Consider the following 243,793-nt stretch of genomic DNA (forward strand, 5'->3'; position numbering starts at 1 on the left):
AAATCTCTGGTAGAACCCTCAGTCAGACTAATATCATTCCTACTATGGTGCCTGTGTTCTTCCAAGCTGTGCTTTCAAAACATCTGGTGGTACATGTGATCAGAGGAATAACTTATCTCAGAGTAACTTTATAAAGTATTTCTACTATGGCTCAGAAAGGTATGTAGATAGATGTGACCTTGCAAAGACTAACTCAAGCATTAGAAACACTGCTTTACCTGACCAGTATTGATTAAATTCTCATGTGGGTGAAAAATGCATTCATCTATCTCAGTGAGGTGTCTGGATAGCTAAATTCCCGTGTATTGTCTTGATGCCTCTTGAAGAAAATACACTTCAGCTTTCTTTACTTGTTTATGACCATTTTCACAGGATCACTGAATAAGCTGAGCTGGAAGGGACCCATAAGGATACATATATATAGATATAGTCTCTCTGTCTCCCCCTCTCTGTCTCTCTCTCTCTCTCTCTCTCTCTCTCTCTCTCTCTCTCTTTATCTCTCTCCGTTTTTTTGGGGTTTTTTTTGTGCGTGCATGTGTGTGTGTGTGTCTGCCTGTTCAAGGTAGAAAATTGTATGGCTAATATCCAGAAGGATGGCTTTTTTCCTAAATTTGCAGCTGCTCATCTTACTGAATTTTTTGGTAGCTGAAGAAAGTTTCCTTTTGCAAAGTGACTGCCAAAATTTCTTCTGTGGAGGAAACTAACACTTTGCATCCTTTTCCCTTTTGGCACAGACATACATAGTCACAAAAAGAGCTTTATTTCATGATGAAATCTTCAGAAAAAGGTAATGCTAATAGAGCAGGTAGAAAAAGATCCTTGCAATTGTCAAATTAAACACAAGGTTCAGTGGAATAAGTACAGTACTTGCAATCTTATGGTTAAACAAAATCTAATTTAAAAAGAAATCATATTGCAATTGTAAGTTTTGCCAGTTTTGCCACCATTTTGCGTATACTTGTAGATGATTTCATAGAACCTGTTTTTCTCCAGTGCCAAATCCTAACTTATATGGCATCAGTGACACTAATTGGTGATCTGGCTGCAATAGTTAGCTTTTGGGCAGAAGAAAGGCCAGTGAAGGAGTGACATGGCAGCAGAGTGAGCTTTTATCTAAAGAAGTTTTCTATGTTATTTCTATTATGTAGAAATATTATCTACTATAGTAAAAATAATATTATACTACATAGTAGAAATAATATTCTACTATGTAATATATTATCAGTCTGAACTTTTTATATATTACAGATCAGTAGATACACCTATACTTTTTTCCATTTAGGCTTTCAGAAGTGAAGTTGCTGGTCTATTAAATGCAATTCTTGGAACTGTAGTGGACTACTGGATCATCTCGGGTTTGCTTATGGACAGAAATATGTTTCATCAAGTGCCTGATTTGGCGCATTACCTTGCCATTTCATGTGATGGTGAGTGTTTGCAAGGCCTCTCAAAATTGTTCTAATCAGATACTAAGTCCTAATTTAAATCCTTGGTTTATAGTTTCAAATTGTTTTTTAACCCTGTTTTGCAGCTGTGCAAAACATGTGTGTACAAAATATGGTGTGTACATATGCGAGAAACCATTTTATTTTGTATCTGTCTGTCGGTGTCAAGCAAAGATCAAATAGAACAGGTTTTCTTATTAAAATCCCTCTAAATAAATGTCTAAATGTTGATGTGAAAGCAAGACCACACCGTCTGAGGAAGAAAAAGAGTCTTTGGAGCTCTCTTGTCAGTTTAGGAGAAGTTTAAGCATATCATAATAAAACTTAAATTCAGACAAGCAATCTTAGCTCAGCAAATTTTATCACTCCAGAAAATGAATATCTTGCTAAAGACACTTCAGTCATAAGTCTAAAACCTACAGTGAACTGTTTGACTCCTACAACTTCAAATGAAACTTTTCAATGTCTCCTTCCAATTCTTTGGACTTAATGGAGGGAATGGGAGAAAATTCCATTGAGTCTCATGAATTACTGTAGTTCCTCCTCATTAAATAGACTAGGTAAGCAGAAACATCATGACTCAAATAACCATTATCATTTAACATGGAATGTCAGTTAAGTATCTGTACTTTTAGCCGCAAGGAATTGAGGAACTTGCAAGACAAAATTATCTCAAGAAAGTATTGAATTATTTTAATTTAATTTTCAAAATTAATTCTCACCAAAGCTTCCCCTGACTCCTTTTCCAATCATCATTTTATGTGGTAACAGGTATATGTAAGCTTCTTTTAAATTGTATCTGCCTTCTACCTGGACACTCGGGAAGAACCATAATGAAAAGAAATTACACTAAAATCTTAATCTCTGGACAATTTGTTTCACTCCAGTTTTACAGAAAGCAAATTATGAGAACTTTTATAGGCTGACTTAGTTCTTAGAAGGCCAATTCAGTTCAAACTTTATGGTGTTTAAATTAGTGGAGCTTTTAATATGTACCACTTCAATGGATTTTGTAGCCCTCATATAATAGTACAATCTTGGATAAGTATTTCTGTAAGACTTTATTAATTTCCTGTATACAAAAGGCAAAACAAGAATAGGATTCAGTCTGTTTATAGAGATTATTTGACCTGTGCCACTTGGTACAATCCATAGCACTCGAAGCAAAATTATTGCGAGTTTTTCTAAATTCAGTTATACTTACAGTAGCAAACATCTGTATTCTCAAACTTGGATTTCTCTTTTGATTGAGTCTACAGATCAGCTAATTTATGAGCACTTCTTAGCAGAACCGAAGATTCCCCTAATACAGTAAAGATTTCCTTCCTCACTGCAGGTCTTACTTTCCAACCATTTCAGTTGTTATTTTGACAAAATTATTTTATTAGAATCAAAATACAAATTGTTACCACTGTAAGAAAAAAAATCAGTCTTTGTCTTCTTTTCCAAAACAGAGGTAGGTTAGACATATGCCTGATACATACTGATATATGTTGTATGGATTTGTAAGTTTCTCTGCCACTCTGTGGGGCATTGTTTTAAACAGTATAAGCTATTCGGTACATTTGAATGGGGTTTCAGTTTGCTTCTGGTAACTTTTAATGTAGAACTTGTAGGTCACCTGCATTATTGGCAGATTTCTTGTTCATGTGTTATAACTCTTACCTGAATTTGTGTCTCTTCAAGTTTTAGAAGGTGATCACTTGTAGAACTTCACAAAAAAAAAAATTACTCTCAAAATAAAGGCATAACTTTTATAACATTGTATTAAGAGCATTTTTAAAAGTTTCACACAAAAAGTGATGCTTTGTCTTCTAAAATACATTTAACATTTTCTCAGTATCTTGTCATCTTATCAGATGATGGTTAAAATCTATTTTCATGTGAAGAATTTTAGTAATTCTTGAGGAGAATAAGCTTCTGAATCTGCAATAGGAGCAAAAAGCTTGGAAGATCTATCTTCTAGATAACTAGGTATGTAGATTTCTGTATTTTCGTTTTTAGGTTTACTTATTTTTCTCCAATTGCTTTCATCCAGATTTTTCTGTATGTCAATTAAAAATGTTTCTTTGTGCCATACCATCCGACTGGCTTCAACTGTTTGTTGCAGAAGCAATTTTCAAACAAATGTGTTTACAGAGGAATATTACTGTTTCTACAGAACCTCTTTCTCTTCAGAAAATAGTAAGTAACTCCTTAAAAATTTATCACATTTCAGTATTTTACAAGTAATTTGATTCATAAAATTCTTGAAATATATCTTTTCCTTGTGGTCTAAGGTCATGCTTGCTGCCTGCATTGTCTTTCCATGTGTTCCATACATTTAAATTTCCCTTTGCCTGAGATCTGGGTCCAGAACAATAGTAAGATTTTTCTTGCCAGAGAATTTGTCATACCTGGTATCTGTTTACGTGCAGTTATCATGAAAGTGAAAAAATGCAACAACAGTGAAAGCTTTTAAAAATAATCCCTGATATAATGATTGCAGTGTTACATTTGTACTTAAGGAGAATGCCAAATATAGTGTGATTTTTCTCAGCTACCTTTTCCTTCAGGGTTTTTGAAGAGATAGGTCCAGGCATTTGTTACATTGAAGATTTTCTCAGTTGTATTCCCGTGAAATTCTCCTCTTAGAAATGTTCTCCTACTCACAAACCTTAGCCTGCCTTCAAATCACAATTTGTGATAGTTGGTGAGGAAAAACATGTTAAAAGCTGCAGAAGAAATTCATGACTGCTGGCAGGATTCAGGCAAATCAGGGCAATCACATGGTAATGTCATGCCCTAATTTAGAGTCTCATTTCAGTAATCTTAATACTAATGACTAAACAGAATATGGAATCCATAGCTGTTTGTCTGTGTTCTATTACTCTACAGGTAGAGTCACAAAAAACCAAATACATACATTTGTACATTTCCCATACATAAGTTTTCCTAAATTTTGCAGGCATTTATTGTGAAGAGAGGTCATTGTTTCTTAATGCAGCACATTTAAACAGAAGTTGAATAAAAGGCTGTCAGAATTCTTATCATAAACCAACTGCATACTAATATTTGATGTATATTGTCACATACAGAGCAGAATTGCTACTTTCAGTATCACCATGACTACTGATCACTCTCTACAACTACTTAAATACTGTTATAGTGCTTGAAACAAGTCTATATGATTTTTGTTGTTTTCCTTAGTATGACTAAGTCTTCTTTCTCATTCCATACAGTAAAAAATTAGCAGTTTTTCCAGTTCTTCTCATACAGCATCTTATCTGCTTGGCTTTTCTCTGAGTTCAACAGCTCCCTGGTGGTAAATATGCAGTGAAGGTGCAAGTAAGGTGTTCCTCACCTACTGTATATTGCTTGCAAGATCTACAGTGAACTGCTAAATATTCAAAGCCTTCCTTAATACCTTTCTTCAAATATAATTGTTGAGTGTTTGATGAATCCCTCTCACTGGCCTTTTTTTCTTATGTTTTTGCCAAACTGCAGAAACTTGGATGACTTTTTAAAATGACCAGTGTAAGTGGATTTGAAGCTCTGTGTTACTGGAAAGAAGCTAAGATCTACAACAGCCAAGGCCGTGCTAATAGAGAGCACCTAAGGGATAACTGGCTGACTGCCTTTGCAATGCTCAATGACTTAATCCAGCCCCTCATCTCAGAAGAGATGAAGGAGTGGAGTGAGTCTGTCTTTAACCAAATTGCTCCCTGGGAGCAGGAAGTCTGTAACTACTTTGTTTTAATACATGAAAGTTAGTTTACTGTACTCAAGTCTTATGTCCAGCTAAAGAGATCCAGATTTTCTCAGCTGCCAGAAACCTGAGAGAGGCCTAGAACTTCCCATTTTCTTTCTCAGACACAAGCCACTCACTGAGGCCAGTGTAAAGAGTGAATTACAAAAACGTTGAAAAGGAATGCAAAAGACAAACTGAAACAATCTAGATGTACAGTCATTCAGGGATCAGATTTTAAAAAACGTATATACATCAAGAATATAGATGGATACATGTGGATAAAGATGACTGCTTTGCAGCAAGAGTAACCAAAGGAAATTTCTGCATGTACAAAATGTTACTTTTGCAACAGGTCTGTTCCTATTCACCTGCTTTGCGAGAGATAGGGATGCGTGAGACAGAGGTACACAAAGCAAAGAAAAAGAAAATAGGGCAACAGCCATGCCCTGAGTCTCAAAGGACATTACAGATGCTAAATGGCGATAAGCAGAACCAAGTCAAAGTGCTGCCTGATCTACCGTAAGTAATACCTATAACATCACCAGTTTTATTCTGCTTTGGGGGACAGCTTCTGACCTGACACATTTCTTGAACTTTATGTGACCTGTTTTGTTGTCTACAAATTACTTCAACTGACAGAAAGCTCCATTGTAAGCCCATAACACCTTTGGGCTGGGGTTTCCCCTTTTCTCTTTGATCAGCAATTTCAGTGTATATGCAGACTGATGTAGTTTTGTTTGCCTAATATTAAATTTATAGGGTATATACAGAAGTTCACTGTTCATGGAATTACCTTTAAAGAAAGTTTAAAAGTGGACAATCCTATTTGATTACTATTTTAAATACAGTTATAATTAAATGTGACAGAACTTACGTAATTAAGACATTTCCAATATGATGCTGAAATGGCTAAATCTAAGTATCCTGTATATACACATTTAAAGCCATTAAGTACGTATACATTAAGTATGAAATAGTGATTTTAAATGTGTCCCCTTTGGTTTCTTTTCAGTGACTTAATCTTTAATAAGCTTAGAGCAAAAACAGAAGTCCAGACTGCAGACACCAAAGGGAGTTCTCTTTTGGCTGAAGAGGTACACAAGAGAAATATTAAAGGTATTCTACATATCTAATTTATGTTAAGAAGGTTAAAGTCATTAGAATTTATAGTTTCATGTTTAAAAACTTGTCCTGATGAATGCTGGACTAAAACGATGGCTTATGCCCAAGAATTATTTTCTTATGGTCCACGTTTCTCTTTTGCAATGTCTGTTTGTCTGTTTAAAAGGAGCAATTTGTATATATGGTAAAATAAAGTTGCCTTCTTCATTACCCTCCTCCTTCCATACATTAAATACAGTGTACAGTTTGTGTGAGCTCATTCCAGTCTTGCCTGCCTTACTTTGCTAATCCACCTCAACCTGTGCTTGATAGGATCAACGTCTTCTGATTTGCAAGTATAATTCAGTCTTCATCTCTCTGAGTCCTAGACATTTTGTGAACAAAGACTGAGGAGTATGCTATGTTACATAGCTGTTTTAAGCATATGGACTGTTTTCTTCCAGGCATTCAGCCCAGACTATGAAATGCACTTGGCTTTTGTTTTAACTATACTGGAACTCATGTACCTAAGGAATAAAACAACACTGCAGTAATTAATTCAGTTCCTATTTACTACACAAGTTTAATAATTGTACTTTGCATGAGGCTTGCTTTACTGCAGAATTGCTTGCTGGAACTACTTTTTCATCTTCATCATCAGAAATTTACCTACAACTCTATTAATATGACACCCAGGAGAAAAAAACTGGCAAAAGCAAGCTGGAATTGTTCAAAAAATTAAAAACAGAATTATATCACAAACAAAAGAAGACTTCACCCCCTTTAAAGGTTTAAAAAAACTTCAGCAACAGAGTCAGACCATACATTTTTAAAATTTGTTCCCTTTGTTTTTATTGCTTTTGCAAGTAAAATTGATGTGAATTATTACATCTGATTTCTGCAAAGAAAAGGGAGCTGAAAGACTTGGGGGGGGCAGGGGGGGAAGTGGAACCAAACAAACCAATCCTGCTTTTTGTTCTGTTCTCTCCTGCTGAAATTATAAGTAGTGTCGTCTGTTGAAAGAATGGGCATGGAGCTGACAGATTTATATAGTAAAGGTATTAATATAACAAAATGTTCCATGTAAATCTTACTTTAAAAGCTAAGAGATCTACTCTAAGATATCTTGAATTTCTAAGATGTTTGGTTCATTATCTTTCACCTGGTATCGGGATTTTCCTCTGGCTCTTGTTCAAAGCTAATCAATTATTGAAAAGAAAATAGCATTAAGAATGTGTCTGAAGTTTTTATTGTGCAGAAGCTAGTAGTGTCTTTACATACATAAGCAGCAGCTCTCAGTTGTTTGCTGTTTAATTTTTCACACTTATTTCAGCTGTACATGGTACTGCAGTTTGGGATTCTTTTTCCCCCAGGGTCTACTACTAGTAATAATTCTATTAATATTAGTATTATTATTAATTTCCCTCTTTCTCCCCTCCTTCTCTACTGTAGCCAAGTCAGAGAGTCTATTGAGAAACAGAAAACTATCTGCTAAAAATTTGAAGTTTTGATTTATACTTGATTGTGTAGAGGCACTTGTGCTTAGCCAGAAACATTCATTTGAATTAAGCTATAAACGCTGTGCAAAAAGAACCATACATCTTAATGTAGGTTCATGAATAAATTTAAGGGAGGGCAACTGCACTCTAAAGTTTTATGGCTTCAAAACCCAGTATTTTTTGGTGTTTTGTGATCACTTGGTGCTTTTATAGTGTGATTGAAGCTTTAAACCTTGAACTAGAGGGGAGATAATTCCTGTGTTAAACCATTTGCAGTACAATTTCATTGCTGGATCTCTGGTGGAACAGAAGCTCCGTGGGGTTTTTTTTCTTTTAAGATGTTTAAAAAGGATAAAGGAAAATTGTACTCATTATTGAGTTTTCTGGTACATAACCAGGTCTCCTAGTTCCAGACCCTTTGATTATTTTCTTTAGTTGCTATCTTGTCTAGTCTAGTGTAATCTATTAATTTTTCATGGTAGGAGAGACAGCCCTGCATAAAGCTTGCAGAAATAACAAAGTGGAGAGATTGATTCAGCTTCTCTCTTTGCCGGGAATAGACATTAATGTTAAAGGTAAGTTATTAATTTTCTCTACAGAATTAAGAAATTAAGACACATAAAGAACTATATTAGTATCTGTTTGGTAACAAGTTTATATTTATACAATCTGAAGATCTTTCTTTTGTAAATAACACAAAGGGAGGACTTTACAGCAAACATTAAGGTAAGATGACTTTATAACTGAAGTGTATTTTAACATCACATTTTCTACTGATTCTTAAAAATGCTGGGTTTTTTCAGATGTTTTTCAATAGAATTTCTTGTTTTGAAATAACAAGCTGCCATTCCAGCTGTAATGAGTACTAAAAAAGTAAAGTGTTTTCCTGTCTAATGAATGACATTATTAACATTTCAGTACTACTTCTGCTGTTTTAAAACTTCCCTTGATTTATAATTCAGATTATGCTGGCTGGACGCCTTTGCATGAAGCCTGTAACCATGGTAGCACAGTGTGTGTCCGTGAAATTCTGGAGCGTTGTCCAGAGGTAGACCTGCTCAGTCAAGTGGATGGGGTGACTCCTTTGCATGATGCACTGTCAAATGGACATATAGAAATTGGCAAGCTGCTACTTCAGCATGGGGGTGAGTGCATTTATGCTAAACTAGTTTAGGGGAATTATTCTCTGTTCTGAATCCATATGAAGTTCTCAGTGTTTTTCTTGATCGTTTTCTAAAATACAAAGTTATGAAATATTTTAGAACATTTTTAAGCCTAGCTGGTTTGTTTGCAGTAAAAATAATACTATTTTCACACTTACCTTGATCAGCTGAATATGAAATTAACCAGGATTTCCACGTTTTTCTAATATGTTAGTGTTTTTATCCTGCATTTTACACCATATGCATTGCAACTATATTCTCCACTAATGAAAATAAAGATTACCTAGTCACCAATCATGGCTAAGTATTTTCTATTGTTTTGATTAACCAGATTGGTTAAATCTCTCTATATTCATGTATTTCAACATTTTTTTTTTCAGCATTTGTGAAAATTGATGTGATGGTCTCTGAATACTATTAGTTGAAGAAAGTAATTGATACTGTAATCATGATAACTGCTGTTTAGGGATAATAGTGAGAGGGAAGCCTTAGTATCTAAAAAAAGTACTTTGCCCCTTAGGGAAGCACACAATGTTTTAAACAATACTTTTTGTTTAGATTTGTATCCTGAAGTATGTACTGTACCAATGTATTTAATTTAGCATGTTTAAAAAAAACCCCAAATATCCACAAAGAATCATCTTGGATAGCAACTCTTCCTTATTTAAATTAATTTACTAAAATGAGTGTTTGAAATATTTGTACCATTGCCCTCCTGTCTCACTGTAAACTGTGTTTTATGTGCCAAACCCAGATTTTTTTCAATAAAAATCATTCTGTGCTTAGTCATGAGGCAGAAGAGTGTATTTAGGCAGCCTATTAATTAAGGTAGAGAAACTAAATTTTAATAGATTCTTGCCATATGACCCTCTGTATTTACAGTCTTCTCCTGCCCCCTAAAGGCTGTGTCTGTGTCTGTTGTGCAAGCACTAGATCATAATCAATACATGCCTTCTGCAGTTCTGTCTCTGTTTACTGAGTCTCAGTTCTGTAGCTCCCAGGTGTTTTATATCTCTACTGTGCCATGTCACCTTGGCATCTAACACACCAAGCCAATACCTGGGCTCAGATCAATCAGCTGAAGTGATGCAATAGCAAATATTATAGTAAGCCCAGCTCCCCAACTGGAAAAGGGGAGCTTTCCAGAAAAATGCACACTGTACTAACAGATGTGCATTTTTCCTAGGCTGTTGTGAAGAACAGGTAGTGGATGATCTTGTTATCGTAGGGGAAGAGCTCTACGTGCACTTGCATTCATCAAGGTTTTCTGGCAAGTGTAAGGCTGTGTGTGCCTTTGTCACATTCTGAGTTATGGCCTGTCAAGTAACTGACAGGCCCATGGTAGAAAGCATGTTAACTATTCAGTGTGAATTTATTTAGCTCAATAATTTAGAACACAGAAGTTAATGATCAGTAATAATAATAATAATAATAATAATAATAATAATAATAATAATAATAATAATGCTTTAATGTGAGCAAAATTAAAATATCTATTACTGAAATGAAATGTGGGAGTTCACCTTTTGTCATTAAAATGTATTTCTGAAGAAGCATTCATGTTAATATGGTATCATTACTTTAGCATAGTAATACAAATTTATGTAAGATTCCTGATGTGTTCCTATTTGAAAAACACTTGTAGTATCTTAACAGCCTTCATTTTTTCTTACTGATGCAGCCTTTATTAAACTTCCCAAGAGATGTGTAAGCTCTTTAAATATTAATAGGTCCCTTGTACTAATAAACAGGAAATACCAAAAGGATTTATTTGTTCGGACTAGTTCTGAACAAATAAACATGTCCTATTTACTTACTTTAAATCTATTTATTAGAGTGATTATGTTTTGTGTTTCAGAAATCTGTTAAGATCAAATTTTTAAACTCAGTTGCTGGGGAAGGCTTGGATTCCTACCCCAATAGTTTACTTTGCTGCACAGCATTAAAGCAAGATTGGCCACACCATCCAGAAAAGTAAAATAACGACCATCATAGTAACATGCCTTTAATTTGAAGTCAATGTCAGTAAATAACCTAGTTTACAAAGTACGTAATAGAATTTTACAAAAGTAATAACATTATATTTTTGCATACTCAATGCAAGTTAAGACAATACTGTAAAGAAATTGTTACAAAGGGTCTCTACAGGTTCTATCTTGTGTTGCAAATGCGTAAGTCATCAGTTACATTAACGTAACTTGGTACAAAAAAGGAACTTAAACAAACACCGGGCTTCTGGCAGTAAGCAACCCAAAAATCTTGTTCAGCTGCCAGTTCATCACAAAATGTGCTGTTGTTGTTAATGTTTGTGTTTTTCCTGAAGGGCCAGTCCTTCTAGAGCAAAGGAACTCCCATGAGAAACTGCCACTGGATTTTGTTGAGTCAGTCACAGCAAAGGAAGAACTTCTGAATCTTGTTTATCCAGGAGAGAGCATTGAAAACTTCTATGAATGCAGAGAACAAGATTTTTGTGATCAGAAGAAAGAACTGTGTTTGATTTCATTTACTAAGATGCTGATTAATTTTTGTTCTCTTTATAATTTGTCTACACCCCTGACTGTAACTCTCCGAGCAATAGCTTGTTCAAATATACTTCCAGTAATGGTTTGTGATACTTCTAAGATGAAAAACGCATTTTCTGGAGATTGGTTGGTAGATATGTATTTTAAAGAGCTAGAAACTTTTGGAAAACTACCACAGTTTCTTCAAGAAATATCTGAAGGCATGTTATTCTTCCCTGGTGAACAGGCAAAGGCCTTATTAGCAGTTCTGGAAACTATGGTAGAAGCATGTCAGTGCCTAAATCCTTCTAGCAGTTAAATTCCAAACAACCACATTGGCTGAATCTTGAGTGTTGCTACCTTCTACTTGCCTGACAGATCTGGATGTGTGTGATCTTAGGAATGTGCTATATCATTTATACTCTTTTAAACTGCCTTGCAAGTATTTTTTTATGTCCCTTGTGACATATTTCTCTTTGGTTTTCAGAGGCAGTGACCCTAAACTTAAAACAAGCAGTTGATTGTTTTATTTCCTGGGAAAGGCTTGTGTCTACATATTTTGTTATTCCTTAATAAAGCTAATATTATAAATATGTCTTTAAATAAAAACATACAGAAATGCAAAGTTCTTCTGTCCATTTTTGTCTTACTTAATAAAAAATAAATTATATTATGTAAATTGATTGCATGTTGCAAAATTCAAAAGAGAAGGCACTATATATTTACAGAATGAATATTTAACATTTCCCATGTCTTTGATAGAATGCTCACACATTGTTCCTCATCAGCACTATGTTGCTTGTAGTCTCATTTATTTGTGCAGTGGCCAAGTGAAGGAGAATGGCTCGGACACTTGGGTGATCTGCAAAATTCCAGTGCCTACCACTTGCTGCTTCCCAGGTCAATAATGCTTTGAAGAACTGAATTCACCCTCAGCAAAACTTAGGCTGTCCTTGGCTCTACTCCAAATCGTACTGGCTTGCAGTGATTTGATAAAACCATTACTCTGGCATGTAATGATCTGGTATCACTCCTGGGCCTGCCTCAAAGGAAGATGCAGGTGGAAGCAGTGGCAGAAATCTAGTTAATGTTGGCAGAGGAATTTACAAAGGATAGAACAAGAGTTTAAGTATATACTGGACATCATACTCTGAAACTAAGAATGGATATCCTTAAAAATTATGCCCCACTTAATATGAAACTTTCATTCTCCATTCTGTGAGTACATGCAAACTATACATGAAAAACCCTTTAAACTAATGCCCTAACCTAACAGTTTAGGATTGCATGCTACATATTTTATCAGACTTTTAAATTAATTAAGAAAAAGAGAAATTCTTATGCTGTTCTTTAAAAGGTATTGAAGGCAAGGCAGCTGAATTACCTAATTATTCTTATGGGTTTGGGGTTGTAGAAGAGTCACATCTTTTGGGAAGCCCTTACTGCTCATTTAGACAGAAACAACTACAGTTCCTGCCCTGCATCTTTGTAGAGATCTAAGTAATTCCATACTAGGATCTGGAACAGAGACACTCAAACAGAAGTTTATTCCTTTCCCTTCCAAGCTAAGAGAAATAAGAGCTGCTTTAGAGTGAGGATATGTGATTTATTTTTTTCTAACAGATTCAGTAATAGATAACTTAGAAACTTAGCCTTTAAAAGGTAGGTAGGAATAAGCAACATTCCAAATTCCAGTTCTGTAATAGCCATTTATAATATTTTTTTAAAAAGAAAAAAAAAAAAGAATGGGTGTGGAGAAGGAGCTGCTAAAGTAACTAATCTTGCTAGACTAGAAGGATTAAATTCCATTCATGCATCTGGCATGTGGCACATTAAAATTTCCATTTAGCCTTTCTGCAGCTGAGATCTACAGCAATCCACAGAAGACGCTCAAACCAAGCTGACTTTGGAACCAGACCTTCCTTACAAATGTTCCATGCTTATTAATGATTATTATTATTTTTATACATGCAGGCAGAACAACCTGTCCTAATAGACTAAAGTGTCAGTGCATGTTGGATTTGTTTCTGTCTGTGCACTTTTAATTTTTCTCAAGTAGGAAACATTAAAGAAACTTCTGTCATATATGAAATGGACTAATAAAACTTCAGTATTTCCTTTTGTAGGACAAAAAGAAATGTTATGTGTTTACTTTCTAAGGAGTGCAAAACCTAAGTTTACAATAGTAACATTTGCTTTTAGTCAATAATTTGATGCATAATTGCGAATTTTAGGTAAGTGGGACTCAGAGGACCCTGAAAAAATTCTGGTGGGTCTTAAACAAATCCTTTAGAATATTCAGAATTCTAAGCAGGAAAAGCTTTCATTTCCTTCATTTTGGCCTGATGGTGATTCTGCTTATTTAGGCAAGATGTGCTTGCAATTATTTGTTATTATTTATATCATTTAGAAAGAAAAAAATTCCACATTAATAATTTAAAAAGTCATACTTTACTATTTAAAGTAATTTCAAGTACCTCCTTCCAAAATAATGTAGGTAACATATGCTACATGAACATAATTAACATTGGAAAACAAAACAGTCAAAAGTTAGCAAATATGTGAATTATGTTCCAGAAGAAGCCCCAGCTAAAACACTGTCTGTGCACATCATCAGTCTTTGCATGGTAGCATAATTCTGTTCTAATATTCTCCTAGTTTAAGGATCATACATTCAAAGTTTTCCTGTTATTTCCCAGTCCTTGCAGTTCAGTTTTACATATACTCAAATTTGTAGACTTCATACCTTTGAAAAGTTTTAAGCATATCTGTCATACTTAACATAAAATAATATGCTGTATCAAATTTATCAGAGTACCTGTTCTCTTTCAGTATAGCAAAACTTTCCTGTAAAAGTGATATCTATTAATGAGTGATTGTTTGCTTTTTAAAATCTCCCAGCGTATGCAGGGTACCCTGTCTTAGCTAAAAGAACAAACAAAATCACCTTCTTCTCCAAATGCCCACATTTCACACACTGACATACTTCAGAAGTACAAAGGTATATCTTTCCATATACGATATGGAATATAATATACAAATATGATAAGGTATATGATTCCCTCAATCAGTCCTATTTTTCCTAAGCCTTTAAAAAGTTTTTAATTATTTTTCACGTTCAGCATACAGGTGAATATATGTACCAGATGATGATGCTGCAATGCTGCTTCCCAGTCAGGTGAACAACAGAGGTCAGCAAACTTGACAGCAGCAAAACAAACGGTACAGGACACTGGGATACACGAGTGAGGAATTTTACTTGCACACGAAGATGTCGGTCAAAAAGTGCATTAAGCATTAATTCCAGTGTTGTATACTGTGTCCTGTCCCACTAGAAAACGGGCAGTGGGGGAGGATTCTTTCTGATAGATTTCTCAGACAATAATAAAGCGTAAATGCAACAATATTAGATCTGAGACCCATTTACCGATAAAGAAGAGTAAGCGTTCCTACAAAAGCGAGTTAGGAAAAGCAGCACAGAGGGAAATCGAAGACAAGCAGGGACAGCGCTACCGCAAGAGCCCCGGCGCTCTGTCAGCGCCGACTTGGCAGAGGAGCGTGTGTGCCGCGAACCGCGGCGCGTTTGCACATCTCTCGTGCCGGGCTGGGCGCGATTTCCGAACGGCAGCAGGCTGCGTGTCCCCCCCGTCGGCAGGGAACAGGCTCTCGTGGTCCGAGCGCATTCCTGGAGCACCGGCGGGTTCCCACGTCGGGGCGCCGCGGCTGCGGGCGCGGCCGTGAGCAGGCGGCGGTGGTAGCAGCGTCAGGAGGCGGCCAGGGGCCGGGGGCCGGGGCCGGGGCGGGTGCCTGAGGCCGGGGGCCAAGGACATGGGCCGGTGCCAGGGGCCGGGGGCCGGGGCCGGGGCGGGTGCCTGAGGCCGGGGGCCAAGGACATGGGCCGGTGCCAGGGACCGGTGCCAGGGGCCGGGGGCCGGGGGCCGGGCCCGGGGCCGGGGCGGGTGCCTGAGGCCGGGGGCCAAGGACATGGGCCGGTGCCAGGGGCTGGGGGCCGGGCCCGGGGGTCGGGGCCCGGTGCCAGGGCGTCGGGGCCCGGTGCCAGGGGCCGGGGGCCGGTGCTGCTGCAGGTCAGTGCGGCGGGCAGCGCAGGAAACACAGCGACTGTTAAAAATAGGTTAGAAACGTCTGTAAAATAGTTGATAATTGTTAAGCATGTGCTTGTTACTCGGGAGAAGAGATCGAGCCCCACCTGGCTACATGCTCCTGTCAGGCAGCTGTGGAGAGTGATAAGGTCACCCCGAGCCTCCTTTTCTCCAGGCTAAAGCCCCCCACCTCCCGCAGCCACTCCTTACTTGACCTGTGCCCCAGACCTTTCCTTAGGCCCCAGACCTTTCCCGTTGCCCTTCTCTGGACATGCTCCGACACTTCAACGTTTTTCTTGTCACAGAGCACAGTATTCAAAAGTTGACGATGGGGATGAAACACGGTTTGGTACTTTTTGCAATACAGCGACTTAACTGCAGTCAGACTTGTAGATGGTGCAGGGAGAGCTGCAGGATTACTGTTAGTTTTTTTAAAGGGAGCTCAGACTCTGAGGTCTGAACCTCTTCTCTGTTAGAACAAATTTTAAATGGTTATTGAAGCTGCAGCAATATTCAAATTTTTTATGCTAAATTTTGCTTCCATTTAAAATACACCAACAGCAAAACTTTTGAGGCCAGACTGATATTCTGACAGTACTTATTTGCCAGTGTGAGTGACCATTGTGAAATCAAGAAACACTCTGCAAAACTTCTTACAAACAATTTTTGATGTGATGTGCTTCCTATCTTGTGATACAGTAGGATGAAACAAATAATATATGACACAGTGAGAGGGACCAATTTTATTTTTATTTATGCCTCAACATATGTTATGAGCACCCAGTAAATTCAAAGGGATCCAGCTCCAGCTTATTTTCAGGTAACAGCAGACTTCACTCTGTGATCATTTCAAGATCAGTTATTTTTCCCAAGTGAATAAATTTTAAAATCTGTTAAATAATTCAATTTTTAATCTGTTAAATGCATATAAAGTAATTACAATCATCCAGTTGTTATATATGAAGATCCTTAGAAATTCCTAAATTTGTCATAATATTTATTAGGATTATGAAATTATGCATTTTTAGGAAAACAGCTCTAAAAATAACTTTGGAAAATATTCATCTCTGTGCTCATATTCACATAAAGAATTGCACCTGATTTATCAACCAAACTTGTAATCTTGAAGGGGAAAAAAAGGAAAAAAGGATTCTGATTGGTCTAAGAAGCTGGTTTAAGTCAGGCTATCAATAAATACTACTATAATAGCATATTTTGGGCATCTGAGTAAATAAAAAATGCCTTTTTAAAAAAATGGATGAGCTCAGTAGACTGTCCAGCAAGCAGGCACCGAACTCCTGTAGAAAAGATGAAGCAATAAAGCTGCAGAGCTCCAGTAACAATATCTACACAGACATCTGTGAAACAGTGTTTGGAGACCACAATTAAATTCGTCCAAAAACAATTAGAAGTATTAAGAAGTATTACATCTATCTCCCTATAGCTGATGATAATATACATTTTTTAAAAAGGGAAATTAGACTATTTTGATGATTTTCAACAACATCAGGAAGTACTTTCTATTCATATTCAAATACACTGCTGGCTGGAAAGGGAACAAAATGAAGAAGAGAGCCCAAGTTCAAGTCCAGCTAAGAAACTGAGATCCTGTTTCGGAGTTCTTTCAGTGCAAATTTATTTAGTCTTTTGGAAGAGCTATCTAACTGATGCTGGAAATTTGCCAATAATCTTGAATGTAGCAGAAATGAAAAAAAAACAGTCAAAGAGTGAACATTCAGCCTATACCAGTTGTTAAGACTACTGACACAGAGGAGTTTAGCTCTTGTGTTTTTCAAGGCCCAAGCTGATGTTCCAGGTAGTGGAACAGCCATCCAGTGGTTCTTTACACCACTGCCAGCTAACAGGCCTGCCTTGGTGGGTTTGGGGGAGTGTGATTATTTAATTTGGCAGGTAATTAACCTGCCAAACATCCCCATATTTATATTTTGACCATAATCCACCATACTGCAGGGGCTGTGCCTCCTTGGCCTGCTTGATCACAGTGCATGTTCCACAGTTATGGATCACCTGGGAAATGGTGTCCATCGTTAAATCCACCCCATAGTTAAGCCACAAGCCCATCTGTATTGTTACATCTCTTCCCTGCTGGCCTGAGGCATCATGAGCCCACCAACCAGCAATAATTCACCCTTATGCTGCCAGATCCACCTGAGGCACTTTGATCTTGGCAGCCCAATCCACCTGTCCATTCTTCAATTGCTCTTCAGTAGCCAAACTCCTGGGTACAGGTGCATCTACACTACATACTTTTACAGCCAGCTTCTCTACCTGGGTAGATGTCTTGCCAGAATTCAGCAGCCTGGTCCAGCCACCCCTGCAGGGCATTTACTTCCATCCAAAAGTCAGTGCAGAGGTGCAGCACTGGCCATTTCTCTCATTCAGCAATATCTAAAGCCAGCTGGATGGCTTTCAGCTCTGCGACCTGACTTGACGCACCTTGTTGCTCCTTAGCATCTGTGACATGCCATGTAGAACTCCATACAGCTGCTTTTTGTTTTCCATGTAGCCCTGCAACATGGCAGGAACCATCAGTATCATTTTTCCTGGTATCTGAATATATGGAGGGACTACCACACCATATGTCACCTTCTCTTCCTATGATGATCTGAAATTTTTACCTTCAGGACACTTCACAATGACTTCGAAGATCCTTGATTGTGGTTTCATGTTTGACCGAACTGTATGATTGGTGCAATCCCCTTACTCTCTGTGGCATCAGTGCCACGATGCATGGAAGGGTCTTCTCCTTTGCACATCCAGCCCAGCACTGGCAATCAGGGTGCCAGGAGAAGCTGTGCTTTGGTGCAAACACTTCTGAAGTAGCTTGAACCCCTTCAGAAGCTGCCAGAATCTCTTTTATTTAGTTGGGGTGTGGGCCTCAGATCCTTTGTATCCCAGACTCCAGAATCCAAGAGCTCATCCTCTAGTCTCCTCAGTTATTCTTCCAGAGACTCCAGGAAGGACAATTCTCCCCATCTGCAGTGCAGAGCCATTTTTCACATCTTTGCTGTCCTGACTGGCCCCAGGGCTACTGCATCAACAGTCTCCTGTTTGATTTGTTTAAAAGCTTGTCACTTAAATCATTCTGGGTCACATGACAAAGAGGGTTTGCAAACTGACTGTAATCAGGAATATGCATCTTCCAGAAACCCACAGCACCTAGGAAAGCCTGTTTCCTATTTGGTGGTTGGTGAGGATACAGCTGTTACTTTATTGATCACATTGGAATCTGATGTCTCCATCTTGCCATTTTAGTCCTACAAACTGAATTTCCTGGACACATCCCTTGACCCTGCTATGGTTTATGGCAAAATTATTCAGAAGGGTTTCTATTATCTTCTCTCCTTAAAAAACTTCCTCTGCTCTGTTGTCCCACACAATGACATCTTCAATGTATTATAAGTGTTCTGGAGCCTCAGCCTTTTCCAGAGCAGTGTGGATCAGTCCAAGGCAAATAGTGGGCATGTGTTTCCACCCCTGGGCAGTTAGTTCCAGGTGTATTGGATGCAATACAAAAAGCCCGTGTGGCCTGCGCTCTGCTGCTGGAGACATGGAGAAGAGCACATTTGCAAAGTCAGTGGTGGCACCACTTTGTTGTCCTGGACTCCAGCTCACACTGAAGTTCCAGCACGTCTGGCACAGCAGTGCACGGTGGTGGTGTGACTTCCTTCAGGCTGTGGTAGTCCACTGTCCGTCTCCATTCTCCACAGGACTTACGTACTGGCCAATTAGGGTCATAAAAGAGTGAGCAAGTCTTGCTGGCCACTCCCTGACTCTCCACGAATCATCTCATGGATGGGGTTCACAGAGTCCTGGCTGGTGTGGTGTTATCAATGCTGCCCTGCTGTGGTAGTGATGGTGTTCTGTCCTCAGCAGTGCTGCAGCAGAGGGGGAGAGATCAGGCAAGGTGTTCAGCTGCCTGACTTCCTCTGTCTCTACAGCTCTCCCAAAAGCCCAGCAATGCCCTTTTGGAATGTTGAAATACCCTCTCCTGAGGCAATCTGTGCCCAGCATACACAGGGCCTCTGGGCCAGTCACAGTGGGGCGTGTTTGCCATTTGTTCCCAGCCAGAGTCACTTCAGTTTCCAGTACAGTCATGTGTTGGGATCCCCCGTCACCCCAGAAACAGAGATGGATTCTGCCCCTCAATATCTGATGGCATCAGGGTATGTCGTATGCTGGTGTCAATTAAATCTTGATAGTCCTGTTGGACTGACATGCCAGGCCATTGGATCCACACAGTCCAGCAAATGCTGTTGTCCTTTTCCTGCACCTGACTGGAGGAACGGCCCCTTTAATTATGGTCATGGTGTTTGTTGCTCACTTCTTGTAAACATAAAGTGGAGAATTTCAAGAGGATTGGAAAAAACATCAAACCTTCTACACTTTCTGAGGACTTGCCCACTGGAAACTGGAGCTGCATTTGTCCTTGAATTTCCTGTGGTGGGTATTCTTCCTCTCAACTCACGTACGTGTGCCGCCAGCACAGAGGTGGGTTTTTCATCCCATTTCCTTACATCCTCTCTGGAGTCACACAGCAAAAGCCACAGGTCACCTTGTGCTTTGTACCCTCTCTCTTGAGCAGAAGGTACTATTGCTCCCAATAGTTTAGACTCTGGTCCACACTGGAGGGGCAAGGGACATTTCCTTTCTAATCTGCTGAAGTCTTTTGAGTCTGTCCGCAGTCTTGGACAGTCTTTCCACAGACAAAGTGCAGGTCAGTAAGGAGGAAAAAAGATGTTGCTAGGTAATCACCTAGAGCACTGTTTGTTCTCCTCCTGTCACAGACATGGATGCCAGTGAGTTGGTGTACGATGATCATGTGCTCCATGATCAAACTTCTGCCACGTGGATTGTGCACTCTGGACCCCATCCAGATCTACAGGGGACTGCATCTTATTTGAATCCCTAGAGACTCCCTCCAGAACACTCATTCTCCCAGATACTGGAGAGCTTTCTCCATGGTGCCCCACCTGCCTGGGTGCACTACTAAATCATCCCTGAGAGAGAACCTTTCCCTCACGCTTGACTGGAGTCACCTCCAAAGGCTGAGAGCTTCTGTCCTCTTCCCAGTGCTCTTGTCAATGACAGATCCTGGGACAGGGATCCCAGTTGCTTGGCTTCACTACCATCTAGTTTCATATCATGGGCCATGTCATGGTAACATTGGATCAGCTGGGACTGACCCAGCTGGTGGTGAAATCTCTTTGCAGATCTCACAGCTCACCCAGGGATACAGATCAGTGATTATCTCTGGCCCTGCCTCTTCCTCCTGTTGTGAGGGTCCTGCTTCCTCTTCATACCTTACTAAAGAAACTGATTTGGCTTTGGATTTCTTCTTCTTTATAGGAGCAACTTCTGCTGGCACTGGGTTGTTCTGCGGTTCACCTGCAGTCTGCATGGCCCCACTGCCTGTTTTGCTGCTTTCCTCCTCTTCCCCCTGAGGGTGCAGTCTAGTATCACATAGTGTCCAAATAAACAGTAGCCAGGGTCCAGGCATACTGTAGAACTTCCCTCCTCTCTGGAATTGCCACATCATTTTTCTTTCAAATATTCTTCTACTTTAACAGGGTCCTGTAGTTGTTCAGGGGTGAATGGAGACCCTTCCAACAAGAGACAATACCAGACAGCTCTCTCTGCCAAAATTTCTTGACTGAAAGAAACCCCTTCTCCTCAGAAGAGAGTCCTTTTTCAGAAGGTGCAATGGCAGGAAGTGCCGTCCCGTTTGTGTCTGTATATAAACTGCTATAAACTGCTGGCATCAGCCTCTCTGTGCTGGCCATTCCCACTCCCAGCTACTGCAAAAATTAACCCTATTCTACCCAGAAACAGTGGTTTTTTTGGTTCAGTTTGGTTTTCTTTCTCGACAAATTTAAAAAAAAACCCTTTCAAGTGCATGCTGTACCACAGAAGTACCAGGTTTAAGACATGAAGGGTTGCTTTTGTACTATCTTGTTTGCCTACAGTGATGGCAAGCCATCAATGAACAATACTCTGTGCTTCTGCTAGAGGGCTACATTTTGGGATGCCCAAGTGGAAAGAGCAAAAAAACTTGCTTTGCATAACAAAGAGGCAATCAGGCTGTTGTTTCAAATATTTGCTCTTTATAAATTTAAGCACAAATTTTGTGCAGGATTTTGAAGTAAAGGCCTGTAATTAAAAATCAAATGAGTTTCTGGCAAGTGTCTGTTCCAAAGGAAAACTTTCAGGTCCCCTCTAGGCTTCTATTTATCTAGACACTGGGGGAGAGAGGTCCCTACAAAGCAGAATGAGAACTTATCTTTCAAAAGTGTATCCTTCCCCAGAAATCTCTATAGGCCAGAGTATCTTCAAAGGAGGAGAAGACTGCAATATCTTCATGAAAATTGCGTAATTTTTTGCTAGTTATATTTCCAAATTTTTCTGTTATCCACTGGGAGCCTTCAAGGCTGCAGCCCCTCTCTGCCTCTGCTGTCTCTTGAACAGTCAGTTCTGGATCTTCTTCTCCACTGAGCTCCAGCTGCAAAGAGCATCAATACTCTAATTGACTAGATCCACTATCCCTCTTCCTTCATCTCAGCAGCCTCATGTCCAGCAGAGCATCATCTTAGGAAATATGCATCATGGGTTTGAGTCCACCCATACTGAACAGAAACTAAAACTGCAGTTTCCTGTCTAGGGCAAGTGCCATGCCTCTACACTTAAACTGAGGAGCTGCAGCAGGGGAAGCTTCACATCATCTGAGCTGAGACTGTCACAATCACAGCTTTTCCTGTCTGTACCTGCCCTCCAGCAGCCTTGCTGAAAGTGACCTCTGTCTTCATTTTAGACAAGCTACAATGTAAGAGTGGCTTTCCTATCTGTTTCCTTTGATGAGTGGGAAGCTTTGATGTCACCTGCTCATCCTCCTGACCCCTCATCATATTTTAGCAGTGGGTTGGGGTGGTAGGATGCTTTCAGTTTTACTCTGAATATAAACCATGCCAGTTTTTAAAGCTGTATCCTTCTTCCATCAGTCAAAAGACACTCAATTTTTGAAAACCTGATACACATCCCCACCCTCCAGCAAATCAACTGCACCACTCAGCTTGGTGTCACCTGCAAATATGTCAAGAGTATGCTCGATCCCACTATGTCATTGATGATGATACTGAATAGTATTGGTCCTAGGACACCACCCTCATCCACGCCACTTACTACTGTTCTCTATTTTGACATCAAGCTGTTTGTTGGCTGCAACATTTTGGGTGCAGCCATCCAGCCAATTCCTTAACCATCAAATAGCTCACCCATCCAACTTCCTCCATTTTAGTGTCACAGGCCTTAGAAAAAGACTTGTCCATCTGATCTGTGTCCTCTGGCTTAAGAAGCCTGGTTAGGAGTTAAGATTGAAAATTTATTTCCTCATATAATATCAGAGTCTATTATATGGAGTCTACACGTATTATATGTCTGCAATTCTTTCATGGCCAAATGTCTGCCTTTGGTAACAGGCTGAATAGGGCTGAAATTAGAAAAGCTGCCAGCTGCATTAACTCACTGAACTTCTGGACTAAGGAATTCGTTTTAAAACATATTATTTGTAAATAACATCAGAGTTGACACATTTCTTATCATTGAGAGATGTGGCCTTTCCTTGTTTTATGAATGTGTGAAGTAAGTGGAATGGCTACTGTCTAATGTCAGCCCACTCTGTGCAAAGGAACTGAAGTTTCAGAGTGGGAACTGTGGTTTCTAAAAGCTCAGGACTTCTCAGCTGCAGTGTTGTATGTCACGTATCCTCAACTGTGTATTCATACTAGAAAGAGGGTTTAACATTCAGGTTGATATGGAGGAGGCCCAAGAAACTCCCTCCTTCTCTTGCACCACTATGCATTTTCATGTTGTATACTGATCATTTAAATTAGCACTCACAAAAATGATGAACTAATACACTTGTTTGAGACAAGGCAGCTGGGCAGATGCTCTATAAAGCTCTTCACAGGAACTTCATCTCGAGCCTCCTCTGTTACAGCCAAGATGGTCTCAATTACTGTCAGCCATGCCCAGTGTTGGCAGCTCTGGGACAGCACACTTCAGTGTTCAGCTCTGCATCCTCAATCATACATGAGGCCAGTTTCCTGCTACTGATGGGCAGGGGCAAACTCCCTGCATCATACAGGCAGTGTGCACCTGTGATTGTCTTTTGACTCTCCCTTCACTTTATCAGAACTTTGCTTTATGACAACTTTAAAATGGTAAACATAAACCCTGGTTTTAAACTTCCTGGCACTTGACAGCTTTGACAACAAGTGACGGAAAGTGTCAGCTAATTAAAAAATTAATTTCCTTTTCAAATGCCACTCTTTATTATGAAAATGTCTACTCAAAGTGCAGCCTACACATTACCCTGTAGAGAAGGAACCCAAACAGCAAAAATCATAGTGCTGTATTTAATTATGAATCAGAGGATTTTACAAAGAACAGTAAATTGCATAGTGAAAGCCTAATTTCTGTGATGGAGAAAACATAGAAACAATCCTCTTCAACCCCAAGCAACCCATGCTTGCTGGAATTGCTAATTTTAGACACAAACTTTATAAACTACAGGTTTTCTGCTTTGGCATGCATTTATATGAATTGTTTTTCCCCCAGATCAAATGACTACTGTGTCTGGATGCAAATCATGCAGAGGTCCAAATCGTTTAACTGGAGCAGAGCAAAACTGCAAGCTCAGACATTTTAGAAGCCAGTAACCAACAGCAAGATGCATGCATATTGCAGGAACAGTTATACAACTTCCAGAAATTTCTTTTCCTTTAACCTAAATTTCCTTGACTATTCTTTTCTGCACTATCATAGAGAACAGCTTCAAAATATGTCACCACCAGGGAGTGAGGAGTCAACAAAGTCTGAATGCCTGAGGAGGTTGGTCTAGATGGGAGTCACTACAGGTCCAAGAGAAGCAGAGCTGATGAAAGACAGGTATGTATGACTGCTTAATGCAGCAGTGAGAAACCAAACATTGAGCTTCAGGTAGGAGATATGTGAGGGAAACCTGAAGTGCTGGCACAAAACCAGCAGCTGAAGTTTTGTGACCTTATTGTCTAGGAGTTGTACCTATAAAAAGGTGAATTAGTCAAAGAATGTGGGTGAGGAAAAGCAGCCTATCAAAAGAACAAACAGGGAGAAGAAGCAGGAAAGGATGACATGGCAAACAGTTTCTAGTTAAGGTTTAATTGTTAGTATCAGTGGTGACCAGGAAATGAAGAGTTTGGTCATGAGGGGAGTGAGGCCGAAGTGGACAAAAGGAGAGAGGGACCCTTGACATTGAGAAGTGTAGGGACAACTCCATGGCATGCCATCAGCAGTGTCTGAATTTGGGAAGAGGTGGGGAATGGGGTGGCTCTTGGAACTATGTGAATGTAACTGTGGTTTTGAGCTGTCATGAGCATGACAGGGGAAAGTACATATCTGCATTGTGAAGAGAGAACAGGAACAGGCTGCTTCCAGCATTATAATCCATTATAATTCTTTCCCAACTCTTTTCCAACCCTCTCTTCTCAAAACTGTGCTCTGCCTCAGCAAATTGCAGTGACTAAACTTTCTTCTAAGCAAGAAAGATACTTCTAGAAACATAGTGCAGAAAGACTTGTCTTTTACTCAAATCCCAGTCCTTAAAAAAAACTTGCAAGAATTTAAGATATATTTGGTAGTTACCCCATTTTTCAGTAAATATTTTATTTAAGCAATCCTTCCCCATTTCTTTTTCCCTTTTCCCAACAGATATGTTCAGGAACACTCAGCCTGAATAATACAAACACAGCATAGGAAAGGTCTTGCTTTACTCTCCAGGCTCATTTCTTTTGATCAAGTCATTATCTCATGACTGTAAACAACAGACTCCTCCTGATACAAGTACATTTGCTTGTTGAGCTTGTTAAATGTCCCAGGGCTAGAAATCCTATGGGGAAGAAAAATATTTTTCTTTTTTTTACCATATTTTTTCAAGAGGCAGCAAAAAAACTCCTTTTATGAATGTAACTCAAGGATATACATGCCCTGCAGTCTGCTTCTGAGGCCTAAAGTTTTGCAAGTCAGAGAAATGGTCAGTGCACCAAACTGCAAATCAGCAAGGTCAGTCCTGTAATGTGGCAAAAACACCACTGGAAAAGAGATATTTTTGTTGAGTACCCAGCTCAACAAAAAGCCAATACCTTTTGCTGTTGCCATTCGGTGAGGAGGTGGTAGAGGCTTGGAGCAGACTCTGGGAGTTGAGGTGCAGATGCAAGTGAGTCAGTGTCACCTGAAGAGTTTCTGCCACACAGCACTCAATCTCTGTGTGAACCACAAGTCAGTTAAACCACTGGTTGGGAACCCTGCCTGCTTAGCAGAGAGCTGCAAAGCTTTTCATTATGTTTTGTAACAAGTGTAATCTAACAATGATGAAAGAAATAAGTTTTCCTTTACCTCCTTTGCTTCATGCTCCAGAATTATCTTCATGTTAAATACCTTAGCATCATGCAGTGCATTTGCTGGCAGCTCTTCCTCTTGTTCCTGAAGCCTATGCTCTAGGGGACCAAATTAGCTGATAGACTGTATGCAGACTGCTTAATTATTTTCTTGTTATTCCACTGTTGGTTTAATTGCAATAGCAAAAAGACTTGAGGGTTATTGCACTTAGATTTAAAATACAAAATTATAATACAGCAGCTCTTCTAGTTAAAGGTCATTGCTATTATGAAAAATACTTAGGTGTTTCTACAAAGAGGAACCACTGTAAAAACAGGGTAAGCAAGCTCTGTACTGGGAGTTATCAGCAGGAATGTAACAACAGCCTCTCAGATTAATCAGCCTTAGTGAATTCTGAGTGCTCTGACATCCAACTTAACTAATAATTTTCTATGAACTCACATGAAGTTAAATTTTATTTACTGAGAACAGAGACAATTTCATGATTGTGAGATGCCTAATTCTTTTTTGGTTGTTTATGAACAGACAAGTTGCTTTCAGAATAAAGCCTGCCAAATCCAACAGGTTAGAAATGGACTTCAGAATCAGTCTGGAAAAGAAAGATATGTTGGAATATTCATGGCATAAGACAGGATTGGCTCTTTACAGAGGCCACCTACACAAAGCAGCATAGACAAACTGGAAATAGTGAAAATGGGTTCCCTCACAAACTATTTTAATTGTGATTTTAAGTTGTCTTGTTGTGGCAGGAGAATAGTATTTAATCAATAAGTGTTCTTAGCCTTGCCTCTGTGTGTTATATTTTCAGTGAGATCAATTTTGAGTGACTGAGGCATTTAAAAGTAGTCCACCATTTTTCAACAAACAGATGTTTGTTGTCTCCCCTCCCCCCGCCCCCATCCCTGCATGTTAGGGAACTTAAAATACTGAAAGCCTGCCCAAAGAAATTCACTTTCCCATCACAGCACTCATAGAAAAACGACAACATAGGGTTTCAAAGACAGAGGCTTAAGAATATCTAAGAGACTGATGCTTAGAAGTGTGTTTAATTCTGGAAACATGCATAACCAGCTTAGATATTACCACCGAAGCAGACATTTGAAATTGTGTACAAAAAAAAAGACAACACGCAGGCTGGTGGGCAACGTTAAGGTACAAGGCTTGCGGTGTATTAAAGAAATGTGCAAAACTGACAACAGGCAACAAACATTCACATCTTGTTTAGTCACAAATTTGTTTCTTTTAAAACAAAATAGGCTGACCAGTGCCTTTGATTTCACCAATAGTATGTTGCTCTTCAGGTAGGATACAGCCAAAAGGTTACACAAGCTGCAAAATTAAACTCTTTCAAAGTCATGATGTAATAAGAGCTTGTTTAAGTCCAAGCCTTTCTACAGACCATTCATTTGATTAGCATTCTTTTAAATATACAAACAGAAGGATCAAAGTTACTGTCACATAAGAACTTGGCTATCATTTTATCTGCAAAACAAAGAAATCCAGGATGATCCTTCATAAGCAATGCAACTAACACATATTTCTTTGGACAAATACATATTCAGATGTGCTTGCAAAGTATTTCTAAATAGACTTTTCAAAAAGTATTTTTAGAGTAGTGCAATATAACTTTATCTGCAATTGCAACCAGTGAGAGGTAATCCAGAGAGGACCACAGCCCCCCTTGAGGATGCAGTCCTGTCATTCTCCCCTGGGCAAAAAATCCCCTTTAATGTCACTGGGAACTAATAATGAGGAGCTGTGCACAGGTAGTCCCTCAGGAATGAGTCTCTGCTCACTATGTGGGGAGCTGAGTGTGGAAGTCTGCATGCAGCTACCAGAATATATCCCCAAGTACTCGTTATGCAGTGGCCACTAAGACATTTGAAATGTAAATGTTTCTCATCTATGTTCCATGTAATTTATAAGATAATGCAGTTTCCATGCAGTAGGGAAAGATTGTATCAGAAGAACTGACATTATTAACTAAGGAGAAAACCCTGGTGTATCAGTTTTACCACAACTGCATTTTTTTTTCCTCTACACAGTATTTCACATTGGTAACAGGCAATGTTATACCATAAAGCATATTAATATGATCTTGTGATTTGAATGAAAAACCTTTTCTGCAAGATATCCATATTAAAATAGTTATGTGCACAAAAAAGTGTTCATAATATGACACCCAAAGCAGTATGGAGTTAGTTTTACCCATTAGAGCTAAGCTATGTAGTACAAATGAAGACTACTGGTACACGTAGAAAAATATGACAGGCAATCAGTTACAAACCTGGCAGTATTTTGAAACAGAGATTTTTAGGTCTTACAATGGAATGATAAAGACAGCAGGAACTGCTTTTGGGAGCTCCACAAAGAGATTTGCACTTGGTGTTTCTCACTGTCTTATAAGCAGCCCTACCACATAGAAAAATGTTGCACCAGAAGTTAACATTGGGGTCTGAAATTTAAAAAAATCTACTAAAACATAAGTGCAGTAGGCTCCACTACATTGTATTTCTCTTGCAATATATAAAACATAGAAAATTGTAATGATGACTAACTGGATAAAAATATGAAGGCTCACAAATAAAATATGAGAAATTTCTGAGTCAGATTTAGTGTTTTGTAGGTTTAGTTAGCATGATTTGACTATCTCACGTATCTTTGACCACCAAGTAGCAATATATATTCTCCATTTTAGATTGACTCATTTAATGTGTTATATTATTTCTAACAAGGCTTTAAAATGACAAAAACCCTACTTGAAACAAATGTCTTTACAATGAGAAATAGATTTTCCACGAGAAATCATTTTCCACCTTTGAATACTGTTACAAAATCTCCCCAATAGATAAAAAGGCAAGATAAATAAAAATCTTAGAGAAAGGAAACTCTTCTTAGGCTTGCTCTTTTATCTTCCCCTGGCAGATGCTGGTCCCTCAACACATGAAGTTGGCTAGGCAAGATTGTTTTTCTTTCTCTTGCTTGGGCTGTGAGTTGGATCTTGTTTCAGTTCATGGTATTGCATCTGTTTAAACACAAAGTTCAGAAAGAAAGTTGTCAGGTGGCACTTGTTAGGAAAAAAGAAAGATACCCTTTTTTTTCTGACAAGGGATAAAAGGTTAAAAAAAAGAAGATTTTCCCCTAAAAACAACACAGGATTTGCAGATGTGATTCACCAACACCAGAATGACAGATCTAGAATAAGAAGGAAAACCAACACTAGGAATATCCTACCAGGAAATAACACTGCATGCTGATGTAAACTTAGAAAAGACTAGTTTTTTTTTGTTTTCTCCATGAGCTCTAGCAGACAATAAACATTATCATCTTGACCATATTGGATACCATTCTTCATAATGTTTCTTAAAAGCTTGGTTATTTCTAAATGCCTACCTCAGAGGGTATCAGATACAGAGAGAGTGTTCTCACCTCTATCTCCTACCTAATACCAGCTCTGAACTGAAACTAGAAATATGGGAAGTCTATAATGTTTGTGACACCGGATGTGATTTATGTGCTTGATGCTATCTTAAATCTTGCATGCTCTCTGGGGATTGTGTACTGCATCATAAAAGCTTGTAACTCACAACCAGCTTTTTTTGGGGTTTTTTTTTTGAAAGGAATTTATGAGCCCAGTGGAACTGTGGCCACAGCAAAAGCTTTCACCCCTTGGAAAGGAAAGGCCAAAGTGTTCTCAGAGTGCTGAGCAATGCTGTCTGCCTCTTCCGTTATTTGACCTTCCTGTTCCTTCTCTTGCTTCTGAGACACACAGCTCCAGTGTTTCCTGTGCAGTGCCTTATCCCAAACAGATTCACATCATGCTGGATGCTGCTTAATACAAGCTCTAGCTACCATCTCACAAATACTTGTCCTTCTACTGATTTTTTTCCAAGGATCCTAAGAGGCACAACCAATGCTGGAACTTTTTTCTCATTGGATAAAGATCTAGCAGCCTCCTTCTGGTTAATGGACTGTCCTCAGCTTGAGTTTGCAATTTCTTTCTGCCAAAGAATATAATAGTAAATCAAAATAACTGCTTTAAAAATGATAAAATAAAATAATTATACACACCACTTGCACATCAGAAGGGACTCTGGACAGAAAGTCAAGTAGCTCGTTGTTATCAATTGCATATGGATTTCGAATCTTCTTTGTAAATTTATTGATGCCTGCAAAAGTGAAAGTTCAAATGTTACTATCATAAGGTATATGATTTCAAAAGATACATACTTTTGTCAAAGTTTTAAAACAGATTTTAGGATCCATTCTGAATCCTGACAGTAGCACTGAATGAATGCATGAATTGTAAACTCGGGCTCCAAAGGTTGGACTCTGCTTCTGTGGTTCCCTGTTTCAAAATGCAAAAGTTCTAGGGACATTTTCAAATTCCTTCAATATATTTTTTTGGAAAGTCACAGAAACTGTGATTATTATGAGGAAGTTGGGAAAAGCAGAGGCATAAAAAGTACTTAATTTCTGAAACAGAAAGGATGAGCAGAATTGGGCTTAATTGGAGGACACAAAATTCATATAAGATTCAGAATATTCAAAGAAAGCATTTTTCATGCTAAGGACAATGAAATATATGGGAAGCATGAAGTCTGAATCATATGAAAGCTTTAGAGGAGTTTGCACAAACCTCTGTGTGAGAATGACAGGTAGAGACAAGCTGATAGCAGTGCAGAGGAGAGAGGATATGTCTCCTTTAGACTTCATGGTCTTATAATGCCTATTGAGAATTAGTATTCAGAAGCACCAAGAAAAATCATCCACAAAATAATCAGGAAGCAGGCTTTTAAATTAGATATATTTTCTTAATTACATACCGAGTCAGATTCATAGACTTTGAGAACCTGGTCTGTGGGCTCTGGGAACACATGTGTAAAACATGGACAGGAACAGTGCAAACTGCATTGACTCTCATGTGAGCAGGAGAAAGCCAGGACATGATTAAAAATATGCCTTCCTATGTAATTTATCCAGGCTCTATCAGATATAAGATTACATAGTTTATCTTCCACAAAGTCTTTGGTGCCCAGACTTTTCAGAAAGCTTTAGCAAGGACATATAGCCTTTGGATAGGGCATGCAAGATTCAGTGTCGACAACAACCACAGCATTCCACTGCTTGAATCCTCAGTTCTGCAGTGCAGATAGGAGATGCTGCCCTCCCTTTATATGGTGTTTGATAGTGAGTGTTCAGAAGGAACATCTGACCTTCAAACACCTTTGTTTAAGAAGAGGTTCTGCATCAGGAAGTGACTGCAAATTTAAGGTTGAACGCCACTGTTCATTGCACATGGCCACTGGACAACTCATGGGTGAGTTCTGGTGGTATGATCTCACTTTATCACACCTGATAAAGAAAAATACCAGTCGGCATGTGAAACCTCAAGAAAGGCTGCACAAATGAGAGGAGACACTACAGGAGAAGCAGAATAGAACAAGGAGATTGGTCTTTTCCAACAGTTTGAAAATTTTCAGATTAAAATAATTACAGTTTTTTCCACATTAACAGCTGTAGCTGTTACCAGGACTCAGCACTTCATCAAATGGGATTAGGATGGAGAAGTGGTTTCTGCTCCACCCCACCTAACACACCACATCTTCAGTGGTAGTCTCCACTGGGAGAGACACAGCCAGGAAAGGATGAAGAATTTCTTGCTAGGGCAGGCTGAAAGGAGCAGACCCTAGGGATGCACAGAAGACAGCTATACAAAAGATGACACATAATATGAAGAAATTTTAATTTAAAAACTCTGCCTTCCAAGGAACAAAATGGACAGATGCTACTACAGACCAGCTCAAACATTCCTATGGAACTAAGTCAAAAAAGAGAAATCAATGGCTTCCCACAGGCAGGATGGATGAATACGTTGAAGAAATATACACAGGAGAGGCTAGAAACATACAGTGATGGAGAAAACAGGTAGGTGTTTGGAATACTGCAATTTTTGAAGGAACAGATGCTCAAAGCTGTTCTCAGCATAACAGGGCTCTGTGAGAATTCATTTCACCCTGAGGAGGTCTGGACTGTGGGACCTGCACCTATGCAATACCTGTCTGGTGTCCTGCCATGATGCAAGAGAAAAAGATTCCTAAAGAAGGGATCCATGTACACTTTCTGAGTAAAAAGTCACCTGAACTGAAATGCAGGAGAAAAATGTGGAGTCAAAACCTCTAGTGAACCAAGGGGCTTGAAGTTATATCTCCATAGCCTATGTAACTTGAAGGCAGGGAGAGAAGAGATGCAGAGAGTGCAAGGTACATTTATAATAATTTATGCTTACACTATCCATCCATGGTTTGGGAGGCTTGGGAGTTGAGACTCTGCCTTATCTGAAACAGAGATATTTCTGTGGGAGTGTGACACTTCCAGGGGTATGAGTCATGAGCTTTTCAAAGAACGTTCTGGCTCTACAGTTATGTGGATCTTGGAGGGGTATTATAATCTCAGATTATTGTATCAAACCTGATGTAAAAAAGCAAGATGTCAGACCTGTCTGAAAAATGACAGACAAATACTTTGAACTTCCTGTGTGCATGCTAGAAGAAATGAAATTTTGGGAACGAACTAAGCCTGGGTTACACTTAAGTGATGCATGGTATGGAGGAAGAAGTAAAAGTCAAAGAAGGAAAAGAAAGGAAGCCCATATGCTTGCTTTTGTTCATTCTGTAGAAATACTTTTGTTCATATCTTCTTTATTGTTTCAGCTATGATCATTTGGGAAAACATTCTAGGAAAATTACTAATACTGACTGATAAACAAAAAAAAATTCTTTGGAGTCAGTTCAATGATTTTATGCTGCCTCCTGAATTCAAAACTTTTTCACAAAAGAGTGACTGCTATTCTTCAGAAAGAAAATCTGGCCACTCTGCTCTTCATAAGTCTGTGTTACTGGGTATAGCAGCTGGTGGTGTAAGAAGTATGAAAAGATATACAAATGAAAACCTGGAGCATTATTTACAACAGATGTGGTAACAGTAGCTTTTTAAGAATCAGTATAAAGAATAGATATAAGCACAACTAGTGAAAGCTTGGATCAATCATAATTCCATCCCCCTACATGCCCAGAGTTTCTGTTCATTATCAACCAGCCAAATACCATGTATTCCTTTCTGTCTAACTAAAGATGACCCCTCAAACAGGTTTCTTGCTGCTATGTTTGCATACGCTTACACAAGATAAAGTACTGCAGTAAAAAAGGAGTATTGTCCTAAATGCACTATATAGATTGAAATGCCTCTGATTGTGCATAAGTGGTGAAAATAAATCAGAGTCATATCTAGACAAAGCTACACTTTGATATATGAAGAATCCTCATGGCTAAATGTTTATAGTATGATTAAAATGTCAGCCAAGAAAAATGCATTTTGCAGGTGGGCCTAAATAGTTACAGTGTTGCTGTTAACTAACATGCCTAATTCCATTATAGGGTAGCTTCATGACCATAAATACCAAAAAGTAGTGTCAGTGTAAGTCATCCATTAAAAACCAGGTTTTTAAAGCAATACAGACAGTTTAAAAGGGCTTTACTTACCCCAGACAAGGACAATGTATCTCAGTGGAATGAAATACAGGATGATGGTGAACACAGAGAGGGCAACAATTGCCAGCCAGCTCAGGAATGGGACAGTCCAGTTGAATGTACTAAAGAGAAATTCACAAAAGTCAGGACTGAAGAAAAATTAACAAAAGTCAGAACTGAGGTAGGCCAACAAAGCCAATAAAAGAGGAAAGGACAGTGGGAGAAGTGTCAGTTTCCATCAGGAAGAACAAACTGAATCTACTAATGAAAGCATGGATGCATTTGTCATTCATCAGGGAGAGCCTGGGCTTGGATCCAGTGTCAGTAGAAATGAAAGGAGGTCCTAGCTTTGCCCACTTGCCTGCTGAGTTTCACCTCTCTCAGACCAGCAGTGCACATCTGCCAGGTGAATCACTGCTCTGCTTTTTGGAAATCTCAGTGCCTAACCCCAGTTTCAGCCCCAGGAAAAACCCACAGAGCTCCTTACTCTCCAAATGTACTCGCACAGGCAATCTCCATTCCCTTCTCAACACCATGGTAGAGTAGGATACAATAGTTGTAAGAACTACTGCTAAGGCTTTCTTGTTTTATCTCCTCCCTATTCCACTTTAAGGATAGCACAAGGAGTTAAAGGCTGAACAGGGACATTCCCCTCTGTCTGAGGTACAGGCGCACTCCTCAGCCAGGTGCCTTCCAGCTCTGGGGGAAAAGGAAAAGGCAAGTGCATGGCTATGCAAAGTTGGAGACTCATCCATGTGCATAAGAAGGAGAGGGCTGGCGGGGGGGGGGAAAAAAGAGGGCGTAGAAAAGTTAGTCATGAAGACAGGGATAATGCAACAGCAGTGGTTGAGGGAAGAAATAAAAACCCCCTGGATGTCAAAATTAAAAAAAAAAATATAATTAAAAACCCCTGAAATAAGTAAAGGGGTTTTTTTCTATGAATAAAGGAAGAGAATTTCTGGGATCCCATCAGAGTTGCAGGATATTACATTTCCAAAAAAAGTCACAGATAAAAACATCCTCACTAAGGGTCCCAGACTCTATTCTACAAAATTGCAGAATATTTATAAATTTATAAATTCTGCAAAATTGAGGTGTGAGGGAGAGTTAATGGATCTTGGAAAGGGTGCTGTGGGCCTCCAACTCCTGCGTTCAATGAAGAGAGAAAGACCAGATGATAATTTTATACATACATACCATAGGAACGTTGGTTAAGGGGAGCCTGGCTTGGTGTATTTGTTCCGTGAAAGCACTGCCATCTCAAAAGTGTTGGATGACATTTATCCAGAAGGATAATGTGGCTTTAAATCTAAATAGTTTAATGATACACTTTAAAGTATTACTACTAGCTACATTCTCAATCAATGTGATCACATAATTTTGGCTTCTCTAGATGAATAATTGCAATTACCTGAATAGCAAGCCATATTTTTCATTATGAGCTCTGGCTTCCTGTTTATTTGTCTTCTTTTTTCCTTGGCAATTTTGACGTCTCCACTAGCATTATGTTAGTATCACTTAGTGTAGGATGCCTCCCTTTATCCTCAGGGGACACCTGCTCTTTTCCCCTTTTCTGTAGGCATTTGGGATGAACAGAAGGTTGAGGGTCTGCTCATGTTCCTGTGACTCGGCTTTGTGCAATCATCACAGACACACCATGATGTGTGGGAGCACTGGCTCCTCACTTAGCAAAGCTCCTTATGGGCTGTGTTAACACGGCATTCAGTACAGGTTTCCCATTATAGTTTTAGGAACAAATTACAAAGATTTATAGTCTCACTCAGTTTACAAAATTCTGTAGCTCTCATCTGGTATATAAGAGAACAAACCCTACCTCCAAAATGCACAATTAGAACTACTTAATCATCAAGACAACTTCCACGAATAGCCTTTTGGTAAAGAACTTTTTTCAGAGACTGGTTCATTTTTCTAACTGGAGAACTTGTGTGATACAATATGCTTGCACCTGCCTCTCCTGCTGTGAATACAGCCTGCCTGGAATTGTCCCTATGGGAACACTTTCCCAGGCTTTCCTATCAGGAACTTTGTTCTTAAACAAATAAATGGCAATGCCCATTTTGTCGAGAATGAACAGGACAGCCTTAGAGATGATCCTCAGGATTCCTGCAGACTGACCTCCACCCAAGGCATAGGTTTCCTAAAATTCTCTTCCAAAAGTGAATTGGGTAGTGGTGAGATGCTCTTGGCTTTCAAGATGCAGAACACCAAGTCAATCCTTTCCATATTTTGCAGCTGAAGGTCTGGAACCTGTCTGACCTCAAGTAATAAACCTTGTGCTGCTGTCCATTGACCATGCCAGAAATACACCAATACATTTCCTGTAGTACATCTCAGAACCTCTCTTTTTAATGTCCAGATTTATTGGAAATTTTTATATATTATGTATTAGGTGTTACAAATTACAAATACTCTAAAGGAAAGGTTTTGCTGACCAATAAATAAAACTTCTAGCAAGGGAACATATTTACATCCTTAAAATATAAAACTCCTATTCAATTCTGCTTATTTCCTTTATCAAAATTGCATTTTTATTATTGCTTTTAAATAACAACCTCACAACAATATGCTCTTTCTCTTTTGCTTAAAACCCTTACTTTTGATTTTTGTCCCAATTAATATAGTTCTAAACTCCAGAATTAATGTAAGAGAATTTCAACTGAGTGAGGGCCTCCATAGAGCAAAGTAAATATAGGTGAGTTTGAACGATGGACTCCCCTGGAAGAAGTAAGTAAAAATCTAACATATCTCTGCATGAAAAAGATGTTAAAGAGTATTGGAGAGCAATCCAGCACCTGTGTCAGCACTTACTTCTTGATCCTCTCACCAAAGGAAGCAATTTCATCTAGGATATTCTGGACAGTGACACACACCTCCTGGATGGCATAAAGTCTATTCATAAATCCTTTCTTTTCACTGTCCTAAATAAAAGAATAGGAGTAGTTGAGTAAAAGAATTTCTGACTGTAGGAAAAGGATTGTGTAGCTATCAGTTAAGTTTCAAAAGGTCCTGTGTTACAGATTCATGTAAAAGAATTGGTAAAACCTGGCAATAAGAAAATGATTTCTTGTCCTGTAAACAGTGCTTATTGCAACACATATGGTTTAGTATATATGCTGAGCTCCACACAATTTTGTCTGTCACTGCATTAGTTTCTAAACACATATTTGAATAAGCCAGGTCTCAAGGTTTTAAACATGCTGAAGGTGCCAGCCTTGTATGTTGTGTGCTCTTTCAAGTGACAAGAGTCATAAGGTGGAATAAAGGCAGTTTTATTGAAATGCTGGTTCTTGAGCTGATGTAAGCAGAGGAAAATAATAAACATTTCTAGTGGAAAGCATTGAGCAAGAAACCAGAAAAACTCAGCTCCTATAGAAAGCTGTTCTTTTTCCCCCAGATATCTATCTCTAAATCTAAACATATTGGCAGCATCAAATCCATTAACAATACTGTGTTAAATGGGATTAAAATGAAGTATCACCATGGAAAAAAAATAGTTTCTCTTAATTTTTTTCCAGACCACAGACAGACAGAAGGTTATGTTCAACATTTCCAATGGGTTGTTGCTGTATTACCCTAGCAAGTGTGAACATGATTATTGTTTTCTGAAAATAAGAAATGGAAAGAAAATTTTGTACTCTGAGGACAATATTTCATTAACGAAGTTCAACTTTTTGTAATCACAAACCACATGATACAACAGTCTTTGTCATTGACTCCAAAGTTCAACATCTAAGAAACACATGTTGCATTTAATTTTTCTTTTCTTCCTCTGATGCTGTAGCTATCAGACAGAATATTTGTTCACTCATTTTGTTGACATTTTTGCTATCTTAATAAATTAGATTGGGAAGAAACATAATTTATCATTTAATAGTTTCAACATCACTGGTTCACTGACAATGGTGTTGTCAAGATTATCTGTGAAGATGTTTGAAAGTATTTAGTTAGAGAATACAGGTTTTCTAAAAACCAACCACAAGAGAAGCAGACAGAGATGAGAAAACTACTTTCAGTGATTCAGTGCAATTTATAAACCAAGCACTTCAGAAAGAGCAAAGCCACCAGTTTCTTAGGCAATGTGAAAGACCTTATATTTCACATAAGATTAATAATGATTATATCACAAAGAATTATTTTTGTTTTCTGAAAGTGACCATAATGGATCAGAACCAGTGATATCAACTATATCCAGTGCTGCACAGCAACACAAAGCCATTTATGTAAGTTATTTCCTTAATCTTTACTGCATTCTTGAAGCCTTTGCAATGATGCCATTATTCTCCTCAGATATACAGCTTCTGAAGATGCACATCATATATCCAGTGTGCTTCATTTGTCATCAGGAAATAGGCACTTGCTCTATTCCTTCATGTAAAACACATACTTCCAAGTATAATGTTCCCTTGTACAGCAGAAATGAACAATAAGCTATACAGGTATTTGTCTGCTTTCTAAATATGAAAATTGCCGCTTGCCTCTTCAGTTTTAAGAGATTCTGCCCTCCATGTAAATTCATTTTGGTTTATAATTAACTTGTGTGAAAAAAGAACTATGTCACTCTAACAAAACCTGTATCATATCCAGAACTCAAGTGGTGTTACATTCAAAGGTCGTGAGGCTGTTTTAATTTTAAGTGTCTTACACAATAACATTGTACCTTTATTCATGTCATGATTTAGGAATGGCACTCTCCAATTTAGTGCTCCCACTGAGACTTTCCAAATCCTGCTGCTGCATGCTCACTCCCTCTCCCTCCCCACCCGCTACTGGAGGCACAAAAGATCATGGTGGAGATAAAAACAATTTACTGGGAACAGCAATGAGATTAGGAAATGAACAACAACAGTGACAATATCAAAAACAAAACTGTACAAAAGAGAGAGAGTGATTTACATGTGAAATGCTCACTACAGAGCCTGACCCGCCCACAGCCAAACCACCACCGCCAGGCTCGAAGCCAGTGCCACACTTAGTCAACCTAAAGGAACCCCTCTTCCTGGAAGAGAATCCCTTTCTCCTGCCTCTAACAATGATCAGAGATGGTAGAAAATAACCTCTAGGTTCTAGCCACTCCCCCTCCTGGCTACTGTAAAAATTCATCCAGTCCTAGCCAGAACCAGATAATCCAAAAATATATCAGTTTTAAATCACTTCCCACAAATACCATGAAGACAGAACGAGACAGAGAAAGGATCACTATTTCCAACCCATTGCACCTTCTGAGCTTAAAGGAAATTTGTTGACGTTCTCTGAGGCATGATTAGACAAAACAGCACAGGAAAGACGAGGCAGTCAGAAGAATCATGGTTCATCCTTGCTTAAACTATTCCAACTATTCCCACATGTCCCACAACTGTTAATTGTTTTTTATTTCCTGCTCCAAATATTTGTGTAAAAAATAAGCTGGACTAGGGAAAAACTGCACTTATTTTCTTCCAGTAAGATGCCATGTTATAAAATACAATACATGAGCTACCTAGAGTAAACCAAGGTTCTTAATAATTAATTTTTCAAACACTGCTGGCATTTCCTTTCCAGAGAAAGATGGTGTGAGAGACTGGAGGAGATTGGTGGCTTGAAACACTTCAGTTGCATGAATGGGATAAGGGCTAAGACAAGCCTTGCCCTGGTGAGGCGGTGAGTTGCTCCATCCACCCCTCCCCCAGAGCCTGTACTCTGCAGGGAGCACAGTGGATGCAATGTTCCAAACCTACCCCTGGACCCCCTAACCCAGCCCCGAGTGGATACCAGATGTCCCACCTGGGGAAAGGGCCCAGGAAAGCCATATTGTACTCACGCTAGAGCATGAGGCAAGCACTTGACCACTGGAACCACCAGTGGTAGTCATATTTGTTCTTTTCTATATCTCTTCTGTCTTTCTCTTTGTTTTTTTTCATCCAATTACTTCTTCTTGAAATCTAAGTAACTTAAAATCAAATGAGTTGGAGTTTGTCAAGTTGGATGGACTTGGAGCTTGCTAAATTAATGCTTTGTGAAATGCTTTGTGTTGATTCAATGTTGCTTTAAACTTTTGCCAAAGATCCCTGATTTTCTGAAGTTGCCAGTAAAGTTTTGGTTGTTTTGACTGTTAAGGAATATTTTGTTGGCATTTCTCTTTTCTCATCTAACTCTGGGTAAAAGAAAAAAACAACCCATAAGCCTCTTTAAGGGACTCAGCAAGAGAGGTCTGGGGCCTTGAATATGGGCTGTGACTGGAATTGACTGGAATCAGTTTCATCACTTGCATGACTACAACTGCCAATTTTGTGAGCATAATTGTCATTTAAATAGTAGATAAAATTTATAATACAAAGCTAACAAAGCTTAATACAAAGCTTTATTACTACTTCATTTGTGTGTTTTATTTGTTTGCAGTAGGCTTAAGGTATCTGAAAAGCAAGAGATTTGCTAGGGCTTGGTTGTGAACACAAACTGTGAAAGCAGAGTAAAATTGATACTGATAGTATGACCTGAATTTTAAAAAGGATATGAACCCAAAGTAAAGTCTGAGAAGATGTCCTACTCCTCTTTCACAGGAAATTGTAAAATAAAGATTGATATGCTGTTTGCTGAATAGTAATACTTAACATTTACATACTGATTTTCAGCCAGAACTGTATTTTTCTTTTGGTGAAACCAAAGCAAAACAAAGTAAATTACTAGCTCTAAACTATGTCAAGCTAATTTACACAAATCCCTAAATAAAATCCATGTTATGTGAGTCTTTTTATTCAACACACTGTTCTTCCAACCCCATGACAAAATAGGGTGATTTAGGAAAGGACTATACCTGTAATCCTAAACCTCTCTCCTCTCCAAGTTAAAGTGCATGTGAAAACCAAAAATTTCAAATGACCAGGAAAGTGGGAGAAATAAATAAGCCAGACTCAAAAGTATACTCTGGTAAAGGTAATGGGTTTAAGTCAGAAACGGGGAAAAGAAAAAAGAAAAAAAAAATTTAAATACAGAGAATAAAACTCTGAACATTTTATGGTGGATAACTGTCCTACTAGTAACTTCTAATTTGGAGAGAAAGGCACAGATCATAAGAAGAGAGTTTTGAGAAAAAAAGGAAATGCTGAAGGGCAGGATACTGTCTCTTAAGAGTGGGGAATGTGGGGCAGTTCACTGCCCCACCAGGCAAGGCCTGACCCCTTCCCCTACACATAGGCATCCAAAAACACCTTGAACATCAACCTTTCTAGGATCTGGCACCCGTGGCTGCAAAAGCAAAAGTATAGCCCTTCTGCTATCAGTGAAGAACCCCTCTAATCATCTTTGACTTTTAGTAACAAGCCAAAAAATCTCTAATGCTTAAACAGAAACTTCTGTGAGAAAACTCTTCAGATTATTTCAACTAATAATTGGTGTCCAAAGTAAAGTCCATAAATAGGGACCCACATCACCCCTCAGCAGGAGACTCTGGGCTCTAACACTGTGGCAGACTTCCTTTGTGGACTGATGAAATAGACCCAGAAGTAGTTGGTAGTTAATGCATTAGTCCTGTACTGGCAGGAGTCATTAGTACTGCCCAGAAAAACATACAGACACAGACCAGTAGGTTTATGGTGTGGCCACTGCTCAAAACCCCACCTCAGTAATTACCTTCCAAAACCTAACCACTGCTGTCTCTGAAGCCCACAAAGAAGAAGAAGATAGTAAGCCAATACTGTTTCAGCTCTGGAGGCCTTTGATCTCCTTAAAGTCTCCTGAATCTCTATCAAAAGGCCACAGATCTGGTGATGGACACCCAGTTAAGTTTTTATTTTTTCAAATGTGGGAGACAGAAATTCTGTTCACTTCTGGTGAGCAACACAAAGCACTCTGGGGAAAGGTTCAACTAGCGGAGAGGTGAAAAACAATTCCTGTAACCAGGGAACAGGTTGCATGGCTGGCATGTGGTCGCCATGTGTGTGGGGGAGTGATTGCTTGGGGAGATGCATGGACACTGCAGATCAGAGAGCTGCAGAGAGCTGCTTGGGTAAAGGGACACATGAACAGTGACACCGCAGTGCCAGGCAGCCAATGCACGCTGGGTTTGGTAAGTTTAGAGCATAGAAAGGCTTGGTTTGCTGCAATAAACAATCTTCTTCAGAGCAAGCAAGAAGGTCTGTGTGTCTTTGTTCCCCATTGCTACAATCAAATTCTCAGGTAAATAGAAGGAGGACAGACAACCATGATGATATTGTTATCTTAAAGCTGACTGTGGAAGCAGGTCTTGAGGTAAAGCTGAATGGTCTACAGGATCTGAAGAGGTGCATGATGTGACTTGAGACTGGCCTCTTCATTACATCTTGTAATGAGCTGAGAGAGTCAGGTTATTTTAACTGTCTTTCCCCCTTGCAGGCTATCCCTCACAGAACAGCTTAACCACATTATTCTTCCCAATTCTTGAATTGAAAAGGTATGGGAAAACTCTTGGAGATATTAAACCTTCTCAGTGGAACCTTAATGATTCAGAAGTCCCCACCCTTTCAGTAAAACAGATTGTAACTCTTGAGACTTTCACCTATTTCAAATAGTGACAGATAGCATGTCCAGCATATCTTCTCTTTTCTGCATCAGCAAAATAGAAAACCTGCTTGGTACTCCTTCCACTCTGAAAAGGACCAGCAGGAACAGGTCTCCTTAAAGCACTGGCACCATTTCACCTCAGACATCAAATCCGTGGGTTATGTAGATAACCAGAAATGAGTTTTTAAACTTGGGTCTTCAACTTCACCCATATTACTTGGCACCACACCTTAAGTGACCACATTTTTCAGATACTATCAGCTGTCTACAAATCCTCAATACATCATCTTAAAAATCTTTGTGCTAGCATGTGTCTTTATGTGTGCATGGTGATGAGGTCTGAAAATTAGTCTCATGCCTAATTGGAAATCAGGCTGAGGATTATAAAATGTGGAGAAAATGACATAATAATGAAGAATAGAGTTTTACAGAAAGAAATTATATTTGTGGTCATGATTATTAAAAATAGAAGCCATAAACTGTTATTGACTAGTAAGAGTCCGTATTTTAAACAGCAGACAATAGGAACAACAGAAATTATAGAAACATGAGGAAGAAAATACTGAAGACTCAGTAAAGAACTGTTAAACAGACTTTTTTCACCATTGCCCAGCCTTTGATAAGATCTGCAGTTGAAGACCTGGTGTGATAAGGGGCCATGAGCCTTGTCAGTGGCAGTGAATGCTGCTGGCCCTGCTGTTAAAGGTAAGTGAACTGCAGGGCCAGCTAACTATCCCCTATCACGGGAATATCCCGTGAATACCGTGACCATGGTCCCAAGCTGGAGTGGAGCTGCCCAGCTGCTGCCATAAAGCACCACTTAGCCTCTATATAAGTGAGTGCACAGCAAGTTTGTCAGAGCCCTCCTCACCAAGAGACAAAGGAAGAAGGATCTTCACAGGATGCCACAGATTCTTGGTGGTAATTACCTACCTTTCTGTAGTTCTTTGCTTTTTCCTACTTTTCTGTTTTCTTGCTTGCTCTTTCTTTGATAGTGAGTAAATGTGTATTATAATTTTGATTATCAACATTTGACCTCCTTTGTGTCTTAATCTCATTCGGGGTATTTTGGAATCCTGCCCCTCCTTGTGTTTGCAGCTTAGGACACATTTCCAGATTGGGACAGACCCACTCTTTATGAAGACACACGCCTGTGAGCATGAATTACCTGCTCTTAGCAGTGGGGTTGGACTAGATATATCCAGAGGTCCCTTCCAACCCAAAGAATTCTGTGAGTTTGTGTGACTATTACAACAGTCTGTTCTTCTCAAACATTACTGAGAGTTTGAGAGTTGATAAAAATAATTTTGATAAAAATAATTGACTTAGAGTTGATAAAAATAATTTTGAACCTTCTGTGACTTTTTGGCAGTACCACCTATGTAATGAATTAGATTTTTTTCATGGACTACTGCAGAGCTAGAAGATAAATATAAAATTGGGGGGAAATATGGCAAGAGCTACAGTAATAATTCTAAAGAAAAAGAAGATATTGCAAGCTTTCCAGAGCAAAGAAATAACACCGTGATAGCAATTATGTAAATTATGTTTAAATTGAGATTTTTGACTAGTACTCTTTATTTTCTCTTTCTTCCTATCACATTACACAGTGTTTGCCAGTGCTTTTTTTAAAACATGTTCCTTCCTGATCTGTCCTTCACTGCACATTTGAATAGTGTAAGGACAGCACTCCAGATAAAAGGCAGAAACATGGACGCAATAGAGCCAGTTTATAGAGCAACGTGCAATTCCACCAAAGGGCCATCCAGTGGGGAGAAACAAAAATTTAAATTTTCCTTTCATGATACCTTCCTGACTAATATGAGACTGACTCATAACCTTTATGAGGTATTTATTTAATATATACTCTAAGCAAATATATTACCTGAAAAGGGTGAAACCTTGTTTGTTCATGGTGATAGATTCGGAGCAAAAAGTCAACAAAAGGCACAAATTTTGTTTTGCCTTTCTTGGCCTTGTTTTGGAAAAAAACCCATAAAACTAAGGCGCTGTAGGGTTGAGCACTGGGGTGATTAGAATACACTCAATGAATGTGCTTTAGATCAATGTTTTAAGTACCTGAAATTCTTTTGGATGTCTTTTTCTTCACCCCTTTGACTATGCTTAAAGAAGGGAAGACAGACTATCTTATTTTATGAGAGTCAGAACAGCACCGGAGCTTGACAGTGATCTCATTAATACTTCTTTTGTACCCAGCCACATCAATGTAATCCAAAAGAGGCTAACACAGAAATAATGGTATATTGTGCATCAGCTGTTTGCAATAGTTAATTTAGTCAGAATACAGTCCTGGTATTCTACTAAAGAACAAACTTTGGCCATGATTTTACAGTTGAATTTGTAATTTCTAGTGGTTCTAATGTGTTTATCCTATGCTGAATGAAAGCTGCAATTAATAAGGTGGTCATTAATGCAGCTCTTTAAGTTCTGTTATACAAATAAGAGGGATGAGAGAGACAAAAGTTAAATCTCAAGGGTCTAATAACCCTCAAAATGTAAGGAAAGAGCCTGCTAGTTTTATTGGAAAGAGTTATTTTAAATAAGAAGAACCTTGATATGCAAGAGCCTGGAAGAATGGTGCAATGAAAACAAGACCTACCAGCTAGCATAAAAATTCTGCATGCAGGTAGGGATGAAAGAAATAGGCAAAGAAACCAGAAAAGGAATGCTGAAAGACTGAGCTTAGCAAAACATCTGAATTGTTGAGATATTCTATAATCATTGCTTATCTAAATCACATACACACATTTTTGTTGTCCACTCATTATCTCTAAGATAATCAAAAATAATCATCAAAATAATACAGTACTCTGTTTTGAAAGTTAAAACTAGCCTGAAAATTTATCTTTCAGTGAGGGCCTACACACGTGTCACTAACTGATATGCAGGGAATTGATATGCAAAAGTACTGCTGGAGTTAGTAATCTAAAATTTCAGTTACAATTCTGAAATACATTTTCTTGGATGTAGCAGAAGTAAAAGTTAATTTGATATTTTAGTGTATGTAGAAAGCAATTTTCATTTTCTCCTTGTAAATATTACAATGTTAAATGTGCTTTTGCACAAAAGACAAGACTGACTATTCAAGATGACTTCCACACTGGGCTAGGACACTCTGCATCAAACTCTGCAGATTTAGATTGACTGTCTCTGGAAGTTTTCCAATCCTGTGTTGACAAGGTATTGTGATCTTAGAACTCCTAATATGCCATGCACCTAAACAAACAGATCTGTTGTTTCTCTCTCAGACTCCCCACTATTGACAACATCTTTATATCAAACACAGAAAAAAGTAATTTTGTATTTCAAAATTCATGTTATCACATCTTGGACTGCTCATGTTTTTGGTTCACAGAAATCACAAGACATTCCCTGAAACTTCCTTACGTAACTAGCACAGTATGGTATGAAATTGCCTGGGCCTGGTCAAGCAGACTGCTGAGCAGAGAACTACAGAAATGTCTTTACTGTTTGTACATGCTGCCCAAACAGTGCTCCTTTGGAACAACTAATCCAAACTTTTTAATGTCTGTTTTAGATTTCAGTGATTTAACTCAACGGCAAATTGCTATGGGGAAAAAAACAAACAAAACCATTTTCCTGGGGACACTATTTGTAAAGAGCAACTGCACAGAGAGATAAAATTCTTAGTGGCTACATATTGCTTCATATTTTGAGGTCAACAGAGCCCAAATGGCCTACACCAGTTGAAGAACAAACTCTAGAATCTTAAACACTTGATTGTTGTCAAGCGATCAATCATTAGGAATATGATCTGGAAAAGAAAAATACTACACTGTAGCTCAGCTAAACCAGCAAGGGTAGATTATCCGCAATACTTAATTCCAAACATGAACATAGAGCAATGAAGACGAAAATAGTAGTATGTGAAATCTGTCTGGCATTGTTTTTATGAGTTGAATGCATAAGGAAGTCATCTTGACAGCACTTTGGGATTGAAAAGGACGGTCAAAACAACCATGAATATTCAAAATAAAAAAGAAAAATTACATTATCATAATCGTTGGCTCTGTTACTTTAGCTCAGAAGAAATCCTATAATGTCTAGAGCAGGGAAGATTACATGATGTTCTAAAGACAGTGGATGTATAAATATACATTTCAAACAGCAGGCAGAGTTATCTAAGGAATGTATCAAACTGATAAATTGATGAAAGAAAGAAAACAAGCCATTCAAACCCACACCTTTTTTATATGATTCCCCTGGATAAATGTTCAGACTCTGCTTTTGGAAAATTACATAGTGAAGAAAAATAGTTTGGCATTTGAGGCTAAGCAATATAAAATGGAAGAAAACAGCAGCATCTAGAAAATAGCCCTAGGAATGTACAGTGGGCAAGGAATGATGACTGAATCAAGAATTCAAGCATGTAGTTTAAGAAAATCTTGAGAACAGCCTGAAAGCACTCCATTGCCCATTTTCTTTCTATGCTTACTTTACTGAAATCAGAAAAAATACCCCCAAAGCAAAACAAAATAAAAAACCCCAAAACAATGACCAAAAAAACCCAACCCAACCCAACAAAAAAACTCCACGAAAACCGAAGAAGGTCCCCAAAAATCCCCAACAGACACACAAAAAACCATACAAAGGAAGAAAAGCCAAAACCACAAACCAAACCCCACCCCTTTTAATTTGTTAGGAATTACTGACATTTCAGAAAAGATCTAAATCTGAGCCGTGTAGTGAAGATGGTGGTGGTATAATGAATATGCAAAAATCAAACCAAAAGGTAATTTGTAACAATGTTATTTTAATATCTGCCCACTACAATAGTCTGTTCTACATTCATTTTAAATATGCTTCAGCATGCTAATTTCTCAGAAGTAAAAATGTACATATTTATGTTGGACCACAATAAATCACACTCTGACTAAAAACTGTGAGAGGTGCTCACATTCAGCTGATGTACTGCAGACTACAATATCAGAAAGCAAATGACTAGCTCAAAGGCATTTATTTGCTCAAATGTCTAATTTTTTCCCAGAAGAACAAATATGTGTAGCTTAGGGAAAGGCTTTGACTGTGAACTGCATAGATGTTACTTCACAATAAAACATGTAGAAAAAGCTACAAGCTTGTCTTCAGTGACTTAAAGTGAATTTCCTTCTATAATTGAGTAATAAGATTTGATGACTTGAACTAATAATGAATGGAGCTGCTTTAGAAGGAAAAAAGAAAGCAAAGTGTTGTTAAAATAAATACAAAAAACCATATGATTACTGCAATGTTGGAATGACAGCTGAATAAAACAAATGGCAGGAAATACAAACAGTTGTCATTCTTCGTGAATGACTAACTGGGCCACTGAGCACTCATGACACAGGAAGCATACTGGGTCACAGATGATATTATTTATACTAAATCTTGCAGCTAAAGAAAAAAAAAACCCTGCTGAGATGTACCAAATATAAGATAAAAAATAAGCATCGAACAGAATTTATCTGCTTTCCTGAAGAAACAAATAAGCAAAGGACTTTAACCGTGTGACATGTATTTCCCCAATTTACCTTTTTTTTTCCCATCATCTCCTAACTTGCATAGTGCCTATTTAAAAACTTTAAAGTACCAAGATCAACAAATATACAAATGCCAGATGAGGAGGGCTGGGAAACCTGCAGCTGACAGCAAACTAACAAATCATTGCTTTTTAACAATTCAGAGTGAATATTGGACATTAAGGAAATGAATGAATGAGACAGATTCTAGAATGAGCAAAAAGGGGCACCCAACAGCACTTAGCCTGAAAAGCTGCAAAAGAGCTGGCATTCAACCCATGATGCATCCCTGCTCAAAGGGGATGCTTTTGAACACAGAATTATTTTCAGTTGAGAAAACAGGAAATTGTAAAGAGAATTGAAGACCCTCTCTCCCTTCCTAAATTCCTGAGCATTTTGCATCATTTTCACAACTGCCAGGGATCCATGTAGGAAGGCATCAGCTTCAAAGGTTTGCTGGCACCAGCTGTCCACAGATGCAGAAGTACTGTGCCATCTCCTGCTTCTCCAGCTCCACTACTGCTGCTCTGATGGTGCGTGTTGTATAGTGCATCATCCCTAACAAGGTGCAGACTGTTTAGGATAGCTTATTTTATTCACATGGGCCTTTTCAGCAGAGAGGACAAATTAGCCCTCCATACTTAAAAAGCTTGTTTCTTCCAAAATTTTAAGCTCATTGCTTGTTTTTGTGATACTCAGAAAAGCAACCACCAGCCACACTGAAAGAATTCAATGACAGCTCTCTTCATCAATTTTCAGTAGTCTTTGTATTATTTATTGTCTAGTAAATAAAGTTGAAAGGCTTTTCAACCTTGGTTGCAAACTGAGTACCCAGTTGCAGTCCAACAACAGCAGGGAATAAGGCTGACAATGTAAAATATCTTTTTTTCTCCTTTGTGACTGCTTTCCGTAGATTTCATTATTTCTCCTGGATCTGCGCTTTGTCATATCTAGGGCACAGCAATACTAAGTAAGCAGGGAGAAGGGATGTGAAATTTTTATCACAGAAACAACTGGCTAGGAGGTAATACCATATTCAAGCTTTTCCCAGAGAAAACATGGAAGAGAACAAGTGCCATTCTTCTAGAAAACTGTGCTATTCTAGTCTGACAGTTTGGGATTAAACATACAGACACTTGAGGTGCTTAGACTTTGTGGCACAACAATTATCTGAGAGGCTATAATAAGCAGCTCCACTGGATTAAAACAGCTTTTTGAAAAGCGGCAGCTTTGTGTGATACTTAAAAATAACCTTTTCTATTTTAGCACAGTTCTTTGCTATCAAACAGATGGAAGGATGGCTCATGCACAACACGGGGTGGACTTGTGCAGAAACAGAACAGCCAAGAGAAATGAGCACGTTAAGGTCAAACAGTTATACCAACTTCTCAAAGTATTTCTCAGACTTTCAGAGAATGGTGGAGCAGGAGTTTCCACAGCTGTTTCTTCCAAGTTATTCTCAATGCCTTTTCCTTCCCTGAGTTTGCCCACTCTTATGTGGCACCTACATAAGCTTCAAGAACCCACACCACTGCTAGTGTTTCAACTATCTCCCCCCAGGTTCCTTCAGAGTTTTTTAGGCAAACATCATCCAGTCCTGATAATTTGTTATTATTAATTCTGTTGATTTTTTTCTGTAACTTCTTTTACCAAAACTGGATTTGAAGCAGATAAACCCTATGGAAACTTCACCATGGTCTTCTATAATGAATACATACACAAGAAGTTACCATTAAATCTTAAATCCAAGGTCCATGGGTAGGTTGTTTTGAGTTCCTAGTACCATACACTGAAATTTGCAAATTAGTTATTACAAAGTTCTTCAAACTTTTCAGAATTTTAAAGCAGTCAATAAACAATGAGAGGGCAAATGATAATTTGCATTGTGCTTAAAATAAATGTTAGGCTGTTGCTAAAAGAAAAAGGATATCAAAATAACTATGCAAGGAGAAAGAAGTAAAAAGCATTATTTTATATAAATACACTGAAAGATTAATTGTAAAAATAATTGACACGATGTTTAACATATTTATAAATCTAGATCAAAAAGAAGGAAGGTTGAGATGCCCAGTTTGGAGGTGACAGAATTACTTAAAGATGTGATGTCAAACTTCTGAGGAATATAGTGAAGTTAACCGAATTACTAACACTAGTAGTTTACTGAGTGCCATTGTATAAGCCTAATAATTTCAGCTAAAGTACTGAATCAAAAAAGAAAAAAAAAAAATCAAATTCAGAAAAGCAGACATGATATTTGAAATAATGAAAATTATGTGAGGAAAATTAAGATGATGAGCAATAAAAAGTACTAGGACATTTTAATTTACAAAGAAGATGAATTAATATAATCAAGATACTCAAAATAATGAATGGTCTAGAGAGAGTAAATTGAGACTCTTAATTACTCTCATAAGACTGTAGAAAGAAATGTTCTAACAACTTGAAAGGCAGAAATAAAGCTGATAAAAGTAAATTTCTTTTTTCCATTCAATGGAAAACTCACCAGTGGTGGACCTTGCTGACAAAGCAGCATTAGTATGAAGAACTTAATAAAACCAACAGCAGAATTAAATACATATGCCATCATTTTCCTAGTAGGAAAGGTACTAGATAGGACAACTATGCATCATTTCACACAAAAATTTGACACTTCAAAAATATCTTTTAGAACTTGAACACAAGTTTAAGTCAGAATACAGAGCAAAACTTACTATGAAAATTAAGTATAGACAATGCATGATCTTAAAGGTCCCTTCTAACCTAAACTATTCTATATGATTCTATGAGCTGAAGCCTTTCCTATTTACTATTTGAGGCACTTGCACATTTGTTAAAACATTTCAGAGGAGTAGTAGTAGAACAAGGAATCAGTAGACAGAATCATTAAACTTCTGACATTTTAGCCTAGACAAAAATACTGAGAAGTACTGTAGTACACTGTTGTGTACTTTCTATAGAGGATTGTACAGATATGAAAACACCTTAACCTTATAGTAAAAATAAATTTCCCGTGAACTTTCTGAACAAACAGGGTCACAAAAATGTTTTCCAGTGACAGCACTGATTTCTTTTAGAAGGAAAAAGCCTTGCACGTACCCTTTCAGCTAACCATTCCCATCCTAGGTGAATAAATGTCTAATTATATTGTGTATTTTTTTTCTGGTTACAAAAACTGAGACTGGTTACAAAAACATCTGACAATGCCCATGGTTGCAACACTAATCACTTGCACCAATCCTGATGTTGTAAGACCTATTTTATGTTTCCTTCAGGTGAACTCTGCCAATCCATAGCTTGAAATAGATTAATTTTTACTGTACAGTTGTATAATAGTATGTGCAAACCAAATATGTAAGAAGAGCTCTGGTGTTCTCGGGGAAGAGACGAAATCTTAATACCTAAATATCTTCAACCCTATCTCAAACTGAAAATCACATAAGAACCTTTGATTACATATCAAAATACAGAAGAGGGGAGGGCAGGGGTGGTGGTGGTGCAGGGGTGTTTGGGGTTACTTATTTTTTAGGTAGAAATCAGCTAACTTCAAGTCAGTACCTCTGTACTGTGCAGTAATTTCTTCCTCCTCCTGAGATACTAGCCTTCACTCGGACTCCAAGCTCTGTAGAAGCTGGCACTACTGAGCACACAACTCCCACGGGGCACCCTACTGCACTGCCTTGGCCCCCAAAATCTCACCACCTTTGACTTTAATGCTCTTGATTCCTGTGCAGCTGAAAATACTAACATGGTGGGAAATATTAATATAATGCTACAAGGGAGAGAAACCAAGAGAGTTCACTGACAAGCCTTACTCAAAACCAAAGGAGCAAAGATGTGTGTAGTATGCAAAGCATCTCCCTCCAGTATCTGGAAGACACCTCTGTTGTGTTACAATAACACAAAGGGAAGGTCGGGAAAATCCTATGACTCCTGGGGATAGCACAATCTGACTGGGCACCCTTCCAGGGCTGTCTTTGGGATTGCTCCCCACCACAGAGAGATGGATAAAGCTCTTTATAAGTAGCTCTATTGACAATTAATTGACATTAATATGTAATATTATTAGTATTAATAAATAATTACCATCATTAAGACTTTTTTTCTTGTTTGTCCTAGGAAGGGAAGGGGGCACCTGTCAGAGCAGAGCCTGCTGGGTCCCAGCATCCCCAGAGCAGATGAGTCTACCTTGAAACAGGGGGCAGAAAAACAATTATCTTCTCCAGAGGAGATGACTCCAGCATCAGAAGGGTTGAGATCTGCTCAGTAGCAAGAGGCTATTACCTATTACACCCTTCTGCATGGCCATGTGTTTCCAACTCTTTTATTTCCCATTTATATTGTATAAATTCCCTGGCTGCTTTCAGTGACAGAGTTGCACTGAGCTTTCCCCTCCCTACCATGACTAATCTTATGGAGCAAAACAGAAGGTTTCTCTTTTGCAGCACTGTGTTTTAATCTCATCCACACCACATTCAATTTTCCTCACAGTTACTACTTTCAATCAACATTTTAAAAACCTCAGCCACCACTGAAGAGGTTTAAATAAGCATCTCAACCTGTAAAACAACTAAATGCTGTGAAGTATATGTAGTTTATGGTGGAGATAATTTTAGTGTATATATTCAGAGTCTCAATTTTCTCTGAGAACATAAGAGTAGGATGAATTATTTGGGGGAAAAAAGAACAGAAATAGAAGAAAATAAAGCTTTCCTAAGCACATACACTTTTCAGTGTCCCAAAAACAGGTAACGTGTTTAGCATATAATACTTTATAACCTTGTGTCAGAGCTCTGGCTATGCTCCTGCCTTGTGTCCTTAGATGTTTATTTGGGATACAACTCCAAACAGTGATATTGAGACCTGAAGAAAAGTATAATGCCTGGGTGTTATCAACATCTCTAAAGGGAAAGAACAACACTTCAGGAAGGTCAAAGTAGTATAGCAGTGTTGGAGTGCTCCCCATCCTTGACTAACCCCCCTCCACCTCTGATGGGAAAAGCAAAGCAGGATATTGTAAGAGCATGATTTTAACCAGTGTTCTGCTGAAACTAAAGTTTTATCCTTGATTAAATACATCCTTTCTAACTCCTTGGAAGCCATTATAGACATCATCCTTAAAATAACCTTATTCAAAATGTTAAGGAACATTGATATAAGAATATGTTGCAATATGTCACATACTGCAGATTCTTTTATTTTAGTGGTTTTTTTTAAAAGGTGATACTATTTTTTTCTAAATGTTTTTCATGTTCAGATTATTAAAAATTAATTACTCCAACCTTACACAATTATTATCTATATTTTATAACTACTCTGATTTGGTAATCCAGAAAAAAATCCATTTTTTTCATCAAACCTTGTATATTGTTCTACTTTTCCTTGCACTGTAATGCTGACCTGCTTTTAATAGCCAATGGTATGTTTACAAACTCAAGAGATAGTGTTTATCTGCAGTGACAACTGAGGTCCTAATCAAAGCATTAATTTTGAATTGCAAAATTGGCTGAACTTTCCCTATATTATTCTCCCAGCAGGTTCCTAAGGAGGGGTTGTGCTGTCCTTTGAACACATTCAAAAATACACATTCAAAGATTTGTAAACAGATGTGATACTCACCAAATTATGTTGGGGAGTTTCAACAGCGTGAAGTGCAACTTTTCAATCTGATAGTTTTTGATTGGACCTTTTTGGCAGTATGGTAATTCTAAAAAATCTAACTGACATCAGAGGAAAACATGGCCACAGACCAAACTGCTGTGGGACCTTTCAGAGGCAGCCAGTCTCAAAAACAAAGAAACTCCAATGTTCAAGAAACAGACAACATTTCACTGGGCGGAAAAAAAAATCTTTAACACTTTCAGGGAATGACATTTCTGTATTTATGCATTAAGACTTCAAAATTCAGCATTAAGTTCTTCTTTCTAAAAACATCAAGATGTTAAAATACATTTTCTTCTGAATCAATATATCTTGAGGTAGATCAGTGAAAAGGATTATACAATGTAAGAACTGCTTGAAACAATTATTTAGTAACAAACTGACTCTTATTATATAATGCAATTTTTGATAATGCAGCTTCAAGCACTCCCTGAACAGACTATAAAATCTTAATCTTAATAGACTATACAGGAACCACAACTATTACTATGCAAACCATTCTTCTATCAAAATGCAGGGGTGTGTATTATACTTCAGAAAAATAGCTGAGTAAACTGTTTCTTGATCTTCACTATATGCTGTGTATTGATCTAAAATATTCAGTTAGCATTAGTTCTTTGAGAGTGGGAAGGAAAGTAGTCCTATGAATACAGAAAATACAAAAGGAGATGTTTTGGTGTGAACATATGCACAAATTTCAAATTTGCTACAAATTTAAAAAAATCCAACTACAAATTAGCAGCGGAAAAGAATTTCCATCTACTCTTCTTCTCCTGTTGGTTTTTAAATTTTTACTCAAACAGTAAGTAAAGGTCAACAAATGGCTTTTCCATAGTTAATTCTGAATTATAGCTAATACCATGCATTAAAGGCACAGCAAGGCACTGGCTGTGTTGAGGGTAGGAGGAATTGTATAATTCTTTTGTGTAAAATACTAAAACACACATCTGCTGAGCAATTGATCTTAAATTACTATTTCTGATTGCAAGAAAGCTTCAGATTAGCAATGCTGTCCCAACTTATTCACTCTGCTAAGGACTAACCAAAAGCAGTACTTTTTCAATAGAATTCTTTTCTCTCAGAGCTCTCTGTTACTCTGGCATTAAAGTATCTATGACATCATGTAAAGGAGTGGTATCCATTTTGATTTTCTAAAGCTGTTAGCTTTCAGAACAGAAACAGTTTACTAGGATAACTCTGTAAATCTGTTTTTCCCATCCTGGACTTAGTTACCTTAGCACTTCAGCAGGCCAAGAAAGTATAGAAAAGAGAAAGGAAATATGAGAAAGAAGAAAAACCCAATACTTAAATCTTTATTACTAATTTTTCTTATATATATTTTTATATGTATTAAAATAATCCATATACATTTCTCAGCTCAATTACTTACAAATAACTTATCTGCAGAATCAAGGAAATCAGCTGTGGAAGTTTATTTTTCCATATGCTATCTTGAGATAAGCAAGTCTGTAATATTATATTTCCACTGACATAATTGTGCATGAATTCTGATCTGATTTAGTATTACATGGTGCAAAAGGTGACACATTTTCTTTAATACAGCCCATTAGAAAAGGAAAGGAATTGCCAGTGTAGGAAATCTAAAGAGTTTGATTGAAAGACTCTGGGACTTGGGGGTCAACTCAGTGGAAAAGTAACTTGCTCAACTACCCCAGGCACTAAGCACTGTGACAAGCAAACTTAATACCCTGGTGCATTTACTGAGACAATCAATAAAAACACTGCACTATCAGACTGCTACAGCTGTGCATTAACCTACCATTTACCTCAACTTCTCCTGAACCAGTCAAACATGCATTTGCTGATCATGCAGATAAAACTGATACCTCACTGGTCCTTAAGTCACATTTAATAGCAAGTCAGAGTGCTAAAACAACCATTTATTGCTTTTCTATATGCCATAAATTCTAATTTTCAAATCTATCTAAATTGTACACAGAAGACTACATTCAAAGAACTACTGAGATGACAAAGCCAACTGCTCTGAAATTAATTTATGGGAGATTTAGGGCACATTCCTACTTGAATCCTCAATCCACACCTGTTACCCCAGCACACCTGCACCTGGATTTTGGGGCCTCTCCCTGCCTCCTTGCCTTCTCCTGATGCAGGTCCCAGCATCATCATGTCCTTGCCTGCCCAAGGACTGGTCATTCCTGCTCCCTAGCTTGTCTATGTTTATTTTGATATCTTATTTCTCCTACTCTTTCTTGCAGTTCCAGCTCTAGTTCCTGCAGACTCCTCAGCTCACAGCTGCTCCAACAGGGATCATGGGTGGGCATTGGTACTCCTGCATGCAACTCAACAGAAAAATCAGTAAATCCATACAAAAACCATTGCCTTCCTTGGCAATTGGTCCCAGTGCTTGACCTCTCGTAAGTCCAGATAGGAGCAGCCTGGACATGCTTCTTACTTTTGGAACTTTCCTAGTAGTTATCAGTAAATGCATACAATTCCTACCACAGAAGAAAACAGAAACAGAACAAAGCAGTATGCAGTATGCACTATTTGTCCAAAACCTTTATGCTAAATTTGCCTCTTAATCTGCCAGCAGATTACATCTGAGACAGACTCCACTCTGTACCATGCTGATGTGTCCTAGATGCTGCTGCACAACACCAACTTTTTAATTCCATACCACATTGCTCTAGGATGAATTTTGTTCTTGAATACTTTGGGCACAGGTGCTTCTTTCATTTTGTCAGGATTATATTTTGCCTAGATGATCTGTCCTGCAACTTTATCACTAATCCACACATCAACATGAAGTAAACAATATAAAATTTTCCACTGACAGACAGATATTTCAAACTGTAAACAAAATGCATGTTGCGTATTGTTCGCATAATCTTGCAGTTTATTTTCCCATATTCCTGTATTTTCCTCCATAAAGCACAGCAAAGCCTGATCAACTGTCCTGGCAAATTTTTGTAGTTGAGGTTGCAATTTTCCTCAGAAGCCTATTCGTGAAGTCAAACACCTAGCTTAAGCTGTGGATTTTCAGCTGTGTTGTAGTGCAAGCCTCAGCATCAAATCTCAGTTGAAAATCCAGACTACAATGCAGCATCCATTTTGCATGCAGTTGAGCACCCTCTTCTTCCCAGCATCACCTCTGCTTCTCATTCATTCTCATCCACATAAATTGTGTCAACCTTGCTCCACTGGCAACTGGGTCCATGCAGCATTTACCTCATGCTAGCAAATCCTAACCATCACTTTTCTCTACAAGGCTTCCAAAGTTGTATTTACTGTAATGTCTTTGCATAGCCGGGTTTTGGAAGGGGTGGGCTACAAAGCTGGCTTCTATGAGAAGCTCCTGGAAGCTTCTCCTGTGTCTGGCAGAGCCAATACCAGCCAGGATGAACCCAACACTGGCCATGGCTGAGCCCACCAGCAGTGACAGTAATGCCTCTATGGTAATGTATTTAGGAAGGAAATAAAAAAAGATAATGCACAAATGTTTTTGTGGCCAGGGGAAAATGAAATGAAAATATGTGAGAGGAATAGCTTTGCAGACATCAAAGTCAGTGGAGAAGGAGGGGGAGAAGGTGTTCCAAGAGCCAGAGCTGAGATTTCTCTGTAGCCCCAGATGAAGACCATGCTGAAGCAGCTGTGCCCCTGCAGCCCATGGAGATGCCACACCTGTAGCCTGGGAAGCAGACCCAGGCTGGAGAGGGTGGATGCCTCAGGGGAGGCTGTCATTCTGTGGGAAACCCATGCTGGAGCATGGTTCTGGCAGGGACCTGCAGACCCATGAAGAGAGGAGACCTTGCTGGAGCAGCCTTCCTTGTAGGACTTCTTAACCCTGCAAGGGACCCACTCTGGAGGAGCCTGTGCTTAAAGGAATGTACTGTGCAGAAGAGTGACCCATATTGCAGCAGTCCGTGGAGAATTGCTGCCTACGGGATGGACTCAGGGTAGAGAAATTTGTCACGGACTGTCTCCTGTGGGAGGGGCCCCATGCTGGAGCAGGTAAAGGACTCTTCTTCCTGAGCAGTGGTAAGGACAACCTGTGATTCCCCATCTCCCTGCACTGTTGAAGTATTGGAAGTAGAGCTTGGGAAGGAGAGAAAAGTGGAGGTAGTTTTAAGATTTATTCTACTTCTCATTATTCTGCTCTGATTTTGGTAGTAATAAATTACATTAATATTCCCAAGTTGAGTCCCTTTTTCCTGTGATGGTAATTGGTGAGTGATCTCTCCTTGTCCTGACCTTAATCCATGAACCCTTTGTTATATTTTCTTTCCCCTGTCCAGCTGCAGAGGGGAGTGATAGAACAGTTTTGGTGGGTGCCTGGCATCCAGCCACAGTCAACCCACCACACTTAGACCTTACATCTCTGCTTCCTGTGGGACTCAGAGGATTTGTTGTGTATTATGGGATCTACACTTTGCTGTAGAAAATGCTCAAAAGGCATCTCTCCAAAGGTGTTTGGAGCTGTCCTTTGGAAGATTAAAAAAAACGGAATAATGAATAAACCTGAAGAAACATTCAGGTGGCTGGCTAATCATGGCTTGCTTAGAGTTGCAAGGGGTTCATGGCAGTAGCTTAAACAGAACTCAGATCTCATGATTCTGTGTGAAACTACTTCAAAGAAATTCTGTTAGAGAATGAAGAATGGTGATTGTCCATTCTCACCACTTTTGAAATCATATGGAGCTAAGGTATAAACCAACCTGCACACGTACGAAGGTTTCAAAGTAAACCCAGCAGTAAAGGGCTTTGGTTGTTTCTTTTCACACTTATTATTTCTCTTCCTAGTCATGGAGAAGACCATACAGATGTTTTTAATTAGACCCTAAAGTTACTTTTTGAGGACCTAGGTGAAACAGCTTGGCCTCAAAGCATTTAAATCTGCTTAGTTACATTATGAAATAATATTAAGTCCCATTCTTGAATAGCTAACATAATTTAGACACATTCTTTATCTGATTTAATAATTTATTGAATTATACTTGGATTGCTTCAGAAGGAACATCACCCACACTATATTGGTCACCTTGTACAAGGGTAAGTGTAATTCATTAAACAGTTTATAGACTGTCCTGGGGTAATCCATAATGTTTGTACTTTCCACATCTTTCTGTGCCCAAAGCTTGTTCCCTTAAGACTCTTCAAACGAGGACCTTGTGTGTGGGCAGTGGTTTAGGGAGCGTTCTTAAAACCTGCCTTTTGCTGTGCGCTGTTTGCTTGTCGTTGCTCAGGCAGAGGTTTTGTTCCCCTTCTGGGTTCTCTTTTCGGTTGTTTGGGGTTTTTTTCACCTTTTTTCTCGTCTCGTAGAGGCTGCCTTGGGGCGATTCCCAGGGGCTGTTTCAGTTTCGGCCGGGCCGTGCAGGCCGCATCCCGTAGCAGCGGCCGCGGCCAGCCCAGCCCAGCCGAGCGCGGGCCGCCCCGGCCCCGAGCAGCGCTCGGCCTCGCCTGTCCAGCGCCTCCTGCCGCAAGGAAGGTGAAGTCCCTGCCCGGGTTCTGGCCCCTCGATCCAGAGAATACCAGCTGTCGGGGAGATGAGCAGAGCGGGGAGGGGGCAGGAGGAAAGCTGACACCACCTTTCGCTTTGTCCTTCGAACCACGCACTCGGCTGCAGAGCACCATCTTGGAGGGGAGGGATGTCCCCAACATTTTTGGGCCTCTCTTTATTCTCGAGATATAGCAATTTTGCTGTTATTTTTTGCCTATTGCTGTTATGCTTGTTAGTAAACTGCTGGTTTTTTCACTTATCTCTACTTTCCTTCATTCCTTAGTGGTGGAAAGGGACTGGTTAAACCTATAAAGGAGACAGCTCATTCCAGAGTATTCTTTAAATTGTCTCAAACCAAGACATAGACCCATGGTCCCCCTGTGACTATCACACACACACCCCTCCTCAAATGCTGAACTTCAGATATTAGTCTTAGATTCTGATCTCATTAATTCTTATTTTACTTCACTGTTTTTGATAGTATTTCAAGACTGCACCAGGACAAAGAAACCTGATCTCATTAAAATGAAACCTCTCAGAAGGCTGTCCAAGTACCTGTTTTCAAAGATGTGTACATTAATGATGAAGACTATATGATGTCCCACTACAAGGCAGGATGAAAACTGCTTTTTTGTGAAACTTTCTATGCAAAGGCTCCACAGGATCTAAGGTATATCCAAGCAAAAGTAACTTCATGGCTGTGACTTCGGGGTGATCCAATGATCAAAACCAGGTGATAGTCCAGAGCACAGGCTGAAGCAGTCTACACTATCAACCCATACATTATGTACAACTGTTATTAAAACTACACACCTCTTATCAACATCTCTCCATGAATAACTAAACTGAGCTGAAACCAAACTGTACTGAGAAGTATGACTTCTGCAGCCATTTACTGTAAATTCCCCTGTTGTAGAGATTTTTTTGTAAGCAGACACAGTTTTATAAGCTAAGCTTTGAAAGGATAACAGATTCATACATAGCTACAGTTTTCACTGGAAGCTGCTATTGGCTTTTTATTTACAGTTAGTATTTAGATGCTATGTTCATGTAGAATATAATGGTAGAATCAAACTATGGACCAATAGTTGACCAATAGATTTACTTGTTCTGGAATTTTAACTCCAGTCTCTCTTTCTCTGTATCATTTCCCCACCATTTATTTTATAGAAAATAACTGCCACTGTAATAGATTACAATCTTCTCTTTTATAGAATATAAAAATGTAGGTTACATCAGAGCTATCTTTCTTCCTCCTCACGATCTCCTCTCAGTAAAAATGCAGGGCATACTTCTGAGACAGGATACTGTCTTGGCTTGAGAACAAAGTTGATACCTCTCAGCAGCAATGATTAGAAGCTTTAAAACACATTTTATTTTGATTCAACTATAATTCATTACAAAAGCTTTTAGTTATCTTGAAGTGCAATTTCATTGACTGAGAACTGCAAAGAATTTTTTGAAGAATGAAAGGATAAAGAATAACCAAAACCGCAAATGTTTTGAATATTTTTTCATAATAAAATGTTAAATGAAGGTAAAACAAAAGTGTCCATAATGTGCATCTTCCTCTCTTTATGCCTGCAGTGGCAGCAGTTTTCAATGGCCTAATTCTGTGGTGTGCTGAGGGCTTCCAGCAAAAGGCTGACCTGAGAAATCTTCAAGATTATCTGAAATCTTACCTGGAGTTTGTTAAAAGAATAAAGCATGTGAAGAGCATATATAAAATTCTTAAAAACTAAATCCTAGATACACAGACAAATTTTAGATACATAGATTATCCATATTGACTGCTACATTATTATAACATAACTGCACAAAAATCCTTTTGATAGCTTATTGATAACTTGACTTCATGTAATTTAACTGACTCATATTTGCTAAGGTATTGTATAAGCCAGTGTTTGGAAAGGAGCCAAAAGAAAAAAATAAGGAAAGAGAAATCAGATTAAACTGTAAATCTGTGATTGGCACAGGTTTAGCAAACATAGAACATATAGAATGCAAAGCTATTTCTTGAAAAAACTAGTATTAAATGCCTGAGCCAAGCAAATGACATCTTTTAAAATTCCTAAATACTTAACAGGACGATGAAGAAAAAAGAGAAAAGTGTTCCACTGCTAAGCACCACTTTGTAACCAATACAAGTACCATACCTGCTGTTTTAGTTCATTATTCGTATTGCAAGTGAAGATGAAAGTTAAGATTCTCCACTAAAAAACCACATCACATGGCCTTAAATTAACACTCCTGTCTTGACTGCAGCAGAGGGTGAAAAAAGTTACTAAAATCCAGAACATTAGAATGAGACATGGTAGTGCAAATCTATCTTGTCAGACTGCTTTTAGTATTACACACCATTATTAATAAAATGCATTACATTAACTAATTTTATATATTTTGGCATTCATCATCCTCAGTTTACTATTTCTATAACTGCAATTTGGGGACATTGAGCCATGTCTGTCCATGACATAACCTACATCAGGGCATGCCCACACTGAGGTCGTCACGTAGCAAGTCACTGATACCCAAATCAGCTCTAAAGAAAGGCATTTTTCATAATCACCCAACAATCTGATAAGTGAAAACATATGGATAGGTTTAGGTAAAGCCTGCAAGGAGCCTTTACTAAATGGAAAACAGGTGCTCCAGTTCCATGCCATGTAATACCCTATTGATCATAAAGTCCAAAGGTTACAGGACTAATAGCTTCCTTGTGGTAATCAGGGAGCAAAGACACTGGGCATGGTCAAACGGCTGGGGCATATTTTACATATTTGCAACATATGCTTCAGTTTTAATGAAAATAAGGGTTTGGCACATTTATGAATCTTGTAACTTTCTTCGCATAAGGAGACCCATTTTCCTGAGTTTTCTATTATACCACATGAAAAAAAACCAGAGAAATAATAAAAGCCAAAGGCCACTACCAGCTGGTGTTACAAAACATGCATTTGTTTTCTCACAAAAATTCCTTTAGCATACAGCTTTAAGAAAACACACACGAACTAAACACAAAACTGCACACCTCCATTTAGTCAAAAGATGTAAGAGGAACAGCAGGAGTTGAGAGTATGTCTAGTGCACCAGACAGGAAAAACAGCTTCTAACAACAAACAAATTAATCCTAACACCATGTGCTTACTATTTACAATTTAACCTAGTGCAAAATAACGCCCACTGCAAACATCCTGAATAAACAGAGTAGTCTATACATGCTTGTTCTAAAAAGTGTAGGGTTTATTTTCCAATTCAAACAGCATATTTAATCTTGAGAGCTCAAAACATTTGCAATAATGAAGACAGCTTTGAATTTATGAAAATCAACCTTAACACTTTCTGTATAAAAAAACAGCTCTTAAATATTCAATAAAAGGGTTCACTGAATGCACACGGTAATGTCAGTACTCACTTTAATTCAACCTTGGTAACTAGATCTAAAAAAACGTTTGAACTCTGGTGTCAGTTTGAGAAAGCTGAATATTAGATCATAACATTGAAACCTAGAGTGATATTTCTAATTATGGGTGTTTTCTCAGAGAATCACCAGAGAACTGGGGGGAGGGAGGGGCTGACCTCTGCCTTCATCTTCTCTTTTAAAGCAGTTTGTTTAGCAATTTCCAAAACCCACTAAGCAGTAACTACACAGGCTGGTTTAATCTACAAGCAGTCAAGTACTATTCTTTGTGAACTAATCACAGTGGTTAAAATATCCAGGAATACACACACTACTGCTAAGACACATTTGCACCAGATCTAATAATAAAGCAGAAACAAACAGGAGAAAATGGCCTCAAATGGATGGTGAATCAGTGTCTATCAGAAAACAAATGATGACTCAAAGCTAGCATATTGAGATTAAATTCAAGCCCTCCATAACTACATGATGGACTTTTACAATCAATCATATATTTTATTGCTAGAAATGGATGCTCACATCATTTAACATCAAAACCCATCCCATATGTGTTTTGTGAAAGAAGATTTTGTTAGTACAGTGTTATGAGATTATGTAGCTAATTTAGGTGATGTACAGAAGAATTTCTCATATAAATTGTAAAGTGTTTGACCTGGCAATGGAACAGGAAGTACTCTTATTTTTTTATCATCTCTTACATCTTAGGTGTTAGCTAACAGAAAAATAATCATTGAGGGAATTAACTAATTACAGTGAATTTTCTGACATTTCAAATGCTGCTGCCAGCATATGAATTCTTACAGGGGTGTATAAATGTACATCTCAGCCAGAAAAAAAAGGTCAAGAGCATAAATTAAGATGCACTGTTCCTCTCCTCTCAGAAAAAAAAATATGCTATATTACAACAGAAGTGGGGGAACATCTGCGAAGGTCAAAATGATCTGAATTTTAATACAGAGTTATTGTAAAACTACGTATATTCTTCCTTTTTATTTTCTTCCACAAATATCACCCTTCAGATAGGAAAATACCAGCAAGTATTGGGCTGTCTTCACTCATCTTACCAGAAAGCCATCCTGCCAGTTCTAGCCATTGCTTCAGTGGTGCAAGGTCATTCAGATTTATTTTCTTTGTTTTTTCCCTCTCTCTGGGGGACAACCAATCCAAGAACCCCCATGGCTTGGCTCAATGATATGTGGAAATGAGTTATTTACTGTGGTTGCAATCCTCAACCTAGCTGGCAGCATCTAAACTGAATCACATCCACTCAAACATGAATGATTTGCTGTGGTTTCCCAGCTTGCAGGGCCACAATGCGAACTTCAAATCAAAGGGATATCTATGAGAATTGTGATTATTTAAATGTCATATGAAGTCCAAAACATTCTTCTATCCAGCAATTCTATGAAAATTTTAGATGTCAATATTCCATCTTTAACCAGCATAGAGTTGCTATTTCCTCACCATTTCCCCCCTGAAATGCACCCCTATTTGTAGTACTAAAGACGGGAGGAATTTTTGTCCTTGAAAACCTGTTGTTGTCTTCACAAGAGCTATCAAGTTCCAGACTGGCAGAGATACTCTTGTTCCTGGCAGAAAAAAAAATATTTGATCCAGCTCTGGACCAAGAAAAGAAAAAAAAAAATAAAAAGAAAAAGGAAGAGAAAAAGCAAAAATAAGAAGAAGAAGAAAGAAGAAAGCAAAAAGAAGAAGAAAGGAGAAGAAGAAGAAGATGATGATGAAAAAAAGGAGAAGAAAAAGAAGAAGAAGAAGAAAAAAAGAAAAACAGAAGAATAAAAAGAAAGCAGATTTATAGTCCTCTAACCTTTCCCTCAACATGCTATACCTATTATTATAGGATGATAAACAACTCTGTCCAATTTTCTGGACTAAAACACATCAACTCCTTTTTTTAACTGTCTGTAAAAATAGTGTCATGTCTAAATTCTCCCATCCCTAGATACCCAAGTGCTAGGAAAGATAATTACCTTGTCATCTCTGTCATCCTCTTCTTCCTCGTCCTCTAGCATGTCCTCCACTACCTGCAGACAGAAACAGTAGTAGTTGTCATCATTTAAAAAGAAAGAGTTTTGTTCTGTCAATTCTAAGCCTTTTGTAGATGAAAACTTTATTAACATTTGAAATAAATGCACAGAGGGAAAATGCACAACTAGGAAAAAACACTTGATCTAGTGATTCAAATTTAGGAAAGTGTTATAACTTTAATTGACCTACATTGGGGAATTATATACTGAAAACCCTTCCTTTGCAAACGCTTGCTTGACAATTTCAGTATTTATAAGGTAGTTCAAAATTCAGTGTATGCCAGCTCTAACTAAAGAATCCTTTGTCAGCCTCACTGGTGCCCATGCAGCACACACAGGCTCACTTCAAATTTATGGTTACCTACATAAAAGGTCAACACTTTTAATAGAATTTACAGTATTCACCAAGAGATTATTGAAGAATACAAAGCCAGAAATAAATTCACAGTAGCTTATCTCCTTATCATGTTCAACAGTGATATACACCATATGCTCTATCAACATTAGCCCTCTGTTTCTTTAATAATAATTTTGTACAATCTGTGCATCTAACTTTATGCACATTAATTGCAAGCTGCACCTGCCACACGTCTGCATCTACGTATTTTTCCGTATATAGTTTTTCAGTCCAACACCATGAAATATAAAAATACATTAAATTCTTTCTATGAATATTAATATTTATTTATCATGCCATCAGCATGAAATAAGCCACTAAGTTTAGTTTACAGAGAGATCAAATGATTTTCCAAAGATGGACCATGGCAGATTCAGACTTAAATATCTCTCTCTCTCAACACTGTGATCAATGACACTAACAGAAGGAGTCTCTGTTGACAGAAAGCAAGCTGTACCTCCTTATAACCAGAAAATAGTTAGCTTCTTTATATCTTTATGTATATATATTTATAAGTACCTATTAGGATATAAGAAAATCCATAATGAAGGTCAGCAAAGATCCAACCAGCCCAGTGTCCTATTATGGGTGCAAATATTTTATACTATGTATTATAAAGTATGCATAAAGAGGAAAAGTGGAGGTAAAACTCACTGATATGAAACAATTTTTGTGATTTAAGACAACACACTAAAATTAAACTTCATAGCCACCCCCTCAGACAATGCTGCAAGGGTGTTCCCACATCCACGTACAAGTACTTAAGGGATTTTATCCAAGAACTACATTCAGGTAAAAGAATACCTGAAAAATAAAAGCATGTGAATCTTTCTACTTTCCCAAAGTTAGCTCTACCATCAAGAAGGTCCCAATTAGCCATGTTACATGGGCCCATGCAATGAGTAAACAACATATGGTTTGATGTAAGATGCCCATCTAGTAGAGCACTGTGCATACATGAAAGTCACCCACACAGTTCAAAACATTTGCAGTTTCAGCTATTTCTCCTTGTTCAAACCCTGTCACAGAGCACTGTAACAACAGTAATTTGGAGGGGAACCTCCAGTTCTGCCTACTGGCTGCTCTGTCCTGGAGGTGTGAATGAGATAAAACTAGAAATGCAAAGAAACCATAAAGAGCAAGCATGTCCTAAAGCATGAGAAGGAAGCATAACTTGAGAAATGAAGGAATTACTCTTGAATTCTTCCATGCCCAGAATAACAATTTTAGCAGGAGGAGCCTGACTGCAGCCTGGCACCAGCCTGTTGGCCTTTTAGGCCAACTCTGCTTATCTCTCAAAGAAGGGGGATCAAAGACAGTTTTGATCACAGGGAAATGTTGAGAGCTTGTTGCTGAAACAGATGTAGCTCCTGCTTAGTTCAATATACCTTTTACATCCCATTTAGAGGTGTCTGAGTGATCCAGTCTTCACTGACCACTGACCATTGGAAACAAAGGCATTTTCTGTTTCCCATGCACCTGCATCATCTTCTTGTTCCTCTCCTGATTGCTCATTGCTATATTCCCTGGGCTGTTCAAAGTCTTTGGGGAGCTGAGCTGTAAACTGCATCACTGGAGTAACTGAGCTCTTCAAAAACACACATCCTCAAACCTTTAATGCAGTTGGTTCCAGTGACCCAGTTTACTGAGCAGCTTTACCAGCTCTACAAAGAAAATGGTAAACTGAGAAAGGAAGATGAAAACAAGCTGTTAAGGGCTGCAGCAAGATGGAAACTCTCTTAGATCAGTTTTTCTGCAAAAAAACACACATGCAAAACACCCACTTAGCTATACCATTAGTTGACTAAAGCCCTAGATATAAATCAGATCTGTTGACTCACACACTGCCTAATGCCCAGAGCTCACAAAGTCAGTAGGTCTCTTACTTTTCAACATTAACATTCCCTAGACACTTAAACATTTCTGTTATGTACATCCAGAAATTCATTGTCTTGGGAAGGTTGAATAGCAGGATGCCTATCTCACATTAGCATTCAAATTAGCATTGTGACAATTAGTTGAACTGGAGTTCTCTAAAATTGTTGTAAATAAGGGCACCTCACAGAAATAACTTCATGACAATAATTCTAAATTATCCAGATAATAACACTTTGGATTCAGGTGTGGGGTTTTTTGCCCATATCTAAGGATCTCAGACTACTTTACAAGCTTCTGTAGAGAGGCAAGATGTTAACTTGTTCAAAGGGCATAAAAAGTCCTTTGAAATTACTTGAAGTATTAGACTAAGCCCTGACTTCCATCTCCTCCATTCCATTGTTTGTTCTATTTGCTCCTTCTATGCTCTATTTCTAGTTTAGCCACGCTATCAATTACCTTTAGATTTGGAGTACTGAATTGTTTGGGAAGAAAAACAGTATTCAATATTTGTCGCAAAATAAAATGCAATGAAAATGTGCCAATACCCATTATGCATAAATAATTCTTTGAAGCATATGAAACACAGCCCATGCTTTCACTTGTCTTGAAATTCAAAAGAAGGGGTTAAAAGAAAAAACCCCAACATACACAACCATTAAGGCAATATGGATATGATAAGACAAGTCATTAAAGCACCAAAACAAATGCTGGCCACAAATTAAAACAAGGAAAGCAGATTCATCATGACATATGAATCACTGGAACACTGAAGCCTTACAAAAGCTGTATACTGAAGTAAAGTCGAATCCAGAACAAAGCAAGGTGGTTCAAGAGAGGTACGGTAGATCTGAACACAGGTTCCAGTTTAACATTGTATTAAGAATACAGTAGGAAAAAAACCCACAATGGATTTTTTTATCCTTTGATTCTACCTCGTTTCTTTTCAAATAAAGTGCACATGCCACTCTGTTTGGAAGGAATACAATAGTTATTTGGATCCTTATGTCAAGCATTATACATGGAGGAGGTATAAGGGAGGAAGGGACATGATGGAGAAGGAAGAAGAGGAGAGAGAAGGTGGGCAATAAAACACATAAAGATAAAATGCAATGTTACATTTATTTTAATAAAAGTTCTGTGGCAAAAATCTTACATTGTCCTTAGAACATTCACTCTAAATGATGCCTTCTGATAACTTGTTTGAAATCAAATAGTATTAATCAAACAATGGAAGGGCACTAGGGAAATCAAGGATGCAAGCAGCTAAAGCAGCTAATGCAAGCAGCTAAAAGTGACATGACCTTCTGTAACATCACTTGTCATAGACTTATATGCTGCATACTGGTAGAAGGTCTTGAAAGAAATTTCTTGGTACTGTCCCTTGAATGTAGTGTGAATACACATAACATTAAAAAAAACCCCACACATAGATGGCCTCAAATACCACACGTAAGCTACTTCACAGCCAAAGGTAAGGAGATGATGTTGAAATGTTGGAAAGTAAGTCCCTTCCTCTGCAATACATGCCTATTAAAAGCTTATAAATCAGAAGCAGCATGTAATCTAATTCCTATGTACTGCCATTATTCCTGATCCATTCCCAAATCTTCAAGAAATGCAGGCCAAAAATACCATACAACTCATAATCCATATAAGATTGGAGAACCATTGCTCTGTCACAGCAGATGCCATAAACCAGGTCACCAGAAGGAAGCACAACCATCACATTTGCACACCAAAGAAAACCTCAGCATCTGTGGGCTACAATGCAGTTTTCTGAGTAAACTGACATTAAATACAAATTGCATTTATTGTAAAGATCTACTGACTAACAAAGAGGATAGAATTGCTGAGAAAATAATTCACTTTGACTTCTAACCTCAACACCTGCAAAGCAGAGTTAGATTCTAGTTAGTTACAGGCATGTTAAATCAAAGCCCTACAGCTGTAGAGGACTTAGAAATACCTCCTGAATCTAAAGAATCAGTGGTAAAGTGATACACTGAAACTTAACACCACCTCTAATGAAAGGTCCTTCTCTCTTAGCATCAGCCTATCATTTCTCATTGTGTGCAAAGCATCAATAATAGTCTCTGTTTTATGTTTTTCAGCTGATCAAAAAAACCCCCTGCACATTAGATACTCTGATGTCTTTACATGTTAATAATAGCAGGTATTTGCTCTGCACTGAGATGTAATATAAAGAAAAGAGGGAAAAAAAGGGCACTAACTGTGCAGAAAGCCATGATGACTGTTACCTTAATACTTCAATGCCCCTCATTAGAACTTCTCTAAATCTGCTTAGATCTTACTTGATGTAGTCCTTCAAAGCTAGGTAGTTTCCAATAAAAACAACACCAAATATCTACATATGATTTCAAAATATCTGCTAACATTTGTATATTCATACATAAGTATTAAAACTATAAAAGAAATCAAAAGTAAGGGTGAAATTTGGTTCCAAATTGCATCTAAATGCATTTTAGATGTGCAATAAAAGTAGTCAGAATTATCCTGTTCAGGACTGTTTGGATTTCATATTGTCCTGACATGAAATGTACTGTAAGTTTGTGAACCATGCAACTCAGTGTACAGCTGTAAATGTAATATAAAATTATGCAATTTGTATGGATTAAGAAGGATGCATAAAAGCACTTGAGCTTTTTCAGATAATTTCCTGGTACTTAATTTGAAGGAAAGATATCCATTGTCCACAAGATCACTACAGCAGCAGTTATGTGCTCATCTTCACAACATGACGTCTGCTTCTTTTATGGAATTGTCAAGGAGAAACTTTACGGAAGATAAATCTTCATAAAAATGTCCAACTTTTATACCACATTTTAAGGAAAATAAAAATCAAATTACCAGATTTTGATTTAGGAGTTCAGTGTATCTGTGTCCAACCAGATTTATAAGTTTTGAACTTAGAATAACTGAACTACTAGATGTGATAATTAGTGTGATAAGCTTCTCAGTAACAGTGAATATATTGCAGTACAGAAGACAGAAGAATAAAAACAAAAGCATTAGTACTTTTCTACTAAATTACTTTCTAGTTTTTACATAGGCACTCATTATTTCTTCTAACAGAATGCATTTTGTTAGCTTATTCTGGGAAGGGGTCATAATGTAATTTAGTCTGATTCTTAATAGGAAATGAGACTACTATGGCTATCAGAGGCCTTTTGATGCATGCTGCTGATTACACTGAGTTCTGTAATGTCAACAACAGAATTTTTATTTACAGTATAATACATTTCTTGGGAACATGTTTCAGTCATAAATACAGTTGATTATACAAGAATGTGTAATCTTTTTGCTGTTGCCAGCTTGATACATCCTCAATATTCAATTGCCAATGTAGTTAAGAGTAAGTAATTTTTAACATTACTATGGTACAAGTACTATAACATTTCTTTCATTTTCTTTCAATATTTGGTTCTCATTTATTTTAGCTTTCTTTTGTATTTACACAATGCACTGTGAACTGAATATTAGCTGTTTATTTGAAGTATGTCTCCATCTAAAGGCTTCAATATGTACTGTACACTTGAAATGTCAGATCTCTCAGAATGCAGTTATTTTTACTTCACCAGAATAAAAACAACTGCATTCTTTGCTTGGCTAATCAGTGAAAGATTACTATGCAGGACTATTAAAAATAACACCTTCACTAAATGTTGTGAACTAGAATTCTTAGGCAAAACCTTATGATAAACTATCTTATAAAGAACACAATGTCTCATTATAGGTTGTTATTATTATTTCTTTTCAAATATATTGTTTCCAGATTCTAGTAGAAGCAGATATCCTTCTGTCATAAAATAGCATTTATCCAAGTTATATAAGCTTATGGGTGTGCTCCATTACACTCAGATTTGAAGCTGACTAATTTTTTGGTACAAAAAATTTATATTTCATATTTTAGGTGAAAATGTATGTAACACACATATTGTAATTTCAGTTAGCTATTTTTTTCCCTGGTATTTATATATTTCTGCAAATACTGTAAAATCCAAAAATCCCTAAAGTCTTGGCTCAATGAAAATGTGCTGAAGTGACAGAAGGTCAAACAAAAATTAATAAAAATGTCACATTACTATGGGAATTTTTTCTAGAAACTAAATGGATATTAGGTTATGTAGTACCAATTATTTATAATAGCCACTACAATCTGTCTAGGAATCTTGTTGCCATTTAAACCTTCAGGCAAATGCAAAAAAAAAGAAAATCATTATAACAGTCTCATACAAAAAAATGCTCCCTCTGTGCTAAGAACTTCAATTTTTATTTTAGATGCCAGCAATACTGAAAGACCGTGGAAATAAAAAGTGGCAAAATTTAAATTAAAATCCAGCTGGTTTCTGACAGGAAAAAAAAGATCCAATTTTAAAAGAATGCTGGAGATATTTAGAGCAGGGTTTTGGTTTTGGCCCTTTCTCTTCAGATTGCGAAAACAAGCCAAGGCTTTCCAATTCTGTAGTGAGTTTGGGTATTGCAGCTGTTGCTGGGGTAAGAACAGGCATGTAAAGTTTTACCAAGGAGTTTACTACATACTCTGCTACTGTGAGCAAACCTCTGGCACAGGAATTATGCCTGCAGCATGGACAGCCTCTTTTATGTGTAGCCCAGACAGCCACTTGGAGCACCATATTTTTCTGTTACGCTGCAGAAGAGAAATGCCTACTGGCCAGTGTAGATCTTCACATACTGTACTGTGGGACTGTTGAATTGAATTGATGCCCAATGCATTCAAAATATTTATAGTACCAACATTTAGTTAAATAACCTTTATGTAAGATTTATGTTGATCTGTTCAAGTCACATTTAATGGCAAATTATGGAGAGGATGTTTCATATAGATAATTCTCCACTTAAATGCAGAAAACATTATGACACAATCTAGAGCAAATTTGTCCAGCTTCAGTGATTATGTGCAGTCATAAAAATTAGATTTGATCAACAATATTTAAATGCATGATTAAGCTGCACTTTCGTGTTTCTGTTCTGATATATTAAAAGAAAACCCATCCTGTCCCATTGTGGAGCACTACATTATATATTTATTTCTTGACTGTATGGATCACATAGAAAAAAACCTAAACATCTGTGTGGAGACAACAATAATTCTTAGTGGATTACATAATATTCAGTCACATTTTGCCAGTAGTCCTTGTTCTTCAACAGCACCCACCCTGCCCAAGCATACAGATTACAACTCATCTGTCAAAGTCCTTCTAACTTTATTCATAATGAATGAAGGCAAAGTTTATGATTAGTTAAGAGCTAGAAAATACAAGGTAAAATCAATTCTGCATAACATTGAAAATAATTTTATAAAAACAATCATGCTTTTCTTCCTTAAAGTCATAAATCTGGCTAGCTTCACACACATACTGTTCTGTGGCTAACTGTGTGCTCCCAGCAGCCCTCGTGCTGGGGGGGTTTGTGGCTGCTGCCATTGCTATCATAACAGAGGCAAAACTTCTCAGGAAAGTACAGTCAGAAGGCAGGCAAGATGTACTTGCTCACCTGACAACATCCTTTTGTATCTTGTGCAAATGACATACTCCAGACACTGTCTAGCCAGAATACTGGGGCAATGACATTTATTTTTTCCAATAATTCACAAGAATTATTTTCCAATAATTCAGCAAGAATTTAGCTGCAGTTAGAAATCTCTGCAGATTCCCTGGCAGAACAGAATTTCTGGACTTGAAGCTCAAAACCCCAAAGCACCACACTGGCAAGGGATCTGAAGCACTTGGTGTTTGTCCTGTATTCATCGGCATATGAAAGTCTTTGAATGTAAGGACCGTAAGGTCACAGTCTTTAACATCATAAAGTGAAGAAACAGGAAAAAAATCAAGTTCCTGCTTTGTTAACTTACCTGGTAACTCAGTTTTCAACTTCTAGGAAAACAGCTGGTTAAAGTCAGGCACTTTCCTGTTAGAGTTAATTTATGCATTGAACGTACTGCAAAGTGGGACTCTTAGCCCCAAACAGAAGCAGCAACAAATCCACCTGACAGTGCTCTGACAGACACTGTTGCCTGGCTCCTAGAACAAAGTGATAGGATTCTAATCAGAAAAAATCTCCTATGGGGAAGTGAGCTGGGCTTCTATGACCTACTCAAGCTCATTGTGCTGATCACCTTTTCTTGAGTGAAGAAAAAGAATTCACTCAGATGGATATATTCATAGGCATAATTCTTCCCATTTTTCACTTTTGTTTTTTTCTCTAACTTGGCAATTTCCAGAACACACATGAAGATTTGAGTCATCATATTGGAGGACTACAGGAAAGTACCCAGAGAAAACTGCTTAAAATCTTAAAATAAAAGGCTGTCTTTAATAAAATTATTTTTCTTCTGTTCGCAAAATTTAATCCTAAGCATGGCTAGTTCTAACTTCTAATAGAAACATATACATATAAATCATCAAAGTCTATGGAGGAGAAAACCTACAATGAAATTAGAAGATGCCTTGTTGTCACTTTATATAATACTTAAAAGATAGGTTTTTTTATATATATGCATATACACTCTACTATGCAAATTCATAAAAAATTGTGTATGGTGCATTAACTCCTGGCTGTTTAGCATAATTTGCTATGCATTGACATGTGCATCTCTTAAATTCAAGAGGAAATTGGTTACTTAATATTTCCTTAAAGACTCTAAGTATTAAATATCAATGCAAGATGTGAAGTGATCACTTTACCATGTGAATATATATGGCAGAAGAACATTCACAGGTACCTTCAAGAATGTGCATTATTCTTCTATTAAATGTTAAATTACTTTGAAAAAATCCCTAACAAATAATAGACCAAAAGGAGAGAAATATTAGTACTTTCAGTTGAGAGAATATCAGAGTGGCAGATGTTGGCAGGGCCATCCTATCCTCCCTAATCAAGGAGACATCATCAAGCCTAACTTCCCTACTCAAACAAGGTCACCTCTGAGGATGGCCTCTGACATGGCCCAAGACCATGTCCTGAAAGGTCTTGAATATCTCCACAGATGAACACTTCACAACCTGTCATGGCAATCTGGCCCTGGCTGTCACCACAGTTACAATGAAAGTGCCTTTTTGTGGTCAGATGAATTTTAGTTTGGTTTGTGGGCATTGATACTGTCCAGTGATGGAGCACCACTGAGAAGAGGCTGTGTCTCTCTCCCACTCCCTTCAGCCATTTATACACATCATCAAGAACCTTCCTCCATGCAGAACAGTTCCAGCTTGCTCAGCTTCTCCTTATATGCTAGATGCTTTGATCCCCTCATCATCTTCCCTTTGCTGGAATGAAAAGTAACTCCCACTCCTCACCTTCCCAGCCTGTGCTGATAAAAAGCCAGAATACCTACACTGTGTAATGGACATGACAGCAATTTCACAACGTGTCTGTGATTGTGAATGAATGTGGCTGCACGCAGACCTCTGAACTCCTGCTGGTTCCTATATTGTGCACACTTTTGTACCTAATGTGCACACTAATATACTTCCCTCTGACATGCTGGGTTCTGAAAGAGGGTGTGAGAGACTTTTCCAGAGCCATTTCCTTATTTGTGTGCCTATACCTGGCCTGGGGGGCACATCTTGTTGGATTGGTTTTGAGGGCTTCCTTGGCCATTCACCATGCACCCTTTTCTTGCCAACTCAGACCACCAATTTCACAACAGGAGAAGGGGCAGTAGCTTTGAACAGACAGAAGGCAGGTTTAGATTAGATATTGGGAAGAAATTCCTCATTGTGAGGGTAGTGAGGAACTGGAACAGGTTGCCCAAAGAAGCTATGAATGCCCTATCCCTGGCAGAGTTCCAAGGCCAAGTTTGACAGGGCTTTGAGCAACCTGGTCTGGTGGAAGGTGTTGCTCCAAATCAAACTATTCTGTGATTCCTCACTTGATGCATCACTTTTATGGGTCACCATCACCTCCCTCCCCATTTATTTTTAGTTCAATGCTTTCCTCGTCAGGTTGGACAGCTTCTGGGAAAGAAGATTTTGCTCCATGTGGTGAAGTGAGTATTTTCCTAGTAGTCTTCAGTCCTCAAAAAGTATCCCCCAGTTGCAGAAACCAAGTTCCTGCTGTCAATAAGAGCTGTGCAACTGGTTGTTGTCCTTCCAGATGTGTACAGTCCTCCACGGGCAGGATGGAGGAGAAAATTACCTGCGCTCCCTGTCTACAACCTATTTGGTCATGACAAGAACAGTGTCACCAGAGGAGATCCACTGTGCCTGTTACAGCAGTTAAGCATTATAGTTCAACAGCTGAGAGATTGTCACAGTTTGTCCTAATTGTGGTACCCAGGCATATTTACACAGGGTAAAAATAAGATTCATAGCTATGCAAACTGTGTTTAATCTCTATATGACACACTCCAACCATATAATCCACTGTTTCATCCCAGGGAAAGGGACAAGAACAGCTGGATAGTAGGAACATTTTAAATCACTTTGAGAGATTATCTGACCATTCCTTAAGTTAGGCAGCTCCAGCAGGCAGTCAGAACATAGCCTGAAGTAGAAATGCACAAGTAACAAAAAAAAAAAAACCAAAAAAACAAAAAACCAAAACCAACAAAAATTTTTCCCCACTAACTCCATGCTGTTATAAATGACTCTGACTTTTGCTTAGAAATAGAAGATCGCAGACACCAGACAGAAGCACTGCTGTTTGCTCCAGGTTGCAAAGGTGAGGGGCTTTTTTTGGTGTATTTGAAATCATCAAAGTATTAAACAACTTCTTAAAAATACTGAAAATAAGCTTTTAAATCCACCATACTTTCTTTTGCAGTCAGTCACCATGCCATGCTCTATTATGTATAGGGGCAGCACCTCTTCCCACCACACAAATCCAGCACAGATGACAATGAGCAGCAGGGAGTGGTGACAGAAACACAGCAGTTGATACCTACCCCACAGATGATGTAAAAATGATGGAAAAAAGGCAGGAGAAGAAAAAAATCCCAGCTTTGTAAGATTCACTCAGTTCTAATCTCATGTGTTTAGGTGATCATGGTTTAATAGAACAACAGCTATGCTAAAAATAAATTATTTTGTGAAATCAGATATTCAGGAGTACAATTATAAGGAAGTGTAAGTATCTTTGGAGAAAACAGCAGGATGTACTTCAGGCAAAAATGTTACTGCAAAATTCAGAAGAAGGCCTTAAGAATGCTATCTTAGTTATTTTTTTCCCACTTAATACCAGCAGATTTTTACACCTGCCACATGACTCAATGACAGAAATTCATTTGTTTTAGTTCAGTTCAGAATTATCCATTAAGTTTACATCTATCTACAGTCACTTACACCAATGTTTAATGCAAGAGTTCCTATTTCATTAGAGCATATCTTTCAGAAATACAACTAATCTTGATCAAAATGTACAAAAGTTAGGGAATCCCATGCTTCTTTTGGAAATTTGCATCAGTGTTAGACTAAAACCACAATGATCATCAATCCTACAAGGAGTCCAACTGAATCCATGGAGATAGAGTACACTGCTTCACCTCTGTTGGGCATTCCAACTGACTTATCTCCTACTAGGAAATACACTTGGGCCTCCCCCTTGCCCCAACCATATTGCACCTTGAATTCAAGAAAGGACTCACATATACAACTTGTTAGGAGTCGTAATAAATGGCAAAATAGCTGTACCTGCATTCAAACAAGAAGCACAGGTTCATGTTATAATAGAAGTACCCAGATCCTTTCTTGGCAGGTGAATTTCTCCATGAGGAAATAAGTTTTAAACTACTTCCAAAAAAATGTGATGCCCAAAAGGAAAAAGCAAATGGTATCTTATCTAGAGAGATGGTCAAACATGGATGAGTTAAGGCTGGTCTGTCTGCCATATCCAGACAGAAATTCAGTGTCACTAATCATTGACCAGCAGAATTGTGGTCTCTAGCATCTGGACTGATGAGACAATTGAAAATTGATTTCTCAAAGAGATATTACAATGGAAATCTTTCTGAGCTGCTTTGCATGGTCCCAAAATAAGTATGTTCCATAGACATTAAACAAGTATAGACCATATACAATTTTTAACTATGCTTGTCTAATGTTAAGCAGGTAACAAATACATTTATCTTTGTGTCTTATCATTAGCCTTAGGATTGCAAAGCACCTTCTGAAGTTAGATGATATATCTAAGATAAATAGTCAATGATTTCACAGAGACACACAAGGAATGTCTGATGACTTGGAGAAAGAAGCCAGATCATGTGAATACAGAAACATTCTCTAGCCACTAGGAAACATTGCTTCATTAATTTAGATAAAATTTACACTCTGCACAGGAAAACGTAGGTATTTAAATTACTCCTATTCTAATGATACTGAAGACTCATGAGTTAATTAGAAAGGCTTACAATAAATCTCCAAATGACTTCACTCAAGGTAGATGCTCAACATGATGATAACCAAACTTAAATCATTATAAAAACAAGGCCATTAATGGAACCAAATATTTGGGATCAACATGGTTGCTTGATATAGGCTGTGTTAGCTTGGTGTGAAGCACTCTCAGCAAGAGGAAAATTTTAGAAGAGTCCATTCTTAACTGAAAGTCCATCACTAGCTTTATTAGTTTGTTAGAAAAGTTACATGATCAGATAATCTTCCCAGGCAGGTGGTATTTCAGAGAGAAATTAAAAGTATTTGTATACTCACAAATAAAATTTCTCCTTTCACCAGGGATTTCAGGTACTCATGAAATCTTCAGGTTGAGAAGCTTTAAGCATTTCAGCCATCAGGAGACAATGGGCTGTATTTTAAGTATTGCATGTTTTAAATCTCAAGCTTTTTCCATAAATGTAATCACATTTGGCATTAGGGAATACCTTTACCATTCCCACCCTTATTTTTAGATGATCCTTGGAAGCATAACAGTCTTAGAGATGTAGACAGGTAGCAACAGTGTTGGGATCAGGGCTGTATGGGTTCTAATAACTGCAGTTCCAATACATTAGGGGATCATTCAGGCTGGAAGGGATTTCCAAACTCCTGCTCAAAGTGGGGTCAGCCATGAGGTCAGATCAGGCTCCTCAGAACTTTACTCAGTCAGTTCCTGGAAACTTTCTATAGTATAACTGCAGTTTCCTAAGCATTCTCTTCTACTGCTTTGTGACAGTGTTCACAGGGATTTTCAGATGAGGGAAGAGATGAGAATGCTGACTCCATGTTCAGAAGGCTTGATTTATTATTTTATGATATTATATATTACATTATAACTATAGTAAAAAGAATAGAAGGAAAAGTTTCATCTCAGAAGGGTAAGTAAGCTAAGAATAGAATAGAAAAGAATGAAAACAAAGGTCTGTGGCTCGGACAGAAAGAGAGAGCCAGCTGTGCTGTGACTGGTCACTAATTTTAAACATCTACACGAGACCAATCACGGATCCACCTGTTGCATTCCACAGCAGCAGATAACCATTGTTTATATTTTGTTTTTGAGGCCTCTCAGCTTCTCAAAAGGGAAAATCCTAAGAAAGGATTTTTAATGAAAAGATGTCTGCGACACTGCTTAACAATTCTCATGGCAAAAAAGGTTTTGTAGTCTGAACCTCTTTTGTTTCAAATGAAGTTTGTTGCCTCTTACACCACAGATCACTTGTGCAGTCTAGCTCCATCTTCTTGTTAACCTCCTTATAGGGTGTTCCAGTCACTAAAAGCCTTTTATTTGCCAGGATCTTTCAAGTCCACTTCCCTTAGCTTCTCTTCAAGGGCTGGTTGATGAGGGCTTAAGCCCCTGATCATGTTGGTAGCCCTTCATTGAACTTGCTGAAGTCCATCAATGACTTTCTTGAACTGGCATGCCCCAAACTGGACACTATCCTAGATGCATTCTGGCAAGTGCTGAAGAGTGGAGATAACCCCTTCCCTCAATCCACGACCTGTACTTCTGATCACCTTGCTGCCTTCTAAGACCCCTAGGCCCAGTTCAGACAGCTGCTTGCAGACAACCAATTTCCACTCTTTATCACTGCAATAGGTTATTTCTCCCCAAAAGCAGGATTCTTCCTTCTGAATGTCATGGGGCTCCTATAATTTCATTTAATCAACCCACTTAGATCCCTTTGAGTGGCAGATCCAGAGTGTCAAATGGTCCCACACAACTGGTGTAACCCAAAAACTTGATGGGGGCGCACTATCATCTCCTGTACTTCACTGGAAGAGATGTTAAACAGGACCTTGTACTGTGGTCATCCACTTGTTACTGACCTCCATTAACCACTGTCCTTAGAGACCAATTATCTAATCTGTTTTGGATTTTTCTCCTGCCCATTCAGTTATCTACTCAGATCATAAAGTAGTAGACAACATGCTGTTTTTGGGATACAAAAACTAGTACAAATATCGAATTGATAAGGCTCAGCAGTACGGCATGCAAAATCCTTTAACTGCTTGGATGCTTGAAAATTTGTACAGCATAGAATACAACTTCAACTTTTGATATGTACTTCTGAAAATTTAAACCATTTTAATATTGTTAATAAATGCTATTTATTAGTAAATGTTTTCTACATTATATCCCAACTACATGTTAATTAAATGATGGCATTAAAAGAGGAGAATAAGAAAAGGCTAATATTAAGCTCAATGAATATTAATAATGAATTGTGAAATACAGTAAATGTGATACATTCTGAAACTGTTAACAAACTGGAATAATTTTAATTTTTAAATTCAACATGTTAATAAAATTACAACTTAAGGACTTAGCCATATAAAATCATTTCAAAGAATTTGCCCTTTCCTCAACAATAAGCTTCTCTGCTCCCACACAAAACAGATTCTCTAGATAATGCATGTTCTATTGTATTTTTAAATGACATTTCAACAAAATCAGACTCACTTATATCGGACAGCCAGAATAAAATTAAATTGCAGGTGGGAAAATTGTCCATCGAACATTGTGAAGGGAGACATTTTGAAAAAGATATCATATTTAACCCAGTTTAAAAATTTTACCTAGTTAAAAAAAGAAAAAAACATGTATGCCCTTGAAGTAGAGAAGACTTACTGTATCATGTTGCCTGTTATCTTTTCCTGATACGATCAAGAAGTAGTTCCATGCCAGCAGCAGCAACAAAGCCAGTGGTATCATGTAGAGCTCAAAGTTCCAGACCACAAAAAGAAAAAGCTAGAAGACAGAGCAGGAAAAAAAGTGATTGAAATCAGCATTGAACTCTTGTGCAGAGTTAAGACCAATAAATTGAAACAATTCTAAAGAAATCCACCTCTCCTTGTGGAGTGTTGTTCAACCACTTTGCTGACTCACACTTACCTCCACAATACAACTACTACCCTTCCCAATCCCTCCTACCTTAATTCTTGGAAAAGTTGATGTACTGTCATCAAGAGAAATATTAATTGTTCTCTCATAAAATAATGCTTTTGTGAATAATGCAAAAGAGCATAAAAATAAGATGGCATTTTACGAAAGGTTAGTTGCTTTCATGAATCATAGAAAGGCTTGGGTTGGAAGGGACCTTAGAGGCCACCTAGATTCACACCCCTCAACACAGCAGGGACATCTTTCACTAGACCAGACTGCTCAGAGCCTCATCCAACCTACCCTTGAACACTTCCAGAGACAGGGCATTCACAACTTCTCTGGGCAACTTGTTCCAGTGCCACCATCCTCAACAATAAGGAATTTCTTCCTAATATCTAATTTAAACCTCTCCTCTTTCAGTTTAAAGCCATTACCTCTTGTTGTATCATTACATACCCTTATAAAAAGTCCCTTTCCATTTTCCTTGTAGGTCACAGGGATATGATAAATTTAAAGAAGACCTCGATATGTTATTGAATCTGGTTATAGCTTTGAAACAACCCTCAAGCAGTGTAAAGGTGGCACAAAAGTTGATTAAATACTAATCTGCTATTTAGAAAAGAAGAACACGGTCATTTTGTACTAATGCCATACAAACAAACAGAAGTAGCAATCAGAAGTCTTTTGCGTGGAAAACTAGCAAGAAATCACAGTAAAAGCTAAAATCATATGATTATTTTAAAGAAAGTATAGTAAAATAGAACTGACCGTGGATTCATCAAAAATGGGTTTAAAAAGAATGCTGAGAAGCCACCTAAGTCCACCACTTTAAAAACTTTGATTTATTGCAGTGTTAGCTCAAAACAGCTCAAGTGCTCTGTGACCAGGGGCTGCCAGAAGCTTGTTTGGGTTACATCTAGAGATTGGGTTACCTAGAGATGTGTGTCTAAATAACTGGGGCTGGTCTTCAGCATGGGATCAACTTGGTCATCTCACCGCCGGAGAAACCCATCCCACTGACAGCTCCATACACCACTGTCTAGACATTGTTCCCTACCATTGTTCCCTACCAACAACAAAAAAGAGAAAGCAAATTGTACTACATACTAGAACTGGATAAACATCCAGAAATCTTGATAAGCCTTTTCATCCAAATAGTAAAGCTTTTGAATATTATTACTTTTAGTACCTTCTACAAGGATTGAAGGTGTTGTGCTACAGAACTCGCAAACCTAAAGCAATGCCAATACCCAGGTAAACCAAAACAGAGCTCATTTTCCCAAATTAGCCATCAAGATGTATGTAAAGATCAGTAAGAATAAAATGCAGATTTTAATAGTTTTTGGCTAGATTTTTTGCTTGGAGTCTTCTGCTAGATTTTTGTTTGGAGTTACAACAAAATGATCTTATCAAATACAAGCAGCCACATAGAAAGCAAAAAAATAGTTCCAAATCTTAGGTAATCTTTCTCAACATCAGGTAACTTACCTCACCCCCATACTTTCTACCACTCTTTACTATGTATATGCAAGTCTATGAAACTGCAAGACAAATGTGATAATTACTAAAAGAACTGAAAAGCATTGTTTGTGAAACAAAAACAAGGATATTGGCATTTCTAGAAGTTTTTCATTTGAAAGAAAAAAAAATTGTTAAGGTTGTTTAGTTTAAAAGAAAATCTGTTAGACATGGTAATGCCTAAGAGGCTGTGTTGGTTTCAGCTAAGGTAGAGTTAATTTCTGCCTAGCAGCTGTTTCGGATTCAGAATGAGAATGGTGCTGATAACACACTGATATTTTGGGTTTTTTGCTAAGTTGTGTTTATCCAAAGTCAAGGGCCTTTTTTCAAATTGCCTCATGCTCTGCCAGTGGAAGGTATTCAAAATAAACTGGGAGGGAGCAAAGCTGGCACAGACAACTGGAACAGACCAAAGGGTATTTCCACACCACAGAGCATCATGCTCAGGATATAAACCAGGGGGACTTACCCAGAAGGGTGGGTGGTGGTGTGGTTTCAGGAAGAGGGATCTGGCAAGGGTCAGTAGGTGGTGAGAAACTGCATTGCATTGTTTTGTTTGGGTATTTTTTTTATTACCATTTTATTACCATTTTTATTTCCCTTTGGTATGGCATTTCACTTAACTTTCTTCATTTCACTTTCACTAACAATTATTAAATTGTTCTTATCTCAGTGTAGAAACTTTACTTCAATTCTCCTCCTCATTCCACCAGGATGTGGGGGAAGAGAGCAGACATTTGAGCAAATGGCTGCGTGGTGTTTCATCTCCAGCTAGGCTTAAAACCACGATAGAAGCAAGCAATATCTCATCTTATCTCATTCAAGAACTGCTCTGTGACCTTGCTGTATCTAATAGAGTGGCAAATCAGATGTAACCAACTTGAAACAAATTTTGTGTCTCAAAAGAAAAGCAAAATATCCTTGCGTGCTTTAATCCCAGAAATACCGAGTCAATGAATGCACACTGAAGGGTGTTTTGGAAGCCAGCAAAAAGCACAAAGTATCAAAAAAGTAAATACTAGAGATTACCTGTTGAGAAAAGGTAACACATAGAGTCTTTATCAGGGCCCCAGCTGAACTTTGGTTAAAAAGTGGTTAAGAAATGAAGTACTATTTAAACACTCCCTGGCCCCAGAGGAAAAAAGCCAACAATCTACACACAGTCTCAGGAGACTTGGACCTGACTAGAGTCTGAGGAACATGGTCATCATGTGCTCTGTACTCCAGAATATTGATGAATTACAATTCAAACACTTCTCCCTTGAAGTTTCTAAGGGCCAAATGACCTTCAAGGGCATTAATTCTTTACAGTACAGCCATTAAAACATATTAAGATATTACCTTTTTTACAAATTGTAAGGACATGCCATTCAAAATGTTGATATTACACCTGTCATTCCTGAAGATGATTTTGCTGACCTGCCACCTTAATTTTCATCTAGTCTGTCTGAATTTTAACCAGTTCCTCCTTTCAGGCAACTGTCTCAGCCAGGCACTACACAAACATTGCAACACAAATGATATGTGTGCTGCATGAGACCAGTACAGTTATGGCCCTCTGACCTAAATGGCCTCATTATTCTTCCCAGACAAGAAATGCACTCATGAAATGTGTATGAGAGAAAACAAGCAGATTTCCAGTATCAGACAAAACTTTTAAGTAAACACAAGCAAATCCAAAATCTGGTGCAGAACAGCAAGAAATCTCCAGGACTCAGTTCTTATGGATGAAAGGCCCGACAGCAGAGGTGAAAGAGAAGAAGGAAGTGATATGTACAAACCTTCATGAAACATGGAGAAGTAAACCAACATTCCATTAAGCAAGTATAGGCCACAAAGTCCCATACCCAAAACAACCAGAAAAGCTAACAAATAAGTATAAAAGAACAGTTCTGAGAGTTGTCCATGTCCATAAAGCATCTAGTGGACGGTATCTGACTGGATAACTTCCAGGAAAATAATGGCCTTGCGTGTGTAAAAAAAGGATGGTCATCACTGAAACAAGCTAACTATTTTAAGAGATGAGTGTGAGTCTCAAAGGTTACAGTTTAATACAACTGCCATTTCCTATACAGAGGGAATATAAAGAAGGGCTTTTTTCATCTCTCCCATGAGATCAAAGTTTTCAGAGTCACAGGCATGAACTGGTCATTTTCAGTTTATACTCTTAGTGAGAGACACATGCATTAAATCATCATTCAGAGAGACACATGACACTATCCCTAGTGTACAACACTTCAAAAATTAATTTAAGTTAGGATATTGAATATCCTATTCTTTTGCAAACTATAGTATATTTTAAAAAGAAATCTTATCCAAAATTGTTAACACTTCCTACTGTTGAGAAAAAAAACCCTGCCCTTTCAGACTAGCAGCTGTGGATCATTAGCTTTCCAGTGATGAGATGTGTTTGATGAGTATTTTTTTTTTCTAATTAAGAGACAAGATTTTCTATTTGACTGTCTTCTGACAGAAGTGAAAAGAAAGATTTCTGCCTATGTGGAAAGGCCATATTCTACAGAACAATTATTTCAGATTTCTTTTTATCTACCTCCACCCAACCCCTTTTCATTTTTAACAAAATCCTGTTTGCACCCACTTCACAGCAATAACCCCCGGTTTTTCTCAACTCTTCTCCTTTTTTCCTTTTGCTTCTGTTTTGACTGCTAGCAGGGAAGAGCATGTAAAAAAAAAGGATCAACCCTACAGGGGACATGGACCTCATCCTCAGGTACAGAAGAGACCAAAGGACATACTGAAAGAGGGCTGCAAGAACTGCTGTTTGAAAGCTTTATGACAAAACTAGAAAATGTTAATTCCACAGAAATGCCTGAGTTCAGTGGACCAGATATTGGCACTGGTAGCACCCAGAGCCATGAGCTGTAATGTGTTGGGAGTAAAGCAAAACACAGACATCCCCACTACCATTGTCTCATACAGGGCACAACACTCATGCTGCAGTGTCCTACTCAAATTGTGGCTTTCCTTGATCATTTTCACAGAACATCTCTACAGCCTTATTTACATATTATCTATATCCTTTCCTTATATTAATAACCAATTTCTTGATTACCCTGGAAACACAAAAATTAGCTGCACACCATTTTGGCACAATCACAAATAGACAATGTCTACAGCTCCAAATACTGCACTCCAATCACAGGATCTTCCATTTACCATTTAAGCTCAAAATGACAATTTTATCACCTGAGGCTTTGTCCCTTGATGTATTCTCACAGGACTAGAAAGAATGAGACAAAACCTGTATCTGCTTGATATAGACTGTACCAAGGACTGCAGGTTTTAAGGTTCCTGCATGGTGTTTTATACAATGAAACACTGGCAACTACTTTGTATTGTACTTTAGAGAGATACTAGCTTCTTCCATTATGAAAGTAGTCAGTTAGTTCTAGGCAATCACAACTCCTCTGATCTTGTACAATACTTTTATAAAAAAATTAGGAAGCATTTCTTTTAGCTGCAACAGATCTCAAATATGCTACCACTAATGTAAACACTTATAGGAATCCACTCCAAATGCAGTGCCTTTATTTAGATAAGTCTGGAAGAAATATGCCTTTTAAACCTACTCTAAAGCATACTCCAGCAGTTTTTCTTATCATTCTTGCAATTTTAGTTCCAATTACCTGGGTGCTAGGAGGAGGTGCAGTATGAAAGATTTGAGTCTGAAGGGCATTATCTGTTACTCTGTTTTTCTGTACACACAAAAAATTAACTTGAAAATAATAAAAGCATGCAACATGTAAAAAAATACAGAAAAAACCCTATAAAATTCCCACTTGCTTTATTTTGACAAATTTTCAGTTCAACCTTGGATTAGTGTTGGTTCTCTTTTTTAAATGTCTGAGGTGCTGGGAGTCTGAGAATGTATAATAATTAGTAATTTTATTCTCTAAGATATTTTCTTTTATCTCAGAAACTAACATCGATTTGTTTGAATTCTCTCTCTCTCTTTGCTGGAATTAGAAGAACTGAGTTCACTTTAGATTGAGTTCACTGAGTTAAATTTAGATTTTTATTAGCATTCTTTCTATTTGTTTCATGTAGAAAGAGAAAAAAGAGATACATTCATGACAAATAAAACAAGAACTTAACAGAATAGATGAAGTATTAATTAATGCCAGTCCAAATGGGGCTTTTGATGTATTGAAAGCTATATATTAGCACTTGCTAGAGCACTTGGGTCCTGCATCTAGAAGAACATACCAAACGAAAATTTCATTAAACGATGGCATTAGATGAGGAGAAGAAAATAAGAAAAGGTTAATGTTAAGCTCAAAGAATATTAATGATGAATTGTGAAAGACATTAAAATGTGATGCATTCTGAAACTGTTAATAAACTGGAATAATTTTAATCTTTAGCTTCAATATCTGAAATTAAAAAAAAGCAGCATCAGGATTTACTAGGTAGGACATTTTTCCTCACAGGTTTTCCATGCTGGGAATCTGTACAACAAACCCCAGGTTCTATTTAATCTCATTCTTTTATCCATGTGTAGTGTATCCACTTGTTACTAAAGCAACAAACCACCCCGTTTGTTTGTGAAACACATTTACAGCCAAAACAACCTTTGTTTTGTGCTGATACTGCTATCCCATCACACCATCATGTATGTTGCATCTCTACAAGATTGTCAGTACCAACAAAATATTCTATTTAAAATTCTGAAATTTTTATTCAATTATTTGCTTACAAATAATTATTTTCCTTACAACTTCTAACAGATGTTTCAAAATAATTTTCCAAAAGTACCACAATCTTTACTTTGAGAATATCAACAACTTCAAGAATGCAAAACTCAGAGCCACAAATGAAGTGTCACTTTAAACAGCACATGGATTACAGACATAAAATTCGTACTGCTGTAACAAGTTGCTAGTCTATCTACTAACAAAAGTTAGGTGGAAATAAAAATTATACTACTCAAAAATATTTTTAAAATGTGGAATCTCTTGTGTCATTTTTGCCTCTTCATTTAAGAGTTTCTGAGCTGCATTATTACATCTGGGTAGTTAGTATCCAGGATAAAATTAAAGGGCAAAATATAGTTCACTAAGGGAATTCCCATACACACAACCTCCTGCCATTCACAGGCCATTTCAAGATGGATTTTTTCTGTCAGACTGCAAAAATGCTGACAAACTATGAGAAATTCCTATGACCACTGACACCTGGCATCAATGACCAACTAGGGCACATAAGATCAAAAGCACATCTAAGAATGGGGATATTAGGGTCACTGAATGTAGTAAACCCCATAGACCTAGGTAAAGCCCCATGGAGAATTGAACAGTAGGAACTGCTGAGACAGCAACACAAGTTCCTGTCTCTCTGACCCCCGCCCCAAAGCTGATCTCTGTAACCCTATAGGCCACTATACCTAACCCTTACTATTGGTCAAGTTTGGATCCCCCTTAACCCTATAAAAGGGGCCTACTTTAGCCCATTCGACAGAAGAAGAGCTGTCGTTGGAACCTTCATGGCCTCCCCTGCAATAAACATCACTGTGGAACCCCAAGGCACTCCTTCTCTTCTCTCGCCGTCTGCTGCAGGCTCAAGCCAAGGCCTACGTACCTAGCAAGCTAAGAGCTGAGATCCTAAGAGAGCTTGCAATCACTGAGAGCTGATAATCACCCAGCTTGCTAAGGGGGTTAGCCCATGGCATCGGCCTCGAGCTAGCCCAGCTTTCAGGCACACTGTCTCCCTGAGGATTGGGCTCCTGGGCTATCTTGCACTACTTGATAATAAGGCCAGAGTAGAGGCTTTATTATAACTGTACCTCCATCCCATCTTAATACCACATTTTCTGAACAATACCTAACTGTTCACTGAACGGCCCACATTTGTCTGAGTGACATTACCTAAAAACTGCTCTACATATTATTTTCCAAGTAAAAAACTGCTTTTGATGTCCCCAGATTGATTTTCAGAGAATCACAGAATGGTTAAGCCTGGAAGCAACCACACTGGGTCATCTGGTCCAACCTCCCTATTCATCCAAGAGCATGTGGCACAGAACTGTGTCCAAACAGACCCTGAGTATCTTCAGTGAGAGAGAGAATCACTTCAGAAGAAAAATCTAAGGTGTTGACTTTGTGAGAAGTGTAAAATCACAACATGGATCATGCTAGATAACTACAGATATTTATGCACAATAGACTGATGATCTTAAGAGCTCTATGCAGTTTTAAATTGTGTTGCACTGAAAAAGATCGCATGCAAGCAGGGATCTACATATTCAAATCTATCTTCCTTCACTATGTAGGCATTTTATCACTTCACCTGGGCATCAATTTTCTATCATCTACATCTTGCAATTCAATTTGAAAAATTTAATTTCTTCAGACAATCCAGGAACAAAATGTTATCATTGCCCCCTTCCTTTCTTACTGCCTTATGAGAAGCTGATGGGCTTTGAACTGGCCTCCTGTTCTCCCAAAAGCCTGAAGATTTTAAAATTAAATTGTCCATCAAAAGTTATTAAACTGGGTATAGAGAAAAAATATTTGGTACCTTCTTCAGCTTAATTACACTTCACTGTACATCTACCAGAGTTCAGACAACATACATAATCCCCAAACACCTGTATGAAAGTTGTTAGAAATACTGTTTTCTGTACATCACATAGTGCATCAGATTAACTTTTTCTTAAGCTGCTTCCTCACTTATCTTCTATCCACTATTGTAGATGAAGGAAGATAATTTAACATTTTAAGAAAACACTATTAAAATGTTTAATAGGGTAGAAATAGTCACCATTACCCAAATACTGGAAAATACAAAACTTTCAGACTTACTTTTCCCAAAGCAAAATAGAAAATACATATTTTAATGAAAAGCAAGTCACTTACTTTAAAAATTGTGAATATGAATGACATAAACTTCACAAATGCTTAAATTGTGCCCATATTCATTGGTATGTCAGAAAACCTAAATAAGCCCTCCTCACTATTCATTCATAAATAAGCACCACCAAAATAAAAGGACCGTTAGGATCAAAGGATTTTAGGAAGCACAACCTTTGATAAAGTTAAGTCCTTTGGTTGTAGGAAAACTGACACTTTACCAACTGTCTGAGTGAAAGCAACAGCAATAAAATTTAAACCGTATGAATGAAGACTAAAACCTAGTAGCTAAAGGTGTTAAAGTAGACTGTGGTTTCCAGTGATAAAATGCAAAAATACTGTGTTTTGGTTTGGTAACTACCTGTATGCCTGGCTTCCCTATGGAGAGACACTTCCATAAGCTGAAGTCTCATTTCACAGACTGGAACTGTAATGTCCTTATTACATTGAAGAAACTCTGTCCAAGTAGGTCTAATTAATAAACTATTTCAACTTTTCAAGACCATCAGCCAACCTCAGTGAGTTCTCCAGGCTGATTTTCATACTCATGATTTATGACCTGCTTCATCATGTTCTTTTATAATGTCTGGAGTATTGGTTGAGTATAACTGTATAAAAACAAATAAATAAAAAAGCCTAGGATTTGTTCCTCTATTACTGATCAGCTTTAAAGTACATAACCTGCAATTTGTTCACACAATGTAGGAAAATGTTTTTCTACCTTTTAATGTACTTATTTGTAAATAAATTTTAATTAATAAATTCATTTCAGTAATTAATTTCAGCTAGCTTGCCATTCATTGTAACTTGATCTCCCAGTCTATATTGTACTTTAAAAAAATTGTCCTTCATTGATCTCAAGACTTTGCCTCCAAAACTTCAGTTCTCAAGAGTTTGCAGATGTATGTGTCTGCTCTGTCCTCTACAGCTGTGCATGCCTGTTCCTATTCACATCTCTAATGTTAATCTAGGGCTGACGTTACCAACTCCTTCTAGTCTATTTACAATCTTTTACTCTTTCCCTATGAACATCCTGTAGCTTTCCACCCTAAATGATTTGTTTGAAATAACTTTGATGCCAGAGATATCTACATGTTAGCATGTAGGCTATGTGTTTTTCTTCAGTATTTACCAAGTCTTTAAATTTTTCTGTGCAGAGCACAATTGTACATTGCAGAAATGAGAACTTAGCAGAAAATAATAGTTTAGATCACAGAGTGAAGCAGCTCCAGGTGTTTGAACAACCCAAATCCTGTACTTCTAAGTCTGTCCCCAGGCTGATGTCACTGAGACAAGCAAGTATTTTTTGTTCTCTAGTACGACAGGTAAAATTATATTCTGCAATGCTTTCTTTAAACAAAATGCTAAACAAAACTCTCCAAGGTCATTTTTAGCTGGCAATTTTTTACAGTAGACTACAGCAGGTCCCAAGAAAGCTAAAGTATATTCACATACTTTTCTGTAAAAGTTAACAAATTGCACTATAAAGAAAACGATGACTTCTGCTATCAGCATAAACAGTGCAAACTCCAAATATTTCAGTGAGATAAAGAGAAGGTAGAAGTTAGAATGCAGTTCATGAATATGTACATCCTGTACATTTTTGTCTCTTTTTATTGTAAAACACAGCACAAAGGAGTGGGAGGACATCTACTAACAGTCACTTCACAATTTGGTAGAATCAGTTATGAATTATTAAACAAATGCAATTTATAGCATAAATAGCGTATTTACTAGTGTATCACCACTCAGTCTTCTTTGGTTGAGTTTACTTCTTCGTGCCCTTGCTAAACTTCTCTGTTCTGCAAAGCTCCACTCAGGTGCATTTGAGAAATCACATCAGACTAATACAGCCTTTCCTGGAAGAGCAATCTCCTGAACTGCTGGGAGTTGTACAAGAAATGGAGTCAAATACCTGGTTAACAAATACACTTTTCATACCTTACAACGTCTGATGCACTTTCAGTCACCTAAAAGATTTCTCTCAATCTGTACATAAGTGACCTGTTTAACGAGGGCAAGCACAAAACTGACATCTTGGAAAAAAACCAGAGGTGCTTCATGGGAAGAGAAAAAAAAGGGAATATCAGAAATAGACTTACCAAACAAAACTGAATTATTGTGTTAAAAACTACAGAAAGCCCCCTTACATTTTGGTTAAAGTTAAGTAACCATTCATATAAGGTGCTGGAAAGAGACAAGAGAGGTGAAGGCTGAAAGAGAAGTAAAGGTGAACAATATTCAGAAGTTCACATTTTTGAATCACATACTTATAAGCAACAGCAAGTTCTGTGGAGAGCAGTAAGTAGGGCATCACCTATCCAAAACACAGAAGGACTATACCATGTAATTGAACAGCCCGCAATACAGTTTTTCATATTTTTAAATGTGATTTTAATGTTCACTCTTGTAAGATATATTGAGAAATAAGATTTTTAATCTATAACATGCAATGTAACTTTTCAGAACAAATAAATTCAACAACAAAAAATATTTTCTTTCTTATGATCCTAGAAACTGTCTTCTGCTGCTTTCATTGAGTGATGTTTCTGCAGGAGAAGTATATTTTCATGTTATTGAAAACACCAGTTGTTTTTCTGTAATAAATTTAATTATATCTGTATTTTTACAAACTGCATTAAATCATATTTAGCACAGAGATCTATGTCCTGACAACTATCATATTGTTTTTATAGTTTATCTTTCCAGTCAGCAAATGCTAGCACCCAAGCTGTATTCCTCTCTCCACATTTGCAGGAAGTAGTGTTGTAGACTCCAAATATATGATATTTCATAGAATCTACCTCAGTAGTTTTTTGTTTCAGCAGAATTACATTTCATTTATTTAGATGATTGCCACTCCAACATGTTTAGCCATACTTGAACATGGAAATGTTTCACAGCTCTAAATGCATTTTTTGAGCCAGGACCATAATCAATAACATTTACTAACCAGGGAAGAAGAGCAGTACATTTTATAGATGCTTACTTCAATGCACATCCTTAAAATGTGAATAGGGAAATGCAGAGTATTTTTACTTTGTTTGTTTTTTGTTTGGTGGGTTTTTTTGGTTTTTGGTTTTTTGTTTGGGTTTTTTTTTGGGGGGGGGTTATATAAAATACCTTAGTAATGAGATCACAATCAGTGTGTTTAAAAAGCTACAGATTTTGTATGTGTGTTTAAACTTGCTACATATGGCAGGAAGCAGAGAGTTCTCCTTTAAAGGACCAAACTCTAAAAACAGGTATTTCATAAATTTAAATAAGCAGGGCCCAAGACTTGGAATCATACCCATATGGCTTCTGTACTTTAACACTCTGTTCAATTCTCAAGATCTTTCAACCAAACCAAAACAGCCAAATATTCTATTAGAGAATAGTCTATTCTATTAGAGAAGTCTCATTATTAAGTTGTCTACAACTTAAAAGAGATTTTTTTTAAATTTTATACAAGATTGAATGCATTCATTAATCATAAAAATTCTTTGAAAAGCAGCAAGAAACTGTCCTTAGGGCAAAGGAGTACAGTTTCTTGCTCAAACCCTGAATCACTAAAACAGATTTATGCACATGTGAAAAACTTCTCTGCTCACTGTTGTGTTTCTAGCAAGTCCAAATAAAAATGACATTTAAAATTCAAGATGGAGGCTTGATCTTATGATTCTCATAGTCACAGAGGTATGTGCAGCATAATTACTAACCATGTATTTTTTATTAAAGATAGAGCAGACTTGGGGTTTTAGCAGACTGTCTTTTCAATGTCACTCCTCCTTCCCCAATTTCCCAGTACCTCCCTTCCACCTGAACTTTGGGTAACACCAAGGAGAGGAAGGCAAGAGTAACTTGACCTGGGTCTTTAATAAATCTGTAAAGTCCTGTGGAACTGACCTGTCACACTGAAGCAGATTGATGATTTGTGAGCAGACCTGGACTCTTCAGAGCTGCAGCTCATGTCTACCATTCGAGGTAACTCTCTCAAAATGGCACTGCTTTGCCAATGTCTTCACAACAGCATCTGGAGAGGGGGATAAATGTTTTGCTGATGCTCAAGAAAGCTTTTTGCAAGACTCGGGAATTCAATTACCTGTTCTCTAGGCAAGTGTATTCCAGCAGGTATAGACTCCTCTACCCCTCTGCTCACTCTCACCAGACCTCTGATTAGCTCTGATGGATGTCCTTCCCTTACACCCTCAAAGATGACAGAGTCTAACCTTTGACCAAAGCCACCATGTCAGCTAAACCATAGCAGTGTCAGGTCCAGCCTGTTTTGAATACATCCAGGGATGGTGACTCTATCCCTTCACTAGGCAGCCTGTTCCAGTGCATGACCATCCTTTCAGTAAAGAAATTCTTCCTAATGTCCAACTGAACTTCCCCTGGCACAGCTTGAAGGTATTTGCTCTCATCCAGTATTTAACCCATTCAGTAAAGAAATTCTTTCTGATGTCCAAAATTAACCTTCCCTGACACAGCTTGAGGCCATTTGCTCTCATCCTGTCAATGACTGCAAGAAGAGACCAACCCCATCTCGCTACAGCCTCCTTTCAGACAGTTGTAGAGAGTGAAAAGGTCTCCCTGAGCCTCCTTTTCTCCAGGCTAAACAACCCCAGCTCCCTCAGCTCTCCCTCATATGGCCCTGCTCTCTACACCCTTCACCAGCTCTGTTGCCCTTCTTGGACACACATTCCCACACCTCCATGCCCTTCTTGAAGTGGAGGGCCCAGAACTGAACTTGAGCTGGGGAATCACCACTGCACAGGTGGACAATCAGTGCCCTGGTCTGCTGGCCACACAATTTCTGATAAAGACCAGGATGCCATTGGCCTTCTTGGCCACCTGGGCACACTCTGGCTCACGTTCAGCCAGCTGTCAATCAGCATCCCCAGGTCCTTTCCTCCTGGGCCACTCTCCAGCCACTCCTCCCCCAGCCTGTAGCACTGCATGGGGTTGATGTGATCCAAGTGCAGGAACCAGCACTGGCCTTATTGAACCTCACAGCGCCGGCCTCGGCCCCTTGGCCTGGCCTGTCCAGATCACTCTGCAGAGGCTGCCCATGCTCCAGCAGATCAACACTCCTGCCCAGCTTAGTGCTGTCTGCAACTTACTGAGGGTACACTCAATCCCCTCATCCACACCAGCAATAAAGACATTAAGCAGGGCTGGAACCCATACTGAGCCTTGGGGATTCCCAGTAGTGACTGACCACCAACTGCAGCACCATTCACCCCCATGCTCTGGGCCCAGCCTTCCAGCCAGTTCTTAACTCAGTGCACTTGCCCAAGCCACAGGCTGCCAGCTTGCCTTAGTTTAATACAGTTATACAAAAGAGTGACTCAAAAGTGAATTATTTCCCCTTTAGTTTTAACCACTCCCCTTTCATCAATAAGGAAAAATGAATGTGGGAAGGTCTAAGTGAAAAAATAAAAGCTTACTAAAAAGAAAAACAGCAACAACCAAAATACTATTTTTTGTCCAAAACAAATCAACACTGCTGGGATGCTGGAAGAAACTTCCCAGCTGCTGCAACGCTGACCACCCTCAGGGGCTGGAACTCAGAGAGATAGATGGCCAAGCTTCCCAGCACAGCACAGCAGCTGCGGAGAGTGGCTGGATCTCATGCAGCAGGTTTGATCTCCCCTGGCCTGGTGCAGCAGCTGGAGAGAATGGTATTGTGAGGTTCCAAAGCCTCAGGAGAACAAAAGAAAACTACTTTGCCAAACAGCACAGCACAAAGCAGCAGTAGTGAAAAGTTGTTGCAAAGTTCAATGAGGAGAAGTTTTGGATTGCAAAATGTAGCTTCTTGGTGTCAACTCAGAGATCTGCCCCATGCCAACCCCTAGATAGCCAGAAGACAACAGAAGAAGAGCTCCACACACATTTGTTTCTGGTTTTTAAAGGGATCCCCCATTTCCCCTTCTGTGAACCCTGTGTAAAACACACAAGTTTGGCTTCTTGGGTTGCTGAATCTTAAAGTGACAGTAAAAACAGACTACATGGATTAACATAGAGGAAATACAGAATACACATTTTTGGTCACTGAGGACACAGTTTCCCCAGTAGGATGCTGGGGGTGACTGAAGTCCAAGGTAGACAATATCCACAGTTTTTCATCATCCACTAGGTTGGTAACCTCATCATAAAAGGAGATCAGCTGATCAAGCTGGATCTGCCCTTCCTAAACCCATGCTGGCTGGGCCTGATCCCCTGGTTGTCCTATTTGTGATGCATGAAGGCACTCAAGATATCTGTACCATAACCCTCCCAAACACCGAGGTCAGGTTGACAGCCCTCTAGTTCCCTGAATCCTTCTTGTCGGTGGGCACTACATTGGCCAACCTCCAGTTGTCTGGGACCTCCCCAGTTAACCAGAACTCATGATAAATGATGAAAAATGGCTTGGCAAGCTCTCCTATCAGATCTCAGCACCCTTTGATGAATCCCATCCATCCCCACTCCTGCACTGCAGGGGGTCTGTTCTGCTCCCTGTCCCTGTATATCAGTGCAGGGGACTGGTTGTCCTGAGGATAACAGATCTTTATGTTAAACACTGATGCAAAGAAGGCATTAAGGACCTCAGTCTTTCCATCAACCCTGGTGACAAAGTTCCCCTCCATGTTCAATAGAGAATGAAGATTTTCTTTGGACCTCCCTTTGTTGTTCATTTATTATAAAACTACTTTTATTATTTTTCACAGGAGTGGCCAGGTTGATTTCTAGCTGAGCTTTGGCCTCTGATTTTCTCTCTACACATCCTAACTATACCCTTGTACTTTTCCTGGGTTTCCTGCCCCTTCTTCCAAAGGTCATAAACTCTTTTATCCCATGTTCCAGTAAAAGTCAGACCAGTCTTCTTCCCTGATGGCTTGTCTTTCAACAATAGAGCATGCTCCTGTGCTTTTAAGATTCCATCCTTCCTGATCCCTTTATCATCAAGGACTCTTTCCTAAGGAACTCTCTGTGTCCTGAACAGGTAGGGGCTGGGTTAACCCCACTCCTTACTTCATGAAGAATCAAAAACTCTATCATTTTATGGTTGCTGTGCTCAGGATGGGCATTCTCCTACCACTTTCAGTTCATAAACAGCAGGTCTAGCAGGCACCACACCTGGTAGGTTCCCTTACCAGCTGTGACAGAAAGTTCTCTTCCACATAATCCAGGAACCTCCCAGACTGCCTTCTTTCTGCTGTGTTGAGTTTCCAACAAATATTTGGCAAGCTAAAGTCTTCCACAAGCAAAGGGCTGGCAATTGTGAATTACCAGTCAGCTGCTTAGTGTTAGTTCACCTGCCTCTTCATCCCGGTTGGCTGGTCTGTAAGACTCCAACAAGGATATCTGCATTGTTAGCCTTCTCACTAATTCTCACTCAACCTTAACAACACTATTCTTGCTTACCAAACAGGTTCTAGCTTCAAATCAGGATCCTTATCCCTTTTCTTTGCCTGGAGAGGAGAATAAAAATACATGGGATTTTCTAGTTAGCAGCTCCTGCGTATGGATCTCCCCCACCTGGGACCATTTGCAGTTCTTGATGCTTCAGCACAGAGCATCAAGGCTGTTGGGGAAAATCTACAGAAGATGGCAGCCAGATAGACACATTGTACACTTTTATGTGATGAGGTTTTGGTAGTGGGGGACTAGAGGTGTGGCTTCTGTGAGATGCTGCCAGAACTTCCCTTTTGTCTAACCAAGTCAATGCCACTTGGCTCCAGGAAGCACTCACTGCTGGCCAAGGCTGAGCCCATCAGTGCTGCTGGCAGCATCTCTGGGATAATGTACTTAAGAATGGGAAGAAGAAAACTGTACAACTACAGTCAGAGAGAAGAGTGAGAATATGTATATGTGTAAGTATATGTAAATATACTCTGCCAACACCCACGTACATGAAAAAGCATGAGGAACAGGTACTCCAGTTATATATGTATGTATGCATGGGCAAAACTTCCCCTGCAGCCAGCTGTGAGGCAGGCTGTCTTTGAAGTCCATGGAAGTCCACAGTGGAGCAAATATCCATCATGGAGGACCCCACACCAGAGAACTTCAATACCCAGGGAAGGAACTCATGCTGGAGCAAGTCTGTGTCTGGAGGGCTGTACCTCCTGGAAGAGAGCCACACTGGAGCAGTTTGTAAAGAACTGCAGTCCAACACCCTGTAGTGTGTTGACTGTGGCTGGATGCCAGGCACCCACTGAAGCTGCTCAATCACTCCCTCTGCAACTGGACAGGGAAGAGAAAATAGAACAAAAGGGTTTGTGGGTTGAAACAAGGTCTGGGAGAGATTACTCACCAAATATCATCACAGGCAAAACAGACTCAGCATGGGGATATCAATATAATTTATTACTAACAAAATCAGAGTAGGATTATGAGAAGTAGAATAAATCTTAAGCACACTTTTCCCCACCCCTCCCTCCTTCCCAAGCTCCACCTCCTCCCCTTCAGCAGCGCAGGAAGATGAGGAATGGAGATTGCAGCCAGTTCATCACAGGTTCTGTCAGTGCTCCAGGAGAAGAGTCTTTCTCCTGCTCCAGCATGGGGTCTCTCCCACAGGAGACAGTTCTCCACAAATTCTTCCAATGTGTGTCCTTCCCACAGGCACCTTCACAAACTGCTGCAAGGGTGAAGGTGCACAGGGTGCAATCCTTCAGGCACAGCCTGCTCCAACATAGGTCCTCCACAGGGTCAGAAGTCCTACCATCTCCATCTCCAGAAAGAATCCATCTCCAGCAAGAGTTCCTCTTTCCATGGGTCTGTAGCTTCCAGCAGCTAATCACAGAAGCCACCACTGTAGCCTGCCCACTAAGAAAATCTGATCATATCCAATACATTTACATTGGAGAAATTTGTGGAGGACTGTCTGCTGCAGAAGTGTGAGGAATTGAAAAGAGTGTGAGGAATCTTCTGCCTAAGGAGGAAGGAGTGCAAAAATCACGTATTATGAAATGAATGCAGTCCCTATTCCCATCCCAGTGAAGCACTGCAGGGGCATCTGGGAGTGGAGTTGAGCCCATGGAGAAGGGAAAGGGAAGATGTTTTAAGATATGCTTTTACTTCTCATTAACCTACTCTAATTTAATTGTCAATAAATTCTAATAAAAACTAATTTTAGACCCTAGTTGAATCTCTTTTGCCTGTGACAATAATTGTTTAATGATGCTGACCCTTGAGCCTTTTGTTATACTTCCTCTTCCCTGTCCAGCTGTGGTGGGCAGAGATGGAGAGGCTGAGGTGGGCATCTTGGGCCAATATAAAATCTCTGAACCATTTAGGTCACCTTTAAGATCATCACGTCCAACTCTTAACCCAGCACAGCCAAATCCACCACCAAACCATGTACCATAGTTAGAGAGGTGCCATATCTACATGTGTTTTAAATACTTCCATCACTGCCCTGGGCAACCTGTTAAAGTGTTTGAGAGCCCTTTTTTTGAAGAGATTTCAAAATCTCTTTTGGTGCAAGCTGGAGATATTTCCTTCTGTGCACAAGCAGAAAACAAAAGGCAAAACACCAATATTTGATTGACCATTTTTGACAGTCCTAATAAATTTAAACATACAGGAATACAGTGTTGCAAATATTTTAGGATAAGGACATAATGTTATGTTTGTATGTTAGAAACAAATTAACCACACAACTACACTGAATGCAACTTGATGAAGTTTCAACCTCAGAATTCTATGACTCAGAGAAGACATAAGCAATTGACAAAAATTATAGACAAATCTTAACTGCAGACAGCACTTCTGAAATAATCAATGATAAATATCAGGCAGAAAAAAAGGAATTTGGGTATGTAACCAGAACAGGAATTTAGTTACTGGAAAAAGTCTCTATAGAGATTTGAGATAATCACAAAAGCTGTTGTCCTCATTAAAGGGCTGTATGGTTCAACCAAAAGCGAAAAACTACCTGGATTCTCTTGTCTCTCTTCACATCTTAAAAGAATGAAATTTCTTCTTGGGTCTTTGAAAACACTTAGGGAAATTTTACCAGTAAAGACATATTGGTGTCTTAGGCCACCATTCCTTTTTTTCTAAATACTGGTGATGTGGAAATCACCATAACTGAAATAAACACGTAATAGCACCAAGAGGAATGCATACCAACCTGAAAGACAAATGAAAGAGCTCCAAATAAAAAGAGAAATATACATTATGTGCACAGTTTCTATCCACATTCAGGTACAATTCTTTGACAACATAGCACAGGAATCTCTGCTCCATGTATTTTTTAATTCCATTTATACACCTTTACATAGGTTCTTTGGGCCACATATAGTCAGCAATTGGATGAGGTTTCATTCCTCAGTTCTTCCAACTGGTTATTTACATATTTTCATAGAAATGAGACAAAGTATCAAATCTATTTACTACTTTGCATTTTTTTGCCTAGGTAAAAATAATATACAACATTTACTCATTGAAAGTAAAACAACTCTCCATTTTACAGACAGGGCTCCTTTTGCTTTTTTAGGGTATCCTTTTTTTTCCTTCGTAATTTTGGAATGCATAAAATCACATTAAGAAGTCATGGCAGTTTTGTTTTCATCCTGCATCTATGGTTAACTAACTGGTGGTTAAATTTGGAAACTTGTATGAAAACTTCATGAGACACAGCATGTCATGAGCCTCTCCTCACCATCAAATCACACAAGACATGGCTACACCTCAGTGCATCTGATTGTATTTTTTTCCACACTACCACACATCTTTATCATCAAACCTCTAAATACATGCTAATGTACAGTCTAGTGTAGATCTATATGTGGGAAACCCTGACTATGGAAGGTAACAAATTACAGTATGAAGAGTAGCAAGTTATCACAGAGCACAATAAAAGACAATGTCCCTTTCTAGATTAAGGACTGAGGAGGATTCCTAAGATTTCTAGGGTGAAATTAGACATAAGCAAGGTCGATATTACACCTGTGAAAAGTGTATTGATCTGGAGAAAGAAATTGGCCTGATTAGTGGAGACAGCAAAGGCAGAAGCAAATGAAGGAACCAACTCCACGAGTGGCAAGGCGCTCAGTGGGTGATGCGCTGTTTGGGCAGGACAGGGGCAGGAAGGGCGGCAGGGCAGCCATGGGCAGCACAGTGGGCAGAGGCACCAAACAGTGGACAGCAGGGCAGTGGGTAGGGATGATTACATGGGCTACAGGTGCACGAGCACGGGCAAGAGGCAAGGGCCAAGGGCAGGGGCAGCGTTGTGACAGCAAAGGCTGGGCAAAAACGGCCAGCGAGGGGTGAGTGAGAGAAGGCAAGGCCCAGGGCTGGGGTGACGCTCTCCACGATTTCTTATATACTGCACAGCCCCTCCATGGTCCAGCTGTCCAAGGAAATCCTTGGGTTGTCTGGAGAAGCTCCCCTAACAGCAGGAAGGAGTTCTCTCCACCCTTAGGGAGAGTGGCCTGGACAAGTCCTGCCAGTGACAAAGGTTTTAAAGGCTCTCTGCAGCCCAGGAGGCTCCTTGGGGAAGTGCTCCTGGAGACAGAGCTCCTCTCCAGCCCTCGGTGTGGTAGGCTGCCGAGAGACAGAGCCCCTGTTCACCCTCCTCCCGCCGCACCAGCCACGGGTGCTTGCTGTGCACTTGGACACGTGCTGTCGCTGTCACGGCATGTGCACATTTTCTAGTACTTTTCCATTTAAACAACAGATTTTTGAACAACAGTTCAGAATAAAATCCAATGTTGAGACATTTTCACTCTAACATTAATGAGTCCCTTGCAAGTAAGAAAGAGAAGAAATAAAATCTGAAACAAAGGAAGGCATCTCATGAAACAAAAAAGAGAAGTAGCACCAGTAAATATAAAAATATACTGAAGCAACAGATGTTTTGGAAAGCTGTGTGTACTCCTTATGTTCTAAAACTGATTAACGCATGAAATTAAAAAATAATGGGAGTGTCAAAACCTCACCAGATAATTATATAACTTCTTTCATGCCTGTCACTTTATCACATAATGTTCATTACTATTACATATTATTCATTATTTGTGAAACAATATTAAACTGGCTGAGGTATAACATCTTATATTTAATATACCTCAATTATGGGATACTCTCTTTAATTATCTTTAATGTAATTCCAGAGCAGGTAGTCAGAAGGTAAAGAAAAAAGTATTTTACATGAACGTATATATACCATCTATACATTCACACACACACATATATATAGCATCTACACATAGGTTTAGTTATATTTCTCTATACAAACAGCAATTTTGGTTCTAAGAATAAAAAGACAATTGTTTGAATTACTGAACTGTGATGTCAGTCTTTGAATACTTAAGTAGGCAGGTGTTTTCTGTTGTTTTTTTTTCTACACACCACTGACATGAAATTGTTATTCCCATCTCAGGCAGAAAAAAGGAGCAGAAGTAGTAGTACATTAGTAAAAAACAGTTTTCTGTTTTTTAGTAGTACATTAAAGTAAAAAACTAGTAGTTTTCTAGTAGTACATTAAAGTAAAAAACAGTTTGCTTATAAGGATGCCTTTTTAAGCCACCCAAATGCATTGTGAATGATCACTAGTAGAGAAGATTTATTGAAACACAACTTTAGCCTACTGATAGACCATGATATCTAAAGAAAAACAATTCTTGTAAAACAAGTCAGTAAAATAGTATTTGCTGTCCGTATGAATTCCCTGTATTAAAATATCTTTAATACCTCTATTCATATTTCTGGAATTTCTGTTTCAAAGTTCTTATGAAGAGTGACTTTTGTACAACCTGACTTTAAATATATAAACCAGCATAACTGAAAGCTGTTTTTGCAGACTGGGAAAAAGGCACATCTCCCATGTCCCATTTGGGACAAGGATGCAATCTCCTCCTTGGGTAATTCCTTTCAGAAAGAGGCATGTCTGCACACACAAAGACTAAGAGGGAGGGAGTGCTGTGATGCTCTGCTGTGCCCTTGCCAGCCAAGGCAATTTTTATTTCAGTGCTTACATACAGATGTTGGTGTCCAAGTACCCACACTGTGGTTACTGCCCTTAAAAAGCAGAAAATAGCTAATAGATCTTCAGCCACTCCCAGCTCTTTCAAAATTTGTAGCAGCAGAGAGAATTCATGTAAGTCATGAAAATTGTGACATATCTGGAGAAAGTTCTATATGCAATTGCTGGAATATCATTCACTCTGACTGTATTTGCTTCGAACATCTGAAACCAAAAGCTTATTTCCTATGCACTTGCTTTTTGCATGAAACCCCAAATGCTGTAGAATTACTTTCAGCGTCAATTTCTTGTTTATCACATTTTCCACCCTCTATGTTTTTAGTATCTGGTAAGTCTCTCTGGGATCTAGCTACATCTCTGATAAAGAGCTGTTTGACAACTCATTCTTGATACAAGATTTCTCACTCATTTTAACTATATACAACAGATATATACAGAAAGCACTTATACCTATTTATTTATAAGTATAGGTGTTGCAGTATCATATTCAAACACATAGAGAGTAAATGCACATATGTGCTCACACAGATACAGTAAAACAATGGGATTTCCATGGGGAAATGCAAAAGGTATTGTTAAAATATCTGTCATCCATGTAAGAGAAACAAACATGAGCTGGGCATTAAATTTGCATACAGCCCCAAGCACAGAGGTTCCTGCATGTGTAGTGTTCTCCTGCTCTTGAAGATGGGCATATCTGGCAGGGAGAGTTTGTCAAGATTAGCTCAGGAAAAACACCTGCAAGGAGCTAATTTGAAGACATACTGAGAATTTGCATCAGTATGTGAAAATAAACACAGCTATGCACACTGAAAGTTACCACAAACACTATGCCACACATCAGGGAATAATCTAATTAACACACAGCCATACATCACACTGTGAAAAATTGTAGCCACTTAGGATTGATTTAGGTCTTGCATTGCTTAGATTTGGAAAAGAAAGGGCTTTATAAATGTTCGGACTGAGAAGAAAGAAAAAAATTATATTAAATTAAAGTAGTTGTGATATAAACAGGCCCAGATGCACTTGATGGCTTAGTGAATAACGAGGCAGCATAAATATGTCAATGCTTCTTTATGAAAAATACTCAAAAGGTACAGTTCCTTTCTTGATTTTGAAACTGCTTTTGACAAAGTCTATACTAATAGCCTCTGCTTCAAGTTACAATCAAGATTTTTTTTTTTTACCTAATAGGTTAACTTGTGTAAATAAAGTGGTTCCTTTGCCAACAAAGCTGCCTGCTGAGGTATAAGTTATTGTGATTTAAAATTCTGGTAGGAAGCAGATTGGCATTACTGCATGTGATTCGTATTTTAAAAAAATTATATAATCTATGTGTGAAAACAACTTGACCTGAAACCATCTAGCATGTCTTTCCTTTCCTCTTCTTCTCTTTTCACCAAAATTAATCCTCTTTTTCTATCTTTTGTGTTTTAAGAGAAAGCATGATGCCATTTCATAATTTGTTCTTTCTTAACACACACAGACACTCAAACACAAGGAAATTAACTCATCATATCAAAAGTAGGACAAGAAAGCATATCTCCAGATGTTCACAGCTACATGTCTTATGAGTCTGTACTACTTTTAAATAGTAATTGAAATAACTCCAGAGATCTCACACATTTCTGGCCTGCTAACATGAGTTTAGTTATTTCATTGACAGCTCACAGATACTACTGAAGTGTACTAAAACAGATATGATTGGACAAAAAGCAGCTGAAGATTTCTCACACACCCACAAAAGGTTTTAGCCAGACTGCAAACCAAGAATATTGAGAAGGGGTCACAGAACTCATCCAAAGAAAACTGAGGTAGTATCTGTGGCACTTTCGGAACATGCTCAGCTGGTGTTGGCCTCTGCACCTTCAAAAAAGAATGGCTACAGAGGCATGGCCACAGTTTGAGCCAGTTTGAGCCAGTCTGCAGGTGCCTCTCTTTCAATGTTCAGCAGCATTGCACTCAGCCTGAGCCTACTGTCTTGTCAACAATAGTCAAGGTGCCTGGCACTCACTTCAGGCTTGAGACCCCAGCAAATGTGAGCATATTCTGTGCATTTTTGGTAAAGGCAGAGGTGAACAAGACTGCTTACTGAATAAGAATCTAAAAAAAATCTAAATCTATTGAAAAGAAAAATCTCATTACTGACAATGCTCCTGAAATAAAAAGTGCATCCTTCAACATACATGTGTCCTGGGGACGTCTCATAAGGATAAGGTATCCCAGACCCCCCAGGCCCCAAGATTGTTACTGAATGTTTAAGACTCACAAGGAGCGACCTTGTGTGTGGAGGCAGTGGGGGAAGCGGGCATCCCTCTTCCCGCCACAGTTCAGGAGGATGCGCACACTGCCTGAAAAGTTACCTGCTCTGCCCGAGACTTCCCCGGGTGTGGGTCTGTCCTTCCGTCCTGCCTTGCTCCCTTCCGCTGGGGGACTGGGGTGTGCTGCAGAGGCTGTGTGCTTGGCCAGGGATATTGCAGCGCTGCAGCTCAGCTCTACGATCGCATCTGCCTGCCTTCCCCAGCTGCTGCTGCTGTCGGCGGTGGTGCTGAGGTCAAACGCTGCCTGTGAGTGAGCAAAAGGTGCCATTTTCCTTCCTCCCCCCACATTGGGCTGAGCCACCATCGCCCCGGGAATCACCACGCGCTGCAGGGAAATCTGCATTAACCGGTTAGAAACTCCTGGCTCTGTTTTGCTACTCATTCCGCTCTGTTATATACACATATAGTCTAGTAAAGAACTGTCACTCTTGTTTTCTACGTTTTTGCTGGAAACCTCCATAATTTCTGAAGTTACAATAAATCAGAGGGAAGGGTCTTCTTTCCATTTCAGGAAGGTTCCTTGGGAGACATTTGTCTTTTAAACCAAGAAATTAATTGGCACCTAATGTGTGGTTCGAGAGAAAAGGATGAAAAGAGGTTAACAGTTCTTGGGTAACCCATTTGTGTACTGGTTACAGCAACCTCATTAGGAATCCCCATGGTCCACCTTACCCCAGCTCAGCTGACAGTTGATCACGTTCATGTTTCTTTCCATTTGCAGATCGCTATCTAAACATGGGCCCCAAAACTAATGCCATTGTGACTGTCAACAAGTTTGTAGAATGGGTCCGTTTGGTGAGTAATTCAGTGCTTGTAAACCTCTTTTGGACTGTGTGCATGTGGCTATCTAACTACCACAGACTAAGATGCTGGCATTGGGGGTTCATGGTACCTGTTTTAGGGGAGGAACGCAGGGGGGTGTTTTCTCCCAATTTTTCACCCACCTTTTCGGGCCAGCCACAAGAGCTTTCTAAGGGTTTAAATTCCTTGCAGATGCTAAAGATACCATATTCTTGATGATATTTTCGCTAAGTTTATTCAACATGGTCCATTTAGTTGCCTTGGGTAGCTACCCCAAAATCTACCCCCAGAGGGAAGGGATGCTGCCCAGATACCTGTGGCAGAGGCAAGAGACACTCCCCAAGAGCACCACCCGCAGTCAGAGGGAAAGGTGGGTAACACAGCAGTGCAACTGCTGTCATGGCCATTCTGGCTCCACACAAACCAGAAGGGCAGCCACAGCCAGGAGCCATCACCCCACTGAGCATGCCAAGAGGGTAAAGCCTCTGTGGCAAGGAGAGCAGTGGAATAAGTGTAAGTATGGAGAGGTCTGGCAGGTTGCTTATGTCACACTGCCGCGAGAGTTGTTGGGGCTCAGCCAAGACTTGGCTGGGGGTTAGGGCTCCCTTCTTTCCTGCCATTTGGGCATCAAGCAGAGTGGTCACTACAGGAGTTTTGTGTATGCAGCTCCATGACCTTGCTACACTGCAATTCAGCACTCCGATAGAATCTGCCTGCTTTCTCTGCTTCTCCCTGCTGCTACTTGGTAGTGCCAAAACCAGTTGCTGCCTGCATGAGTTTCAGGGGAATCACTCTTCCCTCCCTCTTGTCAAAGGCTGCCATCACCCCTGAGGAGTTTCCATGCTTGCCCCGGAGTGCCTGTGCCAGGCAGGAGTGAGTCACCGCAGCATCTCTGCAGCACCTCTGCCTTGCCTGAGCCACCAACACGGCCTGCCAGCCGCGGTCACAACTGCACCAGCATGGAAAAACAGCACTCAACACATGGGAGGCCTCCGTGACTGTGTTCTTGTTTGTTCTCTTCTTTTTTTTTTTTTTCCTAATAACGAGCTGTTATTCTTTTCTTATATTTTTGCCTGGAAGCCCCGCGATTTTCAAAGTTAGAGTAATTTGGGAGGAGAGGTCTTCATTCCAGGAAGGCTCCTGCCTTCCTTGGGAGACTTTTGTCTTTTAAACCAAGACAAAGTGGTATAAGAAAAGCCTTTCACATAAGAACTTGTAGTAACCTGTAAGATCTGTGATGTTTCCAAGCCCATCTGTGTGCTGTTTTTCAAATAGGTGAATATTTTACAGTAGGGGCTCTTGGTTAATAGCCTTCTCAACAGAGATGGGTTAAAGAAACCTTTTGTTTATGAATGCAAAATTAATTGGATAGGATCCAGCTATTTATATCTATACATTAATAGCTATTTCTCTCTCTCTCTCTCTGTATATATATATACACACAATAGAAAGCAAAAACCAGAGCAGTGTTTACATCCCACTCTAAAACCACAACACCAAAATTAACTATTTCAGGTGACAAAGAACTGGCTGTAAGCCTTTTCAGTTGTCTTCTCTTGAATCTTTAACTCACAGCTCTACTTCAGGCAACAGCACCCCAACTGCAGGAAATGGAAACCCCTTTCTCAGTGGTGACAATAAACATAAATGACAAAAAGGCATGTGGTGGTGGAAACCCAGCCACGCCTTTCCAATGACAGGAATCCAGAAAGCAGTGACTTCAATATCCTGTTAGAACCCACCTAAATGAATGAAAGCCTCATTGCTGAAACATGTAATTCTTTCTCCCAAACTGTCAATCTGTCCCAGCAAACTAGCCTCAGCAACAACATACCTAAAATTTGATTCAAAGTGTAAGCAAGTGGAGAATCAAACACAGGCAAATCCTGAGGTAAAAACAGCCTTATGAGAACAGAATTCAGCTGTGGGTTTTTCACATCGTGGAAAAAAGTAGTACCAGTAATCCTCTAAAACAGTATGTCAATAATGTTTATCCATGTCAGAACTCAAAAAGAAAAATACATTAAAAGACGGACTACGACTACGATACCTCATGAAAGCTCATGATTGCATTCCCATTTTTTCCTTCAAAAATTTGATGTTGTGTCTTGACAGTGACAAATTGCATGTTATTTGCTCAGTGGACTTTCCTGATAATAAAAGATATTCTTCCCCAAAAGAAGGTATATTTCAGGTAAACACATTCACATGTATTGAGTCTGTCCTTTACTAAAAAAGAGTTTGAATGTCGTCACGGAACACAAAATTTTTAAATACATTACCAGGTAAACTTTAAATTACTTCAAACATTGAAAATGCCTATTTTTCTTAAGATACTATTCCTAAGATATTGATATCTGTGAAATGTAAGTTTTGCATTGCCATACCACATGCTCAATGACAGCTACATAGTATTTATCTTCTGAATAATTCTTAAAGGCCAATCAGTTCACCTAAAAAAAGCAGGAAGACAGAATAGAAAAGAGCAAAATTGATCTATTGGCATTTTAGTGTAAGTTTATAATAAGGTAATTGTTTATACCCTTGAGAGTTTCAAAATTTAGGGGAATCTGTTGTAGAGGAATATATATGTATTTTTCTGTAATCTTTCCATCACAGAACCCAACAGATTTCTATCTATTGTTATCTAACTACGAAAAAGTTAAAAAAATAAAACTTGCAGCTCATCCTCCAGACAAACAGCTGAACAGTTTTCTATCATGCTTAGGTAGGAAATAAATGCAGCCTTATTCTTCCACACAGTGAGAACTGAAAAAGAGAAAGTAATTTACAGGAAAAAAACCCAAACCTACCAGTCATGCTGGTGCACACCTTTAACTTTTCCTTGCTACACAAATATATAGCTGCATATGATCTGCATGTAAAATACCTGATGTAGAAATATGTAATGGTATGAGGATGCAATAGCAAAGTAAAAAAATACACTATTACTAAACCAAGATTTTTTCAAATTTGTATTAGATAGAGTTGCCTCCTTTCCTTGTGTTAATTTTTTTCCTTCTCCTGTCTATGCAGTATATGCTCTGTTTTGACAATAGTCATGATGTGGTCCTGCTTTCCTTGGGTGCCCCAAGCTGGGAAATGACTCCCTTCTCCCTTGCCTTATGAGTTACAATAAGAGCATTTGCTATGGACAGCAAGTGCCTTTTTAACTTGGCCACTGACATGACAAATTGAATCAGGGCCTTCAGAAACAAGTCGGCTTACCTTGTTAACCATGCAGCATTTGCTCAGGAAAAACAACTGATAAAATATACTTTCCTCTCTGTTTTGGTTTTTTTTTTTTTTTTTTTTTTAATGCTTGCTTGAATTCCTGTAGCAATTTGAAAGATGAAAAGGTTTGCATTTTACAAAACAAAACAAAAACCCAACCCAGACAAAGAGTGGCTCAGTGCATGTGGGAATTCAATCCGTGCTTCTCTCATCCACAACAAAAATGCCTTCTATTCTAGTGAGAAAGGGAAAGGCTGGAAACTCCCATGCTGATAGTCCTGATGTTTTTCTGCTGCTACAGTGTGTCAAAGGTTAGTTCCCTCCCACCTGCATCACACTTTGCTTCTTCTAATACACAACCAAGCATTCAGACAATATGATTAAAAATCATCTTGCTCATGGGAGTCTCTCTCAGACATTCTGTGTTCCCTTCTCAAATATCCCAGTCCAGCACACAGATAAAATCATTAACTTGTACTAATAAGAGCTTTGTATGATTTTTTCTTTTTAAACCCTATTTACTGACTCTCACTAAAATTAAGCACAATCTTAGAATCAAATAAATGTCAGCAGTTTTATTCAGCACACTTGTGATCATGGGTAAGGGTGATAGATAACCAGACTTTCTTTGTTATGACCTCTTAGGAGAAAAATAATAAACCTAGAGACATCCTGCATTATGTGACCTAAGAGCAACTCCAAAGGAAAACAAACTGTCATTTTAAGAGATGATATGCTACCAGTGGGTTCTAGAAATGGAAGCAGTGATATTATGAAGCATATACTTGAGGGGAAAAAAAAGAGAAATGTTAAACTCCTAAGATTTTTTTTTGCAGAACAGCTTCAGATTTAAAAATAATGCCTATGTTACATTTTTTTTGATATTGAAGTTGAAGAAGCAAGTAATAGAAGCATTGGTAATGAGTCACCCCCCAAACACTGACAGCAAAGTTGGTATTCTTGTGGGGTAGCCTGATCTTGCATTGCAGTGGTTTTGGTGAATCCCTGACCATCAAGGCAGCACCTTTAAGGTTAGCTGCTGACTGTTTTAAGTCATGGATCAAGTCCAAAGGATGAACAGAGTTTGGTTAAATTCATAGAGTTTACCTTACTCAGCAGATAAAAGAGACCACTAGTGTAATGTAATTTACAGAACAAAAAAAGAAAATGTGAAATATAAATGCAGAATTATGCTCATTTATTAATACCTGATGGACAGTACATTAAAACAAATAATTATGAGAGAACATTGTACCTCTGAGGTACCTCATGAGAGTGATCTGCTGTATTAAGATCACATATTGTCATCAAAGTCTGGAAATTATGCAAATAGTACTAGCTACATTTAGAGGTCTGCACAAGTAAAGACTTTCCCACCTAAATAGTAATTGTCTCTCAGGAAAGGCAATGATTTTTGTGTGATGCAAAGGTGCTACCTACAGGCTTGAGCAGAGAATGACATGCAGGGAAGCTCAGGAAAAAGGATCCCATTTTATGAAGAAATAGAACAGAATTAGCATTACCACTAAACTAAATACCTTTTAATTTCAGACTAAAGAACACATTTTACCAAAGTTTTAAAAATTCATAATACCAAAGATTTTCAGTTAACCCAATTTAATTCTAAATTTTAAAATGGTGTCTGTATTTTCCTGGGTTTCTTTATTTAAATCTGTTACCATACCACAAAAAAAAAGATGCTTTCTTTTTTAATCATCAAACATTAAATAAGCTGTATGGTCTTCTGATACACTTATTTCAGGCATATTTTTTATTGATGAATAAACTTGGCCACAACTATCAAAAGATCACATCTGAAGATCAAAATTAATGTTTGGTCTTACAAATACAGTTAAGTGCCAGACAGGAAGTATTTGTATCCTATTAAATGTACATCTATCCTATACCTCTTGTATAAACAATATTTCATTCAATACAGCACAACTGTACTGAGAATCACTTGCCTAAAAACAGCAGCATGTCCAGTATTTTTGAGATTATGAAAAAATGCTTGGGAAAGTGCTTTAATCTAAGAGCATGCTTTCTCTTCCTCTGCATATTTTACACATTTGTACCCAACCAGATCAGATATGGCAAATATTTATAAATATATGGAGATTTACTGGTTGGGGATATTCCTACTGATTTGAATTAACTCAATTATGAATGTAAAAGCAAAGACTCTGTTAACTTTTAGGAACAAAGGTATCTCCACCACCCTATACATGCCACTGCACTACACATTCGACATGTAATGATAACAGCAGTAGCAGCAGTGTTCTCTTGCATTTACCTTCAGCTAAGACTAAGGCAAGCAATGCAATTGAAAACTAATATATTCTGCCTTTCAAAAAAATTCTGGCATCCTTTTTCCTTTTCCATTTTTGAGGGGGGAACAGTTTCAAAAGTAGTACAAAAATAGAAAATAAAAAGATAAATATTATTAAATGCATTTTGTATTATATAATAGAGTAATAATTGAGAATATTTTTTTCTCTCAAATGTACAATTCAGCAGTTCTGTATTTAAAGGCTGTATTTTTCATATCTATAGTAACAAAAAGACAGTACCCATTCCCAAGTACAATTACATAAATTTTAGAATCCCTACCTTGCTATGAAAGCATGAATTTTAAAATGAGATTTTGTTTTCTGTCCATTTGTCCAATTTCTGAATTCGTTTTAGAGAACAAATGTCCACATAATTTTTTTATTTGTATCAAATAATTGTGACATTCAGAGTCAATTATCTGATGACCTGAAAAAGTGCCTTAGTTTACTGTCTCAGATGAGCAGATAATCTAGATTAAAGCACTTTTCTGAAATAAGTAGGATACATTAGTAGCTAATTCCAGCTTGTCTAAATACACTATTCCAAAGACATTGACAACAACATAAACTTAAAAATATATAAAAAATAACCTCAAGAAGAACCAATGGTACGAATGTATGCTATAGAACGACAAAAAGAGTGTTCAGCAACAATACATATCATTTGCTTTATTCTTAAACTACTAAATTTCTCTTAAGGATAAGATCCTATTCATTACTGTTCATACTGATTTTATATTCAAATTATTATGCAAAATATCCAATTATTCATGATTTTCAGATGAAATTTCAAGAATGGTGTGATCAAAACTCATCAGCTATTCCTATACATATTTTTAGAAATTGAGTAAAAAGAAAGTTTACATTACTGCAACTCCACATATAAATTATTCTACATACAATATAATTACATCACAGTTAAATAAGTTCAATTCTATTTTATTTATGACGATAATACTGAATAATTTTTAACAGAAATATCATTATAATTAAACTTTTCAGAGTACATTTAAGTGACTGTTGAAGAGAGAACCACACAAGTGGCAGCATGTTCATGACAACTTTATTGGGAAATTAAAATTTAACTAATTTTAAAATCCTTAATGCCTCCTATATAGTTGTCTGTAAATTAGTTCAAGTTGCCTTTGCTTCATGTTGAATTTATTCATATATTATTGTATTGTCCCAGTTTTCAATCAGAAAGTCTGTGAGCAGTTACTGGTAATGTTCATGGGTAGCTGGAGAAATAGCAGTAAAGAGAAAAGTTCCTACTACATTTCTCATTATGGTAACTAAATTTTCAAAGGTGTGCCCATATCCTTCTATTAATAACTCTCCTGTGACGAACTAATGCATCAAAATGTAATGCCATTTCGGTGCTATTATTTTAGATGCAAAGACATTTTTTCTCCCTTGTTATATTTCTTAACCTGTAGCCAATATTGAATTCTTCCAAAGAGTGGTGATAGCAGATGTCTATAAACACTCCTAGTTTCATGAAAAAAGGAAAACAATGGCTTGTGGATTACTGCAAAAATATTTCTGATAGGGGAAAATTCAAAATTATTCAGTTACATGCAAATATTCTTAATTTTGCTGCATGTATATGCAATACGAACATTTCCAACTTTTAAAACCCAACCATGATTAGATAAATCATAACTGACTTTACTAAACATTTATACTTGCTGTAGTTCTAAAAATAATTCTTTCTTTGAATTGTTGTAACAGAATTTACATGAAGTTCCTTCCAGGAAAAGGGCTATTATTTTTTTCTTTGGAACTTTTCCCTGAAATGTTCACAGAGTTCTTCAGAAAACTGATCTAAACTGAAAAAGTAAAATAAAATTATTTTCTTTATGAATGCTTCATGACCTTTGACATCATTCACTATTTAGAGGCCCATAAAAGAATAGATAACATATATGACTCACACATTACCAATTATGAAAAATTATCTGGGGTAGAATGCTACAGTAATGCAAAAAGATGGATTACTTGTCATAAACCAACAAAGCTTTTGTTTGCAAATCCAGTATCTCACTTCTTTCTTTTGTGTTGGGAAACTAAAAATTATTTTTAAACTGCATTAATTTAAAAAAATGCAGTCCATCATACAAGTCAACACTGAAAGCGACCCAGAAAGAATCTGTTATTTTTTAACCAATATATATTTTATATTTTACTATCGGTTCTAAAAATCAAAATTCAGCAGAAATAAGATACATCACAGAGCAAGCAGATAGTCCTGTACTTCGGAGGTGTTGGGGTTGCTGGTTCTACCAGCCACATCTTAAAGTGGTCTCAGAGAAGTGGTGCATTTGTCATTGTCAGGTAGGCAACAGAATTTAATTAGTCAATAATCACATTTTAGAGCACAGGCATCCCCTATTTTAAAACACTCCTCCTGCATTAGAAATTCTTCAGAGTTTTGGATTTACTTTCTTCTCTGCATCTTGAGGGAGACAGACTTTTCAATTTTTAATAGAAACAATGTGAGAAAGAATTAATGTCTGCAGAAAATAAAATAAATACAAGCTTCAGATTACCACAGTGCAGTGCCATCAGTGTTGAGGAGTCATCTATGAAAAACTCTGTTTGGTGATGCAGCTGAGCATTCATTACACTCTGACTGGTAAATGACAGGACTGCTCAAATCAGAGATAAACCAAGATGAACTTTATTTTCATCCAGAAACCAAAATCCCCCTTCTCAGCCTTTTGCCTTCCCTGCAAACAGTGAACCCATTGCTTGTGGCACAATGCTGAGAGAAAAATTCCAGCAGGAATGCTTCTGGTGCTTATGAAAGTAAGTGCTGTATCTCTCAGCTCCAGTTTAAGTGCTGATTTTTTTTTCACATACAACTTTTGCTCTGCCTATGCCAGAATCCACACTAATCTTTGTCTTACTAACTTTGGCCGAATCAAGAGGGGACACCTAAATCATAACACCACCAGTTACAGCTCTTAACTGTCTTGCACTGTGAGAAACAGTGGAATGATTTAATTAAAATAATTTAATTCAAATCAGACATATTAGACATTATAAGTAAAGGAGCAGAAGGGTGAGTGCAGTGATCCAGAGACAATGAAGCATACTAACCAGAGTTTCCCAGGTTCAGATCCCAGGTCAGATACATACTCCCTGCTCCCAGCTTCAGCCGAGAGTGTGCCCGGAGGTGGCTGCCGCTGCTTTGGGGAGAATGGAGGAGCAGGCTTGTGTGTCAGGGTGGGGAGGAAGGGGGGATTAGCTGCATTGTCACTCACTAATGACAGCTGCCAGATGATTAGAAAGCACATTAAGTTCTTAACTTTAACTTTGCTAATCAGCAAGATCAAACTCCTAACACCAAAAAGGGTTTTTTTCATATTTAAAAAAAAGAGGAAAAGAGAGAGTTAGCATATTTGCTGCCTAATCTGGATGTAAGGCAGTGCACAAGCATGCAGTTGTAAAAATGAACTTTGATGGAATAAATACTTGACTGATTTAGATTGGCCTCAACAGCATCATTTGCAATGGCTATGCATACAGGACTAAGGTTTTAAGCAGAATTATTTCTTCCTATGAAATTCTGACATTCAAGAATCAATCAACAAAAGGGAAACTGTATTTAAGCATTTTGACATCATATTCTTCAAGAAGGTGGCACTGGAGAACAGCACAGCTACGCTACATTTACTGTAAGAAAGCAAAACTAAACCAAACCAAAAACTTGCAGAAAAAGAGCTGAGTAGCCTTTACCATGACTGTTCTCTGAGTGGGCTGTTGATCAAGGCAAAAGTACATTAACTTCTGGGAAATGTGCAATTTTACTATATTGTCCATATAGACAGAAATCTTACTTTAACACTATGTTTGAAGCAGGTTCAAAATAGATGGTTAATGGTAAAGCTGTAATGAATGTATTTTCTTGAGGTTTGGTTGCGGTTTTTTTGTTTTTTGGTTGTTTTGGTTTTTTTTTTTTTTGTTTTTGTTTTTTGGTTGGTTGTTGCTGTCGTTGGGGTTTTTTGTTATGGTTTTTTGTGTTTTGTTTGTTTTGTGGAGTTTGGGGTTCTGCTGTTTGTTTTTTGTTTTGATTTGGTTTGGTTTTTTGGTTGTTGTTTATTGTGTGTGGTTTGGTTTCTTTTTTCTCCCTTTCTTTTTTTTTACTTAACCTATGGCTTTGATACAGCTGCTCTTGGATATACAATGGTTATCCAACCATTTTATGGCTTTAACAAACCCTTACTCTCTGCCTCTCATTCTATACAATGTAGCCTCTATTTGCACCCAAGTGCTACTAAATTACAGATAAAGTTACAACAAATTTGTTTTCTCAAAAAAGCAGTGAGGCCTAACATCCCCTGAGTAATAACAGCCTTGCTTTTAATTCAGAAGTAGAGCTGGAATAATTTTCCCTCAGAAAAGGCAACAATAGAGCTGTTCTTTCTGGACTGAATGGGGCATGTCTCAGTTTGCAGGTGTGCAGGTGCTGCAGTGGAGAGACAGAGAGTGCCTGACCTGGGTGGGCAGCCCAGCCTCTGGCAGGTAACTCCAGACCACCATCTATTGGATGGGGCTTACAGAGCTCTCAACTCTGAAGCAAAGAAATATGCTCCAGTGAATCAGTAATCTATAGAGATGTATCTTGTTCATACTGATAAAATCAAAGTATCTAATAAAAATCTGAAGCACTCCTGGAGCAAAGCAGAAATGTTAAAACTCCATAAAACACAGCCAAAGCGATTCTTGAATGTGAAAATACTACATATAAAGACCTACCAACACACTGCAGTTATTTTCCAAATGTTCCAGCTAATAGACTGTGATGAAGAAATAACTTTTTTTTTAATGTGTTTCACTGGAGTTGTGTTAAAGAAGCTTAATATTCAGGATTAAAATCCCTATTCTGGCTGATGTGAAGCTGCAGTGCTATGAAGAGAGTGATATAATACAGAAACAAAGCTCAACCAAAGCGTTAGTTACCTCTACTGTAAAATAAATCACCCCCATACATTTCCATGTTTACTTGCTGCAATATTATGATACTATTTCCAAGAGATGAAAATCAAGCACATTTAAGGAACAAGTATTAAGTGCTGTTAATGTGGTCTTATGCTAGTAGTCATTGTCTTGGGAAAAGTATATTGTGTTTTACACACTAATGCTATGACGTGTTTATTAACTCAGAATCCTTCTGCTAACAGTGCTTTAAGCAAGTAATAATTAATATGATGGCAAATATTAAAAAACCTACTTTTAAATTTAACTCATGTTAAAGGAATACATTATCTGCAGGTATCATTTCTTCTTCAAGATAAAAGTGCAACAAGAATACTATACATGAATCAAAAATTACTCAGTCCTTCTTTTTAAAGGAAAACATGCTTTAATAAACATTATTGGTATCCCTTACAGTATTGATTACCCATTTTCAAAGGAACTGGTTGGTTTTAATTTTAAAAAACACACTTTTCCTGGAAAATGAAGGATTTGTCATTGGAAAATAAAGATTCAAATGCATGCACCTGTGCCTTCTGGTCTGAGATAAAGAAGAGATTTTTTCTCTGCCTTGTAAATGAGCACCAGGAAGAAACAGAGAAAGAAAAGCCTAACAGACACAAGCATGTAAGAACTGAGGAGAAATGTAAGGAAATACCAGAAGTTCCAATTACATAATATCATTTTTAACAGATAACTCTGCAGTGCTAATAACAGCTGTGAGAGTAGTGGTCAATCCCAAATAAATTATACTAAATAATGGTTTTTTTGGGGTTTTTTTTGAGAATCTATGTTCCCCATAGAGTACTTGTACACCTGGAAAGCAGTTACTTTCTTGTAACTTCAGAGCAACAGTAATAGCATAGATGTTAACAATGAAAATGTACAAACTCACAGATCTGCCATACAGTTGTAAGTCTATTCAACATCAGCAGCTGCCATTTGGCTTACAGCTATTAATTTTTTTTCTCTTCAGTAACAATTGGAGTCACAACATTAGTTATTTCTACTGGTAAGTGTTAATACTTATCCTGGAATAAATACAGTCTGCCACTGAACCCAAAATAAGTAATATTTTTTAAATGATGTCATCTTGTTTATTGCAAAGTATTAAACAGATTGCATGTATAAACATATTTTTTTTCTTTCTAAGAGTAAAAAAGGTGAACAAAAAAACCAAACAAAAAATCCCCTGCTTTCATCAAACAAATGGTTATGACATTTACAGGCTTTTTACTTCAAGGTCAACTGAAATTCCTCTTTCCTGCAGTAGTTAAATCACTTAAGCATGATACTTGGTAAAAATTTAACATTCTGTCACACTGTTAAATGTTCCACATATTTAAAAATTATCTAGATGACACTGTTTCTTGCATTGATGCTTAACTAAAATGATCTTTAAGGCAGTTTTTGCTCCTCTTTATATTGCCGTGACCAGTACAAGAAGTTACTGTGCAAGATAGGCCATTGCAAACATGCAGGCTTTACCAGAGATGTGGCAAAAGCTCCAAGAGTATTTTCTTCATAAAACTGCAACCACAAATTTGGCCTTTAATTGAGAAATTTAAGAAAACATTCTTTCTGGACAGTAATCTGCATGATTCACCCTTGTCACCAAGATCTTTAGGTGCTACCTTGGGAGGGATAGGAGAAAAGCACATAGAAAAGTAGTTCAGGAAAGCACTATTTTTTTGGAAAATGTTTTCTTAATTTTTCAGGGATGGAAAACAACCTGAGTGGCAAATTCATTAGCCTTGACTTAAACTATACAATAAAAATTATGCTAATAAACTTCTGTATAATTCATACATAATTTAGAAGAAAAGTAAAAATATCCACCCTTTGTAAACTTAATAAGTGTTTTTCTGCAACGGCGCCCTTCAGAGATTTGTCCCCTTGACATCAAAACAATCTGCTCAATGCACAGACTCGTTATCCCAAGTAAGGGACAACTTCTAGTGCTATGGCTTTTTCACACTCTGTCACAAGGAAATTTTCCTATCTCTGACAAAATACAATTGTAAAAGACCACTGCTTTCACAGGACTTCCCTACGTATCTCAGTGGAGTTCCACTGGAAACAAAGCTTCTTGCATTGCAAGTCCCCCTCACATGTGGAGTATCATCATGACCACAAACAGCATCATGACCCACCAGGGATTTACAAGAATGAAACAAACACTTTCAAACACTTTCCAGGTCCAAACCATACATTTATAGAATGGTAAGCATGCAGCATCTCTCTTTTGCTAAAAACATAGGATAAAGCTAGGTGTGGCAGATGGTTCCTCTTTAGGAAAAGAAAAACTTTACATATAAGTTTTGCAATGGTTACTTAGGGTTGTTTTTTTAAAGGCTTTACTTACATCATCAAGAAAGGCAATTACTGTTAGTCATACAGCATTATGTGTCACTAGTAGACAAAACATATGCTCTGAGGCTTTTTTTATGTTAACAGTCTGGATTTCTCATTCAGCTACCAAAACTGAAATTATAAAATTGTAAATTAAACAATATAGGCAATAGAAATGCATATCTGAAATGTTAGAAAATGTTTTCACTCCAGTAAAATCTAGCACATTGAAAAGAACCGGTTTTTTTTCCTTAATTCTTATGTCATCACCTACCAGTTACATACTTACTAAAGAAACAACTCTACAGGGATAAGTACACTGAAGATTCCTTAAGTAGCAATAGGAAGAAACTGGTATTTTAATTTCTGAATTTAATTTCTGTCCTTTCTAAGCCTTTTGCACACTGTATTTTCAAAAGATTTGAAAAAATTGCTTCTCTGTCTGATTTACCTTACTTGAGCTTTTCTTACCAAAATACAACATATCTGCTTTTGTTACTACATTTCAACTTTTGCCAAATCATGACATTACATTATTTTAACTACTGAATGGCCCAAAGAAATCAGTGTGTCCTACAGTTCTCTCACTTCAAAACAAACCTTACAATACCCATTCCTACTAAAATAAAAAGGAAGTAAAACACTCTGTAAGTGACTTTATAATGTGTTGGTTCTCATAATACTTATCATTAAAAGATGATGAAAAAATATCTTATAACTCAATCATGTGCAGTATCTAAGTCATGGAAGTTTAAATGGCCAAGATCTTCTGAGATAACTGTAAAATAGCATCTCAGGGAACCTGAGGATGATAGGGCACACAACTACCTTAGAACACCCAAGCTACTAAGTAATTATCCAAATTCAGAGTCAATGATGTCTGAATTCCTTCAAGTGCTAATATTTTCATTCAGTACTGTTTTTTGCACTGCAGAGGAGAGTACAAGTAAGAATTGGTGATGCAATGCAAGCCCTCCCTTTGGGCCCAATGGTCCACTCTGCAACTCTGCCCAGTTACACCAGGCAGTGGGGGATCAGAAACATACTGCAGAGTAAGACTGCAACTCACACTAATTGGCTGCCCAGATTTCTAGTCACATCACTGTACTAACAGGAAATCCAAGCTTGCTTTTAGAACTTTTTAGGTAATCCCAAAAACAGGAGAATGAATAATAGTTTTTGTCAACTTCCACAATTTTTCATCAACCAAATTTTCATCCACCAGACTTTTTGATGTATCAAGTTACAATAGCATCCAAAAAGGTTTAGTAGTTAAATACTTTCAGAATACTGTCAGCTTTCAAAGGAGAATATACGAGGAAAATGGTATAATATTGAAGGAAAAGTCTAAGACATGGGATACCAATGTTTTATGCTGCTGTGTATTCCTGTTTGATAAAACACAAAATAAGGAAAGTAACTCCCCATACAGCATAGGTGTTTTCGAGATTTAATGCCTTAAGATTATGAAGAAATTCAGAACAGCATCTAGTTAGGTACTAAAATATATATGCAGGTAAAATAAACACCTATGGGAGCAATTAAAGTGCTTAAAGGTAGAGCTAGTGACATTTTAGACACCCTTGGGTGGGCACCCCAGTCACCTGGATGGTGATGGCAGAAATGACAGAGAACCTAAGACAGACACATACTCTTCTGGGACAGTAGCTGGACAGCACACAGGATGCTCTACATTACTGAAAATGGCACAGGTCTGTGCTTGGACAATAAATCTCACTGTTAAACTGGTTCAGCAAGTATGCAGTCACTCTGTGAAGAAAATAAAATGAAAGTGACTTTTTACAAACAAAATAAAATACTTAAAGAGGCTTTACATTACAAATATTCCCGAGTCTTTCTTTGTATCAGATTTGCAAACACACAATTTGCAAAACAAAAGATGTGGACTGATGACAGCAGGTTTTCCACACCAGTATCATTACTCATTTGTTATAGTTAAGAGCTGTATTTTTAATCATAGCTGGTGCTGGTATGTTCTTTCAATATTAATAGCTAATGGATCTCTTTGGTCCTATATACCAGTTTTTTCCGCTATTTTTTTCTTTCCTATTCCACCTCCTAAAGCCTGGCACAAAGTATAGCTAAGTGTTGTAAAAAGCTTAAATTCCATTGTAATTTTGAAGGGGTCCAACATTAGTTCTGCTGATATATAGAAAAATAGGAGGAGGGGAAACAGAACTTAAACCACTTTTCTTTTTCTCTCCTTTACTTTGGAAAACAACCCCACCAAACCCCACAGCAGTCTGGTCCACTTATTTTTCTAAGCTGTTGGATACAAATGACAAAAAGCTGAAAGACTCTTACACATGTGTGTAACATGCATCAGAAATTAATCTTGTTCCTGGCCTTGCCATTGTCATGACACGTTACCTCCGCAAATCTTTTGAGAACAGGCAGTTTTGACAGCAACAACAATTTTTGGAAAGGCTTTTTTGGGGAGATAAGAAAAGCTTCTCCAACTACCTAACCAGCACTTATTCAAATTTCAAATTCTAGACAAGAGATGGCAAGGAAAATTTGATGATACATTTCACCCAGGTTTAGCAAAAAAAAACCTATTTGAAGGTTGTAACCTCAGTAATAGTATCCACGATGGGAACATCTACAAGTTTTTTAATATGTGTGAAATTCTCATTCTCTTACAATTACAGTGTCAAAAAATAAGGAAAATATGTAATAATTACGACAAATGCATTCCAGCCCTTGATGGTATCATACCAAGTCTCTCTGGAAACATAACCTTTGTCTTTCTTCTTTGAGTGACATTGCTTCCAAAATACACAGTAGTGATTGTTTCCCTTTTTACTGAGGAAAAGCTCAGTAAATTGATGAAATTTCTTTCTGTCTCATATCCTTCTAGGAACCAGTTCTTTTAAATCCTGTTTCCTTTTCAATTAATTAATGTGACACCACCAGAACTAAAAAGCATATGTGCAAGAGAACTAACACTTAATCAAAAGCTAGGGACACCATTATGTCATTTTCATACATTAATTCTGTAACGTTAGAAGACAAAGTGAAGGTGAGTTAGACCTGACAAATGACGTGGATGCAGGGAGAGTCATTTTATCAATATTTGAGAGGCTGAAAAAGAAAGAAAAGTATCTTCTCTGTGTGTGCATGTACACATATAGAATGAATGAAAGGAATAAGAACAGAAATAGGAGAATGTGTTCATAAGAAGCTTTAATTTGAGGCTAACATGTATGTTCATCATGTGAGGACACACTGCTTCCAAGTGAGAAACAAAGTAAGTTTATTTTATGAGTAAAATAATGAGCTCATTGCTCAAGTAGGCAATTAAGGACCTTACCGAAGCCATTTTGGGATACTAAACACTTTGAAGATTATATATTCCCTCATAGTCCACATTGAGTGTACTTCTAAGTAAAATACATGGTTCTCTTTAATTACTCAGTTATGAAAAAGGGATATTTTTGATAATGCATATCTTAAACTTTTCATTAAACTACCAAATTTAAATTTTAACTTTTTGTGCACTCTGACATTTTTGTCTGGCATTTTCATTAATTTTGCAACATACATAGCTGAAATGTTAACTGATCAATACTTTGTCTCTCTTCTGTAGCACTAGAGCAAAGCTCCCTAAGGACCACGGAGCACTACAGAAATTAAATGTGTATCAAATGTTAATGTTAAACACAGCAGTACTTACTGTATAATGACTGAAAATGGTTAAAAGAATTTCAAATGGATAGATGGTAGCACAAATTATTTACAATCCCATTTCAAGATTAAAGTTTGTCCTATCAAATAATTCACTGACTCACCTGAAGTGTGTCCTTTTACTGATAGCCCCATTGTCCAATTATTTTTCTGCTCATTACAGTATTGCTAGAGAATTAGAGAATTGCTAGTATCATTAGAGAATTGCTAGTATCGGAAAAAAAAATACACACCTTTTTCCCCTCATGTTGCACCCACTGACATCTATAAGAACAGAAATGTCTGGTTAAGAAGCTGATGGAAATAAGGCCAAACTTAGCAGACGTTTCAGTGCCCACAGTGGATTAATCTGAAGAAAAAACATCCACTTTTGCATACTTTACTAAAGTTCTTCCTCCTGAAACATACCATATTAATTACCAAATAGTAATAAAAAAAATTAAATGCTAAATACTGCAAAGGTCTGTTTTAAACAGAGAAAAAGATGTGATTTTATAGCAAATGCTCTCTACATATTCTGGTTTTTCCCACTGTATTTAGGTCTTAAGAAGCATAAATATAAGGACATAACACATTCTTTATCAGCATAGACTTGTGACATAATAAAGCTGTTCTGGAACTCAAATATTAAATTAATGTTGTTGCTATGCACTTCCTTTATTTGACAGGAAATAAACAGAAAAAATCAGGAGGGAATACAGAATTTTCTAATTGCTTTAAGATAAAGTCATATGCTAGCAAGATCAACCTATGGTTCATGAGCTATTTATAAGTATCTTTAAGTATCTGAAAAATAACAAATTACCACAGCATAAAAATAAGAAATGGAGTGAAAACTCTCAGTTATTCAGAAAAAATCCCCAGTGAAAGTGATGAGTTTATGAAGTTTAACAGAAACAGGTAAAATAATGTTTAGTTAAGGAAATACATAATCTAGAACATTGAAAACATAACTTGGAGTTTCTGTATGTCTATGAACAGCACAGGCAACACTGGTCGTTGACCTGATGCCTTTGAACAGATTTTGGAAAGAATCATCCTAAATCTTCAGTACGACATTTCTGTACCTAAAATGTCCCAAATAATGTAAAAGTTTGAGACAGATAAGCTCAGGAATGTAAATAATCAGCAAGCCCTTTCAAGCCTTGGCGACTAACAGTGTGACTTTCCAAGGAGAATGACTTTAAAAAGAACTGCAGTGAAGAGTGCAGAAGGCATATGAAGCAGGTAACTGACTTATTATAGTTAACATATTAATCAAAGTTTTCTGTAGGTTTCCAAGAGAAGTTCTCCTTTCCTAATCAATCTTAGAAATTACATTTTTGGAAACTGAGCTATTCTGCCAGAATTTCTTCACCTATGGTCCCCCATAACCCCATCAGAAAGAAAAAGTCACAAGGTAAAAAAGTATCCATGATTGTAATGCCAAGAACATGGGGCATTGGGAGATACACAAAATCAACCCTTACATATGCAACCTAGGTGAAATGACTGTAACTCTGTATCAGGATTCACCCATCACAGTATATTTTCAAATCCAATAGGATAGAAGAAGTGGTTAGTTTAAAGCTTAACTTCTATGTTGTTTCTTTTTCTGGCTAAAGAGCTGAATACCCCCAGAACAGCCTGTTTCTCATCTCCTTTCTGGAACTGACATTTCAATGTGAGATTTTCTAGCCTCTAGAAGACAACTTCACAAGGAGATATAATTTGTATAATAGTGAGGAGAAAATGAAACATATACATACATTAATTTTATATACTATTAAATGCAAATATAACCCTAGTGCAAGTATAATTCATCATAACACAAGCAAGTGAATCACTCTCGAGATTTCAACAGCCTATGAAAGTCTAGAAACCATCTAAACCCAAAGCTTATAATCATGATAAAAATTCACATAGATTTGACTTGACTAGCAAAGACTTCTTCTGCCTGACAGAGGAATGATTTGGTCCTTGGAGAGGATAATATCAGGTCAAAAAGCACAGGATGCAGAAGTGGAATACATCTGTACAATCACAGTACTGATATAATAATAAAAATTTACTGCAACACCTATATAAGCAAAAAAAATATTGCAAGAAAACCAAGAAAATCAGGGTTATTTTTTTATATATGTCTCCCTATATAAACAGATATGAAAAATATTAACATATCTATAAAAATATAACCAGGAAAATGTTTCTACTGCAATACACTGTAACTATAATAATAACATATACTGATTATTGGCCTCCCTACTTAAATTCTGTTTTACATACTACTACTACTACTTCTACTTCTTATGACACTGATTTTTTTTCTATGACCAGAAACAATTACATTTTAACAGCAACACCACTACTTCCACAGCCACAGCAGTGTGCCATCGGGAAAAAAACTATTTGCCCAAAGAATAGGATGTCTTTCCATTTTCCTTTCTTCCACTGGCAAGTGTTCCATACCCACATTAAAATCTGACTTAGAGTGATGAATACTTATGAGCTGAAGCAGTAATAGCAACATGAAACATTTGAGTTTTACGTTGAAACCTGCATTTTCCTATGAAGTGTTGATTACTGTTAACTGAAATGATAGATCACCTCTCTACAGCAAACAGTAGCAAGCATATTTTGTCTTTTCACACAGTGCCATCACTACAGACATTGGCAAAAGTACAGCCCCCTGCTTCTTTGAATAGCACATGTATCTCCTGTACTCCCAATGAACATGGCAACCAAGGGTTTAACAAGCAACACAATAAAAATGGAGCCCTGCTAGGAGAAACTTTCTGCAAAACAGCATGATTTAGTGACAGACCCAACTACCCCATTTTACTGCACAGCCAGCTACCAAAGTCTGGTTTGATTTCTTCAAATTTGAGGCACCTGACCTTCAGGCACCCAAGTAAAAAGTACTGTCACCAGATGATATCTATAATTATTCAAAGTTATACCAAAACCCTTCCCTGTTCATAATCATAGTGGAGCAGCTACTAACCTCAGTATCTCTCAGCCAATTAAAAAAACTTTGAAATTCCAGAAAGTATGTCCATGCATACATTTCTATTCTGTAATGAAAAAATAATGGTTTTGTTTGTAGCTCTTATGATTTTAAAAATAAAGAGGTATTTATCTGGGTAACACAATGCAATCTACAATTGTGCTTGGAATTTTTAAAATTTAACAGAAAAATAAGGTTAATAATAATGAAGATAATATTCCTGAAGAAATAGCAATTTTGTTTAAATTGCTAAAAACAAATTCACTTAAAACCATTCACTAAAAATTAGGACCAGAGCTTGCTGCCTAAAAGGTACTCATTTGTTTGCATTTATGGTTTTAAAGTTGGGTTTGTTTTATTTTGGTGGACTTTTTTTTCTAGGAATACCACGTTTGAATAATTAGTAATTAAAATACTTTGAATAAATAATGAGAAATGAATATAATGAGAGTCATTATTCAATATGCAAGGGGACCAAACAAATTTTAATGGACATCATTTGTGAGAAGCTTAAAATATATTATCCATAGCTCACTGACTCTATTTTGATTTGCATCACCTGCTTGCACCTTATAAAATCAATTACATTTTTACTATAAATATACAATTATAAATTTTAAAAATCACTCTATCTTGTTTGCATGACATTTTAAACTTAATTACTTTTTTTAAAAATGGAATAAACGTGACTGATGATATTATCATAATGCAAACTTCTAAATAAATTAAAAAGAAACCACCAATCTACACAGTATTGTCTCTCAGTCCAGAGCACAAACACACTGGGATGATTAGAAATTGTATAAAGAAGATCATACCAAAAAAGCAGCTAGACTTCTTGGAGGAGAATCCCAGTCAAAACAACTGCTAATATAGCAGACAGCAGTAACGAGCGCCATGATACAATGCTTCATCCGGATGAAGTTCCTTAACAGTAGCTGTTAAAAAGATGAAAGATTGAAAATATTTCAAAACACCAAAAAGATTCAGGAGAGGCTCACACTAACAATACTGTCATTCTTAATTTGGGTGAAAGGCTGAGAAAATACTAAGCTCTGTATCTCATAAATTGAGCAAGTTAATTTAAAATCTGAGACTTGGAAGAGAGAGAATTTGATAATTTTATCAATCGGTATTTATTGAATTTAATTCTAGATGGTACAAAAATTGTTCAGCATTCAAACACCACTTGCAAAATTTCACATATTATTTTATTAATTAGATTTCATTTTCATTAAGCCTTTAACAAATGCTGGCCATTTTTAATAAAAAGATGCTGCAGGACACTAACCTGAAACCATGCAACACCACTGCTCTAATGTAATTAAGATATCTGCACCATTTAACATTTTTAACAAATTTGTCTCTCTGATTTATTTTGAAAGCATTGTTTAAAGTATTTACCAAAGTAATCTACATACTTTCAAATTACATATATGTAAGACATAATAATTCTAGGTTTTGATTCAGGAAAATGTACTTATATCCTCTAAAATGGCAACACACCTCACCACAAAAAGTGGACAAACCAGTGAATGATGTGTGTACTGAGACACATAGAAAATGGTCACTCCTGCCATCTGCAAAAGTCACAATGCCATTTTCATTTATGAAAAGAAAAAGAAGAATGAATCTTGAGTAAAAGGTTTTGTTGCTTCTTTGATGGAATAGTAGTGCAAAATTCAGCTTTAGTAACTGCATTACTCAAAATTGCAACTAAAGAAATATTTTGCCGCTTGAAATGTTTTGTTTTATGAACTACATCATAAACTGATATAAAATTCATCCAGCAGATAATCTAAACCATGCTTAAGAGTGCAGGCTTTCAGAAACAAAGAAAGCAGTTCTGAGACCTTTGACTTTTCACTGAAAACAACAAAAATCTTGTTCCCATAGTCGAACAAATTCTCTCAATTTAAGATACAACATTTGTGGAACAAGAAAAAATGAGGCCAAAGTAGTTTGAGTGCAGAAGAATATGTGTGTTTAAATAATTTTTTACCAAAGCATTAAAACTGTATGTAGCAAAAATATTCAGAGGAAAAAGGAGTCAAGACATTTCCTGTTCCTGGGATTCCAAAGAGTTTCAGTCTGCTATCAGCTTTGATTCAAACCTTAGTCAAGTAACTTCCTTGAAATTTGGCTAAAAGAATAATGACTCTTTACCTTGCAACAAATGGAGAACTTTTGGGTCGAAGTTAACAGCAAAAATTAATGCAAGACTTATTTTACATGCACCTGTGCAATAATCTGATATGTGTGAAACCTGATGGTTTCAACTGTGTTCTTATTCATGTATTTCATGGAAATTAGGCAGCAATTTATAGAGGAGACACATTAAACCTGTGTATTCCATTTCTGACTTCTCAACCTATCATATTCTTTTGTAAACAGGTAATGAAAATGTTATTCTTTACTCTCAGCAGTAGGATACCAGATATTTGAATGCGCACACTTGATATTAAGGATTTTAGAAGGGATTAGTGTTTCCTTACTCTTTACCTGTTTAGACAGTCTGTCTTCCTCTTCAATGTACTTCTGTTCTTTGGGCATTAAGGTTCGTATGCTGGCTTTCACCTATGCATTAAAATGCATGTCAGTATTTCAAGTTTACTTGCTCCTCACTAGTTACACAAGCTTCAATTCACAAAATTTACCAAGTTTCAAAGTCATGGCTGCCAAGCTTGGGACACATAAGCATACACAGAGACAAGAGTTGCTGTTCTGTACATTAGCAGCAATACCAGCAGCAGCAGCAACAAAAAGAGTGGGTGTTCCAAGCAGTGGCAGAAGAGTATTCTGTAGTATACATCAAGGCTTAGAGAAAATGAGGAATGACAGAAATTCTCTACAAATCAGGAACAAAAGCTTTCATGAAACTGAACTCTTTAGCAGTACAAAAAAACCCAAAGTTAAGACTTACAGCATTAAAAATCACATCTATTTCAAGATAGATGACCCCCTTTGTTGGCCCTGTCAGCTGCTTGTTTTTCAAGACGTAGGCTTTCTGTTCACCATTTTGAATCTGCAGGAAAAGGACATGACAGCCGTCTGTCTTGCGGTCTCCGCTGAATACACCCCCCCGGTGACCCCTGACCCCCAGCTGCTGAAACTGACAGAGAACCCAAAACAACTGTGGCAAGTCTGACAAGTACCTGTTCATTACCAGGACCGAGTCTGTCAGGAAAAATTAACTATCATGGGATTCAACATGGCCGTGAATAGAGTATGTTAAAATTTTAGTGTTCTTATTACAGACCTTGGTTTAGAAATGACAGACTCAGAGCTGCAAATTTTATTTTTTTTTCTCTTTCCCTCCTTCAGCAGGAAAAATTCAGAGCAGTATGTCAGGTGAATGAAGCTTACAGACAGCAATGGTATAGCAACTTTGCCTAGAAAGTCAGCACTTCGATCGCGGTCTTCATCGTAAACTGTCACTTCAAGCACTGAGTGGATGTCCTTTATATTGCTACAAAGAGAGAAGTACACACAGAAGAAAGAAGTCACTTACACCAGTGAGTACCAAGGACAAAACTGTAAAAGGTTAACACAGATATCCATCTATTTTTCCAAGCCATGGAGGAGAAGTGAGATTAAGTGAATGAGACATCTCTGCATGTAACCAAAATGCTTTCTAAGGGCTGCAATGATTACTCTCTCTCTCTCTCTGCAAGGCTTTTTATGACCAAAATGCTTTCTAGGGACCAAAATGCTTTCTAATCACTCTTTCTCTCTGAAAGGCTTTTCCAGCACAAGTTTTCTGAAGGATATTGCTTTAAATCTCCTGCCTGGGTTTGCACTGCATGATCTGCAAGGAGCAGCACTGGGGGATTTACAGCCACCAGCAGAAGGACAGAGAGCTTTTAAAAGCTACTCTAAAACACCGCTAGCCTTGTGGCAGTTCTTACTGCCAAATACAGTGAAACCTGTAGGTTTGTAAATGGAAATAATTACAACCTACAAGAGCTTATCCTTGCACTAAGAACAGGTTCTTTGTTTCTGAAATTCTCATTTAATTACAAATACACAACAAATTACAGCAAATAAAGAACAAATAATATGGAACAATGCATCTCTCAGGTACAACTGAGGAAAAAAAGACTGCAAGCTATTAAACACTCCATTGCCATGCACAGGATATGTCACTCTAAATGTAAACTTTTGGGTGAAAAATTCATATTCCTTATTTGAATAAAAAAATTACTTGAGAGAACTAATATTTGATTGAATGGCTGATCCAGGAAATACAAATTCAAGCAAAACAGTTCAACTTCAGTAAAATATACTCCTCCAGATGAGGGATTGCTAGCCCAAAAATTAATTAAGAAATCTGAATATAAATGCAAATGTACGTAGAAGAAAGGCACTGAAAGCCTTTAGAGGTTTTCTATTCGATTTCTGATTAGTCTTTTGTCCTCTACAAATCTAGGTAATTCCTTGTGCACAGAACATTGTCAAGAAGTAGACGATGATTAGTTATTGGCTCTATCGGTAAATAATTAGAAATATATTAATGAACAATTTAGCATGGTTTTGCAGATACAGAAATGAGAACTACTATAATAAGCTGTTGAAAAGTACAGCTACTGTGAGATTTGTTTCTTTTGCTCTGAGTTAATTTCTGAGAGCTCACTGCAGGTCACAAAACCGATACTAAATATACAAATGATAAATCTAGAGGGGAAAACAAAAATTAAAATCCAACTGAGTTTTGACATTAAGGGCAAAATATAGCATTTTAATGTAAAATAAAGTGAAGCAAGTGTACATAAAACTAAATCTTCTACTGCTTTTGCAGAGGATTGTTACTGATTTCAGCAGCAGTGATCAGTTTTCTCTACTCATTGGTGTCACATTACAGTCAGATAGAGAGAAGGGAGAAAAAAAAGGCAATTGAGCAAAGCAAACAACACGGATTTTGTCTGTGGAAGACCTTTTTTCTACTTTGTCAAAGCCTTTAACTGTCTTCAAAATAACAAAAGGATAGAAGAACCAATCACATCATTTCTCAATCAATCGTTTTAGACTGCATTTTTCGCAACAGCTGGCTTGTACTAGTATGATACTAGAAGGTATTGTGAGAAGGGCAGTTAGTAAATGGAGACAAGAAGAAAGTATTTAATCATAATTCAGAGAAATATAAATGCATGTGGAACTTCTAACTTTATGTACCTATCTAATGTTTTTTACAGTTAACAACGATATTTTAATAAAGGTCATATTCACAGTATCTTTTTTTGCCCCACTCAAAACTTCAGGGGCAAATCCATCACACTGGATTTGACCCTTGAAACTCTTGCTGAACCTAACAGGAGTCTGGTGTGCATACCATTACTCATACATGCCTTCCAAGAAACAGATCTGGCATTTTTATGTTTAAAATTATACCACTTCTGTATTTGTTTTCATGTTCTTAATCCTCAAAACATATTTGAATGTTTAGTTAAGAAATATCAGTATGTCATCACTATTCTCCTTTAGAACTACCAGTAAGTATTTTTGTTCCTTCCGTCTCCAACACCCTCACCCCAAAAAACTACCCACTGTCCATCCATTCCCCCCACCTAAATCCAAACACCTACAATGTGAAGATTTTGTTCCATTCTGGATTGAGGTTCCTGTAGACAGTATGTGTCAGCAGTCTGTCATTGTTCAATTCAACTACACAAAATGGGTCACTTTTACCTGTAAGAGAAAATTTAGAACTAATTTTATGAACTAAGAAAACACATGATGAGCAAGCTTAAAATAAAACAAGTTTAGCGGGTTGTTTCTTATTTTCTGAACTTCACTCTAATGGTCTGCACTATATTCAGGATATTCATAACACACTACTCATCTCCATAATCTATTAACATTCTTTGCTAAAAGAGCAATTCTTTTGCTTTAAAAAAAGAGGGGAGGGGGAGTAGACAACGAAATCACCATACAGACTCTTCTGATGAAACACAGCATGTTCCTAGAAGTTGCCAAGCACCCTTGTGAGTCAGCTAAGAGAACTTTACTTCAATGGTACCAATGACCCATTCACTTTAAAGATAACATAATGAAAGTATTTTGATATGAAGGAAATGTGTTACTCTGTATTATTTGTAACAACACAGCACCTATGAAAATTATCCAAAGACTATTATGCTGTATTATGTTTCATACTGTACAAATCCTCTCCCCAAAATCCAACAATCTTGATGACAGCCTCATATAAAAGCCTAACACAAGACAAAGTGGGCAAGTACAATTAAAGAATGAGATGGTATGGGCTGGAATGATGAGCTGTAGTCTCAGCAGAAATGCAAACATGGTTGATATTATACATTAAAGCACAAAAAAATAGTTTTGGATATACTTACAAAGAGGTCTCTCAGCATGAAAGCCACCAGAAGAGAAGGTATGAAGTTGCTGCTTTGAAAATGCATTATGTTGATAATTAAAGCATGATAATGGAAATGGATATGAAGGTATATTTTTTTTTCCTTTAAAGAAAAGCAATGGGCAAAGCAAGTGTGTGCATATATATGTGTGTGTGTCTGTGTGTCTGTGTGTGTGTGTGTGTGTCCTTAAATATTAAACAGGCAGCTTACAGGAAAAGACTGCAGGGAAGCAGTGCTTAGATACTAAGGAAAGCGCAAGAAAAATGATCAGAAATGTAAGTTTAGGGGTAGAACATGAAACTGACACTAAATTAAGGTTTTATTTTGAAAAAACGTTGTGGTTTATTTTAAGCTCACCAGGAAGTTAAGCTGCTCCCCTTTTCCCCGGCCCCTCTTTCATGTGAGAGAAACTAAAGGCAGAAATCATGGGTTGAGGTAACAACTTACTGGAAACGGCAATGAGATAAGAAAGCAAACAGTAACAGTGTATAAGAGAGGGTGATTACATGCAAAATGCTCCTGGAGTCTGACACACCGCCTCCACACAGGGTGTGCCACCCCACCATTCCCTACACCATGTTTTTTCCCACAAGCCTAAGACAATGAAAGATAATGGCACTCAAACTTTCCACACCTGCACTTTTTGTCCTCAAGACCAAGACAACAAAAAACCCCACAATGTTAGACAAATCCTCCAGCTGGGATCAGCACCAACCCACCACTCCATTCACTGCACACTCTCCCAGAAAGGGAGAAAATGGCTGCTGAACCTCTGCACTGCCCATTTTCCTCCACCAGAAGCCATGACCTCTTCATCTTGGAAGAGAGACTCCCTGACTCCTACATACCAGCAATGATTTGAGTCTATAGAGTAACAGCCTAGACAAGCCCACATGACTCCAGGCTCTACCCTCACACATCCTTGGCCCAAACTAGGACAAAAGGACAAGAAGAAAAGTAGACACCTGAATCTGATAGTTAAGAACAGCTTGGCTGTCTAAAAAAGGAGTGGTCCAAAGTGGGATGGGAGAAAGCAAAAGGTAGGATTGGTATCTTCAGCATTTCAGGGCAATCCTGAAATTACCTAGAAGGTTAAGGAGGTGGGGAGAGGTAGACCTAAGGAACAGCTATGATGGGAAGAACACTAATGAAAACATGAGGGGCATGGTGGGAAGACCTCTTTCAATAAAGAGGCAATAAAGGGAAGAAATCACATTTTGGGCTAAATTATTTAACTCATATTTCAAATTATGTCAGTGATGATAAGTGCTATAAATCTGTTGAAAAAGAGACATGCTATCCTGCTTTTATATTTTTATTTTCTCTAATAACTGGAAGGAGTGATCTTTGCCTTTGGCACAGTACAAGAGTACACATTATTTTCATATAAATAGAAAGCTGAACAACAAATTGCTTCTTCCTGGACCCAGGGGAACTTTGTCTAATGTAAAGGAACACTTGAGTTGCATAGTACCGCATGACTTGCTCTTCTCTTCAGACTTTCTTTGGGCAGTAAACTGTTCAAAATATATTGAATGTTGGCATTGGCCCTCCATAATTAAATCTAGCATACTAGGCAATTGTGTTTCTCAATGACTTCATTAATTCTGTATTATTTTTTCATGCATTATTAGAAACCATAAACTGAGAAGCTGCAGTAGCTATATTAGTGAGGCTACATTAATGATATTAGGGAAAGCACATAATTTGTTTCATAACTTATACAAATGACAATGAAATCAACACTTAGACAAAGCTGTCCAGGGACCACAACTCCCAAACTGCAGTATTGATTTTGACTACACCAAGGGCTGATATGCATATTATGTGCATATTATTAACATTAATGATTAAGAATAATTGTTTTAAACACATTGTGAATTATGGTTAATTGATGTTTACCTCCTCTAGAAAATCATATAGTGCTGAATATTTCCCATTATCTTGAAAAATGATATAATCCATTAGTCAGCAGAAATGGATGTACCACACATCTCAAGGTTCTTCTATTTCACAAGTCTAGAAGGTGATAGGAAATCTAAACAATTTATATTATTTGTGTTCTTTAGATTTCAGTATTTGAAAAAGAAACACACAGAAGACAGTTAAAATAAGAAGGCAGCACTGGCACAGCAGGTGGACTACTAGATCTCATTTTTTAAGGCATTATCAATCATATTTGGATATGGTGGTACAATGTGAGTTGAACTTTTTAAACATATACAGACAGTAAATTACATTGCAGCATATACATGCCATTTTCTATTAACAAAGAGAGGGTGTTTACTACATTTATTTCTCTTCTGTGCCTCTTGGCATGCACTTTTTCAATGACTCTTCTTACAGATTTACATGAATGTCAATCAAAAATATGTAGCATTAATTGTAGAGCTCCTCAGTCAAAGCAAAACCAACCGGTTTTCAGAAATGAAAAAAACCCTCGCTTAAAGTCAACATTTCACACCTTTCTCCTATAATTTGAAAATGCTACAAGAACAAATTTGAATAGAGGCAATATCATGACATGGTTCAAGGGTAGGTTCAAATACCATGATTGACAAAGAGAAGTTTCCCAGCTTTGAACATCTTTGCTAAAGAATGTTGGTTTTATCATATTTACTTGGTTACAAAGTTCCCCCATGCACCTTCACCATTGCCTATTTCTTACATATGCTGAAACACTCATAACCAAGCTGGGCCTCTGAAAGGCAACACTCATTGTTACCATGCTCAACATAAGGTATGTGCAAACATTGTTAAGATACTAACCCAAATTAGTGAATGTGATCCAGAAAGACATAAAGAACAATGCATGAAGACTTGGTGAAACTCGTATCTATCTGTCATCTTTTAAGTTTTCATTATTAGAAAGAGTAACTGCAATCTTAATTCTCACTGACAACCTTGGCAACCTGCTGCATTTCAAGAGTGTTCAAAATAATGGGATCATTCCCAATGAAAGTCTTAAGAGAGCACTAAAATAGTAAAAAATGTACTTAGGTCTCTAGGAGGACCTAAGACCTCCTTGGTCTCTAGGAGGACCCAGAAGATTCAACAACATTATTTCAAAGCCAGTACCTTGAGCACAACACACTCGAACAAAGGCAGCCTCAGATAATTTCTGTCAGCTAACGTGATTAGCTATTTCAAATATGAGATACAGAAATGGTTTTCCTTATTTTTTAGAAAAGAGCCACACATATTTAGAAGAGTGTCTGAAGAGTGTGCTCTCCCTCTAGCCCTTCTAAAAGTACACATAAAAAACTCTGATAAGTCTTGTGCTGCCTATGCTCAGTTGTATCATTTCATATTACGTTATCATGAACATAACTCCTCTCACTATAAACTAAACCACAACTGTTGTATACAACTGTATATAACCTGTCATGCATCAACCTTCTGTATCTACTGAGGATCTTCCAACTAGCAATCCCTGCTCTGTGCTCTTTATAGGCCTCCAGCTCCTAGTCCAGTGATTTTAGAGACATTTAGCTATTGATCAGGCAGACATCCCCAGCAAACTTCTCAATGCAATCCTAAGCATGTGGTCAGCGCTGTACAAGAATAAAATGGCCACCACATGCCTAAGGCACACATTTAAAGCATGCTCCTAGCAGCACCAACACCAACACTGAAAATCTTGAGTATCCCATGACCACAGTGGGGCTAACTGTTATCATACCTCACCACTGACTGCAGGAATTCATAGTAGAAGTAGGCAGTGAAAAAACAAAGTACACCTTCCAACTTGCTGAAATCAAACCTGCAGAAAACCTCCATACAAAGTTAAACAAATATCATTTATCCATTTTTTTGCTGTAACGGCTCATGCTCTTTCGTCTCTACTTGTACAGTCTGAAGGGCTCCTCAAATTTTAGAAATAAACTGCTAATTTACATAATATTCAGAATTGGAAGGAAAAGCAACTTCTCTTTTGAAAGATCTCCCTCACCTGTTTTCTTCCTTTACCCAGTACAGAAGTTGGCTATCTGAGAATGAACTCTAGGAGTTCTATTTCATAATGTATGCCACCAGTGAAAAAAATCCTGAAGAGCTACCTATCTTTTGAAGCTTTGAATTCTATCTTTATTTTTATCTTTGACACTTTTGAATTTTAGGACACATGTTGCATCTAGTTCAGCAGATATCCTTGCTTGTTGTATGCTATGTCTTTAGACAGTGCAAGACCAGAGCACAAACTCAGATTACCTTACTTAGAGCTAAGAGGATTTTACTTCAGTTAGCACTCTGTGCCCCACATTGCACATCATGCACACATTAATTTAAATTAGTCTTTTGCTTGTCGCCTTATTTCTCAGAACTTCTGTATGTCCCCGGATGAATTGTACACCATAACCTGAAATCAACTCTCCAAAAGGGGCAGCAATGAGGAACTAGAGATGTGTTGTTTGCTGTTTTTGTCAAAACTCGAAGTCCCCCAATGCCCAGGAAGTCTTTCACAAACAAAGTCAGTTGGCAGCTCATATTCATTATCTGTTTTGGCTGGTCACCTAGACATTTTTCTCCAACAAGAAAATATAAAATGCACTTTTTCATTATGGAAAAGAGACCAAAATAGTGATTGATAGAAGCAATCTTAAAATATTTCAAAATTATGCTTCTCAAAATATTTAGAAAATCAAAACAACAAAGCCTCAATCTCCACACAATTTCAGCTTCCTGGATTTTCTTCTCAAGTAGCCATAGCACCACACAGCCTGTGTTTTTTCTAGTGGAAAAGTTTGAGAAAGGCCCTTTCCATCAGTTCAAACACCACAGGACTATCATCTGGCTCTTTGTTTGGGTACTCACAAGCAAGCACCAAACATATTAGGTGACTTGTGAACCCTTGTATCCTGAGGGTCCCACACACAGCACTGCAGCCCATCTTCCAGGCTGGAGGCCAGCTGGACTGTCCAATCTAGAGGGCAGTTAGAACAACAAACGATTGGGTGTCATCTCAAATTCACAAGAGATGGCAAAGACATGTGACCAATTCAGATGCAAGGATCTTTTATTTGTCTAGTTATGAACTTTACCTGAGTGTTAAAACTGTCAAACTGCAATATGATATAACTTATATTTCTGGGCAGTTTATATAGGCCTTCCTTCAACAGTCTCCAAGGTGAAAATGATCCAACATAAATTTTTGATTCTCAGCAAACTGTTTTCGAGCAAAAATTAATTTTGGAACATAGCAGTTCTTTCAAACAGAGACTTCATTTGAATATAACTGCACTTTCACACTCACTTCCTAGCTCCACTTGTATACAAAGCTGACTTTGATAAAAAGCTGTCAAATCTTAAATTTGAACAACTTGCTTGCCATATTTTGTACAAGAGTGACTTTTTTTATTTTAAAACTCTATTAAATACATGCATTTGTCTCCAGAAAATTGCATCTCATTTGCTCATTATCCACTTAATATTGTAAAATAGGAGACTTCAGTAAAGACAAATATGGAAACATCTATATTTTATACAGTAGGATAATCCTCTGGTTTAGAAAGGAAGAAAACACTTTGTACAGCAATAAACATGCTTCTCTGTCATCAAACACTGAAATTCCAGCCTGTAGGAATGAAAATGAAAAATCATAAACATCATCAGTCACTATAGAAAGGTTCTTACTCTCTTAATTAAGGCTGCCATGGGCCTTTCTTAGGAATCACCATTGTTATAACTGCTCTTCAGAGTATATGCCAGCAAGAGAGCACATGGCAGATCTACCTGTCCTCCGAAAAACTTATTGCATTTCGGAAATATTAACTCACAAGGGCCAGCAGATAGCATTGGGTTAGATACGCATTAGACCTTCAGAGATACTCCTACCATTGCTATGGAAAATATACCTTGCCTCAGTATAACTCCAGGGAAACAAATCATTTCATAATTTTGCCATTTCACAGTCCATAAAGTTACAAAAACTGATAAAAAGTCTATTTCAGCATTACCTAGTACATGAACCCGTTTTCATCAAATCACTAGTCTTATTCTAAACTAAATATTATATTGACATTACATTATCAAACTGAACTAAAAATGCTTTGGACAGTTTAAAAACATAATAAGGAATCTTAATTGCATTTCTACATTCAAAAGTAAAGTTCTCAAAACATAACTTCATGAAGTTCAACCAACTTTAACACGGCTATAAAAGCCAAAATATTGTTTAAATATTTCATAGGCTATTATGATTCTCTCCTACCTCTGGCCATGCCTATCCATTACGGATCTGAGTCCCCACAGCAAAAAAGGCCTTTATTTTTTCAGAAGACAAGACAGCCAGTTCATGACTCTGGGGGGCAGTGCCACTCATGCAGACACTAATGTCACTAATGTTGTTCCAAGCTCCCTGCCAGCCAGCTGCTTGCAGCAGAACAGTCAGTCTGACCTTTGGCCAGGAGGAGGAATGGCTCAATAGCATGAGAAGCTGCCTTATCTAATGGATTAAGTACAGAACCCAAGTGAAATGCCACCTTTGACAAGGACTTGCTCTGTTGACCTTAGCTGAGTCAGTTAACCTTTCTTAGTTTTCCATCTTTAAAACGGGAATTATAATTCTACTCTATCAGTGATGATGCAAATATGTTGCAACACATTGATACCATGAATGCTTGAGGTATCTTACAAGGTAAGTCAGTGTAATGACATAATCAAGTTAAACTCATCTCTACAGACTACTTTAGAAAAAAAAAAATCACAAGTCATCCTTTCATTGTATGTATAATTATAAATGTTATGGTTAACAAAAAATTATTTTTTAAAATAATTTTTTAATTAAAATTATATTTTAATAAAATATCTTTCAAAATTAGCTTTTTAAATCCAATTTTTTCTATTACTAGCTAGAATTGGTACTTAAAACCCAGTACCTTTCCTGTACATGATATTGGACCAAAGTCTTCAGGTGACCTATATGACAGGATCTGATGAAATGTTTTATCTACCATAGAATTCTGCCCACCTACTAGATTTTTGTACTTTGTGGAGATAGCTCAAGTGTATATTGAAATCTGTTTGCACTAATTGACAGAGCAAATTACTTTTGGAACCGTATTTCCAAAGGGCCTCTGAATTTATTCCTTCAATTTTACACGCATGGGCTTCCATACCTTTGTGAATTTAATGTTTGTGTTCATCACTCTGACATTTCCTAGCATTTGAAGAACCATTTCAAAGACCATTTTTGCACAGGTGATGTTAGAACAGTTTAGCAGGACAGATTTTAGAAAAGACATGTACATTTAGCAAAATTTTAACATGGACTTTTCTTAGAAGAGAGGCTGAATCCAGACATAAAAATGAAAAAAAAAGAAAGAAAACAAAAATCTGACTCATTTTCTATGCTTAGTTTCTCTTCTTTAGAGGAGGAAAAGCCTGAAAAACTTTTGAAAACAAACCTAAATAACACTGAGCTCTTTAGTAAAATCTCCCAGACATATAAGGTTCTGAAATCACAGTACTTGGAAAAAACACAATTGATTGATAATGAGGACAGAAATACAAATAAATTTACTTCTAATGAAGACTGAAGACACAGTAATCAAAGTGTTAAAAATTCATTTCATGCACATTTCATTTGCCTCTCAGCTGATATTTATCACGTAATTCTGTGAGAAAGTGGAGGCCTAAGATGCTCCAGATAAATGTCTCAATTAATTGTACAGAGGTAGCCCTCTTTGAGCTGAACCAGAGCTGTGAGCTCTTTATTAAAAGCACTATTCTGTAGCCTGTAACCTTGTTCCTTGACTCCTCTCTAGTTTCCAATTTAAACAAGTCCCCATGCGGCCCGCTCTAAAGGGCTTTGTCTCCCTGTCATTGTTATGAGAGCCAAGGCATCCTGGAAGTGTGAAATCAGACCTCATGAGCTGAACGGTTCCCCAGGGAACACAAGACCTCGCAGAAGGTCAAAGTCATGGGATGGACCATCTGAAAGCGTCTGATCGCTGGTCTGTGACATAGCAAGAAGGGTGGGGGCAGGGGGAGAAAGAGCCAGGGGGCTAGAATTGAACACATCTTAATTAAAGCCCAAAGTCTACAAAACAAGCTATTTTCTAGTCAGGCCATCTTATGGAGCTTGAATTTTGCTCTTGCTAATGAATCTGAGTTCCTAAATATTATTCCTTAAAAGCACAGCACGTTTGCTGAAATCGATCAAATCTGTGGCACACCTTTTCCACTCTGCTTACTTTTCATGAATGATGAGGCAGAGATTTTGAATTTTATTTCATGACACAAGGAGCAATGTACATGCCCCAGTAAAAGAGATGCAGACACTGCCTTGCTAAGCCAGCAGCCTCCCACAACCACCCACCACCTATACCTGACTACGCTGCAGAAGGATTAGATATATCTGACTATTGCCTAAACATAAACAATGTCACAGTGAAGGGTTTTTTGCTTTACTCCCTGTAATTTACATTGGTTAGGTGAAACCCATGTGTATAATGTCAGAAGCCAACTGTCATGATGAGTCCATTATACTTTAGGTTTTACTGAACCATCAGAAAATCTCTTCATATCAAAGGATGTCACTGTAGGCACAGCACCTATCCTGCCAGGGCTCTACAAGCAGCCAAATCCTTGAGAAAGTCTGCCAGAGATATCATGAGCAAGCAAAGACTTAGGGAAACAGGAATATAATTCTTTCTAACTCAGGATTTAGGGAGAAAAAAAGCCATGCACTGGATAGCTAAAACACAATGGAAGACTCAATTGGAAGGTTCTTCTCAGACAGAGAAGGTAAAATTAAACTTCATTCTCTGTATCTTCCCATTCATTAGATTACACTTTCAAGGAATTTATACTAAATAATACATAATTTCCAGAAAGGTGTATTTGCTGTGACCACAATTTCCAATAGAATATAATTTTGCATTGGTGGAATCCCTAGAACTGTGTATTTATCATGGAACTACACTGTTTTTCTGGGGGAAACAGCCTCAGAGACCAAATAATTTTCCCAAAGGCCCTGGTCCTGAAAGATACCCAGTTTTTCAGCTCTTGCAAAAACCAAGTTAAGCTTTCAAGCACCAATGGGGAGTCTCTCAACCCCTCGGTGGTTCTTCCTCTCATAGATCTCCTGGCAAGTGGGTTGAGTGAGAACTCTGACTGTACTTTTCTGGGGTATTTTTAATATCCACTTATGGCATGTTCCAGCAGCACAGCATTTCAAAACTGGTAAGGTCTACTTGCTCCCCTGCCTACAACATAATTGAAATTTCAGCTCATCCTGGCACATTATTCACTGCATGTACATGTGAGTGGGGCTGTAAGCTGAGAACTGAACATCACCCTTAGTCACTCTCTATTTTTAAAAAAAATCTTTACTAACCTTAAGGATTTGAAGTGCACTGTCCAACATTAAGCTATTGAAAGTGGAGGAAAAAAACTGCCCTTGGCTATCAACAGTTTATTAAGGGCTTAGCTAAAGTGACCTACTAGCATTCCACTGAGGGAGGCTATGAGCTTTCTGAGGAAAGGAGTAAAATTGGGGGTTTCATTAAAAAGTAATTTGTGCTTTTTACTCCTTCATTCAACATGAGTCTCAACTGCTCTTTATTCACACAGTTACTACAGTATTACAATGCTGCTCAATGCATGGGACAAAGGAAAAATTTCACATTTTGAAAGGGGAAAAAAAATCCTTGCAATCGTAGCAGGATTGATGGTTACTTAAAAGATTACAGAAATCTTTTTCCCTCTGTGCTTATGTTTCAGAATGGAATATTAAGGATTTAAAAAATCTACTCAGCTCAAATTAATAAATTTTGATTTACTACTTCACATTAAAAGATTCCTGGAAGTGAAAATGGGATATGTTTAGCAGGCAGGAAACAGAGAAAAAACACGCAGATACTATACAGCTGTTCCAGCTGCTTTTCAGACTCAGGGGCAAAAGATTAACTCTGAAAACTCATTGCAGTAAGATGTGCAAACTAGTCCTTAGCTTTTACTCATAAAAGCAATCCTTAGTAGTGTAAGTAACACCACCGATGACAGCACACTAATTACTTAGTTGAATAAAGGTGGGTCAAGTTTTTACACAATTTTTGCAAACATGATTTATTGACAATCACCAAACACCTACTTTATTTCTCACTATTACTATTCAAAGTTTAATTTTAAATGAATGACCTGTACATAACTACAAGTTACTAAAAATAGCAATAAACTACATTAGTAGATAATAAGACCACTTCATCTTCTTTTCAAAATTCCCAGAGTACTTTTGTCCAGAATATACAAGATTTCTGTCACATCTGGAATGTGCAGCCATCTTACAAAACACATCTGGTGTATCAACGCTTTTTCTTACTAACCAGGGAAGATAGTGAGTGTCCTTCCCCATCTTCTTGTCTGTCATCCTAAATACAGTGTCTGAAAATTTTTGGTAGCTCTATACATCTTTAATTGAATCAAATATATTTCCAAAAATTATGTTCAACCAGCACAAATGACATGTTGATTTGGAAAAGCTGAAGACTGAATCAGGTCAGGGACTAAATTATACCATTTGCCACAAGTAACTTAATCTCTCTCTCTGTTCAGAAAACATTGGATTATAAGGTCAAACCAGACTTTAGAAGCATTTCTACAACCTCACCAAAAATAGAATCTGTTATTTTGTGTGTCATAAACTGAATGATCAAATGTTTGCACTGATAAAATGTTTGCACTAATACCTTGTCTGAAATACTGCTAGTCATGTTAATTATCACAAAACTACTAAAAATTGAGTAGGTTGCTCTATATCTGCTCTTTTAACAGAACATTTATTCTAGTTTCCTTTTACTTTCTTCCCAATTTTTAAAATTTTCATTATTATTTTAAATCAGAGATGGCTATTTTCTGACACAGATGCAGCTCATTTTGCTCCATTCAACTCATGCAGTAGGGAAGGTAATTACCTAGAGGAGATGGACATTGCTGAAGAAATATGGTCAGTATGGCTGAAATACTTTTTCTTTATTTTGCAAAGCAACATGTCAAATTAATTATTCAACTTATAACATAAAATAGAAAAATTGGGAAAAAAACCCTTATTTCCTTATCTTATAAAGATAAGCAGCAGCTACAGCAAATTGCATTCAGTTGAAAAGTCTGAAACCGACAGCAGCCTTGCAAAGTATCTGACAGATATCAAGTGGTTCTTTTGGCAACAATTTTAAAGTAGTATCTAAGTCTGGAACTTTTTATTTGCCTTGTATCTTGGAATTTAATGTTGATAATTTTGTATGGTGTCATCTACTAAAATAAAAGATGTTTCTTCTATGCAATATTTATAGGATGTCTGATGGAGAAAAATTTATATTTCACCTTTATCAGAAATAATCTACTTAGGGCTCTGCTAGCATTAGAATGACTTGCTGCCTTACTTACAAAACTTTTGTGTTTAGATTTTTTCGTTAATGAGCAGAAGGTGGAAGTGCACAAACAGAACATAACCTGTAGAAGAACTTTTGTTTTTAGCATTTTTTGTCCCAGTTCTAAAATCACCAAATATTACTACAGTATTCAGTGTCACAGAAATAAAATGAATCCTTGCCTGTGACATCAGCTGCCATCAATGCTTCTGCCCTGATGACCTTCACCTGAAGAAATCCCACATCGCTGATGTTATGGAACATCATCATTGGACTCTAAAAAATAATAAAAAGAAAAATAATTCTGTATTGCGAAAGTGACAAACCAAAAGCAGTATTAATACTCTCCTCCCTCGCCCAGATGTAAGTTACTGTAATTCTGCCTACATACTCAGACTTTTAACTATTATTTGCTGAAGGATGTGCAGTTGTTTGCATTTCTTTCTATATTTTGCAACTTTAACATATCAATGAAAATTACAAAGGAAGAGTTAGAATATGATTGATTAAATGTAATACAAATTCTAGTGAATTAATCTCCAAATACTATGGAAATAACTGTACTTCAAAATTTGAAATTATAGCAGTATATTAAGAAATTAAAACAAAAAAAGAAACAACGCCTCTCCCTGAATTATTTTGCAAGAACTATGTTAACATTTTCCCTCTGATGGCTCCAATATTATCTTGAGCAGTGACCTAGGGATGATATAGATTTTTGTAGTTGACTATTACATGCAAGCTTGCATATACGTACATATAAGCTTGCATATACACCTATAATAAGCTTGTGAATAGCATCAGCAAAAGCAATCAAAAGAGAATAACAACTACTTAATAACTGTCATAATAATCACATGCAGAAAGGGTAAAAAAATAATTAAAATATGTTTCGATTCCATGGCAGAAAGCTCTTAACACAAGTCATTATATTTTCTAGCATAAATTTCTTCAAAATCTACATGTATTAAGAGGAAGAAAAAAGAGTTCACTACACTAACAGTTGCATTTATTCATCCAACACAGATTTAGAAAGCTTATTAAAAACCATGTACCACTGCTGCTCTTTTTTCAAGTAACTAAAGCTAACAAACTGGTAGTATTGCCCTAATTAGGTGTGACATGCTATGATTCTCAAACTCTAGCTTTTAGTATTATTTAAAATTTGCAGAGTTTTAAATGATAAAACATTGAATGCAAATTTTGTTCATAAATACTAGCCCATACCTTTATTTTGAAATATTTTAAAATCCAGACTAATGAATCTAGTGCCTACGGTCCTCCCTAAAATTTTAATGTGGTGGAACTTCTTCCACTGCCTATGAAAATGTCCAGATTTCTACAAAAAGCAAGCATCACGGAAAACATCAAATCAACAATTCCTTAATTTATTACAAAAGCAAAATTTACTGTTATGGAAAGCAAGAATAAATTTAATCACTGAAAACCCCACAGATGCTGCTTAAATGAAATACTAAATGTCAGCTTGCAAAATCAGTTATGCTTTTGCACAGAAAATCTACCAATTAAGACATTAGACATACAATATGCATCCCTGTCTTCTAATTAATAAGACAATTCTAACAGTTAAATCACACTGATACTAATTTCACAAACCCCAGCAGACCATTTACTGTTTACAGTGAAGATTTGACCTTGCAACACTGAACTTAAAAATCCAATTCGGTGTAGTAGCTCATATGTTACATGCATGCATTGTGTTATAACAGGGTAATAGTGAATAAATTTCTACCAATTTTAATAAGATAATCATCGTAAATATTACTTCAAAATACTGGTGGTCAACTTTAATCAGCACACACTCAATCCCTTGCTTATGTGCTTACAAGCTGGGGGTAGCAGAGATGGTATTACAGATAGCACTGGTGTAATTCAAAAGCATCTTTGCATCCCTCATTTATTATAATGATGATCAGGGTTTGGAAGGTTCTTATCAGAACTAGTACCAGAACAGAGATAATTCTGCTGTAATACGCATGATGAAAATTACAGGACTTACAGAAATGTTTCCACATTCTACCCAAGTTTCCCAACAACCAAAACAAACACCAAGCTGTAGAAACAAAACAAAGCAAAAACCGAATACAAAGCAAGACAAGCAACAGCACCCACTTCCTATGATGCCATACAGTCCCCTTTTTCCAAATTTCATCCTGGTTAGCTCACTCTTAAGGGTGCCAGTGCTGTATTTAGCTTTGCCACCTTGGTTAGAATCCCACAGAATTTTTGAACTTTTATTTCCAGAAAGTAGCTGGCTTAGATTCATTTACTGAACATAATGACTGGAGAGACTGATGAAAATGAATACAATGCCACAACAGAGGCTCTCGGAGAAGCAAATTACTTTAGCACATTACTTTAAATACATAACTTTAAGTAATGATTTAGCAGACTGTATTCTGCCTTCTTATTTATGATTATTGTTGAAGGTATCAAAAATCCACATAGTTTCTGAAGCCTAGAATTTTCATAGCAGAGGAATCTGTGACTTGCTGGGAATCTTTTCAGCCCTCAATAGATGGGAAAAGATTGAAATGCTCTGGAGATGAGTCTTCTTTATTTTTTTAATGAAATGCTGTATAATATATTTTCTGTATGGCTGCAGCAGCTGTCAGGAAGAGCATCTCAGTTCAGCTCTATTATGGGAGAAGCAATACCCCATCCCATGGCATTGAGATACACTGAGGGGCTAGTACTGATTGACAGCTTGTCACCATGACGTCTTATTCCATCTCTGTTATGGAGAAAATTAATGTCACACCACCAGCCTCATGACTCGCTGTCATCTTAGAACTGCTCACCTTTTATCAATGCTCTAAATAACATTTCAAGCCCATCGTCTCACAGTGGACAATCTGGTCAAGGGACATTAAATCGGATGACTGTGAAATGTCATAATAAAAATGGAATGCTAACAACTTCTCTAAACTAGCTCCTCTGGTTTTTAAACTGTGACAAGGGGGACCATGAGTTCAGCACACCAGTTCTGAAAAGGTCATACAATCTCTCTTGGTCTGTACCCATTAATGTGCCCCCCTCCTCACCCCAAAAGGAATTAATCTTTTCAGACAATTGTGGTAAAATAATGGTTCAAACAGTAATGCCTATTTAATTTGTAAGGCTCTGATGTTCAGCTACAAATGGTTAAGTGACAGTAATAGAGTCATTTTCTAAGGCTATTTGATCTGATGGCAAGGTCAGCTCATTAACTGTTTTTGGCTGTAGAAAGGGTGCAAAATATATTTCTCAAATAGAATCTAGATTTTTTTTTAAGAGGAAATGAATAAAAAAAAAACACCCAGTCAATAGGGAACTCTACATCTTGCTAATTACACTTGTTGTCTTTGTATTAGTTCTGAAGTCCAGGTATGAACACCGAAGTAAAATTTAACATCAGTGAAAATAAACTACTGGAATTAAGTTAATCCTGGTAATTTCTTTCTTCAGCTAGTATTTTTAATAAAAACAGTAGAATTTATCAAAAAAGTATGTAAATGCCACAATTTTCAGAAACACATAAAGAGAAACACATACCTCTGTGAAATGAAAATCTTTCTAAAATTTAAATGTTTTCAAATGCATACACCACTGTAAATGTATCCTTATATTTACAAGGAAACATATCCTTGTATTTACAGGAAACAGGAATAAACCAGATCAATCTTATGCCACATAATTACGCTTTACAATGGGGACAAAAAATTGAGGATTTAGGAAAAATTATTAACAGTACAGTCACAACACGTTTCTGTACTGCTACTGAAATAATCAAAACCATCAGTATCACTTGTCTGCCATATCATCACACAGAATAAACCACAGAAATATGTTATTGTTCCTGTTGGTAGCAGGAACTATGGCACCTCAAAAACATATCCATCAAAAAATTATTCTACTTATAGACATCTATTTTGACAACTACAGACTGTCTTGGTGGATTCCAAAATATACAGTAACTCTCTTAATTTTAATTATTTTTCAGAGATGGCAGACAATACCTTAGCCTTCAATTCTTTTTGGAATATTATATTTAGCCTCACTAAGTCACCTCTATTAAATTGTGTTTATGATAATAACACTATTGGTGTATGAGTTGTACAAGCATTAGCAGACAGCTGATTCAGTGGAGATAGACAGAATAAATTTGCTGAAGCACACATCCTGCTAATCTGTTTGAAGAATATTGTACAGCATTAGTACTAGGACTTCATGTTATCTGCACAGCCTGATAAGGTACATCTTTATTAAATTCAGTTATTGAAAGGATGTCCGTCATAGAATAGGAATATTTTAAAATCTCAAAAATAAATTAAGCAGCCTCTTTGATAGTCAGAGGTTGGTTTAATGGCTGAGTGTCTAGAGAAGCCCTTCTAAACACCTGGCAGCATTGTACAATAAAAGCTTTGTAATTGCAAGTGGAAATAGCATTTTTTTCTTTCTTTCTTCATGTGCAGTGAGACAGTTACTTTTAGTGATTTAGGTATTAGCAAATGCTGGAGTAAGAGCTCCCCTCTCTGTTGCTTTGATAAAATTACAAAGATTCTGTGTAATGTAAGGACACTGGTAAATTAAAATAATCTGCTTCAGAATATTTTAAAATGGAACCATTGTTTGAAATTATTATTTTTATGTGATTCAGTCTCTAATATTAAGACAAAAAATAAGTTTTCTTGCCCTTTAACAGATGATCCCAAAAAATCCCTGAGAACCATTAGCACCTCAAATTATTTGGCATAAACAATCAGTAGAAAGTGTTGAGTTGCTGAATGATCCCTTAGCCACTTTATACTTGGTAAAAATCATCTGCAAGGCTGTAAAATTACCTTCATTATGTGACACCTAATCAAACAGTTCAACTACCATGTAAAAAATAACATTATTGTATGAAGAGCATTTGTAACCTTCCTGATGTTACCTGTTCAGCCTGTTACTATTTACATATTAATAACTAGTTTAAATGATTGTTATTGGCTAGGTGTGATTAGAATAGAAGAGATATATTTAGATTTTTCCCCTCACTATAGTTTTTTTTCATACAAGCCAATATTTTGCTAACAAAGGATGAAAGAAAACTTCATACATATCTCTTCAGAATCTCCTCTCGCTCCTTCTGGTCCTCCAGGGAGTTGATGGAGAGGTCAGAGATAGTGACTGCAGCTGAGGCTGTGAGAGTGACCAGCAACACCAGGTATCCCTCTCCCTCCTCTAGCGGCATCTCCAGCTTGTGGGTTTGTTCTTTACTCAGGGTCGACAGGTCAATCTGGCACCTAGAAACATACATTCTCCATCAGCATGTGTTTTTTCTCACACCAAACAAGAGCACATTGGCTCACTTGCATTCAAATGGACAAAAAATGCAAGTAAGCAGAAACTCCCCCAGCTTCTGAAAAAAACTTTTAATTTCTCTTTAGCTTTAACCCATGCACTTTGTTTCTTTTTTTTTAGAGTGACACAAAATTTTGAAATGAAAAATCAATATTAATAAGAATGTAAAGACATTAGACACAAGGTTTAGCTAATATTCCTTACTCAAATGCAGTTAAAGGAAATTTTAAAAAATCCAGCTCAGATGCAAATTTTACTTTTAAATACACCTCGTATACATGGAAAACATAAGTTTTCACCTAACAATAGTAAAATCCCCTTTCACCTAACAATAGGAAAAGAGTTTTCACCTAACAATAGTAAAAACCCCTTTCTAAAACCTAGAATTCTACATGGATTTAATTGTGATGGCATAAAGATGACTGAGCATAGAAAAATTCAACTTATGCAACTCCTGAAAGGCTCAGCTCTCATGCAGTAAGCTGTGTGTGGGTGAAATCCTCATGCTGGCACCCATGGTAAAATCTGATGCCACAACCCCCTATATAATAAAATGTCTCAGGCTCTAATGAGCAGGGACTACATATAACTGTGCAGAGTGTGTGCAGAGTGGCTGAATCAAATCTGCCCTGCTTGATCCCCTTCTGAGTAACTCTGGCTGTACCATACACTGAACTAATGAAGAACGATTCCATACATGCCAGACAGCAGAAACAGCTTTGCAACAGCTTTAGAAATTTAAGGTACAGGAAGGAAAAAAGTATAAAAAGTATCTCTGCTACCTAAGACCTGACTAAAGCCTTTTAAATAAAACAATAATATCTTTGCATCAATTAGTCTGTGCACAGCTTAAATGTTTTAATGCTTTAATTTGTACAATGCACAAGTTTCAACTTTCCTAGATTGCAACTCTGAGCATGTATTGAAATTCAGTGTCTGTGTCAAGTGTAATACCAGGAATTTCTGTGAAAAAGCACTATTCAAAATCCTTATAGCATCCCAAAATGAGTTTTGCCAACTTTTTGCTCTAAATAAAACCACCAAGAATACTGAAATAAAATAAATGTATATATTCTATGTGTAGGTTAGCCACTCTACACTCTATTTTCAACAGCGATTATTTACTGTGACAAGCATATGCACTATATGCCACTAATTCATTAAACTAAACATCAAGCAAACTCTTTTCATAAGATGTCAAGTGATTTTGAAGACAATGTGGTCACTGCAGGGCCAATAAACTAAGAAAAAGGTGGCAGACATGAAAATATGGCCATTTAAAGATAGGAAATAGCCAATTATGAGACTAAATGCAGCCTTATAAAATGAGTATTGTGCTATCACAGGCAGATCAGATTTACTACAGGAAAACTGTCTTTTGTTTTTTCAGAGACATTTACTACCCGTGGTACAGTTCATGTTAACTAGTGCAAAGCTCATACAGTAACAAGGTTCAATTATCTTACAAAAAAAAAATTCGAACTCATGTAGCATTCTGAGCTTAATGGTTTTCTTCTCTTTTGAACTCTTTGGATAATAGGGAGTGACAAATTAAATAAGCAATAGTAAGGAAAAATAAAGCTGTTGCTATCAGTGCAGGCTGATAGTCAAAACAAGCTTCATACTTGTACATAAACAGTCAAATTCTTATTTAGGATGCAGTGAGGAATTTAAAGCCCTCCTTAAGACAACAAATATTGTAATTAAACATTCAAAGCTGTAGCAGGTTAAAATACCCCTAGTATTAAATACTCCTCAATAATTTATTTCAAGACAGATACCCCTCAAAAATAGGATACAGCAACAATATTGAGTCTTCAACCAATAAACATTTAAAGAACCAGTTTAAACTCTCTTAAAATCTGTACTCAGAAAGTCATTATGATACTAATGGATAAATAATCCACCCCTCACTCAAAAATAGGCAACAAAAGATAAAATAGGCAACAAAACTACCCCATATATATCTATCAATAAAAAAAAAAGAGTGTAAAATTACAAGGTCTACATCAGGGCTACTCGATCTAATTTCTTCAATTCTTGAAGCTACAACATTTTAACAATATGAGTAGTCCAGTTTTTTTATTTCGGCTGAAAGAAGCGACTGGCAATTTGCTTTTACTTGTGCACCTTTCCTAAAGAAATGAAATATTTCTAATATTATCACATCTAGAACAGATTACCTGAGAAATATGTATCTATCACCTGCTTGATAAATCTTCATGAACAGGCCACTACCAGCTTATTATTTCCTAAAATCATACAAAGGTAGGAAGTGATGTGGAAAATTTTTTCCAGTAAAAAGCCTTAACCATTTTAAAGGAAAATTATTCTCTCAAGTAGCCTCAGAAAACTTGATAAAAATATAGGGTTATTCCATTAAGGACTGTCATCTTTGCACTTTACAGAAGTCCAGGTTAAGAGCACATTTATGCACACATGGTCAGGTGAAAGCAGATTTCTCACGCCATACCAGGTGCTCTGCCCTGGCCTTCAAGGAGATGCAGCTTACATGGGCCTAACTTGAAACTGCCCAGGCTCAAGGAGCACAAGGGGAGCCTATTTACAACATATGCACTTCACTTAAATGGTACGAGTTTCCAATCTACAGACACAGTAAGAAAAATTGCAATTTTTTTCCCATTGGTAGCTGATTTTTTTTAATGATAAAAAATCAATTTCGTTTGATCTAGTGCCAAATTATCCTAAAAAAAGGAAAAAAAAAATTGGAATAATTTTTTGTTCATTCTTCTCTGTCCTCATCAGATCTTTGTATGGGACCAAAAAAAGTAAAAAAAGTGAAGGAAGTCTCTTTTTTAAGGTATTACCTAAATACTAACCCTATCATAGAATAATCTTGACAGACTCTAACTGGATAACTACAAAACTCCTTTTTGTACTACATTTTTTTAGAAGGACTGAAGCTAACAAAATATTTCCAAAAATAAGCATCTGTTTGGAAAGTATGTTTTCCAAATGTAAATATCTTTGGAAAGCTCAAGTTGACAATGTCCTTTTATATTTTACTGAAATTATATTCAAGTATTCCAAGCTTAAAAGCTTTAACAATGCTGACTTTTGTATCAGTTCAGATGTTTTCTAAAAAGACATTTGTTTCCTACAACTGTGTCTCCAGGGAGAACAAAGATGCTTTGAGGATGAAGGTGAAATTGTACGTTACCAGAAAGTGGTGTAGAATGAATGAGAAATTTTGTCCTGTATTTTCAAATTGAGGATCATGAAAAATTACAGCCATTTTGAGAAGGCCATAAGCTGCATATGACCAGCAGCTGTCACACTGGAAACATGAGAAAATAGTAACTTTGTACAATCCTGTTTCTTAAGGAATTATTATTTACATGGTGCTGGTAAGGGCAAAGACTTTTTCCACCTGTAATGAGATCAGCCTAAAGAATTATTGAAAAAAATCTGCTGTTAACTTCAAAGACAGATTTCCAAACATGACTATAAGTCACATTGCAGGTATCTGTAGTTTTTTGTGCAGTTTGAGTTCTTTTGTATCTTCCATGCTGTATGGCCCCTTCAGTGCACACGGGTTTCAGCACTTCAAGTGGTGAGCAGGAGCACTGGAACAATTTCTCTGGCTGGCTGGCATTTTGGAAAGAGGTATAGGGGCATAAATCCCACCTATCAGTTCTGCATGTGAACACTACCAGGCACCATAGCTGGATTTTCAGGACTTGAGAGATCAGAAGAGAGAAAAACCACAAAGTGCAACAAGCTCATGTGCCAAAGTTATCACAGATGAATTGCTCAAAAACAGGGTACAGCTCCCATGGAGGAAGATTTGAAGGTTCAAGGGGAATCTACCACTTGTCTGAAACTGTGTTCGATGTGTTAATCACACAAAATTTTAGAAATATATTTCAGATTTATTTTTAATTTGAATATATCTGGCCTTTGGTTCTTTTTATGCCTTTCCTTACCAGTTGAAAAACCCTTTAGTGTTTCATGTTTTCTTCTAGTGAAGGAACTCATACACTATAATCATATCTCTTCTTGATCTTCCTTTTGATATGCTAAGCACCTTCAGCTCCCTATACATTTCCTAGGAACATATCTCCTACAGCCCTCAAATGACTTTTTTGTAACTTTTCTGATCCAGTGAAATTCTCCTGCATCCTTTTTAAAGTGTGGAAGGCAGAACTATATGTAGTATTTTATTATCAGCATGTCTAACAGGTAAAAATCACCTCCCCTCTTTAGTTCTAACAGAACCTGGAATGTAAGACTGTGTTGGCACCCTGGTGAAATATTCTTGCTAATGAATGAATTACAAAGGTAGCGACATGACATAGAAGGCCTCTTAAAAGCCAGGTGGCCAGGCAAGTGAGAGACAGCAGATAGTGGAATCATTTTCTCACATGACAAAATAAAGCATAAAAGAGGAACTGGCACAATCCTAAGTGATAGGGACAGAAAAGCACCACTTGGCTACAAACCAGGCAACTTAATTACCATCATGACTTGTTCAGGAACACAGATTTTTAACTCCACTGTGATCCAGGTCTATGCTGCTCCAAAGGATGCCAAGGAGAGGAAACTGTGTGATTCCACAATTAGAACTGAGCTGGACACACATCAGAAGCAGCAAGGCATGAACTGCTACAATTTGTGAGACTCCATACCCTTTATGAGCAGATTAAAATGTTCCAGTAAAAACCAAGAAACAAAAGGAGAGGGGAAATTTTGCAAAGCACTAGCAGAAAATGACACATCTCAGAAACACTGAGTGTTGACTGCACTAATGTGAATTTCTTAGAAGAATCAGAGCGTGACATTTTTAACTGTAAAGATAATGAGAAAGAAATTAAATTATGGACTCCACATGATGCTTGTGGTAAGTGGTTGATAGAGGTGTTAGATTGAAAATCAGGGAAGCTCCCAAAGGGATAGGAGACAGTATCTCAGCTAAGTAGGACATTGGCTAAGGATGAGAGTGGTGCTTAGCTGGGGAAGCTGGAGAGGATCCCTGGGCAGCTGGGAGAGGAGACCTCAGCAGGACTTGAAGAACAGTGCTGTCAGTTGCCATGTAGCAACACATGGAAGGCAGGAAAAAGCCCTGCAGTTTGGGGTAAGTCAGTCATGGAAACAGAAATATGAGAGCTCTATGAAATACTATTTTACCAGTCACCAAGCAATGCCTGAATACAGAATTACTGTTTATTGCTTGCTGAAAGAAATACAGTCCATGCTACAATAACCTGCTGATGGATTTTGAAATGACAGATTAATTTTTTCCTAAGCATATTTCTTCACTATAAAATTACAGATTTACTTTTGATATTGCACAGGCAGAAATCACTTACAATTGGTTTCTGATGTGATATTTCCTATATTGTCCCCATGGCACAACCACATACTACAGACTGTTAGTTCTGTTACTGGTGCAATTTCTCTGCAGCAAAATTAAAACTTTCATTTGCTAAATCAGTCTATTGCTTTGATAAATATTATGTCTCCCTACATAGCTCTTTCCTCACTAGTTGGGCCAAGAAATTTTGCAAGAGCTTTCACACAACTGCAATCTGTGCCTTTCATATATTGTCACAAAACCCTATTTGCACTCTTCACCATTTTCTACACACTGTCATGCTCCTCATGTCTAAACTGGCCATTCCAGATTTCCTTCTCCCTTCCTCTTATTTTGCCACTCTTCAAGAAGTAGACTTCCATATGTGAGAAGACAGAGGGTCAGAAGAAGGATTCATAAACAGCCCAGATTGCATGGAGCATTCTGTATCTCAGCATACGTTGGAGAATGCTGTCAATTTTGTGTCAGAACATGACAATAACAACTGTCAGTAAGAGTTGTAAATAATAAAGTATCTGGTAAGAGAAAGTTACTGAAGATTTGTGTGCAAAAACTGAAACTCTTGGCTTTCTAGCAGAACAGAAAGAACACTACTAACTCTGCATTAGCAGAGTGAAGATGTGCTGAGATAGGAATAAATAAGGTATGGAATACCTAAAGGCCAAATTTTGAGACACAGTATTACATCTGTCTCCTTTTGACAACAATCAGAAATGGAGATGGCTCGGCACATCACAGGATTTTTCAAAGGCAGACCTGGCAGTAGCATTTTTAGATTTTAATGCTTCTGACATAACCTTAATTTTACATCAATAAATGCATCTGTAATTAATTTTTCTTTAGTCGTCATGAATAATCAACAAACAATTATGCACACAGACTACTGGTTGTGTGCTCTTTGCTGTTTGCACAGAATTGCTGTGACTCACATGTGCACAGAGTTCAAGTCAAAATTACAACAGCATATTGACCATTATGTTTACATTTTTATTATATTACATCTTTTCAAAGTTCCACATGAACAAATTTTCAAGCTGCAATGCAAAAACCACTTTTGAAAGACCAGCATAATAAAGTACTATTTCTATTTCCAGAGGAAGCCATCTTGTTTACAGAGTTTTGAAAAATTGAGAAAACTTCAAGACTTTGCAACTTTAACATTAACACGGACTTCACAAATACTATTCAAAATCTTCTTCCTGGGCAACAGAAAATTGCCAGTATTTCAATATAAATCACAGCCTCCACAACACCTCTGGAAAAAGATCTGGGAAGAAACACTTATAGTAGCATATTTAGAGTCCTTCACCCAGCTTTACATGCATGTTGGAGTACTCATATACAATTCAGGTCTCTATGATAATGCTCAGCCCCCCATAGCAAAATTACAAAAACATCAGTGAGGGAAGAAAAATCCCAAACCATAAATAATTTATAATTTTGTATTTTTAAAATAAAATCTCACTTTAATTTAGAAATTTGATATCATATTCCCATGCTTTCAGACTAATCAGAGAATCATAGCTGCACATCATTTGTATTTATGTACACCTGGAAACCACTCTATGGTTGTGTTACCACAAAAAAAAGTAAACAGACAAGGCATAGCAGATTAGGTATTATAAACTTATATAAGTAATTTTCAGTATTTTAACTTTTGTATTTCATAACATGAATGCTCACAAAATCAATCTATTTGCGTCAATATTTAGCAAGATTATGGGAAATGCCACTTTCCTATAGATAAAATTAATACACAGCCTTAATGAATTTGCTACATACAAGGTCTTCTCTTCTTAATTTGCATCAAATGGGGAAAAAGACAATAGCATCTATAAATACTTATGAAAATAGATATAGATGAAGTCAGCAGTAATTTCCTGGCACAAAATAAATGCAAAAGTCAATGTCATTTTAAAGATAAATGTGCATTTTTCATAACAATTAATAGTGCTATAAATCCTGCTGCACTGGATTGCAAATAACTTCACCTGAATAAAATTGCATGACATGGGATTTACTTATTCTCTATGTTCACAGAAACAACTTGTTCTCTGACAGCACTCATTCTTGGCAATTTATTGCACCTGTCAGCAGCCCATTTGTTCAGATTAGTGCTATGCATAAAGGTGTAACAGTCATGAGGATTTATTAACTGATTATCGTAAAGGTGACAGTCAGAATTGCCTTCAAAAACATAAATGATAAGAAAGTTAAATAATTACATGATGATTAAAATCACCTTCATTTTGATCTTAGTATTACCTACATAAACTTAGTGCAGTACGTTTTTAATCACAGGAGCATATTGACTCAACATAGTACATAAATTATTTGCTCATAGCAAAAATGTGAATATTAAATATATTCACACTGAAAAATACATACACATACATATTTCAACTTATCAGATGGAGCAATAACTAATGCCACTTATGCAAGTCTATACCTTTCTTTAAAAGCAAGATGGCCCATGTGGCTTTAGTTCCTGGTGCCTTCCATAAAAAGAACTTCTAGACCTCATTTTTTGGTCCTGGAATGTTGATTGTTTTTTAAAAAACTGTATTCAGAAGGATGGGAGAATTTATCTCCTGTAAAATGCATCTCAGTTCTAGACAAGTATAGTTTTCTCACATGAATCTGCACATGATTGGAAATATATTTTCCTCAAAGCTCTACATGAGGTCTTTTCCCAGGCTTTTGAAATACTGAAATACTGAAAATAAATACTGAATTGGTTGTAAGGTTTGGGGCTTTTTAGAATATTCTGAGATGGAAGTTCACAAGGTGGTACAACCTTTAAAGTCTCATGGAGAATGCACACAATTGAAATTCAAATGTATTTTATAAACAAAATTCTCCAAGTTAAGAACGGAAATCAACCAGTCAGCATTTCATTTCCGACACTGCCATATTGAACATGCCGGGGCATCAAGACGAAGACAGAGTTGCATGCTACTTCTGTGACAGACGTCTCCTTTCACTTTTCTGAACTAGGATGTCATGCTGTCACTCACCCTCTTAACACCTTCCTCCCTCTCACAGGCAGATCTTACCAGCCATCCCTTCCACTTCCATCTTCAACACCTCAAAACCAGAATCTCACTTCCATATCCTCAACCTTCTCGGACATCTTTCCTGTATTTTTCTGCCCTCAGAAATGGATTGCAAGCCCAACTCCTTGCATCATTGCTACCATGTCAGATTCCCAGCTTTCACCTGCCCTTATTGTGCTCCTGCCTAACAAGGACAATAATATACAAGGGCCACAGAAGCCTATGTTCTTGATTTCCCACTTTTATTTCACAAAAGTGCAGCTGAGACATGGTATTATTCTGGGAGACTTTACAGCATTCTGGTTTGGAATAGAATTTGCATGTAATGGAGCTTAGCACAGAAAAACCACAGGTTTTCTGTGCTGTTTTCCAGGAAGATCCTGGAATTTTTCCCTTCCACCTTCCACCTGGGAAACTTTTTCTCAGTTTGGTCAGTTCTTCAATTTAGTGTGCCTTCTCCCTAGGCATATTTTGTCTAGGCAGGACATCTTCAAGAAAGAGTTGTTTTCATTTGCATTTAATAGACATATTCTTATATAACATTACAGCTGCTGCTTGCACATTATTCAAGCAAGCAGGAAGATCTCAGCAAGATGAAATGGATTACCCTTCATTCTTGAGCAATAGTAGAATGCTACCAGGAAGTCTTTTGTTTCCCTCCTACAGCCTCATTATCACGTCTTCTGGAACCTGAATCAAGACATTCAACTTATTATGTGTATCTTGAAAGCCATAGAGCCTTAGTCATGGCACACAACTCAGTTGTGCTTTTGAAAACTAATACACACTTACCATAACACATGCACAGAGCAAGTCTGTAGTGTGTGCACCAAAATATTTCCAGCTTTTAGGGACAGCCTTGGAAGGAGAAACTGGGGAAAAGGGGTCAGCATTTAGTGGAGCTGTCAGGTGTTGGTGATTTTTATCTGCAGTGACTGGAAAAGACTATCAGGGAAGGGGAATATTAAGACCTATTTTCTTATTCAGATTGAGCTTGACAAATGACAGTTTTTCATGGAAATCTCCTTGGAGAAGATTTTTTTGCCGGTTACATTATGAGAGATACAGGAGCAACAGAAGGTGAAATGAGAGAGTGTCTGCAAGGACAAACTGAAGAGGGATTATATGTACATTGACTGAGGGGTCAAAAAAATCAAGAGCAGCAAGATTTCAGCAAGTGGTGCTTGGATGACAATGCTCTGAAAAATCACTCATGAAAACTTTGAATCTCACCAGATTTTCCTAAGAATGTTAGAATGAAAAAGAAAACTGGAATAATTTCCCATGGTATATAACATGTTGACATAGGACTAAATTAGTACATTACTTCAGAAAAATATTGATAGTTATCGTACCATAATATGTGAAAGTGGTAGTGAAAGCACCGCCAATAAAAACAATGAAAATATATAACATTAATAATTATTAACACTATTATTATGACTGCATGGCTATCAAGGAAAATATGAAGTAAACAAATATCTGAGCTTTCCAAATAGCACCTACTTTGTAGTAGCTATAAGCACAAGACATTTTTTCCCCTATCAGCTAACATTCTGTAAAATGGAGCATAGCCATACAAATATAAGCTATTTCTTGAACTCCCAGACAGATTCACTTTTCCTGAATATGAATTAGGTGAATGATTCTTTGTCTCAAAATATGTGTGTAGTCCTTCAACTCTATTTTCATTTACCAAAAAAAGAAAGAGTTATTTGTCCTCCAAACTGGATGTTGCTATATGGAACCTCCTGCACCTTGGTAATTGCACTAAACAGGGGATTTTGATAGTTGAAAACCTCACTCTATCAATTGGTAAAAGCTGCCACCTACTGGTCAATAAAAATTATATTACATCACCAATGTAAAGAATTACAGCAATGCAGCAAATTGTACTGTAACACTGCAGAAAATCCTCCTCAAACTTAAAAAAAAAAAAAAACCCAAACAATAAATCAAGAACAAATGATCATAAGAAACAGTTTCAATGGCAAGACTCATTTTAATCATCCTCTCTCATGGACTTCTCTCCTCCCCATGGACCACGAGGGCTAAAATTGCACAAACCTGCCAATGAAATCGTCCTTTTTGCCAACATCTTTGTCCCACACGGTAATATCAATAATTCCACCTCGTTCTTCATAGAGATGAAAGTCAAACTGCTCCCTCCACTGAGGATTCAAAGTTTTTGGAACAATCTAAAAGGAGAATAAAACAAAAGTAGGCATACACTTTCCTAAATAGTAAATTTGATCATTAAAGTCGTTCAAGAAGCTTCTTTTATCTGCAGTATCAATATCTCAAGCAGTGAGAACTAAAAAATGGTAATTAGGAAAAACTACTAGCCCATTCTTCAAGCCTCTCTGATGTAGCAGCAACCTCCAAAATCCTGCAACTTGTCACCTTCAAAGGATTTGTCCTGGGAATGGAGCCATTTCTCTGTAGAAAAATTATGTCCTCTGTGAAGTGACAGTTAGCTATCATGTTTCTGAGCCCAAAGGTAAACTAAGCACCTGCAATGACACATACATGGTGACTGTAAGTACTTAAACAATTGTATCATGTCCTTTTTTCCCAGCTGCAATAATACTGGGAGAAACACCATACCATGGCTTACTTTCTGTGGAATAAAATTAGTTCACTTCCAAAACTGTATTTTACCTCCTTTCCTTTGAAACTCTGATAAAAGCAGCTTTCTTAATAATTTCAGTCCAAATTTCTGAATTTTCTACCGCAATGCAAAAGCAGTATTCACTGTCCTGAGCAAGAACAGAAGACCCCTAATATCTTCCCTATTTAGCAAACACTACTCCCTACAACCACCAGTTCTACTGGCTTGAAAAAAAAGAAAATTCAGAAAAGATTATGAAAATTTTTTAATTCACAAAAGCATGAAATTTTATTTCTTCTAATTTCAGATTTAGAGGCCCTAATGCAGGCCCAGAGGTTTACAAATATGAGAAGAAAATGTTCCTTCCCTCTTCCTGAATTTACCCTTAATCTGACAGTGACTGTCATGGCCATGCAGAGAGGAAGGTCATGTGCATCATCGACAGTCCCAGCATCTTCCCTAAACAGCAATTTTCAAAATGGCAGGGACCAAAAAAAAAAAAGTAGCAACAAAGCCAAGCAAGTCTTCATAATAATTATCTCCTCTCTACCTGTGAAGCTCATACATGAAAAAAAAAATTAATGAAACTTGTTGTTAAGGACATGAAGAGGAAAGTGAGTTTATGAACATGACATGGTTTGAGATTAAAACCATGCAAAGAGTCCAAGAGGCACCCAGCATCAAGCCAGGAAGACCTTGTCAGAATCACTCTGCATCTCCTCCCTGCCATGAATGACCCCTAACAGTAAATAAAAGCCAACACAGTTACTGTATGGAACTCTAGGTGTGTCCCCCTGCAAACCCATGTTTTTCAGTGCTACATATTTTCCCACCTAGTACTACTTTTGTTTAGAAAGAAACAAGAAGAAACATTTAAACAAAGCTCCAGGTGCTCTGACAGGTAATTATTACAACAATAAATCTTCATCACCATTGAAAGTGATACAAGCTAAAAACACCAAACAGGAACAAAGCATTTTAAAAAAATTTTTGGTTTCACCTAAAATTACCTTGCTCTTGTACTTCTGATGCCCCAAACGAAACTTGACGTAAGGATCGCTGAGCCCATTTGCATCCATCGCCTTAAGTTCACGACCTTCTATTAAGGTAACACTAACTATCCCTCTCCATAACTGAGACTTTCTGTGCAGGTCTGAGAGACGTAAGCTCTGGGTCTGAAACTTTATGGAAACAAAAGAATAGATTTAGTTAACAAAATTCCAAAAATTTCCCCTGCTTTTAATGTTCTATTTCATGTAATTATGAATCTCAAACAACCACTGAAGAAATTTTGAAGCTATTTGACAGTACATATGTAAACTATATTGCAAAGAATTATTTGGAGAGTAACAAAATTGTGACAATTATGCGGGTAATGTCATATGCTGCTTTTGCAGAAACAAGCAGAACAAATGCTGCCCAAGGAAATGCTCATTTTTAAGAAAGGGGTTTCTTTCTGCTTCACTTCTTCCTCTGCTGATAGAATAAAAATAAATATTAGAAAGTCTCTTCTATTAGTAGCATATGATTGAATGAACTTGAACAAACTCCATGTTTATAAACATAAAGCCCCATTGAGAATATAATCTTGCCTTAGAATAACATAATATAAAACCACCATTATGTATCAAGGAAAAATAATTCAATAAACTCCTCTATCTTTGCCTCTGAAATGATAGAGTATTCTCAGAAACATGAATTGCTTACCAGCATGTAAGCTCAAGAGTCTGGAAAGAACAAAACCCCTGTTCAGAATTGTGTAGAGACTTGTGGAGTTGTGAACCCTCAGCCACTGATTCTGGGGGTCAAAATCAGATTCACACACACAAACCAGGCAACTACAGTTTTCATCAATGCACTCCACTGGGGGCTTGAGAGCAGGAGGATATAAACTTGAGTAACTTAAGATAATTTCCAGTTTGCTCTGAGCTACAATGGGTACAAGGTACCAGAACTGGGGGATTCCCCTTTGCACTCCTAAGACAAATGTGTCTTGAGTGCATCCAAGAAGCAATGTTGGTAAAGGCTCTCCCTTCTATTGTGAAACTTTATTCATTAAAGGCTACCTTATCTATAATCAGAACACTAGATAGCTAAACTATATTTAAACTTGAAAATTATTTTCTCTAGGAACCAAAAAAAGCAAGTCTGCATGTATAGTCTGCTATAACTTCATTATGCAATGTAGTTTAAGCAACAAAGGTTTTGTGGGCTCAGCAACATTTGTGGGCTCAGCAACCTAAACACATGCAGGTCTTGCATGCCTGGCTTCATCCCTAGCAGACCTCTACTGTCTCTGTAAGAGGGTTTCAGTGCAGTTTTTTCATTTTGAGTCTTTTAGATGGTAAACTCAGCTGGATGGCTACAGCTATGCAGGTGCCCAAGACGGGGGTTTTACTCTATTACCCAGAGAAAATGATAGAGATTAGACTGGATTATAATCACACTCAACCAAGCTCCAGAGAGAATAGACATGAGAACTGTGGCCACTGGACTTGGAGCAAATATGATTAACATACTTTTTGCAGTATTTCAAATATTTTTTGGCATGCATTTGTGTTTTCTAATGGTGTTTCCCTTCAAGTAGTGTGGCTATTCCCAAAATATTTCACTATATTTATTAAAGTTTTCTCTTCCTGAAATGAAGGATTTGACTGCAGAGAAACTTCTCATGAACTTGCTGTTTCTACAAAGGCAAACAAGGAACTGTGAGTGGAATAATCTTGAACTTAACCTGCAACATGAAGCAGCAGTGGGACATAAGAAAGCAGATCCTCTACAAAAATTAGGGAAGAATTGGGAAAATTAGTTGCCAGAAGAGATTTCATTTATCACTTGGGAGCATTATATAAACTTTTTCTCAGCAGAAAAACATCTCTCATTGAGGGCATACTGTCATCACTGCCAATAACTTGATTTGTGAAGAAGTGGTAAATTTTTTTTTATTGCTCCAGTTTCTTAGCAGTCTTAGAGCAAAACAAAGACTAGATAATAAATAACTGGCTCTGCCCTGAATACAAGATGATGAGAGACACAGAAAGAAGACCACACCTGTTCAGGAAAGTATTTAATACTGGGATATAACCAGTGGTTGAGACTTCTTCTGCAAAGAATATACAGTTCTTGGAGTTGTTTTAAAAGCTGAATGGGTGATGATTTCCAGAAGTCTATCATGAGCTTGCATTTACAACTTTTTTGAAGTAAATCTTAAGCACACTGCATAGTTCTCTTCTTCTTTATCAGTGAGACAGTGAAAAATTTAGAGAGAGTACTTGATCTAAATTCAGTATTTTCAGCAGCTCTTATAATAATTTGCTGCACAAAAGGATCTGCCCCATCATCAAGCAAGGTTTGTTTTTTTTTTTTCCTGACCAGTCAAGAGTTTCATCAGTGGGGGTAATTTCCATACAAGGTAGCAAGGTAAGATCTAGATGACCAAGAAAAGCTGGGTGTAAAATGACAGACAGTTCAGACAGGAGTTTACAAGAGTCAGGCAGGAGGCTGGAAAACAAGTGTTCATGTGCTGCAGGAGGAAGCCCTCCCAGGTCAGAGCCACATCTTGTGCTCGATGACAATCAAAGCTTTACGCAGACCCTAGTGGCATCTTGACTGACAGTGAAGTTCCAGAGACTATGTCTCACCATGCTGGAAGAAAAGCAGACAGCTGCTAAAAAGAGGTATTGATTGGTTGTGGCTGTTTCTTCCTCAAGGTAGTGAATGTGCACAGCAGTGCTCATTTCTGTCTTTACTGGTAACATACAGATACATGGAACAGCAAAAGGGAGAGGTGCTGAAAGAGTCAGAGCATAGCTCACCAAAGCTAAAGCTATTCAGATTTCCTGGAAATGAAAAGCATAGCCTATGTGGCCTTCTCCAGCAAGAGTAACTTCCAGCTGGCACTTTTCTTGTTTCTAAGCAAGACTGAAGGGAGTCCAACACACTTTTCTTCCAGTCCACATTTATTCTCAGAAATTGTAATTTCCTGACATAACATCTCTTTTCATATAATGGTTCTTGTAGGAAGAAAAACAGAAAAGGAATGTTCAGATTTCATATATGACAAAAAGCTGAAAAAAATGGGAAAGTAAGACTTATTTCAGATTTTAAAGTTCTTTCCTTATGAATTTATTTTCATAATAGGCATATTTCTAGGTACATTTCTGGGTACCTAAAAAACCTGTAAAATTCAGCCCACAGTGAGATATAAATTCAGAAGGATAACCGTGAGACTAAAACAAAGAAATGAGCATGTATCTTTCTCAATTTCTCCTATGAAGGACTCTTTCTCAAGACTTATTCTTAGGCAACTTGTTTCCCTCAGAAAGCACATAGTGAGTATTGCAGACTAGATTCCCTCTTGTGCCACAAACAGGAAAAAAAAGAAGAAACACAGCTTTTTATTTGTCTATAAATAGGTGGGAAGTTACACATTTCATATAAAATGCCACAATTTGGAAAAAAGCAAGATCAAAATCTCAGTCCAAACCATCTTTAATATGAGACTGTTGTTTACGTTTTTGTGCAGGATAGAGGCATAGTGACATCCACCTGACACATCCTAAAACCCCCAAAGAAAGAGGGTGGTGGAGTCTTTCATGCCAAAGGATGCTCAAAGCTACCTTTGAAAGAAAAGCCCACCTATTTTCATATCCACACACTGCTTTAATGCTTAAAAACAGCAAGCAAACTCAGCACTTTTGTTATGTGAAAAACACAGCTTTTATTTGTGTTCCACCTATTCTGTGTAAATGTGATGTAGTGAGTGGGCTAGGGGCATCAAGAGAAAAGAATCTTCTGACAGAACTGCACCCTCTGCTAGATGTGATTAATACAGCTAGCCAAACACCAGAGCTGAAAGATGATGTAATAAACATGACCTAATATTCTGCACGCATTCAGGTATTTCTGGGTAACATTAAAGGATGGGAAATCAGCAAGGCTTAGTCGGAATCTGGGCATTGATCCCAGGATAATCAATACCACATTGTTAATGAGCTATTGTTATTTTTGTCCAAAGAAAAGATGCACTTTGTTGGTATTTTTTAAAATCCCCTTGTATTTTTGTTTATCTTTAGGTAACTAAATGTCCTCTGAAACTTTAGTTCATATCAAGTGGGGGAAAACACATAGATTGTCCTGTACCAGCCCAACCTCATTTCTTCATTGATCAGGCCTCATGCCCTGTAAAGTACCACCTCTCTCCCTGGCATGTGCTTGTGCAAATAGACTCTGCTTTTATTAAATCTCCTCCTTATTAGACACCTGTAAGACACACTGCTCCTCTGAGTCCTGGAACACAATAGACAGAAATAGAAAAGTCTACCACAAACTTATTAATTTTAAAACAAGCAAATCAATAATGCACTTATATGACCTGCAGAGGCACTTCAATCTAAAAAATAACTTTGGTTTCAAAGCTCAAAAAAATATCAATCAAGAAATTAGTGAAAAATATAGAAAAGAAAAATACTTCTCTCCACCACTTAACAGAGCACAGATATAGAAATACAGCAAAGTCAAAGTCAGTGTTGCAAATTACTGTGGTAAATTCATGTAAATAGAATTTTCCAGGATGCTTGCAGAGCTTGGATAAACAATGTAAAATAAAGATTGAGAATTTCAGTAAATACAACTGCTAGCTCTATGCACAAAACAATGGAAAAATCAAGAGACGGTCACATGCATTTGCAATGCTTTTCCTATATTAGAACAACAAAAAGTACGAGCTGAAAGGTCTACTCTATGTAGTTCCTACACTGTGTGTCAGAACAGAGTTTGAACTGGATTGAAATATTTTTACATTATCACAATGCAGAGTACATAAAGTAATATTTTTAAATAATCCCATATGGTTTTCTGATTATACTTGAGTTCTAAACTCATAAAATCACACATTTAGTATTATATGTAATAGCTGCAGTCAAGAATGTTAGGAAGTAGACCTTTTTAAACCTTGAGGTCCAGCTGTGTGTTTCCTGAACAGTGTTTGGCGAGGGGAAAGGAGGCTGGGATCAGCCTGTGTCTTCAGTCAGTCTCTTCAGGCTCTGAGAGAACACCATGCATTACAAGGAGATTTCTCATTCTCCTTCTACTATAGGCAAATAGAAATGGAAAAAATGGTTGGAATTCATCAGCATTATAGACACTGAGCAGCAGAAATGCCTTCAATGAGATCATGATGATTCCTTCTTACTTTTTCCTCATTGTAACTAAGAAAGTTTTCTAAATGGACTGCTATTGATAATTATTGCAATACGAAATAATGCTTTCCTTAACTTTTTATCGACTAAATTTTAGATTTTAGGCTCTTCTAATTCTAGTTGCAGCTAATAAAAATTTCTACAGTTGAGAAATTTACACTGCCCTACACCCTGAGTGTTTGAACTGCCATGTTAAGTCTGGTTTATGGAATTTGCACCAACAACCGGATACTGCTTCTGTACAGCAATGCTACTGTGACACTACAATATTTGTAATAACAGCTCATACTTTTGCAGCATTTCACATATTTTTGTGGTTTTCTAAATTGAATAATTTGGCATTCTATTTAAGTGTACTTGCCGGATGCAGCTCAGGTGTAGTATGATGCAGGCTGTGGCACCCACTGTGACTTGGATTTTCTGTAACAGGGTGAAAACATTTATACAGGACAACAGTATACAGAGGAACTTTGCAGAGAGACTGTGCAAACATAATCCTAACTGCCTCCATTCTTTGTTCCTGTAATTCCCCTTGGAAATTGTGGCTGCAACACATGAAAGTCAACAGGTCTTCTAATGATCCTGTTATTGTCTGGGATAGCCAACGTCACCACAGTCCCAAAGCTGACATGGACTTGATACACAAAAAGAGTCGCAACCAAAACTTGATGGAAACTTCCCACGCTTTTGGAAATGTAGGAATGAAACCCCCATGACAAAATGCTACTCTGCTGTTTTTGTTCTTAGCTGGATCAGCTGTTGTCACTCACACACAATTAATGCAAATATAAGCCTCATCAAACATTTGCATAATTTTTATAATTAGATGTCTAGCAAACAGGATTATCTACTCTGGCTGTTTTTGCTTCCATTATTTAGTAGCTTTCCTTCAAGAACTATTTACAGCCGCTAAACTGATACCTAGAACCTCATGGCTTACAAAACACAAGTGTTTTCTCAGTCTTGAAAGATTCTTCAAAGAACTCAAAATGCAGTAATTCTACCATGTATTCTGAAATTCCTTAGAGTTTTGGCTCAGAGATTCTGGTTGAAAGATTGAACCAACTGTAAATTCCTCCAATTAAGAAATATCATACAACTCTATGCTTATGTTTGTCCTTGCAATACTTATACCATGATTTGCTATTTTCAGTTTAATTGTCTTCTCAAGAGGCACCTCATTCCAATGGAAAAGCATTTTGTTTCAATTTTAAAACAGAAAAAATTCTTTTGATATTAGGAAAATGCAAATCAGGAATCACAGAAACTAAGTATTTTGAGTTGGTCATAAAACCATCAGTTTTTAAGATCATAGGTTTTGGAAATTTAGTTTGTGGAACTGGAACATAAATACTTTTGGAAAAGTTTCTAAAATAAATTTTAAAAACAGTCAGCAGTTCAGACCTGAAAGCCACTCATTTAACAATTCATTCTTGTTTAAATGTTCGTAAGTCCTATTTTTCATTTTAAAAGTATGTGCAAAAGCTTCTAAAGCAAAATTAAGGAAATATAGTTACCTAAATGCAAAGAAAAAAATACGTTAATTCACTTGCTTTAGGCAGTAAATACACTCTTTCATTCCCAGTTGCAACTAATCAGAAGTAGCTTCTCAGTTGTAACTGAGGCCCATGCAAATTTCACAGAGTTCAACAAAGCAAAGTGCAACATTCTGCACCTTGGTCAGGGCTAAGGCAAGCACAATTTCAGGCTTGGCAGAAAATGGTATGAGAGCAGCCCTAAGGGGAAGGTCTTGAGGGGTTTTCTGGGTAAGCAGCTCAACATGACCTTCTCACACGTTGCTGCAGCCTAGGACACAGACAGCTCTCTGGGCTGCATCAAGGGAAGTATGGCTGGCAGGTCAAAGGAGGTGATTCTCATCCTGTACTCTATTCTCCTCTGTTGTGACCCCAGCTGAAGTACTGGATCCAGCTCTGAGATTCTCAATATAAGGACATGGACCCATTGAACTGGGTCCAAAGGAGGCCACAAAGATGCTCAGAGGGTGCAGAAGACAGGCTGTGAGAGTTGAGGTTGCTCATCATGGAGAAGCATCTGGAGAGAGCTTAGAGCCCTTTCCAGTAACCAAAGGGGCTACAAAAGAGCTGAAGAGGCACTTTAGACAATAGGATGGAGTGATAGGACAAGGAGGAATAGCTTCAAACTGACAGAAGATAGCTTGAGACTGAGTATTAAGATGAAATTTTTGACTGTGGGGTGGTGAGGCACTGGAACGGGTTGTGCAGAAAAGCTTTGGATGCCCCATCCCTGGAAATGTTCAAGGCCGTATTGGATGGGGCTCTGAGCAACCTGGTCAAATGAGATGTGTCCCTGCACGGGGGTTGAACTAGATGGTCTTTAATGTCCCTTGGAACCCAAACCACACTGGTTTGATGACTTTGGGATGACAATGTATTTTTATCTTCATTCATACATGATGCAAAACATACTAATTGATCTTCATTTCTGGTAAGAATGGACATTTTGTTCTAATTGATCAATGCCACACCAAAACATATTAATAATTAATTGGACTAATTAATTAGTAATTAATTAATAGTATTAATAGAAACTCATCACATATTAATAGTATAAATCAGAATATCGTTATATTTAAGTACTTTCTAGTGGTCTCAGTTCTAAACTACCATTGATGATATGAAACAGAAGAAAGGATATAAGAGAAGAACACATATTACCTTTTCCTCCAGATTTTACTGGGATGATGTTACTTGAGAAGGCACAGCAGATAAATCTTACATATATTTTTCCCGTAATATATTGGCTAAAACTGGTAAACCCCTCGTTTAATCAGTTTGTCTTCAAATTAAAGCATTTACAAAGTTTTCCTGGTGTTTCCTTAATGAGTTGTTAATCTAAGAAGTTTAACATGGAGTCTGATCATGTTCAAACTCAATTTAATAGCAATTCTCCCACAGATGCGAAAATGGAAAAAGTAGACACTTATTCAGAAGAAAGCAATTTTCAGTGTAATAGATGTTTCTGACAGACCTCTCTCTCCATATACTTTGGCTAAAAGATATTGCCTTCACTGAAATAGCTTTGTTTAAATAGTTATAGTCACATAGGAGAAAATGAGCTAGGCATGCAGTTCATGAACACAAGCCAGACCATAGTGATCTGCATTGCCACACCTTAACTTCAAGCTACCTATGTTACAAAAAAAGGTAGGCTTCAAGGACAAACCTTAAAATCAAAGAACAGTGCCATAACATGTAAAAACAAATTAATTTATTAGAGGTGTACATAAAGTCTAGACAGACCCAAAATTAGATTTAGGAAATTTTATAATGGTATCTTAAAAAAATTCTAATATTCTGCTTTTTTCTCAGCTCTCAGAAGCACAAGACAAACACTTCTTGAAGAAGAACAATCTCAAAAAGCGTGCTTTCTCTTATATAACTTAACAGGGTTATATACCTACATTGAGACACCTTTTATTTTAATCTGCAAATGAAGTAAGAGTCATATTTAATATTGATTACCCTGCACCCCAGAGAACAACAAGTCTTTTGAATGAATTCTTTGTAAACAGAAGATCTTTTAATTTGTTTTTCCTGAGAGCAAACCAAAGATTTGGAATGCTGGAATAGACTCACAAGGCAAATTATCTCCTGTGTTTTAAATGACATACTTCAATATATAAATCATTAACACAGCAATGCATGTAAGATATTGTACATGCATTACACCTCTAGGTTAAAATATTACTTCAGCTAAGACAACCATAGAAAAAAAAATGCAATTTTTAAATCATACATTCACTTTTTGCCAAATATTCTTATATGCCAGTTTGCAAAAATGCCAGCTACCGAATGAAATGCTATCCAACGAATGTAACAAAACAGAACAGGGATAAATAACTCACTTGAAGACCTTTAAAGAATTCCGAGCTCTCACGCTGTGCTGTTCATTCAGAATTATTGAAGCTCACAGTTTTGTCAGTTTGCAATGCAGACAACATGCTACCCAAAATAGTCAGCACATCAGGAGTTAACACTACATGATGCAAACCAGTTCTACCCCTCAACATTCTCACAGCTCCTCCTTATCTCTTCAGTTTAAGCATCTTAGAAATTTCTTGTAGTTACATGAACCACATGAGAATCAAAAATCTACATATCATTACTTCACCATTATCTTAGTTTCATAAATTTCACTAAGGAAACAGACTAACTATTGTCCTGCATCCCAGAAGCAGACTGTGTGAAAAACCCACCTATAACCCAAGAATTATGAACACTGTTCTCTTTTATGTTTCAAGGTTAAAAATACAAATATGTCTAAAAAGTGCAAATATTTGTCAAATGAGCACCATATACAACACTGTTTATTAATTACCTCATATTTACAGTTGTGCGTCAATATGCTAGAAGAGTATATAATTTAACAAAATCAGTGAATCACTCCACATAGCTATTTTTTTTCTCTTTTTAACATCTTGACATGGTAAATTCTATCGACTTCACTAGCTCAAGTCTCTGAAAAATTTTAATTCACTCACTTTAGGCAGTAAATACACTCTCTTTAACAACACAGAGAGAAGAAAAAAAGTAAATATTGGTCGCATTCTACTACAGTCAAACTCTCAGTCTTTCTCTTGTGGAAAACAGCACACACTGCTCCATTTTTTATCACATCCGTAACTCCTAAGAGGGGAAAAGCTTAGAGAGCTCTAATGAGCTCTGTGGAGTCCACTATGCTCTGGTAAGGCCTGGCTATGACTGCCACCTGTGCACAACCAGTGCTAGAGGAAATTTGTCTTCAAGGAGCTTCATTGTGAAAACTTTGCACTCAAAAACATGGATCAGTAAGAGAACAGGAAAATAAAAGATACTATTTGGCATAAATTCTTTGTTCACATTAATACAGCAAATTGTTTACACTTGAGAAATTAAAGGTTTTAGAAAAGGAATCAGGACATGTTGGCCGCTTACAAGAAGTTACTAGACAGCTTCCAGATAGGTTAAAGTGCTGTGACAAAGCTGAAAGGTTCTATGATTATATTAAAAGCTGAACTATACTATGATGTTATTTAATGAAACAAAAAACGCTGTCTTTTAAACACATTTGAAAGGGCAATAAATCCTGTACTAGAAGTTTCCAGTCCTATATGGCATGCTTGGCAAGAAATCATAGTTGTTCTAAAAAACAAAACAAAAAACCAACGCCACCAGCTAGAAGACCACATGCTAAAAGTTACAAAGTTACCTTACTTGATCTTTTCCAACTCTTCCTCATTAGCATTGTCTGAAAATAAAATAGAGCATTTTTATTACCTTTTCTCTGCAATACAGAAAAGGAGGGCAACAGTCTCAAACAGGGCAATTCACATTTAACCACCACTACAACTGAAGCAGCAACATGTACATTCCAGCAACAAATAAACACAAGACTGAAATAAATCCAGACAAGTAGCAGCCCTGTGCATACCCAGGCATACTTTTCTGGGTGGTATGGGTGTCTAATTTCTGGAGACAATGCATTACATAAACTTATAAGAAAGAAAAGACAGAAAGAACTAGATTTAAAAATGAAAATAAATAATTATGCCATGATAGATAGTGATTTCCATTCTGACTGATAATTGAATGTTTATTTATTATTTCTTAATAATAAAGTACTCCAACCTTTTTGAATACTGCTGTATACCTTACTCACAGGTATAGCCACAAAAGAGAAAACCTGCATGATGCTCTTTTGATGACACAAATCTATTACAAAATCCTTAAAGTTATCACTGCTTGCTCATTTCACAGCAGTAGAAATAGTTCTTTGGTTTGATAATAACATACATGAAATAGAAAAAAATAGTTATATCTTCACTCTTGGAAAAAGCCAAATCTCAGTTTTCCTGTCCCATTATCTAAACAATCTGTAAAACCTTGGCACTTCTAGGAGCCGAAGTACATACGACAGATTCCTAATCATTAAATAAAAGAGATATTCTGGTCAAGTAGGTTGTGGAAGGTTTATCTGTAAACACAACTGTTGCTTAAAGCATATCTGCGGAAATGCAAAGAAATTAGTTTATACAACTTAATAAAGTTTAGCAGCCTCTTCCTGACACTGAGTAAGAATAAAGGCCATTAATTTCTATTGAAACTTTCACCATGGAAAACAAATATAATTACAATTTTTTATTAAGCATTTAAAAAATACTTGCTTTTTCAGATAATGGAAATAAATTTTGAAACCAAAATATTTTCCTTGCTAAGAAATAAGCAAGGAAATATTTTGGTAAAAAAATTCAAATGATAGAAAATGTGTAGGGGGTTTTATTTCTGAAATACCCAGAGATTTTTTAAATAGACATAGATTTTTGTGAGAAGAAAAATAACTAGCCACTGAGGAAACTTTTTTAATTGCTACGGACAGTTAAGTCCTAAGCGCACAGCAGTAAGTTAATAATAATTGTCGCACTGTGCCTTTGGAAAATATACTAAATGTTTTATTAAGCTAGAGAATGCCATTCACCTCATTTTTCTAGAGAGGCATGTAAGAATTTGAGAGCTTGAGGCTCATGGCAGGCCCTGAAGAAAATCTGAGTTCCTGAGTCCTGTTCAACACAGCACTGCTCCTCCCTTCCTTGTCATTTCTGAATCCTACATAGCTATAGGTCAGAGCACAAACTCAGCTTCAGACCAGGCTGTGAGCAAGGAACAGAGGAAGTCCTGACAGCTGAATTAACTATACAGGTTTAGATTAGATACCAGGAAGAAATTCTTCATATGAGGGTGGTGAGGCACTGAAATTTGTCAGCCAAGGAAGTTGTGGCTGCCCCATTCCTGCAAGTGTTCAGGCCAGGGTGGATGGGGCCCTGAGCAACCTGATCTAGTGGAAGAGATTGAGTGGAACTAAATGATCTTTAAGGTCCCTTCCAAACCAAACCACCCTATGACTCTTTTAACTCTGAGGAGTTCAGAAAGGTATGAGCACCCTTACTGAGTAAATGGCATCATTATCAGCTAAAGCAGGATAAGTTGAAGCCGTAACAATCATCCTAAAAAGCCAATAAAACAAATATATAGCCTAGGAATGATTTACATGGAACTTCTTAATCTGAAAATATTCCATGCCCTGAGTCTATTGCTGGAGTTTTTCTCTATTACGTTAATGTCCCTCTGGCAAATAAACAAATAAATAATGCAACACATGATTTAAGACAGCAAGCAAACTGACAGAACATTAGTGTTAATAATTTTATATGAAGCAAAAAAACCTAAGCATCTTTTGAGATAGATTGTTTTAGGAAAAAACCAATGCCTTAAACTTTAATCTCAATAAATAACAATATTTAAGTAGAACTCATATGTTTCCTTCTTTTCCATTTTCTTTGTTTGTTAGGTTGCTGGCAGTGATATACAGCTGTCGCCAGTCACTGCTGGTCCCCAGGCAAAGCTTCTTATCAAGCTACCAACTTTGTCCTTTCCTATAGCTGAAAACTGCCCATTAAGACCCAGGCAGGGAACAGCCGAGGTAGTGAAGAAATGGGTGACTTGCAGCTCTGCAGAACTTGCCTACTGCAGGTTTTCCAGTGGTGGAATCTGTGTACTGAATGCTGATGGAAAAAGAGCCAGCAAAACTCACATGCATTGTGGCACCCATGCCACAACAACAAACAGAATATCCAGGAAGTCGGTACACATGCATGAAATCACAAGAGCACACTGTCATACACAGCACCACATGTATCCAAAAGGAAATAATAAACACTGTGAGAATTAAAGTAATAAAACAAGCTTTGTTGGAGTAGGTCTAAGAAAAAAAATCAATTGCTACTTTTGACTTCTTTTAAACTGGTCATCAAAATGACAAATTAATGAAAAATACAGAAAGTACATCATAATCACATTATTTTAATAGAGTTAAAATTAACAAATCTTTAGAGCTGACATGTTTTAACATTTTTATATACACATACTTCTCTCATATTTATTTTTTTTACATCTTTTTACTTTGCACTGATTAGCTAACCTATCTGTCCTCTCAAACAGCAAAATTGAAATGAGGCATTAATGTAAAGGACAAGTAGTGCTAAATAGGACAAAGCAAACACAAATTAATTGTTGGAACTACTGCTACTTCAACTTACTGCATTAAGCTGAAATAGATTAAACTTCCCTTGAAGACTAAAAAATTTCTAATTTTTATAGTCATATAGAAAAAATTCATTAATTAATTTTGATTCATTATATGATTTTTCATAAATCACAACAAATCAATTGCCTTTACATGTCAAAAATCAAAAGAACAGGACCTCTAATAATTTTAGATATGCTATCTTTCTATTTATGTACATAGTTTGGAGAGAGATTACAAGATTATTACTTTAAATATTCATATTTTAATGCCTTTAGGACAAGCACCAGCTAGCAAATGGCAAAGATACAGACAAGATTTTCTAGAAATTTTGATTTGTTTATCTACCCATACTCTTACAATAGTATTCAATAACTGCAGGCTATTTCTGCATTTTGTTCAAATAAAATGTACCACAAAAATAAAATAATGTGTCCTTATTTATTAAAATGATTTACTGAATCTCTTTATGATTGATATTATGTCCACTATCTTCTACTGAAAAAACACAATTGTAAACTACTTAAGCACTGCTTTTCACAGTTCATCAGGACTCAAAAATAAATAATCCTCTTTCCTAGTCAGTGTAACATAGTTTTACATACAGTTATATGACTGTATACTTAAGTTAATATTCTTAATTGATATCTGAATCCCAAAATAGAATGTTTTGATCTGAGGAAGTGGGGCTTTCCAGCTGTAACTCTCAAGATCATCTCATCAGTCAGTACACATAAAATCTGAATTTCATCAGAATTTTTTTCAGAAAGATAAGGGGAAAAATGCTCCTGTGTGGACCAAATATCTATAATTTCTTTTCAAGCCTCAAGTCTTCATCCAAAACAATCTATTACTGTGTCAAATTGGCTGCATATTTTTAAAATCACTTGCAATAATACCTCTCTCACAGACAGGTGGCAATATACAACTAGGCCCCTGAATTTGTCCCATTTAATTTCAAACTTGCACTTGGAGTATCTTATCCTCCAGAAGCATCAATATTTCTTAGGCAGTGTGAGAGGATGCATTTTCCTGTAACATACAGCTACATTATTTGAAACACCAATAAAATGCTTTGTGAGACCTGTCCTCCAACAACACATCCTCAGAAGACTTTTCCTTTACCTGCACATCAGTGCATGACCTCCAAAACAGCCTCGCTGCAGTTCAGGCAGTGAAAGGATCTCTTTGGAAAGTATAATCCACATCAAAAAGTTACCAAATAACACATCACAAACAGCAAGTCTTGTTTTAAAGAGCTCAATTTGAAATATGGCTAGAGACCTGCCCAAAACACAGGATCAAAACACCATGAGGTTTCTGTGACTGCATGGGAAATCTAACACTTCTTGTTTTAAAGCTGTTCTATTTTTGCATTTCCCTTGTGGTCTTAATAAACACTAATTTTAAACATATGGAACTATAATAACTGCAATTTAAGTACTTCCAGGCAATTTCTGTGATCTTCAGCTTTACAATTTAACACCATTTATGTATGACAACACACACATCATGTAAAGTGGTAAAGTATTACCCTAATTACATAATTACTTGCAACTCTCAATTGCAAGCAATATAAGAGTTATCACCTGAGCAAAATAAAGCCTATTCAGGAGAAAGCTAATTTTTGAAATGTATGCTATATAGGGATATCAAACCAACAGGATTTAAGGAAATTTGCAATGACAGGAAAACATTACGCATGATGTAAAGAGACAGTGTATCTGTGTCTTCCTTGCATCAGTCATAAATGCATACTTAAAAGTGCTCAGGTTTTTATTTATATATTTCAAGGATGCTCAAATTACTACCTGTATAGAAACATCCAAGTAGAAGGGGAGCATCAATCATTCAAATAGCGTGCTACACAGACTGGGAATGTGGGAGTTGCTTTTAGTGCTGCTTTATATATTGGACATTTTCAAGAGTAGACAAGAATTAGTTTTAATCCTCTAACATAACATTTGAAAATATATTGACCTCAATCCCTTTCATTTCAATAAAAATACCATCATTATTACAAAACCTTTCAAAACTAGCCAAAGATGACAGTTCAACTGGAGTGATAGATTTTGTAATATACCTGTTCCTTCAACAGTAAATAAAAGCTAATAAATAATTAAGCGCATGTAGTAACAGAAAAAAGCTATTTGAGTCTTGAACTATTAAACCCTTAAGACATTAAACATACAGCAATTATATATTAATTTTGTAGGTCATCTTCCCTGCATTGTGACAAAATTCTCTGATTTTATTGCAACTTCACCAGAACTGCTCTGTGATCCATATCTTGGGAAGACTGGTTTCCAATAAATACTAAGCTTCAGATTAGGCATTTGATTCTTAATTGGAATCTTGGGCATTTTCAGACTGAAGTTCTATATAATAGTTTAAATGGGAAGAAAATTTGGTGACTTGAGTTAAATTAAAAAATCTAATAATGAAATGTGTAATAACATAAACCAAATTCTTCATCCTATTATAACCGGTCAGTTGGACATCAAAAAATTTGCTAACCAGAAATGCTACAGTCTCCCAATACTTTCAACATTCAGTTGCTAATTTATGAACACCCATATGAAAAACATGTTACACTGTAGTGTCTTCATTTCACTTTCTCACCTCTAAACTTCTGGAACACTTGGTATACTAGCAGACAACAGGAGGCAGCACAGTAGCTACCCTCTCTGTATGATGAAGAAAGGAACCCTGTGCTGTCCACATAATGTTATACCACATAAAAATACAGCGTTTCTGTGTTGCATGATTGAGGATTATGGCAGGATAGTGTCAAAGAAACTTGGAAAAACAGGGCAAGTGCCACCGACTCAGACCAGATTGGTCTTACCCAAATAAAAAAAAAAAATCTAAAATTAAATTAATTTCTTAATTTAAGTAAAAAATACTCTTGTGGTCTAAATTTGTAAGATAGAATTCTGAGCTGCATGGACAAACATATTGCTAACAAAAAAAGGAAAATACACTCCTTATATAAGCTAGATGCCCATTACCACCACATTTCATTATTTTTATTAAGTGCTAACAGAATGCCATGAGGAAAATTAACAGAGGATAAAGTAATTTCCAAAATTCTACATCTTTGCATTACTACATACCAGACACCTATCTCCAGTAACTGACTTACTAGGCTAGTTCATACTAGCTGAGAGAAAAGTGTAAAAAGAACACTAGTAGAATCTGCCAATACTCCTGTGCAACAGGATGTCTCACACTGGAGCATACAGAAACATATATGTTCTTACAAAAACCATGCAGCTGACCATATCCATGGACATTTTCATCAGAGTAATGCTTTTTCTTGGTCTCTGCTGCAACCCGTTCCTGAGGCAGGGCAAACAAGTTCATTGTTAATGGATCCTTAGGGGTGGATAAACCAAAACAATGTTAAATAAGCAATGTAATAAAAAATTTTATTAGAATAAGTGCTTTAAAAACCATAACTGGAGGGGGAAAAAAAGTGTAACATTGGAAAAGGCATCTCTAGGTGTCTTAGAGTGTATGATCATCTTAAGAGTGGAAAATTCAAAAGAGAAAAAGAAAGAAAAAGAAATACTAGAAGAAAGATACCACCACCCATGGCTTCAGTGATGTGTGGGTGATCGTGGCCCATGGTTGTGATGTACAGTCCATCAGAGGTGGAGGCCCGCAAAAACTGGGTGTTATAACCCTGACTCTTCTGGTAAATGCCCCAATACCTCCTGCATAAGTTCTGAGCATGAAGAACAGTCTTCTTCCTGGAAGGTTCTGAAAATTAGGCTGTGTTACAGGTGCAGGAGAGGGTTGAGTGCATGTGTCTCTGTGTTCAAGTGCCTGGACAAAGTTCGCGAGTAAACTGAGTTTTGTGGCTGCACAGTAGTGGCTCACGGTGTGGGAAAGAGACTGGCATAAAAAATCCAACAAAACACTGCTCCAATTTCACTGGTTCCATTGCTTAGTGGAGTCTTCTCCTTTAATCGAAAACAGCATGTTTAAAGCAAAATTTAGCTGCAAGGTCCAAATGCTTCCCTACAGCCTAGCTGAGGCCAAAGGAATCCATATTATTTTACAACCTCTCATAGTGAGAATAATCTCTTCTATTTCTGCCATAGTTCTACTGCTCATGAAAAGCCACAAATGCTAGTAAATTATTGTCTTAGGTTGGAAAATGCAAGATGTGGCTGGGGCTGTGTATTCTATTGCCATCTGTTAGAGGTGGGTCAGTTATCTTCTGTTAATTGGGCCACCTGTTAAAACCAGGTGGGGCAATTTTCTTTATCTCTTCCACAACCCATCCTCCCTCAGGGGAGATATCTTCTGTTCATGGGCCATTGAGTGTCACTCCATGACTGATAAAATTACATCATCCCACTGGGAGATGCTCTGCCCAGAGGGAGGAGCCAATTCCTACCTGGATAGAATCTGAGATTTCGAACACCACAGGCAGCCTTTTCCCTCTGGATTCCCAGAGGAGCAAGTTTCTTTTCCACTGGATTCCCAGAAGAAGACCAGGCCCATCTACACCACCACTGGACCTTCAGAAGAAAACTACACCCTTCTACAGGATCACTGCTTCAACAGAACCACAGCTGTCACTCCAGGAGGACTGCAGCCACCATTTAATCAGACTGCTACCAACACCCTGATCCACAGGGTGTCAGGTTGTACTCTGACTCTGTCGGTGTTGTCTTGTATTCCTGCATTTTTTTTTAATATTTTCTTTTTTTTTTTTTTTTTCTAATAAAGAACTGTTATTCCTACTCCCATATCTTTGCCTGAGAGCCCCCTTAATTTCAAAATTATAATAATTCAGAGGGAGGGGGTTTGCATTTTTCATTTCAAGGGAGACTCCTGCCTTCCTTAGCAGACATCTGTCTTTTCAAACCAAGGCAATTATAATAGAAGGAGTTTGTCACAACTAAGAGTATCTAGAAACCTGGAAACTATTTTCACTTACAACTATGCAGCTCAGAAAAGTAAGATGAAAGAATTACAATAAACTTAGAAAATTATACAATTTTGTAATTGAAAGGTAAATTCAAAAAATTGAAAAGCATCAAATAATCCTTTAACATTAGTTGCCAAAAAGCAGAAACACCACCTTTTTCAACTTTATTTTTCATATGGAATAGGATACAAATACTCTTATCTAGAAATAGCAGACTAGGTCCAAAATTCTTTAACCAATGCTTTACTGATGTTTCTCCATATTAATCACCACTATTCACCTACAACTGACTTTACCTGATCCATCTGAATCCCTTCTTATTAACTATATAAGGGAGGATTCAACTCAGGTGAAATATGCTATACTATACCAGAAACATCTCTCAGTGTTATCTAAAGAATTAGAAAAGTCAAATTAATCTTATAATTTGATATTTACTCTTGTGCTTGATGTCATCCAACCAGAGATCAATCACAGGAGTGATGACATTTATTAAAATACATAAAATTACCACTTCTCGCTGGTCTCCTGGAGCCAACAGGACTGACAAGAATATACTTCCCAGATCATGATCAGGGTAATGAGGATCCTTCAGACTCAAAGTAACATCTGTTTGCCTAGGAGACAAAACCTACACATTAACTTGGATTTCAGACTCTCAGATAATGAAATTTCTCAATCATAAGAATTGAAGGCATCTGAATTAATATATAGCTACTTAGAAAACAGTGGCACAAATTTGCACTATTTCTGCTGAATGCTCATAAAAAATACTAAATACTTTTACTCTGCATTAAGTACTGTATTACATGTACTGAAGTAATTAAATAAAAAATGTAACATCATTGGGTTAAAAACACCAAAAAATTTCAAACATTAGGGGGTAATGCTGTGAATGAAGCTAGGAAGAAAACAAGATTAACGTGGTTGTAAAGCGAACCTCTCCATAGACACTGTAAAAATGTGCATAATCAGCTAACATTCATAATACCATAATTTCTTAAAAATAAGTGGTTTTCTTTAGTTAGTTTTATGCTGTGTAGGTTTCTGTAATTATTTTCTAGCATAATGTTTTACTTACAACTCCACAAACACGATATTAGCAGATAAAAATATATAACTATTCCATAGGCTTGTTCGTGCCATACCTGTTTAATTCCAATGATGTGAGATCCAAAAATGCCGAGCCAATGAAGTCATCTTGAAGTCCAAAGTCATAATCAAATACCTATGATGCACAAAACCATTTTTTAGTAATTGAAATATTTCTTTCTTTAGAGCTTTTCTGACTATGAATCATTCTTGAAACTCTTTTTCCAGAGCTGTAGCTTCATGCCTCTCACTTGTTGAGTCAGGACTACCTGAAAGTAACTTGAAACTTTCTGGCCAGAAAATCAAGTCTGAAACTGCTTGTTTATAAATCAGACTGAATCATAGACACTAGTGTATAGTTCACGTGTGAACGACAGCAATTTTATAAAAACAAAATAAATATTTTTATAAACATAGGCACTGAAAGAAGGAAGATCAAAACAATTAATAAAGTTAAGCAGAATCACTGATTTCTTATACATTGTTTCCTTTATGAATCCTGCAAAGTGGAAGCAGGAGGGTAGGATATGGTTATGAAAAGTGCTTTTACTTTTATTATAACGCTTGCATCAGTATTTGAAATAATGTAATTGTCCATTTTGAAGGCTATGTAATTTTCAAGGGTTAGAAACATTATAATCTAAGATTAAAACTGAAGGGGTATGTGTAAGGAAACAATGACAATTAATACTTTACAAGGAGAAGTCTGCCTCCTAATTTGCTACCTAAAAGAGACAATACCTTGATAAATTTACTGACATCCAGACATGAATCTGGCCAGTACATCAGAAGGTATTCCTTGAGATGGGTTATAACTTCCTAAGTCTGAAGAAAGGAAAGCAAATAATCCAGAGGCAGCTATTGCAGGGAAAAAAAACCAAAAAAGATGGACAGCAACAAAGAAAAGATGCAACACAAATTTTAAAAAATCCAAAAAAAGGGAAAAGATCAATTATCAAAGTCAACTTTTAAGGTAAATTAACTTTTTTGGGTAAATATGAGGTATTCTGAGAGCATATCTTCATCTAAGTAAGAGTGAGATGTTTTAAGGAGAAAGGAGAAAATAGAGAATATGACAGGACTAGGTTCAAGGTCTTCAACTGTAATATAAGTACTTCTACTATTGTACTACAGAAGCTATTCCAGAACGCAAAACAGTTCATCTTCTACAAATAAGTTAATATGGACAGGGTTAAGACAGTAGTAACAGAAATCCTTTAGACCAAAGGCTACAGCACAGCTGCACAACTCAATAGGTTGGATACAAGTATGTGAGCACAAGTCTCTCATATGCATCAATCTACCTGAGTATTCACCCTTGCATTTTCTATATCTGTTAGTCATTCCAGTGGGAAAAGAAAACATAATATGAAATCTCAGTTCATGGTGCAATGTCAAAATTGTTTTCTCTCTCTCTCTCTACAAATTATCATGGTAAAAATACCAAGTATTTTTAGCTTAGTAAAATTCAATCATGTCTTAAAATATCTGAATGAGCTGTAAAACCTAAATTACTTCACACACTGTGTTTAGAGTGCAAGCACGACAGACATACCACTTGACACACTTTTCCTAGGGGAAAAAAATACACACCCTACTGCAGGGCTGATACTTGGCATAAATAAACCAAAACAGGTGGCTACATTGCAAGTCTTTGCATCTTCTTCTCTCTTTCACCTCTTCATTCCTTATGAGTCACTGAACATAATAAAGGCATGAAAATGCCATTTGAGGATTCTGTTTAGCTTTTAAACTTTTCTAGTAACTATGCACTTTATGTGAGCAGCATGAAACGTAATACTGATTAATACTTAAAAGATGTTTAAGTGTCATTGCTCTACAAAAAAAAAAAATCTACAATTTGGCATTTCAGTTTAAAATTCTGTCATGAATTTTAGATTAAGACTGATACTGATCTAAAACATCATGTAATTTCAGATCAACTAAGAGAATTATATAGGTAAGCCAAGTTTCCATACTTCCCAAAGTATTTTCAATGTATGCATGTTTTATTTTGAATCGTAGGACTACAGATTTTCTAAATACATTTTTGGGAAAATAATTTTTATCCACTTTGTTTTACTCAACTAAGAATTACTTTTGCATCACCATAAACTACCAGGGCCAGAAAAGCACCTTTCTCTTCCGTGGGCATAAAACAATCATCCCAGTTTTTCTGGTTTTCATTTCAATACCAACATCTAAGAAATACCAGTGGCTCTGCTGCTTATTAGTCAGGACATTGCTGGCCACTTTTTGATCTAAACTCAAGCAATCTGATACTTCAGAATAATTGGTGCCTCTAATACAACAAAATCATCCTCACCTGCGATTTACTAGGGAGAGCTACAATGTAAAAATTGTAAGAGCAGAAAATGGTATGAAATATAGCAAACTCACTGTGTTCCATACAAACAGAAAAACTAGAAAACTTTGGAGAATCAGGTACACATCCCAATAAATTCTCAAAAACTGACCTCAACATTGAATTGCTTTTAATGGGACAGATTATGGTTTATATCATCATTATGCAGTGATATTTCCATAAATGAAATGGGTCATGAAATACAGTTTATTTTCTCTGTTCTTCTGCTAAAATCACACTAAAGAAATATAAAACAATTATGACCTGAAGTAAACAAAAATGCCTGTATTTGCCACTTTTAAAAATATTGACATCTTCATTCTACAGACAAAACTTAAATAATTTTCACTCTAACTAGTCTGTAATCTTCACTATTGCACAATAAATTTTCCAGTATACAGAAAATCGCAAAGCTGAATTCTTCCAATAATTCTTCCATTCTAATTTATCAGACATATGTAAGCTGGTGTCTTACCTTTATATACAATGGTTCTCTTAGGTTATCTATAAGAATATAAGCCTTTTCTTCCCAGACAGGATTGAGGTTCTTGTGTACTGTTTTACTTCTAAATACTTCTTTTCCTCCAAGTTTGAACTTGACATATGGATCACTTGTTCCTGGTAAAGATATATACATATGCTGTTAATTCTGTCTTTGTAATACAGAAAGGAAATGGAGACTAAATTACTTCAAACAGAACTAAATGTAATTTCTATAGATAGTCAAATTCAAAACTGCATCAGATGAAAAGAATAGTTTATTGCCACAATCTATTACTTTCCAGGATGTCAACACTCAGTTAATTGACTTCATTAACATAAAATGTGCACTTGCATCACTTTCTGTTGTTCGCAATCCATTCTCAAAGTCATAATGAAATACTGGCAGTATTTGTTTTAGTTAACAGAACTATGTCCTATACTAGGGCTAGTATATTATATTAATGCAACAAAAATTAGATTATAAAGTTAAAATTTCTCCTGTAAAAGCAGTAAATTATTATGCTGTGCCTTTGAAAAGGCACATACTCCACCGACGCCACCAGTGTAAGTCTTCAATGACTTTATTGTGTCCAAGCTTTTCTTTTCCATATAGACTCACTTCCTACAGCACTCACAATGAGAAAATTAACTCTAAAGTCTGTCCACCATGCCCTCAACATGCCTTCTGAAACAATCACCTACTCACCAGAGAGCACTGCACAAAGCCTCTTCAAACAACTGATTAACAATTGTGATCAGAAAAACAACCCTGCTGGGTATAATAAAATGTTAAATATGCCATATGAATGCCATATGCATTGGAATGCATGTGGAAGTATCACAAGGACAGAACCACCTGTGAGAGGAGGAGTCTCAGGGTCGGTGGGCACAGAGACTTGCAGTCATCCAGGAGTGCATGTGAGACTAATTGACTGAAGATTATCTTAAAATAAACAGTAACTCCAGCTTCAGTCACAACTGCATCTTCATTAACAGCAGCAAATTGTAAGACAAGGCTTCTTTTTTTCCTTTAACTTTTAGGGCTTTTTAAGGGACCAGCAGATTTTAGAACTCTGCATTCGTATCCACTGGAAAATACATCCAAAAGAAATAGCTTTTCTTAAAACTGCAACATGCTCTTCTAAACATAAATTACAATGGTTATGAGCAGCATTCTTTGCATTATTTCATCCAGCCACAAGATGTCAGTACTCTCTACCTGAAGTTAATGTCTCGTTGTTTCAAAAAACTACAACAGTGGAAAACGGTCGTCTCTTGTGTTACATTCATTCCCACCTGTAATTCCTGGGGCAGAATTTCAGTGGCACAAAAATATTTTGTCTAGCACAACTGACTTGTTCCTTGGGTATTCAAGCAGTGGTGATGATTTTGAAGTCAAGGATCATGTATTTAAATTAATCCTGTGTATGGACACTACGTTATGGTGTGTCCACTGCCCTGCTCCTTGGAACCACTCTACAACCTCAGGAATTCTCTTAGGTCTTGACTTCATGCAGACAGTTTGGCAATGAAGCATCCCTTGACTGTACCAGGAACTTCTGCATGGTTAAGGTGGGAGTGGCATTGAGTTGGAAGACAAGAGAGGGAAAAATCAGTCTTTTGCTGACAGCCTTGGAACATCTAAAAGAGGAAAAATGGTTCTAGCTTGTGAGTTGGAAGGGGTGATTGAGAGTGCTGTAAACTAGGTTTGAAGGGAGAAGGGGATAAGGCCTCACTCACTAAAGATGAGCCCAGCAGGGCTCACGCCAGTGTCAGGGTTGAAATTGATAACATAGCTAAAGCAGATGACCCCAGTAGGGATAACAAACAGGAGGAACTGGAGGTTATTCTGCAGTAGAAAAGCTGTGAGACAAGTCACCATTACAGAAACATGGTAGAATGACTTGTTTGACTGGAGTGCTGCTGTGGCTGTTTAGAAGCTCTTCAGAAGGGTCAGGCGAGGAAGAAGAGGTGATAGGGTGGCTCTGTGTATCACGGAGTGTTTCAGTGTAAACAGCTCAAGGATAGTCATGGCTAAGTTTGAGTGCTCAAGATTCAGGGGCAGCCAACAAGGCAGACATCCTTGTGAGAGTCTCCTACAGACCACTCAACCATGATGAGGAGGTGGATGAAGCATTGTATAGGTGGCTGGCTGACATTTCCCAATTGCTAGTTCTTGCTCTTGTGGCAGATTTTAACTGGCTGGATGTCTGCTGGAAACTCAACACAGTAGAGAGGAAGCAGTCTAGGAGATTCTTGGAGTGTGTGGAATTTCCTGTCACAGCTGGCAAGGGAGCCTACCAGGGCTGAGATTTCACTAGATCTGCTCTTTGTGAGTAGAGAAGGGATTGGTGAGAGATGTGGTGGTCAGAATGCCCATCTTGGGCATAGTGATAGGGTTTTTAATTCTTGGTGAAGTAAGGAACGAAACTCTGCCTTGGACTTCTGGAGGGTGGACTTCGGCCTGTTCTGGAATTGGTTCAGAGAGTCTGCTGGGAAATAAAGAGGTCCAGGAAGGCTGGACATAGTTTAAGAAGAAAATCTTATAGATACATAAGTTAAATGTCCCTATGTGCTGAGACATGAGCTGTCAGGGGAGCCTTGTCAACAGGAAACTTTTGCTGGAACTCAGGGAAAAAAAAAGGGGGTTTATGACCTTTGTAAGAAAGGGCAGGCAACTAAGAAAGAGTAAAAGGATGTCATTAGGTCATGTAAAGAGAAAATTAGAGAGAAAAAAGCTCAAACTCAATCTGTCCACTGCTGTGAAAGAAAATTAAGTGTTTTTATAAATATATTAACAACAAAAGGAGGGCCAAGTCAAACCTCCATCCTTTTTTGAATGCAGGGGGAAACACTGTTACCAAGGATGAGAAAAAGGCTGAGATACTTAATGCCTTCTTTGCCTTAGTCTGTAACAATAAGACCAGTAAGACCAATTATTCTCAGGGAAACTAGACCTTGAGCTGGTAGACAGGGGTGAGAATAAACATCCCGTAATGCAAGAGGAATTAGTGATTTGTGAAGCCATTTGGGCAGTCACAAGTCTATGGGACCGGATTGGATTTACCCAGGAGTACTGAGGGAGCTGGTGGAAGAGCTCACCAAGTTGCCCTCTATCATTTATTAATCATCAGGTCCCAGATGAGTGGGGATTAGCCAACATGCTGCCCATACATAGAAAGGGCTGGAAAGTGGATCCAGGGAACTACAGGCCTGTCAGCCTGACCTCAGTACCTTGGCAGGTCATGGAGCAGATTCTCTTGAGTGTGATCAAAGAGCACATACAGGGCAATCAAAGGATCAAACCCAGACAACAGTGGTTTAAGAAAGGCAGGTTCTGTTTGACCAACCTGATCTTGTTTCATGACCAAGTGACATGCCTGGTGGATGATGGAAAGGCTGTGAATGATGGAAAGGTTGTGTACCTGGTGGATGATGGAAAGGTTGTGTACCTGGATTTCAGCAAAGCCTTTGTTACTGTCTCCCACAGCATTCTCCAGGAGAATCTGGCAGCCCATGGTTTAGGCAGATGCCCTCCTCACTGGGAGGTTAAGAACTGTCTGGATGGCTGGGCTCAGAGCATGTGACTGCATGGTGTCACATCCAGCTGCTGTCCAGTCACTAGTTATGTTCCCCAGCACATTTTAATTTTAATACTCACATATAAATTTACCCAATGAACATGCAACTTCCCAATTATTAAGGCAGTGTTCACCAGCTCACTTACCTCCACGGTCCCGTGCAGCTAGGTTCTGTCCTCTTCTTAGAGTAACATCCAACTGGTACATTCCAGGGTCCCCAGGTGGGAAATCTGCATTACTAGTTCCAAATGAATTTGTTCTCTGGGGAGGGAAACAAAAATGCAATAACTAACGTTACTAAAAGTTTCATTTCAAAAGGAATCTGCCCCTTGATGTTCGATAGGAGCTCAATATGAAAATTTCATCAGTATGACAATTACCAAGATTCCTGTAAAAACACAACAAAACAAAACAAAACAAAACAAAACAAAACAAAACACACAAACAAACAAAAAATACCAAAAACCCCCAAAACAACCAAAAAAACAAACTGGCTGAAAAATAATCCTTTGATACTGAGGGGTTGGATATTGATAGTCTTTAAAGTCCCTTCCAATCCAAATTACTTGATGGTAAGAATTACAGTTGCAATTACATTCATATCTAGTCCTGGCTCACTAAAGCAAAATAAGTAAGAAAAATACAAAGCTAGACCTTATAGTATTATTTGGACTAGTCATTACTAGTATCCTCAAATCCTCTGTTGATTCAATAGTTATAACATATGCATTGAATAAGCATACATAAATTAAGATTTTGTGCTCTACTGCAGTACTTTGCAAGCTATGTGGGTTTTTTCCACAGAGTTTTGTGGGAAGCTGAGGTAGGAAAATCACCATAAAGACATTAAATGCATCTGTAGTTCTGTATGCCAGGGCAAATATTCTTAGATTAGATATTTGTATAAAATGTGTCCTAAGAAAATACAATAAAGGAAGTCAGAATGCAAGAAACTCTCCAGCCCTCTGGAGTTCATGAACAATAAACACATTTCCGTCCAAAATACAAAGTAGAGTAATTATATTTCTTAGTATACACAAACTTTTGCAAAAAAGTTTTTAACATATCTCTCTATGTAGGATCCAATTACAGCACACACTTGGAACACCACTTTTAAGACTGGAAAAAGTAAATCAATTATACATTCACAGTAGATACAAGGACTTAATATCTTTCACACTTTGAACACTGTATTTACATATGCTCATGCTAGGAGCTAAATCTTTTAAGAGTAGAGCTATTAATATTTTATTATGTGATTATGGGTCCTCTGCAAGAAAAAAAAATTGCATGATGGAAATATCTCAGAACACGTATCAAGTGCTATACCATTTCAACAAGAAACCAGTTTCATCTCTTTCTTCCTACTAAACCCTTTCTTCTTTTTAAAGTAATACTAAAGCTAAAGCATGAAGGAAGACACAAAATAAAGGCATTTCAATACCTGGTTTATTCTTGCTATTTCAGAGTCATAACTCCAAGCCCTAGCACATTAACTTTTGCTGCCACACATAAAATGCTAGCCAAAATGCACACTGGCACACGCACTGGTTCCACAGCAGTGAAAGAGGGACAAAGAATGTCTGGCAGCCAAGAAAAAACAAACAGAAGAGTTTCCAACAAGTTGCTCTTCTTTCCATCTGCCACCATATCCTGATTTTGGAGCAAGAGTTTGCTGACATTAATTGATTTAAATCTAATATAAAATTTTACTTCTGCAGCACCACTTGCAGAGCCTAAGACAGTACAGCAAAAGTACAGCAAAAAAAGAAAATAAAACCAAGTTCTCCATTTCTCCACTAAGATTACAAACTTATTTTTCAAGAAAGAAACCACAGCTTCCTTGCCAGTTCTGCTACATTGCTCTCTCCGCCTTTCTCCCATGTCATTATCCTCCCTTGTTTTATCACAAATTAAAAACTCTCTTATGTTCTCTTCTCTGAAAAGCAACTACTGCAATCATGCCAAATCCTTCTGGGTTTATCAGTTGTTTCTTACAAACACAATGGGTCACCTACAAACAATGAATTGCCAGCACAGGGATTTAGACTCTAAGTTTTTCAAGGACTGAAGGAAGTAATTTTCTTACTTTTACACTTCTTTTCATCCAAGGAATATATTGCCCCAACCTGTTTCTATGGGGTTGTGTAACAGTTTTTTTAATGAAACCATTTAACCATTTACAGCAATTCGACTTCCAGAAGAAATTAATATGGTTACTCCTTTTACCAAGAAGTAGACAGACCAGTCAGTGCGCAAGTACCCACCAACATCTCTTAGGATCGTATATATGTGCAAAAATGTAACCCCCCTAAAGGAATAGGACACTGAAATCAGAACTTCTGTTGGAAATCACTCACAGTGCACTCAAACACTTCATATGGGCCAAAGTAACCCATCCTTGGCCAATACCAAATGGAATAGGATGTTATTGGATATGTGGGAATAAAACTCATAAAGTGTTGCCCCTGGGCTGGAAAGGCATTTGTACTTTCAAAGCCTTAGTCCCTAACATAACAATAATTGATAAAGACCAGGTGCCCTCAGGACTATGGATAAGAAGCTATTTGGAGTGTAAAATGCACCTTAAATGCTGTAACTGAGCGACCAAGAGCAGAGCACTCAAGCTACTGCTATGACAACATTTTACAGCTTTGTATGGAGGTTTTTAGCCTGGCTAGGAGTAAGTGAATTAGAGAAGACAATAATGGATTAAGACAATTTTCTCTAGATAAAAAAATATATCTATAAAATATAAAAAATATATAAAATATATAGAGAAAATCATACAATAGATGTCATTACTGCATTGCAGAAAATCATACAATAGATGTCATTACAATGCATTACTGCATTACAATAGATGTCATTACTGCATTGTCACATGTCACTTTACAAAAACAAATGGGACTAGATTTTCTCTTGGCATCACAAGAAGTATGCACTGTCATTAACACCAGTTGCCCTGTATATATTGATCAAAATGGTAGAGTGTCTACAGATGTCGAGGAAATCTGGAAACAAACACAAACTTGACAATGCACAGCTCAAGATGACACTTCCTGGGGATCTGAAGAAATCTGGATCAAACCTTCTTCATGGTTACCCAGCTGGACTTTAATACATGTTGTAATTGTCAGCATAATAATTGCTCTGTGTGTTTTAGTTTGCATTGTGATTCAGCTGTTGTAATGCCATACACACAAAATGAAATAGAGATATTAGACCAGCTCCCTTAAGGAATTTATTCTCCAGAGAAGGGGAGACTTGATAAGAACAGTGGAACAGAACAGCATTTTACTCTCATTAAGGACAGTCAAACAGAACAGCATAACATTGGAGAAATAGATAAAGGATGTAACTTAGGCAAACAGGAGTTGTGCAAAATGTAAGCAGGATGCCAGCTCAGCTCTGCAAGGCTGACAAAGCAGAAATTATACAAACCAACAACACTGTGCTAACTCAAAAGCTGGGGTTGAGAAAAAGCCACTTAAAAAGGACACAGGACATTAAAGACCACCAAAAAAGACCTGAGAAGGACCACATAAGGACTTTGACAAGGGGTGTGGTTTGTAAAATACAGTAATACATATACATTAGGTAATCAGGGATATGTGATGAATATGTATCATTGTTTATGCTAAAAGCTCTGTTTACCTGACATTCAAGGCACTTGATTGCAGGAAGGATCCTCTGAGTGACCAGCAAAATGCTGGTCACTCAGAGGATGAATGCCTGATTTCTAATACTCAAAACTGTGTTAGAAGAACTTATGTTTCTATCTGGCCAATTTTGGTACCAAGAATGAGCCACTTTACCCAGGCCAAAAACTGGAATAAGTTGCCCAGGGAGTGTCTCTGAAGACACCTGAAAACTGCTCTGACATTGTCCCGAGCAATCTTGCTCAGAACAAGAGGTTTGATTGATCTGTCTCCAGAGGTTCCTGCAAACCTCATCCATCTTGTGATTTTTTATTGATTTGAAATGTCATAGTAAATAAAGTATATGCTGGCCTTAGCTACCTTTCCTCGATGCATTGTTTTGCCTTCCACTTCTAGTTGCCCTCATATGGCAGTGCTGCAGTTGGCATTTAGAACTACCATCCTCTCCAACCCTTAAGAGAAGAGTATGTCCAAGACACCAAGATGCACATAAATATTAAATTTTTCAAAATAAGCTTATATATGTGCTTTACATTTATGCTGCAGTGCTCATAAAAGTTGTTACCATTCCCTGGACATTTCAGTCTTTCTCTGTGAAGCAACCCATTACTTTCAAAGGCATATCAAGCCATACTGTGTATGACTCAACAAACATGAAGCCTCTTTCTACATGTGCTTGTAGAAAGCAAGTTGCCCACACTCTCAAAAATCCCAAATACGATCTTTTTCAAAAATGAAAAAAAGCATAATAAATTTAAGTCATCGTGAAACAAATTAGGTCTGACTTTCAGAAGAATTATTGCAGAATTACTCAGTTTCCAAGACAAGGGAAGACTGAGCAGTTCTGCACCATTTTCGTTTTAAGATTACTGGAACTTACATGGCTTGTCTGAGTACATTTTTTCAAGTACACATGCACTCGCACGCACAAATACATGATGCATGCACAAAGTAAAAGGGGAAATAGAAGCAGGGTCTAATGAGATTAAAATAAAAAACTGAAAATACAAAAATTACATATTTCTTTCCTGCCAAAATCAGACCCTAAATTTCCAAAATTATTGAATTGCTAAAATCATTCCCACATTTCCTTTTAATTATTTTTCCCAAAGACTAGGTCTCAGACAGATGCAGTACTATTCCAATTTCTGGCAGCTAGCATTTCTGTCACCTCTAGAAAAATTTGCACTATCACACAAAAAAATTCTCTCACTTGCCTGAAGAGTGCAGAATTACACAGCAAGTGATGTCAAACATGGTAGATGAAAGATAATTCAATTAAGAATCAGAGAGAGGTGTCACATTCAAATCAAAGATGTAAACAATTAGCGGTCTCCATTTCAAAATAAGAAAAATACTTGAAGTCAACATAAATGCCATATATGACATTCACTTGAATAATCTCCAATCATTGTATTTAAACTTAAATCATCCATGTTTTCACTACAGAAAACAATACTAATATATTCCTACCTCAATTTTCCATATTAATAATCCAAATTATTTATATAAATACATATAAACACATTTTAAATAACATGGGTTATCCAGAATTAGTTTTTTATTTAAATTATATGACAAAGTTATCTTTTACATTGGAATTGTATCAGAATTTGAATTATATTGAATTAGTTTTCAAGTAAATATAGCAATAGTATTACAATCAGTAAAACAACACTAAACTGCTTCTAAGATGAACTTCCCTAGTGTCTCATGAAGACATCTGCAAATCTGTTAGCTTTCTGAGCTGGCAACTGCTCAGCACTAGTGCTCACCTCCAGCTGGTAGCAATGGCTCTGCACAAATATCATTTGACTGCTTCTGCAAACTGCAGCTATTCAGAATGAAAGTAACATAAATCTTGCTTCAATTTAGCTTGAAACTTGAATATGGAAAGTGAAAAGTCTTTCCTTAAAATCTCTATGTATCTTTATATTTTGCAGTCATTTCAGCTTTATGGATTCAGAAATCACACAAACCTGCACACTAGCCTTGGTCAATCTTACACCTTTATTGTACTTTTATCTATGTTTATAATTTCAAAATGGTGGAGTTAAATATCCTTCTGGCATTCACTTCAAAGCTAAAAAAAGATAATAAGATAGTAATAATAATTTTTTTAAATCACTCCTAAAGAAAAAATAATATATATCAGAATCACTCTCCTCAGGAAGAAACAATGGTTTTGGAAGGATCTGTGTACTTTTGTGGCTTCATATACCAGATACTGCCCATACACATCACATTTAATCCCTCTAGGCATCATTTTTGACCGTGGAAGCAGCATAGTAATTCCCCCTTACTTTGCAGATGAAAGGCAGAGCACTCAAGTTATTGCTGTGAGGGGGTTCACAAAACTAGGACATTTGCTATCTCCCTGACTGCAGCTTTGGAAAACAATTAATGCATTTTTAAGTATCACATACATTGCTGTTCTCGTTTAAAAGCATTTTCAAAGAGCCTCACTATTTTCCATAGAGAAAAAGCAAAGGTGTTTGTTTGGAGAATAAAGATATCTCCCTTTTGACTGATACCTCCTTAACTCCACATCATCCAGTCACTTCCAGGCATAATTTTCCTAGGCCCTCATGCTGAGAACCTGTCCCAAAGCCACTCATTACTTCTCTTCCATGATAGAAAAAGGGCAAAGCAAATGAGTATGGACTGAGAAACACCATCCAGAGTGATGCTGATGGATGCTTAGATAAAGATGTATTATACCAAGAACTCCACACTAAAGCATACACACAATGTTGACACTGCCCACAACAGTGAGTCTTTTGATTTCCTTTTCTTTAATTTTCATAATGTGCCTGTCTCCTTAGTTTCTAAAGACAAATGATGATGTATTGTTACACTAAAAAAAGTTTTGTAAATTTGGTTATTTCGAAACCCTCCTACTATAGATAAGGGATCGGTTATTTGAAAGGTAAACCACATCTCACAGCACTTCATTATGAGAAATTAAACAGCACATGAACGTGTGACATTGAGTAAGTGTGCTTAAAATGTGCATTTTCTGCCAAAGTTCACAAAATAAAAACCCTTTCTGCAGAATCCATGTGCACATTTCAGGTAGATTACTTCACTTTTGAAACAATCACCTGAAAAAGTTCATTACTTATACCAAGAAATAACAAACTGTGGTTAAATATACCTCAGTCTATCCATTTGAGTAAAGCATTGCATGTTCGCCTGAAATACTGGAGCAATTTATTTCAGTTATTCCACTTACAGACCTGAGGTGTTATTTTTCTTCAGAAAACTACGCTCATGAGTAGCATCCAGTTTCCCAGAGTTTGCTGCACCATTCAAATGAAAAATACCAGCTACAAGAGTTTTGTATGCTACTTCCTGATTTAACACTATAAAATAATAAGGAATTAATGAGATAAGTCTTGCTGGCATTGGTATGATAAGGGGAAAATAAGTTTTTGTTGATGAAAAGAAAGCAATTTTAACACCGCAATGTTTGATTAGAAGGATACAAGCATACTATATTAAATATTAAAAATATATGTGCAGTATTTCTTTTAACTCAAGAACTCTGTTAAATGGGATATCTTTTTCTTTTTTAATTTCACAGAATGCAGAGAGTATCACTGCTGGTGAACTACTCTGCTCATCACAGGCAAATTTATCAGCAGCAGGGCTGTTCTCTGCGCAACAGAGCAATTTTTCAGGCTACAGGCAGAAAATGCCACCGGACTAGTCCTCCTTCCTTCCTTCATTTCATTGCCAAGAGACAGACTGGCAAGAAAAACCATTAGTGACAACAGTTAACCAGAAATATTAGCACCAAAACTATGACACATCTTTGAAATAATTGAGGTGAGTTAACTTACTAAAATTTCCCTATACTTTGATCAATGCCTCTGGTTCTTCTCAGCCTAATGACAGCGTACTTAATTCTCTTACAAATAGTTTTAATGCAACAAACTGACCTTGGTTGTTCACTAAATGTGACTGGTTTTGATACTGGTCTGTTTACTATGTGGTTTAGACTGTATTGTGCTTAAGAATCCACCATTAATTTCAAGACAGTGCTTTAAACTTTGAGGAGAACTGGTACGTAGTATTTAATAAATTAGTAACTTTTGTCAACTTGAAATGTCAAGTTACGTGTAATTTTTTAGGTTTTTTTTTTTATCTAGCAAAAATAGCATTTTTGGCGACTCAATACCGGAGGAACAATTTCAAAACATAATAAACTGAAATTGCCCTGTCCTATTTTTAATTCTATACATTTTTTCCTCTGACCAGTATAGATGTACTAAACTGTGAAGAGTCATCCTGGAATCACATCTGACATTTGCTGCACTATGAGAAAGTGAAGCTAACAGCAATTGTATGCCTCCGCTGCTTGCAGAAAGCAAGCAGATAAATAGAACCTATAGGAAAAGCTTATTCTGCTTTCATTCTGCTTGCATTTCACAGCAAATTTCTGCTTTCATTCAGATGGAAATGTAGATCCTATCGTTTCCACCAGACATAATCTTTTCACAGCTTCATGTAACTTAATGTGTAAGCAGTTTACAAAGGAGACAAGGGGGTAACACAACAGCACATTCCTCCTGAAGACAAAATTAATTTTTGGTCAAACTCAAAAATATGTATCCTACACCAAAATTCACATTGCAAGCATATGCACTCTAAAAAGTCACCACGTCCCAGGTTACTCAAAATGAAAGCATCTTTTTCATCATGAAAAGAGCACCTGTTCCTTTAAAGTACTGCTGAATTATGCAAATACAAAATGCATTTTGATACATTTAAAACTTTAGTCTAAACAGGGCAGTGATAAAAGTTAATGGAGTGCTACTTATTTCTTATCTTTTTAAGATTACGTTTACTTACCCTCAATTAGGAATTTAGTTTCATTGCTCACGCACAGTGGAAGATGATAGAGTATTTATTCTCAACTCCTGGAATTATTCCTCCAGCCCCTCCTGGATGACATACATTTAAACCCATTCTAGAGCTTCATTACAAAATCAGTTCCATTCATATCTGTGAGACAACCAAATAGGTCTTTCAGTGATTTTGGTTGCACTGCTACCCTGCTGTAGAAACCAGGCAATCTGCTCAGTAAGCCTACAGCCAATGCAATACCACGCAAAAACCCCTAGCCAGCCATGAACACCCTGGCTCCAAAATCAGGGGTTCAGAACTCAGCACAGATTAACAACTAATGCTAACACACATACAAAAGCCCCTCAGGCCTAAAAATGTAATTTTTGATGATCTCTAGAACTCTACAGTGACATGTAAATGGGAGGAGTCAACTCAGGACAATACTTGCATTTTTTTTACATTCCCATGAAGACATTCTTGGGACTCTCAGTCACCACACAAACTTGGTTAATAACTCTTTTCACATCTTTACACAAATGGGATAAGGCAACCTCATAATGTGAAAGATCTGGCAACATTTCTGGCAGAATGCCATTTTCTTGGGGATTTTTGTTCCTGCCCTCTGGCTTGGAATACTTACAAACCACTATTTTTCCTGTCATTTCCTTTGGGCAGATCTCCTCTGTGTATTTCTTCTCCCTACTCTAATATGTCTCATGTCATAAAAATTCTTGGCAGAAGAAGTCTATTTTGATAACAGCATGGCAGACATGCTACTGCAGCTCTTTAAATTTACTTCAGCCATTCTATGGAAATTACAGCTTTCTTCCTGTAATTGAAGAGCTAACTTTTTTTAGGTGGAATTGACAGTCAGACCCCTAGGTTTTCCTCTGGCAGCACAAGTCACAGGATTTTGCCCTGAAGACCTGAAAAAGTCAGTCTGCCCTTTAGTAGCACAAGTGGAAACCACAGCTAACATGCAACAACACAAACTCAGATTAAGTACTTACTCCTTCCATAATGAGAACATATTTTATTTGAAATCTCTGTCTCTCTTCCTGTCACCTACAACGTATATCTCTTAGCTCAGCTGAGTAAAATACCTAGAGATAACACAGTAAAGAGCCGTTGAAATGTTTATGGAAATGGTATTCCTGGTAAAGAATAAAGCCTAATACAAGCACTATATAGAATTTATGATATATTGATTTTATTATATGGTCCCAAATGAGATTTTATCTTACCAGAAATTCTAGTTCTATAAACACAATCTTGAACACCATTGATTCTCATTTTTAAAACTCACAATTTTGAAATGTATCAATAAATACTTTGTAACCCTACTGCAACTCCCAGTACCTGATGCATGAAGATGGGGTTCAAGTCGGTGCAGAAAATCAGAGGATGCAAACCTGTGTAAATGTACACTTCTGACAATTTCTTCTTCCTAACCGTAAGTCCTTATTAACTAAGGACCCATTAAAGATACCACAGAAGAGAATTTTGTACAAGGCCTTACATTTTACTTGAAAAACAATCAAGGATTCTGAAATAAGTATGTATGTGAGAGACTATCCACTCAGAGTTACATACTTAGGTACTAAGGGAGCTACTGTTAAGGAACACATCTGGTGTAGGTAGCTCAGGTTGTAAGCTGCAGACAAAGATGCAGGTTGAGCTCCAGATGGGAGTCCAGAGAGACAAGAAGCCATGAACTGCCAACCTTCTGCATAACAACCACTGGCGGTCAGGTGAATGGACAGAGATACACAGCAGGAGCTGAAAACTCACAAGGCACCTGGACTGTGAATGTGAAAAAGCCCAGAGATTCCTTTGTTCACACTCCTCCAAGAGGCAACTACTCGAGCCGATTCTGTGTTACTGTCAATATATGGCTTTACAGAACCAGAGATATGAACATCTCCTATGGGAAACCTGTGGTCAAACCAACAAGGAAAACTGCTGTGACTGCATGTGAGTGGAGTGTATGGGGGGAGCCAAGCTCCAGTTGGCTCACCAGAATAGCCTGTTGTGAAGGGGCCTCAGTCCCAGCAGCTGAAATCTCCAGCACTGGCAGAGACTGACTTGTGAATGGTCAGAGTGGGAAGTTTTCTTACTGGCTGTCATCTTACTAAGTGCAAGTGGACTTTAACAAAAAGCTCTGTGAAGAACAGAGCTATCTTGGTTTACATTTGCAGTGCCAATGCAATGTAATTGCTGAAGACACGAATTTGGTGTAAGCAGATTCCTGAGAAGTGAGACTGGTTCTCAACTCTTGTTTTAACCACTAAAAACACATAATTTACTACCTTCACAGGCACAACATGCAGTTTCTGTGTTTGTGCAGGTCTCTTATCCACTAATTAAAAATACTATTAACAAATATAATGGCTGAGGAGAGTACATTTCAGATGACAGCTAAAAGTGTTATGACAGATATTTGCCTAAAACAGAATCCTAAATTAAGAGAGAAGTAAGAAGGCCCAGAGAGTGACAAAACAGGTGACACTTCTCCTACATAAAATGCCACACTGAAAAAAGAGAAGTCTAGGCTAAACTAATATAGCCAGAACTAATACTAAAGCAACTAAAAGTATAGGAGTTTGAGTAGGTTTATAGAATTGCATACATCCTCTGGTAGAACAGAACATGTTCACCACAGATACTGTTTGTAAACTTTAACCAGTTCTGGAAACACAGCTGTTTCAACAAACACCTCAGACAGCAGAAATATCTTATTCACCTAAGGTGCACCTTCATGTCCCTTGACTTTATAAAGAGGGTTAAACTTTGAGCCTTATTCTAAAGCTGTCTTCTTCAATACATTAAGGACATGATTACCATGAAAACATTTCAGTTAACCTTCATGACTCACCTTTCATACCCACAATAAAGAGGAATGAAAGCAGGGGCACAGACATTAAACAAAAAGGGACAAAAAATTGTTAGAAGTAATACAAAATTCATAAAGATAGTTCCTCTAAATCAATCTGATACCAGATCTTCATCTTTGTATTAAAGTGCAACATTCTGTGCAATTTTGAGTGCAATTTTGACGACGGAAGGCCATTATAGATAGCACTGTATTGCACAGAGGTAAGAAGGAGACAGGTGATGCTATTCCTTTGGAGGCAGTAATTTATCTCTTTGGAAGGAAGTGCAAGAGGTGCCCACTTCAGACACAGCATGGGTTTGTAAATTCTAAGGACACTGTTGCTGTCGAGGCGGTCATGACATAAAGCAGAGACCACAAGCAGTCTCAGTTGGCAGCACTTTATTATTGAACATGGCTGACTTTTGTACACTTTCCAATTGTTTATGCTTCTTCTATCTTTACTATTGGCCACAATAAATCAACATAATACTATTGGTGAGAAGTAATAGTGTCTTAATTAACTTTCTAAAAATGCTTCGTCCAGCTGCAAAGTTCTTTTATCTTTCTTCTCTCAGTCTCCTTGGTTACAGCCTTGGAGAGAGCTCCTCATCAGCTTCTTCTTACTTCTCAGCTTCTTCTCGCTCCTTTGGCTAACAGGCCCGCTGTTAGCCCCTTCCACAGGACACCTGTCTGACATTCAGCTCTTCTGCCTGTGGAGATGCAGGATGTTAAGTTTCTTGTGAGGAAGATATTGACAATGACATGCTAATATTAACAAACAGGTTAATATGAATTATTAAATGTCTTGCTACAGTCACCTGTGTTATACAGAGTGCAAAAATGTGCCACAAAGGATGGGTTTTTATGATATCAGGCAGGTACTTCTTGAATTCGATGTAAACATTCTCAGGAGTCTTTAAGTGCTAAAGTAATTTTTGAAATCTATGTGTGCTGTTTTAACTGTTTTAAAAACTATTTTAATTGGTTTTAAAAGCACCAGAATCAGAATTGTTAATCTTTCACCTATCACATTTCAAGTTTTAGGGACAATGGGAACAATGTATGTGCAAAAACATAAAACTAATCCACCATTAAAATCTATTTTCTATACAAAGTCTTACTCCTGGAGAAGGGAATGGGCATTTTCTCATTTTAGTAGCTTGAATAATATTTATTTTTAAAGAATTTCTCTATGATTCTCTGTGGTTTTTCCATTTATTTGTTTGTTTTTCGTTTGGGTGTAGGGGGTTTTGTGTGTTTGTTGTTTGGAGGGGTTTTTGTTGTTGTTATTTTGGTGTGGGAGGCTTCTGGGGGGAGGAAGGTGGAAGGGTATTAATTTCCATAATGGTTTCTTTAAAATAGTCCGACCGCAGAATTTATTCTGAGCTCTGAAGAAAGACTGGACCCAAGAGGTTTCAATAACTGAACAGGCTAAAGAAAGGTTTGATTTGCTACTATAGCCATTTCCCAGTCTGGGAACCTGAAGAGGAGCTCCTTTTTCCATTAATGAAAAATACATTTATGAAGAAGATTTCCCCAAGCTTCTTCACAAATCTGTGCTTGATTTAGGACATCTTTATAAATACAGATATTGATGGCAGACTTCAGCAAATATCAACTATATAAAATAGTTGCTTCAGTGTTTTTCAAAGTGCAGTAATTGCAAGGCACAGCATGCTTTCTTTCACTGGAACACCACAGACTTTCCAGGAAGAGAAGAGAGATTGCAAATCCTCTTCATCTCCTATGGTGATAAAAGCACCTTGGAAAAGAGTAATTTTAATGTGCCACATTTCAGGAGCACATTTCAACTTGTTCTTTTAGGTATGAAGGCACATAATTTGTACAAATAAAGAAAGAAGACAAAACTCAGAAAGAAGACAGTTTTTTGCTTAAATGCACTAGTAATAATTTTTAAGAAGTCTTTTAAACATGTAATTGCAAGTATTGGCATTTTTCTTGATGAGATCTTAGGTTTTATTTAGAAAGAAAACTTTCCTCCCTAGTCTTCATCTTTCTTCATCCTCTAATTAGTCAACTAATTTCACAAAAAAGACATAGAATATATCAAAGGGCCAGCACAGGTAGTTTGTTTTGTGGTCATGCCGCACGCTTAAATTTGCACTTGCAAATAGAAGATTTTGCTCAAGAAATAGATCAAACACAAAAACAAGCAGAATTCTTGCCACAATTAGCAGTTATTACTGGACAAAATAAGACTTTGGTTACCTACAACACATAGGAATTTCCTTTGGCACTAAGGTGAATTTAGACCTTGCACAATAAAGTGCATTGCAGCCTGATGAGGGGTCCTCCAAATCCTCCAGATCTGCCATCTACCCTGGAGCGAACCTCCTCTCAGTTCCTACTACTGCTGTTCTTTGAGGTAAAGATAAAAGCACAGACCTTCTTACTTGCTCTGAAGACTGTGTTCTGCCTCTGCAACACAAACCCAACACACCTGACAGTGTGAGAACTCACTGAGCCTTTGGCTTTCACAGAATTATTTGGAAAGTGCAGCATGTGGCTGCAATGACAGCAACTGCCTTTCATAACACCATCACCAACAAAGAGGGACACCTTGGCTCATCCACAGTGTCTGCACAAGGGACTCCAGTCCCACAGTTCTACCCCACAGATCCTGCCCCGAGGACCACCAGCACCAGCTCCTTCTGCAGCAGCTGTGCAGGGGAGAGAAAGCAGTTGGCCATGGCCTGGTCTCTTCTCTCTGTTTTTAGCTGTCTCCTCCAGCTTACCTTAAATTTCTGTTCTGGGAGAGGAGATTGGAAGTCAGGGCTACCTTCTGAAAGGCACACCACTCTGTCCTTGAGTAACAGCATCATGCCTTGCTTGCACTGTTTTCCCCCACAACCTTAAGCCTCTTCTGTATAAAATGAGATTGTTTTGATTTAAACTGCCACAGGAAATTAAGAGGGAGAATGATATTATAGGGAAGATACAGATAGACAGACAAATAGATAAATATAGTTCTTCTATATATAAAGACAGAGACACTCTCACTGCCCCCAGTAACTCAGAGGGATGGAGCAACACGGCTTCTCTGGGCAGCCTGTTCCAGTGCCTTACCACCCTCACAGTCAAGAACTTGTTCCTAGTATCTAATCTAAATGTACTCTTGTGTTACTTTTTATCTAATCTAAATGTACTCTAATGTGTCACTTTACCCCTTGTTCTATCATGTCCTGCCCTTCCTAAAAGCAGTCTTACAGTGTTTTTCAGTATGTAAATGCACCTGTCTTCATGCAATAGACCTTCATAGAATAATGCAGTGGGACCAAGAATGTGAATTCAAGAACGTGACTAAATCAGTTACATCCTAAATGCATCCTAAATGCATTTAGCTTTGTCACAGAAATCATTTGCCCCCACATGAAAACTGACACTGCTAAGAAATGTGAGAGAATAGCAGGTTTTTTTACTCAAAGAATGCAGAACTAGAAACCATCAGGTGCCAGAAACACTTCAAAGAATTGTGATTTCTTTAACCAAATTCACTAATGCATGCTGTGGACATATTTTATATTAAAAATAAATAAATAAAAAATGGAATGTGCTTCTTAAGTTATGATTTTGTTTATTCTTTTGGTAAATAAATCTTACATGAAACATATACTGGAACTACCAATATTTCATATAAGCTATACCAACTCACAGTAACAGTCAGTTACTAATGTTCCACTAATGTTAATTTGACCAAACCCATAGCAGTACTACCATTTCTCTACTCCAAAAGGCATAAAAGGGGCATATTTGATTTCCTATAATTTTTTTATTACTTAAAAATTAAAATTATTTTCCCCTTCCTCTTTCTATTCACATAAAGTAATTTCTTTGGAGAGTTATTCCCAATGTATGAAGAAAAAACCCAAGAAAAGTTGAAGTGAAACTTAAATTCTTGTTTTACCTAAAGCATATACTGACCAGCCATACAAAAAATCACCTGTCTTAGTATGACCAATAGCTGTTGAAATACGCAAGGAAAAGCACACGGTAAGAGTCCTGGCAGTCGAAACCAATATATGCACTTTGCAGTCAATATAAGCAGCACCTTGTAAAACAGAGGCAACAGTTGTCTAAATGCTTTCCAAAGAATACACAATTCTAGACATGTAGATACAGCTATTAGAGATACTAAAAAGAAAAATCAAGGAGGAGAGATTTTATCTATATTCCAAATAACACTGAAATTTTCTTAGATGGGAAAGCTGGGTTTATTTCAAAGTTGTGGTGATGGCAAGGAAAGAGATAAAAATGTTTTGATGGACAGATGACAACAACAATAAGCAGCCTTAATGACTTCATTAGGGTAAAATGAAGTGGACAGTTTGGCATAGGTCTACATTTGCTCCTGTTATGCTTTCAACATCCTTTCACTAATTGCTGCTCCACCTCAAGCCTTTCAGGCTGTCACTCACGAGGCTTACATTTTATAGCATAAAACTGGGCTAAAGAAGAATAAAAGGTAACTTATAGCATCCATTATCACTCAGCTTGACAAAAAAGCCCCTATGTTTTTTTGTATTTGCAAAAAGCCTATGCATACTTGACTGAATTTAGAAAATGACAGTATAAATGTAGGATGGAATACCATTCTACAAAAGTTTGTGCTACTTTTTGGGTTTGTTTGTGTTTCTTTTTTTTTTTTTTTTACTCTGAACATTTTCTGGACATCCAGAAATCAGTGCTTTTTCATAGTAGCAAATCAAAATTTTGCACTATCCATTAAAAATTTTAATACACGTGGCAGTAATTTGTTCATCGCTTTCTGTACTTTTCATTAAAGCGGTAAGACTTTTATAGCCTAAGTGACTAAGCAGAGAAAGACTACATATATAACATGCTTCAGAAGCACAGTTTAAGAGATGCATCTATTTCCAGTGACAGTCAACCAATAAATAGGTTTGCATCACCTCCTGACCTCAAGTTCAGTTCTCAAAGGCGAACAAATCTCACAGAACCAATCTGAATTGTCTGTATTAAGGCTACTTATAGTACTGGAGAGGAATGGCAGGAAAGGTACAGCCAAAATCCAGAAAACTCACAGGAAACTGTTACAAGAAACAGGAGTCTTAGATTGCAGTGCTAACAGGCAAGACACCCATTGGTTTCCCAAATGTTACTCAACAAACTGCTTTTGTTTTCTATTCTTTCATCTGGACTACAATTAATGATCAATAGGAGCTGTTAACAGGTTAACATTTTAGTTTGATCTTGTAACTCACAACATGAAGACTCACTTTAAAAAAGTAGGCTGGAGTCTATGGGATCTATCAGCCAAGGATTGAATTTCGACTTCATCTTCAAATATAAATACAGAAATAGTACCATGCAGAGAAAAACAAAAGCATAGAGTAATTCTTTGCAAGGATTACCTACAGTACTACTATTTCGACACCTTCATTTTGTAACACGTTGTTAAAATTTCTTATTTCAAATAAATGCATGTGCACTCACACAGTTCCATGTAGTGCAACACATTTCCAGAAAAGCTGATATATTTTTCTTGCTTCATATTATTATGTACATTCTAAACCATACTAGCTTTTGCCTTGATATTAATATGTGTCACAATACCCCATCTGCAGTAATTTCATTTGGATTTTTAAAAAATTCCAACATTTCTAGGAAAGGGAAAAAGTCCATTTGGACAATCACTGTCCCTTAGATTTACAGTAACAGAAGCATAACACTTACAGATGGAAAGTACACACAGTGGACAAATAAAGTACTCTGAATTACTCCACTATTTTATTTTGTATGGATGAAAGCAGCTAACATACAAATAAGCATAAACTTGCTTCCTAGAATATTGAGGTTATGGGGAATCTTAGTCCAGTGCAGATATTTTGCATCTCCTTTAAACAAATGCCCAGCTCAGCAGAAAGTTCCATAACCAGGTGCCTCAGTCTACATGTGGAGAAAATTAGTCTACTTGACTAAATCTCATATGGAATGATAGACCATAGCCTAGGTTTCATTCTGCAGAGTGCATTTCATTCTGCAGAGTACTGAGCAACAGAAGTTATCTCAGCAGTTAGAAGTGAACATCCTCCATTGCTATTATGCATTAGTGAAATCTTAATTTATTCCATGGCAGTGACCTCCTCTTAGAAAATAAAAGTCTTAAAGCTATCACTGAGATGACATTTATTTTAGAGTACCAAAAAGAATTTCAGATGTCGGCAAGAAAATATGCCGTATATTACATCTATCTAAATTTTTGTGATACTTTCCATACTAACGATAAAATGTGCTACAGAATTTGGAAAATATTGTAAGCATTTTTACCTTTCACATTCTCAATGCTTATTTATATTCCCTCCTTTAAAAGTCTAACCTTTTTTTTTCCTCTATGTATTAGGAAATAGAGAATAACTTCTCTAAAAATGAACATCTGAAATGAAAAATAAAGAAATAAGATCTACCAGAGGAGGACTGCCTTCTAATAGGCCTCAGAAATCTCATGCCTAAATTAAAATTGCATCTATAAAAAGTGATGTGAATCACTGAAATGCTATTTCCATGTAGCTTAAATCATCCACATTTTTTGTCAGTCAAACAATACTCAAATATAATGATTTTTAAAGAAAAAGGATGCAGAATGGCTGTTTAACTTTTTAAGTTGCTATTCAGGGGTCTTTTCTTCATCTGCAGTTGAAGTTAAGAATGAAACATGTGAATGTCAAAAGCATCTAAGCTCACATCAAGATTCTGGAAATCACTTTACTAGAACAAGAACATGCAACTAAAACCATAAACCTGTACACCAAAAATTTATTACCGTAGTCTTAAAAATCTGAGAAAAACTGAAGTGTAAATTTAACTTATGCACAGAAATTTTTCAGTGCATATATACATATACACATACTTAGCTGATACTATATTCATTAAGTAAGTACCATACAGTTGTTGACCTCGGTGCCCAATAAATCAACAGCTCTATCACTGCATTAGATTGGTTAATTTCTTCCATTTCATCTTGCCTAAGAGAAGAAGAATCATCAGGAAGCTACACCCCAGCATGTTCCATTTTTATCATCAAATTATAGAACTCCACACAATGGGGAGACTGTATTTCTGTGCCTTGTTTTGTTTCCCTCTCAATATTAATTCAGTAGTCGCTCATGTTAAATCATTCACTTCTGTAAACTCTCAGCTCTATAATATCACCTCCTAAGCCTCTAGAACCTACTGGATTCTCATCTTCACTGTACATAGATCAGAAAATCATTAATTATCTCAGATCTTGGCCAAACGTCTTCTAGCCAATTTTCTTGCTGCAACTAAGATCGAAGATGAGTAACAGTCTTAACATTTTTCTGCAAGTGCTTCATTATTTCATATTCTTCTCCTTCATTGCTCCTATTGACAGAAACACTTTCTTGAGTTTTAGAGAAGTTTATTGAATGAAAGCGAAAAAAGTGCATTATTTTGCAGGTTATTCTTGAACCCAACCAGCAGATAAAAAGAAGAAAGAAATTATAAGGGAATGGTACTTATTTTAATAATTGCTTTAAATATTTTTTCCTTCTGTATAAAAGTCCCCAAACCATTTAAACACAGAAAAAAGGTAACTTAAACAGAACTTGTTTTTAAATCAGTCCATTATTTCAGAAGAGACAGTGTAGCAAATAACCAAGCAGCATCTTACATTAAAGATGTTCCAGAAAACAAACAAACAAAAAAAATCTCTGTTTCCAATGGTTTTCCATAAATTCCATTATTTTTCTCCATAATTTTGCTATATACCTATATAAGATGTGATAATTAGAATCTCTGAGAAAAAATATTATGTGGGTTTCTCAAACTGGATAGAAAATGCTAACTCACATGCACCCAATGCTGAGAATACTCTTCAAACTTATTAAAAGGAGAAAATCTTCTCATGAGGCAACTGTTAAATCAGCTATGATCCTTTTCTACCCACACTGCATTTAATGAAGTTATTTAAAGTCTCTATGAAAAATCATGAGGAAGGATCACCAGATTTCACAATTGCTGCTTTGCTTTACCCACTCACTGTATCACAGCACTCATTCCTCCACTCATCTCAGGACCAACATCAGAGTCAATGTCCTGATCTGAGATGCTCCAGCAAAGGCTAGGACTTGAGCTATTGGGCAAGACACCTAGAGTGCTCCAATATTATTTACAGCTTACGTATATTTCCAGTTTAAGAAACAGAGTCAAAGCATATACTCCTATGACCTAATATATCCCATAATTCCTATTACTCAGGTTTTCTTCATGGAAAACTGACTACATGTCAAGTCCAAAAAGGCCCATGGAAAACCATGCCAATAAGAGGCCATACTAGAAGTCCTGCAAGAACATTAATTCTGCCTTTTAACAGATAAAGCAGTAACAACATACAGGCAAAGCAAAACAAGGAATAGATTCACCACTTCCCAAGGACTGGCTGTTGTTCCCCATGTCCAGGGAAACAGGACTCCATCATGCCTAACAGTGACTTGGTAAGACAAACACCATCACTCTGAACGTCCTCCACTTCCTTTTTCTTCCTCCAGCTTCATATACTGAGCATGAAGTCATATGGTCTGGAATATCCTTTGTGTCACCTGAGGTCGGTTGCCTCACCTATTTCCCTCCCAATTCCTTGTACATCTCCAGTCTAATTCTGAAGAGAGGAAAGGAGAGTATTTTCCCTTGTCAGACCAAAAACCTCAGTCACTGCTTTGGTGCTGAAGGTCTCTATCTAAATAAAAAGTAGGCTGTAAGTTACAAAATGATAGTAATGTAATTCAGTAAGTAGCTGACATGCTGGTTTCAACCTGCCATGTTTCTGTCTTGGAAGAAAAACAGAACTTCATAGCATTTTGATTTGCTGCCAGGTACTGGATGTGTCATGAATAACGCTGAGAGAGGATGCCTCCAAACCTGCAGAACTTGTTTTTAAAATGTTCTAAAATAGTACTGTTCTTGTAAGCCACAGATGCCTACACAAACTCTGAGAAATACTCTCCAATTACAAATTACTTGAGTATTTTATTAAAGTGTTTTGGAACAATCATCTGCAGTGTTTAAGTTCCTGTCTTTCACAGCTACATTCACAAAATCATTGTTTAGAGTGCAAATGATCTTTAACACCATCTGTATACTGTGAAAATGTCAGTTTCCAGGTGAATGTGGTTTATGGGATGTTTTCACAGGATGACAGAATTGTTAGAGTTGGAAGAGACCTCTGGAGATCATGTAGTGCAACCCCTCTGCCAAGGCAGACTTAATTCCAGGTGGGTCTTGGCCTTCTTCCTTACATCCCTGCATATTCTGACAATGTTCCTACAGTCCTCCCACATGGTCTATTCCCTTCTCTACATCCCACAAATTTCTTTCTTGCATTTGCTTCCTAGGAGCTTCCTGATCCATGCTGATCCATGCAGCTCTTTTGGACTCCCTTCTGTCCAAGAGCTCTATTCCACAGGATTTCTCTGAGTAGGTCTTTGAAGAAGCCAAAGTTGGCCTCTCTGGAGGGCCGTAGTCTAGTACTGCTTTGCTTCCTCCATGCAGGATCCTAAGTTCCACCATCTCATGGTCACTTATAGACAAGGCTGCTCCCAATCTTTACATCATCAACCAGTTCCTCCTGGTTTGTTAGTACAAGGTCCAGCAACACACCTTTCCTCTTTGGCTCCTCCACCACTTGCACCAAAAAGTTACTTCAATAACTGCAGTAACTTCCAGGACTGTGTGTTCCAAGCCATGTTGTCCCTCCAGCAAATATCAGGGTGGTTAAAGTTCCCCAGGAGAAACAGGGCCTGTGACCATGAGGTTATTGCCAGCTGCTCACAGAAAGCCAATCAACTCCCTCATCCTGATCAGGTGGCCTACAGCAAACATCCACAACAGCGTCACTCATATTAGCCTGCCCCTTCATTCCTACCATAAACTCATATCATTAATTTGTCCCTGGGTAGAGCTCAAAGTATTCTAGTTGCTCTGTCATTTAACAAGCAAATCCACCGCTTCACCTGTCTCACCAGTCCTTTCTAGAAGTACACGGCTGTCTATGACAACATTTCAGCCACATGAGCTATCCAATGCTATTATGTCCCAGTAACTGCAATGAGACTGCCTTCTGACCACACATATATTTCTAGTTCTTGTTTATTGCCATGCTGTGTGCATTTGTATACAGGCACTTCAGAGAGGCAACCATGCAGCCAGATTATTTAGGAGGTATATAAGAGGATTCACCATAACCATAAACATCCTTGATATGTTTAGCCCTCTGATCCTCATCTTGAGAGGCAGTCAAGAATTGTCTCTAATCTGTTACTGCAGTGGTTTGTATGACCTATTCCCCAGGAGGAAGCAAGGGCATGAGCAGTACCACTTTGGATCCCACCTCCCAAGACCTTTAGTTTAAAGCCCATCTCACCAAACTGGGCAACCTGCTGCTAAAGATTCTCTGGCCCTTTTTAGACAGGTGGATCCTACACCTCCCTAACAGGCCACAACCATTAAAGCACAACCCACCATTATAAAAGCCAAAACCTAGATGGCACCAGCCACAAAACAACATCATGATCTGCATTATTTACCTGCTTCTGGCTGTCCCTATTTCTCTAACCAGTAGGACAGATGAGAACATGACTTTGGGACCAATATTCTTCACCTGCCTCACCAGGGCTTTATAGCCTTCCTTTATCCTATTTATTTTTTGGCTTGCAGCATCATTTGTACCCACATGAAAAAGTAAGAGCAGGGAGTAGTCCATGCTCTTGACAATCCGGGGTACCTCTTGGTATGAGCTGCCGAGGAAAGTGGTAGAGTCACTGTCCATATATTCCACTGCATGCCTAATAAAGAATGGATGTTGTCCTTACCCCTCCATTTGCTATTTATTTATAAAAACATTTTCTATTATCCTTCACAGAAGTGACAAAATTAGGTTCTAATTGGGCTTTTGTCTCTCTTATTTTCTTCCTACATGACCTAGCAACATCCTTAAAACAATCCCTGAGTTGCCTGCCCCTCTTTCCAAAGGTGATACATCCTTCTTTTCTCCCTTAATTCTTTCAAAAGCTTATCAGGGCAATCATCTTCCCTGTCAGCTCATCTTTCAGCACATAGGGATAGTCTGCTCCGGTGCCTCAAGATTTCTTTCTTGAAGTATGTCCATTCTTTCTGGACCCCTTCATTCTTAAGGGCTGTTTCTCAAGGAAATCTCTGAATCATTCTTTTGAAAAGACTGAAGTCTGCACTTCAGAAGTCCAGAGTGGAAGTTTTGTTGATGCCCACTGTTTGTTTCACCAAACATTAAGAACTCCACGGTCACTGTGCCCCAGATGGCCTCTGACCCCCACATCTCCCACCAGCTCCTCTCTGTTTGCCAACAGCAGGTCTAGCAGAGCCCCACCCCTGGCAGGCTCACTCACCATCTGTGACAAGAAGCTCTCCTCTGTACACTCCAAGAACCTCTAGAGTGACTCTTTTCCACTATGTTGAGTTCCCAGCAGATACCTGGCAGGTTAAATGTCCTACAAGAACAAGGGCTGGCAATCTTGAAACATCCTCCAGCTGTTTATATAATAGTTCATCCATCTCTTCATCCTGATTGGATTGGACTTCTGTTTAAATCCACAAATTACACATTTTACAAGCCAAATTTAAAATAATTTAAGTATGAAGAGGAGGTAATTACTCACTGAAGCATCAAGGCTCAGCTTTTCACATCTTACTTAATTAGCTGCCATGATAAATATAAATTCCTCATGTGAGAATTACATTCAATATCCCTCAATTCAAGGTATTGCAGGAGGTCCAATTTAAAAAAAAAACAGATGACTGAACTTAATGCATTGCTGTTGATACTGGCAACGTATGTTCTCCAGCATTTAACCAGGGTATTACCAGTAACAGTGATCCTAAAATTTGGATTAGGCACAATAAATTATTTTAACATAAATTAAATCAGTGAGATTGAAAAGCATTGTGGGAGACTGAATTTGTCAAGAGCATGAATGAGCAACTAGAATATTCATGATTCAGAAATTAAAATAACACCATCGCTAAATTTAGAATGTAATGTTACTATTGCATTTTCACATGGACTAACTCTGCAGCTCAAATAAACTGTGCTGAGGTTACAGCTCCATTTAATGGAAAAAAAAACCAAAACTTTTTAAGTACAGGGTTCTTAAATTAATTGTTTCACCCTAGTGTGTCTTTGTGACTTTTGATTAAAAGAACACTGCAGAACACAGAGCTTTTTGACTTTGGAAAGATACAGGTAGCTGAAAAATAAACTGAAAAAATAGGCCATTAGATTTTAGTCTTTATTTGAGGTCCTAATGAAAAATGACAATATGTAATTTTCTCTAATATTTATTTCTTCTCTTACTTCATGGCACATACTCTTCCAGACAACTTAAACAACTACTTCAATCATCCCTTAAACATAAAAAGTTTATAATGGTACGCTATGAAGTTTTTTTTTTAAAAAAGATTTTTTTAAATATGGTTTTTATATTATGAAAAAATCTGATTTCACTACACTGTAAAAGGCAGAGAGCATTATTTAAGGAAGACTGTCTAAAAATCTTTTGTATTCACTGGTGACTATTACAGAAACACAAATTTAATTACATTTGTACTGAAAACACAGTCCCCATAGCTCATTTATTCTGTATAGAAACCTGTATCAATTCTACAGAAATCAGCTTACCTTGTAAATTATATTGCTAATCCATCAAGTTCACATGGCAGAGTAGGTACAGTTTCATATCCATTAGGGATTCACTTATAAAACTGACAATTTGGCACAGTCTGTACTCAGCATAACCAGGACAAGTTAGAATAAAAATTGAATCAAGTTCAAGTCAGTGAGGATAAAGAATACTGACAGGACAGAAACAAAGAACAAAATTTTTTCAGTATCTTGCTTAGAACTCAACTAACCCATCTATTTTGTTTCAACTTTGGTATCTTTAGCATTAAACACTAAAATGTTTTTTCTATCTAAAGAATTATAAATCTTCTATTTAAAGAGACATTTAAATGGTGATGGTCACAGTTCTGAAATACCTAGAATCAAACCGAAATTTCCACACACCTACACAAAGTTCTTGGAAAAAAAATGCTTGCTTCAGGAAGACTCACCAAGGGACTACAAAGGACAAAAATTACACCTTGCTAATTGGCCAAAAACAAAGTTGTTTCATTATAGCAAAGAATACAGAAAATGCAAGTAACACAAGCAAAGTCAGATGGATGCATTTGAAAATGTAACTGGCAGCCCAGAACTCAACTTCTTTTTCACTTAAAACCTCCAGATACATACAAAAAACAGAATAATTTGCAACTTCAGCTAGACAGGAAATTCCAACACCTCCCAGATGGCAATGGAGATGAGGCAAAGGAGACAGGCTTCATCTGCTGCACTTCTTAGCAATGTTTAAAAATTTCATTTTAGCTAGAACTGATTTTTGGGCCATCACGTTCAACTATTTGTCTGTTTAGAAAGATTACATTGGGAGGTCCTACATCACCTTTACATATGCAGCTTATCATATTGGGGTCCTAAACTTTTCTCATTTATTTCTCACAACAGGTGAAGAAGAGCAACACTCTGATTCAGAAAGTACCTATCAGCTAGATGCTCTGTGTGATGCAGTAAAATGTCTTCTCTGAAAGAGTGATTGTTTTAGATTATTGTGGAAGATGGTATGAGGAGCAGTATAATGTACTCCTCCTCAGCTCAACCATGCACTTCATTAATATCCTCCAGTAAAAAAACAATCATTCAGTTTGCTCTTACCTGTTTCCAAACTGTCAGTAATGAGGAAAATGACACAGTGGTGCAACACCTGAAATGGTGAAGCATCAAAATATGTGCAGCAGGACACATGCTTTAGAACAAGCTTTCCACCCTCGTAACAAAAATGACCCGTCTTGGGAGTGTACTTGGATTCTGATCTTTTTCCAAAAAATCATGGACAAGCTATGATGATTATTTTTAGTCATCTGTAGTAAAATTAAATTTGAGAAAAATTTGGAACAGCAATAAATAGGAATGTGAAGTATTTAATTATGAATAAGATTTATTTTTTAAACAGCAGGATTTCCTGACAGGAAATCCATTCCAAAATATTGTCTAAAAAAACCAGTCTTGGTGAAAAGTATTTAATAAATAGTTTGAATATAATGTTTTAGACAGTTGCTCCAGAATAGTTTCTTGGGAAAAAACATGCAAACAGCTGTGCTATATTTTTAAGCATTTTGAAGGCATAAAAGAGGTGAGACAGGAGCCTAGTCTCCATAGGCATATTAGCTAAATACTTGAAGCAATATGGGAACTTCTGCTTTGCAGTGCTGCTCTGCAGCATTTCTGCCAGAATTTGGCATAGAAAGATAAAATTCCCTAAATTATACAATACCTAATCCTGATATAATCATAGCAGAAAAATAGCTTTGGTATCATTATTTTTATGAATATTTTTCTGTCTCAGCATGATCTGGAAAATGATAGAAGACGTGCAACTAGCAAGAAGCAGATGTGTCCCTAGCTTCAAGCAGCCAAGTATTTTAGCGAAAGAGATGACCAGCTCATGGGACAACTGTGGGTTTACACAGCCTCAAATCACTATGTTCTCACCATTTAACATTTAATCTTTTCAAAAGCAGAGTATCTTCCATGCCAAGGATGTTCTATTCTAGACAAGGGATTAATGTCACATATGACTTGCCAAGTAGCTGTCAATATATCCTACATGACAATGCTTTCTCCACTTTCATATTTTGTAATGAGCACATCTGACACATGCATCTCACTTGTTCTACTTATTTCTACTTTAGTCTCCTCTACTAAGAATATTCTACTATCCTGCTATGTTCATTTCATAACTGAAAATTACTAGATCATTTCATTTTGAGTGATGGCAATGATGTGAATGATTATTAGGAGAAACTGGGTCATAATAATACATATGGGCATTTCAGATTAATGCAGTTTGAAAGGCTCCATCTGACTGGACTGCTGCCTCTGAAAGCGCTGTCCCTCAGTCACATCACAAGTGCCCCTGATCTCTCTACAGATTCAAGAGACAAAAGGTGACACACCTGATATCTGAGCTTCCCTCTGGGGAAGAGGGGCACTCAAAACCACCCTCTGAAGTTACTCAGTGAAATAAGCAGAGAGCAATGGCTGTATGTTGTATCAACAATGTTTATTGGCAAAGGAACACAGACTCCACAGGCTGAGCAACATCACCAGGGAAGTTTGTGGTCCTCCGGACCAATCAAAAGACTGGTCATATTTCTAGTACTGCCAGAACCCCCCTCCAAAACATTTACTCTCATCTCACTTTAAGGTTTTCATATGTGATGAGTATTTACCAACATAAATGAATCTCTATTCCTCCTGCCTTGCCCCCTTAAAATTTCTCAGTTGAGAAATTTTAAGTTTAATTTTAAGTGATAAGTTGCTGGTTTTGATATTGAATTACTTCATTAATTTTTGAAAAATATGCTAGATCTCAAAAATGTTAATTTCATATTCAAGTTTCAAAGAATCCATACACTTCCATGTATAAGTAACCCATCTGCAGCTGTTTAAGCACTGAATATATCAGTCACTAAACATGAGACCAGTTTATGTCATATATAACTTTCCTGTTCCTAGTCTAATATGTTCAGTTAGCAACCAGACCAATTTAGGGTCCGTATTTCTTTTCCACATTCGCTTACTTGAATATTCCTTTATCTTAGATATGAAAAATAGCAATGGATTCAACCTCCCCTCTTTTTTTGTATCATGCATTTTTTATACATTTTTTGGTAATTTTCCTGTTTAACATAAAAGGACAGACATACACTCTCGTTTGATACTGCAAACATTACATAATCAGAGAATTGCAGAATAAGCTGAGTTGGAAGGGACCTATAAGGATCATTGAGTCCAAGTCTAGGCCCTGTACAGCACCATACTCAAGTCACACCATACACCCGAGAGCACTGTCCAAAAGCTTTCTGAATTCTGTCAGGCTTGGTGCTGTGACTGTTTCCCTGAGGAGCCTGTTTGAGTGCCCAACCACCCTCTCGGTGAAGAATCTTTCTCTAATATCCAACCTAAACCTTCCCTGACATAAGTTCAGGCCATTCCCTCAAGTCCTGTCACTGGTCACCAGAGAGAAAAGATCAGTGCCTGCACCTCCTCCTCCCCACAGAAGGAAATTGTAACTCTTTTTCTCCAGGCTGAGCAGACCAAGTGACCTCAGCTGCTCCTCATACAGCTTCCCCTCAAGGTCCTTCACCATCTTTGTAGCCTTCCTTTGGACACTGTCTAATAGCTTTGTATTTTTCTTGAATTGTGGCACCCAGAACCGCCCCCAGCACTTGAGGTGAGGCTGCCCCAGAGCAGAGCAGAGCAGATCAGAGCAGAGCAGAGCAGAGCAGAGCAGAGCAGGACAATCCCCTCCCTTGCCTGGTTGGCAATGCTGGGCCTGATGCACCCCAGGACACGCTTGGCCCTCCTGGCTGCCAGGGCACTGCTGGCTCATGTTCAACTTGTCACTGACCAGGACACCCAGGTCCCCTTCCATGATGCTGCTTTCCAGCATCTCATTCCCCAGCCTGTCTGTCCATCCATCCAGAGTTGCCCCACTCCAGTACAGAATCCAGCACTTTCCCTTGTTGGACTACACATGGTTGGTCATTGCCCTTTCCTCTAATTTGCAGGGCCTCCCTGCCTTTGACAGAGTCAACAGCTCCTCCCAGTTATGAATAATTTGTGAACTTGCTTAGCATCCCTTCCAGTCCTGCAGTCAGGTTGTTAATGTCGACACTGAAGAACACAGGGCCAAGAATGGAGCCCTGTGGAACCCCACAGGTGACAGGTCACCAGTCTGAGGTCACCCCATTCACTATCACCCTTTGTGCCTCACCTGTGAGCCACCCATGCCATGATGTGTTTATCCAGCTCTGTGCTGCACATTTTCTCCAAAAGGATACTGGGAGAGACACTATTGAAAGCTTTTCTGAAATCCAAAAAGAGTGCATCCACTGGCTTCCCTTGATCAAGGGAACCCATAAGGGCAGTTATTTTGTCATAAAAAGAAATCGATAAGCAGGACTTTTCTCTCATGAAGCTGGGCTGGCTCTGACTGAAAGACTGCATTGTCTTTCTGGTGTATTTCAATACCTCCCTGAATAATCTTCTCCGTAAGTTTATCAGGCACTGAAGTGAGACCAACAGGTCTGTAGTTTCTGGGGTTCTTCTTGGAAATCAGGACAACATTCACCAGCTTCCAGTCAGCAGAGACCTCTTCGCATTTCCAAGACCAGTCAAAAATCATCAAGAGAGGATTTACAGTGCCATCAGCTAATTCTTCAAGGACTCTTGAATTAATCCCATCAGGCCCCATAGATTTGTAGGGACATAGCTGGAATAGCATATCCCACACATTTCTAGGGCCAACCAAGAGTTGATCATGGTCATAGACATGATCCTTCAGGTCAGAGCAGAGACCCTCTTGTTCCATCATTTGTGATGGAGACAGAGACTGTATTAAACACCTCTGCTTTGCTCATGTCCCTGTTTGTGAGGTGAACCATCATCATCCTCTAACAGGTCAATGCTATTTTGTACACTGTTAAGTGACAATATACTTGAGAGAACCTCTTTTTGTTGTCCCTCACAATTCTGGACAGCTTCAGCTCCAGCTGAGCTTTCGCCACAAAGATTTTCTCCCTAGAGTGGCAAGCAGCATCTCTGTATTCTTCCCATGTTGCCTGACCTTGCTTCCACTGGGCATACACCTTCTTTTCTTGTCTTATTTCCAAGACAAGACTCCAGTTCAGCCAAGCTGGGTTTCTGCCCTTCCTGCTTAACTGTCAACATCTGGGAATTGCTGCTCCTGTGCCCTTTGGAGGTGGTATTTAAAAAGTGACCAGCACTGATGGACCCCAGTACCTGCAAAAACATTCTCCCAGGGTAACTTACTAATTCCCTGAGCAGCCTGAAGTCTGCTCTCCTCACATCCAGAATTGAGGTTTCGCTGGCACTTTTCTTTCTGTCAACAGTGATTTTAAACTTGATCATTCTGTGGTCCCTGTGGCCAAGACAGCTGCCAATCTCCATTTCGCTCATGACATCCAATCTGCTGTCAAGAAGTAGATCAAGAGGGCAGCTTTCCAAGTCAGCTCCATAAGGATCTGTTCCACAAAGTTGTAGTACAAGTTTTTTAGGAATCTTCTGGCCTGGGCTGTACCACTAATGTGATTCTCTCAGTTAACTTCTGGCAAGTTGAAGTCCCCCACAAGGACAAGGGCACTTAACTTGGAAGTGTTCCTTAGTTCATCAAATAATAATTCCTCAGTATCATCATCCTGGCCAGGAGGTCTACAGTAGACTGTCATGAGACATCATCATTATTTGTTTGCCCCTTGATTCCAGAAGTTCTTAGTTGTTCCATTTCCAACTGTGAGCTCCATACCTTCTAACCCTTCTATTACAGACATTACCACTCCTCCACCTCTCTCCAGAAAAATGAATTTTACCTACTGTAAGTACTCTTTCTAGCACTAGAAGATGCAGAACTGAAGTTTAACACACAAGAGAAAAAAAAAAAACCCAACAAACCAGCTTGGGAAACAGCAGCACAGTCGACCTTTGTAGCAGTTTTGGAGACAACTGAAACATTTTTGAAAATAAAAAAAATCCCATTAATTAGGGAAGAATATCATATAATGCACTGTGAAAAATGCTATGGGTTTGACTAGAATATGGTGTGACACTAAATTTATCTATGCTACAAGAAGCAAACTTTGAGATTACGACCATAACACCTATAATTCACATAATGGATAAATGATTAATTTCAACCATAATTTATTATTCATTATCTAAATTATGCAGGGGAATGCAGAACTCAGAAATACTGTAAAAAACCGAATGTATTTTTCTAAAAGAACCTAAAAGTTTAATGCTACAGAACAGGAGACTAATTCAGGAAAGACTTCATCAGTTACAATAATTCAGATATTTTCCCAGAGAAAACAGAAATCAAGGGTTGAACTGGACAGCATTCAGTAGCCAACCAACCGTGGAGAATACACATCCTTTTAATAAAGTAGACGGCACAGCCCAAAATCTTTTGGGATCATACCATAGCCAACTATCATGGATTGATTTAACGGTACTGGAAAGTTATTATCTAAACCAAAGAGATTTCTACAGATGCCATTAGGAGTTTTCTGCACCTCTTAATGTACTTCCAGCACTATTAGGGCAAAGCATTTTCTTTAGTAACTGTCTTTACCAGATAAAATGCAGCACAACTGAAATGCATACACTTTCCTCAATTTTTGAGGTCCCCTATTTCAAAGAAATAAGCCTTCAAATTGGTACTAGGAATTACTTTCATTCATGCCATTGTGTGTACTAAGAGAATGATATAAAATTACCTCTATATCCAATAAAACTTAATAATTTCCTATAGAGAAGAGTAGAAAAAATTACATTACTCATTGTATAACATTATTTTTTTTTAAAAATCCATCAGGAATAGTTAGCTGAAGACATTAAGCTAGAAAAAAAAGCAGGTAAAAGTGTACTGCTAGATATTCATGTCAGAATTGTTAGATACCCTATGAAGACTTCGATGTTATATAAATCTCTCAAAGCAAGGAATGGCCAAAACAATATGCCTTACTTCCTGATAAGTATTATTCCATATGCAAATGGTAACTTTTATTCACCATGTTATTTTATTTTAAGAGAAATCCTGTGAAGAATCAAGATATTAATATTTTATGGATACAATTTTTCTGGAACAGTGAACCCTGTGTCAGCAAATCATAGTCCAAGTACTCCAATTTCAGCACCTTCTGGGAACACTGCAACAAGGTAAAAAAGTAATGTAATTTCCATGGCAGTATTTAACTACTTAACCTTGTCCATCACTCTCTTCCTGATCTCCTTTTCTCATTTGCTTCCCTACTGCCATTTTTAAAACAGACAAAGGAAAGGATTTATAAAAAAAAGTCAATCATAGTACCATCAGCTCATTTCAAATAACTTATTTTGTCTTTAGGAAATATGGCATGATGTCACAATCAAAAAATAAAAACACAAGACTTTGTACCTAAAGACACTGTAACTCATTTTTGAATGCTTGACTGAAATTATTACTATTCTTTATTCTTTTAAATGCTATAAAAATCAGTTGTGCAGTTACAGAACATGCTGTATTTTACCATACTGACATCTTTATGCACAGTTACCAACTATCAAAATACTTCTGATAAATACACTTATGGATTTCGTTAGAAGCACAGAAAAATGTAGCCAGAACATAAAAATTGATTGATAGATGTTTCAAAGTTTTCCTAGTGCCCATAGATGTTTCATTTTTAACATTTTCATCTTTACAAATACTTGATGCCTAGTGTATTACATTCCAATTACCACATAAAACAACTCAGACAGCAATGCTGAAACAACAAAAAACACCAGTGATAGTGCAGAGTCTTGTTATTAAACAGCAACATTTGACAGCTCTTAGAAAATGCTATAAAACCTGTGGTATCAAAAGTAATCTTATAAGCACAGTGCTCTATTACTTTGTACAAATGAGGATATTCCTGATATAAATCGTGCTTATTTGACCTATGTGTACAGAAAGAATCAGCATGTCTCTCTTCTTGACAGCAAGGCTGCCAGAGGCTAACAAGATAGAAAAGTGACTGTCAACCAACAGATGAATGTCTGAAGAGAATACTTTTCCAGAAAGTAATTAATAAATAAATAAATAGATAATAATAAGTAGTACATAACAGGCAATACTATTTCCTGAAGAAAATCTGTGCAGGGTGCTCAGATAATCTGCTTACATTGAACATCTTCCATATCTTGAGGTTTTGAGCGTATGTAAAAACTGTAATAAGCAATCTGTATTTATGCTAGCAGCCTAATGACTTTTAAAATAATCACTCCACGCCTAGAGGGAGAAAAGAAACAGAGGGTTATATAGCATGGAAACAGATAAAGTGGGACTGCCTTCAAAACTTGTAGCTCAACAATATACTTACTGCTATATAGAGCTCTCATTTCCCATTTTCTAATGTTAGTCAAACTTTTCCTTCCTGATTAAATAGGTCTGAATCTTGAAGCATTTTTGTTAAAGTTTTAATTATATTATAAAGGCTGAACAGGATGAAAAGGCAGTGAATGTCTCTCTGGGGATGAATGTTTCTCTGTGCACTAGTGTCTCTGTACGGGCTGAAGAGGAAAATGGTTCACCAAGTAGACTAACACTCACAAAATAGGTATCACTAGGCAGAAAAAAAATTCTTGAAGTTATATTCAGTCTTTCCTCACCACATAGATGTTGCAGAATCTGCTTAAATATGAACAGGGACAGAAGAGGCTTTACATTTTTGTTTGTTTTAAAGGAAGGTTTAGGATGGCCCTTCCTTTCCCCAGAGGTGAGTAATGATTTACTACTACCACATAATGATGTAAAAACCGGCCAACTACTCCCCTACAAAGTTGATATTTTTCTTCTACTTTCTTTCATAACAATGATGATTAACTAAGGAATATAATTACTTTCTAGAAGAACACTTTCAAAAGATTATCTCTTCATGAGCTTCTTGCAAAAATGGATAGGAACATTAAAAAGCTTTGTTGTCCTAACATCTTCCTGGTGAAAAACAATCCATAATATTTCTTTCATATTGCTCTCTCAAACTTGAGCCAAGTCTGGCAGAAGGTTCTAGAAAAAGACAGGCAACTCATCATGCAGCTATGCAACAAAAATTAAAACCTTTTTTGAAAGCCCAGCAAAACAAAGAATAGACAAATTAACCAACAATGCAGATGGATACAAAACAGCCTAAAGAAATTTAAAACTTGCTTGTAGCTCTTGGGCACAGTACAAGGATTGCCAAAGTCTGAGGGAAAAGATAAAATTGTTTGTAGATTATATTTTTTCATGGAAACAATTGAATGAGTAGAACATAAACATGCCTAGAAAGGACTCTGCTCCAACTTTCAGGCAGCACAAATGAGATGGACAGACAAGCTGCTGAGACAGTGATGTGATGCTCGGTGCCCAAATTTCTTAGCTGCTGTAGGCACCAAAGCAGCTGCTGATGTCCTGTGGAAGCAAATTTTGTTTTGGAGAAAAAGGATTCAAAAAGAAAAAAAATGCTCAATGCTTCTAGACTAAAATACTTCAAATTATTAACAATAAAAAAAATCAAAGCAAATAGACTTCTGCCAGGCCTTTTTCACAAAGTGAAATTTTCTTTTTTAAATGGCCCTAGGGTCTTCTCTGTACTTTGGACTCAAGTTTCACGTTAGGTAGAAAAGTGTGTATTTTCCACCTCTGTTCATATGTTTATGTTTAAAGTAGATCCCATTCCTGCTTAGTAAATTCCTCAGTTCCACAATCTCTTGATAACATACACAGACTGCTACTAGAAACATCTATAGTAACTGGTAATTAAAAAAAAAAAAAACAAACAGGTATTTCCACAAAAGTATTAAGTAGGCTGAATAATATAATTTTTTTTTTTCATTTAGCAGTCTGGTTACTTGCCTTCTTTCTTTCTTTTTTTTATGCTAGCTGAGCTTTTTGAACAACAATTTAATTGTGAGGTGAGATGAATAATACAGTTTGGTAGTACAGAATTTATCCAATTTCAGAGAGCACAAAGTTAAATTACTTGTTAAATGGTACTTTAAATCACCAAAGACGTAACAAAACCCTATCCTCTTGAGAAACATAGACTGCTACCCTTTCATATTCAGAAAAAATTTTCACTTATCTTTGCAAACCCCATCTCCTTATTAGTTCTCAGTATGAACTAGACCTAGAATAAGACTTTCATTCAGTAATTATTAAGTCTTCAGGCCAGTTACCAAGCAGTGCATAAAAGTGTACTGCAATTGTCAACACACAGAGAAGATTCTGGGCTGAACCTAAAATTCATCTGTTAACCCAGTGCTTGACCTCCCTTAACATGAACTCGCCCTTGGAAGTGATTCTCTATTTTCAGTCACAACCTGTTAGCTTTCTTACAAGAGCTCTTTAGGCAGCCTCAGGCAAAATTGCCTCATCAGCCCACCAGAAAAAGTTTTCTCCTCATTTACACAGTATATCTGCGACTAAGTGCACACAACCTGCAATGGCTGTTTCTGCCAGCCAGAATGCAGGGACATTGGTAGCTTGGGAACAACTAAATAGCAGCGATGCAGTCCCACTCGGTGTTAGCCACACCCATGGTGTTAGCCACACCCATGGTGTTAGCCACACCCATGGTGTTAGCCACACCCATGGTGTTAGCCACACCCAATTTAGTAGAAGTAAAATATTTCTTTCAAGTACTGCTGTCAATGTGCTCTGCTGGGTGTTCAGTCCGGGGCAGGTTTAAACAGGTCCAAAAAAAAGGAAAAAGAAAAACCCACAGTCCAGGGAACTTCTTTACCTCAGCTAGCTAAACTAACTGAAACAAAGGAGAGCTGTGTCCCACTGTCTGTTCATCCGCAGACAACACAGTCCAGGAGCAGGAATGTGGAGGAGTGAGTGCAGTGTCTGAAAACAAACTGTGCGCTTATTCTCTCCCCAGTTTGCTCTCTAGAAGTCTTAAAGGTGCAAAACTTATTATTCAGCATAAACAGAACAAGACAATTGGGGATAGCCAACCCAGGACAAGAACTCATTTCAAAAACAACCCCATAGACGCCTGGGCTAGAGAGTGTGGTATTGAGCAGGTATATCATACTCCCTGTCATGCACCAGCACCCAGTAAAACTGTAACTGTGCAAGTTTCCACTGATCCAGCAATTTCAGATCTTTAGACTTCACAAGACTAAGAAATCACACACATTGTCTGCTCTCCAGCATACTAAAGTATACTGACCTCCCACTGTCCACCACATTGCTTGGGCAAAACAGATCCTCTTGAGGTGCAAAGGAATGGCAAGTCTGCTGTGCACCTGGATAGGTTGCTCTCAAAGCTAAGCAAACTAATAAATGTAAGTCAGATGTCCCTTTCTCCATAACAAGAATCAAAGACTTGATTGATGTCCCTAAAATTTATATAATGTTGCAGAAGCAAGCAAAATACCGTCTCACTTCCCCCTGCTCTCACCACTAGCAATCCTGCAGGGATAAACCAAATAAGAGACCCTATCTGTTCTCCTGGATAATAATCATCCTCTACCTTTGTTTAGGTAAATTGAATACTGATCTCAGGTTTTCTCTGATCAGCATTTTCTTCATCTGTGAATTGTATGACAAGCCCACAACTTTATTTTTCAATATCTTCCTAAAAATTCATACAGTGTGTGCAATTTTCTCATGTCCTTCTCAGCCATTTATTCACTGGTGAAATCAGCTCTCTTCACAGTCAGAATATTAAGTTTTAAAGATTTGGAGGCCACTGTAGACGATTTTGCTAAAATGTTGTATTAGGTTCTCTTGCAGAATTGCTTGTTAATTATAACTTCTAGATCCCTTTTATAGTTTCTCCTTTTGAAATCCTATTCTACTCTTACTGAGATGAGACTTGCATTTCTCATTGCTTGGTATACAACCTATTTTGACTGTACTTAAAAACTGCCCTTTGTTTAAATGAGTTTCATTTATAAATTTTTTCAAGTTGCTATCTGCGCCTTTCTGCAATGTGACACCTGCCCATTTTATTAACAGGAAATCTATTTATCTCTAGATCACAAAAGTATTGGAAAACATTGAATGGACATTCTGAAAAACTGCAGTAGAAATATTTCTGTTCAGTGATGCTAAAAAACTACCAATTTTTGTGCATGACTGTCTTAAAATGAGTTTGAACAAGAATTAGCAGCAAAAAAAAAAAAAATGTAGCTGTAATTGTACAGTATTACACCAGCTCCCAGTAATGCTGCCACTAGCACAAAAGGAGAAAGCCAGGTTTATGCCCTAAATCTCCCATTCATACCCTGAACACAAACTGACTAACATCCAGAGCAGGACAACAGAGCTCTCCTGTGCACCTTCTCTGCCCTGCCTCCTCTCTCCCTCTCTCCTGACACACAAGCCCTCCTGTGTGGGCCTCCTGCTCACACAGGCTCATCAGGCTGGCTCAGGGCAGCTGCACACTCGAGCACAGCAAGAGAGCATTGCAAGGTATGACACCTTGCTGTGCAGGGAGAGGTCTACACCTTCCATTCTAAAAGCACACATTTCAGCAGCATTTTCAATAGATGGCCCTAGCATTCACAATTCCTCTTCTGATATGCTTCAACATTATTACCAGATGTATGCCAACAAGAGCATCAGGTATGGACTTCTGTTCTGCAGCCATATGCTGTACTTAAACATATAATATTTATTATATGAAGCCACAAAGTTTTTTTTCATTCTTATTTGAATAATATACCTCAAGAGAACAGTGAGTCAATGTCTTCCCTTTGTCAGCACTATTTCTTATATAATTTTTTCTTTAGCAACTGATGTGTTTAACTGTTTCTGCAGTCACTTGCTCCAGACAAAAACACCATTGGAATAAACCACATTATCTTATAAACCTTATATTAGTTGCGTCCTCTAATGAGGATATATTCTTACAGTCAGAGCTGAAAATGTTATAGGCCATCAGTATCCAATTATGAAGTCCAACATAACAGGTGGAGCACATTCAGACAAATCTATTGCAATTCTTCTCAGACTATTTCCCTGTCACAGGCATTTTTTTCTTATTTTCCTAATTCATCAGTGACTGTAACAAAGACTTATCAAGGCCTCACCATGACTGTAAGAGGTTATATCTCACTCTACAGAGAAAATGGTGAGCAAAACTGGGTCAGTAACCTACAACCGGCCAAACAGGAAGTAGCGTCTGCTTTGTAAGAAATGAGAATGGGTAATTATCACAAGCACAGATTTGGATTTCCTATACTCATCTAACAAAATTATTCTTAGAATTGAAATAATAATAAAATGTCTCCTCCCATAAAGATAACCTGAAGAAGGAGGGGGAAAAAATGAAGCTAGAAACACTATATTAAGACTGGCTAATATTAGTCTTCCATGGGAAAAGATGAGGTCAAACCAAAATGAACACACAACTCCAGAACATCCTGCAAAAATCTGCAGTCACCAAACCCCAAAATTTTCTGGGATTAACCCCACTTTGCTTTGACTCCAGCTGTACCATCTTCAAGAAACAAGGATAAGAGCCCTGATAATTGCATTGTAAATGGAGGATGACAAATTGGAAAACTGGTATTAGGGAATATTGGGCAACAAGGCCCAAAGAAAAATAACCAGGCCTGAAAGAAAGAGAGAGACTGTGAAACTGTAAGTCCTTTTCTGTAACATGAATCTGTGACTGGATGCTACCAGTACAAATCTTGCTCAGAAAATACCTGTATCCAGGTACAGGACCATTCACATGAAACTACTGATATTGCAATTAAACACCGAATATATTCCAACCCAGAAAAGAATGCAAAGACTAAAGAAACTGACCAAAACCTTCAGAGGGAATCTGCAGCAATCAAACAGGCAGAAAGTGTTTAGACTAACTCACTTTCACTATCTTAAAATTCTAGTTATGATGAATTTCCTATACAAATGTAAGGTGAAGCACAGATCTTTACAAATCTAATACGCCAGCTGGTGCTTCAAATAGTTGCTTAATAGTGCCTACCAGCAAAATATTCAATGCAAGAATGCAATCTGCTTGTTTTGTTAAATCCATGTAAAAAAAAATATTAATAAGCATAAAATAAATTTTAAAATCCACAATCAAATTTTCAAGATTAAGTTATATATTCTCCTTTCAGTTACTTTTGAATGTCTCATGAGATCTTCTTCCTAATTTTCATGAACATTTCATTTATTTATCTCGTACTCTAATCAGACTTAAGACTTCAAGAATCTCTTTGCAGGCTGGTTTCTATCTATTTCAGATATTCTAATTCTATTCTTACATCTCTTTTAGGTATTATTATAGCCATTTTGATTTTTAAATATAAATAAGGAACACAGTAGAAAAAGTCAGCAATTACAGCAGCAGTCCTTGAGACTCCATGACTGCTTTCAATTTTCACAGGGGATCAAACAGCTTCTCATCATGGGAGTAACCAAGTATGGCACCTGGCTAGCTGGCACTGGCTGGAAGGCACACACAGCTTCACAGTCATATAGGACTTTAGTGGGCACTTAGGGAACAACTTCAATTATCTGAAACATCACTGTTGGCACTGAAAGACACAGATATTTACAATATTCACTACTGATACTGATTAAGGTACAGGATGACATTTCTGAAACTGTACACATTGCCAGTAAAAGCACTGTCATTCACTTATAAATAACCACTTAAATGATCATAAAAATAATTTAAAAACCAAAACTGAAATAATAAAATAATTCATTTGCTATAAAGGATGGAAACAGTACAGTTCCAGTGGCAGCATCATACACTTTGGAAGGATTAACAGCTTGGTTTAGTGACTACTATTAGTATTGTGTTCCTCTTCCATCACTAGGAAATAGTCTGCTGCATTATGCTGTACCGTTACATGAAAAGCATGTTGGAAATATTTTCTAGAAATCTAGCTTTTCTCCTTTGGCAAGTAACTAGTACTTAATTTTACTGATATTAATTTCATGTGACAGGCAATATAAAAGAGCTACTTATAACCACTCTTAAAGAATTATTTATAGACTTCTAGTAAATTTAATGAAAGAGATAATTAGTATGAACAAGCATAATTTACATAACACATTGGTGTTTCTTTCAGAACAACTGCATAATGATACAATTAAATACAACTGAAACAGTAAGAGTGTATTCACATACATCACCTCTCCAACAGATCTCCATCTCCCTCAAACATGCTAAAAGGCAAGACAGGAAAGCAACAGCTGAAAAACTTGCCATCACCACAATCACTGGATTTTGCCTACAGAATTGAGATACTTGCTAACTGGTAAAATAAATGGCATCTACCTCAGAGCTTCCTTAATATATTAGAACTGTTGAAAGATTTTTTTGTTTTTTCTAGATATATATGAAGACCAGGTCTAAAACCTGCCTACTTAACATGGTTTCTTTTCATGACATCCAGTTTCTGAGACACAGAAAGCCAAGCTCTTCTCTATGCTCCTCGTTTAATTCAAAAGGCTCTTACAAGAGTCCTCTGCCTTCATCCACAGGACCATCTGCTCAGGGACACACAGAAAAAGCAACCTTCTACTTACATGTCCAGTGACTCCCAGCATATCGAGTGCCACTGTTCACACAACCTCTGAATCTAGCCAGTCTTGAAGTTGTGTCACTTGTTCACATGCAGAAAGGCAACAAGTTAATCAGTTTCTTCATTTGCATGATAAGGCACTATTTTACGACTAAATGCAACCCAACTGTATATTCTTAATATATTAATTCACATTTCAGGACATTATGCTGCTTGCATCTCCTCTACTATATCTGAGATACATTAAAATGTTACTGGTGAATAGAACACTTCTGACCAAACAGAATAAGGATTTGCCAGAATGTCAAAACTAATCCCCTTATAGGACCGGGGCTAGACAAACACAGTACTTAATGCATGAAAGTACAGACACCTAAATTACACAACAGCATCAGTATCAGCAAACACCTTAGTATAAGACAGAAAAATCTGGTGGTAAGTGTCACTGGTCCCCTGGCATTACACAAAGCATACATTCTCACTCCTCAGTTCTGTGATAAAACATTTCCCTTTGTCACTGCATGAAAGATATTCAGATTCAGTTTGACAGCAGCACAGAAAATAACCATGAAACTGCCACTGAGAAGAGACACAGACTTCCTAATGCCATGTTACTGAAGTGCAGTGACACCTCAAATTTCTTTTATTGCAGCAGTGATGTACACAAATGACACATATTTTATGCATACTCCCGCAGGTAAACATGTCTCATAGGACAAGAAGAGACAGTCTTAGGGCAAGAAGACACAGTTGTTAGCTGCACCAGGGAATGTTTAGGTTTGTCTTAGGAAGATCTTCACATAACGAGTGATGGGGCATTGGAATGGGCTGCCCAGGGAGGTGGTGGAGTCATCATCCCTGGAGGTGTTTAAGGATGTGGGAATCTATAAAATTAGAGGGGTTTGGAAAAGCTGCAAAAGGCAGGTCTCAGATACAGCAGAATTGTGAGTAGAGCTAAACAGTCATGAGTTAGGTCAGCAGAAAAATTTTTTAAACTGTAGAAAAAGCAAGAGCAAATCAAACAATAAGCCTGTGTATTAATGCTTGTCTAAATAGTTCTCTAAGCTGCAGAAAGTTGATCTAGCAAGATATTAGGAATGTTAAAGCTTAAGAATGGAGCTCTGTGTGTTTTCTCTTACAAACAGGTATCGTATTTGAAATAAGCAAGCATTGTTTTAACCAAAGGTATGTGTGCTTATGGTGATTAGATAGAACTATTGTCAATATGCTTTTGCTTTGTGTGATTGGTCAAGAAGCTTGTAAAGTATATTGTAACATTAAGTATTTTAGCCTGCTGCCTAGATTGTGGGCTGTTAGCATCTTCCCATTGTCATAATAATGTAAAAAATAAACAGCTCGAGACACTTTCCCAGCAGCCCAGTCTCGTTCATGTCTGTAAATAACCCCCCTTGCCAGCGTCAAATGGTGCCCTTCATCTGTGAGGAAATAACGTTAGACTGAGATAAAAAAGAAGATCGTAGAAAATTCAAGCGCCAGAAGCCCAAGTTGTTAAAAAAGAAGAATAGGTCATCCCCTTCGTCAACTGCACCTGATGTCCTTGTAAGTAACCTTTTTTAAGAAGCTCCTAGACTACTACAATAGGAAATCCTTTCTCTAAAACAGAATAAGACATTTTTTACCAACTTGAGAAAATTTTACAAGATAAAAGACGTTCAGATATCTCAAAAAATAAACTGAAAGACTTATTAATCTGGGTAAAAGTGAATACTCAAAATATAGACTTGCAGTCTGCTTTTACCTTTGATTTCTGGGATCAAATAAACTAGAAAATTTATAATCTATTCTCTCTCAAAAAAGAAGAGACTGTAAGCAGACTAATGCCTGTCTCCCGAGCTCTATTAGATAGTTTTAAACAAAATAATTGTAACAAAGACCTTTTCAAACAACAAAACAGAACATCTTATTCTGACACTTTAAATCCAAGTGATGCTTAGCCGTCGTCCTCTTTTAAGAAGATTTCGAGTTCTGTTCAGAGTTCTTTCCCTTCTGGCATGTCCGATATTTCTCCAGACAGTGTAGACAGCACCCTGATCCCCAGAAAATGAGAATCAGATCAGCTTTCAGCTTCAGTAGTGCCCTCTGTTTCTTCCAAGATTCCCTGCGTCCTTGCTGCTGTGAACTGCCTTCCGCCCATTCCTCCCTGAAAAAATCCACCCCTGCAATGTCCAGAAAAGCGTTCGAGATTTTCATTGCATTCCAAGAATGTAAGAGTTCAAAAGTTGTGTTCAAAAAAAAGTGGAGGCACATCAGACATTAAAGCACATTCTAGATCAACAGAGAGGAGAAGTAGGGGTAACACCACAGATGAGGTTGAACAAAGCTTTGTATGTTTTTAATCTTTTAAACAGTTCAGTTGCAGAACCTGATCCACCATTTTTTAGGCATTTTTCAAATAACACACAGGCAAAACTGAAAGAAAATCCTCCTGTTTTAATTAGAAACCCTGAGTCTGGACAAATTGAAGGACCTTTCCGATTAATCACCTGGGGCAAAGGGTATGCTTCTGTCTCTACAGATGCAGGAATTAAGTGGATCCCAGCCAAAAACGTCAAACCATATCGCACCCCAAACGTGCTGATAAGTCCAGAACCAAAGAAACAAGGACGCAGACGTGAGCCGAGCAGAGGGATCCCAGGTCACTCCTGACGTTCCTTGTGCATCGGTGGAACCTGCAATCTCTGATTTTGTGTCAATGTTATTTATAAGTGTGTCAATTGTATGTCAAATGTTTGTTTAGTAGAGCTGATTTTTGGCAAAAGTTTGGGTTTTTGTTTTTGTTAAGTTATATATCCCCTCTGTTAGATTTTCAAAGTCAAATCTTATCTTAAGGCTAAAAGCAAAGTTTTTAAATTGGTATATATGTGAGGATTTTGCCAAAACTTAGCTCATGAACAGGATGGAGCAAAATCAAATTGTATGCTGGTGTTGGTGGGTTTTAATTGTTTTTTGTCGTGCAGATTTGCCTGTGGAACAACCAAAAACAAATGTTTGGGTGACCTTAGCCAAGGCAGTAGGCTCAGATACTATATGTCTAATTCGGAACCAGAAAAACCTTTCTCTACCCATCTGGTTGGTGTGCCAGTAAAATATTTGCCTTTCCTCAAAAAGCAATCCAATGGTAAGCCAGGTGAGACTGACAATGGAAACGATCCCGCATTGAATTGGAATGTTTGGGCCAAAGAGCTTCCCAAAGCAAGAACTTCCCAAACCCCAAGAATTGGATATTCTTGGTTCTTTAACAATGGATTTTTGCCTTACCTTTACAGCTAGTGATTAGAGAGAAGGTGATCCTCCAAAGTACAATGTTACTCCCCGTTATTTTGCATACAGAAATTTAAGGTTTTGGTGTAATTTTTCAAACAGTTGGGATGTGCTTTCTGAGGCTGACCAATATCCACAACAATTGCCAAAGGGATATTGGTTCATTTGTGGAGATAGGGCTTGGCAGGGCATTCCATCACACCTTGAAGGTAGCCCTTGTAGCATTGGGATGCTCACTGTAATTGCGCCTACTGCCAAAGCGGTCATGAAAAAGAAACAAAGGGGAACAAGATATGCTCATCATTATGATGAGAACTGTAAAAGTGATTTCATGCCTTAGAAGGCTGCGAAAAGAGTTTCAGCAGGTTCGTTTTTACCCCAACTGGCTTCAGCAATGGCATTGAAAGAATAAGAGCAGGTTAGATGTTGGCTGAGTAAACAAACTAATGCCACATCCTCTGCAATCAGTGACATGTTGACCGATGTTAATAGTGTTAGACATGCGACCCTTCAAAACAGAGCAGCAATTGATTTTCTTTTACTGGCACAAGGACATGGTTGTGAGGAATTTGAAGGATTGTGTTGTATGAACCTGTCAGATCATTCTGAATCCATTCAATCCATCCACAAAAGCTACAAAAACTGAATGATTTGACAGCACAAATTAAAGAAGATGGTGGGTCCTGGTTAGATGATTTGTTCCAAGAATGAAGCTTTGCACCTTGGCTAAGGGAACTTTGCAAGATAAGTCTCTATGTATTGGGTGTTTTGGTAGTGATATTAATAGTAATACTCTGCATACTTCAGTGTGTGCGATGAATGATGAACAAAACAGTCAAAGAAGTTTTTATCATACAAGAGAGAGAGATAGGAAATAGATTCACAGAAAGTGCTCGAAATCTCACAGAGATGGTGGATGAAGGTATAGAAATGGAGGAAGGTTTTGAATTAAGATCCTGAAATTGTCAAGAGTTCTTCGAACAATGACTTGTAACTATTGTCAGGTGAAATTTATGCCCTTTCCACTGACTGGCCCTTCACAGCATTAAATTGCTGTGCTGTAATAGAGCAATGCTTAGTGCCAACAAGAACACGCTTTAAGCAGATAATAAGCAAAAATATTATAGTAAGGCTACGAAACGCAAGTAATAAATGACACAATTGTGAAAGTTTCTTTTTGGGTGAAAAGAGAGGGGGAATTGTGGGAATCCATACAATTAGAGGGGTTTGGAAAAGCTGCAAAAGGCAGGTCTCAGATACAGCAGAATTGTGAGTAGAGCTAAACAGTCATGAGTTAGGTCAGCAGAAAAATTTTTTAAACTGTAGAAAAAGCAAGAGCAAATCAAACAATAAGCCTGTGTATTAATGCTTGTCTAAATAGTTCTCTAAGCTGCAGAAAGTTGATCTAGCAAGATATTAGGAATGTTAAAGCTTAAGAATGGAGCTCTGTGTGTTTTCTCTTACAAACAGGTATCGTATTTGAAATAAGCAAGCATTGTTTTAACCAAAGGTACGTGTGCTTATGGTGATTAGATAGAACTACTGTCAATATGCTTTTGCTTTGTGTGATTGGTCAAGAAGCTTGTAAAGTATATTGTAACATTAAGTTTTTTAGCCTGCTGCCCGGATTGTGAGCTGCTAGCATCTTCCCATTGTCATAATCATGTAATGAAACTGATGCTAAAAAATAAACAGCTCGAGACACTTTCCCAGCAGCCCAGTCTCGTTCATGTCTGTAAATAACCCCCCTTGCCAGCATCAAAGGACAGACTGGACATGGCACTTAGAGTCATGGTCTAGTTAACAAGGTGGTGTTGGGTCATAGGTGGGACTTGATGACTTCAAAGATCTTTTCCAACCTAGATGATTCTATGATAAGAATGTACACACACACTTGTTTATTTATTTGCACAAAAATCTTCACATGGAAGGTCCAAAAATCTCTCAGTGGAATAAATCCAAATTAGGTTTAGTTAGTTAGTTAATAGGTAATTTGGTACCTGGCTTTCAAGTTCAAATATTACAAGAATACTCATTCATAGTACAAAATAAATCGTACAATAGTAGAAGAGTACTCACTCATACTGCATGAGGAAAATTATTATTTATTATTATTAAAATTATCCATCTGTTTAAATATGTACATAATATTAGGCTAATGTCAAAGACATACATTAAAACTTCTACAGTGGAAGAGTTAGCTCCTTTAAGGAAAGATGGTTATTTTTGAGACTGTTCCACCTAATGAAGCAAATTTGTACTGCACTTCATTTTGGATGACACAACACTGCAAAGTTCAGCATTTATTATCATTTAAACCATAAGCTGTACAGTTTTCCAAAAGCAGAATAATGCCTCCTAATTTTGGCCAAAATAGCATCTGTTTTGGGTATCATATACCTTGGTGGCTGCAGATGGCTGAGATTTACTTCAAGCTACCTACGTAGCTGAACTGTGGAGCTAAATTTAGCCCCAGCCAGATAAACTGCAAAGAGAACCTGCAACTGTTTGAGTGCTGGTTAACCCAAGCCAAAATCCTTACTGTTGAAGCTACAATACTAGATAGACAAGTTGATGTTTACTAAATAAATTGCCTTTACCACCGGGACACTGATGAAAAGTATAGTATTACCATAGAAACTGAAGAGAAAGACAAGACTTGGTGAAATCATTGCAGGGAGTTTCCCAGCATGTTGGATTAGCATCCCTCCCACAGAAACCTATTATCTATTAACAGAGGACCCTTGATGCTACTGGAATCTACAAACTAAATAGGACAGAAAACCACAGGACAGGAAAAGCGCAGCAGAAAAATATTTTTTAAATAAATTAATAAAACCCTAAACACCAAAGAGAAAACCAGTTATTAAATTATTAAGTTACTTATGATGACAAGGAGTATTCTGACAGGAAAGTTCACACAGGCTCTCATCAGAAGCAGACCATGCAATTACTTCAATTAACCTGTTAAAAGCACTTACTTTTTTTTTAAAGTCTTTTTCTTCCTATGTTTCCTTGAAGCCCCAAGAATACTTCTGGAAGCACACATGTATTTGTACATGTTCATAACAGAGCTTCTTTCTTCACACACCACTTCTTTTCTCATTCAGGTCTAAAGCCAAGGTAAATACTTTCGCTTTTCTTGTAAGCAAAAAACCCTAAGATTAGCTTAAGCCTGTGAAATTTACAAATATACTCCCAGCACTGTCTGAGTGCTGGGAGTATGTTTGAAAGCAAAGCAGGCATAAGCTCTTGAAAGCAACGCAGGCACAAGGTCTGCCATTCACATTCTGTGCAGCAATCTGACTTCCTACTTTGGTCTGGCTGCTCGACATCAGCTGAGACCTTCGAATAAACTCAGTCTTCAAATTACTAAATCTGAGCATATGGAAACAGGAATTCAGGCATTTAAAAGCAGTCTGAAAATGTAAGAGGAACTTCCAATATGATAAATATCTGTTTATATCACCCATAAAAATCTCCCAGTCTTCAGGGTCCTAAATGTCTCATGAAAGTCTAACTATCAAGGGATGATTTGAATTCTTGATTTTGCTGTTTGGTTCTTCTGAAGGTTTCTTTTAAAAATATTAATGTAAAAAATGAGAAAACATCCTTTTTAAAGCTTGGGGATTTTTCCCCTTATTTTGTTTTCCTATGTTTGATCTCAAAAAACAAAAAAGAAGAAAATACATGAAAAGTGTTTCAAGTTTGCACTTTCAATAAAGGGTCAATGGCAAGTAGTAATTAGTTACTAATATGAAAACTATTTGCATATCAAAATTTTAAACTTCTTAACAACAAAAGCATTGTCATGTTTGGAATCCTCTGACTGCATTTATCTGTACAAGAATGTGCAAAATATCATCTCTTCCAACTTATTTTATGTTTTGACAATATCAGATTTTAGTCATAGAAGTTGTGAGGAGCCACGCTTTAGAAAAAGTTACTTTTTTTGTAACAGCTCATTTGAGTTTAGGGTACATACTTTTTTCCTGAGTCTATCATATCAGATTTCTTGGTCTAAATATGCTTCAATCTATTCATTTTTAATACCACATATTTATTTTTAGGCAGTTACTTTCAAGTACAGGAGTCCTCCTTTCTCCTATTTCTTCCAGAAATTTCTTCCAGGATTTAATAATGCACACTACTGAAAGGTATTGCAGAATTTTTGATTTTCAATTTTATCAATATTTCAGAATTAAAAAATAAATGATACTATTTGCTATTAAAACAGACTCTTTCTCTTTTCCCATCATTTAAAAGAAAGCATTCTCACATTTTTCTATAAAGTCCTTCATTTTTTTCTTGAACCTAGATTTTGAATAGATTGTGGTAGACAGGAAGTCAATCTCCTGTCTTTACATATGTATCCTACGCTGCAGAAAAATCCTGTAGTGCCAGATTGGCTGTCTCATTCACTGGTAAAATAAATCCTGTGGATTTCTGCTTCTGGCTCAAGTATAGTATAGGTCATTAACTTATTTCAACTGGTTTTGCTTTTGGAATTTTTCTTTTTTTTAGCTATCGCCTTCAAATCCTTCAGAATTACCAGCAGGAGGTCTCCTGAAGCTGCACCCGTAGGCCCCTGTCCCAACATTACCGAGTTTCTATCAATACTGCTTTTGCCTTTCCTCCTCTTCTTTCTTTGCATTTTCTCTTATCAGAAATCTTAGTCTCATTTATTGTCAGGACTTCCTCTGTAGTTTATTGCTTTTCCTTACTAATCTTGTCTATGTAAAACTTTCAAACAAAAAACTCTTTTGTGTTGCATTAGCATATCATAAAAAGGTGACTCAGTCTGAACCCAACCTGTATCTAGTTCAGAGGTTTCTGCATCAAAGCTTAGTAGAGACTAAGATTTTACCAGAATCACTAAAAGCAAGTGCTCTCCTGTTTCTAAAATATTACCCTCTCCATTTTCAGAATTATGTTGCTCTCAAATCATGTTCCAAATACCTGTGCAAAATGGCTCTCTCCAACTCTGTTTCGTACTAGCATTGTGTCAGGAAAAGGTAATTAATCCTTGACAGTCAGTAGTTTTCAAATTTTCTCACCACCTTCATCTTTCTCAGTGAAATTAAAGTAGCAATTAAGATCCTCTTGGGTGACATTATCTGTGTAGCTTTTCATTGACATTTCAGGCTTTTGTCTTTTCTCATTCTTTTTCCTTCTTTGGCTGGATCAATTACATACGCCAATTAGAACAACCAAACTAAATTTTTCCCTTGTGTAACTTCACTGACCCACACAGCTCTAAACCAATTATAGATTCATTCTGGTATAGGCAGAGAAACATGCATGGTATGCCAGTCTGGTCTTCATTGGCTCTGCATCCCACTCCACACTAAATTCAAATTTCCCTCTCTTCTCTTCAGGCTTCTTCCCAGCTCAACCTGTACTTACTCCTTTCTACTAACTAAGATTTCCTTTCTCTTTTCCAGCATCCCAGTACGAGACAACACTCTTTGCCCTGAAAGTACAATGTCTCCTTATACAACCCAGCTCACTAAACTCCCCTTTTTTCTGCAGGTCCTCCTCCTGTGCCACATGGTTCACCCTCTTATATCAACTTTATTGACTAATAGTAATCTTTATTTGTAAGAATGGGAAGGACCCTGTATCTGGATGCATCTCCAGTTTTTCACTTCATCTCATCTCTCATCAGTCTATACAGTATATTCTAGATCACTGTTTCCCTGCTTATTAATGAAACAAATAGCTTCATGTGTCACAAAATTAATGAAACTTGCTTTCTTATGGCTAAGAAATTAGAGGTTGAGCAGCAGAGCTAGCCAGCCCCCATCTTCCTTCTGCAATAACCCCAGTGTTCTTCCACATCTCTGAGTTATTCACATAGCCACTCACAGAACTGGAAACATTGATGGAAGGTGTTAAGAACCTGTCCACTCTTTCGGTGTAATAGATCAACCTGGACACATTTTAAGAAGTCATGAAATTACAAAATTTGTTGTTATCAGATTTATTGTTATTTTTGAAAAAAACACACTGGAGAGAAGTGCCTGCAAGACCTCTCACTGTGACAATCAGACTGCAGTCTGGACATCCCTTCAACCAAGAACCCTCTCCATAAGCCCTCTTCATGTTCAGTTTTGATTCAATATGACATGACCAGATCCATGTTCTTTGAATAAGATAGTGAAACACCTGTAGGGTCTCTATTACTGCAAATCTTAAGAAACAGGGATATTTTCACCGTCCTGGTTTTTACTAAATTACTGTGACAAAATATAAGTGATATAAAACTTTTCATGCAAAGCTATGCCTCACATTAAAGAAAAAGGCCATGCTGGCACAGGCACGGTCAGATAAATTCATGCTCCAGCTGGCATGGAAAGGAAAATTAAAAGGGACAAGCAGAAAAACCCTCGCCTCACTGCCTTGGGCCATGGCAGCACACTCAGACACTGGAAGCATTGTGAAGCATTGCTCCTGGAGTGCTGCTGTCATCTCCTGTCCAGGGGACACCCCAGGAGGCTTCCATCACCATCATCTAAGTCCTTCAAGGGTGCAGCACACATGTGGCTCTCAGCAACATGACAGTGGCTGGCTGCCATGTGGAAAGTTATGAAAAGTTTGGCCAAGGAAACCTGCCTCATAGTCTTTGGAAACTGGAAGAAGGATTATGTATAATTGCATGTGTTCATTTCTTTGTCCTAAAAACACACATTTACATTTCAGTTACTGTTTAAAAGAAACCTAAGTTTCCTGCCAATAAACACTTAAAATGCCCTTTCCAAAAATATTCACAGACAGCTCCAAGAATATTCAGTCTTCACCAAAGAACTAGGTTAGTATTTAGCACTCAAATATAATAGGTATTGTTTGCATAAGACTACACTTCTATTTGTGCCATTCTGCTCAAACCAAGATACTAATCCAATTCAATGCAACAGAAGCTTTATTCAATACTGAAAAAACTAGGTCTCTGCTAGACTGTCCATGCCCAATGCAATAGTGTTATATCACACTTTAATGAGTTCAAATAAAATTCAAATTGCTTGATTATGCTAAATATATGTACATTTCATGATAACATCTTACATTGTAAGTCTTCCCACCCACTAACTCATGCTCCCTCTCACTGATGACAACTGACAACTGTCTTATTTCAGCTTAGAAGCACAAAAAAAGTCACTTATTGTGGGATTTTATTTCTCTCCACCACCTCCCTTAAGAAATGTAGTAGATCTTTTCGCGCGCAGATTTGCTAAAGAATTCAACAGTCTTGATCCAAGTGAGGCAGTAGCATCTGCTTGCTCTCTATTTCAATAAAATTTTACATATGTTTTAGAAGAAGTTGCAATTTTATGTTGACTTACATTAGGTAATTTAATCTCATTTTAATGATTCTGATTTTTTTTTTTATCTTTGGGCATGTAAGGCTGCACTGAAAGACAATGAAAACTCAGACACTGCTGTAAGTCTGTGCTGTTGTGTCCTGGTTACAGTAAAAAAATGGAAGGGAGCTTTTAATGCTGTTTACTCCATACCACACACATCATCTCTGTGGTCCCAGCAGGAAAAGCCAAGGAGCAGCAGGGGAAGTGCACCATCTTGCCTGGCTCTCTCCAGGGAGAAGGTATGGGGCTAAGCCAGGTGGACCCAGCCCCTCTTCACTGTCACTCCCTTTCCCATTCCTCTGAGCTGTGGCTTTAAGATGTGGTGCTGAAGGACAGCAATGCGGAGTCCAAGACAACTGCTCCAGGGAATATTAGAAAAGAAAAAGAGAAGTGGCACCAGCTCAGCTGAGCCATTCAGAGCCCAAGCCCCAGCAGAGCTGAGTGAGTGGTGGCAGGGCCAGAGAAGGCTGTGCAGAACAGCCTCCAACTGTGCTCAGTTGGAGCAGTGTGAGGTGGCAGCATGGCGCAAGATTCAGAGGGGTTTGCTTGTCCTACTTAGACTGGGCTGGGGGATGAGAGCATTAAGCCACCAGAGCTCTCATGGCCATATTGCCTTTGTCTAAGTACATACCAGGCACTGTCTTTAGGAAGCATTTTTTCTTTTGTTCCCATTGATAAATGCCCTTTTGTGGGTGGGACACCCTCTTTTTATATACTTTTCTCGCTACTGATATTGCTGTGGTTATTGTGGTTTTAGTATTGTTTTTATATTTTAGTATTGTTAATTTAACTCATAGTCTCTTACTGTCCCTCCACTGTCAGAGGGCACAGGGGGAAAGGGAATAGCTTGCTTGGAGGTTGGTTCCCTGTAGTTGTTAAAATCAGCATGTGGTGTAAGTAAAACTTGGATTTGAAAAATGCAAGTTATTCCAAACTCATGCAACCAAATGTGTAAACCCAAATCCTCAGAAGGGTGTAAAGGCCATGACTGAGGTTAGGCAGGGACTTTTCTGCCCTGGGGTACAGCCTGTAAGCATGCAAGAATTGACTCCTGAGGTACATTGAAATGGAAACTCCAGCCACCCACAGTGGAAGGTCCTTGCTCTATTAACACTGTGCAAATAACTAACACTGAAGAGTACCAGGCATACTTGAAGACAAACAATAATGCTTTATAATTGGAGTCTTACTTTCCCAAATATCCTATAACTCAATGAACCTGGTGAATTAAACTAGATTAAATAACCCAAGTAAGATTATACTTTAGATTTGAGAAAAGCAGTGAATGTGCTTATTATGAAATATCAGAAAAGCTATTCTGTTGCGGATCATCGCTCCGAAACAAACACAATCAGCAGCTCTGCAAACTTCATCAACACACACGCAAGCATTTTTATTATCAAAACCAGCATGTCTGGTATCCAGGCACAGCCCAAATTAATACTAGAAAACACTTGGAGGAATCGGTCATAATCCTGCTAATTAAAAATAAGTGTTAGGAAGCCTAAATTGATTTGATTTGGCAGTATTCTTTCCAAATGCTATGACTGTATCTTTTTCTAAACAAGAGTAATGCCCTCACAACTAAAAAGCATTTGACATGTTTTGTAAACAAACATTTACAATTCTTTATAAACACAACAGCAGAACAACACTGAAGAAAGTCACACATTTTCATATCGCTAGATGCAGCAGTCTTTAAAGCAGAATAATGTCGTGTTGTCTCAAAAAATAGTACTTAAGTACTTAAAATATGCAATACATTCTTGTGAGCCAGTGGTTTGGGGAGGAAGGAATTAACTACTGCATGCCCACCTTAGAGACACTTGTCACAATAATCCCACCTCAATAAGCAATGATCTAAACCCTTTATAAGCATTATACAAGAGATAACCACAGTAGTTTCTAGTTACGCCAGTGATTACAACCAAAGCAACCCCATGACATAAAGTTACCTGCAGCAGCCAGATGCATTTATACAGCTTATTTCTGACAAAACACAGAGCACATCTTTTAGTTCAGCTACCCATTTCTCCCCGATTATGACCTAAGACAATTTATAATAATATGCATTAGTCAGTTATTCCTAAGAAAGGTGGATGACTGCTTAGAATTACCCAAGATCCAAAAATACTCATATGTTTTGCACTTTTCTCGCAGTAAATTTATTCCAAGATTCAGCAGTCCCTATGAACAGTAGCTTCACCGCACAATTTAAAAGCTGACAGTTGGAAGAGTTATGGCTTTGTTTACTGCCTTCTCCCAACAACCAGCACGAGTCTCCTAGACTGAACTGACAGCTGCATGAGACAGTACCCAGCCAAATAATTACCTACAATCTATTAAATGTGTACTAGTGGTTGTCTTTGTGTGTCTTGCAGAAATCAAAAGACATAGTAATTCAAATAAGGATAACCAAACAAGCAAAAAAGCCGAGATCAAAAAAGCCGTGCTGCATGTGTTAAGAGCAGACACCAGCAGAGGCGGCTCTCACAGACCTGCGAGGCGTGAGAGCGAGGGAAGCGTAACTCCAGCCTCCGAGACACCCTTCCTCTGCATGGTTTATGCAATGAAGGTCTGAGGGAGGTCGCTCCTGCAGCGGAGCAGCGGTGCTCCCCCGGATCGGGCCCACGACACCGCCTGTCACGGCGTGCTGGGGGAGTGAATGCAGGGCTGCGACGCGGGATGCAGGCGGGACCGGAGCCGGTTCCCGAAGGGCTCTCTTCAATAGCGAGCGAGCGGGAGGACGGCTGAGACTCAGCCGTGGCCGTCCTTCGCCTCACCTCAGCTCCTTTCCCCAGCGGCCGCCCTCCCACCTCTCCTTACCTCAGTTCCCTTCCCACCTCCTCTCCCCTCCCCAAGGATTACCACCCCTCCCGCTCAACCTGCCGACCCGGCCCCGTACGCAGAGAGGCGACGCGGGCCAGCACTCACCGCGCTGCTATCGCCGTCCTCCGTCCGCTGGTCCTGGATCCTGCCGGCGGCGGGTGATCCCTGCAGCAGCTGCTCCAGGCAGGCGGTACTGGGAAGCGAGGAGCTCTTCTGGTGCGACAGGTGCGCCCCGGGCCGGCGCCCCTCCCTGCCACCCGCCGGCCCCTCAGCGCCGGCGGCGGGCTCCGGGCGGCGGCCGGGCGGCGGCCCCTTGCCTTGGGAAAGCAAATGCTCCCGCAGGCGGCGCAGGGCGGAGCCGGACTCGCCGGCCGGCTCCAGCGGCTCGGCGGCCGAGCAGCATAGGTTGGGCTGGGAGGACGAAAAGACGCGGTCTAGCACTTGCCGCCGTCGCTTGAAGCCGCTCCACTTGCCGCCGGGCTGGACGTCCCCCTTGCTGCCGGCCGCCGGCGGCGGGACGAGGGGCTCCGCAGTGCGGCGCTCGGCTGCTGCCCGCCCGCCGCCGCTCCGGCCCTTGCCCCCCAGCTGCAGGTTCTTCCACAGCCGGGCCTGGAAGGAAACTGCTGGCTCTGATTCGCTGGGCTTCTCCCCTGAGGTCACTCGGGGCTCCTTGGCCGGCTCCATCTTTCTCCTTCTGCGATCGGGGCAGCGGTGGCAGCGGCAGCAGTAGAGCACGACGGAGCTTGTCGCCCTCTCTCCGGTGCGGGGCGGACCGAAACGGAGCGGCGCCCGCTGCCGGAACGAGCGCAGGGCTCCGCCGCACCGCCCCCCGCTCAGCGTGGCGCGCCCGAGGGAGGATGGTGCTGCAGCCGTGATGTTGAAGAGAAAGGGAGAACGAAGCTGCCACCCTGGCCCATCTGGGCAGGAAGTTTGCCACCCTAAGCCCACAACCACCCTGGGTGCTCCTTCGGTGGCGGCGGGCGGCGCGAAGCCTGGCAAAAAAAGTTCTGGGCGAGGTGCAGGGGGAGCAGCGGCTCGCACACAGACAGAGCGGCAATGCAGGTGAGGGCTCGGCAGGCGGGGTGTGCCCTGCCCTCCGCCCCACCTGTTCCTGCGGCCGGGACGAGCTCCCGTCCGGGATGGTGGGAAGCCGCGAGTGGCGGAGTGTGAGCGTCCGGCTGCTGAGCTCCCCATGCGGCCGGGAAACACCCAGATCCTCGGGTGAAGGTGGGAATGTGAGGCGGCCCCTGTGCAGCAGGCATCATCCCCAACCCGCAGTAACTTTGTGGAGGGAAGGTTCAGTGGGATTTCCTCATACATGTACAGAAAGCGCTGCGGGAAATGCGGGCCTCGTCACTGGCTCTGTCCTTGGGCAGCGGCGGGTACTGAGTGCAGGGCCTGACCCGGCAGGACCCGCCAGGTATGGTGGAACGAACCCTCAGCTCGTCTGCCGCTCTCGTCTTTTTTAAATTAAAGAAAAAGTTTTCTTATCATAGCATGCTGTACTAGTAACCCCATCATTTCATTTTTGGATATTTCTTTTTTAATTAAAAGCACACCAGCAGTGTGATTTCAGAACAAATCTTTTGTGTTCCATGAAACAAACAAGCAAAAGAAATCTTTTTGTGTAGAGTGAGCCATACCTTTGTGCAATGTACTTTCAGGTTTCATTTAAAAAGACCCTTCTCACAATGGAGGATTTGGCCTCTATGTTTAACTTCCCTAATAAAGTTTGCAACCAGGCATTTGACAGTATAATTTTTGCTGAACAGAATATGAGGAAAATGAAAAATACTGAGATAAAATGGCTCCTTCCAAATCATCAGGGCTTTGGGAATTCAATCTAGAACATTTAAGAAAATAGCCAAAATAACCTCTGAACCACTGGCAGTTATTTCTGAGGAGTCCTGCCAGTTAAGTGACATTTTAGAACCAGAAAAAAAGCCATAGATAGTCATAGCAAAAAGAATAAACCAAAATGTTTTAAGATAGAAAATGACACATAAGTAACTGGCTTTGATCCTTCACAGTGAATACAAATAATCAGCTTCTAACTACCTGAAAGCAAAAGCATGAGGTAGCAAAGCTCAAATGGATCAAGGTCTGGAGCAAGTTTATGTGTCCAAATATCTGAGTTGACATCTTTAAATCAAACAAGGAATTTGCTAAAATGAAAACTCTGTAAAAGATTTGTTTCTTGTAAATAATGAGTTTACTCAATGAACAGGAATCAAAAGAATAAAAAAATAATTTTGTTCGCCAGCTATGCTGGGGACAGTGAAAAAGGCTGAAATATATTTCTATATATTTATCTGCCTTGTATTTGATTCTTTCTATTTCCACCTTATACTTAAAACATAAAACAAGCTGCTTTTCAGATAAGTTTTCTGTTAAAGTGATGATGTTTCACAAAACCAGCAGATACAGGAAGACTACAGCAGTGTATTCAGCAGATCTTACTTTACTAAATATACTGAACTACTCTCATACCTTTATATGACAGTTATTTTAACCAGTGATCACATTTTCCTATTAAAAAAAAAAAGAAAAAAAGACCAGAAATTTGTTGTTTATATAGACATATTCCCTTCAGCAACTAATCTTGGAAGTACATAAGTACATGGAAGCTTGTAGTCTGGGAGGAGCATACACAAGCTTCCATGTGGCTTGTGCTGTGTTTTTACTGTCCTTGCATTGAGTGGTTTCAAGTATCGTACTGACAGGTCTCCTAATTCTTAATCCCCAAAAGCCAGCATAAACTTTCCTTACATTAAAATTGTATCATTACCAAATCTGTCCAACCTGCCTCATTTTTATACAACCAGCAAGTAGATTTGCTTACAAAGAAAAGGGTCAAAGTATCTTCACCTGTTTAGTTGCAGAAACATGAATTGTCCTCAGGGCAAAATCTGTCTGGGCTGGCTAGACAGTAAATGGCCATGTTGCAACAGGCAGTGTGGGATTATTCTAAAATTAATTCAGATCAGGTCACCATAAGCAGTTTTACAGCACTGTGAGTCATTCTGCACATTGAATTACTTGAGCTAAATTCATTTGTTAAAGTTGAAACAGAATTTGGCAGAAAGATCACAGCAAAACATCAAGCTACATTCAAACAGATTCAATCTCAATACTTAACAATAACATGGATTTAACACCTGTACAGATGAGAACAATACTTCTAAATACATAGATAAACAATTATTAGCCTCATAAACAAGGATATTTGAAAATTTTTCTTTGTGCCATATTGCTTCAGTATTTTGAAAGCTAAAATAAAACAGGACAACAGTGACAACAAAAAGAATTATTTGTTATTTCAAACAGAAACCCCAGGAGATCAAGAATGTCTTCTTTATTCCAGTATATTAACTATACATCTCAAAAAGGAAGACCATTTTCTGAGGAAGGCAATTATCAGTGTCCTCAGAACTATATTTCATATATATGTGTGTGTGTGTGTATGTGTCATTACTCTAAGTAGTTTAAACTTACAAAGCAAATGTGCTACTCAAAGCTAAGCACTGTGTATTTTTTAAAAATACTCTCTAATACTTTTGCAGCCTATAACCCAAAGCCCCAAATTTCTCCAGTGCTTTAGATCAAATAAATGTTTGATTTGGTTTTGCTTATTTCTTGAAAACAAAGTTACTTTATTGATTCTGATATTTAGGTCATTATATATATCTATCTATATTTAGAAATATACTTCATTTTTTTAGTTAACTCCTCTGTTTGAAACACCCTTCCTTTTTCCATCATTCAGAATACAGCAAAGATGGTAATATTTTGCAATACATACCAGACATTTATGGATATGATATTTGTTTAAAGATGGCCTTAGGCTCAAAGACTGAGCGTGATTATGATCTTCTCAGCCTGGAACCACATTTTAACTCCATTTGCACATTATTTTGCCTTGTTCTTTCTCAATGCTTCTTCAGCCTGAATCATTATGGATTTGTGTTCCCTTTTTTTCATCTGAGTTATGTTTCAGATCTATAACACAATTTTTAAGTATAGCCTCAAATGTTGTGTTTTGATTAGTTTTTTTTCCACAATAACAATGGAACATTGGCATCCCACTAATGAAATTCAGGTCTTAGCATGATGAACTGTATCTCAGATGACTTCTCCCAACCTGTTGTAAGCAAGTTTCACATTATCAGGACAAACATATATCTTTTAACTCTTCTTGGCCATGGTTATTTTTACCTGAAATCTTCTAACTGAGTTTCAGCTTGAGACAAGAAATACATTACAATATTGAAGCCAGAATAACTGAGAACTTTGAAATTTTGAAAGTATTTAAAGTGTGTCATATGATCTTCAGGCAAACTTTGCTATAAACAGTATTATAAATCCTACCTTCACCTGCAAGTACACAATAATGAAAACATTTCTTCTTGAATTTTATACAGATAATTTTGCTCCTGCCACATAGGCCTCCTCTAATGTGATTAAACATCGCGTCTCACAAAGCCAATTGCTGCTTAGCTCTGCAAAATGCCTTAATGTAGTTTTGAGTATTTTTAACCAGCTATCAAAATTTTTGGGCTGTAACAATGGCAATATGGATTCAGCCATTAATCTAGGATAGTTCAGGCTTCAAAATGTTTTTGTGAAGCAGGAGGACCTTTATGGGAAAGTACCATAAAGATTATAAGTTGCATTGTTATGAAAAGTTGATTCAATTTACTGGAGATTGATTTCCCTTCCTTTCATACACATCTTTGTCTCTGTTATTTTAACCATATTGCTAGCTTTCTGCTCGTGTTCTTTAGCTGTTTGTTTGACTGTTGTTTTTGATCCCTGTCACAGTTTTTCTAATGACATTTACAGCAAGGTCAAATGCAGCTTCTGGGAATAAAGGAAAGAAAAAGCCAAGTCACAGCGCTCAGTGCTGGTCTATATAAGCCGTGTGCAGCACTCCAAATCATGTAGTCAGCCCACATGCCAGTCCACACACAATGGTGAGAAATCCAGCAAGACATTCTCACAGCTGAGAAGATGGAGGCTGCCCCTAAGCATCAAGATCTGCCACTCTTCTGATGTTAGCTGGCATTTCACCCTCAGAAACAGAGTAATGGCTTTAAGCTGAAAGACAGTAGGTTTAGATTACGTATTAGTAAGAAATTCTTCACAGGAGCAGGCTGTCCAGAGAAGCTATGAATGCCACAGCCCTGAAAACGTTCAAGTCAGACTGGAAGAGGCTCTGAGTAAACTGGTCTAGTGAGAAGTGCTGAGTAAACTGGTCTAGTGGGAAGTTCCAACTCCCTGCTCATAGCAGGGAGTTGGAACACGATCACCCTTAAGGTCCTTTCCAGCCCAACCATTCTGTGAATCTGTGATTCAGATTGCACCACTGAACATACAGCTCTTTTTTTAAAAAAGGAGTTCTGGCCCAGTTTTTCATCATCAATATTAGTACTAAATGCCAGTAATGTCAGGGTTAAATTGCAGTATTAATTTAAAAGTTTTCAGAGTGAATCTTTTTGGCAGTAGTCCCTGACAGCTTTCACATCTCTGTTGGAACGTCACCAGTGGTGAAGGTTTTTTCATTCCTGCAATTTCTTTCAAGCGTCTCCTGTTGACTCTGAAAAGGTGTATGAGGAACTGAATATGTACACCAACTACTGCAATACCCAGAACATTTACTGATCTTTACAGTTAACCTATGTTTATTTCAACTGCTACTGAATGAATTTGGAGAGAATGATTTTTTTTCCTTTCTTAAACTTTTACTAAATCACAGATTATCTCTTCTTAAAATCGTTTCCCCTTCCAACAGCATTCCATACTCTCAATATCTCAAGGAGATATAAGCATTATATAATTTTTTTTCCATTAATATTGCTGACATTTAGCAGTGCCTCCCAATTCTACAAGTGGCACTACATTGCAATGAGCAATTTCAATTCCATTTGAAATGAAGGACTGTAGAAGAGTCATGTGATCTCCTTCATTTCCTCCTCATCCTGGCACTGGTGTAAGGAGGAGCAGGAAA

The 243,793-nt window shown here is 37.7% G+C and overlaps 2 protein-coding genes across 13 annotated transcripts in view; one reads left to right on the plus strand and one right to left on the minus strand.

Annotated features, from left to right (window-relative positions):
• The window catches only part of SLF1 (SMC5/6 complex localization factor 1), a 34,507-nt gene extending 22,440 nt beyond the window's left edge, over positions 1-12,067 (plus strand). For all 5 annotated transcript variants that reach the window (XM_077171846.1, XM_054652073.2, XM_077171848.1 and 2 more), the window contains 7 exons: positions 1,283-1,427; positions 3,484-3,629; positions 5,528-5,694; positions 6,188-6,291; positions 8,258-8,350; positions 8,738-8,920; positions 11,262-12,067. In XM_077171846.1, the coding sequence (XP_077027961.1) occupies positions 1,283-1,427; positions 3,484-3,629; positions 5,528-5,694; positions 6,188-6,291; positions 8,258-8,350; positions 8,738-8,920; positions 11,262-11,758 (1,335 nt within the window). In that variant the 3' untranslated portion in view covers positions 11,759-12,067. The remainder of the gene's footprint in view (positions 1-1,282; positions 1,428-3,483; positions 3,630-5,527; positions 5,695-6,187; positions 6,292-8,257; positions 8,351-8,737; positions 8,921-11,261) is intronic.
• A 14,951-nt stretch (positions 12,068-27,018) lies between these two features.
• Positions 27,019-239,012, minus strand: MCTP1 (multiple C2 and transmembrane domain containing 1). 8 transcript variants are annotated; one of them, XM_054651867.2, is made up of 21 exons: positions 237,892-239,005; positions 184,830-184,944; positions 181,095-181,237; positions 178,311-178,390; positions 177,674-177,779; positions 169,347-169,385; positions 158,928-159,098; positions 157,374-157,504; positions 146,671-146,857; positions 141,752-141,845; positions 129,412-129,514; positions 127,196-127,298; positions 126,753-126,854; positions 126,332-126,406; positions 124,648-124,767; positions 79,512-79,631; positions 64,142-64,195; positions 36,350-36,459; positions 33,533-33,642; positions 30,063-30,160; positions 27,019-29,016 (listed from the first exon to the last, which is right to left on the minus strand). In XM_054651867.2, the coding sequence occupies exons 1-21, from the start codon at positions 238,978-238,980 to the stop codon at positions 28,945-28,947; spliced, it is 3,222 nt and encodes a 1,073-aa protein (XP_054507842.2). In that variant the 5' UTR covers positions 238,981-239,005; the 3' UTR covers positions 27,019-28,944. The 8 variants fall into 8 exon arrangements, 7 of the variants coding, with proteins under 7 accessions (XP_054507842.2, XP_077028100.1, XP_077028101.1 ...); XM_077171985.1 differs by lacking the exon at positions 169,347-169,385 and having other exon boundaries at positions 237,892-239,006; XM_077171986.1 differs by lacking the exons at positions 27,019-29,016; positions 30,063-30,160; positions 33,533-33,642; positions 36,350-36,459 and adding an exon at positions 60,288-60,414 and having other exon boundaries at positions 237,892-239,010.
• Positions 239,013-243,793: the final 4,781 nt, after the last annotated feature.

This window comes from Agelaius phoeniceus, chromosome Z (assembly GCF_051311805.1).
Source record: "Agelaius phoeniceus isolate bAgePho1 chromosome Z, bAgePho1.hap1, whole genome shotgun sequence".
Lineage (NCBI taxonomy): Eukaryota > Metazoa > Chordata > Aves > Passeriformes > Icteridae > Agelaius > Agelaius phoeniceus.

Excerpts from the sequence above, each read along its gene's own strand:
- MCTP1 (XM_054651867.2), bottom strand. The coding sequence starts at position 238,980 with ATGGGGAGCTCAGCAGCCGGACGCTCACACTCCGCCACTCGCGGCTTC. Across the intron at positions 184,945-237,891 it reads AGGACGGCGATAGCAGCGCG|AGAACAAATTCATTTGGAAC; the intron begins GTGAGTGCTGGC and ends TTCCCTCCCCAG. Across the intron at positions 124,768-126,331 it reads AAGACAGACTGTCTAAACAG|CTACTGTTAAGGAACTTCAT; the intron begins GTAAAGAGTAAG and ends TCTTTTTAACAG.